This window comes from Toxotes jaculatrix, chromosome 8 (assembly GCF_017976425.1).
Source record: "Toxotes jaculatrix isolate fToxJac2 chromosome 8, fToxJac2.pri, whole genome shotgun sequence".
Taxonomy (NCBI): domain Eukaryota; kingdom Metazoa; phylum Chordata; class Actinopteri; family Toxotidae; genus Toxotes; species Toxotes jaculatrix.
The window spans coordinates 7723288-8009363 of record NC_054401.1 but is presented as its reverse complement, the minus strand read 5'-3'; the positions used below and the strand labels follow the sequence as shown (position 1 = coordinate 8009363).

The following is a 286076-nucleotide window of genomic DNA, read 5'->3' as shown; positions in this document are numbered from 1 at the left end:
AGGGCAAGAATAAATGAGAGACAATGAGACAGAAGGGAACCACAGACAGGGCACTTCACACAGAGGCAGTATAAACTAGAGGAAGCATTATGATTATTATTATTTTTATAATTACTTAATGCTTATTAAACAAAGAAACATGATTTGGTTCTCACAACTACCATCAGTTGGTAACATTATCTGTGATAACTAAAGAGACGAAGATTTGACAGAGACAGACAGACAGACAGACAGACAGACAGAAAGCCCTCACAGAGTGTCTTTGCTCAGAAGTGGCCTTCTGTGATCCCTGCCACTTCCAAACAGCATCAGGAAAGAGTGTTGCTCTGGCCGCCAGCCGGGCTGTCGCCATAGGGACCCAATTCAAAGCACCCCCGGCCAAACCATCTGAAAGATGTGTGTAGGGGGGGAGGGGGCGGTTGAAGATGCGAAGACCCAACAAGAGCGTGGATTCAGTGTTTAAACACCCCATATATTGCCTTCATCCAGCCCACTAATCAAAGCCCCCAGTTTCTCTTTACTTTCCTTGTGTTTTTTTATGTCTCTTTTTCTATTAGATCAATTCCTTTACTTCCGTTGCTGACTCTGAAGTTGTTTAAAGTGTGATGAGAGCCCCAAAATTTTCTCTCCGAGCTGACGTCTGTCTCTGGCTGTTTCTCCCTCTGTGTCTCGTTTCCCCCTTTAGCTCAGAGAGAAGAATTTGAAGTGTACTCTTAATGGCTTACATGTGTTTCGATTAAGAAGCTGGCATGCACTTCCCATTTTAATGGGCTTTCTGTGCTCTTAGTTCACTGCTGGGCTAGGTTATGTGGTGGGGATTTGGAGGTAAAGACTTTTAATTGCCAGGCTATGGCAGGAATGTGGTTAGTAAGATGGCAGGAATGTGACATGGCAGACACACATATTTTGTTGGCTTTCAGACACGTTTGTGGGCACAGATGCTCAAATGATATGGGCACCACATGCATGCCAAAACAAATGCTTGAAGAAAACATGTGAGGTAACAGGTTATGTTAGGTAAGGCAGAGAATACATTTTAAAAGCCTGGGCTCACACTGTACAGTACGTGTTCCTGTGTACTGAGATTTAATGCGATTAAACACACTATCCTTTTAAAAATTCTTTCGTTCATCTATTCAAGAGTAGGATTTTGAATTAGCAGAATGAGCAGTACTGTTGTTTGTGAGCAGGCATTTTGACACATGGCCTTGAGACTGAGTAGAGGCATCTTGAGACAGGAATTTAGTCCTTGCAAGCATAAATGACACCTTTACAGCAAGTATGCAGCAGTATTTATCCCTATACCTTTACAGTGCTTGGTATGCAAACCACACATTATGAGATTGTTTGGGAAACTAGAGGGCAAATTAATGATTGTTCCGGTTAAACCGTTCAGTTTGCTGTTAAATGTGCGAGTAGTGAAGTAACCTTAACTTACAGAAGCTTAATTTGTGTATGCCTTTGGAATAAAGTAGCAGTTTCTCTCAAAAGTGGTAAAATGAAACATAACTTCCTGACAATGAGCAGCTGGTCTGACATGTTCATATCACACTACATGTTTTAGTCAGACTAATTTGCATTTATAAAGTTGCCAGTTACCTATTACATTATATTAATTCCATATTAAATAAAAAAAAGGACATCCTTAAAAGAGGGTGCATGAAAAAGGCAAGTTAGGCCCCAGTCGCTTGTTGCACCTTCTTATTTTATTTTATTTCTTTTCTTTTTCTCAGTTTTCTTTATTTTATTTTATTTTAATTTCACGGATTAATTAATTTTTATTACATTGATTCTACGTATCTATAAGTTGGACTACACAAGGAGGGACCTCTCGCTCCCCCCATCTCTCTGTTTTTCTCTGCTTTCTCTCCCTCTGTAAAATACTTTGCAGGCCCAAACCACCCTGCGGTTAAAAAAAAAAAAAAGAAAAGAAAAAACACACTGGGTGTAAAATGATCCCAGCCCTGTAAAATTAGAAAAAGGGGAGGAAGAAAAATGAGCGTACTCAATGTGGCATGTGAACTAATGATGGGTTGGTGGGGTGTTGGTTTTCAGCGGAGGAGCAAGGAGACCAGCGATGCGTGTGATGTAATCATCACCTTTCGTCCAGTGTATGGTTAAAGTGGGCTGTGCCCCGGCAGTGTCCCACAGGGTCATGCCAGGGCACGTGTGTAGGTGCTTGGCTGATGGAGGCAGGATGGGGCAGGAATGGGGTGGAGCAAAGTCAGGGGCATGATAAGAAAGATGGAGATGCACCTCGAGGGAGGTGTAAGAATGGGTGAGATGAGGAGAGCTGAGGACTCAAGGATGGACAGATGAATGGTAGGGAGGAAATGGAGGGAACCAATATACACATAAACACATGCATCCAGACACACACAAGCACACTCACACACAACACGACCACTCCAAGTCACCCTATTATTATCATTATGCAAGTGTGACTGCAAATGGTCCCCCTGAGCAACAACAGGACTGAGCAATGAGCCCATAAACAGATATGTGTAGCAGTGTTGGCATTTTTGATGAGGCAGCAGCCACACACACACATACACGCACACTCATTTACATACACACACATACACTCCTCTTTCCCTTCGACCTCTGCTCTCTGAGGGAAGGCAGTGCTAGCACACAGCCTGCCGTAGGGACTGAGCGACAGTGTGCCCAGCTGCATGCCAACTGCGCCCGCGGGCTGCCCTAACCCATGCACCCAAGGGAGAGCACAGCCTCCACTGCTCCTCTATATCACCATCTCTCCCTTTCCTTCTCTTGTCCTCCCTCTCAGCCTTTCACTGTCCTTCTCCATCTCCCAATTGTTCTTAATCTCTCTTCTCTCTCCTGCTGCTCGGCCTCTCCTTCCCTTCCTTTCTTCCTCCACCCCATCCTTCTCTTCCTTTCACTCTTACTGCCAGTCCTACAGAGTGAGTGACAGGCTGTGAATTGCTCTGAGGCTATACCCAGATAAAAGGCAAGGAATGCACATAGGTACACACATACTCAGACACTCAGACACTCAGACACACACACACACACACACACTTCATTGGGTATCACATCCACTGTCACATAGATAGACACAAGTCCTGCCATTCCTGTGTTGGTGAGAGCAACACACACTCCACACACTGAATGTGGAGTGACAATCTCTTTGTCCAGTCCACCCCTGATGCGGGTGTGCTTGGTCACTCGCTGTAATGGTACCCAGCATCCATCTGTGTGTGCGTTAGAGAGAGAAAGCGTGGGTGTGAGACTGAGACAGAGAGACATGGAGAAAGAAAGACAGATTGAAAAAGAGTGTGTGTATGTGTATTATGTGCATATGTGTATTTGTATGTGTGTGTGTGTGTGAGAGAGGGAGAGATATTGCGTCTCACAGTGTGCGGTGTCAGGTCTGGCTGTGTGAGCTGACACTGATTATAGTCTTCACAGCTCACTCCCATCACAGGGAACTATAACCATGGCCAAAGCCCTATATTTCAAAAAGTTGCAACACTGTGCAGGATCCAGAATTGCTTTTATGCCTCCAGCAGTTCGACCGTTGGCTTCCCGGAACAAAATTTAGAAGCTGTTATATTGATGAGGCTTGAAAACTGAGTTCCATTGTGGACATAACTTTGGTCACTTGTGCAACATACAGCCACATGCTGACGAAGCCCAGGACAACAACATCTTATTTCCAGACTTTTGTATTACGTTCAACCCAAACTACGGGTACCTAAAAGGCACAAAAGACTGTTATATTACATCCTTCTTCATGTGGTATAGGTATAGGTTTGGTATAGTTAGCAATTTTACTCCAATGGAGTTTTTGTCAAATATCTCATCATGGTCTGCCAGCTGTCTGTTCAGGGGTGCTGAAAAAAAAAAAAGGTGTTCCTACACAGACCTGGCTCTGTAAATTTAGAACAAACAAAGTGACTCGGTCCGAACCACACAACGTCAGCCAGTCAGCAACAGGGGGCCTTTGTGCTTGTGCACAGGATAAGGGAAAGAGGAAGAGTGGAGGGGAGATGGGGGGGGGGGGGGGGGGGGGGGAAGATACGGTGTTGGTGTGATATCAGCTATAGCGGCTGGAGAGTTGTGAGTATCGCTAACCAAGAACCTAATTACATTTCTTGCTGTCTTGTTGTTTGCTCTACATCATGGTATCTGTCCGATGTCTGTGGCTGGCTGCCATGTCTCTCCCCTTTGCACCCTGACACTATCTCTGGCTTGCAGGTCAGACAGACTTCTTGTTTGCCTGTCAAAGAAGAGTTTTTGCTTCTCCTGCTTTTTTCTCAACTGCCTGTGTACCTGGACTCTTCCCTCTGGAGTAAGCAGTGAGGTTGAGATTGGCAGTTTTCCTTTCAGTTGCCATCCCAAACTGTGCCGGTGATAATCCTACATTTTCCAGTGGTGTGTTGTGTTACTCCAGCAGTGAAATGTATGAACTTGGCAAGATACTGGATCATCCCCATGAACCTCAGCAGTGCTTATTTGTTCTATGGCAGTAATAGCTGTGTCACTTCTCCCACTTTTTTCTCCTACGGTCTCAGTCCACTAGCTCTGAGTATGTGTCCAATGTATTCAATTTCTTTTGTCCTGATAAAGCATTTGTTTTTATGAAGTTTCAGGTTGTACTCCCTTGCTCTCTCCAACAGCTTCTTTAGACTGTGGTCATGCTCTTCCAAGGAGTCTCCCCAAACAAACAAACCATTTATGTTTACAATACCATCCAGTCTTTCAATCATCTGTACCATGGCCCTCTGAAACATCGCTGATGCAGATGAAATTGCAAAAGGCAAATGTCGGAATGTGTATCGTGCACAGCTTTGAGATTTCATCATCAAGCTTTAACTGCCAGGAGCCTAGATTAGCGCCTAGCACAGAAAAGTACTTTGCATTTGGCATACGGGAAACTACTTCCTCAGCAGTGGGTAATGGGTAGTGCTCCCATTTGACAGCTTGGTTCAAGTCTTTTGGATCCATGCAGATACGGATTTTCCTGGGTGGGACCACAATTACCAAACTGTTAACCCACTCTGTTGGCTAAGCCTGCCTTGCTGTTACTCCTAATTTTTCCTTGCGCTGTAGTTCCTCAAGTACTGTCCATGGATTCTACTGGAATCCGCCTGGGAGTGTGCAATGATGGGTGTAACTGTGTGCTCAATCTGTATATGGTCCAAATACGTACGTAACCTAGTTCATTGAAGAGATCATGGTCTTTATGAATGTCAAGTTTTCTTTTACTCGCCCTGAGTTTGCCTCTAACAATGAATACAATAAATGTTTAACTGACATTGCATTGTAGTCTGTGCTCATGTCCAGTTTAAAAGTTACAACTTTCTTATTTATTCTCAAGCTTTCATCCACTTTTCTTCTTCTGATTCTGTCACAGCAGCCTCCATCACCTTGATGTGTTTTTCATGCTTCACTTTGACTGTGCCGATGAACATGTAATTTCCAGTAATTTCCACTCTCACTTTACTCAGTTGCATGCACTCTCTTTCCATGTTGATGCTCCTGATCCTGTGAGCAACACATCTTGACAAAATGGCAAAATTTTACTGTGGCAGGATTTACATGTTTGGCCAATTGCAGGACATTTTTTGGTCTGCGTTTAAAGCCACATCTACTGCAACTTGACTAGTTTTGTTCAGAATTTCCTTTGTTGGCTTTAACCTTTTTGTTTGACTGTTTTTATTCTGTTCACTTCTACATCCTGTCAGTGCTTTGGCTTGACTGGAGGTAATCTCACTTGTACGGCAGATGTCAATCACTTTTTCTAGTGTGAGGACTGTTTAGTTATGCCGCATTCTATTCTGTCACATGCCAGAGAGTTGTGCAACTGTCCAAATGAAAAAAAATAAAAATAAATAAGTTTAAGTTTTATTATTAAAATCTGTAAAACATAAGCATCAGTGGATTCCGACTGTTGTACTGTATATGAAGTACATTTTTTCTGGGCTCACAAGAGTCCTGAAACTTCCTCAGCACATCTATTTTGTCTGTCATCGTCCTAAAAGTCTATAGTATTACATACTTTGATAGCCACCATCTCCCGCGACATGAAGGAACTTTGCACACTCTACCTTCTTGGACTTCTCCATGATGCCACTAGCAGTAAAAGAGCTTGAAGCGCTAAGTCCAGTTTCTCCAATTTCCAGCAAGATTACCTTGCAAACTCTGTGGAGGTATGAACTGTGCCAGTCTTCCTCTGCCTTAACTTCTGACAGCATATTATATTGATGAAGGTTGACAACCAAGCTCCAATGTTGGCATAACTTTGCAGGTCACTTGTACAACATGCAGCCACATTCTGATGCAACCCAGGACAACAACATCTCGTTTTTAGACTTCAGTACTGCACACATCTTGTGCTACGGGTACTGACAATGCCCAATTTCCTATTACATTACAGGAGCCACATTGCCCAACTGCTTGGCCTAAAAATATAGCGTTCAGTTCTAATGGGATCTATACAAATTAAGTGGTATAACAGGGCTGAGCACACCATGCAACACCACAGAATATTCCAGCCATTATTTCAGAGTTAAATTTGCACCATCTCTCTAAAGAGATGGTTTTGTCAATCCACTGAAAATGTCAACCACCTACGGTTGTATACTGAACTGGCACTGACAAAAATGTGTCATAGCATGGAGTATCTGGTCAGATTCGTAATCTTGTTTACTCACTCAGATCAGATAGTTACTGATTTAAATTTTTTTTTTTTTTTGCCATTTCATTCAAAGTTATGCTTTAAATAAGTACATAACATTAGTGTACATTTATGAATATGGGCAGAACACTACTACAAAATCATCAACCCAGTTTACAATGGAAAACAGTTTTGGCCTGCTCTTGTTGAGACACATCCTCCTGTCTTTTGTGCTAAATGATAGGCCATACTGCAGAGTGTATAATTATTGTAACAAGCCTTCTGTCTTACCCTGTATACATCAATGATGAGGAAGCATTCAGAAAAACAAACAGTGACACTGATGACTGATCCCTACTCTTAGATGCTCGCATTTAAAGGCTACCAAACCATGAGAGTCCTTTCTATGTGTGGACCCTTTTTTCTTTTCATGTGCTCTCTCTTTTCAGTGTCATTGGCTGCTTTATGCCAGATATAAAAAGCAATGCATGGCCAACGAAGCGCATAATGGGCAGATTTGACTAACGTGTCAGGGCAGAGGAGTGAAAAAAAGAGGAGGGAGTGGGGGAGAGTATGAGAGAGGGAGGGTGAGGCAGGTGAGGGGAGGAGGGGGGTAGAGAGACTGAAGGAGAGGAAAAAGGAGAAAAAAGAGGGGAAGAGAGACAGAGGCAGAGGGGTGGTGACCTGTGCCCTGTCCTACAACAAAGGTAGCCGTCCTGGCATCTGCAGACACAGCAGGCATCAGATGACATGCTACACGACTTGCAGCCCGTGACTGAAGTAGACTGGACCGGCACGTTCATGTTGAGCTGTGGTGGAGAGACTCCTCTGTCAGATAAAGTGACTCTCTGTCAAATGAGAACAGATGATAAGCTGAGTGGACGTCCAGTCTGAATCACAACTGAAGCAACTATGAGCCAAATCCAAGCAGGCGCTGCGGTGAATTGGGACCGACTTTGAGTCAAAACCCGTGCGAGCTCATTGCAAGATCGAACAGAACAAGCATTGAGAGTCCGACCATGCATCACCCTCTCAACCTGACTCACCCAGATTCGATTGAAGCTGACGTGAGCAGTGCTTCGGACCCCATTGAGAGTCTACGCTCTGAGCCTAATTCTCCTCTCTGTCATGTGAATCACGTACACTATGAGCATAGTTGACTCCAGCTGATGTGTGCTGACATGTAAGTGCCCATAGTATGAATGTTAAATCCGGCACTGTGCTTCCATCATTCATGTGTAAACTCCATGCTGAGAGAGCGTACAGTGCATTAATCCCTACTGGAGATGATGTAACTGGAATTCAACAGAGGTCAAGTGTTGTCTGTAGCTAACTACTGGCCTCTGCATAATGTAATGAGTGCATTAGTTAAATCACCATGTCATAATGTCTTCAGAAGATCAACATACTGTAAATGCCTTTGGCTTACACCACTGTGTATACCAAGACACTGTAGCAGTATATGGTAGAAATAACTAAATTTATGTAGTCATTTGGCATTGACTGCCATCACAGATCATCTTGTGTTACATGCTCTTCTATTGCCTGCTTATTTGTGAGGGCTAAATACAGTGCAGTAAAGCTGACAGGCCTCACAAAGCCTCAGAGGAGACCATTAAACATCCTTCCTCTCCAGGGGAAGACATTCATTCAGGACAAGAATGGAAAAATGAGTCATCCACAAAAAAGTGGTGTCAAAAAGGTGTTCTGAAGGTGAAGCAAGAAGTCACTCATTATAGTGTAGGGTTAAAAATAAAGCAGAAGTCCTTTATGAAAGAGATCAAAAAATCACAGAATCACAGGCTACAGAAAATAAAATCTTGCGTTTACAGGTAACAGACATTTGCATCTCCTAGGGTACCTTTAAAACAAAATACAATTAAATTCAAGGTTAAGGGGAGATAGGATCACGTCATCATATCCTATTTTTCAGAACTTTCACTTTGCTCCTCCTTTCTATAAGTGCAACACCTCTTTTGCTGCCAGCACAGAGAACAGGCTTGGCTCTCGTCCTGTTTTCACACCTTACCACACCTGCCCAATAACTCTAGAAAATGGATGTGGCTGTCAAATTTTTTGGAAAGTCACAAAAATTGGGCGAAAGAGAGCCCATTATATGATCAATAAAAAAAAATGTCTTTTCATCTTTAAGGGCATCAAATTAACTACATGCAAAATCTCGTCAGACTAGGCATATAAAAGAAAACAGCTATGTTTTTAACTAGTGATGTTTTCTGAGGACAGTGGGTTCAAACCAGGTGAATGGGATAATGTCCTGAATGACTCAGAACCTCTTTTTTTGGAGTTTTGGTGAATCTATTTATCATCAGAAGTCCCCAAATACTCCTCCCTTATGTGAGATAAAAAGATCTATACTGACGCAGCATCACAGTCTAAAAGAGTAGTTGTTGTTGTAACAGTTGTTGTGTCATCATCACTGATTGGCCCAGGTCATGAAAATAATCTAAATTCGTAAACCGGTATTCCCCTTTCACTACTGATGAACCATTGCGGTCTTGATTGGCTCCAGATGTCTGCTTTTTTTAGCCTTGTTGTCGTTTTCGATGGTTGGCCACTGCCCTGCATGAACGCATAGTGGAAGAATACTGGTTTGTGGGCAGACAGACGTGCAAGGAGCAGGTGTATACCATAGTGGTGCGGTCCAGTCCCCACCCCCCAGTCCTTTGCTGTTTAATGACTGTGGTACAGCCCTCCTCTGTGGCTTTGCCCCTTTCCCCCCCGCCTTTCTGAGCGTTTGAAATGTGCCAGCCAGATGTTCAGGGCTTACACCTGTAGCAAACACAGTCTTTGACATGGTCTCTGTGGATCTGTGATGAACACACACACACATACATATTAGCACATATGATTGGTCCTACCATGTGCCCGGCAGAAGTGCATGCTCACGGATATGCCAACAGATGGACCAGCGGACACGAGCCAACATGTAGATGTACACAGATAGAATCTCACACACACTCACACACTCACTCACTCACTCACTCACTCACTCACTCACTCACTCACTCACTCACTCACTCACTCACTCACACACACACACACACACACACACACACACACACACACACACACACACACACACACACACACACACACACACACACACACACACACACACAGAGCTCCATCTTTAACCCCTCATTTATCTCTGTTAACTCACCAGCAGTTTGGCTCCAAAGCGAATTTTGGGATGCTGGTGGGGTAGTGGGACATCCAGTTCATGCCACCCTGGTGCTATACAACCCTCTCCCATGTCTCGCCCTCCCTCTGCCTCCTTTGCTCTTTCGATATTGTGTGCCATTACGCTTTAGCATTTTGTAACTGGAGACTGTCTGTCTGGCTGGTGTAGGCTAATGGAGAAGAGCAAGCGTATGGAGAGGCTATAGGAGAGACAGTCTTCCTTTCTCGCATGCTGCTGTCAGAAAGCATACGGGCCTGATTAACGACAACAGCCACAATAGCTCTTTATGCATTCTCTCCCCTCTACTGGCCTGCTGCCAACTCACCCTCAGGGAAGGAGAGGTATACACGGTGCGAGGAGTGTGTGTGTGCGACAGAGAGAGGGAGAGTGAGGAAGGTGAGGTATGTAATATGTTCTGATTTTGTGTGTGCGTGTGAGAGAGAGGTAGGTGTGAGATGGAGCATTCACAAAGTGCTAAGGAGAACAATCAAATGCTGCAAATCCAATCCCCAACTCTCCAATTCTCTCTGTGAAATAAAGAGCCACTTACTGTTGTGTCTTATTTCTATAATACCCGTCAGCAACTCGCAAAATTACCTAAACGTAACCCTTGTTCTGAGCAGTAAAACTAGTCAGGACTGTTGTACCAAATATAATTGGGAGTCGGATGAAAATAGCCCTAAAACTTTATATCTCTTTTAGGTTGTGTTTTGGGTCTCAAGTCTCCACTGATGCTGAATACTTGTGGGTGAGTGTTTGCGTGTGTTTGCGTATGTGTGTGTGTGTGTGTGTGCATGTGCATGTACGAAAGTGTGCGTATGTGTGTGTGGCTAGCTAGCAGCTATCTCCCCTCGCTCCTAACACAGAAAGGTTGAGAAGAGCCATCTTTCATCTCCTCTGCATCATCACAGCGTCTGCATTATTAATGGCCCTGATTACTGTAATCAAAAATTCTTATTTATTTGGAGGAGTCGGAGGAGGGGGAGGAGGCAGCTAGGCCTGGGCTTCTCTCTCCAGACAAAAAACCTTTGGTCTCCAGCTTTAATTTTTCAGAAATAGAGATGCCGCAGTGCCCTATCTTCCACAAGTTTGGAGCTAAGCTAGTTAGGCGCACATAAACATGCAAATACTGAGGCACAGGCGTTCAAACTTTTTCTTTCTCAGTCTTTGAGCATCACGTAGACTTGAAGTCACAAACACACAGCTGCACAAAGATGCACATGCGCACACACACACACACACACACAGAAATAACTGTCAATAATAGTGTCTTAACGAAGACAATCATCTAGACCTCCAGACAGCCGAAACGATAAAAAGCAGAATGCACTCATCCCTGCCTTTCATCTGGTTTTGAGCTTCTTTTCCACCTCCTTTCCCTCCTTCAATAAAGTCTGTCTGTCTCCTTGCCTTCCTCATTCTCCTCCTCCTCCTCCTCCGTTGCTTCCTCCACCATCCACTCCACCCTGTCTAATCTTTCCAGGCACTGCCATTTGCATGCAAATAGTCCATTACCCAGTGGCAGGGAGACACAGCCAGGAGCTCACTACTAGGTAATCAAGGACAAAAGAAGTGAAGGAGAGATGCGAGAAAAGAAGGGGGAAAAAAAGAGAGAAAGACAGAGTGGAGAGAGAGCAGTGAAAGATCACAGGTGAATTAACATTAAGAATGAAAAGCACAAAGCGACTTGGCAGAATGAAGGAAAAGCAGAGGTGAGGCAAGGAGAGAAGAAACAGTGCGACTAGCAGAGAGATGACGTGTTTGAAGAGGTGATTGGAGGCAAGGATCTTTGTAATGTAAAAGTTACATGTTAAGTTGAAGACTAGAATGAGCGGAGTGCAGCTTTGAGTGTGAGAAGGATCAAAGAACACTTTATTGCAGCTTGTCAGCCTGTCAATCTACTGCAGGTTTATGAAATAAAAGACTGTTACCCTGAAGTAAGCAACCAGAGGAAAGGTTTCTCCCTGCATGTTTTGTCTGCATTTTAAAGAACAGCTTGCAACAAATAGCTTGTCACTGTGGCATTGCCCATAAAAAGACAAATTTGTACCACTTGAAAAAGGTTCATTTCAAAGGAATTAAAGGCATACCTTGACATTTTGAATATATCTGGTTATTTTTTTGTCAGCAGATATTTGTCACATTGAGGAAAAAACATTCGTTCTGCAGTTTCTGTAAATAAAGCCCACATTGTTAACATTCCTCACAACAAGTCCTGCTCTAACAATGTGTTTTGAGGATTGTGAAGGACAAATGTAGACACGTTTTTCCACATTGTGACAACTGTTGGCAAAAATGGCCATTTAAAATGTCAGTGTCAAATAATGCAGATGCATCCATTTACAGTACAAATTTGTCACTTAAGATATATTAAGTGTCTCTAATGGTACAAACCACTATGGTAACCACTAAATTACACAGCAATATCCTTTGGATATTTTTCTTGGACTGTGTCAGACAAAACAAGCATTTTAAGGACGCCTCCTTAATTTCTCTAAATTTTTTTTTTTTTTTTTTAAATGTTAACATCAGCATGTTAACATGCTAGCAATGCCAATGTTAAAATGTTGATGTATAGCAAATGTTTGCCACATTTACCATCTTAGTTTTGCATGTTAGCATGCAAACACTTGCAAAGTAGCCCTAAACACAAATTACACCTAAGAATTTGGGGTTTTACAGGTATAATATCTAGTCATTAACCAAATTATTGGACAAATTAACCACAAATGTCTGTACCAAAATTTGTTCTAATCCATTAACTATAATTTAAGATATTTCCCAAGTGAAATCTTTGACCAGCTGGTGGCATTAGCTGAAATAGCTGGATAAAAATAGTTGGATAAAACAAGCAATTTAAGGATGTCAACTTCAGTTCTGAGAAATGACCATTTTTCATTATTTTGCCACATTTTACAGGTTAAATGAGTGAATGGTTAATAAAAAAAAAATAGCAGGCAAATTAATCAATAAAGAAAATAATCTTTGTTATTTGGAGCTTTAGATACAAGGCAGTGTTTTATTCCTTTTTTCTCCATGGATGAAATTTATGGTCTTGTCAGTGAAATCCCACCTGTGCGTCTATTCTGAATTAACACAAGAAGTTTTTCCACCAAACAGTTTCTCTTGAGGGGTGAGCAACAGTGAAGGAGCACTGCAACGAGAACTGTTTGTATGTAAAAGCTAAATCAGTCTATTTTGTCAGTTGCATGGAAAATAAGATTGCCTTCTAATTATGAAAAGACTGCAAGCAGATGATGACATCTTAGGGAAATATTTTAAAAAGTTGGAGATTTCACTCTTTCACCCTGTACTGTCCATCTCTCTGTCCTCTCATCTCTCTCCCACCTCTTGCACCTTTTGTTCCAGTTCCACGTCCGTATCACCCAATACCTTGTCTCACATTCAGTGCCTTTCTCTTTCTCTGTTTCTCTCGATAGATGCTTGAAGTAGCTAAACATCTTCTTATGGGAGAAGAAGTGCATGAGCGTCAAAGGAAATGAGCCCCCCACTGCCGCCACCACCTCCAAGCCCCTCCTGTCACCCCTCCTCCTCTCTGCGAAACGGTTGATTGCGGCCCGTTTGATGTCCTAAACGCGGCGTGCTAAGATTTGCTCTCTGTTCCTCGCCGAGCCCGTTTGAAGCTCTGCATGAGCGACACACATTTTCGACGTTACACTCTGCTAAAACGGGCAATTATTTTTTTTCCCCCCTTTTTTATGCTCAGCTTTGGAATCGCAGCGCATAAGGAGGTGGTAGAAGAGAGAGACAGGGAGGGATGACTTGCACCCACACAATCCTCTAACTAAGACGTAAATATGCATGGTGCAAAGACCTTTCTTCTAAGACAGGCACTTTACTGTTTCCTAAACTTTTTTTTATTTTTTCTGTCACAAGCATTACTGAAATTACACCTCCTGCAGATATTACCAGCATGCACCTATTAAGACCCATATATTACTGTCAGTAGTGCTTGGTTGAACCTGCCTCAACCACTTCTCAGCATCTCTAAGCACTTTCATAAGCTTCCTGTGCCAGTCATGGGAATATAAAAGAGTCCTCCGTGATACAAGTTGCTGTAAAGGGGTTTATTCATTGTATGAGGAGCTACTGAAGCCGCCCCAGGCTCGCTTCTTTCTACACCCACTACAGCAGCTCCAAGATAGTGGCTTGGAAAAAAAAGAAGCTCTAGCCTTGGACCTGCTCCTCACCCACCCACTCATCTCTATGTGAAGCAAGGTCACCATTTATGTAGGTTTATGATTTTACAGACTTGCATTTGACACGCAGTTGATCCTGAGCTCTCTCAGACTGTGATATCTGCTTGGCTGTGGGTTCGGCTTTTTGTGCTGCGGCACATAGCAACATATGCAACATGTGCATAAACACACACTCGCATGCACACACCCAAGCACACATAGACACTGAGGCACACACTTCTCTCAGAGCTTGGCCTGTGCCCAGAATTGCACTCCCCTTTTATGACCCCTGCTTTATGGTTTATTTAAAAAGTAACAGTCCCTTTATAGGTCATTAAAGCAGAAATAAAAGACAGCAGACGGCCTGCAGTGGATAGAGGAGTGAGCAGACGCCAGCCAGATTGGCTTGAAACACACACGCACACACACAAAGGCAAGTGTATACAAGGGTGCATCCAAGGCCAAGGGTTGTGACCCTCCTGGTGAGAGTGGGTGGCTGCACATAATCACTTTGCACATCATTACCCTGGTATTATATTGTGCCATGACAAACTGTAGGGACAAACAAATGCGTGTACAGTACACATATACATATGCAGCAATATACAGACTGCAGTGAACAGTAAAGAGAGCAAAAATTTAAAAAAATCACTCGTTCTACGCTGCCCACCCTCTAAGACTTGTACTCTCCCAGAATCGGGAAATGAACAGGGAAAATCATTCCAGGTTCCTCACACCCTGAACACCTTTTTCAACTCAGAAACATACAGAACAGTACACAGGAGCAGTTTCTTTCCTCATGCCATCACCTTCATAAATATCTGGCCATTATCATCTGCTACAGCCACTCTTGCTTCTTCACATAGTTATTACACCCTGATTCACATCTACAAACACTGTGTAGTACAAATACTCATTACAATACTCAATACTCGTTTACATACTTTGCCAATAAATGATGATGATCATTCCGATTCTGACAGATTAATTACACATATTCAAGACAGATCAATAAATAGGATAATACATGCAAATGCACACACATATAGTCAAGAGGGTGGTCACACAGACATCCTGGCAGGCAGGCATGATTCACATGTAATTTCATCCTTTTAGGTTCTCACACACTCACACAGACACAGACACACACACACACACTTACCCTCTTCTCATTCACACACACTTTGACCTGTGCTTGGTGGCAAAATGGGCATGATTAACTGTACAGAAATGTCAGGCGAGAATAATGGCTGAAATGTAATTACTGAATGAATGTAGTCCATGGAGAGACGGGTAAGACAGGACAGGAAAGGAGAGACAGAGAAAGAGACCTGGAAAAAATAATACGATTATGAATATATTGGTGCTGTGACTATGTCTCTTAGTTAGAACAATGACAGATGATGAAACACAATTTTGTGCACATTTTTGCATTAGTCAAAGTTTATATTCTAGAATAATTACATATGTCCATAGATTTAAAAAACAAACAAACAGAAAAACAACAACTTGCGTCTACACACATTCTCATTGAAAATAAGCAAATACACATTATGTTCAGATGACTTGCAGTGATATCTCTGATCTCCATATATCCAATCAGCTCCATAATTGACTACAGTACCATTACAATAGCTTCTCTGTCTTTCTGGCATCCTTTATCTTAATTCACATCTTTGGTGAAATATATATATATATATATATATATATACATGATAAACAGATTTATTACTTAGATTATGAACTACGGTGCATTTGTGACAATAAGAATAGTAAGAATAATTGAGTGTTAGTCTGTATGCTGTGCATTGGTTCTGTCTCTGAAATTTTCTGTATCTAAAAATAAACCTTTGTCTCATTTAGTGTAATGTCCTTGGACTGATGTCTGAAGAATGGTGGTGTGCATACATGTGTAATTGTGTATGAGACAGGGGAAGAAACAACGACAGTGAGTGGGTATGTACATGTTACACTTCGCATTGTAAGTGAGAGAAAGGGAAAAAGAAAGGAGAGAAAGAGGCTTCAGTGTAGAGAGCATTTATTTCAAAAAGAGTTTCTATACATAAGAATCATTTGCAGAGCTTCAGCCGTCTTTGCTTGTGATGTGTGAGATTTGTGGTATGTGTGTCTATGTGTTATATCAGTGTGTGTCATCACATGTACATGTGGATCATTTTGAAATCATTTGCTTTCAGGAACAGGGTTGCGGTAACCCTCTTCTCTCTCTCTATCAGCTCATCTCTCTCTCATCTAACCAACCACAGAAAGTGAGTGAGTGAGTGAGAGAGAGTGAGAGAGAGAGAGAAAGAGAGAGAGAGAGAGAGAGAGAGAGAGAGAGTGGGAGAGAGAGAGAGAGTGGGGGGGGGGGCACAGAGAGCGAGGCCATAGTCTTATTAGTGATAATGAGAGAGAGCCACTCTGCCAATTTACATTCGTAATCTGATATTAGCTCCTGCCACCCGCACTAAGAGAGCACACACACGCGCGCACACACGCACACGCACGCACACACACACACACACAGACGTGGACAGCCATGCACACATTCATAGGCAGACATAAACGCACACACACTCACATTTGAAATTAGATATTCATATTCATGAAAAAGAGCAGAACTGCTTTTGGGTGAAAAGTCTGGTGCCCCAGAGGACATAGGAAATATTCTAAAAAAAAAAAAAAAAAAAAAAAAAAAATAAGAAAGAAATATCAAAACATACAAGACATAGGGTAATGTTAGTATTGCTAACTCAATAACTAGTACGTTATCATTTCGCAGAGAAACTAGAGTGTATTTCTATTAAAACTTGCAGCAGATTTAAAGTGCATTTTCTTCACGTTATTGTTTCAGTTCTTGAATGTGTTTTGTTGTTTTGTACCAGCAGAGAATGCCTATCCACCAAATGTCACTTTTTCAGTTAAAAGAGCCTTGTGTTTAATTTAAAGGACCTGCATTTTGGATGATGCTCAATAGGTTTTTGAAGAGCGTGAAATCGTTCAACTGAAATGATGTATAGGATGGATGTATAGGCCAGTTGAGTCAGTGAGAGTGAAAGAAAGGGGCTGCACACTTTAGAGACAATGTTTGGGTTGCGGACTTTCATCAGCCATGAAATTTATAATGTGACTAAAACAATTGCTGATGATTTTTGAAGATTGGTTGTTACAGCCTGTTTTTTTTTCTATGCACTCAGGTCTGCCAGGTCTACATTAGGTAAGTTTACCACGTAACAGTCAGACAGGCTTTCATGGAGAAGTTCCTGACTATGTCCACAGAGCAAGACACACACTCACTCACACACTCACGCGCACACGCACACACACAGTCCTGCAGACAAACACAGACACTGACAAATTCTCTAATTTCTACAAAGCCATACAGCGTACCACAAATTCATGAGAAGTGTCACACGCACAGTACCATGTAAGTTCTCATACATTGTTACACACTATGACATGGAGATGAGGAAACCCGTCTCAGCCTCTGTTTCTACATCAAGAGACTAATGGATCCAGGAAACCAATGGATAAAGGAAAGCAGATTCTCTTGGGCGAACACTGAAGAACTTGGATGAACACGATAAGTCCTGGCAACATGTTCATGAATATTCCATCTACGCTGGAGAGGCAAACCTCTCAATTGCTCTCAATCCCTTGTGTTTCAATTAGATCCAAACCACCCAGAATCAGCTAATTGTCGTGAGCACTTAAGCATGTATGGCAGGATCCCTACTGCCTATCCGCGGGCTAGAATGTGGGTTTCAGCTATGAGCGTAGCACAGCATTATGCAAGCCAGAGGGGGAACCTTTTAGCTGTAACATCACACACTTTAACATACTGTCATGTATGGCAGCAGCTTTCTGAAATCACTTGCTTCCACTACAGGCTGTGGCTACACTTCTCCATATCCACATCATTTCAACAGAACTTTTATCATCCAGCCATGCCTGGCAGTCTGGTTAAGAGCGCCATATGGATCTACTCTGCAAAGCATTATCTAATAACCGCACATCTTGCTCTAATCTAATCTGCTCAGTTCCCGAGCCTTAAAAGCACATTTTTCTTAATGCAAATGAAGTGGAATTATGATTGTTGTATAAGTGTGTAGGTATCTGCAGTATGTTATTCAACACATTGGCACCTGTTTGCAGTTCCTTAAATAAGTGCAAATGAGGTGACAAATATACAGTACAAATATGATTCCATATAGATTAAATCAGTTTTATTGAAGAAAAGGTATCAAGGACAGTTGAATGTGTGGACCTATGTTCTAGGTTCTCAGATGTGGTTTTGAGGTTTGGAGCAACCCCCCCGAATACATAACAAACTTTTATTTGTCAGATTTACATTTTTTTAGGGATGTAAAGCCTTTTTAAATGATGCTACCGTGGAATGTCATAGATGTGTCTTTACTCTCATAACTGAAGAAAACACTCTTTTCATCCTAAAGAGCACACATCTTGGAGGTATTCCACTCTCTAGTCAGCTTTCATCTCATTGCATTTGTTTTGGCCCATATGTAAATATGATATATGTGGAGAAAGATGTCGAGTCATCTGTCAGCATGCTGAGTCAGAGTCTGGCTCCAAAGTGAGATATCCATCACGTAAGAGAGAAAACACATTAATTGGATTTAGAACAAATATGATTTAGCTTGAAGGACAGTACATAACTTACAGCCTCTTGCTCAAACTAAAGACAGCAAGCAGCTGAACTTGTGATGTTTTAATTCCGTTCAAGCTATTAAAGCAGTGATTATTCCTCTAATATGGATGTCACATTTTGGAATAATCTCAGTGACCTTCTGGCCTTTCGTTTTTTTTCTCTTATTGGTTCTAATGTAAAACTGTGACCTCAAAATCTGTCTTAATCTAACTCGCTCCTTTCTAGTATCCTTTTAGCATTAACCCCAGTTGCATTAACCTTACTTAGTGCCTAAACCCTTGCACCTTCAAGTGTGGGGAACATATAGCCAGCCTGAACATTGTGCCTGCATGTGCACTGCATTTTCTGTTTGACTGAGAGTGACTTCTACTTCTCCCTTTCAATATTGTGTGTGCCGTCTCCCCTGCACACTGCCAATGTACTGTAGCACACACTCTTTCTCACCAATTACCTGTCTGTATCTCTCCGTCTGTGTTGTGTGATTGAGAGAGGGTGTGAGAGGAAGAGAAAGTGAGGATGTGCCTATGTGTGCGTTTATTTGTGAGTGTGTGCATGAGCGTACCTGCATATGGGAGGACGTGCACATGCATGTGTGTGCATGAGTGTGAGAATGTGTGTCCGCGTCTCATTCTTCTGCCTCTGTTTCCCCTCCGGATCTCATGTATAATTTATGGTACCTCTCATGAATATGCTAATTAGCCGGCATGCAGGGAGAGGTGAGAGGGCTTCCCCTGTTCTATTCTTACATTCGTCTGATGAGAGAGGAACAGAGAGAGGGATGGAGAAGAGAGATAGGGAGAGAGGGAGAGAGAGGGGAGAAACGGGGAACGTGTGTATGTTGCTGGTGGAGAGGAAAGGGAACAAGTGAAAGAGAGGAAAAGACGAAGGGCAGAGAAGGAAATTGCTGGAAGGAGAGAGTGTGGAAATACATTTATGAAATCCCCGGCGTTCGACAAATAAGCACTGTGGCAATATGGACGGACGCGAGCCCATGTTGTGCTATATTGTGCTGGAGACAAATGAATCACCCATGCTGAGGGGACATGGAGAGGCGAGATTGGAAGAGGTAGTGAGAGAAACGGGGGAGATGAGAGGGAAAAAAGGGAGAAATAGTTGTCATTGTTCCATCAGCATTTCAGTCGTGTTTTTGAAAGGCTAGACAGGCAGGCAAATAGGACCGTTATTCCAGTTTCAATTGCTTCTCCCATAAATAGATGATAGGTGCCAAGTTTCTGAAGAGACGCTGAAAAACACCCTTCTGAGTATCATTGAAGACAAAGGCAAAAAGAGGGGTGACGCAAGCTCCTAGCACTAATCAGATAAATTGCAGAGAAAGAGAGGTAGAAGGTAGAGAGTTTAATCCAATAGCTAACAAACTAGCAAACTAAACATCAAACACTTCATCTTCAAAGTTGCGTAACATGAAAAACCTTTTAAACCACATCAAAACCCTCACAGACAGCTGAGGGAAGATCTCACTCTTCTTTCTTCTCTCTCTTTCTCTTGAACTCTCTGTCAGTCTATCTGCAAGCCTTTCCCTCTCTCTCTTTTTGTCTCACACTCAACCTCTCTCGCTCTCTCTCACCCCTGTGGTTCTCTTCTTCTCTCACTCTTCTACTGTCTCCCCTCTGGAGTTCAATCATGAGGAGTGAGTCTCATGTGAAATAGTGCACAACATGCAGCGTGTGCACGTGTGTGTTCGTACATGCACGCCAGTATGTGCACAGTGTTTGCATGAATGCATACAGTTAGCCCAGTGTGTATGTGTGTGTTTGAGGGAGTTCATGAGTGTGTGTTTGTGTATGTTGTCTTCCCTCCTGGCACCCTCTGGGTAGAGAGAGCATTCCAGCGGGCAGCTGATGATTCAGCATCTGTCGCCCTGTTTATGTAAGAGAGCAGACACAGCCCGGATGGCTGACTGACTGAGTTAACTGGCTGACTGGATGAATGGCTGAGTTACTGACTGACTGACCAACTGACTCTGTGAATAAACTTTTTTTTTTTTTTACTGTGAACAAACTGACTGATTGACTGTATAAAAAAATGGCTGACTCTACTGACTGATTACCTGTCTGGGAGTAAATTGAAACCTACAAACACCAATAACCTTAAACTGAACTATTTCCACTAATATACTCATATTTTTCAGTATTGACAGTCAGAAAGAAGCATACATTGAACAACTAATTAAATACAGAAAACAACACAAGGTAGGCGTGATTAGATCCTAATTCACCCTGTGGCAGGTGAACTGATGCAAAGACAAACCTGAGTGAGTTGGAAATATTTTAACTGTGAAAAATCTGCACTTCATTAAAGTGATTCATTATGAACACAGACAAGAGGGAAAAGGTGAGACTGGGAGGAAATAACAGAAGGAACTTTCTGGTGAGTTCTGATGTCACACGCCCAGACATGGTCAGTGCATCTCACATAGCTAGAAAATCTCTGAAATCCTGTGAGACTGAATTCTCCTGTGTTCCTGTACCAAAGCATTCAAGAGAAACTGACTGACCAGCACATCTATGCTGGAATTTGACTTCAAAGGGCTTGAAAATGCAGGGGGGAAAAAAACTACAAAATTGTTAAAATCTGCAGAGAGTTGGAGGAGAAAGAACATCATGAGAGTGCAGATGAACTTCAGGTACAGAAAGCTGTGACTGCACTGAAACCCTTACTGAATGATAAAACAATACGCACTCCCTCGTGAAAGACCACAATTTCTTTTTTTTCACAGTTTTTTTTCAGGATTTTTTTTCCCCCTCACAGTAATGTCCCAGTTACGGTGGTAAAAATTAAACATGTTTAAAATAAAGGGCTTTTAATAAGAAACAATTCTAAAAACCACACACTAAAGACTGAAAACAACAACTTCAACTTGGACCTCTTACTTGTGATCTCTAAATCTAACTATAACTGCCTCAACAGTGCTGTTAAGTTTGCTGTCTGGTGGACTCACCGGTTTGGTGATGCTGACCAACTAACTAGTCATCCTCCTGATGTGACAGCTGACAGACTCACTGGCTAACTGGCTAGTTGACTGGAGCCAGATGACGGATAGGTATGCTGGCTGCCTGGCTGGCTGGAGGCAGGCTAACAAGAGAGAGGGAGAGGGAGAGGGAGAGGGAGAAGAGGGATTGCACCGAGGCAAACCAGAGTTCATTACAGTAGACTTGCAGAGGCAGTGGTGACAGGCTGAGAGAGAGTGCAGAGACGGGGAGAAATTGAGAGTGACATGAATACTCTGAGCCCCCATGCAAATAGATGCAGTTATCTAGCTGGCCTAGATGAACACAGACAAAAACATTCACAGCGCAGGTGCACATGCACACTGTGTGAGGCTTGTTTCTCAGGCTGAAGGTTGTCGGTGGCCGGGAGCACAGAGGACAGACTGGACAGAGTTGGAGGGTACAGCAGTGTGTGTTTGTGTGTGTTTATGGACGAGGGACTGATTGAGTGGCAGAAAAAGAAAGAAAGAGCAATAAGAATTGCAGCATGGTGAAGGAAACTCAAAAGAGGAGATTGTGTTCAGCAGTGGGCTGTGGAGAGGATCAACCTCTGGGAGACATAGGCAGCTTGGCAAAGTCACTCCTACACAGGGCTCACTGGCAGACGGGGTCAGGCTAAACAAACACTCACACATGCGCGCACACACACAATCTCACAGAACTGCCTCACACCCAGAGCCAGCCTGTAGCAGACACTCAGCCGATAGATATGAGGTGCAATAACACCCAACGTGAGTGGGTTCCTCTCATCGCTTTAAAAAAAGAACACACCTCCAACAACACATGCACACATGTACACACTGTGCTTTCCAATTCACACATCTCACTTTAGTGGCCAGACAGAGCGAGGAGGAGGACTGAAAGTAGAGGAGGAGGAGGAGGGGATGACAGCGGGAGTGAGAGAGAGAGAGAGCGAGAGCGAGAGAGAGCAAGCGAGGTGTCGCCTCTCCTCACTGATCCCTTATGCTAAGAGGGATTTGCATACATTTTTAATCAAAGCAAATTAGATCATAACCAAATTAAATCACGCTTTCCAGCCGCCCCCTTCTCTGTCTACCTCCTGTTCCATCCACCCACCTATTCCTCATCATTTAATTATAGTCACTAATAGGTATGGTTAGACAAAAAAAAAAAAAAAGCACACATATGGAGCTAATTGACAAAAAAATATATGTGAAATGTGTCTTTGAGGCTGTTAAATTGAATATCCATCTATCTAGTACATATAAAACATGGGAAGTGGATTTCAGCATACAGTAGGCAAAACTAATTTTACATTTGCTGCAGGTTTACGTCTGTCTCGGCAACGTTCAGTGGCTTTCCTAGAGTAACTGTCAAACATGTACCGACAAATACATAGCAATAAATCAAATGAAAACCCACACACACACACAGGCACACATACAAGTAAGCACATACATTGGCTTACAACACAGTCACCCAATACAGAAACTAGACACCTCCTTCTGCATTCCTTTCCACACCCTAATCTGCTAAACAGATTGGTATCGGCCTCATTGCTTGCTATTGCCCATTACACAATGACTTCCTACTATTGCCCGATAATTCAATCACAACCATATTACAGGCAATCATCATGAGGTCCAGCTCTTCACTGGCCCAAACACACTTTGTCACAAACACAATTTGTCACGATTTCATCCCGACAGAAAAAATAAATCCTCACACACAAATGTAACTGCATTTGCCAATTTACACACATACCTGCATGTACACACAGATACAAAAACACACATTCATGTGCATATTTAAGTGCATTGTTTCTGTCTGTCTCTGTCACACGTGCGCATGCACACGGGCGCACAAAGGTGCCTGCAGGCCTATTTGAAATGCAGACTCCCAAGTCCCAGTAAATGATATTAAAAGTCATATCATGAATAAATCAGCAGGCAGGGCCCTAACGTCTCCTCCATGACACATCCACATACAGTAGACAGTAGAAAGAGGGAGACAAGGATAGGGAGGAAGGGACAAAGATGCCATCATGTAGAGCACAATGCATACAAACACATACAGGTACACACTGAATACACTCATACTGCAAACCAAGGTTGCAACCAGAAATTAATTTAATTGCTGATTCATCTGCAGATTATTTTTTCCAAATAATCAGTGAGTTGAGTGGTCTATGAATTGTCCAAAAAGCCCATCAGAACTTCTATATGTCCAAGATGATGTGTTTGTGTTGCTTGTTTTGTTTAACAGTCCAAAATCCAAAGATATTCAGTTATATCATAGACAAAAAAATAAAAAATGCTCACAATAGGGAAGCGTAAACCAGAGGTTTTGACAAATTGCTTGAGAAATTATTTTAACAATTTATTGATTACTGAAATAGCTTATCATTGTTGATCATTTCATCTCAGTCAACTCACTGATTAATTGTTTCCTCTCCACTGTCAACACACACCCATACTTTCAGCAATATACATTCACAGACCCCATACTGCTTAATTAGCTTGAATATACATTCTTAGAAATTTTTAAGTGTTCTCTTCTCCATATTGACTGTAATATTTGCCAAGAGAGACCATATACACAGGTTTTTCCCTTTGCAGTCTGAGAGTTTTGAAATGGCAGATTTAGGTAAGGTAGGTAAAACAGCATCAAGACAAATAGGTCTGAAAATAAACTATATGCAAGACCATGCTAAAGCAAAATACAATTTAAACAAGTTCATATGAGTAAGACCTGTTTAACTGAACAAATCAAGGTGCTCTTTGTAAAGTCCTCCTTAAGATTCTTCATTAACAGGTTAAACTCACCTGGTGAGAGATCCCTGTTGCTTCAAGCCATTTGAGTTCCATTAAGATGAAGCAGAGTTCGTGGAGGCATTTTTGGCCCATTTCAGTCTTGATCTGAGGGAGAAATATGAGACAAATCCTGAGGCTACAAACAGTCATTCCACAGTATATTTAAAAGAGCACAAACACTCAGGAGGCCTTGTAGATTAAAGAGAAAAATGCTTGAATTAAGGCATTTTAAATCTGAGCCTGTAAGCACTGGCTGTAGTGCTGACAGGTATGATTAGTAAATTGTTTTTTCCTTAATGTTGATCAGCAGTTGTAGAAAACTACAACTGCTTGAGGTGACTTGAGGCCTCATATAGAAATGTTTAGTAATTTTACACCGTCACATACTGTATCTATGGCTGTAATTATAACAATCTGACACAGGTGGGGTGGTGCCACACCACTTGGGCAGCAAGCCAATTTCCTAGATTGCTACAGGCAACCCAGCATGTCTATCATTCAAAGTTTCATCTGTTTCAGTATTAAATAACAAACGGCAATTCAAAATCAGAGCAGGGTGAAAATCAGAGTTGGGTGTTTGTGAAGTTTCACTGAATTTGAGGGTGCAAGGAGCTGATTTTTGCTATGTTGCAAAAAGCAGTTAAAATTTTCAAACTTTCTTTTGTGGTTAAGTGCAATGGCTGCACATGGTCGGTAGCCCCTGTGAGCTGACATTCTTTAGTGGTTCTTTTAGAGCTACATCTACATCTTCTTTTCTACATTCAGCATTATCTTACATGAATTTGAATCTATGTTTTACCGATGCTATGGTGGTTCGTGCTTCCACTGCCGGGGTCATCTGGCCAGGATTGGGCAAAAGGATGGGCCACAGGAAGCAGTGGACCTAAATACAGGAAGTGCCAATAAGACTGTACCAAGTGCTCACCAGACAAAGGGGGACTGGGGTTAATAGTTCAGATATTTTGTTTTTCATTAGACTTACGTTTGGTATTTGGATATTTTTAGCTATGATTAATATGTGGTTGATTTCAATTTATAGACTAATTGTCCTGTTTTGTTTCTGTTTTGGTCAGTTGCTGTGTTACTGTTGTATGTCATCCCTTTTGTATGTAACCAGTCTGATCAGCCAGTATATATGTCCCCATTTTGTTCTATTTGTCTTCTAGTTGTTTTGTTAAATTCCTTTGTTACTGTAGCCTGAGTTTAATTCTGTTCATGGGAACACTTTTATGGGCCCAAAACTTTATTGCTTGTTGTTTTTGTAAATTAATTTCATTTTTGTGATAAATAAAACCCTTATTTTCAAACTCTCATTTTCATTGTCTTATGGGATCAGAAATCTCATTGGGGATCTTTGGATTGTGGGCTGTTGTCGGGTAAAACAAAAACAAGATGTCAAGGTGTCACCTTAGGCTTGAGAAAATTATGATTTTTCACTATTGGCATTTTATAGGCCAAACGATGAATTGAATAACCTAGAAAATGATCAGCAGATAAACTGATGAATGAAAAGTTAAATTTTTTGGAGCCCTAATCAGCCATCGAAGACGTTACCGGTATCAATTCCCCACTAATGCACAGTTTTGTGGTTATCTTGCATATATACATATATGCTGCAATGTACTGAAATCAGCATACCTCCATGATGCGCATGCAAACAGTGTGATCATATTGGATATAATATGTACTGGCATTAAAAAAGTGGTGACCAAGTTATTTTTAGCTTCATAAGAAAACTTGACTTGTTCCTAAATATAGTTCTGATTTTATATTTGATTTCCGCAAGTGCTGAATATGAGAGATGCTAAAAGAAAAGAGACATGTAGGCCTCACTTTTTATAACTAAATTGTTTTTAAATTTGGTAAAGGCAGTCACAGGTTGTCATTTATGGTAACCGTATGTTAACCACCTTTTGGCTGTAGGTGGTTATGCTGATAATGAGGGAGATTGTTTCCACTTACTTAGGGTAAGTATTCAGGCTCAAACTGAGAGATGGATACAGCAAATATGAGCGAGCTGTACTTTCAGTTAGTTGAACTGCTACTGGCACTGAAATTCCCAAGCCTTGCACACACAGCACTTAGTGACTTCTCTCTAGTTTGATGATAGCACATCATCTTCTGGGAGGGCTGTAGCTGTCAAGGAGAAACACATTGTGCAGATATTACATAACAATATCTGGACCTCTACTGGCCACATTCCTAATATTATAAACATAAAATTAAGCAAAGACATTCCCTGGTTAGCCATAACAGGAGATAAATCCAATGAAAAGACTCATGAATGCGGTGCAGCACTCCTCATTCACTTAAGTGAATGAGGAATATGTCTCATGTTACGTGATTTGAGATCCTGCTTGTGTGCCACTGTAGTGTGTCCAATGTGTGCAGTGTGCAAATAATGCGTGTCACATGAGTTCTGGGCGTTACTTTCCTGTAACTGGCATTTGTTGTTGCTTGAACTTGATTTTGGTCACTTTAATTAAATAATTTGTTTCCTCTGTCCATACATATGCCGTGTTTTCAATTTGTGTTCTCTACCATATGTTATTTACTCCAGAAAATATTGCGTTTGTTTATTCCATCCGTATCATGAAGGTGATAGGCCAAGTACTACAAAAGTACAACACATTCCAGGTCAATTTCTCTGTGTAACAGTTACAGAATCTTGCTGCAAATATCTGAGGTTTTACAATGAATTTGAGAGAAGGAATGGAGGAGTCCATTGGGAGATATGTGTACTGTATGCAAAGGTGTGTGCGTGAATGTGTGTGTGTGTGTATAAAAGAGATAGAGTGTTGAGTGGCGCAGAGAGCAGGGAGTCGGCTGATGGGCAAAGGCATGCTGCCTGCAGGTTCAATCTGCCCGCGAGTCAGGCATCAAACTTTCACATCCACACATCAATAATTCAGCACTCTGCATTGTCAGAGTGTTAGCATGCCACAGTGGCAGACGACAAAAACCTGGGTGAGGAGGGAGAAGGGAATTGGAGGACAGGGAAGGGAGGGAGAGAGAAGGGAGAATGGTTGAAGAAAGAAACTGATGATCCGAGAGATAGAGGAAGACAACTGTGGCCTGTGTGAAAGAAGACACAAGAGAGTTAGGAGGGTGAAGAAAGACATCTGGGGGTCTAGAGAAGTAGTTGGGAAAATGGAGGAAAGCGGAAAGGAGTACTGCGTTTTTACAGTGATGAGATATTATAGCTGCCACTACGTCCTAGTCAGGACATTCCAATATTAACATTTGAAATGAAAACTACATTTATCATTTCACAGATTAATTCATTTTTACACATTGCAATTTTCACTTTTTATTTCACTGGCTTGACTTGTCATTATTCGACTCTACAAAATAGGGTGGAACATGATTAATTCAGTGTATATGCACTGTACGATAGTCCCGTTGGATCAAAAACATCAGTGTCACTTCCAAGTACCTTAAAGTTTGATGGAAGTGTCTAGCAAATTTTTCGAATTTCCACAATGGAAATGCTCAAAAAAGGGGTGGGAATCTGTTTGGAGGGACAACGTGAACTGCATGTAACACCCAGACTCCTAACTGGCAGGTGAAGAGAGGTTTCTGGCAAGGCCATGTGTAGAAGTGTCTGTGTAAATGTCTGCCAATACAAAGGTCTGCTGAACAATCCAAACTGGTGAGAAAATATGGAAAAAATGTAAAGATGCAAAATAAATAAATAAATAAATAAAGTCAACCTTTTCTTGGCACCGTTGTCTGGTTTGTGCCAAGGTTCAGTTAAAACTTTCACACCTGTTCAAACATGTTACTTTTATCGATCGAAAGCACCAGAGTTCTTTTGAATTGAGTTATCAGCAGTGTTATCAGCATGCAAACTACTATGTAGTCCAAAATAGCTAATATAATAAAGCTAGAAGATAAAGTCATATATTGACACTACTGTTTATTCCTGGTACTTTCCGCCCTGAGCTTGTTCAGGTTCTACATAAATATGGACAAAAGGTATGTACTAGTATAACAGTTTGCCATAATGCAACAGATACAGCATACTACAGTAATGAAAGAAACAAAGAATAATGTTTTAGAGAAAAATAGAGGAAGAGAGCTTAATGAAAATGGGAAGTCTGAGGATAAGCTTACAGTGGTTTACTTTTCATATGTCTACATGAAGCATTTGGACTCCAGTGACATTAACGGAAGAAAAAATAAAGGTGAAAGGGACAGAAAACTAGAATGAGACAAGGAAAAGAAAATAACAGTTAATGGACACTGAGACAACACTTTCACAGCAAGTACCCTCCTTTGTCCTACTGTTGCTGTCGGTCTCTCGTGCCCTGACTTATTGCTGTAGCTCACTTCATTGATTTTTGAAGTCCTCCAACCTAAACCACCATATAGGTAATTTGTCTCTATCCTCGGATTCAAAGGAGTGTACCAGGCATACCAAACCTTCATCGTCATGGTAACAAAAACATGAGGCTAAGGTTGTGGAATGGCCATGGTTTGGTTAGGTTTAGGCACAAAAACTACTTGGTCAGGTTTAGGAAGAGATTGTGGTTTGGATTAGAGTAAGTACTTCCTTAAGGGTGGAGGATCTTCGTCGTCGTGGTTACAATAATAAACACCTGGTTAAGGTTGTGGAACTGTCTTGGATAAAAGCCAAACAACAACACCAAACGGTCTCCTGTGTTAAAGTCCTGTGTTTTGCCAACCCACCCGTCCTCTACATACATCCACAACCACGTCCTCCCTCCTCCAGACTTTGTTGCTCTTTAATTTACGTCACCTAACTTCCCCCTTTGCTCTCGTCATAATTTCTAGGGCCACACAAGGTCACCTAAGAATAAAATGTAACTCTTGGTCATAATAAGCTGTTTGCACAGACAACCTACGGGCCCGTGTTTTTTACAGGACGGTCTCATTTTTCTCACATTCACCTGTAAAGAAAAGTACAGATGATTTGGATTCTCACAAATTATGATGTGACATTTGGTGGAAAATGTACTGCAGATGCCGATGAGGGAGATAATGGGATTTAAAGGGGCTTAACACTGCTGAAGTGGGCCAGAATGGCTTTCCACAGCTCTGCAATTGCCTGCATGGCTGACCCCGGTGTCAGCTTATGTCACTTATCATCTGGAAAAGGGCAAAATTGAGCACGGGTATTTCATCGAAACTAAGATCTCATATTCCCAGACAGAATGAGCTCCTTCGACTGAGCTACGCCCAGCATTGTTCCACTGCAGTTTCAGAACGATGCGAGGCTTTTCAGCTGATCATGCACAAACACACATGTACTCTTAACAGTCAAGTGCATCTGCACATGAGAGTGCATACACACACGCACAACATGCGCTCGCACACACTCACACAGAGGCATGATTTCTCACTTGTGTGTGAGCCAGCCATTGGAGAGAGCAGGAAGACAACTGACAGCCAAGGCAATGTGCTGATGGTAAGCAACAATTCTCCTGGAATTCTCAAAAGCCGGGACAGGAGGAATGTGTGTGTGTGTGTGTGTGTGTGTGTGTGTGTGCCAGAGATGCATACACTGGGACAGAGCTTCATACTGTAATTCTAGCATTTTTCTAACTCTTCCTTTCTGACATCTTTTATAATGTTCATACGGGTGATATTTTACCAACTTTACAGAAGAAGGCCCAAAACAAAAAATGACCCCAGTTTGATCTGACGGATAGCAGTATACTTAATGAAAAATGGCTTATCATTTATTCAAGGAAATATAGTTTCCTACATATTTAAATTTGAAAAGGAGTCGCATGTGCCTTTTTGGCACCAAGGTTTCATTCCATTTTGAATATAAAACATGGCCGCATCTGGTGACAATATGAACAAAGCCTTACACTAATGAGTTTAATAAAACAACAATCCATTGTGATTAAATAAAACATCACATAAAAAGTCTTACATCAAATTAGTTCATTGAATGTTATTAATTTGGCTAAGATAGTAATCCCAGCCACTTAAACATTTGGCCAGATGGGCTATCGAAAAGACGTTACAGATGTCTTTGTGATCATAAAAAATATGATAGCAACTAGTCATTAACTGAACGATTAATGACATTTAACCAAGTTTCAGATTACTTTGGAAATGAGATAGTAGCCCACTGTGGGCTGGTTGATGTGTAAAGCCTGGTATAAGCCCAGATATGCCATTTGTGCACAGCGACTTTCTATTTCACAGCAGTGGTCCCAGGTGGACATGTGTGTAACTTTTTAGGTTCTGTTCCATGAGAACCTCTGGACTCCTGTTTCAGCTTGTTTAGTGTTCTAAATGCTTGGTCAGACTGCTTATATGAACTGAATACCTTTTGGATCCTCTTTGGTATAGCACAGCCACTTGATTTTCTGCCATGGCACTGATTCTGTCCCTCCGTGTTTTGTTTAGGACCATGTGTTGTGAAAAAGACTTGAGATTCAGAAAGTCACTTTGACTTGTACGGCATGCTCTTCCTTGGCATCCGTGCGAGAGTGTAGTGCCCCTTCAGACTGCACACAGGCACATTGTTTTGGCTGTCTCAATGGCTTCATGGACAGATGGAGGCTGTGTCCAGACTCCATGAATTTATGGTCAATAATGGAAACTTGTTTTTTTTTTACTGCATGGAGACACATGGCATTAAAACGAGCATTCCTGCCCTCCATGTGTCAGAGCTAAGGCCCCCCTCACCTTCATGCCACATGCAGCTGTTTGCCTCTTTGCTGCTTATCTCACAGACTCATTGGGAAAAACAATGTATGTAGACTGTCAGGTTGTAGGCGTTTCACCTCACTGAGTGATAGAGAGACTGATAGAGTGACAGAGTGTATTTCTGTTTTGTTGGACATTGTATTGTTCTTCACGGATTTGTTTGTCACTGGAATTTAAACACTTGTACCACTCACAGTACTTGCACGCATCTTTTGTGGGTTGGTGAAAGCTTAAGTTGAGTTCTGTGTTAAATATATGCCAATAGAAACTGAGTTTCTCAGGATTTGCTCTCCATTTCTTTTTGCTTTTCTGCACATGGAGGTTGCACAACTTTTGTTAGATTCAGATATTCCTCCAGTTACTGCCATGTGGTGTCTGTCTTGCAGTAGTGTGATTCAACTGTGGGGAAAGTCTTAATGTGATCTCTGATCCAGTTGTTATTGTCCTCTGGGATTTTCTTTCCAGGTGAATGTTTTCCCTGCAGGCTGGTGGGGACACTCCCCACCGGCCTTGCAGATTACTTATTTTTCCACTTATTAGAGTCTCCCTTTCTTTTCTTTCCTCTGTGCTGGATTTCACTCTCACCCCTGATCTCTTCAGCTCTCACTGGCTTTAATATCAGAACGGCATGCTCTTCCTCCTCCTCAGTTTCCTTGTGCCTTTCTGTACCTGCATTGTCTGTATTTTGAACCTTTCTCACTTCCTGTATCTTTTCCCTAGTCATCTCCATTGTCTGCGGCTGTTTGTCCCTCCCCTGTATTGTCTCTCTTGTAGCCACACAGTGACTGACTGACTACATTATGAAACATACCATTACAATTTTAGTTTTTCTTTACTGATCTAGCTAAAGTGCTCGCTAAAATTCTGGATGTTTATCATTTCATTTATCCCATCATCATCTAGCGGTTCCTCATTTTTGAAATGCGCTTAATAACATTTCTTCAGCAGTTAAAAACTGTTTTCTTTTGTTGGTTGACCTACCTGACTTACATGTGGTGTCAGCCATTTTGACCCATGTGCTATTCACAGATTTAACCACAACATATTTCTCAATTCCAACAGAGCACTGAGAAATGTATTGAGCGCTTGCGCCCTTTTAGTTCAACGTCACTTACACCCCTCTGGTTCTCACCCCTCAATATTAAACTAAAGTCAAAATAGCTGCTTTGAGTAGAATTAAATTAACTGAACAGAATTTGAACTGAACTGAATTTAACTGGAGGGGATTAAGCAGAAAAATACAATGCAAATGAGACCACAAGATGAGCAAATGAGCAAAATTTACACAAGGAAAGCCAGAAACGAGAGACTGAGGGATTGAGGAAGGACGAGTTTAGATATAAGGTTATACTGTAATTCCCCAGTGAATGCAGTCTTGCTTGGTGTGGGTCCCCTAAATATAACCACAGTGGCAACGGGCCTCCAACCATCCTCTACCCTTGGCCTTTAAACATCTCCTCCGCAGCTGCAGGGCAAGTTAGTGACCTCTCTGTGCTTGTGCTTCCTCTAAAGACAAACACACAACCATGAAAAGATGTTTGTATTATTAAACTTGTGAAGACCTTCACAGACTAACCTCTTAACCCTAACCTCCACCCACCACACTACACAACACATATACAGGCCAAGCGCACACTAGACGACTCCAATCCAGTTCTCTGAATCCACACATAGAGTCATTATGGAGCCTCGGTGCTCACCTTACTGTGAGAGGGTCAGAGTGCCTCCATATGCTCCTGACCTTGATTGGAGAACCCTTATTGTCATGTAATATACTTGGTATTTGATGAATTGTGGTCCTGACAAAATTGTAATGTAATCCAACACTGTTCACTAAGCCTCACCACCCCTTGCTACTGCTGCTACATCTGTCGAGCTTTCACGTTCTTACACAGCAAATGTGCAGTTTAGAGTGATAATGTGGGCAGATTTACCACTTAAAATTATTTGTTTTATTGGAAATTTGCAGAACAGTGGGTCCTTGATTTCAGACTGAGGCAGACACAATGGACCTTCTCATTTTCTAGCCAGCGACCTACAGTTTTGTCTGCTGAAATTACAACTGTTAGCTAGCTAATTAAGCCAACATTTGTTGAGAGCATTGTCTCCAGCTGCCTTTATAATGCTTCCAGCTGAATTGTTTTAAAATGAGAATCTTACCACCATAAGTAGTAAGCCAGTTAGCCAGCCTGTCACCAGACTATCACCAGGGAGAACACAAATATTGGGCAGTTCTTCAAAAGCTTGGATTTCACTCAAAGACACTGTTGAACTTTTAGTTCTGTCTTAACAATAATTTATTGGAAGGATGTTACAGGTAAAACCAAGGTGGCTTGTCGGTCTATGATGGGACATGAACTCTCATCTATGCCATAAAAGTCAGACACGCTACATGCATAATATTCATCCAATATGAACATTATTTCTAGGGATACTGGGCCAGTGTGCACATGCACAAACACAGATTTGCAGCCAAAACAATGTGCTGTATTTGAGTACGACTGTGGCTGGCGGACGGAAGTGGTCAACATTTTCCCATAGTCTCATTTGCCACCCACTACACTGCCATCTAAATTGGTCAACAATGTTGTGCGAGTTTTGAGACCATCCTACGGGTCGTATGTTTCCGGTTTACCACTTCTTCTTCCACCACATCCTTGCCCACCATAACTGCTCACCACCAAGATGCCCCTTCTGATGTGGACAACGTTAAACAAGGAAACAAGAAAAATAACCTCACCCTCAACCTAGAACCAAAATAGTCCTCATGTAAGGGGAATTTTGATTTCAAAGATTTTTCCCATGTTGTTCCTTTTGTCCCTGTCAAGATTACAAACACATTAAAGCCTAGACACACATGTATGCACACATACATGCGGGCATACCGTATGCCGCATACAGAATCCACATGTACTTGAAAATTAGAATCCTACACATTCACTTTTTCCTCCTCCCTCTCTGTGCTTTCTCACACATACAACCACACACTGACCGACTGGGATGACCGATCATGTCCACTGGACCATCGCTGATATACCTAGTGTGCAGCGGGGCATGCGCATGCCAACACGGCGTCTGCATGCAATCTTGATCGCGAGTCACTCAAGCAGGCAGACAGAGGACGTGAGGAACAGTGGAGAGGAGAGGTAGAGTGAGGGGGAGGGAGGGGGGACATCATCTATATTTCATAGACCTCTCAATTAGTGTCAGTGTTCACGGGTGGGAGGTTGGGGAGTAGTCCCTGTCTACTTGGCCTGCTCGTCTGCTCACGCTTGGTCAGTACCATCACACCCCTTACCTTTTCCTGCCCCCTCCTCCTTCTGTACACAATAAGAGGTCAGATTTAGGCTCACTTTGGGGATTTTCAAATCATAATGAACGAGGGGCCATTGGAGATTCCTGACAGCAGTTTCATCTGATGTAATTGCCTAAATGCGATAATGGTGTTATTCTAAATGTGTGAACATGGAGGATAAATAAAAATCCCACGGGATGCCACGTTCAAGTCAGATGTTTACATTTATCATGGTTTTCATGATGCACAGATGGCAAGGTAGACTTGTCATAAAACATTAAATGGTCGCAAAAATGTGTAGAAGTGCATCAAAAATAACGATCCCAGATTCTCCCCTCTGCATGTGTTCAAATCTCATTATTCATTTCAAATCCCATTATCTTAAGGCTTAGGAGATGTGTAAATTTATAGTTCGAGTTGTGAGGAGCTTCACATTTTTGGGTGATATAGAATAATCCAAATTATCTGGATTAGCACCCCCCACTACTTCCTTTCTAAGTATATCTCTTGTGTCACCATCTTAGCTACATGACTACAAGAATACTTACATAATTTCACTACCAGAGACAGACTGCTTGACTCATTCATTGGTTCAATGCTTGCTTATCCTATTAGACCTTATGAATAACATATTATATTATTTCTACTAATTATCTGATTTATACTGGCAGACAGATAATTATATATTGCAAGAGACAGCTTAGGCTACAGTGGCAAGCAAGATAATAAGATAATGTGTTTTTTGTGATTCCAAATACAACCATGTATATATGTCTTTTAGAATAAAGTAACTGGAAGCTCCTAAGACTGCAAAATCCAAATTGCTGAATAGACGTGTGACTGGACGTGTCCAGATTTGGAGACACAAGCTGAGCAAAAGATGAACAAAGTGAGGACAAAGGTAGAGGGAAGCTGTGTTTGGGTAATAGTGATATCTATTTTTTGGAAGTGCAAGACCTTATCTCTATGCCAAGGCTTTGAAATGGTTGAGTTTCAGTATTTGGTTTCAGTTCAGTGTGGCTTGTGAGATTCAGAGGCCCTTTCACATAAGTGATTTGAAAGCAGTGCAGTTAAATTTGCAAGTCCTACAGGGCCCTTGCATGTTCACATATGGGTGGCAAGGACGACATTTGTTTTGGTTAGTGAAATGTGTCAAAGTGAGCAATTGGGAAAATTGTCTCATGTTGCAAATAACAATTTGCATGTTGCAAATGTGGTGAAACAGGTCCCAGGTTTGAGTGAGGACCTTAGCACTGTACTTGGCCCAGTGGTCTCTTTGAATCAGGTATTTCCCTTTTCAACCTCAAACCTCAAGTGACTGCTTTGAGGTCTGAGGGGGGGGTGCACAGATGTGAACAAGACATTCACAAGCACAGAAAAAGTATACCTAATAATCTGATCTCAACACGGATAGAACTGTGTGCAAATGTCCTCATACTGTGGTGGTGAAATGGAAAATTTCTCTAACACACTATAAAATGTGTACTCACACAAGTACAAACACACATTTGACTTGCATGTTCACATATGGGTGGCAAGGACGACATTTGTTTTGGTTAGTGAAATGTGTCAAAGTGAGCAATTGGGAAAATTGTCTCATGTTGCAAATAACAATTTGCATGTTGCAAATGTGGTGAAACAGGTCCCAGGTTTGAGTGAGGACCTTAGCACTGTACTTGGCCCAGTGGTCTCTTTGAATCAGGTATTTCCCTTTTCAACCTCAAACCTCAAGTGACTGCTTTGAGGTCTGAGGGGTGGGGGGTGTGGAGGGGGGGGGGGGGGGGGGGGTGCACAGATGTGAACAAGACATTCACAAGCACAGAAAAAGTATACCTAATAATCTGATCTCAACACGGATAGAACTGTGTGCAAATGTCCTCATACTGTGGTGGTGAAATGGAAAATTTCTCTAACACACTATAAAATGTGTACTCACACAAGTACAAACACACATTTGACTTTAAGCGTCAGGCTCTCTCCCTCTTAGCTAAGCTTGTTTGCAATCTCCATGAGGAGATGCTACTGTTTCTCTTTTTTCCTCTTCGTCTCATTCTCAGTCTTAACCCAGCTGGAAGCTCCAGCTGCTAGGTTATGGCTTGTCTGATGCTCCCCTGTGGCTCATTTAACCAGAGAAGGAAGCAGACAAGAGGAGAGGAGAGGAGAGGAAAGAAGAGGAAAGGAGAGGACAGGGAGGATGTGGGGATTTCTCTGCAGTGTCGGGTAAAAAGCAGAGAATGACTACCTTTACATGCGCAAAAGAAACCAGATCATTGGGTTGAATCCACCTATTGTACATGAGTTTTATTTAACTTATTTGAACTTTTGTTTGTTCACCATAAGTAATAATGGTCATGTGTCCTTTCCTTTCATACCACCTTACTCCTGCACAGTAATTGTCCCTGCCTGAGGTCCTTGTCCTACACATGCACACATTGAGAAAAACAGTTAAAATCCAGTTAAGTATACATGTATGCATGGTCTTAGAAATAATGTTCCTCCAGCAGAAATCTAGCTGAATTAGCTATCTTTGTCTTCATCTTTTACCCCAACTTTGCAAACCAGGCTTCTTGTGACATGGCATTCAAAAAATCAGGTTACTGCAGAGAGCTGAGAATATCCAGGTAACTTATGTGCAATGAATGAGTGAGAGAGGCCAAGCAGTCTCTGTAGAGAAAGATAAGCGTTGTGTGTAGTAGGGCTGGGAGACGAAGAAGAAGTGTGGAGTGCTGTACAGTGCTATGTATTACTCTGTGGCCCACTTGGAGGCCATGGGGGTTAAAGGTCAAACCTAAAGGCCAATAGTGATTGGTTCCCTTGAGGAAGGTCACAGTACACATCTGGCCTTGAGCTCATCCATGCATTTTCTTTCTCTCTCTTTCCCCGTCTCTCTCTTTACACACACACTGCAGAGTGACCTTGAGAACATCTGCTGAATTTCTTGCTTTTTCTTTTCTCTTTTTTGTCCTACCAACCTTCCTCTAACTCACTGAACAATTACTGCTATAGGAATTTCAGAAATAAAGGAATCGCAATTTCTGCTAAAAGAAGAGACCCGGTGCTCTCGGGTATAAGGGAGTGTGTGAGTGTTTGGTTTGTCTGTGTGTGTGTGTGTGTGTGTGTGTGTGTGTGTGTGTGTGTGTGTGTGTGTGGGCAGTGGTAAACCTTAGGTCAGGGCCCCTTCCTCTTTCCTTGACGTACTAAGTAGCTAACAGAAAGAGCTTCAGTGAGCACTTTAGGGTATGCCCTGGGCTAGGACTACCATGAGCTGAGAATTAGGGAGGAAGGCAAAGGTCAGCGGGCTAAATGTGTGTCAGGGTGCAAGTATGTTTTAGTGTGTGTGTGTGTGTGTTTTCAGGTACTGCTGATAAAACCAGAGATTAAATGCATTTGGTCTTAAGAATGGAACTTACCCTGCAATTACTTAGGGGATTGTTCAGTTTATTACAGCTCTGTAATTGAGATCGAGATGATCAAACAGGTAAAACAGAGGTAAAACTGAAAGTGAGAGCACCCTGAATTTCAGAAAAATCCCTCATTGCACAGGAAAACTCAATGTGTCCGCAACATCCACTAATATGAATGTTTATGTTTCTAATTTGGGGGGAAAAAAAATTCTGACTTTACTCAAAGTCTTTCTTATTTTCTTTTGAAATATGGGATATTTTCACCTCAATTTGGGCCAAGATGTCATTCAAATGAAACAATGAGAGAACAGTAATTCAGTCTTTGGTTACAATGAACAATTTTGTTTGCTTAAATTTGCTTAACATGGAGGTTTGTTTGTATGATCATCTGACTTGTTTTGTGTCTTGCTGCTGCTTTCGCAGACCATATCAAATTATTTTAGGTAATATCTTACTATTATTGAGTGATTGTCAAATTACAAAAATAAATGTGATTGTAATAAACCAGTATTATACTTTAACATCTGATATAATTTTTGTTGCTTTTATTTTTAAGTGAGTCAGATTTACAAGAGTTTTGCAAAAGTTTGTTTTTTAGGTTTAATTTGCTTGGATTTCTCTACATGAGTACCAAGATATGCTGGCAGATGACACGAGTAGTTTATAAAAGTCACACAGCAGTTTGCAGTCACGGTAGAAAACAATCTGAATTAAGTGCAGGCGATTTGACTTTGCCGCACACCGAAGTGCAAATCAGCTGACCCCCGTAAAACCTAATGGACTGACAGAGAAGATAGCCTAACTGTGACTTATGCAAGTGAAACTGATCTAAGCATAGATCCATACCTCACGGCAATGTCACAATGTAGGCCTACCTTCAGCACTCATTTGAAGCCAAACGCGGTACAGGCAGAGACGAGCTGCTGTAGCTGTGAGGCAACGGGAGCACCGATCTGAGAGCAGTCTCGGAGGCCGGCTGAGGAGAGCTGCAGCTCTGGGCTCTGGTGAGTAGTGAGAAATTAATTAAGAGTGAAACAGCAGCAGGAGGGAAGATAGGAGGGAGGGCAGCAGAGGGACTGAAGGAGAGAAGGAGCATGAGAAAGAGAGAGGGAGAGGGAGAGAGAGAAAGGGAGAGAAGGAGCCTCTGGGAGTAGGCCTCCTGGAGGATCAAGACTATTATTGCTATTATCATTGTCTAATTTTCCCTCCTTCACTCCCTCCCCCATCTTTCTCATTTCATCTGCCTCTCCCTCTTCTATCCCTCTCAGATTTTTTTGCCCTCGTCTCTTGCCTCTTTCTCTCCCACCTTTCCTCTCCTCCATCCTCCTTCTCCCTCCTTTCCTCTCTATTCTGGCCCTCAGACTGAGGACAGGCTGCTAGCCGGCGGGTGCTGTAGAGGAGGGAGAGCAAGCAAGAGCCTAATGAGATGTCTATCGCCTCCGTCTAGACTGGACCGCTCCTCTCAGCAAAGAATCACCACCACTACCACACCACACTGCACTGTACTACACACTGTACCCTGTCTGCCTGTCTGCTGCTGCTGCTGCTGCTGCTGCTCGGGGAATAGCGAAAGGCAAGGTTTGTGTATGTGTGTGTGTGTGTGGCGAGAGGAGAGTGTGTCTGAAGGGTGTGTGTGTGTGAGGCTGTGTGTCTAGGAGGTGTGTAGAAGCAGTATGTGAAGGCATTGGCATGGCCGTGTGTGTGTGTGTGTGTGTGAGGGGTACACTGGCAGAGCTGTTTTTTGCGGGGAATGGGTGTGTGTTTGTCTTGTTTGTGTGTATCGTGCACAGACATTTCTGAGTGACACTGTGTGCTACTGTCAGTGCTATCTCTATAATTCGAGTGTGTGAGAAACTGGCCCTTGGGCAGACAATATTATGATGGATGCCCTCACACGCACCCTCCTCCACTGTGATTGCCTGTTAGGGCTCTACTCTCACAAGCTGACAAAAAAAAAAATTTGCCCTCCAAATCCCACCATCATACACACTCTGCTGGCAGAGGCCCCCACTTATTTCCTGATAGGCAGGCCCATGGCAGGGCTCCACCACAGGGACCTCTGCTTACACCAGAGGGACCTCTGTTGTTCTGGAGAGACCTCTCCACTGGCAAAGTCACCAGAAGTACTCAGTTACACGTTTCCCAGCATCTATCTCCACTCTTGTCTTTGAGAGCCCACTAGGCTGTTTCAATAGTTTGCAAATAAAAAAAAAAAACATACCATGGGGTTTACATTTCTGTTTATGTAGTGATTATGCATAATTGACAGGTTTCTAAAAATGATCCAAAATGACAGAGTTTATGAGGAGATTAATAGGAAGTTGTTATTGTGTCTAAAACTGCACAAATCGCAAAAATAATGAAAGTAATTATTATATTATCCTAAATAAGTCAATATCACTAACGTTTGTCAGGCTCTGTGTTTGACATGTGTTTACAGTTACAGTGTTGCTTTCATTGGCTTTAGATGGAAAATGTATCATATTGTTATACTTATAATTTTCCAGACAAAAAATAAATAAATAAATTACACAGACAGGCAGCTCATGAGCCTGTGTGGCTGATCGATAATCTAACACATAATAGTATGTACAGTGTCTGGTGCATTTTGAGGAAAGAGCAAGATTTTCATACATGCTACTGTTACAAATATAATAACCAGAATCAATCTGTCTGTGTTCTGAACTTATGCAGCAGGCAAACAGCATGCTAATGTTGGGGGGGGTTATGCTAACAATAATACTCACTGGAATATGTATCACGTTAGCTGCCAGAGTAAGGATGTGTGTTGCATACAGATTCATCTCTAAACATGAATTTTGGGGGTTTACAGCAAGTTGCTTTGTATCAATAGTGAAATTGTCCACATCAAAGCTATATTGACAAAGTGGAAGCATGTTTGCATCCTAGATTGCTTGGAAACGGGAAACCTATATATTGTATACTGTGTGAAATATATAGAGATATGGGTAGATGGGCAGACAGCAGGAGGCTTTTTCGTGATGCTAAGCTACACCACATCAACACATCAACTGCAACTTTGACCTTGAGGCTGTAAAAACATAAAACACACCATCAGGCAGGTTTCTGCCCAAATATGCGTGCATTTATGTTCATTTCATGTATTAATTTTAGGATCATAAGAATCTCATTATCACTTCACACAGATGTGATATTTTTTCCAATGTTGCTATTTTAAGTCTCTTCAGTGGAGCAGAAGCATCAGTGAACATGTCAGCCATGCGTAAAAACTTTTTGAGAAATCAAGATTTTTTTTTTTTCCGAATTTCCAGCATTTCCACACAGGTATTCATATATATTAATCAGGCTCTTTTGAATGGTTTTGGTTTGGGTTATTGATCCTCTAATTGATCTCTTTCTCTGAAAGACAGAAGGTATCTGTGTTTACTTTAAGGAGTATTCCTTCCTTCAAGAAAAAAAAAACAACTTTAAGGACTCAATTTGAGCCAGGAATATCTCATTAAGAGGTATTTTTTCAAATGTTGCTTTGTTGTTATAGCTACCATCTCTAACAAAAAGTACATTAAGGAGCCACTGAAGGGTTAGCAGATAGACTAGCATGCCTCTATAAAAGTAGTGGACTTCATATCACCTGTCAGCTGAGTTCCCTGTGGGGGTGAGCTGTGAAAAGCTGGAGCTTGTCTCACTGGAGGCCTCTTTCTTTCTCTCCCTTTGTCTCTTTACATGGGTTTTATAATCAGAAGCTCTTATGAGGCATCTCTTATGGTAACCTGGCCACTGCACGCACACACTCTGTTCATTAAAGTGCCACTCTGGAGAGGGCAAAGAAATGGAGGGGTAACGAGAGAGAGACAAATGAAAGGAAGCAGAGAGAGTGAGAAAGAGAGAGAGGGTGAAAGAGAGACAGAGCGCTTGTTAGCAGCCATGCTGAAAGTCTGCTCCAGTTATTCGGTTGAGAGAGAGGCGCCACCTTTTTTTATAAACATCTTCCTCACTGTCTCTGTTTCATCCCCACGCCCTCCCTCCTGCTCTCTCCTCTCAGAGGCCCATTGGTTCCAGGTGACAGGATTACTGAGGGTCAAGCAAGACTGCACACTGGGTAACTCACCTCACTCACACGAGCACACACACACACACATTTACAGTCTCTCCATCTTTCTCTCAGGATAATACGCACACACTGACACACACACACAATGTGCTCACACACTGGGCTTTCGACTGCAGGCCTCATTAACTACACTACAGCTGCCCCTGTTTTAGAGACACTCCTCAGCACGCTGTCTCTCTCTCTCTCTATCCCTCTCTCTCACAACCACACACATACTCCCTGTGTGTGTGTGTGTGTCTCACACAGCCAAACAAGCACACATATTGTCCCTCATGCTTTGTATTTCTTTGCCCACTTTTCCTTCTCTCTTTTTGCATCACTATGTCTCCTCATCTGTCTCACATACAGGCGCAAGACCACACAAGGGTCAAATATTTATTTATCTTTTATTTGATTTTCAGTCCCTAGCATAAATATCTGTTTCCTGCAGTGCATAGAAACTATTCAAATCACAGTTTATAGTAACATCTTCAGCTCCTTTGATCCAACAAAAGGAAAAAGGTGGTTGCTGAAGAGAGTCAAATATCTAGCAGATACAAGGAGATTTCAAAAAATTATCTCAACAGGTGGTACACCAAACAAGACAAAACATACAAATGAATATTGGACCAGCCGTAAGGAGTCCATTTCCTGTTCTTAAACCGTAAAAAGACACTGAACATTCATTGAGATTTACTCACTAAGTCTGTTTCCACTGCATTTTGTTTCATTTTGATTTTATCAATACATAAACTTTTTTTCACCTCAGCCAAGTGTAAAAAATACTTTTTGTGGATCTTTCAAGATGTTTTCAGAATTTCTAGCATTTCCACTCATGATCTTGTATTCGCAAAGTTTATGATCTTCCTCTCCTCCTTTGTGAGGAGTATTTTGCTTTAATAAAGAAAGTCATGAGATTGTTTTTTATTTTTTTACCTGAATTCACATTAGCAGAGTACTTCATGAAACTGTTCATGATAGCAAGCACATTCAGTGTATTTATGTGTCTGTAGCTCCATATATGTCTGTCCCATGGGATCTTGCATTGCCTCAGCACAAACAGCTCTTATCTCCTGCGATCAAGTCTGACGCTCCAAAGCTGCTGCCATCAGCCGCAAACTCATTAATTACTCTTTAGTATCAAGCCATAATTAGAGACACCAATCGGGCCCCCGCTCTGTTTCTCCTCTCCACCCAACCCCCAGCCCCTATTAGCACTCCACACCGTACTCTGTGTGCTAGTGAGCTAAGCTAGTTGCAGCACAGTAGCACAACGCTGAGATGAGCTCCCCTCATGTGTGAGATTAGGCTGCGTGTGGTTAGATAGGAGCAGGAGGGAGGGAGGGAGGGATGGGTGATGCAGGCTAGATGTGTGCTGGGAGGAAATAAAGGAGGAAGAGAAGAGGGAAAGACAGAGGTAGGAAGGTGAGGGCGGGGAGAAATACAAGAGGGAGGCGAGGTGATGTCGGTGCTCAGGAGGAGCATTAATTTGACATTAATTGTGTCATCACCGCTTTAGGTCACCCCCCTTCTCTGCACACACACACACATATACACACCTCTCCTCGTCTCCCACTCCTACTGATGAGTGGATCAGTGGCAGAGGAGAGGAGAAAAGATCTGATTATATCTGTCTTGTCTGTCTGCACTGGAAGAGGGTGAAACAGGGACAAGAGCAAAGAGGTGGGAGGGTGGGGGTTTGGAGTCATTAAGGGCAGTGATTGGTTTAATAACGCGCAAAGGAGAGCAAGAGGAGGATTTCCTGGTAGGTCATTTTCTTTTAATCAGGAAAAACTCGGTAGCCCTGGACACCCAAGGGATGCTTGACTTGATTATGTAATCTATTTTATTTTCATAAGCACAGTGAGGTGAGATTAGTTTATGGAGAATATTTTTTTTGGAAAAATATCTAATGACAACACAGGCTTTGAGAGAGCTTTGAGTCAAAGTTCACAGTTGGTCTTGTTTTTAGCCAGTTGCACTCCTCTGTTCTTATGTTGAAACTTAGACTTAGACTAACTAATGGACTAATGGATCCATACAGTGACAGTATGGACACTGGGTTCACAAAAGTATAGACTAGCTGTCAGATCAGTTACATCGAGCTTCATGCCAGGAAAAGCAAAGTATCACTGGTAAAATATCAACGTTAAGCCCTCAGAAGAATGGTTATCTAGGCTAGCAAGTAAATTCTTCTAAATCAAAATATAAAAAGATGCCAATAAAAAGACTCCTGTATTTGCTCGGTTAGAGATCTGACGAAATGGTGGACGTAACGATGTCTGTTAAACTGTAACTGCTACACCCAGTAACTGTCAGGTGTAACCGTTCTGTAGCTAATTCAACCAACTGACAAATCTAATGTAAACTTGCTAAGAAGAACAAACAGTTGATGCAACCAAATCCTGGGGTAGATTTCACTAGGTTGTATTGCTGTACAGTATATCACAGGCTGAAAGCGACTGTTGGCCATCTCTTGCATCCGATTTCAATATATCCTGTATCGATCACTGAACAGAGAGCCCATCCATCCATCACACCACCCCTGCAGTGGATGGTCAGAACTGGTAGGGAAACTGAGTGAAGTATGCTTTAGACAAATGCTTTAGAAGATCTAGTAATTTTTTACACATCAAAGATAAAATCAATAAATCAAGCACCATATGTACCAGATTATTAGACTTGTTAAAATATAATTGGCCTTTATTTATCTTAGTAAGATTTTTTTCAGCTAGAGCTGACAAGAAATTGTTGATTTCATGGTTGATGCACTGATAATCCAAAACATCTATTAAGAGAAGTGTTAATTTCAAGAATAAGTTCATGAGCTATGCCAGAGTTTCTTCACAACTAAAAGCACAGGACTGAAAATTCCTATTCCTATCATTCCCAAATTGATTGACAGGTGTTTTAATACAGGGACAAACACTAGACGAATACTGAATCTGAGTTATTAACCCTCCTGTCGTGTTCACCTCCCGCCCCTTACTTTAGTGTTCCCGGTCAAAATTGACCGGTCTGTTTTAACTGCTCTTAAATTAGCACAAAAACCATTTTTCACCACCAAATTTTTGTTCAACATTCTTTAGCTGTGAATGGTGTCTCAAAGTAGTGTTTAACATGAATTTATAGAATTAGACATAAAATAACTGCAGTGAAAATACAAATAGGCACTGAAAATATATTACAAAATGAACATGTAATGTAAAATAAATGGAAAACCAAAGACCAAACTCAACATGAAGTTTGTGTGTGTGTGTGTGTGTGTGTGTGTGTGTGTGTGTGTGTGTGTGTGTGTGTGTGTGTGTGTGTGTGTGTGTGTGTGTGCATCTGAATTCATGCACATGAGTGGCATGTGACACTCAGGTCAGAGTGGGCCTTGCAAACATAGGCATCACAATGTGCTGGCGCCGTTGAATAAGAGGAGTCACCAAAGCTTTCCCCAGCTCTGCTAGGAAAAGTCTCCTCTTGAAACTCTTCCCCTGATTCCAGGTTGAGTCGATGGCTGTCCACACCACATACGCGTTGAAAGCAGACACATCAAGGATTTCTCTCCAGGTGTCCCCAAACACATGCTTCCCCTCCAGGTTTGTCAACTCCAGTATAATTCCCTCAATGGGAAAAAGAGTTGGAAGCTGGACTTGATGTCATCCACACGAGATGTCATCCATCTCGTTGTACATGTAAAAGATGTCCAATGACAATAAAAGGCATTCTATTCTATTCTTCTATTCTATACCGTGTTGGCCCCGGCATCATCTTTATGATGTTTTCCACTCTTGTTCTACTTCCTCGGTCCTGGGGGGGATGAAGACCAGAGCAAGTGTCCACTCTTGGACTGGAATGTCTCCTCAGGTGCCTGTTCTTCAGGTGTCTCTACCTTTCCATCTGTTGACTGGTCAGTCTGGATCAAAATCTGTGTTGTCTTCCACTTCCGAGGCATCCTCCTCTATCTCTGGTTCAATTTCAGTGCCCTCTTCATCATGTCCAAAAACCTGGACCAGAACCTCTTCGACAGAGAACTGCTTGGTCAGTCGCCTACTCATTGTGCTCAGAGTAAAAGAAGTTCAAGGTAAACATCAAGCTATATATATGGGGTCTGTGTGAAGAAGATACATTGATTAGTCCGGAAGGTGTGGTTCACGTGGGGGATAGGCACAAAAGCGTGGGAAAGAGATCGGTTCACATAACAGACACCTGTCTAGTCTGTGTGAAGATATGATCCATTGTTTCATCAGGAGGTTGGTTCACGTGGGAGGATCGGCACATAAGCGCGGGAAAGAGATGTGTACCTGCAAAAGACATTGTTCAGTCTGAAATGTGTGTGTGTGTGAGTGTGTGAGTGAGTGAGTGAGTGAGTGAGTTGGGGTAGTGTGTATGGGGATGTTTTCTGTCTGATGGATGAATATAGTCTGGATACCCATTCATTTCCTATGGCGGTCACTTTTGACCGGGAACACCACAGGTGTAACAAGGTTGATTAAAACACTAAAAATTCAATGAAAGAGGTGATCATCACTTTTATATGTTCAAGTGCATAGTGTGGAGGATATCATAAGGCCTTGAGGCAATCAGATGTAAAACACAATATTTATGAGTGTTTTAAGTTGTAAATCGGTCAGATTTGACCCGAACACGACAGGAGGGTTAATGTTTGCTGATGCTGTTAAGGTTTGTTTACATCGATGTGAGGAAAATTCAAGCCATTGCAAGTGATGCGAAAACCTCTCTGGTGTAGTTTATAGAGCTTCAACACTAAATGGTGCATTATTTTGTGATTTGCCAGAGTTACTGGAACAAATTACACTTAAATATATAATCTTTAAATTTAGAGCTTATGAAAAGTGAAAAGTACTAACATAGCTGTTATTTGTTTGCTTTCAAAGAAATATTTCTCTGTCCATGAGGCCAGTTTTTAACATGCTGTTGTTCTTACTGTTGTCCTAGTCTCTGTGCACCAGACCCACAGCTTTTAACTCTGCTTTCAGCTGAAAATTCTCAGAGGCCTTCACTGACAACCTCTTCTAACGCTACACTTGTGCCTCAGCTCAACCCCAAGGAGATTGTTCACCATTTTAACACCTTTTCTTTGACTATAGTCTTGATGCTGTTGCTGCTTTGAGTTTAAAAAAATAAATAAATAAAAGACATACCACAACTCATAGCTAACTCAACTGAAAACCCCCTTTATAGTATAAATCACTACTTTCTTAAAACACTGGAAGGAACTTGTTATACTTTTTGCCAAAATATCTACATATATTCTCTGGATCATAATCTCTGATGTCATTTTTGGGAACTTGCTGAAATGACTCTGTCCATATCCAGTCTCATTTCTTTTTTTTAAATTTCTAACTGAATGTTGAATGGCTCAGCACCTTTGATCCTATAATCTTTACCTATCTCTTAAGTGCTTTTACAGTACTTGTTTAGACCACATTATATCTTTCAAAATAATCTTACATTGAGCACATTGATTATTTTACATATCACTGTGGCCTTCTATCATCTTGATTCTTCACCTCAGTCTGGGGCTGAGCGTGCTGCTGCAACTTGTTGGCTTTGGCTTCAAAAATACAACGTGTCATCCCTTAATTCAACAGCTCAGCCAGCAGCAACCCTCTCCTGGTGGTCTTTTGGTGTTCTCTCTAAGCTCTTTTCCCATATGGAGTAAGTTTGGAGGACAATCTTTAGGATCATTTGGCATCCTCAGGACAATACTACAACATGTTACAGCAAAGGAATTTCACTGCCTGACTTTTTTCCACTAAGTGATATGATGTTTCCACAATTAAACCTTTTTATCCTCCGCTGGTCTGCAAAAAGTCTTCCACATTTGATCCCTCCTTGTTTACATTACCTTAACTTTGTGTTCTTTCATCAGTCTAAAATCAAGATTACGTTACCCAAACCTCTGTGCCTCTGGAGTGGTTGCAACTTAGCTTCAAAACTGGTTTTTAAGACATTAATTGTCAGTTTTACGGGTAGGCCTTTTGTCTGTAGAGCTTAGCTACATCTCATTTAAGTCATAGTTATACTTGATATTATGTTATCATAATCTATTCCTTGTTTTTTTTCTTGCTTTTACATTACTCTTGCCTTTACCTATTTTGCCCTCTTTGCCTATTGTCTATTCTTTAAAATTCTGTTTTTAGAAGATAGATTTTAATAAAGGTTGATGGCGATTATTACAATAGATTGTCATCGTGGCTGCGGTGGCTAAGTCAGCCAAGTCGGCCAAGTCTTGATACTTATTCTGGAGGCATTACATCAAATTCCACCCTTCCATATTGGAGAATTAATCATTTTCATGAACAATTGAATTTTGGAGATATAGCAGTTTTTCACTCCGCAGCTCGGCCGGAAAGTGAGAAGTGCTGAATCCTCATAAGCACTCAAGGACATCTGTACCCTGGAGCCTTGCCTGGATGGGTCTGTCTGTTAGCAGTTAGCAGTGTCCCCAGCCAGCCTTTAGCTCCAAGGGCGGTCCCTACAACAATATCACTGGGCCGAGTAAGGAAAGACTTCCTCCCAGATGCTTGAGTGGATGAATAATGACACTGTAACACAGCTTCTCTCTCTCTCTGATAATGAGGAACAGGAGAGCAGACCCTCCCTGAGGCACAGCACCTGGACTGGACTGCCTTCCTGTCTACCTCAACCTCCATCTCTGTCTCAGGAGATAGGCAGCGAAGAGTAAGACTTTGGCCAGATGCCAGGCTCTCAGTCTCAGTTACACTCACTCAGTTCGGTCTAATTGTGAAATTATGAAACATCTTCTAAAGTTACTGAGCCATGTTTGAGCTCATCAGACCCCCTCCCCCTCCCAAATGTTTGCAAAAAAACACTTTTTAATTGTGTGTTTTTGCATCAAGCATCTTTTGCTTTAAATATACACTGCTTGGCTTTCTCCCTCCACACCTATATCTTTCTCTTTCCTTCTACTTCTCACTTGTTTCCCTGCAGAGAGGCTTTGCCAAGTGGAGTCAATTAAAACTGTACATCTAAGTGAGAAATGTCTGTTTGAATGTGCGTGTCGGTGCGCATGGTTTCATAACTGCGCTGTGTGCTTCTTTGTGTAAATGTGAGAATTTGTGGTATTTTCAAATGTATGTGTGTGAATGTGCATGTGCGGTGTGAGTCTGTGTATGTGTGTGTGTAAATGTCTGACTGAGTGTAGAGGCGGGGGCTCCCCTGGGGCCTGGCAGTATGGCGCCGTAGCGCTGCACACTCCTCCTGTGAAAACGCCTCCAATGGGACCGGGACAGCTGTGGCCAACCTATATGGCTTCATGGGCCATAACAAGCCTTATGACACATATACACACCTATTACTCCAATCCTGCCAGCTCTGTCTGGCTGTCTGGGTGGCTCCTTGTTTTGTCTGTCTGTCAAGTACTATCTTTCTCTCTCACACACACTCACCCCTTTTCTCTCTCTCTTTCTCTTGCAGTCTCTAGCACAAGTGATGCTTCCCGACATATGTGAAGGTCCTTTTTTTTTTTTTAATTCATGCAGCCCACTCTCTCCGCCTCCCACGCAGCAACTTGGTGTCACACGACTGCAGGGGTTGTCTGCATGTGTGAAAGGAGTTCTGAAAATGAAACAGAGTACACAATGAGGAAATAAATTAAGAAGCAACACACATTCATTCTTTTCATCATCTATTGTATATGAGCACATGAGAGAAACAGCACCTGACAGGAACAAGCAAGCTCAGAAAGATCCACTTCAGTCTCTGAATTGTAAGGAAAAGGTCACTTAGTTGTGTTTTCATGGAAAAAAAAAATCTATTCATGGTCATAGTCACACAAATGCGAAGACAGAGAGACTTTTTTTTTTTTAATTTCATTTATTTAACAGTCACCAGATGATGAGATACATTCTCTTAAAAAAGAAATAGACAACAAAACTGATATTCTTTTGAGATTTTAAAAACTATTATACAATATTCTTAATATATAGATTTTGTACAAAATAAAAGTCAGTAAAAGGGGCAAAGGGAAAGTGACATCTTAAAAAACTGAAAAAAAAGAGGAGAGGAACAGGAGTTGACTCAAACAACGACCACATTTAGGAGTGACAAAGACCAATCTCTTTCATAAATAAATATAGGAAAATTAGACATCATATATAGCTCTCTTTCCAATAGCAGGGCATTGCTAAATGTCCGTAGCATAGGTTATAACATAACTGCTTTGTGAGGCCCATTTGCTTAGAAAATTCCACACAGAGATTAACTGGAACCAGTGTGGCTAAAAGCCCTGAAATATAAGTATTTACCTCAGTAATGGGCCTGATAGTCTGTGCCGTGCTTGACCTTTGGCTATAACAATAACCCCCACCCCACCCCACCCCCTTCTTTTCCTTTGTGTGCCGCACTTGGTACAGACCACGCGCAGAGAGTCTCCTTGAGGGAACTAGAGAATAGGAATGTCCTCTTCTTTCTCTCCCAAGGCCGGTGAGAAACAAGCTTCAGACTCCCCCACTCACAAACACAGAGACAACTGAGCAGAGCACATGTGGGAAGGGTGCACAGTATTGGAGTATAGGAAGGTCGTACTGCACTACCAACATCATTTCATCATTGAATTCCAACCTTACACTGTGGTTATTCCAGCGCTGTTCTTGTTGGTCCTTAGAATTTCAACAATACAACAACAACTACAAGACAACAGAATAAACACACAAAAAGTGGATGTGAATGGCTGTGGGGCATCACAACCCTGTTTGACATAGACTCATGCCACTCAGATTGGCTGATTGTTTTCTCCTTAAATCTCCCCCCTTTGCACCTATTGGAGTATTTGAAGCTCAGGGTATAAGCACTGAAAACATGGGAACAAGGGAACACAAAATACAGATATGGAGATGATTTACAATACGAATACACTACCTGTTTTCTGACACACACACGCCCAAAGAGCATGGAAACTGAGGCTGATGATTGATCCCACTGCAACAACAGACTTTTGTTCTATCCTTGTCTCCATCTTTTCTTTTTTTTTGTACCCTCTGTGAGCAGGCAAGCGGACAGTGACATTGGCCCTTCTCAGAGCAGGACAGCAGGCAGAGTGACTTTGCGTTAATCACAGTTTTCTCTCGCTTTCTTGGCACATTAAGTTGGAGACGCGAGTGGCGGCCCGGACGGCCGGGGTGAGAGATGGGAGGACAGCGCGTTAGATTCTCAATAATGACGCATCGCTGCCGCATCACTTTGGAGATTAAAAGCAAGATGCTGAATTTCAATCAAGCCACATTAATGGCTTGGTGTGAGGAATGGTCACTTTGTCTCCACTGGCAGGCAGAGAGAGAGAGAGATTTAGAGAAGGAGAGAGGGGGAGAGAGAGAGAGAAACTGGCACAAGAAGAGCAGGTGAGACAAGGTGATACGACATTTTAATTCACCAAATTGCATGCTAGCCAGTAATGATAGAATGCATTTAACGATGTAGTGACAATATTCTCTAACCAGTGGCAAAAGGGCAATAACGAAATGTTACATCCAAAAGAAAAGTCAAAGTGCCAAGGACTGAACGCATGAAGCTGTAAATAACAGGGCTGTTGATGTAACATAATTAATTTGAAGTGATGAATATGTGAACGTCATGATTAAAACGGTTCCTGATCAGAGTTCTGTTAAAATATATTGTACAAATACTCTAAGCCCAGTTTCAAATCAGGTTTAAATGTAATACTGTAAAATCCATATTTTAAATTTGGTAAGGTGAAACATTAGGAAAAGGATATGCCTAAGGTTTTGAGCTAACCTTGAATTAAAAAAAAAAAACAAGGATATAATCAACTGATGATTTATTACAAAAAAAGATTGCCCCCACCACTGACAATGGCAGCATATGAGGACAATTTTAATTCAATGCCAAGATCTGACATTTTTTCTTGCTTGTGATTTCCTTGTTTGTTCCCATCAAATCCTGCAGCCACCTTATAAAACATGCCAAGCTCTGCCTGAGCCGCACTGTGAACGTGTTGCACTGTGAGATGTGACCCACTTGCAATAAAGTGCATTGAGAGTTCAGTTCTCATGGTAGATGAGAAGCGATGTTGGGCAAGCACAGCTGAGAGATTGTCATCACAGTATAGCTAATACGTGGAAAAACCTAATGTGACATGAACTAGATCTCATTGGGGGCAGGGGGGGGCGGGTGACAGAAGAACTGTCAAGACAACAAAGAGAGATGGGAGTGTTGGTCTGTGTCAAGTCAGGAATGTCACAGTTGAGCACAGTGCTTCATGGGTGGGGTAGTTCTTTCTGAGGGTAGGATGTGTTGTCCTAGACTTCAGCCAGGCACCCAGCTCTGGTTGCTATGGGCTTGCTGTGGACTGGCCAGACTGCTCATTCCCATACCCATGCCCATGGTCACACCCATGCCCATACCCATGCCGATGCCCACACCCTGGGCTAGGGAGCAGTCAAAGTTAAAGTCCATCTCCTCCCCAGAGTCCATAATGTCATGGAGGAGGATGGACTCCACATCACAGTCCAAGCTACCGTGGAACATGTCAATGTCCAAGTCAGCTGGTAGTCTCTCATGAGGGTGAGGTTGGTGATAGCTATGGTAGTTGCTACCAGCGCTACCATTTCCCATCCCCTGGCCATGGTGATAAGGTCCATTAGTCATGCCTTGGTGTTGTGGGTCAGGGTAGTGGTTGTGACGGGGGTGCGGGTGTGGGGCAGTGGCCACATGGCAGGAGTCCTGGGGCATGCCAAGCATACCTGCTGGGTTTGGTGGGAGGGTGGTGGAGGCAGGGAGGTGGGCATGTGATGGCGGACTGTACAGGTAGGGAGCTTTGTGGTTGTAGGTCTGCAGCTGATTGCTGTTGCCACGTGGGGTCAGGGCTGCAGCCCGAGGGGGTGTGTGGTTATGGCTCTGGCTGAGGTTGTGACTGTTGTGAGTGAGGCTGTGAGGTGAGTTGTGGTTGTTGGTTACACTGTTGTGATTATGACTAGGAGTATGGCTGTGAGTTCTGTTATGGCTGTGAGCTGAGCTATGACTATGAGGTCCATTGTGGCTGTGACTGTGGCCATTGTGGTGACCAGGGTGGTGGCTGTGATGGTTGGAGCCTACTCCATTACTAGCTTGACTGATCAAAGGATGGCTTTCCCTCTCCTGTCCCAGCATCATGTCCTTGGAACAGTATTGCTGCCCAGCTGGACCTCCTGTTAGCAGACTCTGCAGGGCATTTGTACTGGAGTATGCCCGCATGGTTCCAGAGAAACTGGCTGGCTTGTTCTCCTGAATCGTTTGCATGGGTGAGTGGTGGCGAAGCATCCCCATGCCTGTTGCTCCATAGACGCCTGCACCATAGGAGCTTTGCCCCTTCACTCCAGAGCTGTAGTGGTAGACAGGGGTTTGATGCTTGTGTCTGCCAACAGCTGGATGCTGCTGGTGTTGCTGCTGCTGTGGGTGATGGTGATGATAACTATCCTCCATCAGCTGCTCATCCAGACTGATAGCACCTGCCAGGTTAGCCAGCTGAGGCAACTGCTCAAGGGGAGGACAGCGATTCCCTGTCCCCATGGATGGAGAGCGGGCACTGGTCGGTGAGGGGTAGAGGTGGGGGGAGGTGGAACAGGACAGACCACCCTCCTCTGGTTCCTCAGGTTCCTCCTCTGCAAGGATGGGTGACAGACGCCCACTCAGGGTAGAGGCTGACGAACTGGCCCTGGAATGGAGATCTGTCCAGGCATCAAACTCTCCATCTGTACCAGATGCACCACCACCTCCTGGGAGGCCTTTACGTGGTGGGCTGCCATGGTCTGGGGAGCCCTGGAGCCCCACCACAGCAGACCCTGCTCCAATCCCAGGTCGGCCAACCCTCTTGCCTCTAATGCGGCCTTTGCTTTTTAGGTATTTGGCACTGTTGTCCATGGAGACTGCCCGCCTGCGCGGGGCCTTGCCCATCTTCCCTCCATCTGGGTTCAACATCCACCAGGAACTCTTCCCTGTTCCCTCATTCTGCACCCTGATAAAGCGTGTGTGGAGGGATAAGTTGTGTCGGATGGAGTTCTGCAGAGAGATGAGAGAAACACGCTATTTGAACACAGACTTCTTTTCTGAGATGAACATTGACATTTGCATAAGATTCATATAAAATGTTCCATAGGAAAATAAGAATTTTTCACATCATACATAAAAATCAACAATGAAGAGGAAACTAATTACAACCACAGCTGTCAACACTGCTTATAAATCTTTCAGTTTATACATGTTGAGTCACAGAAAAATTGTACCAATTTATCAGGTCGCTTCTATTTCTATCATTAGCTATACAAAACACACAGTGGATATTCAACCCTCAATCCAGTCTGTGTCAAGCCAAAGTCAAAAAATTGAGAGCGCATTCAAAAACACAATCATGTTCGAAGGACAGCTATAGCTGGCTCAGAGCAAGACCTCTGCCAGCCTCAAGCAACCTGAAATGACCTGAGACTCAGTCTCGAGACACTCTCCTTATGTACGTCAATCCTCCCACTTTAATTTCCATCAATCCATCTGTCCTCCTCTACTTCTCCTTTCTACTTCTCCTGATGTAAGCTGCTGTAGTTGGGTGTACTGTATGTTTGAAGTCGGTGCCAGTCTGGCTCAGTGCCAGCCCTGTCTCTTTCACTCTCGTAGGTTGAATGGGGGATGTATCGCAAGATTGAGCCAGGAGCAAGGAAGGCTAATGGATGTATCCCACCCTCTGACATCTACCTTCACTCCCTATCTCCCTTTCCCTCCCTTGTTTTGTCTTTATCACGTTCTCTCTTTCTCTTTTGTCACTGAGTGCTACATATTTCGACTTGTCTAGATTTTCCTTTTTCTTATTTCACACACTTCTTTGCACACAAGAGTCATTTTCCACTTTTGCTTTCAGTCTCTATGCCTTCAATTATACAGTGTGTCACCAATTACTTTCCCATTATCCTTAACACCGGCATGTACAGTCACTGACTCAGTAATTCATTGGATATAATTTTTTTTATTATCATTTACGTCTCAAGGCTTGCTGAATGCCGAAGGTTCCTGATGTGCAACAGAGTCTGTCATTGCAATTCTGCTCTTTGTTGTGCAAGGGGCATTTTGACGCTCAAGCAGGAAAATATCAAATCAAAAGCACTTCCTGTGGTTTAGAAATATACTGGTACAATAGATTGTTTCAGATTGAGGGGTATTCACTCTTCTCCCATTTCCATCATGTTGCGGATTATTTGTATTCACACTGAATTGCACGGCAGGGAAACAAATAAATCAAATTGCGGCGGAGAACACATAAATGGGAGGCAAACTGAATTCAGGTGATCTGTGAATGCCTCCTTGGGTTATCTTGCTGTGACACCTCCATCATTGGGTAACCATGGCAACCGGGTAAACGTGCAAAAACGTGCAGAACTATATCATATTGTGTTGAGAGTCAAGAGAGTGAGAGAGAGAGATGGAGGGAGAGTGGGGGATGGGGGAAAGGATGCAAGAGGAGGCGGTTGTTTGATGCTGCTGCTCCAACACTAAACAGCCTTTCATCTCGGCAGTGCAGGTCCGCAGGGGATGCCCGCTCCTTGCTTCTGACGGCTTCTCTACGTGCCGCGCCAACTCCCTGTCTCACCCTGGCTGGATCATCCACCTATCATACCACTCCAAATGATCCCCATCAAGTCCTGTGCATGCTTGAATTAAAACATATGTAAGCTTTCATGCCATTCCACCACAGCTGGTTGTAAATGGGGCATCTTTCCGAGAGCTGAACCACTTCATGCTGCAACTCTGTGTGACCTGTCTGATTCAAATCTCGATTTATCCCCGTATGAGCGAAGAGCAGCCCCATTGAACTTGGAGGGATTTGTCATCATCCCAAACCCTCTTTATCTGATGAATCCACCTGCTAGAGAGATTTGAGAGATTTCGGATGGTGGCCAGCTACGGCATCATCATCATCATCATCATCACTAGCTGCTTGTTTCCTGTCGTGTGGTTTTCCACCACATGTTTTTCTCTGTCATCCTGTTTGTTTGTGTGTATTTTAGTCCAAGAATAGCTCAGGTTGCAGGTGGTTCCACTGTGGGTGTGGTTCTGTCCGCCTCCTGTTCCCTGAGTCTGAGTCAGGGGCAATTTGGCCAGCCTATGGCCCTCACGCCCCCGAAACAGGCAGTCACTGCTAATCCCTCTCCATCCCAGAGTAATCCCAGACAATCCTGGGCTAATCCCAAGTTGATTCAGGGGCACTCCCAGCTGGGTGTCTCACAGAGAGCCATGCCAGGTCACCATGGACACAGCGGGCAGCCTAGATATGCTAGGAGTCCAATAGTAATACAGCATGAGGGGTGTTTGAGTTGTGGGAAATAGGATGTAGTGTTAAACTATTGCTAATGTTTGTGTGTGTGTATTTTATCAGATGATTTCTGAGGCAGTGAGCTGATGTTAACTGTATTTTTGATGCCTCCATTGAATTCACTACCTTTTCTCTGTGTGCTGTCCTTGAGGGTTGGCTTTGTCACATTTTTACCCCTACAGGTTGAATAGAATAAAATTGAAAACTTTATTATGTATTAAATATTCATAAAATGGAAATTCTCTTTCAGCCCCCTGGCTTGCTGAGGCAGACGGATGAAGCCCACAGAAACATACAATGACAGAGGAACACACACATCACACGCCTGGGTCCAGGAAGCTACTTCCTATTCAAATCATACCCCTTTAATACAATGGGCCTAGTGGAGAGGGTTCTAAATAATGAATGAAGCAGTGGCTGGGCTTATGCAGAGAGATACACTGCCTGATCCCATAATACTGAAAAGAACAGACAGAGTCATAAGTATTGGTGTGACTTCTTTGTTTTGTCACCAGGGACATCTACACTTGTCAGTCTACAAACATAACTACATCAGACTGAAAGGGGTTAATTTGGCTGTAAAGTAAAAGAGGATAAAGGTAATAGTTTATGGACCAATCAAAGCCAGTTTACAGACCAATCAAAGCCAATTAAGGCGAACAAGGCTCTCTTGGTTGCAGGAAAACAATCAGCTTGGGTTCAACTCTCATTAAGGCCTAAAAATCCCAATAGCTGATTTAGATATTTAAGCAATAGATACCAAGCCAGAGGACGGGCCTCTTTGTCAGATTAAAAGCTTAGGCTCTTCAAATAAATCTGATGTGTTGACACTTTTTTCCATCACACACAGGTGAACTAAGAAGTAAGAGGGTTTTTCATTGAATCAAGGAAGGAGCTGAAGTGTTCAAACCAAACAGACACAAAAATTTCTTACATGAATCTGGGCCAGCAGATTATTGCTCATTAATTGTTGACCAGAAACAGGCTCCTGGTATTCATCCATAATAACCTCTTTAAAGACCATTCATTTGGCTCTTGGAAATCTTACAATACCAATCAATCGCTTTACTTTCCACCTCCCTCCTCCCATGCAAACTCAGTTTGATTCAAGGGACTGGAGAGGCCTATTTAGTGCTGGGAATCAATGAAGTTTAATGGCTATCAGTGCTGAAGCTTAGCACACATCAAGGTCTGGCTAACTACACAATCCACCTGCATTATGAGGCCAATATGAGTGCTCAATATGCCATATCCCCAGTTAGCACAACAATGTCTAACTGCCACAGGCTTATGACTGTGCCCAAACTGGCTAGGTGCCCAATATGCCCCTCTGTTTCAACTCCCAATGTGTCAGTCAGGCAGTAGCATTGGGAGTAGATGTAGTAAGGGGTTAGGGGTTGTCATGTTGGGCCCCAGTGGCACATCCAGGATAACCTGACTGACTGGCATGGGAGCAGCTGTGCTAGGGGGTACAGCAGGAGGTGGAGGGGCCTGGGGGTGGGAAGATAGAGGTACTGCAAGGGGCCCCTCCAAGCCACACAAAGGGATGCCCTCAAAATGCCCCCCGCCCCCACCCCCACTTACCCCATCCCCCTCCATTACCCCCCCCACCCACTCAAAGTTTTTCCCACTCACACACATGCTCACACACACAGAGGGATAAGGAAACAGGTCAAACAGTTTATACGCAGGTCCATTCTTATGGCGAATGTGCACTCATTCAAACAGAACTGAGTGAGGAACTAAGGACTGTGAGTGGGGTCTGGGAACTGGCAAAAAGAAACCACTCACCCGATTCAAACAACCTCAAGGGTGAAGCAGCGTGGTGCACTTGCCCAGCTAAGAACACAGCAGCTGTTCTTGTAGTGGCACCGGGTAAAGCCGTTTGCCACACTCGACTGGTATTACCAAACCATTTCATGCAGAATGTCACCAGGGACATCTACACTTGTCAGTCTACAAACATAACTACATCAGACTGAAAGGGGTTAATTTGGCTGTAAAGTAAAAGAGGATAAAGGTAATAGTTTATGGACCAATCAAAGCCAGTTTACAGACCAATCAAAGCCAATTAAGGCGAACAAGGCTCTCTTGGTTGCAGGAAAACAATCAGCTTGGGTTCAACTCTCATTAAGGCCTAAAAATCCCAATAGCTGATTTAGATATTTAAGCAATAGATACCAAGCCAGAGGACGGGCCTCTTTGTCAGATTAAAAGCTTAGGCTCTTCAAATAAATCTGATGTGTTGACACTTTTTTCCATCACACACAGGTGAACTAAGAAGTAAGAGGGTTTTTCATTGAATCAAGGAAGGAGCTGAAGTGTTCAAACCAAACAGACACAAAAATTTCTTACATGAATCTGGGCCAGCAGATTATTGCTCATTAATTGTTGACCAGAAACAGGCTCCTGGTATTCATCCATAATAACCTCTTTAAAGACCATTCATTTGGCTCTTGGAAATCTTACAATACCAATCAATCGCTTTACTTTCCACCTCCCTCCTCCCATGCAAACTCAGTTTGATTCAAGGGACTGGAGAGGCCTATTTAGTGCTGGGAATCAATGAAGTTTAATGGCTATCAGTGCTGAAGCTTAGCACACATCAAGGTCTGGCTAACTACACAATCCACCTGCATTATGAGGCCAATATGAGTGCTCAATATGCCATATCCCCAGTTAGCACAACAATGTCTAACTGCCACAGGCTTATGACTGTGCCCAAACTGGCTAGGTGCCCAATATGCCCCTCTGTTTCAACTCCCAATGTGTCAGTCAGGCAGTAGCATTGGGAGTAGATGTAGTAAGGGGTTAGGGGTTGTCATGTTGGGCCCCAGTGGCACATCCAGGATAACCTGACTGACTGGCATGGGAGCAGCTGTGCTAGGGGGTACAGCAGGAGGTGGAGGGGCCTGGGGGTGGGAAGATAGAGGTACTGCAAGGGGCCCCTCCAAGCCACACAAAGGGATGCCCTCAAAATGCCCCCCGCCCCCACCCCCACTTACCCCATCCCCCTCCATTACCCCCCCCACCCACTCAAAGTTTTTCCCACTCACACACATGCTCACACACACAGAGGGATAAGGAAACAGGTCAAACAGTTTATACGCAGGTCCATTCTTATGGCGAATGTGCACTCATTCAAACAGAACTGAGTGAGGAACTAAGGACTGTGAGTGGGGTCTGGGAACTGGCAAAAAGAAACCACTCACCCGATTCAAACAACCTCAAGGGTGAAGCAGCGTGGTGCACTTGCCCAGCTAAGAACACAGCAGCTGTTCTTGTAGTGGCACCGGGTAAAGCCGTTTGCCACACTCGACTGGTATTACCAAACCATTTCATGCAGAATGGAGCCATTATGTATTGTCAAAGGGTATCCCACTATGGTGCACATTCATTTGATAAGCCTAAATCAAGGGGGAGTAACAGAAGCGCTAACTGTGTTTATTGTGATGCTGTTTTTGCCTGTGCAGAAGGCAGGAGGGATCAGGGGGAGGGGAGATTTCAACACAAGCAGTTTTGTTCAGCACAGGAATGAGTTTTGTCAGCTAAGCCTGTCTCCAGGCTATTGGTGGAAATTAGCGCCGGCTAAATATTCGCTTTCCGTGATTGATGTCACGGCTCGCGTTGTCCCTTTGAAGGGAAATAAAGAATTTAGAGCCATGTGGATTAATAGGGACAGGGTTGGGGGAATTTAATGTGTCTGAGGGGGACTTGAAGAGGGACTGAAGGGCCTAATGGCTGCACAGATATGGCACAATGGAGCTGAGACGATATGGTGTATCAGAGAGTGAGAGAAGACTATGACAGTGAGTACGAGAAAGAAAACTGGAAATTGTTTGTGTGTGTATGTGTGTGACAGAGGGAAGGAGAGAGAGTGTGTGCGAGACAGAAAGAGAGAGATGTAGCTATTTGCCTGAGAAGCCCAGAGTCAGATGATTAAAATCCCTTTAGGAGACTTCTTTAAGAGAGACAGATGGGCAGACAGGCCTGTTTTTGGAATGCAATCAAATTGAAAAGATTAAAAAGGAGTCTCTTTTATTAGGAGGTGAGAAACAGTTACTTCTCTGCCACATGTCATCATCGCCTCCACAGCAGTGGTCACGACTGCATTGGCATGCAAGGCACATTACAGCCCTTGTTGGGGAAGAAATAAACCTGGGATTAGGAATCGCATCTATCTCAATGTATCACTGTGGGGTCTCTGAGGATTGGCAGCATTTGTAATTTATTGCTGAATAAATACGCCCTACAGGAAAAAGTCAAAAACTTCGGGCTTTCATTTCTTATAGGATCATTACAGGAAAAGCTGAACTGAGTCTGAGTAACTCAAGGACTTTTCACTAATAGCTGTCCTATTACAGACAGAACTTTCACTTAATCTCAACGCCAATCTGAACAGGTACAATTCAAATGTGCGTTCCCTTGGCTGCCATTGTACTTGAATAGACTGAGTTTGCACAGTAAAGTGATTCAAGCACTGTGAAAGGTGCTCTGTATTCGACCCCATTATTCCACAACACTGCAGGAGTGCCATTTATAAAAAGGCTTAAAATGGAAAGCAAGTGTGTGGTAGTGTGTCTGGTAGCCTCAGAACAGGAAGTGGCTGTGGAGAGGGGTGTAATGGAGTTGGTAGGGGATTCCTGCCTGACTGTGCACTAATTGCAGCCAATGGCTGGCGACTCATCAGCAGTGCCCACCCTGGTGCCAAAGGAAGGGTTGGCATTGGGGTGGCAGGGTGTGGGATAGAGAAGGGCTGCCGCAGCTTTGGTGGATAAAAATAGATGCTGACAGCTTAGTAGAGCATCTGAGACCCGGATAGGGGATCGGAAAATCCGTTTGCCTGATGCCAGGGACAGCTGAGTGTTTCCGGTGGGGACACAATCTGGGCATCACGTCTGACACCCACGTACAAAATGAGGGAGCCTCAGAGTGGGTGTGGGCACATGAATAATCACGTGCCACAGTATAGCATGGGTGTGATTTTTCCACTGGGACCTGCAAGGTAGGCAGAGCTCACGCCCTCCCACTGAGGATTCACACAACAGGTGTTTGGGCTGGGCCACCTGTGGGGCCGGCCGCCTGCTCGCACTTCACACCTCGTCTAGGGAGCAAACTAACATTTTCCACTGGGCTTGCCATGCTTTTGTTAAAGACCAACACATTTCTGGAGAGGTTTTTACAGCTCTTTTTACAAGATCAGCAAGATATGCGTGTGTGCAAGCGTGCACAAGTCAATCTGCATTTATGTGAGTGCCTGTGTGTCTATATTTGTGTATCAGTCCATTTAATAGCCAACAGGCACAGTGTGGAGTTGATTATATTGAAACCTCCCTCTGCTATATACAAAGAAACTGATGGCCAACAATGGAATCAATGCAGGCCCAGGGTTTTTTCACACTCGGCCTCCACATAATCTCATTCATAACAATGAGAATCTCATTTCCCACATTCTAAAGGTCAGTGCACACCTCTGATCACACTTTAATAAACATCATTCTCACCGTTTAATTTAATTTCAGCAGAGCAGGAAACTCATAGGCAGCCATGCACATGGCATGCAAAATTCATCGGATCGTCCCTTTAATTGCTTCAATTTCACAGTACAGAGAAGAATGACCGCAATCATAGTGAAGAAAAAAATAATGTTCAGATACACAGAAACACAGGCACACATCTGCTGCAGAACACACAAACACACACACACACAGACAGAGATAAGTATAGTCAGTTAAGTTCTGGTTACATTTTAATAAAATAAGCATCACAATTTTTTATTTTTTTTTTGGAAAGGAACCAAGTAATGCCCCCACATCTCTTTGTCATCACACATTTTAACTCTCACCTAAATTGGCAAACTGTACCACACAACCACACAAACATACTCAGACACACACACACACACCTATGCACACACTCACCCACTGTCTCCCACACGTACATTGCACACACATGCCAACATGACACAAAGCCTGGCACACCGGGCACACTCATTACTGCAATGCCAAGCTACCAGTTGCTAAGGAGACCTGTGGGAGAGGGAGGGTTCCTTGTTGTTGCCATAGCAGCCAGCTCGCTCCCTGCCAACTCTCTCCCTCAGGGAGAAACAAGGCAAGAGGTGGGGGGTGAAGTGGGTAGAGGTAGGGGGCAGCGGTTTAATAGGGCTATGAGGTGCAAAGGAACTTCATTAGCCATCAGTGTGTGCCACACCAACCACTGCTTCCCATGAATGCCTACCCACATGCAACACTTCAACCTGCAGACTTCCACTTACTCACGCACAGCCCATAGACTCCCACTTATTCGCACACCTATGTGGAGAAGAAGGATGTGGATGAAGAATGGCATGCTTAGAATTAAAAGCAGGGGGAAAGCAGGGAGCTGGCAGTGGGGGGTTGGGGTGGGGGGGTCGAGTGTTTCTGCATAGGGGGGAGGCTGAGGGAGCAGAGGTGGATGAAGAACATAAAGAGGATGGGAGAACAAAGGAGAGTCAAAGAGGATCTTAAATGTGGGGGCCCACTTGAAACAGCGGCAGGGATCTAAATCACAGAAGCTTAGGTAGGTAAAGACTGTTCTCTGTAACTGTGCCTCCCTCTAACAAACCTTGACCTTCAGCTACAGCCTCTATGTAGTCAAACACATATACAGTATGTTGTGCATATTCTATTTCCCTCTCAATGCAACCATTCAACAAAGTGCACAACTGCAAACATTCATCTATACGGCCTGCAAGGTTACTTTTGAGCATATTGCAAACTGTTTTACCATTTGTCAAAAGTGAAGTACATAAATGAGAAAATGCTGTGCAATCTCTTAAATGTTTTTCACTCAATTTGCGTTTTTAGATTGTTTTCTAAAAGTTTGCTGTGTAAACTGAAATGTCAAAACTCAAAGAAAAGCAGTTTTTTATTGGGGGGTAACGTGGCAACAAAATGATTATTGATCTGAGCCAAATGGATAGAAAGTTTTCAAAAAATGGTAAGATACTCTTGCTATCAGTAACAGTAACGCTCTGCTCTGCCATCGCTGAGTCTCTGTGATCACTTATTGTGTGTTTCATTATAGGATGTTGTCATACCTCTCAGTTTCTGTGGTTGGGCTGTACAACTCTAAAATACTGATTTGATTGTGAATGATGGCTATAAATGCTACCTGTTAATGGTGCTGTCAAAAACAGAAAAGATTGACAGCTTTTCAAGCCTCTGCAAACACAGCCAAAGAGCCTCATCTCAGCCTACACGTCTCTGTCATTATAAGTTTTATTGATTGAACTAATATCTTAGACATTTGTCAACTTTATCTATCATCTTAATGCAGTAACCCAGAAAGTATGGTAACCTTGACCCTATCACTCAAATATTTCACCCCACTGTGGCATTTTGAGATACCTTACATGCCTGAAGTGCTAACTGAATTGGCAAAAATTACAAAATGTGTAAATGTCTCTTGTTGGAAATGCTCAGGCTACTTGAGCCACTTAGACATTTTAAAGAGGTGTTTGTTGCTTATGGAACGAGAGTAGAGAATAATGTGGCATTAAAATGGGTCAACATGTAAACGGATGACATGACAATGACATGCATGAGAAAAAATGACATATAGCTGCCTTTTCTTATTCTATTTTACAGGACTTTTTCTTCCAAAAGATCAGCTGTTGGTGCTCAAACATGCTTCTTTAGTGCAGGTGGGAAGCCAAATGGAGAGAGAAAGATGTTTCAAAATTAATCCATGTTAGTGTGGACATGGCTTCAGAAGCTGGATGCTTGTGAAATCAAGGTGAAGACAGCTCAACTCCTATAGGGTCAAAGTGATTTCTGTATTCAGGAGCAGTGCTTCAAATATTGACAGCCTGATAACCCATGATACTCCTGGCTGCCTCAGATTCTCATATTTTAAGTACCAGTGTACAGTGTGAATGAGGTAGGGTATTGATTTGGTCTGAATGAACTGTGTGTGTGTGTGTGTGTGTGTGTGTGTGTGTGTGTGTGTGTGTGTGTGTGTGTGTGTATATATATACAATGAAGAATACCACCCACCATCCACCTCACCTCTCCACCTCAACGCAAGCTTGACCAATTCAACACAAGCTCATAAGGAGAGAAATTGAAGGGTAGTGAGAGAGACTCCTGTCCAACTGAGAGAAATTAAGAGACAAGGGAGACAAGAAAAGACAGGATTTACCCCTCCCCCCCTCCATTTCCTGAAACAAAAAGAGCCCAATTAAGTCAGTTTGAGTTAGGGTCTTATGTATGTGTGTGTGTGTGTGTGTGTGTGTGTGTGTGTGTGTGTGTGTGTGTGTGTGTGTGTGTGTGTGTGTGCGCGTGTGTGCACAAAAATGTGCATCCAAATCATGAGCGTGCATGCAATAAAGGGAAATAGTAGGGCAGTGTACTGTAAGTTGTGGTGCTGTCTGAGAGGGGCAGAGGGGGAGGAGGAGGAGGAAGGTTTGTTGGGGTTGGCGGGTAGAAAAAAAGAGAGGGGGGGCAGTGAAGCACTCTCTCTGTCTCTCTCTCTAGCCTAAGAGGGCCAAACTTGCTCTCAGCTCCTCGACGGGAGACGCTGAAATATTAATCGCCACGCTCCAGCCACAGACTAGTGAACACAATCGCTTCAAACTCCCACCCTAATGAGTGTGTTCATGAATGGCTAATGTGCACAGATGGGGGGCTGATGACTGGATAGATCGCAATGGGGAGGTGGGGGAGGGAGAGGAGGGGGGGTGGGTGGGTATTGGGAGTGAAATTTCGGCAGGGTGCAGTAGTGGTGGTGGTGAGGAGGTGCAGAGGCATGCCATGACCTTTTAAGAGCCTCCTGAAAACTTAATTAAGACTAGCCCCGCGCTAGTCTTTCCTTCTTTTACTCTCTCCCACATACACACACACACATACTCAAAAAAAATTCTCTATGATCCCTCATTCTCATCCTCTCTCCTCGCGATTTGTTTACCCTCTTGCCCTTTGCACACATACCCTACTGAGCAGATGTACAGTAGATTTCTGGGTATAAAACTTGACTCACGCTGGCTTTTTATGAACACGTCAGTCTCTTGGCCATGTTAACACACATACACTTCCTGAGATAAGCAAAAGCACGACCAGACATTAAAACTGCAGAAGCAGGTATGTCTTTCCTCACCCCCTACATAGATACATCTCAGAAAAAGGATGAAACAAGTCCACATGGCTCTGAAGAGCAAAGTGAGGAGCTCTTTCACCTTAAATGCCATTTACTTCCACAGAGAAGTTGGACTTACATCTCACTGATGGGTTGAATCCTAACCTGCCTGCAACGCAGGGCGTGTAGGCCAAAGAGCCTTCTCAGTGGGGGCTTGTTGATTGGGAATGACAGTGCTTCACATTCATCTTTTATGGCTGAATCTGACCTGTTCTTTCACCCCGGGATACTTTTTGCCTCCGTGCACCTCCATCTTCATCACTGACTATTCTCCTCATCAACCTTTTCGAGTACTGACGTCAGAAACATTTTGATAACATGTGGAGAGTAATAGAAATGCGGGTTAACGCGTCTTCCCAGGACTTTCCATTACCATAGAGGCCACCTACGGATTAAGAGCACCCAGCGTGTGGACGCATATACAGACACACATGCACTGACATGCATACACTAACAGCATCCAATTAGCGGAGTGAGATGCTGTGACCTAATTCTTAACCTCTCCTCAGAGGTCGCGATCAGAGCCTAGGCTTGGATTAAGGCGGGAAAATGGAAGGTACCTCACAGTGAGAAGTATGGAAATAGAAAAGGAGTGGGGGGCAGGGATGGGAAGGTTTTTTTTGTATGAAAAATTAAGGACACCATAAGTTTGCTTATTTACAGTGACTATAACTACTTGAAATACAATGTTAAAATGTTCATCCAAACGTAAATTGCTAGTGCAAATTAACTGAATATGAAAATCTATAGGAGACAGAGTTGAGGTAGAAGATATTGTACAGCATCATATGACTTCAGCTGAATCGCATGAATGACTTTTTCCACAACAAATTAAGCAAAAATAATTAACTGCATAGGTTTGCTTTGTTTATCTGTTGGCGGTTAAAGCTATACCAGGTTATTTGTTGACCCGCAATTTGAACTTTTACTAGGTCTGACTGCTGCAGAGAAGCTCCATGGAATGACAGTAGTTATTCAACCTTAATAATTTACTGTACATGAAACCTTAAACTGGTGCTGCAGAAATTACCGTAGGTCAGCGACAGTTGTGACCTAGCCAGGCTTTGCAAGGGCATTCAGTCCAACAACAATGGCTGCACTGAAATGAGATTCTGCATTGACAATTTTCCCATAATATAAACTGAAAAAGTGCCTGAAAAGGAGCCAATGTTTCACCAAAAATCAGCCAAAGTGATACCTAAAAGAAAGCTTTGCATACTGCATATCTGAGTAAGAAAATCCTTCTACCAAAGATTTCTGCTTCTCACTTACAAATGCCACCTCAGTGGGATGGCTCCATGCATTAAAGACACAGTCATGTCGTGCTATAACTAGAAATTTAACAGCATCACAAGCTACTTTCCCGGAGCCTTCACTCATGTTCCCTTGACTGCCAACATACCGGGCACGAATGAGAGAAAACAGTGGAGATGCTGAGAGAGAAATTACCTTGCTGCAGACAAAAAAGGAACTGCACTGGTGATACTCTCTGTACTTTAAGAGGTTGTGTCCAAGAGAGATTCTTAATTTCACTTTGCTGTTAACAGAATACTTCAATGCACTTATCACAGTTTGCCTTAGTCTGTCATCTAAATTGCAAAATAAAGCAGATTACCAACGCAGTATATCAAATGACTAATCTGCAAATCTGATCCCGTACCTGCAGAAAAATGCTGAAAAAGTCAATGCAGCCTGTCATTTCTATGCAAACCATTTTGTATCTATGGTGAACAATACTTGACGCTAAATATATCATGTATTTTGTATCTGTACAGTCAATTTTCACCATGTCCACTTTTACTAATTTATTTGTCATCAAGCTCAGAGGCCAAAAGAGACACAAGCAGCATCATTAACAAGTGTGCTGTACCCTGCGATTACCTCGATGGCCCACATCTATCCATCACATAAAAATTCCTGAAGGCAGATGCAGCTGGATGGAGGCATATTTACAGTATGTGCGTGACTGTGAGCACCACTGAAGGGTTCTGTGTGTGTGTGTGCAGAGAGACTGATGGTCACATACTCTCTCACACACACACAAATACACATCTGTCAGCAGCTATGCATGAGCTGATACATGTATGTGTGAAAGTGCTACACCTCTATATGTTATGTATATGTATATGTGCATGTGCGTGTGTGTGTGTGTGTGTGTGTGTGTGTTTGTGACAGCACTCCTGGAAGGGGGCTGCAGCATTTCTGCCTGAGTGCGACTGTCAGTGGGCATCACTCAGCCCGGCAGTGTGGCAGGACGCGAGGATCATTAGTGGAGACGAGGAGTGGAGGGAGTGAGAGAGAGGGAGCAGAATAGAGGAGAGTAAAGGAGAAAAGGGCAGAGAGGGGCAGTAACTGTGTGAGTCGGGCAGCGTGTCTTAATATCCGTCTTGAGAGCATTACACACACGGCAGTGCACTTTCCTCTCAGTCACGCAATCGCCCGACCGCACCGCAAAGACCCTAGCGTGGCCCCCCTCCTCTGTCATTTTCTCCCCTCTGTCACTCTCTCTCCTTCCATCCATCTTACCCCCTTTCACCCTGCATCTCTGATTGACCCTCTCTGTCCCTGCCCACATCTCTAAAGTCATGCCCTCACTTAAGCATGGTGCGTTGCAGCTTTTCATTTTCCTAGCTCCAGATTTATCCATCCTACTTCCCTTCGTCGCTTACATCTTTCCATTTCAGCCCATTGCTCCCATTTTCACCCACTCTGCGTCGCACAGCCGATCTTCTCCTTGCACTAAGCATCATTGCTACTTGACCTACTCTTAACCGCAACAAGGTGAAACAACCGTTCTACACGTGAGACATAAGCTCTTTTCTGTTGCCTTCGTTCTTCAGTGCATCCCAGTACTTTATTCCCTGTAGCTGTTCGTGCCAGCCTTCAACCCTCAACTTATTCATTTGTACATTTACCCATCAATCCATCCATTCATCTGACACTTTGTGTCAGTGTACTTCACAGTCACAGCCATTTGTGTACTTCTCTGCCATCCATCCCTGCCTCTATCCTTTCCTTCACTCACTCACTCACTCTCTTTAGTCAGAGTGATCCTTCTGATCTCCCTCTATCCCTCCAGGTCTGTGACCTGTGCTGCAGTGCCCGGTGCTGAATACCAGAATCAACATGCCTGACATTTAAACAAACAGAACAGCTTTTACAAAGCTAGCCATGTTAGCACAAGTGCTAATTCTCCCTTGGTTTGCTTGCTCTGTAGGTTCCCAGGTTCAGGGATCCATCTGTTTGCTTCACTGTCGTAGCATTTATCACACACAGATTAGGCCTTTTCTGTAATACAGTTGTCCCAGTGAAACATTTGTGAGCTTGGTGTCGGCACCTGCTGTCAGTGTAGTTTAGCATTATAGCCCTGCTGATGACAACAGTGCAGCGGTATCATGAGGTTAAGAGATGCAATCTGCCCAGATGCCAGCTCTGCGGAAAGATTGAAAGTTTTTTGGATGGCGTGGAAATGAATCACAAATGAAACTACATGTGAGCATTTGCACAAGAAGCGTGTGACTGACCAGTTGCAACAGAGGAAACTGTGAGAGCTACAAGGAAAACAAAGCCACTGAAACCTTCAACTTTTTTGCTTCTGCACTGTTTTTAATAGTGGCATGTGGGTCACCTTGGACTTTAACCCATTAACAGACACACCTACTGATGTGCAAAAAGCCCAAAAATCATGCACTCAAAATAAAAAGGTTATTGTTCTTTGACCATTTTGCTTACAGCCATAACCCTGGTTCTCTTTTTTTAGAGGAAAAAGTCAGAATGATTGTAAGAGATACTTAACCAACACACGTCTTTTCTTGCCTTGCCAATTTTTTTGGCATTAAAAAGGGAATACAAGGTCTGTAGTAGGATCTTTTGTTTGAAAAACATTTCGGAGCCATAGCTACAAGTCTGAACCAATTTTATGTCAACAGCTGTTGTAGTGATATGGGGATCCTAAAATGCTTTAGACCTAGGCTTTCAAACAATGTATAATTTGTTAAGTTTGCTTGAAGATTGGGACCAAAGTACCCCTTTCTTTTGTGCACAAGCCTAAAAATGACATACCCAAAATAAAATGGTTACTGTGGGTAAACCCTTTTTTATTGCAGCCATGATCCTGGAGGTGACTCTAATGAGTTTACCATCAAAATGTCACCATGAATCTATGACAATGTACGTTTTGTCTCACACCTCATGTGTGCGGCTGTTACAAAATAAACACACACACTGTAGAGATGCTAGGATCTCTCAGTTGTATGTATATTTTGTAAATGTTGAGTGGGTTTCAGTTCCTCCAGTGTGAAGATTTTCATCTATTGTCCCTCTCACATAACTGTAACTTGTGTTTAAGTAAAATAATACTAAATAAAATCGGACAAAATAAACAGTTTAAAGCAGATTTTTTTGGTCTTTGGATGCCCTCAGCAGGCCTTTGTGTTAATGTTCTCTTCATAATGAATCTATTAATCTAAATTATCCATAGATTAAGCAGCATGTCAGTCTCTGTGGTTAAATATCCATCTATCCCATAAATTCCATTCTCATCAGATAACAGGTAACATTGCAACCTATGCCCGTCAACACCTCTGTCACTAGCTTAATTTTCAATAAACACATACACACATTTCTCAAAAGGAACATCAGCGCTTAGTTCTGTATCTCTTTCTTTCTCCCACATACAAATTCGCTTGCATGAATTACAACCTTTTCCTGATCACCATTCCAGACTCACACAGCCCTGGAAATGTACAAAGACAGCTCCACATACACGCACACAGCGTTGGCCCCCAGCAGCATCCCCTCAGTTGCCTCTCTCACACCTCCATGCCACTCATCTAGACCTCTCCCCGGCCAGTCTTTGGGCATGAATCACTTGCAAGGATTTGAGAAAAGACTTCGCTAAGCTGATTGCTAAAGGGGAGGGGGCAAATTACCGTTGCACAACTGCGTAAAAACCTTCTTGGGTCATGATTTGCCTTATGTAATAGATTGTGTGTTCGTGTATGTGTGTGTGTGTTCCCGAAATACACCCACCCCCCTGCAGCCCCTACCCCACGCCACTTACCCATTTTGCACTAATTGAGGGATCTTTTTTCGGAAGCCGTTATTGCACACATTTAATTATTTATTTTGACGGGAAGCAATCTGGTGGCTAGTGAAGAGATCATGAATGCGTGTGTGTGTGTGATTGAGAAAGTGAGTGGGAGCGAGAGACAGAGCAAGACGAGGTCAGGGCAGCTTTTTGGGTAAATGTGTGTGTGTGTCTCTGTGAGAGGGCAGAGCTACTGTAAACTAACTACTGTAGGTCTGTAGGGCTTTGCATGTATGAACAGTATATGAGAAATTTACTGTGTGTGTGTGTGTGTTGCATCTCAGAGTGCATGGCTTTCTGAGTGCAATGGGAGTGCACTAATGGACGCACACTTGAGCTGAAGTGTGCAGAGTGTAGCTGAAGTGCAGCCAAGTCTGGCTTCCAGTCCTGCTTGGAAGCCCTATAATCTACTCTCTACTATTCTAGCTCTCTTTTCTCGCCCTCTCCATTTTCCTCACTCCCCTCTACTTGTCTTTCTATCTCTGTCTCTCTATCAATTTAATATTTTCATCCCCTCCTCACTGACTGAGCCAGCCGCCCCCGCCCCCGTCTCCCCACTGTCTCCCCATTAAATCTTTTTATCCTGGTTCTGAGAATGAAGACACGTGGATCAACATCGACGCTGGCTGGCCGTGGACGTTCCTTCCTTCTTGGTACCCCCCTCCCTGCTGTGCAATGAAGAGAATTAAATAAGGGAAGACGACATGTAACCACCAGTAGTCTTGACCTTTATCAAGCTCCAGCGCCTGAGGCAGGGTGAATGAGACACTAAGAAAATGACTGAGCATTATTAACCCCTACTTACTTACACACACACACACATTTACACACACTATCTAGTCTGAACAATGGCTCTGATGCCTTTTTCCTTGGCCTGCATTTTTCTGACAGTTAAGGATAAGCAGAAGCCAAATGATCATACTGGGAATAACACTTATGCATTCTGCGTCACATCACTTAAGAAAGAAAAGAATGGCAAGACCAGCCAGCCTGCCAGCTCAGATTGTTTAACTGTGATTGATCCCTTGTCGAGCTCCAGCTTCCCAGAACTCTTGCGAATGCCAAGTCCTGTTGAGAACTGATGTTTCATTATAAACCAACCGTGCAAGTTCTTCAAACGATGCCTCAGCCTCTAAGAGAAAGCTGAACCTGCGAGGGCCAGATGTTAACCCTGACAATTGCAGTCCTAGTCTAGCTGTACTTTTAATGATACATCATTTTCCTGTCTCTCTCTCTCTCTTCGACTTCTTCATTCTCTTTTTTGCCTGTGTGCACGACTGGCGCATGTGCATGTGTGGCCATCCTTCTACTCCAGTCAATCAATGAGCAGAGACAATTCCCCGAGTGACATTTACGGAGAAGAAAGAGAGCCATTTATCACTTTAGTTTTGGGATAATAAAAGAATGACTGAATGAGCCAGTGTGTGTGTGTGTGTGTGTATGAGGGAGGGAGAGAGCAGGCAAGAGAGAGAGAGAGCTAAAGATGAAAAGGGGATTTCAAAAGCACATGAAAGAAGCAGGAGAAATGAGCGAGGGAAGAGGGAAATGAGTGATAAAAAGGCTACTTTGTGGGGAGGACTGAGAGTGTGAAATAGAACAAGTGAGGAGAGAAGAGAAGGCCGTGAGTGACTGACAGTGAAAAAGGGAGCACGAGAAAGAAGGGTAGGGAAAAAAAGCCTGGGGTACGGAAAGAAAAAAGGCAGAGAGACAGAGGAGGAGAGGGGATTGAAAAAGGCTCTCAGCGCAGAGAGAAAACAAAGGAGAAAGAGGGGAAAGAGACACGGACGGGAAAAAAAGGGTGCAAGAAGAGAAGGGAGAGGAGACAGTCGGAGACAGAGCGAGGCAGACGTGCTGGGTTCATTCAGGGCTATGAGCAACCTCGGAGTTCAGACCTCACACGGTCAGCATACTAAACATCGGACCCAGTGTCCTGACCCAGATTCATGCCAGTGACATACAAATCCAATTGGAGAGGGAAGAATTTCAACCCCTCCTGCCTCACCATACCTCCCCTCAAACACACACACACACACACCCCTTCCCCCTCAACCCCAGCTGGTCTCACAGTCACCTCACAACCCAACAACCTCGCCCCAATCCTGTAACCTCCCCACACATATGCTGGCTCCCACACAGATTTTCTCACACATGGATTGTTTTACACATACAAACGTATAGGCGCAGGCATAACCACAGATGTGAAGTGATTTCTTTCCAAGGTCAGTTTCCTCTTTTCAGCTCAGGTGAGTCGACATTACACTTCAGAAGGGTGCTATGCCAGTTCCTGACCAGCCGTTACCTGATGTGACCTCTACAACTCCATCCATCAGCCGTGGGCGTGTGGTTCAGCTGCAGCATATCCACCAACCATTAGCATAACAAACATCTTTCTTGAACATAACTCTTGCTGCTCCTCCTCTCCCCTGCCTTCCTTTTTCTATCCACCTGCTCCGATTAGTCAATGTTAACTACATTTCCCTTTGTGAGGCGGCTCCCTCCATCACTCGCCAGGACCGCCGAGCTCAGGTAAACTGATCGACGACCCTTATACGCTCCTCTTTCCCCTCCCACAATCCTTTGGCTCATGACAGGGGCTTGATGGACAGGCAGAGAGGAGCGAGAGACCCCGCACATTGCTGCCAGGAAGGGTCCGGAGATGGAGCATTGTGAAATATGCCGTTTAGCTCGGCATACATCATCTCTTTCTCAGGGACAGACATGGCAATATGCGTGCGTGTAAACACACACATTTACACACATGCACATGGACATCAATCCATTGCATACATGCAGGAAGAGATATCCGACGAAGAGAAAAATTGAATTAGGAAATATGGGCACAGTGATTTGTGGGAAGCCAGTTTTGTGGCCGGGAGAGAAATACAGCTTGGAGCACACTTCATCTTACGGCGAGAGCAAAGAGGAAGAAGCATCTGTGTTGTTTATCTAAAGGCCCCATCTAGTTACAATGGCTTGATTTGAAATATTCATATACATGTATGACAAGATCAGGCCCATTATGTTGCTCTCTCAGTGGGGCTTCACTGAATGGACTGAATGGAAACCCATCAGTCAGTGTAAATTATGAAGACAAGATACATTACATAAGCCTATAGACGGGCATGAAGAGGAGTATTATTGTAGCCTGATATCAATCATGGCAACACACATTTTATAGTGTCATCAGTATGATAGCATGCTATAGGCTATTTCAAGGATAAACTTGCCATTATAATATTTCACAAAGCATATAACCAAAGGAAAAAACACATTAGGCTTTGGGTTGTGTGCATCATAAGGCATTATATGGGTTATGTTTTAGATGGATCTGTGAGTGCACAAATGGTACTTCAATCATAATGAACTATCAATCACACAGCCTACAAGGGCTGCAGCTAATGATTCTTTTCCTTATCAATTTAAGCTATTTTTTTGATAAGTCTATTAATCATTGATTGAGCCCACAATGACATCTTGAAATAGTTTGCTTTGTCTGACCAACAGACCAGGTTTTGTTCAATTTATAATGCTATAGAACCAAGAAATGCAGCAAAATTTCACAGCTAGAAGCTTTTTCCCTTGATAAATGACTGAAATAATTAACTGATTATCAAAATTGTTGATGATTCATTTTCTGATGATCAACTAATATGATTAATCGACTTGAATGTTTAGCTCTACAACCAGCCACATCAACCTGCAGATCACGTCTTTGTTGGCCAGCAAAACAAAACATTCCACAGCGATGCCCAAACAGTGCATGGTCTGTATCTAATCAGAAATATATGAGGCACATCTTTAAGTACAAATAAAAATAGTATGTTCATAGTACGGCCATTAAAGTGTACACTAATACAGAGTAGGCTAGCCTGAGGCCGTGATAGGGAGGAGTGCTGGAGACAGAGCAGAACAGAGTGGAGCAGAGCAGGCCCTGTAATGGTAGAGAAAAAGACAGAAAGAGTCGACCCAGCGTGACTACCGCCTGCCTGAGTGGAGCAGCCTGCCTGCAATTAAGGTGGAATCAGGGAGAAATCTGCGCTGCCTTGATAATGAGCCTCGTCTGAATTATTAACGAGAGCTGTTCCCCCGGGACCCGGGCTCCCACTGAGCCCATCAACCCCCCTCCACAACACACCCACATGCACACACAGACACACACACACTTACAGTCATACAGGCAAAAGGGAGAGAAATACACTCAGAAACATACACACATACACATACACATACACATACACACACACACACACACACCATCACAAGACAATCACACATTATGGACACTGACACAGATGAGCAACAAGCATGCCACTACACATGCAGCCTGAAAATTCAAGCACCATGAGGGCTAACACATTTTATTCACATACTGAAGTGAATATCCAAACCCATTTACAACATATGTAATACAAACATTTCTCTGGGACGAAATAACCTCAATCTCTGCAGTCAGATTGAAACTGACAGATTTTTCTCTGTATTAGAATAAGCTACTTCAGCACAGCACTTGACTGAATTTGAAAAATATCTCACATATTAGTGAGGCCTTTGATGTGTGAATCCTCTCCATTCAGCCATCAAGAATGTGCAATAACAATGGGCATTTTCTTAACCGCATTATACTAGGAACGCATTCTGAGGTATTTCATTTCTGAGATGTAAGCCAGTTATTAGATGGTGAGTCATTTATTGCGTATTAGTCATTTTGGAAAGTATTTATGGTCATGAATGAAAAATGCTTTATTCTTAGAACCATATTCTGGGAGTAAAATTACTATGAACTCTGCTGTCAAAGATCTGTGAGCCCTCTGTCAGCAAACATGCACATATAAGCAGTGAATGACACAGAGTTTTTATTAGCAGGACTACAAGTGACAGGGATACTAGTGTCAACAGAATGTGGCTTGAGGATAACTGAGCAGGAACATGGTGACTTTTACTCCCGCTTTATAGAAATGTGGGTACAATGACATACAGACCCCAAACAGAAGAAGACCTCTCTGTTCCCTCCATCCCAGTTTCATAACTCATTCCCTTGAAATAAAAAAAGATGTGTTCTAATAACCCAGGACTGGTATAACACTCAAGCTGCCGCCAACCCCCCCCCACCGATCAAATCTCCATGACATCAAACTTACACTGCCTCAGACAGAAACACACACACACCACATTCTATCCCTGCAGCTGTGAATGGTTTTGCCAAAAAATCCGCGGGCGCTTACCAAACAGAGCCACGCCTTCCATGTGAGCCAATCGCAGAGAGTCAGACAGGTTTCAAAACAAATCAGACAGCAAAACAGCACCGCAGAAAGTCACTTCCGCTCTTGGTCAGCCCCCTCCTCTCCCAAAAATGGTTCACCCCACCCAAGAACAGAGTGTTCCTCCATGGGTGGTTTGAGGAGGCACAAGTGTGTTGTGTGTTTCGTGCAAATGTGTGTGCCTGAGCCAGAGGGAATAGTGGAAACCATCACCCTAAATAGTGCAATGGGAAAAGAATGACAATTTCTCTATGCTTGACTATGCTTCTTCAGTTTAGGAGAAAATGAACTGAGAAGAGTATTTAATATTCTGAGAAATGTCACCAAATGCTTTAAAAAAAAAAAAAAAAAAAAAAAAGCAGAACCATGAGTAATAGGCTTGGTAAGAAATGCTTCAACAGCTGAAGTTCAGTTCAGCTGAGAAGAACATCCAAATTAGTTCAACCCTGTCGAATTGGGAACTTGACGGTCTCATCCCCTTGTATTCTGCTCCAAAAGACCCAGTAGCAGAGAGGAGCCGAGCTGGGGAAAATCCAGCATTGTTATCCTATTATCTCTGAGATAATGTGAGATATGAGATTTCTCTTAGATAAGAGGAGGCACACTGCTTAAGGCAGTCTAGATCACTGGAAGGAGACTGCTAAAACTCAAAATCCTGACGCCATAGCTCCCACGAGAAAGACTCCTCACCTCAATTGACCCTTGTACCAAAAACCAAGACAGAAAGAATGTATAGAATGTCTAATGGATAAATAGATGGGTGGAGCAAAATAGACAGGCAGAGAGATAAAAGAGGAGATAACATGGGTGTCTGCTAGATGGAGTGATAAGAGAGAGTGAAGTAATATCAAAAGCAAAATTATATTGTTTTTCATATTACTGTCTCCTGATTGCTGTCTCCCATATTTGAATGTGTGCCCATGCTTTGGTAATTTGCATGTACATTAATCATTTTCAGTGAGAAATGAACTGCCATGGCTGCCTGAAGGGCTGCAGGGGGAAAGGCGGTGAGAACGGGCTTCTTGGCATCAGATACCCGGCTCAACCTGAATATACTGCCTGAATCCAACCTGGCTCTGGCTGCAGGAGCCAAGGGGAGATGTAAGGTGCTCATAATCCTACACCATAAATCTGTCCAGCATGCATCATATGCTCTCATTTTGTGAGTGTGTAAGCGTGTGTGTGTGTGTGTCTGTCGAACTCTCAAATTACTCTGCTCCCCTGAGCCAAGACGAAGGATAAAATATGAATCAGCTGAAGTCTAGGATAGTTTCCAGTCTCTCCAGACTCCCCAACCATCATCAAGTGACACAAGCATGCATTCCTATGCATACACACACACACACACGCAAGCACGCAACAGACACGCTCTAAAAGTTTCAAGTCTCTTCGCTTCATGCTAAGCTTCTGTCAAACACACTCTTTTCTGCACATTTGACATTCATATCCCTCATATTTGCCAAGTGTCTCTCTACTGCAGCTGCCGGAGCCTGAGCGTAGTGACAGGATTACGAGACTATGTCTGTCTCTTTATCTGTAAATCAATTAGATAAAGTGATATGATCCAGCCCTGTTATAAATACTATGTGTTATGTGCCTTTACAGAAGATAAGACTATATATACACCTAAAGATTTCTTCACATGCTGTTCATCGTTCCCTTTCAGTGCCTTGCAGTCACTGTCACATTTCTTTCTCCCTTTTTAAGCTCCATCTTTTGGGTTTGTCTGATTTCTGCCAATAACAGAAGCCCCATGACCCTTTGCCCTGCTGGCCTCCTCACAGACGGCTACCTAAAGACACTTTATAAATAACAGTCTAGTCGCTTTGGATTAAACTGTCTGAGTTACTGCCTGGCACCCTTGCCGACCTGCTGCGCAATACCCTGGCATCTGACTGCCCTAAGCGCCAGAAAAAGCCCTGCACTGTAAACACATATAGGGAAAACTATGTGTTGTATGTTATGTCAACAACCCCTCCCTTCTCAGAAAACGCATAACAATGGCATTATCTAACCCTCTTGAAGTTTATGAACTTCTGGACGCCTACAGGGCAATCCCCACACCAAGTTCCCTTTAAACCCCACTATTAAAGGCATTATGAAGTCATGAGCGAGACTACACACCATTCTCTGCAGTGACATGCTGTCAGACCAATCAGCGGGCCCTAATACACACGCCTATAGAAGCAGACAGCCCCTCCCCCTGCACTAACCCCCACAAAGACTCACACAACACATCCAACCCCGACACTTTGTTGCAATTGACATGTGCTTCTCCCACGCACGAATGCAGAATGCATCCACATGCACTCGTGGATACTCACAGTCAGATACAATTAGCCATAAAGACATAAAACTCAACCATATATTTTTTTTTTCATTAGTTCAGAATCTTGCAGATTTCTGGGTTAGATCAACTTAGTTACAGAGCACTGGAAAATAAAGGCCAATGTAGCTTCCACTAATCTACACAGCAGTTGTGGCTAGCACCCCAGTGGAAAGTGTAACATGGTTCACAAGTACACAATTCTACGTAACCTTCCTCCAGTAAGGAGCTGATTAGGCAGTCATGACCTCCAAATACTGTAGACTTCCTAGAACCAAGAAGCCATTAGGTATTTATAGGAGCTTAATGGTGCTGTCTAGGTGTACTGGCTGTCTAGTACCAGCCATCAAGCACACATCACAGCCTTTCAAATTGGAGTTATGGCAGCATAATTCACAACACAGGATCTTATTTTCCTACAACCATGACGGTCCAGGTTCAGTACAATGTCTCGAGATGTTCTTTTGCCGTTAGTTGGTCATCCCCCTCCCACCAACACCCCCAAACCTCCACCCGCAAGCCTCCCATGCAAAGTGCCTGGCTATACCACTTAATTTCATTTTATTTCATCAGCAGCTTACCAACAATTCTTTTATCTTTACTCCCCTTCCCCTGCCATGACAGAAAACAGCAGACTGTTTTTCATCTTTTTTTTTTTTCGTATGTGCTATTGTTGATTGAAATGAAAATGTAGTAGATGATACAAGTAGTGTTTTTCAACTCACAAATACTGCTGTCAAATATAATTGCCTGATATGATTGTACACAAGTGAGGGGGAGGTAGGAGGAATCTGGATCCTGGGTTTGTGGACTGAATCTGGACATGTGACCTCGTATTAACCTTGTCAAACATCATTTTACAAGCTGACTTTTCATGCAATCCTACTGTTAATCTCTCATAAGACAGATAATGTTTTAGGTGTCCACACCCTTTTAATCTCGTGACTACCTTAATGAAATAATTTGCATATAAATTTATATTCATGTAGTGCAAAAATCGACTTGCCATAGTATGCAAAAATTAAGATTTATGGTCCTTCTGTCTCACTCCTAACAAAAAAATATAGACCTTCATTGTGTATTCAAAATCCAGCTAATTCAAATAGGAGTCTTATTTGACAAACTTTCAGTTCACCTGAAAGTTGAAAAGATTTATTGCAAGAGCCTAGGTAGGCCGTTGCATCAGAAATTAAGGTTTTAGAGCACATGCAAGTATGCTGCTGAGGGACAATATTTCCATTGGCTGTTTGTTAGGCTCCTGTAAGTAAGTGGCACATGTGACTTCTAAGTGTATGTTTACATTACTGCTTGGTCTCTTACCAAAACCAGGTCACTCCTGTTACTGACATTATGGCTGCTTGCTTTAAACAACTTACCTAATCCCCCATCATTACCTGGAATGGGCCCCATGTCTCGCCTGTGGCCTGAAATAGCCCAGGACTTCAGATTGCCACTGTCAAACCCCTTAATTTGCAGTTTCATAAATAGCAGACTGGGACTTTGACGCTAAAGATAAAGAGGCCTTGTGGTTGAAGACTCTTGGTGCAGGGCTAATGAAACGATGTCTACCTGGAGACACACCTTAGCTGAGTTCAGTGTAATGGGACAGGCTTAAGGTGTCAGTCAGGTGCTTGTGATTAAGTCTGAGGCCAACAGAGGAAACTCTAAGTGGTGACAGAGTTTATGTTACGCAACAGCAACACAACAAGTTTTGACAAAAGACTGGTTCCTCTGAGAGACAAAAATATGAATGCTTGTTGTTGCACACAGGACATTACTATGGTATTTGATTGTATTAGAACATATGAATGACTCATCTAGATAGTTTAGGATGAGTATGAATCACACAACACTGTCAACTCAGTAATTCTTCCTGCAGGTATTTAATGAGATAAATTTAGCAATACATTATCAGTCTACTCAATAATGGGTTTTATGCTGGAAAGTATGGCCAATGTGAAGTCCTCTCTAAATCCTGTTTTACGATCTTGCCTTTGCAAAAATAAAAAAAATTCTGCAGACCCTAATATAATGTGATGAACAGTCTAGTCACCAGATTCTGATGATTGACAGTGCATGCACAGGGAGCTATCATATTGCACAGCCTCTACCTTCTTTACCTTCTTGCAAATTGCCATTAAAATAACAGTCTTTTCAGATGCAAACTTAAAATCTACTCTCAGAGTCTCAGCTCAGCCAAGGGTGCGCCATCAGGACAAGCACTATTGCCCTGCTGATCTCCCTACCCCTTCCCCCTGTCCTCAGATGGCCATAATGAATAGAAACAAGATGAGGCTAGGAGCAGAGGCTGATAACATGGGCAGATGTCCAGGAGGTTACTCCAGGCTCTCAGCCAGACAGGCAGTGGTGGTGGACTGTGGTCAGTTGTGAACATGCCTCTGAATATTTACATTGTGGACAGCTGACCTGCGGTCTCCTACAAGTGTCCCTCTGTTGATTCCTAGATGTTTTAACTACTGAACAGAATTAAATATGCCCTACGCATTAGCATGAATATGCATTGAATGTTTGGTTCTGTTTATCTGTCAGGTTTATTTGTACCAGATATGAAGATAAATCATTAACCACTATGGTCCTGCTCCTGGTGAAGGGATTTCATGCACTACTACAGACGCTACTGCCCATCACGAGCTGCTCCTTGCAGCTGGGGTGAGCAAAGGCTTGTTACACACACAGCAAGAGACTCCACTCCAGTCTATTACATTCTGCCACCTATGATCTATTAGAATGACTGACGGCAGTAATGAACTAAGACAAGATAACGCATGTCACCATTCATGCGTAACCGACACGGAATCCCACGGTGGCATGTGCATGGCACGAGAGGTCAAATAATCATAATGGCTTAGAGAATAAGAATAATACTCAGTACAATCACTAGACACTGTGATTAACACGTCAAAGCACCATCATGCTGGCCCGTGTGTTTTATTTCTTACCTTCCAGCCAGCTGAGCTATTACTGTCGCCCTTATCCTTGAAATAGGGCACATAACGGACCATCCAGTCGTATATCTGTGACAGCGTGAGTCTCTTTTCTGGGGTGCTCTCAATGGCGCGGGTAATGAGATCCGCGTAGGACTGGTTCCCCCACGCGTTCCGCCGCGAGGATTTGGCTTTGCGCAGCGGTCCGGTCACATCGAGCGCCGCGCCAGCCAGGCATGGGTGCGTCGCGCCTGTGGGTGCCGGGGCGCCGGCTGGATGCTTCAGCTCTCCCGGCGTTCCGCCCACGAGCCCAGCTCTGCAAGCCGGGACGTCCTCCGGTTCCACCTTGATGTTGGCCAGTGGAAGACCCCCGCTGACCTCGTGTCCACCGGGGAAATCCTCCGGGCATGGCAGCGGCCAGGTGCATGAGCGAGGCCGACTTTGCGGCTCGAAATCCGAATCAACCTGATGAGCGTCTAATTCGTCGTCCTCCATCATCAACATTTACCCTTCAGTTGAAATTGAACAAATCAAATGAAAAGCAATGGAGGGAAATACCTCCACGATTCCCGTATACCACTGTCCTTAATATCACTTCACGTTTGAAATTCGCCTTGTAGTACTGCTATTAGCCTAAGCTTATTCAGTCCGAATCAATAAGAGGCAATTCAACAGAGTAAAAGGATCATGATGGATACAAGAAAAATCACAGCTTCGCGTGGAGAGATAAGAGAAGTAATAAAAGTAATAGTAATTTTTCGTCCATTTTACCTGGAGTAAAATATCAAATGGTGATTAAAATGCTTCTTATTTAACAGTCCACATCACCTCAAGACAGTCAGTCTCAAACGCGTGTCAGAGCCAGTCATGGGGGCTTTTCAATTCAGTTGCAGCAACAGATGATATCTCAGATAAGGCGCATATTTGCAAAGCAGTCGTCGATAAATCCTCCTGAAGACAACAGGAAGAATTGGGAAAGAGAAGGGAAAAAAATCACCAGGGCTGTGTAGAGAGCATCCACTGAGGCGATAATGCGTTATTACCGTGAATTATTAAATCTTCCAGTCTGCACGGATTAAGCTGGCAGCGGCACATTCAAGTCCATTCAGCCTGAACAGCACCCAACTGTCTGCAATTATAATGAAGAGGCGTGCTCATGTGACGAATCGATAAATTCCCAGCCTGAAAAATATAAAGAAAAAAAAATAGTCCGGCAATCAAATCTCGTATCCACTTGTCAGGATGACAAAATTGGCTTTTATCACTCCTCCTCTTGCTCCCCTCTATCCCCCCTTGCCTTTCTCACTCTCTCAGATCCCACACATGTTCTCATTTGCTTACAACTCGTTCCGTCGATGTGAACTGAGGATGACGCGCCGGCGCTGTAGTGAAGATGCTGCCAATTGGAGTGCGCTCACGAAATCAATACTCTCTGAACGTGATTACAGTGAAATCCCGAACTCTCTCTCTCTCCCTCCCCCGCTCTCTCTCTCTCTCTCTCTACCATCTCTGTTATGAACGGCGGGAGCAAAACCCAAATTCTTAATCAAAACTAATAATGATCTTTCTGGCAGAGCGTCACACGCCGCTTTGTGCGCCAGGCTCAACGTCCAGCCGCGATAAAAACTAGACAATGTGGAAACCCACAGACGGGAAAATTCCTGTACAATCTCGGCACGGGCTTTTGTCTGTATTAAAAATACAGAATCTGATCTGCCTTTGTGCGTAACAAATTGTCCCGTGCACCGTGTGCAGCGTCCAAATGCCCTCCGGGGAGAACTCGCGGCGTGCAGGAGGTTTCACCTCTGCTGATTATTTGCGGGCTATACCTCAGTGGGTGTAATTTTCTATGACGATTAGACAGATTTGGTACAGATTAAGAGAGATTAGGTAACCCTAGATTTTAATCCGAGAGGAGTGAGGTGAAATGGGGCTTTTCAGAGTCCAGAATGAAAAATCATCTCTGCTCCGCACTCCAACCAAAGTGAGGAGAAATTAAACACTTGCGTGTTATCATCTCAAATCGCATTTGCCAAGCCACAACGCCAAAGAGCTCTGGCAGACACATCGCTGGTCAGACCCGCGTGCGTAATTCTGTTACACTGACCAACCAAGGAGGGGGTCCCCGCCCCTCCATCCTACCACCCCCTCCTAAAATCTGACAGCAGGGCGGGCACACTCACAGGTGCTCAACTCCCATTGGCTGCTTATTTCCCTTATAAATGCTAATAGACTTAAAAAATAAAAATCTGGGTTTGGTAGCTTCACATTGGACTTCACCTTTTCACCTTTATCCATTCACAAAAAAAAAAAAAAAAAAAAAAAAAAAAAATGCTGAGCACGCACGCTGTTTTACCGCAAAAGTCTGCTCCACACCTGTGTTTTGTTGATGGTTGCTGTGGGGAGAATATTATTTATTCATGGAGTTTTACAGACAGTCCTACATTTACACTCTCACATGCAGCTACCATTTCTGATAATATTTGGAAGTTAGGCAGCCATTCCATGCAAGCATTTTAATAGCCCATGGGTAATCAGTATGACCTATGGGGGCATGTTGCTATGAATGCATTGCAGGCAAAATATTCAACAGCTGAATAATAAATTGTCCCTCAATATGGAGGCGTACGTTTTCTGCAGAGTATGCGACCTTAAATTCAGAAACGTACTGAGAGGATTCTGCTCAACACATTTTTACTCATAGTTGAAATAAAGCACCCTCACATTTCAAGCTCCTGTTTAGCAAGGTAGCCAACATTCTCTGAGGACACCCCACCCTTTTCATGCAAAGTGTTTGAGGACTGATGCTGTACTTAAAACTTGCACAACATGGCCACCCTGTGCACTCAGACATGACTGATGAGACATTTGTGTCAAAAATAGAACGCTTTTAAATGTGGGAGGATGTGTCATAGTGTGTAATGGAATGACTTAGTGCTGAACATCAGTGGGGTCACGTGGTTAAAATGCCATGTTGCTAATAGTTTGCACATGTAAAAAGTCTACAAACCCTATAATGCCAATAAATTTGAGTAATTATTATATTTTGATATTATCTGGCAAGAGTAACAATCAAGCCAATGCTGGACACAGACAAGCCTTTCATATCCTCTAATCTCTAACACAAGGTTCTACTTGCAACGCTTGTTCGCAAGTAAAACTCCCAAGTGGCATAATTCTGGTGACACTTCAGATTACAAAATTTGTCTTGATTACACATAAAGTGAAAGAGAAGTAATTGTGAACATCAAGAAGACAAATGACCAGCTCCAGAGGCTCACAGCAACACTGAATCTCCAGAGAGACTAGACTCAGAGGAAGAGGAGAGGACTCACAAACAGTAAGGAGGAAGGCCCAGGCAGCACCAGTTTAAAAACTACATATGTGCTCGGCCCCTTCCAGGCTGGCTGCTACGCTGTCCCCATACCAGACATTTCACAGGCAGCGTGGCTGGCTTCAGGCTCTGAGTGGTTGATCCTGGAACAGCATATTCTGCACAGCAGTAATCACCTCAGCCAGCCACAAGCAAGGCAGAGCACCACATCAACAACAAGGCAGAGCTTTGTGCCTGTCAATTTGCACCCTTAAAAAGTTCTCTGGAATTTCATTCACATGAGGAAAGGCACACATTTTTTCCGCCCATTTCTAGCAGGCCCATCCTTGTTTTCTTGGGCTTGCCATCCTTCGCAACCTCATGATGTTGTGCAATTTATCCCTGCACCCCATTCTGCCCAGTGGGATTAGGACAAGAGGAAGCTGAAGAAGCCACAAGAACACCCTTGGGAGATCGATGCCTGTCTGGGAAAACACCTCCCCTGGTTCTCCACCCCTCTCAGCATACAACCCACACTCTCTAACAAGCATATGGGCTCCCAATGACACAGGAAGGAGAGGGCTCAAATCCAAGTATTGGGAGCGTTTCTGAGTAGGCGAAGCTGGATTTCACCCTTTTGTGGCATTGGTCCAAAGTAGGCTCACTTAAAGACTTCCTGCCCTGAGCTAAAGCCAACTTTCTGTGGCATCTTGGCATCTGCGCTGCCAACTATGAACATTATGTTCAGAGACAGCAAAGACAATTGGTGCCAAGAGTTTTAATTAAGACTGTGTTGTGAAATGGAAAGTAAAGGGATGTGCAGGTAATGGCTTCTATCCCCATTTCAGAGGTCTAACAAAATATGATTAACTAACAATGCTTGCCTTAGCCAATTAATTATATTTAACATTTAAAGACCCAGAACTACCAAATGGCCCAGAGAGGAAAATCAGTTTGCGCTCTTCTCATACCCAGAAGTGCAGCAAGCTTAATTGTGTTATAATGAACTGATGATGTCAAAGATGTTTAAAGGCTGCAGGGGTGAGTGGACAGTGCAGCTATGGTGTTGCACTGAAACCTGGCACTGCAAAATCAAGTTATGAGACATAGTAAAAATGAGCTGAATTACAATTCATCACCATTTCCAACAGGTGTCTACAGTATAATCAATCATTCTGGTCAATTATCAATAAAAAAGATAAATCTCTTCTGGGTTCTGCTTTACAAATGTGAACTGCTGTGAATGCGTGCTGCTTTTCTCTGATTTATATCAATTTAAATTGATATAAATACCTTTAGGTTTAGGACGGTTGGTTTAAAAACAAGCAATTTGATGATGTTATCTTGGGCACTGGGGGACTTGTAATGGGCAATTTTCACTATTATCAGCTATTTTATAGACTAAACGATCAATTTGTGAATTGGAAAAATAAAAGGTAGATTGATAATGAAACAAATTGTTTACTGCAGCAGCAGTAAGTATAAATAAAATACAAAAAAGAATAAACAGACTCATGAAATTAAAACTTATTTCAATTTAAAAATACCTGATGTTCTGTATCAGTTTTTAAAGCAATTTGAAGACTCAAGGAAATCTGTCATTTTCTAATAAACTAAGCGATAAACCAATAAAATAACTACAATTACCACCTCACAGCCCTTGCCAAGCAGCCAAGTCATAGTTTACAACCATGTCTATCCAGACACATATGAATTTAACAAAAGATATTAGGTGTATTTGCAGAACATTATGATGTCATAGTGAAGCTGACTTTTGACCTTTTGGATATAAAAAGTCATCTGTTCACCATTTTATCCTATTAGACATTTGTGTGAAATTTTGTCATTAAATGGCTTTTGTGAGGTCACAGTGACCTTGACCTTTGACCACCAAAATCTAATCAGTTCATCCTTGAGTACAAGGGAACACTCCTGAGATATCGTGTTTACAAGAACAGGGCGGACAACCTCAAAACATAATGCCTTCGTTGCCGGCACGGGGGCATAAAAATAATTGAGTTTGATCAAAAAATCTAAATATTCACTTCTCTACTGTAGTTCAGCTTGCAAGCATCATGAAAATAGCAGCATCTATGAGACCCCACACTCAACCAATATTTTATAACTCATAACAATTCCATAATGACAGCTAATCAGCTTCATGATCACTCATGTATCCTAAACCCCTATGAAACGTAATTCATAGACTTATCAGGACTTTTGCATGTATGTCTGGGAGAGGGTGTCACTCTGGTCTCAGTTTCTTCAAATAAACCATGCAGCTTATCATATTGCCCCTGGCACAGAGCTAAATCCCTCACTTGTGCAAGTCAGTGGTTGGCTGCATCCACAATAGCCGAGCAGGCCTGATGCCAAGACACTGATTAGCCTAGCTATGCCTCTGTTCTCCAGGCAATGCGGAGTGGAGGTGCAGTGGGAGTCCAGCTCATCACCAAAGAGCACTGTGCTAAACACAAGTTTAAGTGGAAGAAAGCCAGCATACTGTAGCGTATCCATGCTGGACATATAAAGCCTTGGGCAAGGAGGCATCTGCCTCTTTAATACATAATTCACTCAGAGCTGAAACATCATGCTTTGGTCCTAAGGCCCGATAGTCCACTTCTGGTTGTTGGAACATAAAACTGTCTCCATCAGATAATCTGGTCTCATTGACAGGCAACTTCATGTGTGGAGTAGGGACCAATAAAATTAGGTTCAATATGCGCAAAAGAATCCCTTGGCAATATAATGTACAGTGTATTAAAATGTTCAAAGGGTGGTTTTCAAGGTGCACCAAATGTATGTGGATGCAATGTCATCTCACCTTTCCACCTCAGCAAGCTTGTCCTCATCAGCCTTGATATGCAGGTAGGTCAACATGCAGAGACAGCCATCTGCCCCCGAGCTCTCCCTTCAGACATGCACATGGTCACTCTACATCGCAACCCCTGTAAATGCATCTTCCTGTAGCGGTATTATTAGAAGCACTCATGTCAGATTGCCCACGTTATTATCATAACTGACAGGATGTGCATTAGTTACTTCAGTCTACACAGCAGATTGGCCTTAATGTCGACACACTAGTATACATATATAACCTGAGGCAGCTGTAGTGCTTTCACATGTAACAGTCCCAGCTCAAGTTCCCATGAAAGAGGCACTAATGGGTTAACAGTAGAAATGAGAGGGGAAGAGAAGAAAAATCAATGCTTTTGTTGAGGGGAAGAAAGAAAGGCTTTCACAGGTCTATGTATCATTAAGCAATTGAGAAAGCTAATTAGAGTGGGGGGAAAAGATGTGCAGATCTCACAGCTAATTATTTCCATAGCAACCACAGGTCCTGTAGATGATCTGAGGTAGCATTCAGTTTGTTCTGATCAAGACAGAGTTTCACAAAGAGCAAGAGAGACCCCTAGTGGGATAAGATGTACATGTTCATAAGTTTATAATCAACAGAGTGCTGAAAAAGAACTTTGTAACGTTAAACACAGAACAAGAATCCCATTAAAATGAAATATGTTACCTCAGTAGAAAATGAATAGGATTTTTTGCAGCATTACATCATCCTCTGGAAACAAGTTTCATTGCTGTCTCACCTTATGTTTTTTTTAAGGGTTAATTTTCCCAGAAGATTATGAGTTGTAACTGTCCTCTCACACCTTCTCCACACCTTGGAGAAGGAAAATTAATCAATGTAACAACGAGAAATATAATCATACAGTTAAAAATCAAGACAATCTGCTGTTCTATTTGAATTTCCCTTATGTGGAATCAATAAAGATACTACAAACGTAAACACCTTAATAAACTGGTTTTAACTACTGTTGGCAAACTTGTCAGGATGATAAGATCGCCATGTCAAAATTTCCATGAACATTCTTCAGTGGAAACTGATGGAAAGAGGTGAAATTTTGCAATGATAGCAGACACATTTTCCAGCTCATATAAAAAACTGACCAAAAGTGTAACTGTTCAGTCAAAGTTGCACTGTATTTCATTTACAAGAGTCAACCTGCTTAATTATGTCACTTAATGTCTCTGTTTGCTCGGGTCAATCTTCTCCAGGTGAACCAGGGGTTTGAGTTGCTCAGCAAAGCTGCGCATGTCCTCTGACACAGTGTCCTGACCTGCAGGAGCCAAAACACTCAGCTCCACCAAGTATGAAAGTGATAGACGCTCAGTGTTCTCTGTGTTCCCTGGTACTAGGATACGTGACAGCTTGCTAACAACAACTTTCATTGCGCCTTTTCGGAATATGTGTCCGTTCGCCACAAACTCATGGTCCATGCGAAAGCCCATCTCATTTAGGAACTCTGGCAGGCTGTGAGACGCAGCCACATCAACACAATTGCGTACCAGGGCATGGCGGCTCTTGTCTCCCACTTCAGGTTGGCCCAGATAGCGTAGATGCCATGGAGCTGTGGGGTGGGAGAGGGAGCGCCGGGCGCGCAGAATGAAAGGGTTGCCTTGTTGGCCTTTCAGAAGATAAACCAGTTCATGATCTGTAAAGGTCTCAGGTTCCATGTTGTCACACAGACCTCGGAGGCGATGTAAGAGGCTTTCCAGGGCCTGGTCTAACACACTGCCTGAATTGTTACAAGGTAGAAAAACAGCCACATAAATAAAAACGATGTGTTGTCATGAGTTAGACTGCACAATATGTTGTGTTTATAACTGTCATTTCAACATTTTTAACAATAAACACTGCCACACCACAACAGCTGAAATTTCCTTCTGCTGGGAAAGAAAGGAAATGGACCTCTGTCGCAAACACAGTAGATGCTTAGGTTTAGCTCCAGGTTAGTTTAAAGATCAGCTGTCATGTTTGCTATGCTGGTAATATTACAGTTGTATACAAAATTCTAATTCAACAGCCCTGCAATAACTCCGACCTTGATGACGGTTATAAAGTTCACTTTTTGAATAAAGTGTTTTTAAGAGTTCTTGATTCACCTTAGTGGTCGGACTGTGGTCTGTTGCAGTGTTATTCTGTAGTGCATTTTTAATCAATTCCATCCCTAACGTTCCAGAGAATTTATCCCAAAAAGCACTGAAACTGTTCACGCAGCTCATGGTGCTCCAGCGTCTCATTGAGGCACTTAACATTAGTGTTTCCTTTAATTTCTCACACATCTGCATAGCACATAACTGTTGTCATTGTGAGCAGGAAAACCACATTTTGTTCTTTTCCGGTTTCATGCATTATAGTGACACAGAATATTCCGCAGTAATTAGAAATAAGAAATTATGCCCACAGCACTTTCAAACATATACACATGCTAAATTTGTTGACATTTTAAGATATCACATTTCATGACATAAAATGCAGATAAATTTCCCCAGCTTGAGCAATCAATAAAGTAAATAAACTTAAACTTAATAACACCATGGCAATATTGTAAACCTTGTTACTTATCACATATTTTCTTTGTATCATTCAGTCCTAGAGGCCATGTATAACACCAGTTTATAGTCTATTATTGATATGTTTCATCTTCTGTCCTCAGCTGCGAATGCTTCGGACTTATCTTACCTTGCAGCAGGTATTCCATCATGTTGATTGTGCCCCCGGTGACAGGCATCACAGTGACAGGAGGAGCCTCCATCTTTTCTCAGGTACTTTATTGTTTTGGAATCTGAGGGAGGAAAATATTATTTGCTACATCAGTGCGAGTGAAATCTCAGTGTACTCTCAAATGAAATAGAACATATTACAAAAATGGGATTAGAAAAAGACTCAATGAATCTTTTTAACTCAGCTCAATCTAAATTTCTGATTCATTCAACAGCCCAACACCTGTAGCATTTGCTCTAAAGTGGAAATCCAATATTGTTCAACACTGTTGCAGAACTGCAGATGTGTTGCATTTGTTGGTGGCTTTGCTTTCACACTTTGGTCCATTATCTTCTTGTACGATAATACCTCACCAACTTGTCTGTCTTCCTCAGTTGACCGTCTTTTTCTTATGATAGCAATATACACTGAGTTAGCAGTGTATACACCAAGCTAAAAGTCTAATGTAACATTTTCTATTGAAATTGCTTCAGAGAGGTATTGATCCAACAGTACGATAATTCTGGAGAATGTACTTTGTACTACTATTGAGCTGTATTGCATTATACAGATAGGTGTTTTTGTAGTCTATCCTCATCGATATAAATCGGGTGGACAAAATAATAAAAAGACCTATCTGCGTTACACAATACAATTCAACAGCACCACGGAGTGAAGCCCCCAAAATGAGCATAAAATGTAATCAACACCTCCCTCAAACAATTAAACACAAACGGAACAGTATAACTCATAAAGGTAGGGTTTATTGCAGGACTGTGGGATTAGACCGCGTTCGTTTTAGCTAGGTGTTCCTAATAAATCGCCCACTGAGTGTACATTTCGACTTCCAATTAGTAATCAACAAAATGTGGGACATCTGTACGAATTACTCGCATCAGCTTTCAAGGTTTCGTTTCACTTCATAGCTGCGGAAAAGCTATAAATTAACCCCTTACTTGATCCCTGAAAACGCACTTTTTGTATGAAACGCGCTCATTTTCAGTTGTTTGTGACTTAATTTTTTTTATTTAGCTCAGGCGGTTTAACTCTTAATTATTCACTGAACTTAAACCTATTAAATGTAAATAAAACCTGGGAAACTGGGAACTTTTGCAGTGTAACTGCTGTCAATTTTAAACACAAAATGTTACCTAGCAGCCAGTGTTAGCTACATGTCGAGAGCTAACTCGTGTAGCTGCTTCACTCACTAGCAAAAGTAGTTTGTTCCATTACCTGAGAAGCCCCGAAGAAGAAAATGCAGCTGCGGAAAAACCTTGTAAATGTTCGTGTGGGAGTCTTCCGTAGAGCCTCCACAGTAAAGACCAAGGATCCAGTAGGCCTCACGCAATCAACACAAGGCTGGCTGGCTGGCTGGCTAGCTAGCTCGCAGCTAGCTAATTTATGTATCGCCAGTTAGCTACAAGGTAACTCAAGTTACTGTGCTAAGCATTTCAACATTAAACTTCTTGAATGTGATAACAAATATCTATCCTTGAAAACAAAGAGCCGGTTAAAACAAAAATAGCCAAAAGGCTCGGTTATTTATCAGAGGAACAGTGAATATAGCCAGCAACAATGAATGAACAGCTTTTCTTCCTCTGCTTGGTTTCTCTGAGGTTGGCGTCCAACTTTAGGACGCATTACAGCCACCTACAGGCATACCGCTGTTTTCCAGTGCAGCCAGCAATGGAAGAAGTGAAGTAAAGCAACTTCAAAATATCCTAAAACTTTCGTTCCCCAGTTATATAGAGCTACAATAACAAAAATGTACAAAAAAGTAAGACTTATGCTTAAGTGTCAACGAGTACTCCTTACGTTGTTATATTACCAGGTCGTGCTATATTAGAGTATTCAATTAACGAGGTATTAATGATGCAGTATTTTTTTTTCTGTTTAACGAAAATTTATTCTAATATTTTGTTATACCTGGCGCTGATTACTGATCAACACGAATGCTTAAATTCTGTCACTGGTCCAGTTTGAGATGATTTTAACTAACCCTCTTCATATAGTCTTGCATAGTTTTAGTTTATCACAACAATCATATTTCCTCCTGCTGATAATATGTCTGTATGTAAATCTGTAGGTAATTTGAATCTGGATTGGCGTATTCCCTACAAAATGTGGTATAGTATAAGTGTAACGTAGCATAAAATTATAATTTTATGTATATTCAAGTCCCTCAAAAAGGAAGTTTACCACTTACCTTTTTACCATTTAAGGTTATTCACTGGATTTGAACTGCTTGAATTTTAATATAAACTGGAAAAATGTAGATCTTTTGCAGTGTAACGTACTTAAGGGCTGTACTTTTGTTTTCCACCATTCCATGCAAGCATTTCATGTTGTAGCTGGCTGAGGTCAAGGTAATTCCAACTTCAACCATGTACAGCTGAGCAGTTTAATGTATGCTTAATGGGCACTGCAACTATTGCTGTCAAATAAATGTAGCAAAATATTTCCCTAGGTCTATGAATGGAAATACAACGGATATTCAAGTAACCCAAAAATGTACTTACATATAGTATGTGGGTAAATGTATTTGTACTTTCCACCTCAGATTATACTGTAGCTACTGCATCTAAAGACTGGACACACAAGTAATATAATTTTTACATAAAACATTACCAGTGATTGATATTAATTACCAATAATTAATACCAAGTGTAGTATCAAGTTTTAATTGTCCGGACAAAAATAAAACAAATTTAATACCTAAATTGTGTGTGATGTCAGCGCAAAAAGTCCCTTCACTCAGACAGGAAACTTATGAAATTTGACGATAGTCAATTTTTTATTTTTTTTTTTATTGTATAGAGAATTCAGTCAGATTTTATCATGAATGCTGTTTGGGTCACTTCACTCAGACAGGAAACTTTATATTCAAAAAAAGACCCAAGAATTTCCTCTCAGAACAGCGTGGGTGACATTACCAACGACTTTTCCCATGAAACACAAGGAATTAATTTAAACATATGACAGTGAGGGTGGAAACTGTCATAATAACAGAGGTGTTTATGGACCTTTTTTTTAATTTAGGACCTTTTCTCTATACATTTATTTCACTATACACACAGTCACTGTCAGTCACATGATATGTTGTCTTAGCCGGTCTCCTGATGACAACTGACGAATAAACCACTGAAGTCTCTACCTGCAGTAAGAAGTAAAGAATTTCATTACACATACATGCTGGTTAATTGCTAAATGGTAAATACTATTATCATCATCATATTACACTTACACTGTGATTAATGCCACCAGAAGGATGATCAGAAAAAACTGAGACACACAGAAAGGGAAACAGCTTCAACAGGGGAACATAAACTTGCCAAGCCATCTCAAACATCTACTTCAGCTTTTGTCACGCTATGCAGTCAGAATTTGAGAGTAGCAGACCACTGAACAAGTGTTAAACAGGAAGTTTCAACAAGATAAAAAGCTGCATAGCCTACCTGCCCAAAGTGTTGGTCTGAAGTGGAAAATTAAAAATGCCATTAAAACAAGACATGCAAGGGCTGCTGATGTTCCATAAATAACTGGCGTCAGATATTCAGGACTTTTAAGTACATCTAAAAGACCAAAAATAAAAGAACTGAAATTACTGTGACTCAGGTCACTAACAACTTACAGAGAGGCGTAAAAACACCCACCTGATGCTGTGTTTGAAGCATTCGATGGTGCATCAGTGCTGTTAACTGCAGTGTAAACATCAAAGATCTGCTTTGTGCTGCAATTTAAAAACCCATATGGGTCTACACACACTGATATTGTCCTTGTACCTGTTTCCTCACTTGATAGGTTTATAGATTTGATGTTACTGAATTCCATATCACATATCACAGCACAAGGAACAGATGAATCCACACTCTGGTGTACTGTAATATGGAAAAAAAAATTCTAAGTCAAACCAATTTATATTAACATAAGACAATGTACGTGTTTGTTGTTTTCTTACCTGTGATTACAGACAAGTTGATAGTAAGTAACTTCTGTCTGTGTCCAACACATCCACTCCTCCAGCAGGTATATTTCCCAGCATCTGCTCTTTTGACATTAACAATGTGTATAGACTTGTTGGAAGTCAAAAAGTCTGTTTTTGATCTCACTGCTGAGATCCTGAGAGCAGGCTTGTTACCTGCTTCAAAACTCCAGTTTAAGTTTGCAAATTCACCTGGACATGCATACGTAAAACTGCTGCCTGCAGTCACATAAAATGTCTTGTGAATTTCATCCAGAATTTCTGAAAAAGGGGTAAACAACTTTAAGGATAAGCACTGGCTTTGGTAAATTATTTAAGAAATGTACAAAACAGCATAAACATATTAGGTATTTTAGATTCTCTCATAGAAGAAGAAAATTATGACAATTACAATCATTCACACCTTTCTTGACTATGATGACTGAGGACTGTTCACAGTTGTCTTTATAACAGTATTCACACCAGTACAGGCCTTGATCATCCTCTGTAAAATAACTGATGACCAAGGAACGATTGTGCTTGACACTCAGGCTGTTGCGAGAAACAGAATAGTATTGTACTCCTTGCTTATTTTGAAGATATATCTGGATTTTCTGGGTATGTCCATCCCTCCTGTAAAACCATTTGAAAGAGTCTGTGCCACTTCTCTCATGTTGACATGGTATCACAGCTTGACATCCCAGGGAGAAGTGAAGCTTGTATATGCCTGCTAAAATATCAATTTTCTGTTATAACAAGAACAGTAGCTAGTATTGCCAGACAACAGTATTCTTCCTAAAACTGCATTTTAAATACATGGTAATATTAGTGATTTAATCAGTTACTTACTTTTTCCTGAGGCAAAGGCTGACAAGATCCAAATAATCTGTAAAAAAAATAAAGGTTTTGTGCATCGTGGTTGAGGCACTCTCATTTCAGCAGAAATGAAGACAATAGTGAGCAAACAGAAACCCCCTCTGTTGTCTCTCCTAAACACAGATCAGTGACTGCATCACATCAGAAGGTTTTAGACTGAGTGACGACTATAGTCATGTTAGCACATAGGAAGTGGGCCAACAGCCCGTGCAGATGAGCTTAACCGTGGCTTTCACCCACACTATTTTTCTGATGATGGGGCATTTTTTTCCTTCTTTTTGCATTAGTATAGGTGTTGAGCTACACTACATGTGTGAGTATCAAGTGCAATTTCTGTTCAGTTTAAGATGTAAAACAGTTTGTACTCATTGCTGTTTAAACATTTTAATTTATACAATTTATTCATCTGAACTAATTTGTTAATTATTTGAGCGAAAACAAAACTCTATATACTTTATTCAACTGCCAAGCTTAATCTTAACTGGAGATGACCATCTTACTTTACTTAAAATGTAGGTTGATATACTCTGCAGTAACTGTTCTAGAGGTTTATTTGAATTTTCAGAATGTTCAGGGATTATTTAGGCTCACAGAAAATGGCGCAATATATGGAAAGTGCAACAATGGAAAATGTTTACATGGCACTGACAAAATGAGTCACGTGTGAGTCACATAGGCACACTCTTACTAATGTTTAAGGATTGACAGTTTCAGTATTCATGAATTCTTTAACATTTTAATGTCTTCTTTAATCTGGAAAAATCTTTACATGATAGCCAATTCTAGTTTGAGGTTGGATCACTCTTATGTACTTTTCTGTTCCTGTAATCTGCAAAAGTCAGTGTTTCAATGTGTGATGCTGAATAATCAGACAATTGGTTAGGGTATTTTCTTTAAGTCTTTGAGTCTTTTATAGTAAATATATTTGGTATATTCAGTTTATTATTTAGTTTACATCTAGCTAAAACTCATGCAATCTAAGTTTATAATGATCAGTTCTGAAGAAACTGTTGCATTGAGGTGAGTGTTGATTCAGTTGTATGGCTATTTGCAGTTTGTGGTGCTGCTGAATTGAGCTGAACTGAACTGACATTTGTTTCTATTATTCTGTCCACGCCATTTAAATCATTGAGCGTGGGCAAAATAACAGAAATACTTCTGTGTACAGTTCAACACAAAACACCAACTACATCCTCAAAAATGAGAGCACCAAATATCAACAAAAAGAGCACTTCTCTAATTTTAGTCACCGCCGTGTGAGTTGTTAGTCTTCCAAAACTCCGATATTTCCGTTCTGCGCCTGAAGTCATCATTTTATAGACAACAGACGGACCGACAGGCCCGTGAAGACTCTCCGCCCCTTATTACGCCATAACTATATGTTTAGTGATCAAGCAGGTCACCTTTTGTTGTGCTCCGAAGACTCCTTTGCACAGGAATCGTCGGAATGGAGTTAACTGAAGCTTTCGTGAACTTTCAGTTGGGCTGGCCTCGCATGCATCACTTGTTTGCTCTACTTTGTCTTGCCGCCGTTATCTATAAATTAATCGTCTTGGTCGCGAAGAGAAAGGCTCAGTCTCGAAGCGTTGACGCTTTTCCAGGACCACCGGGACACTGGCTGTTTGGACACGTTTTGCAGGTTATTCAGATTACGAGCTTTCAGCAACGTAGCAGCAGCTGTAACTTTGTGTAACTGTTAACTGTTCATGCACAATGCGCATTGCCAGTTGTTAGGATGGCATTAATGAGCACATTAGCAGTGGAGGAATGCGACTTTTTTTTATTAACGACAGTTTTGAGGTAGCTTTACCCCTGAAGTTTCATTTCCTGTATTTCCATTTATATTTCAGCACCACTACACTTCAGTGGCAAATACTGTAATTATTACTCCACTAGAGTTGTCTGACAGCTGTAGTTGCAGATATATATTTCACATATTCATGGCCTTTTGTGTAAACTAAACCTCATTGATATCTAAAATAATGACGTTTTATTATTGAATAAATATATAAGAATATATAATAATAAACATATCAGCATATCAAACAGTATTATCTTTACCTGGTCCAGCATCAACATTTAAATGCTGGATACCTCTTTCTAATAAGGCATGCTTTATGAAGGGTTTATTTGTAGTCAGTCTTTATATACGTACAGACATTTAGCTCTAAATCATTTATTAGGGCTTTATAGTTTCATTAAGCTTCCTGTGTATTCCTTTTTTCTTTCAGTTTAAACAAGATGGGACAGACTTTGACAAGATAGTGCAATGGGGACAGCAGTACCCTTATGCTTTCCCACTGTGGTTCGGCCCTTTTGTTTGTTTCCTCAACATTCACCATCCAGATTATGTAAAAACCATACTGACATCAACCGGTGAGTGCTATTTTCAATCTTGACTGAAATGATACATAATCATAACAGTGTAAACAGATGTGCTCTACTTAATCATTCAGAGGGACACTGGCTTAATTTGTACAACCAAAGGTAATTGTAACAAATTTTCCTGTTTGTTTCCTAACAGAACCAAAGGATGATTTGGCATATAGGTTTCTTGCGTCGTGGATTGGTAAAATATCTATAATTATAATGTATTTCTGGGCTTATTACAGCACTGATTGTTTAGAGTTTTACTCACTCACAGACATACTCCCTGTTTCTGTCTTCAGGGGAAGGTTTATTGGTATCAAAAGGTCAGAAGTGGTTTCGCCACAGACGTCTCTTGACACCAGGTTTCCACTATGATGTTTTGAAGCCATACGTAAAATTGATGTCAGATTCTGCTAAAACTATGTTGGTATGTAAATAACAGATGTGTAAATCACAATTCATAATATTTAACTGAAAATGGTGAAGAAAAGTGGTGTAGTAACAGTTAAAACAGATCAAGACCAGGCTGTCCAGAGAATATTTCCTGTAAAAGTTTGTCAAGCTAATGATTGTACTGGAGTTCATTCCATCTCCTGCACAGAGGTCACATCTGTTCTTTTACTGTTGCCAGGACAAATGGGAAAGTTATGCAGACACCAATGAGTCTTTTGAATTGTTTGAACATGTGAGCCTTATGACACTGGACAGCATCTTGAAGTGTGCGTTCAGCTACAGCAGCAACTGTCAGACCGAAGGGTAAGCTAATAAAAACCACCATTTTTTTCCACCATTTACGTTTTCATTTCCTTGTGTATTTCCATGTTTACTGCATCAGCTGCCTTAACCACGAGTGAAGGAAATGTAACTTTTAAAGTTTGCCTGCATTCTCATTTCAGTGGAACAAATGCATACATCAAGGCAGTTTATGAGCTCAGTGATCTGATTAACCTCCGGTTCAGGACATTTCCATATCACAACGACCTAATTTTCTACCTAAGCCCACATGGCTTTAGATACAGGAAAGCATGCAGGATAGCTCATAGTCATACAGGTAAGCAAAGCACACACAAATTGATTAGTGACAATCTGAAACAGTTGCCAGATATCAATGGTAACAAGCATTTTGCAGTATAGTATGTCCATTTCTAGAGTGAATCTGCAAATATTCATTCATTATCTTTTCTTTTGTAGATGAAGTTATAAGAAAGAGGAAGGAAGCACTAAATGAAGAGACTGAGCTGGACCGCATACAGGCCAAAAGAAACTTGGACTTTCTGGACATCCTTCTCTTTGCAAGAGTATGTTGATATTGCAGCCTTGGTTTAAAATACCCGGCTAACAACTAAAACAGCAGTTATAACCAAACACAAATATATGAAAATAAAAAAGGACAAAGACACAAATAAACAATCAGTAAGTTGTGTCTTAAACCTGAGATCATATTAGAGATGATTTTGCATAATATACAAATATAATGTATAAGTGGCAAAATCACAGTGCAAAAGAAAACCAAGAAGGCAGCTATTAATGTGCAGAAGCCTCTTGTTCAGCATATAAATGGCCACTGATACAAAGGCAGCAGTCAGGCATTTTGACTGCTCACAAAGCACTTTCAAGCAGCAGTCTGAAAGCAGATTCTTAATACAGGAGCCAACAACAGTCTGTGAGAGTGTGGGCCGTCCTGAGGATTTGTATGCTGTAAACATCCCTGAGCTGCCAGAGCCCGAGTAACCTCAACTTTCTTGCTGTTTATCCATGATAATATTTTTTACCAGGCCCAAAAATAAGGTAGCTTTATTAAATGTCAATTAAATCAAGTCAACATAGCAGGGCATGCTTTAAAAAACAAAATGTTGCCAAAGAAAAAAGCAGTGGATGCTTTTTGTTTGAGGTGTAGTTTCTGTTCATCAAGTTGTCAGAACAGAACAAAATTTGTTGTCAAGAGCTCAAATTTATGTACTGCTCCACAGGATTGGTTTTCTCTTCTTAAATATCAGTCACTGTAGAGGCAAAAAAAAAAAAACACTTTCAAAGACCAATGGTCGTGCTGTCCTGTGTTTTTACGTGCAACATTTAGCTGGAGAAATTGCTCACTATGTCATGACTATAGGTGTGTTTCCATCTAAATGCTGGTCAAATCTTGTAAACTGTAAACTAACTAATTTCCAACTACAGTTATGTGAATATGCTATGTATTTTTGCATGGGAAGCAACAATTATACTGCATGTCATGCTGTACCTGAGTTACAGCAGTACAGAGAATATTCACATAACAGTAGTTATGTAGTTATTTAGTTATTTGCTATCTCCATGACTTCCAGTATCCAATACCAACCTGACTGCCATAATCTTTATTGTATGTTTTATGCTTTTATTATGGTTTCAATATAAAGTGCAGTACTTGTTTTTTTACAAATAGTATGTTTATTTTTACATTTTTGCCTTTAATCTCACTTTCAGGATGAGAAGCAGCAGGGTCTGTCAGATGAAGATTTACGAGCAGAAGTTGACACCTTCATGTTTGAGGGCCATGACACCACAGCCAGTGGCATCTCTTTCATCCTCTACTGTCTTGCCTGCCACCCAGAACACCAGAAGATGTGCAGGGATGAGATCATGGAAGCCCTACGTGGCAAGGACACCATGGCATGGTAGGCTTGGGTGTTGAAAACACTGGCATACTCGATTCAAGTCAGTGCAAGTCAGATGCAAGATGCAAGTCTTTGAATTGATCTCTAACACTGTGTGTATGTCTTATTTTTAGGGAGGATCTTAATAAAATTCCATACACTACAATGTGCATAAAAGAATCCCTCCGTCTTTACCCTCCTGTACCAGGAATGTCCAGACAAATCACCAAACCCATAACCTTTGTTGATGGAAGGACTGTGCCTGAAGGTCTGTGGTACATTTGTGTCAGTAATTATAAGTAGAGAAAGTGAAGATGTCTCAACTCATGTTTTTGGAAAGTTAATATAGATAAGACAGCAAAGTGGTGTATACATAATGTTTACCTTGCAGGTAAAAGCTAAAATATTAACTTATTAATATGTATGTACAGTGGGGTCCAAAGTTAGTCTTTCACCACATACAGCACATATTAACACTTTGTTTTCCCATAATTAGCTTTAAGCTTATACATACTTTGTCTGTTATGTGGCTTTGAACAGTGTTTGGCTACATAGCAAAAACACTGGTCGATAGTGAATGACAAACTTGAATAAATATATTCAAGTTTGGTCTGTTTGCAGTGATACAGTTTATATGTGTACAATCCCTGCACAGTCCTAATCCTATACCATTTTTTTCCATGTTGGTAGGTTGTCATGTTGGAACAAGTGTGTTTGGGATTCACAGGAATGCTGCTGTATGGGAAAACCCTGAGGTAAGTCAAAGTGATTTTACTCAGCACAAATCCTTGTTAAGTGAAAGCTCAGCTTAACTATTGAGCTCCAAAATGTCAGCATATGACATTCTGACTTCTGCGAGTTGTCATGGTTTATCCACAGTAAAAGGTGTGTGAACATGCACATTCTTCCAGTTCTCTGTGGACAGATGAAGACTAGAAAATGTGCCATGTGAGCCACACTGACTTCTATTTTTCTTTTCCTTGTCATCCTAGGTCTTTGACCCCCTGCGTTTCCTGCCAGAGAATGTCTCCAGGAGGTCACCTCATGCGTTTGTGCCCTTTTCAGCTGGGCCGAGGTTTGTCCACACCTGTTACCATGTAACTGTGTCTCTAAGGACTTGGCAGGGAGATTCTCAGTTTACAGCTAGTCTACACAGTTTTTGCCGTCTACTTATTTATCTGACAAAGCTCTGCAGTAAATGGATGTGTAACCTATCACCCACCCCCTTTTCACCAGCACAAATAAAAAGCTGATTGCAGTGATTAGGGGTTTGTGTTGGTTAGGATAGAACCAATTTAAAACAATGCAGAAATTCCAAAAGGAAATACTTGTTTGATTTCTTTGAATATGAAGTCAGGCCTTGGTTAATTATTTACCCCAAGACATTATGCAAGTGCAGTGTTGAAAGGATAGTTAAACATTTCTTGCTGAAAGTCCACTCTCATAACAACATGATGTTTACATCATATGTTGTAGCCCAAAAGCATTTCATTCCTTATATTTCTCATATTGCAACATGATTGTATGTTTTCCTGTCTCAGAAACTGCATTGGCCAGAACTTTGCCATGAATGAGATGAAAGTGGTGATAGCCCTGACACTGAAGAGATATCAGCTGATAGAGGACCCTGCTTGGAAACCCAAGATAATTCCTAGACTGGTGCTCCGCTCACTCAATGGCATCCACATTAAAATCAAACCTGTAGACCCACAAATGTAAAGGGAGAGAGCTGCAAGTAAAACTGTAAATTTCATTTTTCAACGAGGGAATGATTTAAGGAGTTCAAGTGACTTAATTTCTAATATTTTACTAAGCTTTTACACTACTATAGAATCTAAAAGATAATGATGAACTGAATTTAATGACTAAATATGTCTTAGGGAAATTACTTTATATTTTTTCTCTTTCTCAGGAACTCTACTTTTAATAAAATATTTTTGCACTTTCTATGTGAAAAAGAAATAGGACCTGTATTTTGATAGGACAGTTGCACCTAATCCATTTGTAATAAATAACAAATGTTTGAAATATAACATTTTCCTTTCTTCATTTTAAATACATTATCCAGTATACAAAACATTGGGGGGTTTTCAGTTTTAGTAAGTGGATGATGACTGAGCCAAAACCAAACCAAGCAAATAAAAAGTTTTAACTGAGGATGTCCCATGACCTCGTTTAAACAAGGTCAAAAGTACTCAAGACATATCTTTCCCTCCAGAATAAATTCGTGGGAAGGTGTGGTATGCAACGCAATAATCTCAGATAACCTTTGTTCTCAGTCTGTGCTGTTTGTTAATAAGTCATCAAAGTACTTGCCCTGTGAGTACAATGCAACATTACTGAATCACAGCTGAAGAGACTGTAGAGTAATGAGTCAAAAGTATTTTTTTTTTATTTACAGTCATATGATTACAAAATCCACAGGCCCACAAGGACAAAAAGTCACCAGCACGGTTAGTAAAAATGAAAAACCCCGTCTTTTTTGATCTGTGATTTTAAACCTTTCACTTATTCAAAGATCCCATGAAATGGCTGCTTGAACATCATGGAAAGCTACTCTTTTAAAGTGCATCGTAAAAGGGGGGGGGCACCTGCCTGTTCTTTCAACTCAACCCACCTGTTTTTACATAAGTACCAGCCCAGTTTACACTGAATGATACTTCACAGTCTAACACCCCACCTAACAAGCTCTAGAAGAAATACAAATGGGTATTGGGTAATGCAAACCACACTGTAACCACCACGTCTTAGGTGTCACTGGGGACCTTTGTTCTAAATCACTGCCCCTCTCCCTCCCTTCACTTCCTGTCACCTCTCAGCTGTCTACCTCTGGATAAAAACAATGCCGCTACAAAAAATAATAGTACCATTTCATGGGACCTCTACTTGATCTTCAGTACATGTATAACTATGTATTTCTGCTACTGTGCGCAAAGACACAGTTAATATATTTTAGTTCGGTTCAGGAAAACAAAGTGTGAACAGTGTACTCTATAAACTGTACTGTACTTGCATGTGAAAGATGTTTACATGCTACAAGACTATTAAAACTTCCTATATCCACAAACCTTTGTTTTTGCTAACTTCTTATTTTGCTGTTACTGTGCTGGAATCCATTCTATTCTGTTACAACTTAATAATAGTCCAATTAACCAAATGAAAAAAAAACTTGTAAAATCCTTATATTTACAGTATACTGGTGCTGGAAAAAATGGGCAACAAACCATTTAAAATATATCGGGGAAAAAAAGCTAAAGGACAAATATGATGAGCACACTGTTTGGACAGGGCAAATGGCTTTTATCTGCAGAAAAATCCAACTGAATAAATAGAGGTTTGCAGCATCACTTTCCTATGTCCAAAATCTATATGTCATAGCCCATATAGATTTTGGACAGTGTTAGGTTTTGTGCAACAGGCCATAAACAATTGTACTTGCAAGTGTGCAGGAAAACCTCACTGAAAACTCTCTGACTTTTGTGCACAAGTCACCATCTAGTGGCTTGTAAGGCAAAAATGCAAGACACTTCAATCGATGTTATGTTGGTCTAATACAGGTAATACAAATATCTGAGTGTGTGAGTAAAACAATCACTATTAAATTATATGAGCAAGTTTTTAAAATAAAAAGCAGCCCTGTTTTTTAATAGAAACTGATCTCAAGACTGGATTCTCTGACTTTTCTGACTTCTCACAGTAAAATATCTCATACAAAAGTACTTTTTAGCCATTTGTTTAATAGCATTATCAAAATATCGAAGGAGTGAAAAAACTGTTGAAACATGTTTAGTAGAAAACAAAATTTACATCCATCACATCAAAAACGCAACTCATGACCCATCATATCCATGTAGCCTGTCACTCAGACAAGTATATTTAACTGCCAATCTGGGACTAAAATGCTCGCTGTCAAGTCTCTTAACTTTGTTTGCAGTCAACAAGATTGGGCCGTATTTCTGCCAAAATATCAACTGCTGACTTAGTAAGGTCAATGATATTTTGTGACACACCACAGGTAAATTGTGGCGTGCCATTCTGATGACAATGAGTAACACAACAAATTAAAAAAAAGGAAGTGGATGAATCCACCTCTGCCAGGTCACAGTCCCTGATGTATCTACTGGTAACCTGAGAGTCAGCAGCTTTAAGAAACTGGTTAGATGAGTAGTGAAGGGGTGGGTTTCTTGCCCGGCCAAGCTTCTTTGGCATACTTCTTTTTGCGTGGCTCATTGTGGGTCTCTGGTAGATAGGGGGCTGTGACAGGGGTGGGGTTGAGGGTGACAGGGGGCTGGGGAGCCTCTGGGGCCAGGTCCACCTCTGGTGCTGGATTAGGGAAGGGCAGAGGAAGCCCTCCCTGCATAGCAGCACCTCCTGGAGCTCCAGTTGGCTGGTTCTCATGACTGGTGGGAGGCAAGTCCCCATAGAGACCACCGCCCAAGCTGTAGCCATGGATACGTTTTGAGGTCAAGTCATCAAGACCCAGGGTGTTTTGGCCCTCTGATCTCCGCTTCTACAGCAGGGATGACAATGTATCCAGAACCAGTTATTAGTTTTGCCTAAATGCAACACTATTATTTTTACTGAGAAACCCAGCTCAACACTTACTGATCTTATGTAGCCTGTCAACTGAAATTCACCAAATGAATATTGCATTTGTAAACAACAAAACCAAAGCTTACCTTGATGGGTATGACAGCAGTTTGCACCATATTTCTAAAGCGTCCTACTGATGGGTCTATATCCTCTGTAAATATTTAAAACGCACATATTTGATCAGTTAATGATTATATTTACAGTCTGTGTAAGTCTTGTGCAAAAATGCAAATAGGGAAAATGTATTCAAACCAAGAGTATTATTTTAAGAGTAAAGTTAAAAAGTAACTTAAGTTAAAACTCAAATCATCTGAGCTAATTTCCCTCTGAGTTATAGGCTGTAAACCCTTCACAAAAGAAACAGTGTTATTTCAAACTGACAAATATCTGATAAAATTTTCATATTGGCATCTGCACCTGGGTTAATGATGGAGTCCTCCTCACTAAAAGTAACTCTGGAGTTCCTACGTTTCCTCTTAGGCCTCTGGATTTCAAGGTTGCCCTCTTCGATGGTCAGGAGGGAAATGCGCTTGTTGTGAGCGGTGTTGAACTCTGTCAGGTTCTGTCATTTTTTTCATCAAAAGAGAAAATGTATGCAATGTGGTAGCACAGATACCAGGATATCGCAACTTTATATCACACCACTATACCAGACAAAGCAGAATAATAACAAGTTGAATCATAAAAAGATGGGTAAAGTAAACATAACTACTTGCTACTAAATTTACATTTTAAACATTGCTCTGCATCTACTAGAAGTGTACCTACAACAGCACTAGGGCTAAAAAGGAGATAATTAAGATACATGACGCATTCATTTTCTTTCTGTTTCATGTAGTTCATGTTTGAGAACATGAGAATATTGTTAATATAAAGAAACTAAATGTACCTCTAGTTCTGTCTCTTCTTCTGGAAGCCCAAGCAGTCCTTTCAGCTCCTCATCGTCTCCTGCCTTACTGTCGCCTGTACCAGCAGTGCCTTGGGTTTGGGGTTTCTCTCTGATGGTGTAGGTCCGTGTTGAGGCCCCAAACGATATTGTAGAGTCTATGGGAACCTGCTGAGGCTTGTGTGCCTCTAGACGGATGTGTCCAAGGAAAGTACCGTGTGCTAAAATGGTGACAATCAAATAAAGGTTTGCACATGTAAGGAGATTATTTTTAGTTTTCAAATGTTACCTCATAATGGAAATGAATCATTGAAAAAAATGGTAATAGTGTATTGTAGTGTGATGTGTGTTGCTGTCACACTAAGCCTGCAATATGGGGCAATGGTTAAAAGATCAGTACTTCAAGATGCTTTTGTTTTATGTTTCCAGCTTGTATCAAAGTCTATGATTCGACTTGCCATTATTTGACATTGCTACTGCAAAATTAACTAAAGATTAGTTATCAGTACGTAATACCATTCTATTGTTAACAGATTAAATGGCTAATGGAGCCAAAAGTGACTATTTGCGTCTCAAATATTCAAATTGCTTGTTTTGTCTGACCCACAGTCCAAACCCCAAAGATATTAAATACAAAACAAAAAAGCAGGACAACGTCAAGTCGACAAGCTGGAACCACATAATGTTTGAAAAATTACTTAAACAATTACTTATCAATACAGTTGCAGATTTTCTGTCCGTTGACAAACTGATTAATGAAGTAATTCTTTCAGCTCTAATATTTATTACCTGTAGATAATTTTGGCCAATAAAACATATTGTATACAGATAGATTTGACTATTTTTTCAATCCTTAACATGTATGTCAAACTTTTGCAGACAGTGGTTCTAAATATATAATTAGGTCATAAGTGTGATTGTGAATGGTGTCTTACTGCTGTTGAGGTCTATGAGAAAGACCCTTTTCAGGTGTTTGTGGTAGACCAGGGCAGCGTGGACACGTGAGCATGACTGGTGGTCGATGGTGAAGTCACACCAGTCCGGGTTCCTCCCAAACAGGTAGTACTTCTTTTCATCTATGATCAGTTTCTACAGGGAAAGAGTTTCAGTGTCAGAGTCACAGCATGGGCTGGTGAAAAGGTCTGTAAAAGGTCTGCAATGTCTCTGTGCCACTGAGCCATAACTCAACAGTGATGCTTCCCACTGCAAAGCTTAAATCTCAGGGCTTATACTGCTCTCGCACCGTTTGAAACCATGCAGCCATAACAAATCCCAGTGTGCAACACATCTGGGACAAGGTGGACTGTCAGGCTCGTATCTGGTGCGTTCAAATGTCTTATCATTAGCCATCATATGCTTTAACACGAGCATGCAGTAACTTAAGCTGATGACAGGGTCACAGAGTCCTGTTGTAACATTTACAAGCTTCTAGTTACCTCTATCAGTTTGTCTCCCTTCATCACATCTAGATGGAGCCCCGGGGGCGGCTTGCCTGCCCTGAAAGTGAACAGTTAGTGAGCGGTATAAACATTTAAACAATATGTATTAGGGGTATGAAGGCAGAGTTGATGATTACAAACGATAAACTGATATCTTGGCTTTGTTTCTTCTGTCGTGCTTAAAGATTAATTCGTAAAAACAAGCGCTCCATCCTCTTCAGCCAGCATGGAAGCGTTTATATCTTTCGCCATCTACTGCAAAAACAATCCTATCACAGATCCAGACAAAGGCTAAGAAATGTTAAACCGTTCCAGCTTAATGACTGGAAGCCGTCTGCACACATCGGGCACTCTTCAAATTAAACATATAAGGCATCTGCGAAAAAAATACACCCAACGCCATTTGCCAGCGTTAACGGTTTAGCTTGTTAGCTTGCTCAGACGCTAACGTTAGCTACAGTGCCAGCAAGCTTCTCTCAGAGTAAAGGCGAGTTATGTGAATGCATGAACCTCGTTTTGCTCATTTGCACCTGGTATTTCACAATAAACAAACGATTACAACTTCAGCATGTGCATTTTCTCACCATGATGGACAATCAAAAGGAGGAGGACTCTCTTTGCTTATTTTAGTCGCCATCTTGCCTCATCTTCTCAATGCCGAGCCGCATGATGGGTAAACGTCGCCGTGGGATGATGGGAGTTGAAGTTCTTCAACTCTAAAACACGTTTACATCCAAATTAGACTAAATTTGACCCCTTTCAATGAGTTATATTATTATTTTATCCTTTATCGGTCGTGAGACTGGGCAAAAATGTCCTGCTTATTGTGCTAACATTAAGCTAGTGAACAAGAACAAATCTGAAGTCCCTCAAGAACCACTAGAGGCTCTCAGACACCAGAGTTCTGACTCAAAATGGCCATGATGTACAGAAAGATGATTCTGAAATGCATCTGATTCGTGCTCTTGGTGAGAACAAGTGGTCTGAACACTGCAGCTCTCCCTTTTCTTAGGTTTATTTCACCTACTGGGGGTGAAGGGTTCTGACTATGGTTCCTGAGATAAGCATATTTTCATTTTCTCTACATAAGTTAAAGTGTTTTGTTACGTTGGTGTCTGATAAGACATGGCATGACTAATCTGGATCATGGAAAAGGGGGGAGAATCCCCCGAAGAAATTCAGGCTGATCTTTGAGGCTGTTGCAGTGTAAATTCGGAAAGTGTTGTGGGTTTTCACTGATCCAATAGGGGACTGTCTCATCGTGTCAAAGAGGTGGGAGGGCGCTTAATCTATTCTTGTGCAGATCAGCAGAAGGAAGTGGGGATTCTGTCTTTTTTTCTATGTGTATGAGGTAGTTTGAATAGACAGAGGATACATTAAAAGTGTGAACAATGTGTCATAAGCATTAAAAAGCACAAAGAGCAAGAAGAGAGAAGGGCAAAACAACTAAAATTGAAAAATGTCTGTCCTTCCTGAAAAGTATCAACCACTGTGTTTTGGCATCGGTGCTGTGTGACAGACTGGGGAGATTTTCATTTCAGTAGTGTACAATCTGTCCACACAGTTGCTACATGATATGAGATTTTTTTTTTTTTTTTTTTTTGGCCAGACCAACAAGTTGTCCATCTGTTTGACATACAAAAACAACACAAGGAGGTTTGGATCTTTTCGACATAACATGGAAGAGAATTGCTTTTGTCGGTGTGAGAGTGGAGGAGCAGACACTTAGGAAGATAATGTGTGCACATTGCAGTATTTGCAGCTCCCACACACACATAGACACATTTCCTTATAAAGAAGTAGGCCCACATTTCATTATTAAGTGTCAGTCTATTTTTTTTGTTGGTGATAGTGAATTATGCTTTATACAGCTGTAATAATTTCCAATTCATAATACATAATAAAAACAGAGTTGTGTTTTTTCACGTTCTCAGTATAACTGTAAGGTCTGTGAATGCAAGAATTGTGCAAACAGCTCCTGTAACTTCCTCATTCACTTTTGTGGTTTCTGACTGACACAGCGAGCCCTTTTATGTGCTGCGCTTGTCATTCGCTATCTGCCTTCATTTTTGATCGCAGCACACTGAGAGATCAGTGATGGCAGGCATAACTGCTTTGCCACTCCAACAATTAATTGCATCATTGGACAATACTTGTCTGCCAAAAATTCTACAGGTTTGCTCTGGAGTCTATTTCCAAGGTAAGCTTTTTTATTGTTTTATTGATTGTGAGCTGAAACTGTGAGTGTAGATGAGGACAGAGTTTAGATTAGAAATTACATAAGGAGATTAGATCGCTACAAATCTTAAGGTGTCTGAGTTTCTATATTGTTTGACTCAATTTATTGCATAAATACTTTTGTTTACCAAACCAGAAGTTAATAAAGAGTGTATTTGTGAGTGAGTATTTGTTTTAGTTTAAATGTTTGTATTGTGCCTGATTAATAGTTGGAAATATTTAAAACTAGAGTATGTAAGATTGTGTCCTGGGTAAGGAAAATAGAAGAACATGTTGATCTTGATCTTTGTTCCTTCTTTGCTCTATTTCTTTCTTTGTCTTTCAGGATCAATATATGAAATTTCTGGTAGTGAAGTGTGCTTTTCTACTGGGGATCTAATAAAGGTCATTGGTATTGAGCTCCTATCCGTTAGCTGCGAAGACGTGAGCAACAATGAGAAGTTTGAGCTGCCTATCAACCACACAGGTCGGTCTGTGCAGTAAACAGGGCTATTGTGGGAATACAAAAACGTGTTCTGTAGCTGACCACTGACATGTTTTGTTTTGTCATGTTTTGTCAGGCTTGTTCAAGGTTGTTCCGGAGGAGATGGCATACAGTACAGTAGAGGAGATGCTGAGTCTGAGGCCTGTAGGCCTGGAATCCTGCCTTCCCTTCACTTTCACCAGCCGCTCCAAGCTGACCTTTGGCAATTTCACACTGGGGGTCGGGAGAGCTTTGACTGTGCTCTCCATTGAGCGGAGTGGGGTTGAAGAGGCTTATGTCCGCTGCCATGTTCAAGGACAACAGGAAGCCTCAGCTGAAGTGCGCATCCCTCTCTCTTCCCGAGGAGAATTCTATGAGTGTGAGAGCGAGGAGTGCTTCACCCTGCGGGAGATCATGTCCTCTGCCTGCCTGCGCAGTCGAAGGTTTCGTTTCGCCAACAAAACCAAATGTGAAGGGTCATTTGTCTTCAGTCCAATTTACGAGGTCCACGCCGTCATGAACTGTAAGAACATCTTACTTTTTTTTCTTTTTTATTCACAAATTATTCAAATTATCTGGATATTTTTATATAATATACCAAAATCTATGCAGTAGTAAAAGTAATTCACTCACATTACAAACTCTGTTATAATATAACACTCAAGGGGACCATTATTCTGTATAATTAGTACTTTTACCTGTGACACCTTCAGAACATTTTGATGAATACTTCTGTAGTTAAGATTTTTAATACAGTACAGAACTTCTTGTAAAGGCCCCGAATATTTCTTCCATCACTGGTAAAAAATACCAGTGTACTCTGGTTTCAGTTGATATAATTTCATAGAGTGCCTTCTCTACATTTGCAATATTGTTTCTCCCATTTTTCTTTTTGCACAGTGAGGAAGAATGTGTTGAAGTTCCCCTCCAGCTTAGAGGTGGATGTGGTCGACGTCACTGAGCTGTGTAAAGATGTAACTTTTGTGACCCCGCTCAGTCTGACAGAGGTTCTTTCCCAGCCAGATGAATCTTTCCCTGCAGTAGTGGAGATACTAGAAGGCCCAGAGACCCGCTCTCTGTTTAAGTGCAGCTGGCTTCCATCAATTAGCAAGAGTGAGCACCTGGTTTTCCACAAGAAAGGAACCACACCCATGATTTTATTATCGAGCATGAAGAGCCGGAAGGCACAGCAGTATTTTCTGGTATCTCAGGAATATGGTGGACGATTTCGGAGGCGGCCAAGAGAGTTTAATTCAGTGTACGAGCTGTATGTTGCGTCAATCCAGACACCAGGTCTGAAGGTCAGTGTGACAAGGAACTGTGAGGAAGTTGAGGAGGAGGGTCTACCTGCTCTCAGTGTGGGGGAACAGCTGGAGGTTATTCGCTGCGGAAGTATGCACTTGCCATGTGGAAGCAGCAATGAACAGAAGCAGTCTGTGGAGGCTCTTTTGTGTCAGCGTCTCCAAGAACCAGATGATGAGGATGACGATGATTCTGATGAAGAGGAGATCAAGCAGGAAGATAAGGCAGAAGAGATTTTTCTACCTCTGTACATGCAGAGTCACTTTGTGGAGGTACTGACTGATAACAAGAAGTACAGACTCAGGGACTTGGGTAAGGAGTTTAGTTTGCCATTGGATGTTAAAGTAGTGAGCCGTGATCCTGAACTTGAGACCGATCCACTAGTTGGGTTTGCATGTCTGAGAATAGAGGGGGCTATGTTAGAGCCCACCATCCAGGCAAGCTTTCTACACAACCCAGACCACTGTTTCGAAATCCCAACCCAGTGGCTCTCTATGTCTATCTCTCTCACCAAGGACCCCCTGCCATGGTCCAGCGATCAACCCCCTAAGTACCGCATGGATAGAGTTACTGAGGTGACAGACACGTTCTTTTATGAATTCCGCAAACAGGGGAACTCAGACGAGGCTCCTCCTCCGCGACCCCCAAAGCGAAATCTGTCATCTTCAGACCCTCCAAAAAAATCATCAAAACCCTCAAAGAAATCATCCAAGGCAGACAAATCCAAACATCGAGCAGATAAAAGTGTCCCAACCAAAGAGTTAGCCAGTTTGGCGCTGAATACAAAAAGAAGACCTCCGGCTCCCCCACCTCCAGTAAGTATAGCTGTTTTGAAACAGCAATTTAATATCTACTTTGGTTCAGAGAAAAGTGCACCACAGTGTAATAAATTTGTCTGAGAAAAACATTTTCTCACAATATAACTTTCAGGAAATTTCAAACGGAACAGGCACTATGCAAAGCCAAGATGCTTCCACTTTTCAATGTGGTGGAGAAGTCATGCATGTAATAAAAGGCTATTTTTGACTTCCTCTTTCTGCGCAGGATGTCTTCGATGATCAGCCTCCACCAATTGCACCCCGAAAGTACTCAGCTGAAATGACAACGGGCAAGGCTCTGCCAAACACTTACGTGAGAATGGAGGAATCTCTGAAAAAAGGTGAAACTCATGTACAGCCATGCTGGTTACTCTTAAAGGATAATTTTGGTTTCATTCTACTATGTAGTCTGATGTCACTTAAGTCCAAAAAACACTTCCTATAACTTCCCTATTTGACATGTAGTATTCCAAGCCCAAGCTCATATCTTCCAAATGAGGGTGGAAATATTTAAATATAAGTTGGAAATATGTGGTTTAATGTTTTGAAAAGTAACTTATTAACTTATTAACACAGAGAGGCACTGTAGTTTTTAAGCAAATGTTCCTTAAGCAGGAGCGTTGTTTGGGTCTGCTGTCAGCTGTGGGTTTATACACATTTGGTGCTCTAGAAAGTATTTGTGGCACCAGAACAGTGTGTGTGGGGTTGACTCAAATTAATTACAGTGCCTACGTTCATGGCAATGAAGGAACATGTCACCCACTAAAACAAATGTACTCACTGAAGTGTTTTAATACTTTCTGGACAGAAATGTAGCTCTGTGACACAAAGGAGTATGCTATATCATGTTTTGTCCACACAGACATTGATTTGTTCACAGGAAGAAAAATATGAAATAACGTGAGTACAGAATAACACTAACTGATCAAATGAATGATTCTTTTCCCCCAGAGATGTTGAGTGAAGTTGCAGCAGATGTGGACAGTGACCACGACTATGAGACAGTGGATGATCATTTGGCAACAATGATGAAAAAAGCACAAGAGAATGTCATGTACTACTAAAAATTACAGTGTGTTCTCCAACAGTGAAATATCACATATGGGCAGTGATCTGAATGAGTGATGTATTGCAGTTTTTAAGCTCTCCTATCTTGAATCCTATCCTATCCTATTTCATCTCAGTGTACCAGAGACTTTACAGTCAGCCCAAGCAACCTGTTTATCAAAGCCCAAATATTGTGTTGAAACTCATTATACTACTTAATTTCATGTTGCAGACAGTTGGCTTAACAGTAACTACAGTATACTACATCTCTGATGACCTGTGATATTGCTTGCAAGATTTAAAGCCCCCTGTGGGGCTTTTGCTGACTCATGGTAGAGAAAACTGGAGCAGGTTGCCGCTTAGATAGTTTTTCTCTTTATTTTGTGCACACTTCAGACAAAGCAAATGTTTGCTCAAAATATTTGAAGCTGAGAGAGCATCTTTTGGTGCGACACAAACTATAACACCCTTGCTTCTCATGTGGTCAGCACAAATCCTCTTCCTTCAACATTTAGTCCACAACTCAGACCACTCCTTCAGAGGCTGGAGCTTTGCCACAAGCAAACTTTGACTGAACACAGGCTACCTTTATTGTAGTATTTGTTGAAATATCACATAGTGCCTTTATATATTTTTGTTCAAACTTGTCAGAAAAGTGTTGATTTAACAGTGTGGTAATTTTGGGGGCTGTAACTTGTAGTTTTAATAGCATTATATTGTTCAGTACTAAGTATGGCTTATTCTGGAACAAAACCTCAGCAACATCCTACAGAAAAAAAAAACAGTTAAATAGAAAAACACATAAATCAGCCTAAAATTGCTAATGTTGAATCAATACGTCTTTATCTCAAAAGCAAACTGCATATTTATAAACTTCACACAGGTGGTAACAGGGTTACATTTTATTGTTTAAGAATTTAATGTTGATGTTAAACTCTTTCTGTATCTATGCAAACTCTAAACAGAAAGGGGTTAAATCAGCTCTTGCTGGAAGGCAACACATGGCTATTCGACGGCTTCTCACTTTGAGGCTGCAGAATAACCACTGTGAATAATATAGTTAATAACAGTAGATGTTCTCCCTCACACCACATCAAACTAATGTCCTGAGAGTACAATAAGGTGCTACACTTTGTATCAAAGTGTGTTCTTTTTTTTTGTCAGTTATATATTGTGGGAATGTGTTCCCAAATAAATGAATGTAGGTTCTGAAACATTTGTTGATTAATGTGTCATCACAAACTCACTGTCAAAGAGACAACACAAAACAAATTCATTACCTGTACTATCTTACAATTTTATTTTATAGATGTGTTAAGAGAGGTCTTAACACATCCAGCTTTCCCAAATGCAGGTATGTTGGCAAGTGTCTCATAAGTTACTGTGTTGTGCTATCTTGCAAGCAGCTTGTCTATTGGTGGGTTTTGTACCAATGATATCTCTTATTAAAAAACAAACACAAAAAAAACACAAAAAAAGCAAAAAAAAGTGGCTTCAGAATATACTCACACTTACAGTATATGGTTTATTCAGATTTTGTTAAAACCTGTCTAGTGTGTGAACGAGTGGGTCTCTGCACAATGCCCACTGAATTTTCCACAGGTGGACTCACAGTCACTGAGCAGACATCTAAACCATGAAATGCAAAATTCTGTTTGTTGTGATATGGCTAAAAGTGTGAAAGCACATGTAAATGAAGTATTTCTGTATTTGAATCTTAATAAATTGGCCTGTTCATCATGGAGTTGTGTGTGGACTGAAGTGGGGGAGACAGGGGAAGTAGTTGTTTTAAATGAAGGTTTAATGCAACAAAATAAGGAAACGTGAACTGTATAGAATCTATTATTAAGAGCATTGTTTTGTTTGAAAATGATACTGTAAAATGAACATGTGTCAATTATGACAAAGAGTTCCTAAACGACCAAATTGTATTTTGTATAATCTTTTAATTTTCTCATAAAGTAAGTTACATAGACAAAAATAAATTGAGTACTTACGTTTCCAAATTTTAAAATTACAAAATGCTTTACAATGGACAAGGAGGGGAAAGAGAACAGAAAAACAGTATTAACTGCTAACAACAGCTTGTTCAGCACCAACACTTTGCAAAAATAGCAGAAGCAACCTCCAGAATACAGGATGTGTAAACCAAAGATCTCACTAAACTTAAAGCGAGTGTTAGCCATCTGAACAGAGAGGGACTGTGCTGAAGTGCCTAATCATCATTATCTGTTGATTTGAAGTGGTCTTCGTCAATGGTGGAAAAGATGTGACCTTCGTTGCTTAGAAATTCCACGGCTTGCCTATAAGAGCACAATGAGAAATATGAATTGTGTTTTTGCATAAAAAGACATGTAAAAACGGAATTATTAAGAAGTCTGAGACCTCTGATTTTAACTGTCTCCACTGAGGAGTATTAAATTAACTTCTCTTACTTGATAATAGTCAGACTTATGCCACTGAGTCTCTGCTTTAGGTCCTGAATGCTGATGCCCTGCGGGTCTGGGCAGCTTCTTATCAAACTCAGCACCTTAAGAGATAAACAATGACATTACACTGCATTTTCTGTGTATGCTATTTTCATGCAATTCCAAGAATTAGTAGGAGGGGACAGAAAGTATGAGACACCGATCTGTGTGTGATGAAACGTGTGCATATGGAATAAAAAAAAAATACAAAAAGGCTTTTGGCTTAAAAGAACCGACAGTTTTTATATCTACTTAGTGTTCTTTCCATAGAGGTCACAGTGCTGATGCACACAATAATGGAGTCAGCCTTCATAAAACCTAGTGTATTCTAAAATTGTAATATTAATCATTAATCATAAATTTGTCATTTAGGCTCACCTGATTCTGGTTTGCGCTTAACCCATTGTTCGCCATGTCGTTAGCACCTGCGTAGCCCCCTCCCATCCCTCCCATGATGCCCGGCCGTGACACTGGCGTGATATTACTGCTCATTCCTCCTCCGGCCCCCAACTGAAAGAGAAACTAAGTTGTGTTGACACAGTTCCTAGTAACAGCACAAACAATACTGAAACAAAAATTCATAGAAACGTGACTCAAGCACGAAGGAACATTTGACATATGTTCCTTCACGGAAAAAAGGCAAAGGGAACTCTGCACTGTTGTTGCTCCAACAATAAACGGACCACCTTCATCTTTCAGTGACAGTGAACAACCCATGCACGCATGCTTTCACTGTCAGTGAGTACGTTTATCTCTTTCACTGCAGTAATGGTGGCGACCTTTGGGAGCACAACACAATTTAACAGGTGTTCATCTACACCCTGTCAGATTTCTTAATATTACCTTAAGCAATGTATTCTATAACTAAGGAAGTATTCATTGAAAATAATCTGACCTACTATAACAAATACAACAAAAAAAGCAGTTTGAGGTTTATGGTTAAAGCTTCTCACCATGGTCTGAGGTTTGCTGAGCACCATGTGCGCTTGGACAACCTCCAGCATGTGTGAGGTGATTTCATTCATGTCCTCAAGGGGCCTGACGCTGAACGCCACAACAGATCTGTGGTTCTGATACAGAAAGAAGACAAACACCCACACCCTCAGTCAAACCCGCTAAATTCACAAAGGAACTATGGGGAGGGGACAGCTCTGTGAAAAAGTTATCACAACCTCCTTACTGCAAGCATGCGTTTCAAGCAACATAGCAAAAACCATGTTGGTCAGCATGCCACATCCTTGTTAAATGGAACAGCATTAAACTTCGGATACATAGCACAGTAAAAAAAAAACACACACAACACAAACAACATGCTATAAATGTGAACGACAGATCCAAAACATAAAACTTTCAGAGTTTCATATGGTTATGTTTCCTCTGAAATGATCATAAAGCTTAGTTCTTGTTTCTGGAGAGAATCTCAGGACATCAAGCTCACCTGAAAAGAGCGCAGATTGCCAGACACTTTGACATAAGTGCCTGGGGGCAGGACGGTGCTGTCCACACTGGGGTCCTAAACAAATAAAAACCACAGAATAATCGCTGAGGTGCTCGAGTCCTGTAACGTCCCACATAAAAAAATCTGGTATAGCTGCAGCTTTTCAATGAGAACGAGTTGGTTATTACTTGTGGTAAAAAAGTGCGAGATTAATGCTTCACTTCAAACATTACTCTCTGCTCTAGGTCTTGTGCTTACATTTGTAATTCATTTTAATATGGTGTCTCTGCACAGCAGAATACTTTTCAAATTGTGTGCACAAGAGTGAAATGATGCCCTACTAACCTCTGTGTCTACCCACTGCTTCACATCCATGGGGGCACCTGTCATGTCATCAACCTTGTACTGGATGTTGGTCATGGATTTATCTGTGCTCCTGATGATCCCCACAATGGTAACCTATGGCACAGAACGTGAACTGGTATCAAACCGAGCGACTGGGAAAGCTAAATGGCTGCATACGTATACTTAATTAGGGTATGTCGCATAAAACAAGTGTTTTTTTTATTTATTTATCTAAAGTTACTTGAACAGTGCAGGTCGTAGGTCTTTTCTCCAACTGACCATAGTGGCCAGTTCATTCAGCATTTTATTGTTGCATTTGAAAACTATGCATCCTCTGCAACACACATAAAGCTAAGAGACAACTATTTTCACTTAAGAGAGTGAATTTAGTGGTGGGTTGTGCAGAGGTTCAATCTACATTTGAACCACATCATTAAGTACAATTCTGCATATACATACAGCCCTTCAGTGCTGAAATGAGTAGTTCATGAATCAATTAACAGTACCACAGAGAACTAATCTGACAACTGGAGAGGCAACTAATGATTATTTATATTATTGATTAGTCTGCCAATTATTATATTTTCACAGGGTCAAAGATCATGCATTCAAATTAACAGATAGTTCCCTATTATATGACAACAACAGCACTAAACCGTCACATCCAACAATCTAGAACTTGACTGACTGAAATGATGAATGAAATATCAAAACATTTGCAGGTTGCTTTTCTCTCCCTTGATTCACTGAATTAATCAGCTAATTATTTCAGCTGTACCAGCAACAATTCTGAAAATGAATTAAACACAAAATTCATTTCTCAAACAAAAATGCCAAACATCTGACAACGTTCTTTTTATATTTTGCCACCGTGAAGCCCCTCCTTTGCTTGAGCTTACCTGGGCAACTTCCACATCTCCTACTTTGAAGGCCTCATCCGCCTGAGAAGCAGACATCAGCTGAGACACTGTGCAGGGGATTATCTGTGTTGCACGGGTTCTCTACAAAGCACACAGAAATAAAGGGTTTCTGCAGGGTTCACTGATTTAAATCTTTTTAAGAGAACATTGAATGTATTCACTGTAAAGTAAGAATGGACAAAGAGACACAAAACAACCACACGGGACTCTGTGTGTCCTATTTAGGAGGGTTGGGGGGTTTGTAAATGAAATGTAAGACTTTTTAATACCTTCTAAGGTCTTTTTCTGAGGGAACTGAATTCAGTGCTTTTTTAAAAAAACTGTTCAGGACCAGCAGCTACTCTGCACACAGGGTGACTGCTGTGCCTCACCATCTGCCTGTCAGTGTTTACATCCCCACGCAGGAATATCTGCTCAAATGTGTAAAAAGGAAATAGAGGCTAAATTTATGAATCTGTTTTTAAGATTTAAGAAATTTAAGTGCATCTTCGTGGAAGAAGTTGCTATTGTTCTGACTGATGTCCAGCACAAATGTACCGCTCTAAATCTGTTTCAAACTTCCACTGAATTATAAAAAAGGTTGTCGTGCCGCCTTTAGTACAGACCCCTTTCTTCTCTCCTCCCTGGGATAACGCAGGTGATGCAAAACCTCCTGGAGACTGAGTGTAACCTCCGCCCATAGAGGACTCGCTGTACCCTCCTGAAAAAAACAAAAAACAAAAAAAAACAAAAAAGCGACAGTGGCAGTGACAGCCGAATTAAGGAACTGTTTTATTCGTCATGCTTTCTATTTGTGACTTCGCTAACTAACGTCTAACAAACAGGTGTTAGTGAGTATTCAAGCTAACGTTAGCCGCAGGCAGACAACTCCAACAAGCCCACCCGAGCACTTTATGAACACAACGGTGTAGACATCAAACTCACCCTGATTCCACATGTTGGCGTCTTGTGTTTAAGTTAATAAAATCAAATCTAATAGCTTATTGACACTGTGGAACAGGGACAACAGGGGCACGCAGGTCTGCAGACGTCTTCCTTGTGTGGTCCCGCGCCAAACTCAATGTACAGCGCATGCGCATTGCAGAAGTCCCGCGAAATTTACAATACAGGGTATATATTCGCCCTGAGTTTGGCTTGTCAGACAGTCCTCCCTCTCCGGGTGTGTGTAAATGCCGCCTTTGTCGCTATTATTAGCGAGCCCAAGTCTCAGCTATAGCCCCAACCATACATTTAGCGTACATTCGCATGAAGGTTTTGGTTGATTTGGATTATTGAGAGCGGTGCACAGCATTGGATTAAGTGTGCCTGAAAGGTAAAGCTCGGGGCTTCGATCGCATCACTCCAATGAGCGGGGCGGGCCATCGCCAGGCTTTGCTACATTCAGGTCCTGTGGGAAATATTTTCTATTTTTACGATCCACTTAACTGAGACATGTGACAACTGCTGTTTGGACGTTATATACAGCTCTGAGTACTGATGAGTAAAATGTAGGCGGCATAACATCTTAAAGATTTAATATTTTTTTATTCTAAAATGTCGACCTAATATTTATTATTTAAACGCTCCCCTGCGGTATTAACATCCCATTGTCAAAAAACAAAATACAAAAACTTTTATCCCGGAAGTACGAGGTGCACCTGAAGGTAGCATGCGCACCTCAAACCTTGCTCTGCCTTAATTGTAATATTTAAAACGTGACAAGAATGTAAACATTGAATTGCATGCCACTGAGTGCTACTGTAAACGGGGGCTTACTGATTTTACCTTTAGCCTACATAAAAATAGTTAATGTGGGATGATTCGGAAGGTACCCGGACCGCTAAATCTGATGCCTTTTTATGGTGTTCTCAAATCTGTTGCATATAAATAGAAGTTTGACTCATGGTTTACACCAGTTTACACTACACTGGGTGTGCTCTGGCTCAATATCCTAAAATTAAACAGTCTAGCGGATACTTCTCCCTTTGCCTCAGAAAAAAAAGCACTCTGACTTTTGAACTTCTTTATTATAGGCAGGTGTGGCCCATATTAGTCTATCTAATGTAGGCAGTTCGTTTGAAATCTTATCAGTACAGCTAAGGATCCAAATATATATATAGTGTCTCTCTTGCAAAGTGATAGCCTCCAAGCCAAGGATGCGTCATTAATAGCTGTATCTTATCTTTCTTTGCCTTTTATAGACTTTTCTCTCAAAGCTGTTCTTGACTTTTGACGGATGTTTGCTTTCCTCATCCAGTTCAGCATGTCCGCAGTGAAGCTGCTCCTGTCCTGTCTGCTTTTCAGGGAGGTTCATGCGCTGCCAGGTAAGTAGCAAAACAGCCAAAATAACCACCTTGTATCAGTACACTACATTCAAATGCTTCTGGAAATACTCCTGTCATAACGCAAACGTATATATATATGTGTATTTTTAATCCAGGTAACTTCTGGCACATCACGGATATGCATTGGGACCAAACATACAAACTGATCGATAATCCTGAACTGGTGTGCGCATCAAGCGGCAAACGACCCGCAGCCAATGCGGGGAGATTTGGAGACTATGCTTGTGACTCGCCATGGCATCTTATCAACTCCTCGGTGTATGCCATGAAGGATATTCTACCAGACCCCGACTTCATCGTGTGGACAGGGTATGTATCTGTTCCATGCTGACTGGAACATTTTTATGTGGCTTGTGTCAAGTCCCAAGTCCAGCTTCATAATCATCGTGTTTATGCCTTTTGTGAGATATGGTGCACTGTGGGGCACAGCTGGGTCCACTGAAACCATTCAGACTAGGTCTCCATTGTAAACTGTATTCCTGCTCTACTTTAATCGACTGTGGCCCCAAACCCTGGGGCCCGAGAAATCATCACTACCTTTCCATCACTGCTTGTTACAGCACTTAAATCACAGACTACAAGCCAGGTTTGAATAACCTGTTTTTTGCCTCTCAGAGATGACACACCACATGTCCCCAATGAGGATCTGGGAGAAGAGGCAGTGCTGAGCATTATCAGCAACCTCACTCACATCATAAAACAGGTCTTTCCACGTACGTTTGAAGTCAAGAGACATCATGTGCATTTAAGGGAAAGAACATAAGAGATCCACATTAACTTTATTGTTTTAGTATGGATTAAATAATTTTAATAATGGAAGTTCTTCATTGCCTTCCTTAGACACTAAAGTGTACTCTGCCCTGGGAAACCACGATTACCACCCTAAGAGCCAGCTTCCTGCTGGCCCAAACTACATCTATAACCAAACAGCAGAAATGTGGCAGGACTGGCTGGATCCAGAGTCCCAAGGAACATTTAAAAAAGGTGAACAGAGCCTCCTCTGATGCTCACAAATAATACAGTATGCACAACTGCTCTCAGAAGAATCAGTAAATCACAAAACACAAATTACACTTTTGGAAACATATGCCCAGTTGTGTCATGCATTTTTTTTTTTGCAATCTTACTCCTGAACAGGTGGATATTACACAGAAAAGCTGCTGAGTCGAACGGGTTTCAGGATGCTGGTCCTCAACACAAACCTCTACTATGACCAGAACAAGCTGACCCTGGACATGGATGACCCAGCGGGCCAGTTTAGCTGGGCCGATCAGGTTCTTACAGAGGCTACCAACAACAAAGAGAAGGCAAAGCATCATTTCTGTCTGTGTCTTGCAACAGGGGTTAAACTTGGGGACTTCCACTATCCTCCATTCGGCCTGCTTTTAGTTTTTTTGTCATGTTGTCATCAGTATGTGCTGAATGTTTCATTGCCATAGAGAGCAGTGAAACATTCAATGTATACTAAGTACGTCTTTCCTCTTTTTAATGCTGGTTACCATGGGGGGTAAAATAGAGAATACTTTCAGTTACACTTTATTTTATGAGTAATCATGAAAAAGAGGTTGTGAAAGAGTTTAACTTTCACAATTAGAGAGTGTTTGGTGTTCACGTCTGTCCACATTTTAACCCCTGCCTTGCAAAAAGAGTCATCAATTTAAAGTAGTACAACTCAGAAAGTGAAAATAGATTGTTTGACTTCTACATTGATTTCTCTACCAGGTGTACATCATTGGCCACGTTCCCCCAGGTTTCTTTGAGAAGAAGAGAAATAAGGCGTGGTTTACACCCAAATTCAACCAGCAATATTTGGATTTAATCCAGAAGCATCATTCCGTCATACTCGGGCAGTTCTTTGGCCATCACCATACAGATACTTTCCGCATGTTCTACAACTCAGAGGGTAAAGTCACTCTAACAATACAACCACTACAATGAGTACAAACTCTTCTCCTTGTTTTGCTTCAGTGTTGATTGATATGACTGGGATGCACAGTGAACTCTCACATTAAGAGCCAAGATGTTACACAACCTTGTGCTGTGTATAAATTTGTAATATTAGGAAAATTAGCAGGGATTCTTTTCGCTTTTTACAGGCTCTCCTATCAGCACAATGTTTCTCAGCCCAGGGGTCACACCGTGGAAAACAACGCTTCCTGGAGTCGTGGATGGTGCAAACAACCCTGGGATTCGTGTGTTTGAATATGACACCCAAACACTTCTGGTCAAAGTAAGTCAATGCCAGTCTGGAGAATTTCTATTCAAATATGTTTAGGAACCTTTTTAAGCTGCAGTATACAGCATGTTTGTATTTTAAAAGGATGTGCAAAAAAAAAGGATGTTCAACTCCCACAAAATCCTTTTAACAATTATTTATCTGGTTTCTGTTTTTAAACCACCACCTGTTTGCACAACCAGGATGTTGTGACATATTATCTGAACCTGACTCGTGCTAATGTGGCCAGTGGACGCTGGGAGAAAGAATACCGCCTCACGGAGAGCTTCAGAGTACCAGACGCCTCTCCAGCTTCCATGCACCAGGTTCTGGAGCGCATTGCTAATAGCAACTGCTACTTACAGAAGTACTACGAGTACAACTCTGTCAGCTATGACCTGACAGAGTGTAACAGTGACTGCCGTGTTGACCACGTCTGTGCAGCCAGAGAGGTAGACTTCAGCAGATATGAACACTGTCTGGAAAAAGAAGGGGCAGCCGCCATTTATGGTGGGTTGCTGCCGGTCCTCTCTGTGGCTGTAAGTCTGGTGTTGTCCAGTCGATAATGATTGTCTATCACAGATTACGTTTAAAATATATAATTGAAGCTTCAAGGTATTTTTGGATAGGAAATGACTACACTTAACAGTTTGCATCAGCGGATGTGTGTTCACTTTTTAAATTATAATTAATTATATGACATCTGTAATTTAAGTGAGTCATTCACTATATATAATTAAGCAGGAGAAAAAACAACCTTTGGCTTCAGCAATCTCGGGTGCAGCCTCTTTACCTGGGTTTATTGGTGCTAGTTAAATACTTCACTTCCAGTCAACCAAAAAAAATATGGTATTCTTGTGGCTCAAGACGAAGTACATACCATGCAACCCTGATGAAGCTCTACTGTATCTATTTAATAAACCCAGATATCAACCTTAGTTGTATGTATGTATTGTCTTAACAGAAAGAGTCAGTGCATCGGTAATATCAAAATTTCCACAACAACAAATGTGTTGATTAAAATTAACTGAACCTATTCATGTCCATTTAAATTCAATGCAATCTCTCACTAACAGATAAAGCTGCTATCAGGGTTCTATGATGATCACTGTTATCTCACACTGTTGTATAAAGATTTAATGAGTTTTTGATTACTGCCAGGAAAACCTCATAGTGTCATTTCAGAACATGACAGAAACAGGACTTTGAGCCTGCTGTGAACACACATTTATTGAGTACTGTATGTGCTTGAGCCACATATTTGTGTCTGTTAGACTTGACAGTTCACACACTATGGTGTGACCAGTTAGTTCACATGATGAGGACCTGTTTAGCTGAAGTGAAAGGCTGCATAGCTGCATCAAGAGCTTTGTTGTAGTGTTGAAGCCCCACCTCAGTGCAGGCAGGAGCTGTCAGCTTCCCCTGCTGGATGAGGGAGCACAGTTCATCCAGCATGGCTCTAAAGGCCGTTTCATCTAAGGAGAAAATTAGCACAGTTTCTCATGAAATTAATTTATAAGATGTGTATCCTGAGCTATGAAAGAGGTAACTCCATGCTGACTCACCGTTTGAGTGGTCTCTCTTCCACTGCGTGACCCAAAATCCCCGAACCTTAACATCCTTGAAAATCAGAGCACTCTGGAGAGACAAAGTTTAGTAAATGTACTGAGAAATAATGTTTTTGTGAAATTTTCTGGGAGCAAATCTGGTAGAACATAGCAAGTTTCATCTTACTACAGGGACAGTAACTGGCTGCTTGGCCATCCCGCCGTATGTCACCATAGAGCCTCCAATCCTGGAATAAATTTAAAAAATGGCATTTTATGATAAACTTTTCTCTGCAGTGTAAGGATATTATATCATGTTAAGAAAGATTATTTAAAATCCTCACTGTAGATGACGGAGCAGCTCTGTTGCACTCTTGCCTCCGACTCCATTTAATGCCAGTTTTGGTTTTGGGCATGTCTTTAAAAAAACAGGACGCATTATGACTGTGTTTATAGACTGATAGGCAGAACCACATGCTCTTTTATTTAAAGCTGCCTTCACAGCCACAGACCTTGAACAGTTCCTTAATCTCAGGACGCCTCAGAGTCTCTTCTTTGATCACATGAGTTGCTCCGATAGCCTTCAACCTGCTACTGAGCTGTGTGAACTCTGGCCTTCGAAAGGGAAAATGAAATGAGGGAGTTCATTACAGTCATAAATTCTAGCACACACATACAAAAAAAACCTCTCTTTGTTACTCTAGGAGAAAAAGATCCCACTATCTCATCGTCAGATGGCCTATTATTAGGACTGAAAATGTCCTCAGTCTCAGGGATATTTGACATGAAAGGACTTGATATACTGAGTGAGCAAGACAAAAGAGAGCTGGAGTGTAGGTGTAGTTATTTATTTACAGAAAAAAGCAACAAAAATGTGTCATTTCAGAATGACTGAGTGTACCTGTCTCGGATGACATTGATAGTGTTTAATCCTCTTGCAGCAGCAATCTGTATGACCGCCTGCCCAACTCCGCTGTTAGCTGCGTTCTGGATCACTGTATCACCTGAAAATAAAGCAGATGGCTGGAAACTATCACATGACAGCTAAAAGTACTGCACTATGTTTTTAGAGATGGCTTGTGCGGGAATACTGCATCATCAAGTTTCAGTTCAGATTTTTATTTTATCAGCACTTTGATTAGACGTGTTATCACCATGTGACTACCAGCTCGCTTGTTGATTAATGAACACACTTTAATGAGCTTTGAATGAATTTCTCCCTATGTAAGTTCATGCTGCACATATCAGCCCATAAACCTGATCAACAAAGTGGCTTTAAATTTACTGATTGAAGTTAGGACTACCTCTGAAAGTCCCATGTCTTTGGAAACACACATGCCCCTGTGTGTGGACCTGTTTACCTGGCTTAAGATCCTCAAAGTCAGAGAGCATCCTGAACGCAGTGCACGGGTTTACCCCGAGTGTGGCAGCAGACAACAAGGGAATGTTATTCGGTAGCGAGATGACATCGTCCTCAGCTAGCACTGCCTCTGTTCTCCATGTCCCTGCTCATACAAAGGCACAGAATTCATGTTGGGAGACACAATTGTGACCTTGTGGTCCCAGCCATGTAATTTTAGCTGTCACTTACCTAGACCAGCATCTCTTGGGATGACCCAGTCTCCTGTTTTGAGGGATTTCACCTGGCTGCCCACCTCTATGACCTGGGCCACCCCTTCATTGCCCCCAGCAGCTGGGAGTTCAGGCAGGATGGCATAAGTACCTGCAAAAACACTGCTAGATAAGCAACTGGTCTTCATACATCATAAAAAAGTACTATGTTTGGTTTCTTTGCTATTTTGTTCCTCATGGTATAGCTGCTTTAAACAAGTATGAGTGCTGCTGTCTGGTTATTGAGTACTAACTGGTTACCTTGAATCATGTTAATGTCAGATGGGTTGATTGGAGCTGCCAGCATTTTAACCAGGACACTCTTTGCACCTATGGGGGGCAGATCTACCTCTTCCAACCTGGCAACGAGAAAAAAAACCCAAAGAAAAGTAATCCTGAAAAGCTTTGATAACTGATGTTTGCTTAAGTCCTTTATCAACCAAAAACAAAAAACATTTGCAGCTTTCGTCTATTTTGAGTCGCTGTAAATTGATTACCACTGGAAACCAACAAGTACACTTGACCTGAAATGATCTGTTTAATTTATTAATTAATCAAGTTACCTGACAGAAGATTATTTGGCAACAGGTTTGATAATTTAGTCTGTTTTAAAGGAAAAATGAGTAAAGTATTCACAAGTTCCAGCCTTGGAGCCTTAAAGTACTTTTACAATATGACTTTGCCTGAGGTTTTCTGTGTGTTAATTAGTTGATGCACAAAAAAAATAAAAAATAAAAGCAGTTTCATAAAACACCACCTTAAAACTAGAATTTCACACTGGGTCCCTTTTCAAGACAGAGGGTTCATCATAGTTGAAATTGTACTTCAGTGGTGCAAATTTCTGATTAATCAAATTATGTAGCCACAAATGATGGATGGAGTAAACTAAACTTTTTGGGGGGCCCAGCTGGTTATCCAGCCTTGTCTGTGGACAATTCTTCAGTGTAGGTGAAGCAGTTAACCAGACATTCATTTGCCAAACAAATCAGTTAGTCTTAATCCCTGAGGCTTTTTTTCTCTCGTAAAACCTAAAAATATTGTTTGAAAACACGTCTGACAAAGTATAAATCTCACTTTTGTCTAGCTGGTGTTTTTCGCCCCCTGACGTCAGGGGGCAGTACGGAGCCTATTCCGACTTAGTGCACCATAATAAGAACTGACGAAGAAGACGCCACAGTAAAACTTACATGGACAAGCGATACAAATGTAAAATGTATGCTTTATCGGAAGAGTTTTTAAACCGTATGTTTCGGTTTTACAAGAGAAAACAGTTAAAGGCTGGAGGCTAGCTGGTTGATGTGACAAATGTACGCCTGGTTAACCACCCCACCTCCGTTAAAGAGCAGCCGCACAGCAGCGTCCCCAATATTTTCAATGGAGCCGTGGGAGAAAGTCACATATTAAATGTGATGTTAAATGTAAACAGGCGCTCTTACTGAATGACTTGAGAGGGGTCTCCGTGCTTTCTGTACAGAAGTGCCGTGCATGTTTGTGCAGAAAGTCCAGCTGAATGACTGAAGTGAGAAACGTTAGCATTATCCCTGTGTCTTGATAGTTTTAAAAGCGCAGCGGCGAAGCTTCTTCTGCAGGTTGTCTGGCTTCGTAAACAGACTGTGTGAAGTGGCAGCCACATCGCGACACAGGCGTTCGCTTCAAAATATAAAAAAAATAATGTAACGCCTCTAAGCAGTGATATTTGTCATGAGAGTGTTGCTAATGGTCCTCTCTCAGTACGGCCATATTGGAGTTTACCCATGAGCTTGTGTCATTGAAAATCTAAACAGAGAAGAGCGCCCCTGGTGGAGGAACGCGGTACTTGGCGGAAATGTCTCTGGCTCTGGGAACCATGGTGCCGTGCTGTAAAAGAGGAAATGATTGTTTTCTTCCGTATTTCACTTCATGTAGGGTAGCCCTTTGAGTTTTCATACCCTTTGTATTTCTTTGAGTCAAAACAAAATATACACACACACACGCGTCCTCAGAGGAGGATCCATACCTGAAACAATAGAACAATGATCAGTAAAGATCAGTAAAGTAAAAAGCTTTGTGATTGCCAAAAATAAATAAATAAATAAATAAAAATTGACTGATATATCCCTATTTTGTATGGAGCAAAAAAGCCCCTTTGAATGGAAGTCTTACCTCCTTGTAAATTAGTATTTTTTTTGTTGTGGTATTGCTTCTTCTACTAATTAAAGCATCTGAATATTTTTTCATGACTGCTTAACAAATTTATGATCTATGATGTACTACAGATCTAGTGACGGGATTGTAAACAATCTCTGTTGTAAGAATACATGAAAAACACACATGAATATTGACATATTTAATAGGAAATGGAGCAGATCTTTACATATAGGGACATAATCACAGTAATACTTCGAAAAGCCTACATGCTGCTCAACACTGACAAACTAGCCATTAAATTGCCTGAGATCAAGTTAATTGTAGGTTTATGGCAGTAAACACTGATACATTCATCAGTAATAAATGCACATTTTTGGAAGTAGCTCTAGCCATTTACCTGATAAGATCCAACACCACATATTAAACGGCTGATGATCACAAACAAGTTGTCCCATGAAAAGCTCACATAAAGCAAACTGTGATGTAGAATGCTTTGATGTGCTTCAAGTCAAATGTTACCCTGAGCACATAGTCTTACAGGTCCTTGGATTTCAAGGTATATCTATCCCATCTAACACCCGACAATCAAATCACAATAACACACCACTGAGGGGTCAAACAAGTTTGTTGCAATCAGGATGTCTGTATGGTTTTTAGTTTCTAAATGTTACTCTGAAACCTCACCAAGTACTGCAGAATACTGCAAACATTACAACACATTTACTCAACCTTTATCTAAACAGTGGGTGTAAAAATCACCAATTAGAGTTTGAGAGCTGAGGTACTCAATAGATTCAGGGATGTAAAAAAAAAAAAACAAACCAAAAAAAAACCATTATGATCACAGAAACTGATGAACAAAAGTCATCTCTGTGTGCCCCTTTTCAACGGAGAAACAAAAAAATCTTCAAGTTACAGGATATATTGGCAATGCAAACACAAGTGGTAAATTCAATGTAAAAATGCAGAAGAAAGTGAACCATCCCACCTAATCAGAGCACTTACATAAACAATCTTTCTGTCCTTTTTTTATCCTGAGTTGAATTATCAAAACAGTGTTTTCTTATGCAACCTTTAAACTTGGAAAACATACATAAACACCTAAAAGCAGAGTATGTTAATTCATCCATGACACATTCTTTTTGTCATAAGCATTGATAGTCTGAAACACCAAGTATCAGCCAAGTGTTGAGATGAGACAACCCCAGATTATATACTACCAGCCCCAATCCCTTTAACAATATTCTACTACATCCCCATCTACAACGATTATAGAGGAAAAAATACAATAATAGTGGAACATTTTCTTCACATCATATCATGGCATGTTATGTCAAAGAGGAGAAAATATAAAGAGCATCATCACACTGGGTGCATGGAAAGTTGAGCCAAAAAGCTTGTAAATCTCAATCTGAACTGTTTCATCATTTGCTTTTTTAACCACAATCTTAGGATTTTCTTATGAATAAAAAGAGAAACTGTTGCAGCAAGACGTTCAAAAGACCCTACCAAGCCCATTTCACTGTGGCTCCCTTGTCCTATGTGTCACATCATGCGGATAAGCGATCAATCCCAATTTTATCTTGAATAAACATTCCTCGACTCTTTCCAATCAATCTGAAGTATTCCCTGAGTTTTCAGATTGGCATTTCCTGAGATGAGACTAAGAGTGGAGGTATGTTTTGTTTTTTTCAGCCAGCAACCAACTGAATGGGGTATAAGAAAATCTAAAAAATATAATATAAAATATGGAACATATATTCAAAAAAGATTAAACTGAATATAAAAAAATGAATGCATCTTACACATGATGAGTGCAGAGTAACATTGCATTGGTTTTGGCATAGATAGGAATAACAATGCGCCTCTCATCTGAAAGACTCATTGTGCACAAAAATAGAAAATGGAAAAAAAAATGGAAAAAAGTCATGTTAAAGTTAAAGGAAATAAAAGCAACTCACAGTTTAAGTCCGTCCTCATAATACTATGTACCTGTACAGTATGTACTGTATATTGTTACTCTTGTACTGGAATATTACTGTTTTTGTACTGCATTGGATTAAGGACGATGATTTATCAAGCACACATGTACAAAGTAATACGAGTACCTTAATGTTAAAAATGTGTTACCCAAATATATTCTCAAGTCATATGTAGGTTTGGATGACTTCTGGCAGTTTTCTGATGTCTAATCAAACATTAATTGCTGAGAGTCTTCGACAGGAGCAGGAGAAGCTGCAGCATTCTTGGATGAAAATAAATAAGTAGTATGATTTCTTCTTTTAAAAAAGGCTTTAGAATAATTTTACATATATATTAATTGGGTGTAAAAGTCTTGTCAGCTTCTCCTGTAAAATGGGAGTAAAATGCTGATTAGCTAGCTAGTTCTACATGCTCCTCCGTGCAGGCTTGGTGTTCCTGAACTATTACCCTACTAAGGGTCATAGGGAGGTAATGTCTTAAATAACTACCTACAAATGGATCACACTGGATATAAACAAAAACACCAGCCTTCCCACTGGCAACATCATGTCTGATTCTGCCTCATTTTATTCAAGTATCAAGAGGAGAGCTAGCTGGACCCCTCAGTAACTCAGTCCAGGTCAAGTATCTATCTATATATTAGTAAGTTATGTTGTATGCGTATTGGGTTTAGTATCACATTGTTTGGAATTCTATCAAATCCATGTTGAGGTAATAATAAAGCAGCAGTTTTTCAAACAGCAGCCACTAAAATGAGAATGTAATGCTTTCAGCTCCCAGAAGGGCTGAAGAGTAATTTAACACCAGGCTGAAAAGCAGCATTTGCCCTGATTGAGACTTTACAGAGTAATTGTGCCTGGTCTAAAAATACACCTGGAATTCACCTGTACACTAATTCAGCAAGATGAGAAGTTCAACCACTTGATATGAGCAAAAACTGAACATTTTCAGGGAGTGTTAAGTCACTGTTTAAGGAGGTATATAACAACTATTGGCAATTCTGCATAAATACTGTAGTGCAAACAGGATTTGATTTAATCCCAATTCAAATCACAATCTCCAAAGCTGTATTCTGAGAATATTTGGTTTGCCATCAGCGGTTAGGATGGCAGTTTCAGTAGCAGACCAAACATGCACCAATGAGGTAGACTGCGCACCTTTAGACAGCCAGCAAAATGCTGGATGAAAATAATGAAATGACAAAAAAATAACTGACCAAAAGCTTGAAACCACTTCTGGTCCGACATTCATTTGGCCCCAGGAAAACTGGATGGTCAGTTGCAATATTGGCAGATGCCAACACATTGCCCGCAGCTATACCCTAAAACCCATCCCATGTGTTTTCACAAACCCTCCCGTTCCCCATGTGATATGCAAGCTAACATTCATTACAGAGGTACTAACTGTCACATCTCTGCCTTGTCGGGTTGTGAGGTGTAACAGTCAGGAAGAAGACTAAATAATAAGGCAGCAAAAGTGTAGCTCCATACTAAACACACTGACTGAGGATTACGCAAAAACATGAGGTATAATGCCCACAAGAGGGGCACAGTATCACATGATAAAAAAAAAAGATTCTACAAAAACTTAAAGATAATCCGTTATATGGCATTGCTCACTACAATCTCAAAGCCCCTGAAGAAACAGCAGTGATTCATACATTTAGAAAGCGTCCTGAGTGCAATAATACAGCAGTATTCCTGAGTGTTACACCAAATGGAAAAAAAAAAAAAAATCAGCAACATTCTTCATGAGCAATTTTTTAAACCTGAGGTAGTTCCAAAAGCAGCCTCAACGGTTAGAAGGGGATCGCGTGTCCCATTCCCTCCATCAAAGCAGTTTGATTGGCCTCTGTGCTTCCCCGGCGTCAGTGTTGCCTGATTCCTCGTTTAATCGGAGGTCTCGGGAGGCAGTGCCGAGTGGCTGTGCTCCTCCTCGTCTCCTTTCAAGGAGGATGGTTTTCCCTGAGAACCCGGTGAGGACTGTTGTGCCTTGATTGGGCAGTTGGCAACCATGTGGTCGACGCTCTGGCAGAAATGGCACTTCTTGGGCTGGGGTGGTAACTTGCACTCTTTGGCATGGTGGTCCAAACCTCCACAGTTGTAGCATCTACAAGAGCAGAGAGCATTCAGTCAGATATGATGTGTGCTTAAACCTTCAATAATTTAGCATTTGAGGGAAATAAGATTTGATTGTCATATTGTCTTACCAACTCCACTTGAGCTGACATAGATTACTAACAAGCAAACACTTTATTTACACATATAATAGTTACGGAGCAAGATTATCATTCATTTGGAGTCATATTTCTGGACACATGGCAAATGTGAGTCCAAGATTAACTCTCCTTTAATTTTGTTTTTGTTCTCCATTTACTCCTGAGGGATATGTCTGGCTCTTTAGCTGATAAATGCTCCATTATGTTCGACACCTAGTTACTAACTTTGTCTTTGTGCTGTTAGATGCTGAGCAGGTAGCCTACAATCAGTTTTTGGAACTTTTTTACTTAAGACATCTGCCTGCTGTGTTCAAACTACACAGTAAGTACAGTTCAGAGTGAGCCAAAACAATAAAGTTGCAGGCCAGGAAACCAAAATAGCCAGCCGAAAGACCCTAAGAAACTCAGAGCTTAGTAATCACAAAATGACTCAATGAATATGAAAATAGGCTTCTAGTGTCAAACCTTGCACACAAAATCCTGCACAGGGAAGCTTAAATATCCAAATAAAGTAGCAAATATCAAAACCCATTTTTGAGTGTAGGGAGACTTTAAGTTGCACCTGTTTGCCACTAGATGGCAACATTTCATTAGGAATGACTTGAGTTTGCATTTGGCCATGAATCTTACAAGGGCATTCCAGGTCACACCACAGGAGCACACCAGGGTGAATATCTCAAACCAAATGTTTTTAAATGGTCACGAATATATAGTATATGGAATATATCAAAAGTAAGAATTTCTTATTAGCAGCCATTAGGGCAAGCAGAAGATTATGGAAGGGGTGAATATTCAAGGAGACTAAAGAACTGCAAGAATTAAGTGCCAGGGCTCCGGTTTTTCCATGGACCTAGTATGGCTACCATGGCACATATTTCCTCAGATATCGCGAACAGCTTGCGCTACTTGTCAGTCTGTCACAATCTGTCAAAAGCATCCCATTGGACTCTATTGTGTAAGACGTTCGTTTCTTCAGCATTGAACTTTAGAAACGAACACCATGAGGGGTCAGCGTGAGCCATCGGGGGTGCCTTTGGCCACCGCTGTTTGAACATAATCTATAGAATGGCCACGCGTGCAGGGGCGGAAGACAGATGGGTGGTGGGCGTGGGGCGGTCAGTGTGTGCCATTGCGGACCCCCTGCCACCACTGTAGGAGCAGATGAGGTTTGGAGAGGGCGGCTGACAAGGGGTCAGAGCAGCTTTGTAGTGGTGGCCATAGGGGTGGTGACGAGGTCTATACTGTTACATCACAGAAGCTCCCTGCATCAGCATCTATCAGGAGGCAAGTGGAGGGAAGGGGAAGTGGCCCCTTTGTCTAAAAAAGCTGCAGTAATGACCTCTGAACTCTGACCCCCAACCCCACCCCACCCTCTCCTCAGTCCTCTAACCCCACAATCCCATCCCAACCCCCAGCCCCTCTTGCATTTACTCATACACTGTTGCCATGACAACAGTGACCTTTCACCCCTGTTGCCCAGGCTCTTGCATCTGTTATCAATTAAATGGACAGGAGCTCTTTCCCCTGCTTCAGTCATATAGCTCAATCCGGTGGCAAAACCTGAACCCAAAAGCAAGAACTGGGATCAAGCGGGATTTTGTTTACTCCTGTCCTAAAGATGTCTAACTATTGGCTATAAATATGATCAATCATACATGAAACACCATCCTGTATTGCATACTGAAATATGCTAGAGGGGAACAATATCTTATCCATGGATCAGTGTGGTCTAGAGAGAGTTATTGAACCACAGTGGGCCTCCCAGGACTCTTTGAGGCGGTAATGATCTCTGTTCTCACACTGACTACTCTCTGGCTCTAATCACAACTGACAGGGGGTGAAGTTGATACACCTCTAACCCTGTGCTATATTGATATTCAAAGAATGACCCAAAACTAAAGGCCCCATTAGCTCTTTTTTTTCTTTCACTTGGACGCATGAAACCATCAGAAGAAATGTTTCTGGAATACTGATACTGTTTATTTGCAGGCTGATCATTAAGTACTTTGCCTTTTTTCTAACTTTCACAGGACCTGAAATTAAGTTATTTTTCAATGGACATGTTAAATGAAAATCACTACTATTGCAGTAGTACTGTTTTGTTCCTGCAGCATCAAAAACACGCTTACACCAATCACGTCAAGCAGAAAGGAAAAGACACTGGAATTTTCAGCAAACTCGGAACTCACATAGATTAATGTTTATATTATTTGAATTGTAATTTTAGAATTATTAGTTTGGTTTTGGAGTTACAAATCACATTAGGAAGAGCGAGAGGGAGAGAGTCATTGGGTGTGAATTCACTTGGGGCCAGCAGATTTAAACAGTTATTGATCCAGGTCACACATCAAGCCTGCTGGTGTGACCCTTGCTAGGGCCAGAGGTGGGGGGTTGAGAAAGAGGAAGGAAAATGGGGAGAAACTAAAACACCATTGTATATCTGATCCAAAGTGGACACAACAATGACTGTTTGTGGACTGTTGAGCTATTGAGCTTTTAAAAGGTCCCTGATGTAAAGGTGCATCATTTGTTGCCGTCCAGTGAAAACCATGTATCTCCTGCATTAACGCAAAGCTGAAAACATTCCTGTTTTTATTCACTGATGAAAAGCTGATGTTCTGGAGATGAATGGTTTTCACAGAACAGTGGCAATTTATGGAGATCTGCAGCTTATTATAATGTGGAGGGAACTGGGATCCTCTCAGTGTGTTTTAGTGTGTGAAATTAGTTGTGTTGTACTGCAAGCACTAATGAATAGCAGCCTTGGGTTTTAGATTTCATTGTTTTAAGGTTCTCCAGCTTCATTTTTCGCACAGTGCCTTCTGGTGTACACGGGGTTGCAACCAGTGTAGCAACACAGCAAATCAGCAGTAGAGACAAAATAATGAGATTTTACCAACATCTCACAGAGGCAATTATATTATCCACCTTACTTATTTTCAGTTTGGCTGACACTGATGTAGAGCATTTCAAAGGAGGAGAAAAAACTGAAAGTATTTTTCCTGTTCTCTCCCCCCAGTCTATCCTTGCTCACCTGTCTCCCTTTGAACGTCGCTTCTGGACCTTCTTGCCTTTGGGTCTTCGCTCACTGCCCACACAGTGGATGCCACCCGGTCCTGTAACTCGCTGAGACTCCAGGCCCTTTGATGACTTTTTGAAGGTAAATTCAACCGCCTCGCCCTCCTTCAGGCTGCGGAAGCCTTCCATGTGCAACTTGCTCTGGAAGGAGACATAGGAAGAAGATTCAGCATCAAAATTATTGTTTGGTTTTGGGAAGCTCCAGTTCTGTGGTGTGTAAAACCCCGTGCTTTATGATAGGTAAGACACAAAGTCCAGTCCAAGACTCCAGAACAAACCACCCATTCTTCACTGTGATACCATCAGAGTCTGATAGCACTTATCAGCTGATATTTTAAGGTGATCATTGTGTCTCATGTGAGAAATAAACACTTCAAAGCTTGCTGTTCCCACTCTACTGAAAAGTGTGTACACACACTGCCCTGCATATAAAAAAAATTCCTTAAAGCTGCTTTGTCTTTTTGTCTTTTTGCTGTGTTTGAGTGGTAAACCTGATGAGGATAACCTTCAACCCATCCACCCACCCCCCCACACCACCACCCCACCCCCCTGGAGGAACAGCATTCCACACTGCTGCCCCCACCCCCATTCCTTTTCCCACCCACATCACATAGCTCGACTAACACACTGACCACCACCACTAACCCTAAACTGCAGGATGCAGGAGTTAGTGCTGGGGGTGGGGTGAGAAGGCAGCATGGCTTCTCTGTGAGGTTGGGGGTCAGGGTGACATTCCTTGGATAGTTGTTTGGCAGAAAGACGTGAAAGATAAAAACTGAGAGAAAGCACAAATGATTGATATCTCCCTTTGATATGAGTGCTTGAATATGTGACCAGTTTTTTTTGTGAAAGAAACATGTTAGATGAACAAGGACACTGGAGAGGCTTAATTAATCAACAATGGAACTGGTGGTTCGAACATGTTGCCTCCTGCTTACCTGCTTATTCCTTCAGTGTTCACCTGAAGTGACCTTTGAGAAGGCCCCTCTTCATACTAGTCTATTTCCAAAAAACATTTCTGATTGCCATAAAAAGAAAGAGATGAAGGAAACAAAGGTGTGGCTTGGTTTTGAGGATAAAACCTTGTGACTGGCTAACACAACATGGGAAATCCCTCTCTAAAATTCCCTTAGCGGGACTGAGAGATTAAATGTTGCAGCCACCACAGACTGTTTACATAAGAGCAAAGATCCATGATGCAGCAGGTTTGTTTTGATAGACATTAATCTCATTTCTTCCTTTAATTTTTAAGTTAATTATGGGCAGCAGTCTCCATTCTGCATTTCCAAAAACCACCAGGAATCAGACTGAGCTTCTCACAGCACACGGTGTCTGGGGTCCATTTAAGACTAAATCCAACAGTAGAAGCCTTTAGGGCAGGTTATAATTTGAAAGATACAAGAAGTAAATCTCCAAGACGCGGCTTCAGATGAATCAACCAATTAACACACTTCAGAACTCAAAATTTTAAGTTCATTGCAAACACAGCCAGTGGCTCCAATGAGTTGCAAACTCGTAATGCCGTGTGCAGTTAAAACTAACTAACAAACAAAAACAACTCATAGCCACTCACTCACAGTTGAGCATCTGCTACAAAGTCCCGAGCAGTGATGTGACACAATTGGTGAGGCATGGCATTTGAACGGCAACATGGAAATCCACAGAGCCCCAGTCCCATCAGGCCCCTCTGGCCGTTAACCCACTTCCTCTCCCATGTGTGACCTTCCCCACCCCCCATAACGGACCCTCACCAGCCACATGCCCACATCAAGTTGTTAACACACACACACAGGTACCGGATCTGAGTGGGGCATTTTAACTTGGATGTACAACCTGATTTTGAGGCATTGTTAGTGGGCTCTACAGTAAACTCTGCCCAGATTGTGCCTGGACACCCAGTGAGGAAGAGAAAGACATCAGAGCAGCAAGGGACAATAGCAGGATTGCTGCCGTGACAAAGAGGGGCTCGGTCACGGCCGAGGGATGCTTCATTCGGATGCATGGCCCTATTGTCCACCTGCACAAAGGCCAGTGGACCCTGGGAGTTAATTTTCCTTGACACGCGGCTACTAATTTAAGGGCTAAGGCCTTTTGCATTGCCATAACCCTTGCACATCCATCACTGACACGTGTGTCTAACTTTTCTAGTGACAGAGAAGGAAGTAAGTCATTGGTTTTCTTGTGGATGAAATGAGAACAATCACAGTGAGGTCATTGCAAAGGTAAAGCAGCGTTACAACCCCTCTGGAGCAGTAATCAACCTGTTTTCAAGACGTACAAGGTTTTGCTCACTGGACTTGAGCTTTAGGCAGCATTTGAATGAACCTGACATTAAAGCTCTAGAGATACCAACCACTCCTTTGTAACAACCACTCCTACTTTCTTATGAACTGCATCTTATGAATCTGCTGGAGCACAACGCTGAAAGTTTCCATCCCCAGATGAACTCATATTTAGGTTTACAAAATGACTAATCAAGCCCCAACTTCCTGCCTCTACTCAAACAATATTTCAGTTACAACTGTTACAAGGAGCACTGAAATCTCTCTATATGCATCATCATGAGCAGAAAACACACAACAGGAAAACAAAAAGTGAGTAAGAGCTGCTTGAGTGTGAGAGCATGCTAACTTATGAGAAGAAACTGTAGATGCTAGACCTTCTTTATATAGTCAAATATAGGTTTAAAGTTAAATCTTTAAAAAGGGAAATACAGATTGGTAGAGAAATGTCCCACAGCTGGGGGTCCTGGAGAGGGGTAACATGGTGGTGTGTGGTTGCTCTTACAAGCTGGCATTACACACTACCACACACACACACACACACACACACACACACACACACACACACACACACACACAGAGGGGATGAGCAGACAGCAAAGAGCCCTTAATCACTTTATGACAGGAACCTTGGGGTGAATGAGCAGCTAGTGGGGTCTCCTCTCATTCACATGCTAAGCCTTTATCTTATCAGACAGCAATAGAGGCACTCACTCACATGAAAAGTAGGAGGGAAGCACACCCCCGCTATCCCTACCTCCCACTTCACCATCCCTACTTTTAAAAAGGTGGGTGAAGGTTCTGGTTAAACCTGGATGAACTGGCGAGATTTCTTTAATTTCTCATTTGAGGAAACAATAAAATCTCAACAGAAGAACCTCAACGGCCTTCAGTAAAAACACCTTTGTCGCTGTACTGAGGGACTGTTTTGTACTGTTTTGCATTAAAGCACAGATCGTGAAAACTGCCTGATATGGGTGTATGTAGAATACATACAACCTATGTCAACACATGCACTGAGTAATGGCAAAATACGAAATCCACAAATTTTCCAAAGTGAACGTGAAAGTGAGCGTGGACTGTTCAAGAGAGGATCAATTACACGTTTCCTCTTTCTTGAAGGACCAGTGTTCATGCACCTCACTGAGCGTGCATCATGAATTTATCATATGAGCACCAATGTCAGCCTATTAAAGTGTGTAAGCTCTAACGGCACTTCCATGTCCACCTCACGTTGCATCGGTCTCCCTCTAAAAACCACGAGGGAGGCGCGCAGCTCTGCTCTGGCTGCAACACGCGTCTTCCCCCTGAGGGTGTGGAGAAATACCCACCACGTCGCATTTAAAAAAACAACAAAAAAACAAAACATCAGTCGAAACCAGTTAAATATCACGTATTGCCTTAGCTTAAAGTAAACATATCAAAGCCCATGCTAGGTTTCAGTGGACTTATATATATATATATATCCTCCAGCGTTTTTATTTGGTAATGAGTCACTGCAGCTTGTAGGCTGGGGAGAGGAAATTTTTTAATCAAACTGCATTGGAAACAGGTGGGATGATCTCGTTCCTGCTGGGAAGAAACTTTACTTGCTCAGGGAAAAAACATAGAAATGTTTATATTTTTGCACCACTGGGACGCAAATGAGTTTAAAAGGAACATCGGTGTTGCGTTTTGCAAAGTTAGTTACACTTTCACCCCCCCCACCCGCCCAACCGAGCAGATGGTCATCATACCTGATGGACGAATACATCAACCGGTTCGTCCAGTGGCACTCCCTCTCGGTTGGTCATGGACAGGAACCCGAAGCCCATGCGGACGTTGAACCACTTACACACGCCGACCCCGTGGAAAGACTGTGAATCCTCCTCGGTACTTGGTCCTTCATCCTCCTCGGTCTTACACACTCCTGCAATGAAAAGCGAGTGTTAAGTTACATGAATTCAACTCGTCCTCTTGCAAAAGAAACCATGTCTAAAACGCATGTAGTCTTTCCAAAAATAAAAAATAAAAAAAATAATAAATCAGCAAGGGTTTAAAACAAGAAAAAGTTCTCTTTCTCTCGCGTTGCTGCGTAACTAATCAATACTGATCGATAAAATGAAGTCACAAGTAGGCTAACAAGCTTAGGCTTTATTTTGACTTAATTTGGATTAAAACTAACACCACTTTCATTTTAAAACAAACGCATCTGGGCAGCATTCTCTCGAAGTGAGTTACATGCCACGAGTTTGTGCAAAATAAGTGATCTTGGAGGCTGCAGCGTGTCAGAATTTCTAAAGAGCGTTTAATGCATTGATCACACGGATTTCAGATCACGTGTGTGAACAACACTGGAAAATGTGCCATTGCAATCAGATGCAGTCCATCAGAAAACAACTTAATTAACTCGTTAACAATAATAATAATAATAATAATAATAAAAAACATCTTATTTTGTTACTCAACCTGGGAATTCCTGGTTAGAAACAGAGCCCATGTCTTCAGTTCTGCCTTGAGTCAAAATTAGCACCCAAGCTACAGTATCCTTTTTTGAACCCTCAAGCTGGGTAATCCTCACAGATTGCCACTTTCATGCAAAATGCTGCGAAAAGCAGAAGCTGCGCAGCGAGAGGGAAAGCGGGAGAGGGGGGTAAACAAAAGAGGGCTGGCAACCTATTCCCCCTAAACAATGAGGGGAGGGGGTGGGGGGGGGGGGGGGGGGGGGGGTCACCCGGCAGAATTTTTGCTGAAGAACCCCCCCTCAAAAAAAAAATCCCAAATACAATGCAAGGAAACCCAGCCCCTTCAGAAACTACTTCAACCATTCGCAGAGATAACTCCCCCAAAAGCTCCCAACTTACCTTCTGCCATGTTTGAGGGCCAGTTTACTCCCAGTGTTCACTGCTGCCGTGTCTGTCTTTGTTTACTGAAACGCGTCTTTCGCTCCCCTGTAGTGGTCAGCTCTGTTGGTCAATACAAATGACCGTTTCCACTCCAACAAACCCCCCACACTCTCGGTCATGTCCACGTGATTCACAATTATAGTCCCCAAGGATTAGATTGCGTATCATTGTGATGGAAGGGCCCAAAATGTGGGAAGTGACCAATCACATCTAACGAAAATAGCCTTAAAAATATATTTCCTATATTTCCATCCCGACTTCCCGATATACTCATTTTAAGTTCAGTGACCTCGAGAATTTCCAAGCACTGTAATTTGCAGCACTGACGTGTCCAGTTGTAAGGTCATCTATTTGCAGGACTGGACATATTTTTGTATAAAACATGATTCAAATATTTCTCAAACAACGAGTGCCCTGTCTATAAACGGTTTGAATCATGATACTAAATTGGGCAGAACTGATATTTAGTTTTACCTCGCGACAGATCCCTTAATTTTTATGTAAATTTTTATGCTTGTTGTACATGTACCCAAAGTGGGAAGAAAATATGAGTGAAACCAGGTTTTGCATTCGTTTCTCTGTGATCACTGAGTTGGTTAGCTGCTGCCCTAACATGCCAAAGAAAGGTTTGTAATGGTAATCCAGATGAAACATGGAGGGGGAAGGGTTTTTTTTCTTCTTCTTTTCTTTCCATGCAGCAGCAGAGGAGGAACAGTTAAACCGAGTCAAACCACCAAGCTGATGAGTTAAATGAGAAAATGAAAGCGGGATCAAACTCAACAATGATTAGAAAAAAAAAAGAAAAAGAAATCATGAAAACAAGACAGACCTGGTCAAAGGGATTCACGGATCAATAGTGATTGATCACACCATGTTAAAATGTTGACTCGTGTCCTTGTGGGATGATGGATGAATCAAAGACAGAGGAAAGTGATCTTTTAACCGAGCCCTAAGTGAAATAGTCGAAATCTGAAACAGCCAAAAAGATACCTGGATTATTTTATAACTCTATTAGTTGAAACTGATAAGAATAATAATTACTTTTACGATTATTTACCAGGGTGGAGGCATAAAACAATCTAACGTACAAGTAAGTCATTGCCAACAAAAGCTAAAAGAAGAAGTTAAAATTTAAATCTAAAATGCATAATATATAAATTATTTTAAAATAATTGATAAGTTTGATAAGCGAATAGTTTGACTTAACGGTCGATCTTCACGCGTGTGAGGGAGGAAGATTTATTAGTTGGATTAGTGGCATTTATCTACGGAAATTAAGCAGGAAATTATCTATAACATTTAGCAGTTTGCTTTCCCCCCCCCTGATTAGAAGCTGCAGCTCCACCTCTGTGTACACACCGCCTGACGGATGTTTCAGAGGTGACCTGTCGATTTCATGACAACTACCACAACGACCCCTTGTGGACCCACAAAACTCGTGAGTGTTTGTGCCCCTAAACATCACATTAGTGACACCATTAAGGATCTCAAAATACATAGATGATAATAGCAGAGATCAGATAAAGAAAAAACCCACACCAGTGCTTTTAAATGAAAGAAAAAATCCTCAATAAATGCGTTTAGAAACAGGCTCCTTGGCCGGACAAGGATTATAATTTAAAACTAAACACACACCTAAAGACTGGAGGTAATGGCTGTGGACCTGCAAGATATGAAAAGGCAGAAATTTTAAATATGTGAAAAAAGTTGTTTAGTTGTAACTTTTTTCTATAGAGCCGTTTCTATATACCCGTAACGCACTATTATCATAAATCTAAGCATGTCTTTATGTTCTTGTGTTTTTTTCCTTGTTTAGTGGACTTATAATAACTTCTTCATTTTTCAAATTCTATTGAAAACTGATATTTTATTGTGAAGTGCTGAAATGGAAGATGGCAAGAGAGATATGAGTGTGGAGGGGGCTTTTTTCTGTGTTTTTCTTTAATCTGCAAAATGATTTCCATACGATAATATTCCTAGAATAGTTTAGGCTATAATTCGATTTTGAAACTGTAACATCACTTTGTCCCTAATTTAGCACTTCCTGGCGTTTTAAAAATCACGTGTATGAAATAACCATAACCATAAAGACGTTTTAGGCATTTTAACAAATTAATCTGAAAAAAAAAAAAAAGAAACAAGTTACAATGAATGACCTAGATTCTTAAATACAGCAACATCTTTGTAGAGGCGCAAAAAATTTACTGGTCTTCAAGGGCTTTTTTTTATGGACACTAATTGACAGTTTAGCCCCTCTCGCTCGGGTCAGAAATTCGCACTGGCAGCTCCTAAAGCTGAATATTCTCACCATCTCATAAATAGTCCGGTAATATTCTTCATGTGGCCATTTTCCTTTGGATGAAAGCACACTGGGCAGCAGAGGTCCACAATCAATTTTACTCTAATGAGGCAATAAATCTTGTTGGATAAACGTCTGAAAAAGTCACTTACTTAGATGGATTTTGTATTCAAACAACTACAACTAACTTAAAACCCAGGTTGCATGGGGGTAATTTTCCATCGGTCCATGTTCAGACTAAACTGTTTAGTGGACAAGGAAAACAATCTGTGAAGAGTCAACGAGTCAGATCATCTCCAGCGGAGGGGTCAGTGCCTCCCAAGTGCTGCCTCACATTATGTTGGCCGGAAGCCAGGGCGTTTGGCTGTCACTCTGCTGGACTCAAGCCAAGGTGCAACAAGCTAATGGACTGCAAAGATGGCTGTCTCTGATTCTGACATTACTCAACGCTCGGCTACACCCGCGATTTAGCCTATACCCTCTGTTTGTTTGTTTTTTTCCCTAAACTTTACTTTCCTAAATGAGAATGGAAATAAATAATGAGATATGGTTTTGGCGACATGTTGCGCTCCAATACATATTCTAGCTCACTACTTAAAAAAAAATTTTTTTTTTCAAGGTTGGAGGTAATTAATACAATTATAATATCGTTCGAAATTAACAACAACAGCAACAATAATAATACGTCTGATTAAATCATACATTTTTGCACATAACATCTGCACATCTAAGGTGTTATAATTTCTGGCAGTACCTGAAAGCAGCATGGTCGTTGTTGTATCAAACGACCGCTAGATGTCAGTATATCTCCTAACTCACAGTACAGGGCAAATCAGAGAGTCAGGCAATCAAACACCGGAGTTTCCACTTTACAAAGTATTTTGCGTCTCCTAATTGATTAGATGGTGTGATGGGTCCGGTTGAGTTCGCGTCTGATATAATGACACGACTATACAGCCTAACTTCTTTGATCTTTGTTGCTGATCTGCAGACTGCATTTCTGTGTTTATTTTCCCTTTATCTGAAACGTTATATTTCTGTCTGCGCAAGGATCTGCAGCCACTCACAAGTAAGGAAAAGAAGAGTCCCGCCTCTCTGGTATCCAAAATGCGCGGTGTAAAGGAGCACCCAACCGACCAACCACGGAGGCTGGAAAATCCTCCTGACACTACCGGAGAGCATCACTCTGCATCTCGACACCGGCCATCTGCCCAGTATCAGGTGGATGGATCGGCTCCTGGGCGGGGCAAGACAGCCAGCTGGAGGCGTAAAACAGTTCAGAGACTGACTGTGTGGAGATCAGTTTAACGCATCTTTGGGAACATCAGTATTCGCACTGACACAACGCACATTTCCGACAGTTATTTCAGCAGGAGAAGGGAGGACACGTTAATAGACGGACCAGCTCAGCAGAATGCAAAACATGAAGCTGCAGAACAAAGTTGAAAATCCCACAGCTAACTGCGTCTGCTGCCACCGGACTGCAATCATGTAGCCACTTTTTTTTTAAAGCTGTGAATCCAGAGGGATATGGCTTTTGTAGATGCCATGCAGGGCACTATGAAGAGTAGCTCGTAAGCTGCGATGTGAACTCTCGGTGCGGTGAAAGCAGAAACAGGACACACACACACACGCACAGGTTCATTTGCGCTCCTGGTCCTGCTCCCGCCGTTTGCAGCCATTCTGCCACTCCAGTCGAACATGGCACGGCTGCGGAGGAAAGCGTGCATAGCTCTGTTTCTCTTTACGCTGTTCATCTTTGGGACCATGATGGGACTGAGGACCCTGAAGCCCAGTGACGGTTTCTCGGATCTGGCTCCGGGCTTGGAGCTCCTGCCGATGATAGGGGGGAAGATGGACCGGCGCTCTGTGTCCCGTGACGCCACAGTGTCCCCGGGTCAAGACCGCCCGGCTGGCAGCAACATCAAAACGGTTCTGTCCAACTCCGGTCCCGAGGGGACCATATTTTATGATGTTCATATTTTTTACTATATCTGGTATGGAACCCCACATATGGACGGCAAGTACATTCACTGGGACCACATCCTGGTGCCACACTGGGACCCCAAAATCGCATCCAGCTACCCGAGAGGCAGACACATGCCTCCTGAAGACATCGGCTCCAGTTTCTATCCCGAACTCAATCCGTACAGCTCCAGGGACCCGGACGTGTTGGAGTCCCACATGGAGCAGATCGGAGCATCTGCAGCAGGTACAGCTCAGAGATGAATAGAGCATCCTGAATGTCTTGGAGTGGGAAGGGCTGAGTGCTGTTTTTTTTTTTTTTGGTGCTCAGCAGCTGCACAGAAATCTGGCTTCTTTAAGCGCAAAGCTGCCTCCTTTTCGCTTGAGGGGCACTAAACATTTTCAGCACCACACATCCAGTGGACAGCTCCTCGCACGCTCAGCTGAAAGGCCCCAAATATCCGCTGTTTCTCCTGCAGCGCCGGGAAACTTTAAGACTTTAGAAGCTCCTGTTATCTACAGATCAACTTCTTAGGTCTAAATTATAAGTAGACTACCTTCCTATCACATTTTTAAAACTTTAGAGTGCGTTTATATTAAGTGTGTTTTTTTTTCCCCCATACATGCATGTTCCTTAGAGCTAAGTACTGTGGTTAAAATCAGTATCCGTTTTCAGATATTAATACATATATACGTATAAGGGAAATTAATTCATATTAATTTAAAGGTAATAAGGTTAAGTTGGTTTGAGTTCTGTAGTTGTAAGAAGAAGAAAAGAAGCTGTGTAAAGTATTAAATTATCACTCATTCCTAATGTCCCTTATCTCCATTTCAGGCTTAAATCCGTTTTTGGGGTGTCTCATGAAATATTAATAGGTACAGTATGTTGTTAGTCTTTTCAAAAACACTTGTATGGGTTCCCTAAAAGATAGCAGAGTCCTGTAGCCTGGTGTCGAGTATCAGCCCCAGGTGTCCAGCCATCAGCAGCCAACACATGATAGGTCCTGATGTTTCTGTCCTGCAGCTCAGCGGGTTATTGTACACCATCTGGAATGAAGACCAGACCATCTAACCTTCTGAAACCTCACCACACTGACAGATGGATCATTGGAGAGCCGACTCACAATGCTTAGTTAAAACAATCCATTTAATTAGACACCACAGCCAGCCCAAGTCTAAATAGTTCACTTGGCTTGATGACTGATCTCCTGCCACTTCAGAGGCCCGTAAATAAAATGAATAGCAGCTGCCGTATTCTTTATACACACAGACATAGTTCAGTATTGCAATCTAATAGTCCCCACAGCTCCTCAGCAAGCAGACAAGAGTTTAATGAATTAGCACTGAGTGCATATCCAATGTGCCAGATCCTCTCTGGTGGCTGGCACCACTGTGGCTGATATGAAGCCATTTCTCAGCCTGCATCAGAGCATGAACAAGCATTTCTCTACTGGAATTTATGAGCTGTTACAAACTCAAGCTATGCAGAGAGATTGCCACTAAAACAAGACATAATAAATAGTCTGAAAATGACAGGTGCACATTCATCAGTCAGGTGCAGGATATGGGTGATGGGCAGGAAGGCATTCAGATAAAAACAATCAACTTTACTCTACACAGCCATGGATGGATTACTGAACAGGCGAAAATGACCAGAGAGTGATGTAAAAGTACTTAAAATGATTACAAAGGGACACAAAATTAACAAAAAGATGCAAAATGTCCAAAAAGAGTCTCAAAATGTAGACAAAGAGATGCAGAATGTCATTTATAGTTTTACACCTCTCTGTATGTCTTGTCTCCTACATAGTAGGGATCAGAGACCTTTTGTGTATCTGTGCCAAAGGGCCCATTGTTTCATTATCCATCCATGCATTCAGCATCTCGCCACAAACCTTACCCGCATTTGTCTGAGTCCTGTAAAATCGGCATGTAATTACCTTAATGGATTATCAGGATAAAACTTTTACAGTGCTTTTAATAAAAGCAAAAGTTTTTCACCGCCCTTTTCTCCCCACAGGATTGTCAGCATTTCTTACAATCAGCACAAAATCCATACATCATTGCAACAATGCACAAGTAAATATTTTTAGAGGTTCATATGCATTTTGGACAGTGCTCTCTGAGGTATTTACCAGGGTCTTTGGTCCTGAATGGATGATCAGACTCGTATGTTTCCGTGTGTCTCCAGGGGTTCTGGTCCTGTCCTGGTATCCTCCTGGCCTGGCTGACGACAACGGGGAACCCGCTGAGGATTTGGTACCAGCTGTACTGGATGCTGCATATAGACACAACCTCAAGGTAAAAAAACATTAGTACATTTTCTGTGTGTGTGTACCACATCTACCTCTTTTTTTAGACAGACACCTTGCTGCAACCGGTTGTCCTCATGAGGACCTAACCCTGGCCCTAATGAGGCAAAATGTCACTTCTAAGGTCCTGGTTAAGGATAGAGGTGTGAAAGTGTGAACTGAGGTTAGGTGTGAATTGGTTAGGGTTGGGGCTATAGGCTGTCCACAGTGAATGGAGCTCTATGCAATGTCCCAACAACGATAGCTGTGCAAATTTGTGTGTGTCTGATCCAAAACAAAGCAGGGAAAGAGTCCAAGGCGCCAAAAGAGTGAATCAAATCTATTCTAAGGCATGGCATTTAGCTTTATTTTCACTTTTAGTGTTTTAATTAGTCACAGGAAAATTAGTGTTGATTTTTCAATAATTTGTGCACTTTAAGTCAACAGCAGGTTATGGAAAAGTTTATCGAAAAATAAAGTTGATATAGGTTTTCAAATCCCAACAATCAAAAACCTATAAAAGGGTTTTCAACATGTTGCTTAAATAGCTATATAACTGTGACAGGTAACAGTGTCTACACTGTCTATCAGCTTCCCTCTAGTTTTTCTAGAGTCTATCTGGGAGAGAAGATCCACAGCTATACAACACAATATCATCTGCATAGCTTAGTATTAGTTTCATGTGTATTAACACCTAAACTATTAATGTAAAGAGAAAATACATGTCAGTGCCTTGAGAGATACCCTGTCCATTATCACTCCATCCATTCACCTCACTAGGAGCACAGTGACACAAGAACTAGAAAAGGATAATTGATGCTTCACAGTGGTGAGCAGTGAGCTTAACAGTGCTGAGGATAGTGATCTCAAACCAGCCATTGTGTTGTGGTGAGATATACATGGAAGCTGTAGTTTTCTCTTGCCACCGATGGGTAAGACTGAGACCTCAACTTGTTCTGCTGTGTCTCCTATAAAGCTGTCTCCGCTACTCAGGGATTTGACGCTGGATGTTTGCAGCTGCAGTGACATCCCCAGCATTTGAGCAAAAAAGGGGTCAAAGAGCTGCTGCTGCTGCTGGATCAGTTGTTCAGTGATGACTGAATGAGCTCTGGAGCATATCAGCAGGATGGAGAGGTGGGGGAGTAAAAAAAAAAAAAACACAGCAACACATGACCAATTGCCAATTAGGTCGGAAAATGGTACGATGGAGAAAATAACTGCTGTCCATGTTGGTCTCTCTGCCTCCTGTCACCGTATCGTGGACTTATTAAACTTTTACAGGGAACGTTTGCTTGTAATGCGATACAATTCATGTCAGATGCACAACAGAAACAGATGGATAGAGTAAAGGAAGACAGTGAGAGAGATACAAGATTATGACGCTATCTTTGATGACACAGCTGTTTTTGATTGACACAGCGATGAGAGTTTGAGGTCCTTTATTTAGACTTCCCTTGTAAATTTTCTCTAAAATGAGAGTTGGAGAGAGAAACATCATGTGTGCATGTGCTGATCAAAAGCTACTCAGGGGTCATTCTTTCTGTATGACTGAATTTGAAATGACAAGGAAGAGAGACTGGCTTGTAAGAGTTTTTCTATGTCAGAGCAGGTGCCATTAATAATGCACCAACAGCATTTGCACAACACTCCACACATTTAAGTAAAAGAAAATCAGGCAGATGACATGCAAGGGGGCCAGGATAAAGTCAAACCCTTTACTAGTCTTTGCAGAAAAGGAAAAACAAAATACAAAACATCAACATTACTGTAAGGTTTTCCTTGAGTAATTATGATTTTTAAAGCAGCTAAAATGATAAGCTGAATATCAATTAATTGACTGAACAAAAAACAGCCAAACATTCTCTAGTTACAGTCTCTAAAATATGAGGATTTGCTGCTGCTTTTCTTTGTCATATATATTTTCTGAATATATTGGGTCTTTGGACTGTTGACTGACGTTTTAAGATATCACTTGGGAAATTGCAACTATTTTGACATTTTAGAGACTAACAACTGATCAAAAATAAAGAAAATCATTTGGTTGCAGCCCAAATGACATTCACAGGAAATCAGATGGTGAACTGAGGCCATAGTATTGAGATTTTTTTTTTCGAGTCTGCCCATGTATTTGAAAGATGATACAAAGTTTGTAAAACTATGAAGAAAAAAAATCTAAGTTCTTCTAGAATGAGCTTCATATATCTACGCTGACGTCAGCAGGTTACAAATGTAATTGTATTTCAGCACATTAAGCATTAGCATAATAAGCATTTTGAGGTATATTTAGGACCAAAAATAACTACAAAGCTCTCAACAAAACAAGTTGTATTCACATCTTGCTAAAGTTATCACCAAGGTTAATTGCAAACAAAGTGACTGGAAGGATCATCATTATAAAACAGTTCATTAGCGTTAGAGTTTGCATCCTGATGTGAAGATAAAGATAATTTATTTTCCAGCAGCAATGTGACACGCATTAACCTTGTCCTCTCTCTAAACAAATCTGATGAGAGGCAGTAGGTTTGTCGAGCCAGCCTGTCAGATTTGATATCACATTTGTTTACTCCGTCGTTTGGCTGCAGGCAAAGAAATAATGTATCTCTGCGAGGGCACGACAAGAACGACGGGATTAGATATGCAGCGCTGAGCTGATGAGGTTTTACACATCATGCTGTCAGGAGAGAAGCTAATAGATTGAATTTAATGCTATGTTTTATTGTCATCAGTGACCCAGCCGGCATGACATTTTCATAAAAAGCGCGGGGGAAGCGTGTGTGGGAAAAATAGACAGTGACGCGCTTTCCACAAATCGACTGAACATTTTAGCATTTCGTTGAAATGAGCAGGAACTGCTTATCTCTGTGTCTTATAAAAACACGTAGATGATCATAATCAGAGAGCAGAGCAGAGAATGCTTTAGAATAAAATTGCATGTACAGCAGCATGTTGAGTTTTTAAGCATCCTCTTCCAGTTCTCCTTGTTTTTGATGAACTCCTCCCACACCCTCTGCACAGAAGGACATTTATCTTTGAAGTGCTTCTTCTTGCATAATTTCAGCAAAATGCTGACAAGGTAAAGAACTTTGGCTCAGATCATTTGGAACTACTAATGCTAATTTTCTAAAGCAACAACATTAAATAATTTCTTTGCTCTTTTCTACTGAAAGGCAGGCTAAAGGAGGGAGGGAAGCCCAAGTGATAAAGGACAGTGACAGATGGTCCCACAGGAGCAGTGGCAACAGCCAAAAATGTTTCAGATCAGGATTCGAGAAACGCACATATCTGTTTGTAGTAGCAAAGTGGCTACCAACAAATGTTAAGAGAATATGTGAGTAGTTTTGTTTTGAAACATCAAGCCCTTTGGAAAGTCTAGTGTATAAATTCACAAAAATTATACAAATAGATGAGCGAATGATGCAGAGATAAGACAAAGAAAAAAACTCCCGGAAGAATGAACTCTTACGAACCCTCCGCTTGTCTTGTTTAAAACTTTAAACTTTTATTCTGTGAAGGATGGAGAGGATCCACTCTTTCTTTTCCTGAGCTGTTTTGTCTTGTTCTCAACAGCATTCCTAACTGAGAACGAGGATTACAATGAGCCGGGCAGTCCTCCTAATTAAGTGCTTGGCAGCATGTGAATGAGTCCTGATGGTGGTCTTAGGTAACATCATGGGACATGAAAATGACATTAACCTTTCCATGATTTGTGACTAGATTAAATTATTAGGGGCTCCAAGGTAAAAAAAAAATAAGAAAGGGTGGATCCTCAGCATGGGCATGTTGTGTGAAAAATGTCAACAAATAGTGCAAATTGCTTATTGCCTACTTATAATTCTAGGCAGCAGTGTATTCAAATTTCTTGTTCTACAGTCCAAACCTCAAAGATTTTCAGTCTGGTGTCATATGTCACAAAGAAAAGTGTCAAATCTTCACATCTGAGAAGTTTGGACCAGATAAAGACACACACGGATTCAGAGCATCTGTACTTCTAGTGGTATATGTAGCTTTAGATAAGAGACAGGCACTAAATTACATATTTGGCCAAACTGCATATTCACAAGTAAAAATGGAGATGAATGGAAATGGGAGCAGAGACAACATAACAAAAAGAAATCTGTCACACTGGCAATCCCACAGAACACAGCTAAAAACACACTGATCCCTCTTTGGGTAACGCTTCAAAAAAAAAGCAATGCACTTTTTTTTTATTATTATATAAGTTGAACAGCATTTCAACAGCACCCACACACACACAGCTCGTGCATTGTGTATGGTTGTTGGGTTGGAGAGCAGATCACATGAAGCCTCCACAGCAGTGCTGCCGCTTGACCTCAGCTTGAAGAGGAGCTGAAATAGTCTTTCAGCCCAGGGGAGGGTGGGGGCGGTTTGGTGGGGACAGGGTGGGGGTTAGACGCTGGATGCAAGAGGGAAGGAGCAGAGGGGAAATGTACATTGTTGGTCCCATGACTCAGTTTGCCTCTGAACAATCTGAACCCCAAGGGGCTGTAAAAGTTCTATCTAGTAAGTAGGCCATGTAGTTGCCTGTACACGGGGGAATATGGCCCATGGGTGCCCAGTGATGGCATCAGCCATACTTTCTTGTTTCCAGATGCACCAAGCAGCCACGTTCAGTCGTTTGTGACCTTACATTGGTGTGTGTGTCCACGGGCTTTGACCACAAAGTGAAACTGACAATCTCGTATGAAGAAATGCTCAGCTTTGTTGAAATTGATGTAATCGTTATAAAGGTCTGGACCTTTATCTTTGTGTTGGCCCACATCTCTCCCTCAGTGCTTTCTGCATGACATGGCACTAAATTCCATTCTGCTCAGCATAAATCATACTGGGGTTGTTCCAGGCTCACGCCGTCAGTGTTTATGAGGTATTAAAATGCGTCGACTCCTGTCTCATTTACTTTTAAATTACCACAGAGTAATGGGCCAGTGTGTCTGCAAAATGAGCTGAGTTTTCTAGTGGCCTGCCCTCTGCTGCAGTGAACAGGTGAACCCCCCCCAAATCTGTCGATGATTATTATGTTACTGGGCAAGAGACTTCCTAAACACTGACTTCAGACAGCCAGGATCTATTTTCCTCTTTCTTTCTTAGAATTGATATTTTGGAGCCAAAATGCATCTTATGCCATCGAAATGTACATTTTGTTGCCCCTAAAAGCACTTAGCATCTTCATTAGTGGCATAAGTGATTCCGTTTTCTTGCTTACAGCTGACAGTTTATTTATAAACAGCTGCAGTGAAAACAATTTGCAAGGCTGTAATCTGTCCCAAACACCACTTTAATCCTTTGCTACACTTATGGTCAATGCCACAGTAACATACTCAGTGTTGCCAAGAGACCCTTTACCACAGAACCACTCTGCAATACTGCTTCTCGACTGTAAACCATTTTAACTGACACCAACAGTGCAAGTTAAATGCAGTGAACAAAAATCGCTTTTTCATTTCAATATGTTGCTAATAATGTTAATGGCTGTTTTTTTAAGCTAAATACTGGACAAAATAGACTTACAGTATGTTTATATCAGGAATAAGACAAGAGCTATACCTTGTAGGCTCGGCCAGCCTTGTCAGTTCAGCTGATGACATGTTCTTGTAGTTGCTGTTGGTCTCCATCATCTTAAAAAGCCATTTTCCTTCACATTGTCCCCCATGGGCGTCCACTGCTGGAGAAGAAAAGTGTTTCACTTTGATCATACATTATTCAAAGTCTCTGAATTCTCTGGCCTTAAAATATTCAGCTTTTTGTGTATATGTCACTGCAGGTCCCTTGTTCCTCTGCTGCTTTTGTTCACTGATTGAAAGTACCCGATTCTTACAGAGCCATTATCTGAGCATTATAAACGTCTTTGGAGAGGCACCACTCGGGGTGAAAGACATCTTCTACGGTGTGACCAAATTTGTCGGAAGAATGAAACTGAGTGAAAACATGGTTCTTAACAGCCGCATCCAAGCCAAAAGACGTACAATTCAATTCAGTCAGTGTTACACTATAACATGACACTAGGGTAGAGAAAGGTCATGCTTTATATGAAGCTATACTTTAGGGCCAAACAAGATCAAAATGGTACACAACTAACTTTTTGCAGGATTAAAATGGTTTAAAAAAAAAAAATCTATTTTTTAATGTTCCGAAGAATTAGTGGTCCAATCAGCTGTAACAAGCTTTGACTATAATATGCAACTTATTGAGCTATTTTATTCCTGGCTGCTTGGACTGTCAACCCTCTATGAAAATTCTCCCCAGAGAAAATGACTGTTGACTCTTAGTCAATACTTGCTGAGATCATCTGTAAAAGCTGACTGTGGCATTTTTTTTAAATGACAGTAATGGGATGAATGGAAACCAACAAAGCATGTGTCTTTCTGCATATTTTTCCAGGTTGCATTTCACATCCAACCATACAGAGGACGGAACGACCAGAGCGTGCATGACAACATCAAGTATATCATTGACAGGTAGGCACTCAGCTGGCTGCGCTTCTCCATCACTGTGTCAACCCAAATAGAAGCCCATTAAGATTTCATGCACAGTTGAAAGAACAGCAGTTACAAAACTGAAATACTTTAAGTAAGCATTTCTGATTATATAAGGCCAGTTCCATGACTTATGAATGAGTTTTTGAAGCAAAAGCTATTTTTCCAACCTTTAGTGCTGGGTTGCTCCTGAAAAGGAGCACCTGTCAAGTACAAACAAACTCAAAAACCTGAACCTCTAAAATATATTCAGTTTCCCAAAAAATTAAACAAGAAATAACAAGCAAATCCTCATATTTTTATATTTGAACAATATCTGGCTGCAGAACATGAGTTTGTAAAGACTGACCCATGCTGACTAGTGGCTTGTTAAGGGGTTTAAGTGCCATCAAGCCAAAACATCCACTTGTTCCCAAGAAATATCAAAAAAGATCAACAAGAAACCTTCTCAGCAGATTCATGCTCTCCAGAAGATTAAACCCTTTCCTTGTTCAACATCAGCTTTCCTCTTGTCTTACTCTTGTGTCCCATAAGATTCTAACACAGTGTGTCTAACAATTTAATGTAGATTGCACTGGCAGTTTTCTGTGAGTTCGAGTAACAGTGCACCTTCTCGACTTAATCAGTTGATCGTTAATCAGCTAATTGTTTCAGCACCAACTTCCTATGTTTTTATTTTACTGTATCACTGTCTCCAAAGGTACGGTGACCACGGGGCCTTCTACAAGTTCACCTCCAGCACAGGGAAGAGTCTTCCTCTGTTTTACATCTATGACTCCTACCTAACTCCTCCAGAGGCCTGGTCTGAATTTTTGACTCCCACCGGCTCCCACAGCGTGCGCGGCTCGGCTTATGACTCCGTTTTCATCGCCCTGATCGTGGAGGAGCGCCACAAGCACGACATCCTCGCGGGTGGCTTCGATGGCATGTACACTTACTTTGCCTCCAACGGCTTCTCCTTCGGCTCTTCTCACCAGAACTGGAAGGCCATCAAAGCTTTCTGCGACGGCAACAACCTCCTCTTCATCCCCAGCGTGGGGCCTGGTTACATCGACACCAGCATCCGGCCGTGGAACAACCACAACACGCGCAACCGAGTCAACGGCCGTTACTACGAGACGGCCCTGCAGGCAGCGCTCAACGTGAGGCCGGAAATCGTCACTATCACGTCGTTTAACGAATGGCACGAGGGCACGCAGATAGAGAGAGCGGTGCCTAAGAAAACCGTGACACGTGTGTACTTGGACTATCAGCCACATGGCCCCGATCACTACCTGGAGCTGACCCGCCGCTGGGCGGAGCAGTTCAACAAAGAGAAGGAGCAGTGGCTCATGTGAGCTTGTCATCCAAACTGACTGGAAACGACATGCTCAGGTGGACGTGTGTGGGTGTGCACATGATGGAGGACAAAAGAGAGGGGAGTGATAGTAGAGACATGATCAGTACAGATGTGAGTGCAGCACACGCTTCAGCCTTTGAACACTAAACTGGATGTGGGAGTTTCTGCAAGTGTGCGCAAATACGTGCACATACGCTGATCTGCAAGTCTTGATTGAGTTTTCGGGTTAAGGGTCAGTATTGGGAATTTGCTCCAACTTTTATTGACAGTCCAGACATCCAAAGTGCTCTATTGGCCGGTCTTTCTTTTTTCTACTGATTGCAACTTTTTTCCCCCCACATTTAGCTCAAACACTCCCACTATCAGAAAAACTACTGCCTGACATATTCATAAATACCACCTGTCACCATGAAAAGTCCTCATTTCCTTCTCTGAAGTTAAACGGGACAGATTACAGCAGCAATAGCGAGACACTTTTCTGGTTTTTCACAAGAGGCTCTCAAACAGAATGAGACACTAATGTTGATCTTTCTCTTTGCTCAGTTTTAAACGCAGTGAGTGGGGTTAAGCATGCAAACGAAGAGTGGTTTTATGGACGCTGTCATGCTATAAATTCCATATCTGCAACATGAGCCTTATGAAACTAAAAGAATAGTTCAGCATTTATTATTTTATTTGCTTTCTGCCAGACACTTAGATGAGAAGATTGATACCATGCTCATGTTTGTCCTTTAATTATGGAGCTACAGCCAGCAGCCATTTAGCTTAGCTAACCTGGTTCTGTCCAATGGTCCGCCCAGCAAAATCCACCCACCAGCCCCTACAGAACTAATTTATTGACATTTTATATCTTGTTTGTTTATATGCTAGACTATTTCCTGGCCACGTGTAGTGACTTCCTGGAGTCTTTGCTAGTTAACCAACAAAACCTAGGGTTGCTTCAACCTTCTTACCTATCTCTCAGCATGAAAGCAAATATGTTTATTTTCCAAGATGTTGAACTATTGCTTTAAGAGTCTTATTTGAAATCATACAATTTCTTAGTAAGGTTTCATATTATTTCAAATTATTGTAATTCTGTCAAAAAGGTTGCACCAGTGAATCCCCTTGAATACACGTCAAGAAAAGTATATTAGCTGGTAAGTAAAATAAAATAAAATACCCTTTGAGTATTTATATATTTGTAGCATGCAGATCAACACTGCTTATATTCAGAACTACCTGAAAAATGTGAATTTTGGTGTAATTCTCTTTATGGAAAGAAGCCATGTTTGTCATGGGCACACGTTACCTTCTTTAGTAAAAACAAGGGTTTCAGAGGTTGAAAGTTTAAGGCCGGGGCTCAGTGTTTTAGCTGAAAATGTGCCATTGATTTGTGCACTCTGCTACATGGATTTGTGTGATTTAGATTTGATGAAATAATGCTGTCTATTAAAGTAAGGAAAAGTACTTTCAGACAGGCATATCTGAGAGTAAAAGTAAGCTTTTTGTGTCTTTGGTTGATTTCCATCTGAAGGGCACTTCTGAGTGGTCTATGCTAGTTTTTTTCTCTTGATTTCAGGTCATTAAGAATAAATTATGATTACTTATAATTAAATAAAGACAGAGGTAATTCTCAAATAGCTTCTTACAATGAGCGAGATACTGAAAAAAAAATATTTTTTTGGTTTTGCAAACACTGTACATTCCATCAATACAAGTTTACATCAGGGGGTGTGCATTAAAAAGAAGGCTTATATTTAACACACAAGTGGGTAGATTAATATATATCACGCATCCACTTGATCCAACTGACTCTGAAGTATTACACTACCAGTTGTAGTATAAGCCTCACACAGTTTAACTGCCAAATTATGAATCTCCTGGATTTATTTCAATAAAAAAGTTCTGGACTCATAAAAATCTGATGCATAGACCATGCAATTCACAGAACTCCCATCACAAAGATTAATTCAGGCTGTAAATTGAATCTTTGACATCTCTGCATGTCTAACACCTCTAACCATCAGAATAATAAGTTAAAATACTAACTCAAACCATTGTATTCTTAGTTAAGCCACATTGCTCTGACAATACAAAAAAATATGTCTTACGTTTACGTAAAAAATATCCCATAATATTCCTGACCTTGCTCTGTTTTTCTGAATAAGCAAAAGCAATCTCATGATAGTAGACATATGGTAAGGCAGAAAATATGGTCATCAAAAGAAAAAGTAACCCCAGAGCTTAAAGCAGCCACCAGAACAATATCAGTATTTTAAGACTTGAGTTGTTCCTGAGCGTTAGTCTTTCTTGGGAAACACAAATTCTTCTATGTGAACATGAAAAGGATTCCTCTTTTCTGAAGAAGCCCCAAGGTCAAAGCTGGTTGTGCGTCTCAGCGTGCCATGCGGAGTGTGGAGAGTTCAAAGGTCATTTTTCGGAGTCCTCTGACAGTCCATATTTGCGCTCCAGCACATCAACCGTAGAAGAAAGGGCACTGTAAACAGAATTACAGTCATTTCTCATTTAATGTAGCGAGACTCCCTCAGCGAAAGTGGGGGGAGAGGGGTGGAGGGAAGTGAAGCTGAGAGTCACAAAGTAGAGTGCAATCACAAACCAATACACTGACTCCACTTGGCATTTTATTGCTGTTATGTTGACAGTGCGGAAGAGCATCACAAATGCATCTCTGCATCTGTGCTTCAGTCCACTAATTAATGCAAAACACCACTGATTACTTTCTGTGGTCACAGTATTTAAATATTCTGTCTGCACATGCTTGCCCACATTTTGTTTACTAGTTTCCAGGAGACTGATAATCATAGCAGGTGCTGTAGGAGGCTTATACTCCCAGTGGAGGAGTACATTGTGATGACACTGTTGCCTCAGTAGAAAGCACAGCAGTAATCCCCCCCCCCCCCCCACCAAAAAAAAACAGTGGCAGGTGCGCAATGCAGGTGGATCTTTCTGAGAAATAAGCCTGTGCTTGATTATGGTGTATATATTTTCTTCCAGAGTCGTGCAGTAAAAACAGGAAACTTAAAGGTACGGTCACACTGCAAATATTCCCTTTGTCACCAGTTTACTTCAGTGTAGATAAATTTCCCAACATGCTTAGTTGTCCATTTTTGCTTTGACGTGTGTACAACTGGTACGAAAGGCGACCATCGCGCGTTTGATACGTCAGCAGACTAATTTGCTTAATGGTCCCTGGGCTTTGGAATTTTTGGTGGAAAAGCACCTTTTGTTCAACCCTGCAAATTTGCAAGATCAGTATTCTTCCTGTGATGAGCCATCACATAGTCTCGCACAGCTGTACACTAACAGATGACAGTGAATCATCAGTCTTATACGCTGTTTACATTTAGCGATTGCTCTGCTGGGTTTTTATTACTGAAATCTGAGCCGTCACATCACATCCTTTGGGGCAACTCAGTTGCATGGAAATGTAACTTGACCATATCTTTTTTTCAGTTTGCACTTCAACAGTACAAAAACCAAAAATGTATCACTGGAAAAATGTGTGCTGCTTGAGCAATTAAAAACAGACTTCATATGTAACCGTGTAGCTTCCAGTAACAGCATGAACGTACCAGCCAGGCCTGATGATGTGGTATTTGCCGAGAACTGATAAGTCGACCACTGTTGATCCAAGGCGGCTCTGGTCTCCTATTGGTCCGCCATCTACCACCACTGCTAGTTTGGGCCACAGCTCCTGGAACTCCTTCAGAAAAAAAAAAAAAAACACAGCAGCACTAAACATAAAGATCAATACAGCAAAAAGAAATATCCTTCAAACTTGAATTAAAATGCTAGAAAACATAATCCATCAAATTTTAAAACAACATGAATATGAGATTCTGACGAAAGCATCTCTGAACTTGTCACATACTCTTTTTCTTTCCTGCACTTTTTCCACTTACATGTACTTCAACAGTGCTGGTTTGTGCGCTGATGTTGGCACTGGTAAGTGCCAGTGGCTCCCCACACATCTGGCAAAGGCGCCTCATAAAGGCATGGTCTGGGATCCGCACACCTACAAGCTGAGGGACACAAGGACATAGAAACAACAGATGATTGACATTTATTATTAATAAATTATTTGGAAATGTTTGTTGTTTTATCAGTAATATCTTCTTAAAAGGATGGGACTTACTGAGGTAAAGGGGTTGAGATCTGTGTTCAGTTCTTCAGACCTTTCAAACACCAGAGTGACTGGACCAGGCAGCAGATCGTCTAACAGCTCTTTCTTCACCTTCACCTTACAGTACCTGACCATGCAAACAAAAAACGTTAAATGTTTTCCTGTTCCAGCTTCTCTGTTGTGAGGATTTGATTATTTTCTTTGTGTTTTCTGATAGTAAACTGCAAATCATTGTGTTCTGGACTGAAACAAGCAATCTGACAATATCAACTAGGGCTCTGAAAAACTGTGATGAGCATTTTCACTATTTTCTGCTGTTTATAACCAAAGTAATTTACTGAGACATCTTCATCACATTAATCGATAATGAAAATAAATGTTAGTTGCAGCCCTATTTGAGTCCAGGCTGTGGCAGTACACCATCTATCAGTTTGCCATATCTCTTTTGATTTTGTAATATAATTTAATTCTCATAAAGTTTTAGCAGCTCATAGTTATCTAGCAAATGAATTAACGAATTCAGCTGTATTTGTGCGACAGCAGGTGTGCTTGTTGTTCAAAATGTCAAACGTGTCTTGTTGGTGTGGAGATGTTATCTCTCCCTCTTCTACGTGTGACTCCTCTGTGTATGACTAATATGTTTGTGCAAAATAGCAGGACAGAAACCATCACACTTCTGAAGGACTGACACCAATATACAACAGTTACCACTGATATTTTACAATGCAAAGAAGCCTGCATTAAAACTGTAGCTCTATTTAAAAATATCAGTACACCATGTTCACTGTTCACCAGCCATCAAACAACAAAATGGGCTCAGGTCACAGTCCTCATCCCATTCTAGTGGTAAAACAGCAGAAACTTACTTATAGATATCCTGTATTTCTCCCACACAGATGGCCAGTGGTTTGTGTCCATTTCGCCCTTTGATGCCATAGGTTTTTCTGATGGCTTCAGAGTTTTGGGCCAGGCATGCCAGGCCGTAGATGGTGTCTGTGGGCACAGCAACAACATGGCCCTCCTTCAGGGCCTTCACCGTGCAATTCAGGATTTCAGCACCATCTGCAGTTCAAAAATAAGGAGGGTCAGTGAAACATCATCCACAGCAAAGACATCAATGTTAACAAAACAGAGGATAAAAACAAAACATCTCCAGGAATGAGGGGAGCACATATACTAAAAGCTTTTAATAAGGTGCAGCAACTGAGGTTGCCAAATCACAGAAAGACATGTTTGTTTAGTTGCTGCTGGGGCTGTAGCTAACTTTTTTTTTTTTTTTTTTTAAATAATCAATTCATTTACCAGTTATTTTCTTGATTAATTGATTGCTTGTTTGGTCTATGTTAGTTAACTGTTTGCCTAAATAAATGAATAAATAAAATCCAGAATCCAAAGAGATGACGTTTGCATGAAGTTTGTAAAACAGTTGCTGACAATTTCAGAAAAATTTCTGACCATCAACTCGATCAAACAACTTTAAGAATAAAAACTTTTCCAGTCTGGTCAGTCAGCTGTATGTATATAAAGTAAAAATATTATTTTTACTCTCCAAAATGACTGGACTGATGTTCAGTGCAGTATATGTGTAGATTTCTCCTTTAAAAACAAAGTGGGGCAAGTCCATATCATAGTTAACAGGAAGGTCAGAAATCTGATGTAAGCACATTGCAATGTTTGCTACCAAACAATTTATGTGAATCTGTCTTCAGTAGCTCAAACCTGTGAAAGACATTCACCTGTTTTGAAAACAGACAACCTGCAGAGACCCACGTGTACTTCAGCTGGCGTGTAGCTCACCTGTTTGGCCCTCCTGATGAACAGCCGGCCCGTTGGAGGTCGGCGGCAGTAAACGCAGCACTTGGGTCTTCAGCTCTTTACACATCTCCGCTCCGAGTCGATGAGTTGCGGTCGAACTGTGAGCTCCTCTGGATTTGATTAATTCAACAGCGACTTTACAGAACGACTTCATCAAACCAAAGCTACAACCGCGGACGACTCGACTCACAGCCGAGGAGCATGTTGTCACCGGAAGAAACAACAGATAAGTCTTCCGGGTTACGCCCCCAAAGAGGAACGACACCTTTTCTTAAAGGGCCAGCAGCACACGTCATGAAAATAATTTTTGACCAAAAACCTAATTCCCAAATACAAAAGAGGATCAGGGTCACACGTGGAAAAAATAAAATAAAATTCAGAGTTTAAATTAACGAAAAACGAATTCTGAGAAGAAAGAAAAAAAAAAACAGAATAGCGAATTCAATCTCAGGATTCTATTTATCCTCAGAATTCTGATTATCCATCCATCCATCCATCCATCCATCTATCTATCTAAATTCTTTATGTGTTCAGTGGCACCCTGACCACCCTCCTGAATCAGGGTGCTTACTTTTAGTTTTATACATGCATGCACAGAGGTGCATGCTGGGAGATGGGGCGGCTCCCACGCTCTCCTGAGCGGGCGTTTGGTGAGCTTTAGCCAACCATAACACTGATTTTGAAGATGTTCAAGAAGGAGATCTGGCCCCAGGATAGCACTGTGTCATCTGTATGTGATGCTGTTTTCTACATTAAAGGAACTTAAAGGTAAGTGTTGTGTGTTTTAGCCTTTATATACTGACAGGCTGGTCAGCTGAAAGGAGTTGATGTATGTTGGATGAACTGGATCATGATCACACCTGATATGAATTTTCAGTGCAGCCCTTTTAATTCAAAAACATTCACATTTCTGTCCTTAAAACATCATTGTAAAGAATATCTGAAAATCTGTATCATACAGTAGTTTTGCATGATCCATGAATGAAGACAAAAACTATAAATTTTCAAATGAAAACTTTTAATTTTCTTATTTTTTTTAAATGAACAATGAAACACATGCTTGTGCCTGTGAACAATTAATTAAACCTTTCCTCTGACACTCCTTAAAACCCTGAGCCCCTCTCTTCTTTGTAACCGTCCCTCCAAGTTCTTTTTCTTCAGCCGCTTTTGCTTTTTCTTGCCTCCTCTCATCTGTTCTTCACTGCTTGTCTGGAGACCCAAAGGTGAACTGTCCCCCGTGCCCCCCCTCCTCTTTCCCCTCCTCACACAGCTTCTGAGCACGGCACCTTCTCAGCAAGCAAGGGCGCCTGCAGCTGCAGGGGGCGCCAATTTGCCAATTCCCCGGGCGGCTGCCCGGTTCGCCCCGTGCCAAAAACCGCCGCTGGTTAGCTGCCTGCCCTCATCATCGCCCATTAACTGGAGAAAATTGGAATCACCTGTCAGCGCCTGGTTAAAAAAAGCAGAAGGCACACAGACAATATGGAAATACCGAGTGTTTTGGACAGACCTGTCTGCTGTTATGGCCTCCGACGCAGGTAACAAAACATGCACTTTTTTCAGCGTAGTTGATGCGTTATCAAAAATACTGTTACCAGTAAAGTGTCTTTGTGAAACAGTCGCAGACTGTACAGAAGATCGGACTGAGGATGGAGTTCCGGCGGTCAGACAGGTCAGTCTCAGCTTGAAGCTTGAATGTTTAGGTTTGTTTGTCCAAACTAACTGGGACAGTCCTCTGCAACAGCTGGAGGACGTTAATGACCGACTGCTGACCCTGTCTGAGAAGATAACCATGTGTGAGAGTGTCCTCAAAGACTTGAAAGATCTGAGGAGCAATGTTTTAGTGGTGAGTTAGTTTGTTGTGTTTTTTGGACCCTGGTGACTTACTGTACATTTTGAAAGTTATTTTTTCTTGTGTCCCACAGAGGAAATCTCTCCAGGACGTGTCCTTACCATCTCAGAAATAACTTGGAAGTGGAAGACATGCCCCCCACCCCCCATGCTCTTAAATGTATTTAATTATAATAAACTGTCATCTTGTAATTGAACAGGAAAACAATTCAGTGACAAGGATAAGGTTTTATTAGTATTATATTGCTCTCAATTCAGAAAGTTATTTATCATATTACTTTATAGGAAACAAGCAAAAGCAAACATTTTCACATTATACATTCTTTTTAAAAAATACAAATCCTTAACAATTCCTCACTCTTTGGGTGTCACGACATTCCTTTGGAAGCATCTAGTTTCCTCTCCATCTCTTAAATATTGCCCATTTGGAAAAATGTTGGAGACGGCAGAAATTCTGGATCTCAATTTCCAAAAAACTCTCTGGCTACACATCTGCAAACAATCTGCTTCCAAACAAATGTCACCATCTGTGATTTGCTGACGTTAACATTTTAGGTATTTGTCAGCCGTGTGGAGTTTGACTTTCACTGGTGAAAATGAGCCAACAAATTATCCACAACTCAAAATTTAAATATGTGAAAGGCTGAGATGATTACATAACTGAAGTGAGCCCAAATGAAACATGTACCCATAAAGTGTAAAAACACAAGGAAAAGCTGCTTACATTTGACCAAAAAATAATTCTTAAAACAGAATCGTACTCCTTCAAATAAATCCAGTTGGTTTTAAACCAGTTACCTCAGAGGCAAAATAGCACATAAAAGGGACAGCTGTGGTGCAACATTCATGGGAACAGTACTTGGACACATAACAAAATCCAGATTCACACCACTCCAAATGTGTAATATGAAATGCAATGTACTGGAGTTCAAGAGGCATGCTTAATATGTGTGCACTGGAAAGGCAACTTTGCCACTGGAGTTCTGCATATAAGGTTTCAGCAGAATACCGTGCCATGGAGGGAGGAATAAATAACATTTTTGTCTTGGAGTCAGTGTTTAAACTTGCGAATGCCACACTTAAAATTGCATAGTTGTGTTCATTGATAGTATGTGTGTATGAGAATGTGTACTGATGATGGTATGAGCTTGACTCCTGGCAGTAATTTCACCGAATGCCTTGACAGGGAAATGCAATCCAGTGGAGCAAACATCAGATTTAGACACTCCTGATATCGAATACTGCATATGAGGAATGGTTTTGAGCACAAAATGTGACTGGAGCTTTTAACAACATATCTAACTGCAAACTTGGCACCTGTGAATCATGGGAAAGCGCCACTCCTGCAAATTACAGCCAAAAAAAACAAACAAACAAAAAAAAAGGTATAAATGACACATCAGTTTTGATCCTATAACCTGGAACTAAAATGCAGAATCACATCACCTGCATCTGTTATGTAGCTGATTTTATATATATGCGTATATATGTTTTAAAAATGCTGCATATCCATTCTTCACTTTCCAAACACTACAGCTGGAAAACAATACAAATCAAGCTTTTCTGTGAAGTGATTTTGCCTCAGTGTGATCTCCTGCCGGAAGTGATTGCCTGAGACTCTGAAGATGAGTGTGTCGGCATGTCAGCGGCAAGTCTGTAGTAAGTCTGTAGCAAGTCTGTAGCAGAGAATGTCAAGGCAAGGAGGCTCATAGAACAGTTAATGTTGTAAGGCCAAGTAGCTCTACACTCTAGTATACAGGGCATAATGCCTTCGCTCTATCATCATTGCATTGTGTCCCATGTGAAAGAATACTGTTAAATTATACTCTGAGCAGGGGGCTATGAGTTACATATATTTTTTTTGTACTATAAGGACTGTACAGAAGCCCAGCTGCTTGTAGATCTACTCAACTAAACACAGCAAAAACCCAAACTATTCTGCATGAATGTGACTGGGGGAAGAATGCAAGGATAGATGATATACATCAGCTCCAAACTCTGAGAGTTAGTAATTCAAAAGTCTATACAAAAATACAAATTCTAGAATAATCTACAAGTTTCTCAAAGATGTTTACACTAAAATGTACTGTATATACACTGTCGCCAGGACACCATCTTTTAAATGCTACTTTACAGCAGTTGTATACAAAAAGTCTGTAGTGGTGCTGCACCTCAGCTAACGAGCTGTCAGATTACTCACTTTACAGGTTAGTGTGCAATAAACAGGGAAGAGTGCAGCAAAACTTAGGGCTACTGCAAGTATGGGGCACTGGGTAAGGAAAACAGATGTCTGAGTAACAAATTAAGGGAACCAGGATCAGTTATGACTTGATGCATCCCTGAGAGGGTCACAACCCTATAAAACATGGGATGTTGACAGTAGTTCTTTATACTTTTTCATTGTGGACAATTTTTGCAAACAAGCAGATCCTAGAGGATAATTTGCTTCACTGTGCAGTCTACTATAGGTGCCTCTTTTCTCAAACTTTCTTTGAGCAATACCCATGACGTTCTTAGAAAGGAAAGCAATTCAGTAACAAAAACAGCTCAACTTAAAAATACAACAAGTGATCGGAATAAATTAATAATAGATTTTTCTGCTCTCTTGAAGGTAACAGTATTACCTGTATAATGAAAGAATCAAGCATTTAAATAAATTAACATGTACAATTTTAAATTAGTTTAAGTTATAGGCAACTTATTGATGTGTTGACTTAATTTCACGTAAAGAGATAGGCAGATCAGATCACAGGTTCTACACTCAATTAGTAAATAACTGTCAAAAGAAGTAGAAAAGAATCATCACATTTTCTGGACTACACTACTCTTCCTAGAAAAAAAAAATACTGAGGAAATCACTTCATCTTGTATGACAGCCATATTGGGGGGGAGGCTCTGTGGCCAACCCCTTCAAATTCCTGCTGGGAGCAATGCTTGATAAATTTATAGCAAATTCCTCTAATATACAGTGCATTCTGGTCAGTTGCATACCAGCTTTAAGCATTTGTTAGGACCTGTAGTACAGTACAAGGATATACAGACAAGGTTTGCTTTCCTGCTCAGGTTTGTGACCTTCAAGCCAGGAAAAAGGAACTCTTAAGTTATCAGTGCTTGGACAACACTCACTTGTTTCTTTCAAATCAGAGTGGAGATCAAAGGTTATTATATACAGTTTGATTATGTTTTTAACAAAGGATTTGCTGCCCTTTCCCTGCATTAATTAGCATTAACGTTGCTAAATCTCAATAAGCAAACTAATCCTGTTTCTAAAAACTCAACTACTGCAATGAGTCTCAACAGAGAAAGTATTCATAGTTTGTGTATATATGTTGCACAATGCCATACAGAACAGAGTGCACTGCAGGTACAGGGGGTTCAAAGCACACACTATATAGGGAGAAAGACGAGGCGCCGCCGAGCAGAGTGACTCGAGATGTGGGTGGAATCGATGCCTGTGGATGAGTGGGTGCAACAGACGAACACATGGTGCCAGACTCAGAAGGCAGCTCTTCTAAGGATTGCCATCAGTGGCCATGTTGAAGTCATCCGCGACCAGCAGCAGAGCCTCAATGTTGGCAGCCGTCTCGGGGCTCTGCAGGGAGAGGAAGTCCGAGACATCCATATTGGCTAACCCGTCAGATGAAGGAGGGTTAGTAGCGGCAGTGCTGCTCACTATCGAGGAGAAAGTCTGAGCTGAGGTGGAGGAAGAAGAGGGGGCCTCCATGCTCACCTCACCCACCTTGGAGGAAGACTCAGGGGGGCAACATGAGGAAGATGAGGTGGCTGGATGGTGGGGTGGCTCTGGGGGCTGTGACAGTGTGGGAGGAGGGGGCTCTGACGTTTGCTGCTGTGCTGGGGCTGAAATGATGGAGGAGGCACTCTTTGAACTCTTGTCTTTAGCAGAGTCCCTGCAGGCGCACTGGCACTGGCAGGATTCCTCCTGTTTGATGATGATGACTGGCAGGCTGAGGCCGATCTGTTGGACTGAGTTGCCTGAAACAGACAAAAAAAAAAAAAAATTCACAGTTTGCCCCGTTTCTCTGTTTTACATCACTATAAATTAAATATTTATTGGGTTTTGGACTGCTGGTCCAGTATTGAAAGACAATTCTCAGGGTGTGGGGAATTCTGATTCACACTGAAAATCAATCATTACCCAGCCTTTATTGAATGGCAAAACAAATGTATGATTTCATTATAGCTTTTTGGCCAATGTCCGTAACACAAAGAAATATAATAATTCACAACACATCAACTTACCAGCATTTCCTCCAACTGGTATGGCTGTAGTGAAGAAAACCTTTTCCACTTTTGGAGCTCCTTGATGTGACTGTGAAAAAACATTGAAGACAGCAGGATTAAAAAAAGTTGGGCAAATGCTACAGTATTATGATGCTGCTTCACCAGAATTTCCTTCTGTGTCAAAGGGATGTGGTTGGTGTGTGTGTGTTGTGTTAAAAGTAATGCTGCTAAAACGTAAAACCTACCGCTTTGCTATACTTACTCTAAATGCGGAGTCTATTCTGACCACATCTCTAAAAGCTGTATCCTTCCCCCCCGTTCTACTTAACGTGTTCATTTGTTTAATTTTTGTTTGCTAATCCTCTCACATAAATTTAGGATTAGAAGACAAAATGCAAGAAATCCCTAATTTGCACCACAATGCAGGTAAGATGTATTTTTAAACTGGATTCAGGACTAGCAGAAATCAAGTCATAATTTCTTTGTTCAAACGGTGCGTGGGAGCATTACTCACGGCTTGCTCTGGGTTCTGCTGGCTGCTGGCAGCGCTGCTGAGGATCCACTGGAGGTTCTGGTCAGACATGACCAAGCTGGGCTGCAGCAGGTTCTGGGTTGGTGCTATGGTGATGGTGGTGGGGGTGGGAGCCAAACCAGGTGCAGAGTTGGGGGCAGGGTTGGTGGCCAAAGGCACAGGTTGAGCCACAGCTGCCAGAGCATCTGTTGTTGTGGCTGCAACGACAGACACAGCGGCAGTGCCTGGTGCTGTGGTGGTCAGTGCTGGAGACACTGGAGGAGGAGCAGAGATGGGTGGTGGTAGAGGAGTGGTCTGGGTGGCACCGTCCGGCTGCAGGAACGGAGGTGGCAGTGCCACGTAGTGCTGGGAGGGGGCGTGGTTTGGTGCCTGGACAGAAGCCTGAGCAGGCGCATTGGAGATCTGCTGAGGCCCAGTTAGTTGCATGAAAGAGGGAGGCTGTGTGGAGCTGACAGTAGCAGTGACAGAGGCAGAGGTGGAGGCCTGAGAGGAAGAACTCTGACTGAGCTGGGAAGAAGCCTCCATAACTGAAGTTGTGTGAGAACAGGAAGATGAGGAGGTAGGATTGATAGAGAAAGAGATGAGAGATGAGGCATCAGTCACTCCCGGTTGGGTAGAGGTCTCTAGGCTGAAGGATTCAGCAAGGCTCTCTGAGGAAGGAAATAAAAACTCATCAGAACAAGAACCTTCGATACAACTTAAGATGACAGGTTTTGAAGTGTTTTTACCGTTGTGATGGGCATCATCTTGACTGACACTGTTTTCAGGACTCTGGAACATGAGCTCAAAGATTTTCACTGGGGTTACATTGTTGAGGTCCAAATTTTGAGCCTGTAATCACATTGAAATTAATATAAGATTTAATGAATACATTAAACAATCTTACTAAGTATTACAACAGTCAGAAACTCAATTCTTATTTCAGAGGATGCAAAATGACAACTGAACTTTTAATTGACATCTTCACTGACTATCTTGACATTTTTAATCCAATGTCTGTTTGACAAAGCTGAAGCAAAGGCCAGACTTACATTATGAATGTTCTCTCGTAGCTCTGAGTCTGTAGAGATGAGGCTCAAGTCACTGAGGCACAGTGAGTGATTTGCATCCTGTAATTAAGAGATGAATATGTCCTAATTAAACTTGCACTCTTCTATGGGATCAAGTGCTGAGTCATGCAAACAAGACTGATGAGCGAAATTAGAAAAGAATGCAACACCTACTGTACATTAATGTAAGAAACTAGATTTTACTTAAAATTAGCAGTTTAGCACAAGAGCTAAGCCAGTAACCCAGTAACCCTAACCCTAAATATTAACATATTGACAATTAATAACTATACTTTTGAAGAGGATGTCCAAAACCTGTTTCTATAGGAGTTGTTTAATCTAAAGCTATTTCTTTTTCATAATAACTCATTAAAAGATTTACAGCGATTAATGCAGGGTGGTGTAAACCCCTCTAACTTGGGCATTTACAGACATTTGTTACTGTTTAATGGAGGAGTGCAGCTTTTGTTTTTGATTAACATGCTTTCCATGTTATATGAAGTTTTAAATAAAGTTTATAATATGAGGATAATAGTGTCATGTTGCTCTCAGTCTTTGCCAACACCAAATAAATAGATAAAGTGTCCTAAAGAGAGAAGTTGCTTTGCCGTGACTCACTTCAGAGAGTGGGTGGGTGAGGGTGACGCTGAAGGACTGTCCTTTGTCGTGGCCCCGGATGTGACTCTTCAGACTGTACTGGCTGCTAAAAGTCTTCTCACAGCCGTCACTTGGACAGTTGAATGGCTTCTCCCCTACAGAGATGGAACAATACAGAAAGAATGTGAAAGGTAAGAGCTAATCTTTATTGTCAGGCAGAAAAAAGTCAGCCAAGATGAAAGGTACTACTTTATTTTTAACTGTGGAGGAAACTGGTAAAAAAATCTAAACAAAACCACTACCTCCATGTCAGTCAGACAATGCCCATTAACTGTGCTTTGACATACTGTATTTTGTTGATTCATAGCATGGACACAACAGGAAACAGAGGTAAACAGCTTGAGAATAAGATCTTATGTTTCACTTTTGTTTTCATTCAACATTTGGATAGACAGCATTAAAAACAAAGGTCGAGGCTCCTTTGTTTGAACAGAACTAAGTTTAGGAGATTGGTTTGGGTTGGTCTGATACTCTGCTACATTCTTTTATCTATAGCTCAGGAGAATCGCCCATCCAAAAGAACTACATCTAACCACATATTAGAAATAACCTGAAGAGGAATGAGTAGCTAGCTATCTGTTCAGAAGCTGGCACATTGGGAAGACCACTTCAGCTCCCTGTATAAGCATATAAGCACTTGAGCAAAGAATTTAGCCTGAGCTGTCAAACTGGGAACTTCCATTTGGGATTGCTATTATATGTTGTTAAGTTAATTGTCCAATCAAATAAATAAAATACTAAACAACATAAAAATGTTTTTAGCTGCTGGAAAAATCTAGTTGGTTAGGCTACTCAAATTAATTCTGTGTGGGAGTGACTGGTAACAATGTCAATGCAAATCAAGCATAGCTGAAAAAAAAAAACAAAAGGTCCTTGTTCAAGCTACCCTAGATAAATCAAGGTTACATAAAACAAACCACTAATATGTACCTGTGTGAGTCCGTACATGTGTTTTTAGGTGATGACTTGCAGCAAAAGCTTTGCCACAGCCATCGTGGTCACACCTGAAGACAAAGACAGAAAACAAATCATGTCAAAAACGCCTGACAAAGTCAGTGATTTTTCAAGACATCGCTGACTCATCATAAGCACATAGCTAGTTACACCAGTGTACAGCTGATGGAAACTAACGTGCTGAATAGTGCGTCTCAACACTATTCTGGCCTTCTGTCCAACCAAAATGCATCTTCCATGACACCGCAGCAAAACACACCGAGTAGAGGTATTTTAAAAACAAACAACTGTACTTGTGTGGACAAACAAACATTAAAACAGATTAGAGGAGCTGCCAGGGAGCATATATTTTCATATAATTAATATCACTGCTCCTTCATCTTGTACTGGGAGGGGGTTACTCCTGTTAAGATAATGGAAATGCTCACCGGAACGGCTTCTCCCCAGTGTGTGTACGAATGTGCTTCCTCAGGTCGCTGAGTGTGGTAAAATACTTTGTGCATCCCTCCGATTCACAGTTGAATGTCTTGCCTGTGTGAAGTCTCTGGTGTGCTTTTAATCTGCGGAGAAAATCAAGTTTGTTTCATTAAACCACAATAGGAGACATGCAGAGAGAAACAAACTAAGCACAGTGCCTTTTAACAGCAAGCGGTGATTGCTGCTGCACTTAATTTAAGAATGTCTACAATGCATTGTAGACATTCAGATGGCAACAGAATCAGATAGGGAAAATGACTGCGCAAAGTACAGATACTCTTTCAGTGGTCGTCGTATAAGAGAATCTGGGTGGTATGAAAGAGGAGAGAGAAGATAATGCTATTAAAAAGACAATTCACCCATGTGTGGCACTGGTTTGCTGCCCTGAGTAACAGCCTCTGACAAGGAGCTGATGCCAGTGGCACGGCTCCACCAAGGCCCAGACATGTTGTCATAGCAACTGAACCAATATGGACCAGGGGGCTCTGACGTGAACTGTTTGAGATCACAGCAAACTCTAACGGGTGAAAATGCAATGAACAAAGAGGCACTGGTCAAACAGAATGCTTATTATTTTTTCTTATCCTTAATCGTAAATGTTTTTTAATGATAACAGCTCACAGGAAGCCAACAGAGTCACTCTGGTCATTTCTGAAAACTTCTATATTCCATTAAGGTGTCAAGACACCCACTGTGCCATGTCTTGGGTTCTCTCTCCTGAGATCAGCCCCAAAAACTGTAACTGGGCCTAGTGTAAGTCAAAATGATCATATCAAATGACCATATTAAAAAAGGGGTGAGCCCATAAGTTTGAGTTAAGCCAAAGGGCCAGAAAATTGCAATAAAGATCAAAACTACAGGATTTGGACAATCCTTTGTTACTGGTACAATGTGCCCAAGCTCTGTGTGTGGATTAAAGGGGTATTTTTATTTAGGGGTAATTGGTGAGTAGCTACCAGTTATGGAGCAAAACCTTACAGACACAGCATCCTGAAATGACAATGTTCTGCTTACAGTCTCAATGTTTTTCTTGGTATTGTTACCTTTACAGGCTGTTTCTATTATTTTACTTTGTGTATTTTGCACCTCTGACCAAATCTCTTACCCTCTTTTGATAATAAAATTACATTTGAGATTTGCAAGCTACAAAGAATATATTTGAACATACTAACTGTGGTCACAAGAAAATTACCTACCAACACACAGAACAACTCTATATAAAACAGTTATATATATAAAAAAATGACACCTAGACATTGTGGTATAGTGACAACACTTGTTGGGCCACCCACTTCATGGCTTTATATTTGGCTTTATGAATTTATATAATGACACAATCACATAGTTGTCTGTCGCCTTCCTTCTAGGTGACCTCAAGCAGGTTCCCATTCTGTAGGATGAATAACTAGACGCTGCAGCTGATAATGATCTAAACTTACTTTATAACACCCGCAGAAACATGAGAACAGTACCATGAGGAGAAATAAAACACAACGCAACAAAACTGCATGTAGGCTCACCTGTATAGCGTGTTAAAGGCTTTCTCACAGCCTTGCACATCACACTCAAACGGCTTCTCCTTGGTGTGAACACGGACATGGATCTTTAGACTGTAAGAAGTCAGGAAGGCCTTTCCACAGCCCTGCTGATTACACACAAATGTGTACTCGCCCCGGTGAGTCTTCTGGTGTGTCCGCAGGTTTCCCGCTGTACTGTACGTCCTTGTGCAGCCCTCAAACATGCACTGGTAACGTTTCACCTGAAAGGAAAGGAAAGGAAGGGAAGGTCAACACCTAAACGTTGTAAATTGAATCCCGCTGTATTGTATGAAAACACACTGAAGCTAAGGAAAAAGAACATCACTCATAAACATCAACTAAATAGTCTTGTATTTTGAAAAGCTAGGGAGAAAGTCATTTTTTAAATTCAGCTCAGCAATAACCAGTCTTGCCATACGTCGAAATGACAGTCTGAGTCAGAATGACCTTTCAGAGGGGACTTCAACTCCATGACTCAGCCACCCGTCAGCACATGAAGCGGGTGAGCACAAAGGACAGTGATGATGCCTAACCCCCCATGCAATATATCCCATCCAGTTCCGTTTCACAGCACTGATCTCCATTGCAGCGCTGCAGTCTCCTGCTCTCTTCTCTCACACCAAAGCCCTGAGGCAATGTGAATAAAAGCAGCCCATTCTATGCTTCAAAAAATGCTACCCTGCGCTGAACACAAAGCAAGAAGGAGAAAGCTTGTGGTTGGCCACCTCGACACAAGAATCTCCTTTCTCAGCTAATAATATTCCTTCAACTTACTGCCCCGATCCTCTCAGAAATGTAAAATAATAAAATTAATAATTTTATCATAACAATAAGTGTAACTGTAACATTTCCCATAAACATCTCGACACGTTTACCTGTGACCGCAATAGATCAGGTAGTTCTCCACTTTGCTGAATAGCCAGGAATTTTCTAGAAATGTCTTTTTTTATCAAACCTTCAAGATACTTGTCTTGCAATAGTTTTGGCCAAACTAATTCCATTTTTTGATAACAGGCCTTATGCCAAATTCAAACAGCAAAATAGCCCTACCCCAAAAAACTAAAGTTGTAAACACCTTATAAACTTACCTAACTGTAAATAACAGAATTGTACATGCTTATGCATCTACATGTTTCATCATTCAGAAACAGTAACTGGACTTTCACAGCATAAAACATTCCTCATGGTGCACAGAGTGGTGCCCTTGACAGCGGGGACAATAACTGATGATTCAGAAAAAAAGCCCACAATGTTCATGCTTCCCCGCAGTCTCAGTGCTCCGTTTCACAATACATGCTCAGACACATCAAGTAACATTTACTTTAAAAACAGCTTTCTCAGCTGTTGCACAAGCAGTGAATGTGACATAAAGCTGGTTAAACTTCCTTTCAGTCTTAGCGACAAACACTAATCTGAGTGATGGGTAGTCTAAAGCCACTCACTTTGATTTTAAGGATGTGGGAGAAATCATTTGTTAAGCAAACATCCATGCAAAGCCACTGTGGGAAGCCTGCTAAAGCTTGTAGATCAGTACTGCATTCATCTCCCACACCTTCGTGACTCTTCTCCGCCACCAGTTCGATCACTGTGAGAGAGCACTGTATGCTTTTGTCTCCCACATGCATAGTGGGAAATACCATAACATTACAAATTCAATATATCATTAGATGCTTTCCTGACACCTGTTTAATAGAAGGATGGAATTTTCCATTTGTTGTTAACAGGAAATGGCCACTCTTGGGTGCTCTATTCTCTTCTCTGTGTTTCCCAAGTCAGGGTTGCTAAATTGTTTTTTCTTTGTTGTACACACTGGATTGAATGCACTCAGCATCATAATTTTTGCATCACAGTTCACTCCTATTCACATCAGAAGCTGCCACAATTTCCTTTATGTATATGTTCCACTGAAAGGCAGTTAAGTGTTATGTGCAAAATCAAAATGATATTTGACAAAGTACCAAGATGGAGTTTTTTGTGTGTGTGTACTTCTGTTTAGGGACAGCGAAGCGCCACAAGTGACTAGTTTGGTTTTCTGTCCCTGTGGAAATTCGGTCTGTGCCTGTGGCAATCATAACAAATTACATCATAATATGACAACAATGACAAAGACAAAAACACAGGTAAGTTGAACATTACACAGACCAGTGATACTCCATTTTGTTGTTGTTGCACTTGGAAACATGAACTATTTGTGCAGTTTGTGATTACTTAGAGATAAATGAAGTACCACAGACTCTCCACAAATTCACAATAAAAGAGAACTAGGCAAAGACAAGGTTTAACACTAAGTGCAAACACTGGAAGACAGGTGACACAACCTTTGAGATGGAAACGTCTACGTAATGTAACATAAGCACATTAATGTATCTGCAACTGCTCTTTGCATTTCCCCAAGGAAAGGCATATTAAAAGGTTTCAGTTTCAGTCTGACCCTCAGACGTATTAGAAAATCTTTAAACCAACTACTGTTCAGCTGAGCAATGCTGGAATAGCTGGAACGACCAAAACAAGAAATTACTTCAGCAATTACCAAACAAAACCGAGCATAACGTCAGCAGTAATAGTTGACCACATTCTACTGAAATGCTGCCCATCTGTGAGCGGTAACTGGTGAGTGAAAACGAACCAATACAATATGCTACTGAATTAAAAAAAAAACGATATACAAAAGGAAGCTATTTATTGAAATCGGTGTGCACCTGTGTTCACACTGAGCATTCAAAGGATAAAGTATCTCTTCGCTGGCACATACACGTTTCATCAGTATGTAGCAGCTGTATATATTTTACATTTTGAGGAGATGGACTTAGCTAGGCTTACCTCTCTCTGCTTGGTCTCTGGGCACTCAGAGTGCAGGGTGAGAGTGGCCCCCTCTATGTTGCGTGGCATGGGGGTGGAGCCTGGATTTATTGTGAACTGGATCTGGTCTGCAGAAATGGTGTGATGCACATAGCCCTGTGACATGGCATCAGGGTCAGCCATAAAAGCCAGAGAGCCCTCCTCCTCGTCTCCATCACCTTCGCCCTCTGTTAAGAAGGTTACTCCATCTTCATCCCCTCCACAGTGACCTTCTTCTTCGCCCTCCTCATCCAGCCGAATAGGGTCCCGCTCAATGAGCACTGTGGTGCGGTCGTACACCCGACCAGAAGACGATGAAGGCTCAGCAATCAGGTCATCATCTTTGTCAAAGTGGATCTTGTCCTCCTCTTCTTCGTCGTCCCGCTCCGGGTGACCGACCTCCACCTCAAAGTACATGGGCGCCTCCGTATGAGGGCCATTCCCACTCATGGTCCCTGGTGCCTCTCCTTCCTTGGCAAGGAGGACTGCACACTCACACTGTTAACGTTACAGCCTGAAAATAAATGAGCAAAATTACTTTTGTGCCATTCCTTTTGCTCAGCAATAGAGTTGGTGTATTCAAGTAAAGAGAAGCTTATCTGTGTAGCACTTTTCAAAAATAAGACAATTCAAAATGCTTTATATAAGGCAAAAAGAACAGATAAAGGAGAAACAAACTGTTACTAAAAGACACAGACCATTTAAGACCTGAGTGTTGGAACAGACTTCATGCCTTCTGGGAAGTTGTTTCAGATCTGTAATGTATAAAAACTGGATGCTGCTTCTCCATGTTTAGTTTCACTATGAGGGCAGCAGGCAAGCCTGTCCAAAATGATCTGAGAGGTCTGGATGGTTCTTAACATATCAGCATGTCAGAGAAGTGACCATTCATTCGAAAGAAAGAGCCATATTGCCCAGTTAAAAGAGCTCATGAGATATTAAAGAAAAATGTAATGTCCTCCCCTCTGCTCAAAAATGTATTTTGGTCATTCTCACTTCTTTTGGATGTTTGACCTTCAGTGTGATGAATGATGTATGTTCAGAATTTGCAGATAGTGGAAAGTCCCTCTGTACTCACGTAAAAGCTGATTTTAACCATGATTTGTATCACCAAAACAAGTCTGAAAGAAAAACCTTGTCGAAAAGGAAACTCACACAAGTCTATTATAGAGCTTGAAGTAGAATAGAACTTGAAGCCTCTTCAAGTCACATTCACACCATAATGTCAGATAACTTTTCGACACGGCTGGCTAACGTTTGCTGTACAGCGCTATTCCTAAACTGTTTGGCCTGCTAAGCACGCAGTAACTGCCAGTTTTTAACCAATTTCACTAACAATGCAGCTGTAGTCTTAGCTGGATGTTTAACGATCCGCTGTCTAATTACTGACCTGATGATATTTCACAGAGCACATCTTGGTCACATCGTTGTTAGCCCCAGAGATATGTCGCTAGCTAGCTGCTACACATAGATAACAAACCGTTCGCAGTTCATGTATTATAAATAACAACTCTTTCGTTATTCTTATTTCTTATCATTACATGGCTTGCTTGCGGAGTCAGTTTAATGGCCACATGTTTTTGCCTTTAGCCCGAGCCACAGCTGTGTTTCCTAAATGAACGTTAATTGTCTGGCTAAGTCAACTAGCAATTTAGCTCCTAGATTAGCTAAGCTTTGGAGCTAGCTTGCTAGTAATAGCCAGTTTAGTGTCGACAGATGATATTACCTGTCATCTCAGCGCTAAGGACAACAAACTCCATATTATCAAGGGATAAAACGGCATGCTAAAAGAAAATTATATTAACACAGTTTTACCTGCGTAGAAATTCAAGCGTTATCCCTGTGCTTTGGATGTTTAGCACTTTCTTCCTATCCCCTCCCTAGGATACCATACAGCGTCACAGACTCACAGCCATTCGTGGTGTATTATGGGAAATATCACAAGTAAAGCTACAGTAAAACGTGAAAACGTTACTTTCAAAACATGTAATTCAGCGTTTTCACTTTCTGAGTCAGATGTGATTCAATATGGAGGCCATTCAAACAGGCCCACTATGAGAAAACTAAACATATTAATTTAATTTCTTTGCTTGTGATTGGCAGTGTGGTCTGAGAATAATAATTTGACTTAAAAAAAAATCATCAATGACACACCTTGTTTCCAAAAGTTTTATATATAAAAACATTATGCTGTTAAGATCAGAAACATTAAAACATTTTTTTTAAATAAAATATACATACATTAAAAATTAATAGGTCTCTACAGATGCTCAGTGAAATAAAATAAACTCTGTCCATCAACAGATGAAAAACATTGCTTTAACAAACTAATATCAGATAAGAACTGTCACTTACTGTAATTATATCTATACAAAGAACCACCTAAGAATATAAGAAATAATTACAGTTCATTTCAAATACTGGACTGTACGTTGTTTTTTTAGTGTTCAGCTTCAGCATGAAGAACAAGAGGGAGAAGTCTTCCATCTAGGAGGAACCTTGGGCCAGGAAGTGCTGAAAAAACTCCTGAGTCTTCCTCTTTTCTGCAAGATCCTGCTTCGTAGGTGACCTCAGGAGCATGGAGGCAAAAATGGTGGCTACACAGAAAGAAAAATTATTCATATTGCATACTGTAGTTTAACAAAGGGGTCTTTTTTAGGTCTTAATATTGTACTGTTTTTATTAGCAGATTCATTTTTTGCACATTTCAAGGAATGTGACAGACAAGGTGAGCTTTTCAGCTTAATGAACAAATTATTTTAGAGGTTGGAATAATTTGTTTTGTTGCTTTTAGTCTGTATTCAAATGTTATTTATACACACCAGGTTGCGTGAGGATACATTATCTTTTACATGACCAGCCTGCTTTGAGTAATGAAAAGATTACTGAAAACAGTCCTTGAGTCATAAAGAGAGCGGAATAAACAACATTTTCATCATGCTTCTCAGTATAACTAGCTCTTCACTTACTCAACATGCATACCAAAGAATGACCTAATAGTAACAAATTCACAAATGAACAATACTTAAGAGGAACCTGCCTCCTTTCCTTACCTAAGATGTTGGCATCTAATCGATTGCTCGCAGAATTCTTCAACAGCTCACGGAGAAAGGCAGCTAAATAGTTGAACACATTTTGATGGCACTGAGGTAGCATGGAAATAACCTGAAGACAAAATTAGTTATTGTTAAATCAAAAAAGGCCGGAGACTGACTTTTATGATCTAACACATCTTGGACAAGATTAATCACTCACTTTCTCACACTGACTGGCATTGGAGCAGCTTTCTAGGCACTGCTGGTAAAAGGAATAGGGAACCACAGGCTCTGGGAGGGCATCTAGGAAGAGAAGCAAGGCCTCTGCCACTGAGTGGTTACTGCCCGCTGCAGATCAACAGAGAGTTAAGGAGATAATCCTTGAGTAGACTCGGCATGTTTTGAAATGTAGTGGGTGCAAGATAAGAACTGAATATACTCTTGCATCCCAAACCTCCAGTTTTGTTTCATTTCAAACCCAGTTTAATAGGGTGCAATGCCAAAACAACACATATGTTTGGACTACACTGTGTTACTTTTTTCAAATATTCAGTGAAGTCAAAAAATATTTTTTCAACTAAAGGTTGGGAATTGTTTTGAAGGATACGAAGAGAATCTGGCAGGCCAGTGTCGAGGCAATCCCTTATTTCTGCAAATTCACTCCGGAGCCCAGGTTGCTGAAATATGTCTTCCTGCAAACAGAAGACAAAACATATTGAATTTTAAAGAGCACATTTATGAATTCAAGCAGCTAAATCACTAACAGGTTTACCAAGGCTGATTTGAGATTTGAGAGGCAGTGGAGATGCAATGGACTTTGATTCAACTGAAATTTAAAACACTATCCCATGTTTAAATTACCTGAATCAAGGCTTTTATAAAGCAAGATTAATTCCCTTCGCCAAATCAATGCACAGGCTTTATAAAAATACTTGGCTGGCAGGTACAACTACTGAGTCACACAAGTGCCTTTGTAGCCTCAAGGAAGATCTTTATAACCATGAAACTTTTCTATTTTGCTTGATTCCTGCGGCATGCAGCAACTTTCTCTTATTTGTCCTTATAAGAAAAATAAAACCTGGGAAGAGGACAAGAGTTACATAATTCACTTTATGGATATAAACCTGCCAACTAGAAAACTGACAGACATAAACTAAATAGGAGTATAGTGTTTTTTGATTTTATTACAGCACCACAACAGGAGCATCACGTCACATTTTCTGACCTGTTTAATTGCATTACGGAACAAGTGATCCACCATCATCCAGAGTTCTTTAGGAATGTCTAGAGGCTTTTCAGTGTTCACTGCATTCTCATCCGGAGACATCTCTGCCTAATGTTCAGGACAAAACGTGGAAAGAAGAAGTTCAAGTCAAAATAGACAAGACTGTTCAATTAAAAATCTGCAGACTTATTAAAAAAAAAACATATGCTGTGGCCTGTAAGACAACCCTGAACAGTGATATGGGATTTCAAGGACGCTGTCCCCGCTCTGGATTTGAAAGCACTAACCAGTTTACGAAGAGTCTCTTGCGGCATGTCCTGGATGGGCTCCCTCAGCTGACACAAAGAATGGATGGAGGTCCCATAGCAGCTGGGCAGGTAGTTTCCTGTCACAGGGATGAAGTAGTCCTTGCCGCGCTCCAAGTGGAGCACCAGGATCTCTTCGATCTGTTGCTTGCCAGAGTTCAGTTCAGGTGCTGTCGAGCGGTTTACAAAAACCTCGAGCTCAATGTCCACAGAGCCGCCTGGATGATGAGAGAAATGCACATATAAAGTAAGAGGTGACTCAACTGCTACAGCTCAGAAACTGATGCCTGCTGCTCCAGTCAGTCGTTATGTGGTACAAAGGTTGTTACACTTTCAGAGGTAGTACGGTTTGAGAATTTATAAAGCCACAAGACATCTGTAATGTGAAATGAAATTTCATCTTCATCATTTCATCTAAAACGTAATGGAAGGACACTGATGCTTTATTAAAATGAAATCTGTGGCTCTTGGATGAGACTCTGACTGTATGTGCTACTCACCCTGAGCAATGAAGCCCTTGGGGGGGTTGGCTGTGAGCCAGGGCTTGCAGTATGTGGGCTCATTTGGCTTCTGGATAAACTCAAACTGACATGGGACCTGCCCATCATTAAAGAGGCTCAATGTCTCTGCCTGGTGCTGCATGAACTTCACATCCGTAAAGTGGAACTGAAAGAAGAGGATAGGATTCATAAGGTAAAATCTAGTCTATGTAACTGTATCCTTTAAATATCTGCATTTGGCCCAAAGCCTGAGATCAATATACAGCTTCATTGGTGGTGATTTACTTGCTGAATTCATCAAAGCAACAAAACCAGAAGGCAATTTGTACAAAGTGTATCAGAGAGGTATTACAGCTCCCACTACATTATAATAGGACCGAAAGTGATAGGAAATTTTACCTCCCGCTTGGACAAGGTTACAGACGGAATACACTCATTCTCCATTTTGTCAATATTGCGTACAATCTCTTCGAAGGTCTTCTTATAGGCATCACCATTCACTCTCTTGATCTGTAGGAACACATAGGAGGAAGTCAGGGGCACTGGAGCATACACAACTGTGCTAAAAAAAACCCATTAAACAATACTTCAATGACATATGATGCAACCTTTACAAAAAATAAAAAGGCTTTAATGTGAGCAGTTAAAGTAAATTGTTAATATACTTTTCACTGATTCTATATATTCTCACCTTTCTTCAAACCTACATGCAGGTTTCTAACCAAAAGAAACCAAATGAATAAAATGAAAGATGAAATCAGTTAAAAGGCTGATGATTCATTTACCCCAATAAGAAGCAGGGAACTGACTGGTTTGTGGTCACTGGTCTTCAGAGCCATGTGACTCTGGTAATGTTGCTGATTGATGTTTTTCCCTCTCCACAGGACACGGTCACACCATGCAGGCACACGGCACTTTTCACTAAACGCAGAAGTAACAACAGATGTTAATTCTTAAGCATGTTTGTTATATTTTTATTTTGCAAAGTATTTAAGACAAAATTTGCACCTGTATCACAGTGTACCACATACTTTATCAAAGTTAACGATATGATCCCTGTAGGGAAATTCTCTTATAAGGACGTGTGAGAGCAGAAAATGCCACATGACACTACACCTGTGATTTAGGACTACAGTAACTTTGAGCTATGTTTATTTATCATGTAAATTAACAGCACAAACCTTGGGTGGCTAAACTCCTTTGTGCCACCAGCGCAAATTAAAATTTGTTGTAATTCAATTTATGAAGTCGTGTTTACCAGGTTAAACATGCAAGGGAAGCTTTTAAAACACAGCTTCAAAGCAACAGAGTGCAATAAATGGATGAACATGTCCCCTTTGCATTTTATTTGCATTACATCACAATATGAGTTTACTTCTGAACTCCAAACATCTCATAATGCTACTGTGGTATACTCTAGTGGCTATCTTTTTGTGAACATTTACAAAGATTTTTTCCCCAGTCAAAGACCTGGCACTCTGTAAGAGTGGTTTGTTTTTTTCTGGGATGAGCTGAATTGCTAAAAGAAAAAAAATAGCAAAATAATTAGCAAACTATGAGACTAATTGTATCAGTGAAGAACGATCTTGCTAAAACTGTTCCTTTCTGCTATTCACAGTCAGGCTTTCGTGTGAGATTACCTTGTATCCCACTTGTCAGAGCCAGTGTCATATTTGTAGGTGGGCTGGAAATCAATCTCGCCTTCCACAAAACCAACAAACACAGCCTCCTCATCGATCTGCCTCTTGAGCTGAGGACCATATGAAGCTGGTAAGTATCACCACTCATGCACACGAATGATGAATAAAGACTATTCAAACTGCGAAAAGAAGAGACAATTCTTGATCTTACCTGATCATAACTGTGCAGTGTTTCAAAGTCCTTCTTGCTGATTAGCTCCTTCACATTGTCAACGTCAAGGTCACTGATTCTGTAGTTAAGGTCTCCGATCCACAAAACCACACTAATAAACGAAGGACACAGAACACAGAGGGAGAAACACGAGAATGAATGAGAATTTGCAATACACAACAACTTAGCAGGAAATTCTTTTAGCCAGCATAGTCACAGTAATTCCTAAATATATTCATGGCTCGTACTCATGCTTTAAGATAGTGAGTGGTGGCTGCGTAAGGTCAAGCTGTCGAAACTGTAGACGGCTGCAAATATCCTTGTAGTCCTGATTCCGTCTCTCGTATTCCTCAATGTGGGCAGCTAAGTGAGAGTTGACCACGCAGATATCGGAGTTGTGGAAGCGAAAACGGATTGCCACAGCACCCTTGTTTCCCTGAGAATCGGTAGACAGGAAATAGAAATTCAGTAAGAATAATTTAAGTCATTCAACTACAAGCACTGGCAAAAAGATTCAGAAGAAAAAAAAAGCTGACTTAGATTATATGCAGTTATACATGCTCCTCTGCTTGACAGTAATCCTATGTTACACAAAGACTTTGACTTTCCAGATGGTTCTTGGTGCAGAACATAAACCAGTCTCTCATTACTGCAGGAACGGATGGAGCCCCCACTGGTCACCAGCCAGCCATCTGCTCTACACTGCAGGGGCTGCTAAGTAAGCATAGCTGCATACGAGATAAGAATAACCTATTCTGGAACAGTGTATGAGGAGTAAAGTTGTCAATGCTGGATGTAGCTCCTAAGGGATGAATAACCTCTAAATTGAACTGTCAAAAGGAGGAACCAGAAAGGGTTAGAGGTTCAACACCGGTTCAGCTTGTTTATGCATTTTGCTGTTTATTTCATCATTTCTATCAGATTCATTTACTGGTAACAGTCCATTTGAATTTTCAGCAGCAAAACCCTCATGTATAATAATGCCTTGTTTATTGCTATTTGCCTGCAGTTGTTATGTCAGTAAAACAACACTGTCATTGTTGGGGCACAATTTTTTTTGTGCTTTCTGCCTGTTTGTAAAGTAATATCTTTTCACAATATCAGTAAACCTGCATGATAAACCTGTGCATGAAGGAAGAAGTTCTGTAGAATCAGTCCTTACCATCCTTCCCATGATGCCAGTACCCACAGTCTCAGCCTCCACATCAGAGATGAACTCTGCATGCTCCTTCTTCACATAGAAGATCAGCATGATGCCCACCAGACGCACCAACTTCACCTTTAGCAGAAGACAAATGAACAAAATAACATCAGTTTATACAGCGAAATAGAAGATACAACAACTCACAGAGTAACGTAAGATGACAATTTAATGGATATTTTTATTTAATGGGTAGTCAGTAGTTCAAGGGACCCTGCAGACTCAAAGGTGAATTGTGGTTTCTGCTGCTTATATCTGCATCCTGTTTTGTTTTTAACTGTAGCTACTTGGAATAATGACAGTGCAGACAGCTGAAAACAGCTACTGTCTTATCTCAAGGAGAACAGAGGCAGAAAAGTGCATCCCAGGATATGAAGCAGTCGTGCATGGCAGGAAGCAAAATAGTCGGGTAAGCCTCCCTGTCAGTCCTACAAGAATCAACATTCAGATACTAACGTTAAAACAATTCTTTTTCAGGTTGCTGAGCTGTAGTGTCAGTTACGCAGCAGCCAAATGCGCTTTAGTCAGACCACTGACACTTGATGAGGAAATTACACGTATTTTTAATAACTCTATGATTTCACGTAAGCCCTAAGATGACTAGAAGAAGACAGCGGAGCCAGGAATAAAGGAACCTAATAAGTCAGAGTCAGCACTCTGAGAAATAGGAAGTAGGTGAAAGTGAATAAGAGGAGGAAAACAAACAAAGAGTAAATTAAAATGTAAGGCTTGACCAAGCTCACAAAACTCACAGGGTAACTGTTCAGTTCAGTTGTGATTATTAATATTCAAAAATATTTTAAACTGTGCAAATATTTTAAACAGTGAATCTACTACTTGCTTCTATGTAAAAAACAAAAAACAAAATGAAAAATATACACTCTAAAGACATAATACAGTGGGCAGGGCAATAACAGGAAAACAAGATTAAAGAATTTAAAAAAAGATTTCCTTACTAAGGCATACTTGGCATCTGGATGCAAAGCCTTAGACACAGCCTTCGTCCACTCCAGCTCTTTGGGGGTGTCATTGAAGAAGAAAGCCTCTTTGCTGAGGTCAAGCTCCTGGAAACTATGAAGAGTTACAAACGGTAAAAACTTCTTGAGAGTCTGATTCGTACTTCACCCACAACTTTTGTGGTATTCACAAAACTTTTCCATTTCTCAACACCAAAGTCGTAAAGTGAAACGTAGGCAGGATTAACGGACACAGTGCTGAATCTGTGGGTGGGCATGTTCTCTCGCTTAAAAAAAGGATCAATGGCTGCATACATCTGTCAGAGGTTTGAGCAGTATATGTCTGTTTGTGTAATGGGATTAAGTGGAGAATTACGCAGCTATTCTCCAGCATGTTGACTTACCCCACGCAGTAGATGTCAGGAGGGTCGAGAGTGCAGCTCAGCCAAGGATGGAGGCTTTCCTTTGGTGTCTGTCCATTCACATTGTATGTGCCAAGGAAAAAGCTGAGACAGAATGGGGGGAGATGAGGAGCGGGCACAAAGGAGAGGAATACAGTTACAGTTCGTTGTGCTTCTTCTTTTGAGTTTAACCTGCTGACTAGTAACATCTGTGTCTTTTCTGTGATTTCCAGTTTACATCAGGAGAGGTTAAAATAGTGAAACAATGACCTCAATCTATATTAAGCTGACGCCTTCCTGATTTATTGCAGCACTCTTTCGCTCATGTCTTGAAATTTTATTTTATGTAGGTTGAAAGAGGACAGCTGCTCTTTTTCAGCAATGTTCCTATTTATTCACATTCATACGCAGTTATACCTAGGAGCTGTACACTGCGCAAAAAGAATGGCAGAGAATAAAACAGTCTTATGTGCTGACCACTGAGCAGCCCCACTGGAACTTGAGTGCCTTCCTGAGGGGCACCTCAACTGTGAGCAATGGTGAGAGGGCCCAGCCCTTATGATTTACATCCCCATCGAGATTTATTCTGCAGGTCCAGATTGAAAACCAGCTTCCTTCCATTCAATAGCCCCGCCACCCCACCCCCACTCTGACCTTCAGGCATTTGCCGCTGCGCTTGTGCTCATGCACATGCACAGGAACAGCACAGGGCCCTTTATTTTGTGCTGACCGCCATCACACTGTACAATATTTTCTGCCCTAATGGCCCTCACATCAGCTACCTAGAAAGATGCTGAAGCTGTCTTTATACAAAAATCTTGGACTGCTGCTTTCCTAAGCAGTTTTTTCTTAATCTGCACATCAGCATGGATATTCAGTACATTCTCAGTCTGTGCTGTAATATGAGAAGAAAGCAGACAATTCACGTGTCCCAGCACTAAGTGACCATTTCTGTATATCTGTGGTTTCTAACAGCGGAAACAATTTAAACTTATAGACCAATCAGCACATCCACCTTATAAGTCATTTACATATATACGTTCAAAATATTAATTAGGTTCTTGACTACACAAACTCTGCACACACACACACAGGGTCATACAGGGACATGAGCCTTCCCAGCATGCTTTGAGCAAAAAATAAGGAAACACCCTGGAGAGGCTGCTGTGAGTCAATCACATGACTAACATAAACACATTCAGTCTCACACCTGCAGACAACTTAAGTGTTCCCAATTAACCTGAGCTCCAAAGTGGGTGTGTGGGAGAAAAGCACAGCTCCCAAGTGGGAAACCTGTAGCAACACGAAAATTCCACACACAAAGGAGCAGCGCTTAGACTCTAACGAAGGAAATTCATGATGGGAGGAAAATAAACAAAGTGCTTCCACATGCTGAACAGCGTGGCTTGAGATTTCTGTAACTTTTCACTGAATACCTTTAATATTTTTGCATATTTTAACACCTTATATTGAGTATTCCCCCGTTCATTTGTTTGAGTGTCGTCAATCTACCAACAGGAGGCAGTGTGGTTAATGACTAAACTATGAGGCTGAATTCAGCAAATGCTTTTTTTCAATCATTTGATGGAAACAATAAAAAAAAAGAAAACCTACAGGGATATTAATATTTACAATCAATAAGAAATGAGATGAAGAGCAAAAACCTGAGCTTCAGTATGTTAACCCACTAGCTTGCTGCATTTTCTAGACAGCCCCTGAGACAGCGGTGCTTAATTTAGAAAACAGCTAAGTACACAGAAATACAAACCCACAGATGTTGACTCATTCTTTTTACATAACACTTCTAGGATCCAAACTGCGCTCACAGTTACTGTGGGCTCACACTGTTTCACTGTATGAACTGTATTTCCAACAAAGTTTAAACTATTTTGACATACCTCCTAAATTAAAAGCTCCAGAGTATTAATTCTGGACATAGAGGCAGAATATCATATACAGGCTTCTGTCCATATTTTTATTTAGGTATTGCAACTTGTCCTTGCACAATGATATGAGGCTTGAGTAGAGTTATCGTAATGATGTGGTGTATGATATGAAATGTTTCATGGTTTAGTGGTACAGTGCTCTAAGCAAGGCTTCCTTAACTTTTTTACACTGAGCAAAATGATCAAAGACCATATAACACTCCTCTAGATTAAATAGTGCATGAAAGCGCCTATAACCCCACCCAAAGTAACCTAAATCAGAGGTGTTCAAACTGTTCCACAAAGGGCCATGTGGCTGCAGGTTTTTGTTCCAACCAAGCAGCAGCAATACCTGACTTGACTTATTTAATCAACTGATCTCAGTCTTCAGACAGTTTATTGGTCAAACTGTGTGCTCTTGATTGGATGGAACAAAAACTTGCAGCCACACGGCCCTTTGTGGAACAGTTTGGAGACCTCTGACCTAGATCTACCTCCATTGAACAGAAATGTCAATTTTTCAAACAAATACTGACACAGGGGGCACTTAAGAGTAACATAGGCCTACCTGAAGTCCTCCAGATAAGTGTAAAGGTCCTCATTCTTCAGCAGCTCACACCTGATAAGGTTGTCACGCAAGTTGAACTGTGGCATGGCCAGTATCTGAGCCTTGTTAGACGGGGTGTGGCTGGAGGAGCGCACCAGGTCATCCCGGTCCTCTCGACTAGAGATGCCCTGACTGCACACCAGGAGAGAAGAAATAACAGTTAGGTGTCAGGGTGAGTGGAGACAGACCAAGATAGAAACAAGATCGTTTTGCCATGCTGGTGTTATTTCAGAGGGAACTCAAATATCAGGATGATCATAAGCTGCATGTTTGGTCTGAGTTGTTAGGATGTTTTTATTCAACTACCAATGTATGGTTGCCAGTTTGTATTCAGGATACTCTCTGACCTAACTGCATCAAGTAATACTTCTCCTAAAAGCTAGAAATAAAATGGCTTAGCAGACTAACAGCGTAATGCACGGTAGATCACCACGTGGACAACAGGAACCCAGGCTATGAAGTGAAGCTCTATTTCCATCTTGTCAATATGTAATGAGACTGAGGGGAAAGGAAGAAATGTAATATGCCTGGACCCTGTGATCTTCCAGGAATACACTGTAACTAAACTCCACCTTAGCATATACAGTACAGGAATATACTGTATATCGGCATGTTGCAAGAGTGCCAACAGTGGCTTCCAGGTTAAACAAATGAACTGAACATCAACTGAACAAATCTGCATTTCAGACCTGAGCAACTTTAAATAAATAAAACACTCATCACCAAACTGCTGCGAGACACGTACACAGCACCTGTCATAAAACTGGTGTAGGAAAGGACTCAAATGACAGTAATTCTGCTTTTAATACTTTTGACTACACCCTGTAGCAAGCATAGCTAACTGCATAATAAAAGTTTTAGGCTTTACTCAGAGCAGTCTTCAAAATGGTTGCTTTAATACTTTTACTTGTGGAGTTCATGAAAGTGGGCCACAGGTGACGCAAAAAGACTTTCCTGCCACTGGTTTTGCACTCTGATCACTCTGAGATACCGCAATGTATCACCAAAAGGCAGGAACAGAGATGACTGCTAGCAAGCAAGCAAACATGAATACTAACAATACAGGTTTAAAATTAAAAAAAGAAAAGAAAAATAAAACAAGAAAAATCACTTCCACTTTAGTAGTAGAATATTCTAGGACTCTTTCTACAACTATGTAAAAATACATAGTTGTGTAAAGAGTTTTGGTTTTGAGAGCTCCCATGTGAATTAACAAAAAGGCCTTACCTCTCCGGGCTCGAATACACTCTGGTCTTCTGTGTGCCACTGTTAGAAACTTTCTCCCTTTCAACAGTTCCCTTTTTGTCTGATGATTTCTCTATTCAGAAAGAGCAGGAAAGAAAAGGAGGATTAATAAAAAGTTTGTTTAGTTCAAGTGTTTGCAATAATAAAACAGAGTATAAAGGTAAGTGGCAGCATTGTAGCTCAGTACTGCTCCACAATGCCTGCAAACTGCCTGCACTTTTAATGACAAATAAATGTGTTTTTTGTTGCAGGTTGTCAGTTCAGACTATGTGTCACTGTGTCTTGCCAGTAACTGGAAGTCCTCCCATCTACATTAACTTAAAATCTGCCCTTGGTATTGACAGCCTAAGACAACTTAGTCTAATGAAAGAGAACCCAGCCCTGAGCAAACTCATATCTCAACCTTTTACTAACTAATACAGAGAATAAATTAAAGTTAATTATGACCAGGAATAAAAACAAATATGCACAATAACACACAAGTCAATCATAAAAGTGAGAAGTCAAGGCTCAGTTGTTGTGGTCAATCGACTGAGGCCGTCTTTTGCAGTTGGTTACAGTTAATGCATCCCAAGTAGCTAGCTTTAATAGGCAAGTGTTAAGTATGGGACAGCATGGCCCCTGTCTCCTGCAGTTTGGCAAGGAACACAGGCTGGCTCCTCTAAAAGGGAAAGCCAGGTTCTTTGAGCAGGAAATTAAACTATGGCAGGCTACATTAAGAGTGCACCTGACCAACAGAACTGCTTTAGTACCCAAAGATACAATATATTCTATTATTTTAAGGGAGATAACACAGGGACTATCTGTAACGCATTTGTTTTATGATCTGTTTGTGGGCGGTATTCAGCACAAGAACATTAACTTACAGGACACGGATATCAACAGTACTACTGCTATAACACTGTACAACCACTTTCAAAACACAGATGTTGCAAAGTTAAAGAAATAAACAGAGGGGCAAGAAAAACTCCAACTTAAAGTCAAAGTAATTCTGAGCTAAACTGACAAAGTTTAGCCAATCACAACAGCACATTTTCCAAAGCTCTGATCTTTGTTACAGCTATGTCTAATGCAGCACTTAAGTCTGAGTGAATCAATAACGAAAACAGCTTTTATCATTATTACCACAGCTGGCGTACAGCATTATTTTTGCTGCATCTATGTTTTACAAAGGAAATGGTCTGGTCTCTCTGGTGTTAAGAAAGAAAACAGGTTGTGATCTGTGTCCCAAACTGAGAAAAGGTCAGCATTTGAGAAATGCTTACACTGTTTGTTTCATTTTGTAAATTTTGCTAGTAAAAAAAAAAAAGAAGAGCCAAAAGAGGAGTTCAACTATAAGGACCAAGTGACATTTGAATTCAAAGTTATGTTGATGTTAGTGTGAATAGCAAAAGGAAGAAAAGGTGGCCTTTTTGTGTAACTGAGAAAACTTCCAGCAAACTGTGAAATGACTTTAGGAGAGTCCACTTTAGAAATGCTACAGTTAAGAAGGTGGAAATCTCCTTGTGCACACAAAGAAAAAACACAAGTAACTGTTAAGTTGACTCATGGGTTTTCTTGTCAGCTTTCTGAATTAGAGTATTAAAAAAAGAGATTAAAAAAAGAGATCACAAATATTAATAACCCTAACCTCTGAACTGCAAGGACTCAAATGAAAACACAAACCCCATCAAAGATGGGTTCATTCCTATTTTATAGTTTGCATTTATAACCATGCTGTGTTTGTTCTAGGCTTTGAGTTCCAGGTGGATCTAAAGTGACAACATAAGACCATACAAGAGTTGAAAACGTTTTTTTTCTGGTGAACCACACTGTATCTCGAAAAATGCAGAACAATCATAATGAAACAGTAAAAAGTTTACTATACTGAGATTCTTGTCATTAAAATAAAGTGAATTCAAACAAATCAAATATTTTGATAACTAATATATACAAATAGATAATCATTTAAGACATTTTATAAGCAATTCTCAGGTTCCAGCTGCTAAAATGTGAGAACTGCTGCATTTCTTTTACATAAGTGATAGTAACCTCTATATGTTTAGGTTTATCACTTTTGTTCTGACAAAAAATCAATTTAGTGGAATCAATGTGGGCTTTAGGGACATTAATTGATTAATCAATGGTGAAAATCATCACTAGTTGCTCCCTTGCATGTCACAATACGTTAATCTGTTCAAATTAATCATTTAACAAAACCCAACAATTACTGCAGCTGTTTTTTGAAGTCCGCACCAGAGCGAGGCCCTGACCACATGAGGGTCCTGTGTGTGAGGAGCTCAGTTATTCCACCGCATAGTTTACATTCTAGCACATGCTCTAGTATTCTTAACCAGCTAATGAGCTTAACTAAACTTTCAACTTTGCAGGATGGAGCTGCATGAAGTTGGCCTGCAATTTCACATGCCTATGCCCCTCTAACTGCAGCTAGTCAGCATACACCTGAAGTTATTCAGATCACAGACTCTTCCCTATTAAAAGTTATTGCTTTTTAACTGCAACTGCACAAAGTTCAAAGTTGCACAACTTCCCTTCACGATTTCCTACTATATAATTAACTGCCGGGGAACCAATTCTGTGTTTTCTCTTGATTCTCAGCTGTAGATATGCAGTTGTGAATTAAAATAATCAGTTCGCCTTGCCTTAATAAAATACAAGGATCATACAGGCACTGAATTACGGAAAGGCTTTTCTCGCAAGTGAAGGCAAAGCATTTTATAAGCACCTCTTTGAGAGGCGGTCGGAGGAAAGTTTACAGACAACAGATCTGAGGCTAACAAGCTAGGTTAGCCAATCGGATGAGCAGCAATAGAGGGTCTATCTGGAGACGAGCGATAGCCACAGCAGCAGGACAGAAACAGAGCGTGGATACACAACTCTGTGTCACTAAAACACGTTACTCCAACAACAAACACAACAGGTGTGTCATTTTCTGTCACATAGCGACCAGAGACATCACGGAGACTGCTGTATACAGACCGACGTTAGTCTCTACCAGCGTTTCAGCCTTCGAACTACATGATCTAACATTAAAGACAGCCTCATAGTGTGTCAGCAGCAGATAATATTAGCAATACCATCAATGCGATTTAATGCTACTCATTATTCGGTCAAACGAAACCTGGCCCTCGAGCTAATCTGGCTAAAGTTAGCCGCTTGGAAATAAGAACTGTTACCACTCGCTAGCATTAGCTAGGAAGGGAGCTAGTTAAACAGGTCAGGCTGACTGCCACGGATTGAATGCAATGGTATTTTCTCTCCAGCACTTCGATAAGAATCATAACAACAAATGTAGGAATATTTTTCATACCAGAGTCTCTGATCACCCTAGACATCTCCCCGCACCGCTCCCACGCATTCTGTGCAGAAGAGCAATGTCCAGTTTGTTTCCGATCTACCCATGCTAACGCTGTAGTAGGAGGAGGAGCGCAGCACAGCTCCACCCACAACCCCACCTGTCACATAAATGATAAAACTGTTGACACGGTGAAGTGCTTCAGATGCCTCGGACTCAACCATCAATACACCACTCCAGTAAAATGCACACAAGCTTCTAACAAAGACTCTCAAAGCAGGTTCTGCTGCCCCCACCCACTCCCCAACCGTATGCTGCTGCTTTACAAAAGTATACTTCAAACCCCCCTGTGTTTTTCATCATGTTAACTGCCTACCAATAGGAACATGCATCACACACAATTGCACTAAAATTAGTGGCCTCCCCACTTTCAATATCTCAGACCTCAACACCAAAGCCATCACATTGCCCAGGAACCCCTCAACGCACTCTTCACACTGCTTCCATCAGGTCACAGATACAGATCCCTGGCCTGGAAACAGGCATACTACAGCGGGAGTTTTGTCCCCTCTGCCATAGCATCATTAAACAAAGTGTGTATAGATGTGGATGTATCCTGCATGTTTATATAGGGTTCTGTGCAGACTGTGGTAACACATCTCCTTGAACCAAGGACAGTAAAGAATCTATCTTCCCCTGCTGCAGAGCCAAGGTGGCTGAACAAACGGCAAACTACTATCCACAAAAGGCAACCAGAGAATGCTGCAGTACATCACATTAATATTACATTAATGAGTTTCAAGAGGGCAATTATAAAATAACTGGCACTTAAGTGATTTGTATATGAACATTATTTTTTTTGTTTGCTGCTTAATATTTACACAGTTTTTACATTGTATGTTTTACATATAACGTGTGCCATAAACAGAGTGGTTCACAGGTGCTATGGAAGGTTTAGTTGTCTAACAGTCGTTTTCAGGTCATAGCATCAAAACCACAGGTGTTATGAATAACCTTACTGCATTTTCTTTAGGTCTGCGAGGCCTTTCACCCTGATACTGAACAGGCTGACTCACTGTCATGGGTACTGGGACATAATGTAATTAATGTTCTTTGTTAGAGTCTTTTCTGCTATGAGATGTCAAAATGTCAGCCGCTTATGAGTAAATTTCTCACACCTCGCAGGCTGGGACAATTGCATTCAAAGGAAGCGGTACTTGCAAAACCGCCCACTTTTATTATGCAACCCTTTGATGTAGACTTTTATCAGTGTTGGGCTATCTATGCTAAAGAAAACACTACAGATGTAAAGACGAACATCCCCTGTTCTTCCTGTAACCTGTCACCCACTGCATGAAAGCTGATAGACCTATTCCAAGTAAGTGAAGCTTATTGGACACAAATGCTGGCTGTGAATTTGTACAAACAGAAATCTGATGACAAACCTGTTTTTCTGTGCTGGCTGAGTTTAGTGAGTGTTGTGCTGAGGGGTGCAAGGGCCTGTTTGACAACTCCCTGGCCTCTTGTGGCTTTGTGGTACTTGTTGATCCACTCGAACTTGGGTACCTGTGTGGGAGACTTGCAAACATCTGAAGAAACACAGACAGAGAGAGCAAGAGAATTAGAAAAAGTTAGGATAACTGCAATATTGTGTGAGTGAAGAATACAGCAAGAGCTGTAGGAATTCATGGCGTAAACAATAATGCTTATTTATCAACGCAAAAGTCGTTAGTCTGTTATAGTCTTTCTTGCTCTTACACATGGGTCTTGTCTGTAAAATGAACTGTACTCCTAGTTTGTAAGACCACCTCCATATTTAGACTGCTTTAAATGTGACTGCACATTGCAGGTGCTGTCTTATATTTTCTGCTTACCTTTTCTATTTCTCACACTCTGTCTCTTAACAACAGCTGGTTCCAGGTCATGTAATCTTTCCATTACTGGTATCCCTCACCAGGTTAAAAAGCCTCTGTGGCTCATTTTAGAGTATGACAAAAAATGTAACACAAACAACACATAAGTCCCCGTCCATGCTCACGTGGGGCTTCCACTTTGAAAAACATTGAGCCAGTTTTTGAAAGTGATACATCCCTAACAAAGCAGACTGGCTGTCAGCCCATCAGCTGGCCTCCTCCATTCAGATGAACAGGATGCAGAAAGTAAAAAGAAGCTCAAGAGAAGTCTTGAAGAGGAAGTAACACATCCTTCTTAAACTGTTTTCATCTTGTCCTTTTGCAAAGGCTAGCTGTGAAAGAAACCAACTAAGAGTACACCGTCGAAACTCCACCCCTTCTCTCTCTGTCTGTAGCTCTTGCTTTTTCTCTGTCAGCTATGCGCGCACTAGTGACTGCCAGATGAAGTGACAGCACTAATTTGTAATTCTTAAATTGGTGTAAGTTGTGAACCACAACCATCGACAGAGTTTCACAAATGCATTTGTGTTTTTATTTCTCCAGGAACCTCATGCCAATAAGTAAGAATAAACTGATATTTTTTTCATTCCATACATAATGTAATCTCAAGGCATCTGAAGACTGGCTGAGCAGGTTTCCTTGCAACAGATGGAGGAACAAATTATTTGTACTTCACACAAAGGTGACTCATACTTTGTTCACAAAAAAAAATCTAAAGATAGGAACATCTAAACTCAAAAAAAGAGGGAAAAGATCAGTGGTTTACAACAAGAGATGAGAGTCTGTATGTATGTGCTCCTGTCCAGTTTTAATGAATAGTAGTTTTCATATTAATCGTTGCCTTTTACAGTGTTACCATTGCCAGTGTCATGTATGTTAAATGCGAACCATTCATTTTTAACAAATTTTGTTTTTGTCAAAGGTTGTGAGAATCCTGAATCAAAGCAATGGCTGCTGGGTGTTATATAAAAATGTCACCAGTGATTACAAAGGCTGACCTACCACTCCACGCCCGGTTGACCTCACTGAGAAAGAAGCGCGACTGAGACCCGAAAGGAAGTCTGAGCTCTAACGCTTCTTCCTGGTAGCTTACTCTCACTTTGGTATCAGCACCTAGAATCATATGAAGAACAAACTGTGATGTTCAGTTTCACGCGGTGGATCAGTCAGCATAATACATTTGATCTATGATGGAAATAAGGGCAACTCACCCACAACCGCAAGTTCCTCTGGTGAGGAAACTAAAGTATGTGAAGCATGAGAAATATGTTAGAGCCCTTCAGAGAAATTAGCATCGTGTTAACAGTTATTTTGAAGAACATAATTCAGACTGATGGTCCCCTCCCACCACCACCACCACCCTTCTTTTTACTGTCAGTCCACTTCTGATTATAATAAGCTGCTCACCCTCCACAACAGCAAACTCAAGGGAGATGGGTATGATGTCCTCCAGTGACACGTCATCAGCAGTAATGGCCATCCTTCGATGAGTATAAATAAAGATTCTACGAAACATCACAAGACCGACATTTTAATTCAATTATTTTTTAAATGACTTTTTATTCATTTTAATTAGCAATCTGAATCAAGTGTATATTTCATCAGAGGCTGGAACAGGGTGCAGTTTTGGGTATAATTTTGGTTACTATGTCAGATACATTGATGCATTGCTGTGGTCATTTTCAAGGTCAGCTCGTGGTGTTGCTATGGACGCACAGTGCTGTCAACCCATCTGTTTACAAAATGATATCATGAGCCTTTGGATACAAACATATTGTTCAGAAATATTATTGCTCTTTTGAACTTTCTGTTAAAACTCACGCATGTCCTTGTGTTGACTCCACCAACCCCAGCAGTCTGCTTTCTGTAATATCATCAAAGAGTACATCACATTGGACAGCATGTTTACAGTTTTGTTAAGGGTATAGTGGAAATATGTTCATGTGTTTCTTTAATATTTCACCAGGCCCTAGAAGCTTGCTCTTATTTCAACTTTTTTTTGTGGCTAACAATGAAACCCTATACCCTATACTAACCTTATATCTAACAAGTGGTGGTATGTAACAAAGCACATTTTGTTAAGCACAACTTGGCCTTCAAGAATTTCCATTTGATACTATTTATTCTTCACAGCGTTTTTCTGACCTACTTTTATCTAACAGCTGTAGATACTAGTTACTTTACAAATTTATCTAGGTATTTTACATACAGAAAACATCATTAGTTTAGAAAATATGACACGTTGAAGATGAAGCTACTTCCACCGTGCAGCAGCTGGTGAGACAAAGTTGCCATCTTGTGGAAGAAAGGTCTTACTGCAAAAGTTGGCCCATGTGTTTGGGAAGTCACACACGACTAAATCTGCTCCTATGCTGAGAACTACGTCTTAAATGCATTGTTTTGATTCAGTTCGCAGCCTAAGCCGTACAGTACTTTTTATTCAGAGACATGTCAACCATGTCGCAGAGCGTTAGTCTTGCAGGCCTCTGTGCGGACTCTGCTGTTCTTCAACGGAGTCCTGTCAGTAAAACTTAGTTTGAGTCAGGTAATCTTACATTTAAAGTACTGATCGAGCGCATGCGAGGCGCAAAGGATACTGTGATGCAGTTTTCTTCCCTTTCCAAAGTTTCTTGAATTGCGACGGACTGATCCATAGTGAAGGCAGATTCCTGCGTGACAGATCCTGCCCCCACGATTTCAAGTTCGAAAACACCAGCAGGAATTTCGGGTGGCCTATTTATTCCTCTCTCGAGTGAAGGCCAAATGTACAGCGGGGGGAAAGACGCTCGAGGAGCCCCGTGCAATACGACATTATTCCCTTTAGATCCAGATGTTTTCCTCTTCCTCCGCCGCTGGCCCAGCCCGATCCAGTCCTGCCACGCACCGATTCAGAATCGCCCCCGTGCACCCGGAGTGACGTCACATCTGGGCTGTCACCAGCTCAGCTTGGTTTGGATTAGGCCTCAGGTCAATGATCCAAAGAGGATTATGCTCAACAATAGACCCGAATCCCCACTTTTACAAAGTTATACCAACGCTTTCGACGAGTTCTTACGAGCCATCGGGTCAATAGGCCTAAAGCGGTCTTTTGTGAGAGGGGAAACCCGCCAGTAATACTGTAGCAAAACTTGTTCAACGTAAAATAATAAAGAAATTTTGCATTTATGAGTCAGTTTTGTTGGTTGCTTGTTTCCAGTTGTCTTGTCCTTTCACTTCATGTATTCTATTTCACTTTATCTTTTTTTTTTTAAACTATTCTGTTTTCTGTATTTTTATATAGCTTTTTGAGTGTTGTTGAACAACGTAATATTGATTATTGCACAGTTCAACAGTCATGCAGGGAAAAATTTATTGTGAAAGGGAGAGAACATCCAATTTTCAGCACTCCAGTGGCCTCAAACTTGTTCTTAATGTACTGGATGACCAATAGTTGTATTTGTATTTCATACACTACATGATTTAATGACCCTACTGGAAATGTTGTGGGCCCTTTGCAACTTTGAGCCCCTAGAAATGTGATCACCATTCACTCCACTCTATGGCAAAGATAGCTATTAATAAAATACATACTCATCAGGCACATGGTTTATGAGATTTATTTCTTTAGGCACTATCATCATATTTTACTGTACACAAAACTATAATAAACTGACACCATTCTGATTTCATTTAACATTTACATGACACCACATACCAAAAAATATATTTTGTAAACCACATAGATATCCAACTCACGATTCACAAAAATATTGAGACAAAAAGTAGCCGTACTGAGTTGCACATTTCATAATGATTACATCTACAGAAATGCTTCAATAAACCTTCACAACACCCTGTAACAGCTCAACAGTTGTGTTTCATAAAGTGCATATAGAGTCATAGCTGCGTTACTCTCACAAGGGCTTGAAGAGATGATCATCTAGGGAGAGGTTTTAACCACGTTAACAGAAATGTTGTGTTGAGGCTCACTCACCCATCCAAAATTAAAATTAGTCTGTAGTGATTGCAAAGTGGGTAGGCACAAACAAAGGCTGTTTTTGGCTTTCTTTAAGAAGAAAGTACCTGAATTAAATGACACTTATGGGCAAGGTCATGGCTAAAACCAATTACAATTTATTTAGCAATTTTAATATAATTTCTTAAAACATCATTGCAAAAACAAGAATATTACACTGATACAATGTAATTTTGTATTAATACAGTGTTAAACAATATTACATTGTATTGATGCAATATTTTGTTAATGATAAAGACAATAAATTTGCAACCTTGATTTTTCTTCATTCCTGAAGTTGATGTATTTTTTCTTTTAGAAATACTGTTCAAAGCCATTTTCACTGGTCTTGAAACAGAGATAAAACATGATTGGGAAGCTTTAATATAACAAGAAACAAAATAAACATTGTAACCGAGGCTTTACATAATTCCGTACATATATACAGTACAATCACATATGAATATTACTGAGATAAATGGGTGTAAATTAAGTAGTGTTAACCTCTGCACAGCTAAGCTTTATTTCTGGAGAGACTGGGAGTTATACACAGCTCTGATTACCTAATGACCCACACAGCAGCTGAGCAAGCACATAGTCACTCACAGCAATAAAGTGATCGCAAGCAGGCAAAGTAAGCAAGCAATCAATTCTGAGTGAAGATAAGGACCTCTTGTGGCGAAAGAAGGGACATTCAGCGTACCATTCAACCGCAAGCAGGAGGTCTTAGTGGCATTGCAGCACTCTAGCTGACATGGAGGTTGTACATTGGAATTGCATGCGGTTTGGCCAGAACAGTTGGCGACACAACCTGCTGTCCACTGCACTTGGTTTCCCACAGTCTCCTGTTTAAGCTGCAAAAGCAGTAGTGAGTGAGATAGAACAGTGCTGGACCTAGGAGAGGTTACCAAATCTGAATATGAGACTGAGGTATTTAAATGTTGCTTAAAACCCTCTGGAGTCTGTCTATTCATCTTTACATTGAGCCTTTACACATATCTAATTTATGTCTGTAGACCATAAAAACATTTTTGGAAGTTTTTAAAACTGAAAAATTTTTAATGACACAAAAACCAGTTGAGATAAAATCACTTTACACTCAAACAGACTATATTACAGTTTCTTTCTTTCATTTTTATGTTGTATTTGTGGATATCAAATGTAAAACAATGCTTTTTACAGCCTTGAAGTATAGCTGAAAAACAGATATCATGCTAGTGGTGTAAGGACAGTTTAAAATGTGCTAAGAAAAAAAATGAATGCCTTGAAAGTCAGCAAATATTAACAAAAATTAACCTGGACTCCAGAGGGTTAAACATTTTTAACAAATCTTACATTCAGCATTTGATGCTGCTAAAACTGCATTACATTAATATTACAGATGTTGGTGACATTTGTGTTATGTTGCTGAATTTGGGGCATCTTATCATTATTTTTTTGTAATTCTCACCTGACAGTGTAGTTCTGAGGAGGAGCATGTTCTGATGTTTGTAAAAGTTTTGTAGCATTCGTTGCCAGTACATGTACCATTATGGCATTTGTTTCCCTAACAAAAAGAAAGAAGAAGCCAACATTACATACACATATTTTTTAACACACACTGACATCTATCGGCAGTCTTAGGCAAGGTTACAAAGAGGAGACAGAATGAACAGAGTTTAGTGATGCATACAACTAGCCTTCTGCTCACACTTGCTGTATGCAGCCATTAATGTGACAGCACATACTCACAGACACGGCCATTTGTCCTTACATTGTTTGCTGTGCTGGCGGCAGTCATTGTACTGGCTGATGTGGTTGTTGTTGTTGCTGTTGTTGTTGTGGTTTCAACTACTAAAATCATGTTAAAAAAAGTACACTTAAGACTGAAAGTACACATCTGTAAAAAAGCAGTCAGGACTCATGAGATTAAATAAAATTTAATAATTTTAAAGGACACTATGAGGTGAGGATGGTAAAATAGATCAGACAATTATGATAGCCATGAAATGGGAGGAACATTTATGTGAAAGATGGGTCTGTTTACCTGTAGTTGTTTCCATCATCATAGATGCAAAGCTGCCATTGAGGCAGCCAGTAGTATTGCAGCAGTTAACAGAGCAGTTGGTCCGAGAAGGTTCGACACAGCTATCAGCACAAGAGTCGCTGCAGCCAGCAGTGTAGGACATGTCTATCTGCCTTATCAGCTGATACAACGCAGAATGACACATTAGTAGACATGTTTTGATTTCCTTTGCCTTTCTTTTTTTCTGTGAATGTCACTGATCATTACATTAAGATGTAATGTGTAGACAGTAGAAGTGTAAAGTATATAAAAAAGAATTATTACCCTTTACTTTTAGTAGTTACTTAAAGATACCGCTCCATCTTTCAATTGCTCAGCTGCCTCTATGGATTACTAATACAGTACAACATTTTCTGTATATTTTGCAGTACGTATGTACATATCAGAAAATACATAGGTTGTAATGCATTTAGGAAATTTTATCACAATCTGAAGGGCAATGCATCATATGGTTTTGTTAGATGGTTCAAAAGGTTTTGTCAGTGTCACATGCTTCCCTACCTGACAATAGGCACCAGCATTACATGAAGTGGGATCCTGACTGGTGTACATTGTATAGCAGGCTGAGGAGTTACAGTTGAATGAAGGGCAGTATATCTGTGTTTGGGAAAGATGAAAGGTAGATTATAAAAATGAGAGACTAAAGGGATAAAGAAACATGAGTGACAAAGAAACTCCAAATACAGCACTACACTTCTTTCTAGTAAGTTGCACTTGCCATGCTCATTGAGATAGTGGTCCCATTCATGACATCTGTGGTAAAAAGATGGATATCAAGATCAAGGATCGGGAAAATAAGAGAGTTAGGAATATTTTTCTTTTATTTACTTGGGAAAACAAAGACTGGAAAGTTAACTAAAATATCTTACTATTTGGTGAAAAAACATACCAGTGACGTTTGATGTCTGGTTGGTGTACATTATTGAGGTTACTGAAGTCATGGAGGGGGATGAACTTGTCCCACCTGAGGTCATCATGGTGGTGCTGGACTGGGTCATGGCTGTTGAACTAGCTGTAGAAGAGGGAGAGGTGGTTCCTGAATTACTGGCACTGATTGAATTAGAAGAGGTCATAGAAGATGAAGGGGCAGAATTGGCAGTGGTCATTCTACTGGTGGTTGTGAGGGACTGGGTGGTGGTAGATGCTGAGCCTCCAGTGGTGGTGGTGGAGGATGACTGAGTGTTGGTGGATGTTAAGTCTCCAGAAGTGGTTGTGGGGGACTGGGTGGTAGTAGTGATTGTTGTGCCTCCAGAGGTGGTAGTGGGGGACTGGGTGGTGGTAGATGCTAAGCTTCCAGAAGTGCCAGTGGTGGTGGTGGACTGGGTGGTGGTGGATGCTGAGTATCCAGATGTGGTTGTGGGGGAATGGGTGGAAGTAGTGATTGTTGTGCCTCCAGAGGTGGTAGTGGTGGTGGTCGACTGGGTGGTGGTGGATGCTAAGTCTCCAGAAGTAGTTGTGGGGGACTGGGTGGTAGTTGTCATTGTTGTGCCTCCGGAGGTGGTAGTGGTGGTGGGGGACTGGGTGGTGGTGGATGCTGAGCCTCCAGTGGTGGTGCTGGAGGATGACTGAGTATTGGTGGTGGATGACTGAGCGGTGCTAATGGTGCTTTCTGTGCCTCCGGAGGTTGTTGTGGTTGTGAGAGACTGGATGGTGGTGGAAATTACCGTACCTCCAGAGGTAGTGGAAGTGGCAGACTGGGTCGTGGTTGCTGTGCTGCCAGAGGACGTCATAGCCGATTGGGTGGTGGCTGAGGTTGTTGTGGCTCTGGAGGTGGTAGAGGATGAAGTCTGGGTGGTTACTGAGCTTCCAGAAATGGTGGTAGTGGGGGACTGGGTGGTAGTTGCTGCTGTGGTGACAGAGGTGGTAGAGGTAGCAGGCTGGGTAGTGGTTGCTGTGGCTACAGTAGTGGGGGGCTGGGTAGTGATGGTGGCTGAGGCTGTTGTGGCTCCGGAGGTGGCAGAGGATGAAGGCTGGGTGGTTGTTGTGCTTCCAGAGGTGGTGGTGGTGGGGGACTGGGTGGTAGAGACTGCTGTGGCTCCAGAGGTTGTGGTTGTGGAGGGCTGACTGGTGGTGCTGGTGGTTGCTGTGGCTGTGGTGGTGATAGTGGGGGCAACTGTGGTTGATATTTGGCCCAACACTAATACTGCTGGCAAAAGTAGTCCTAATAGAAGGAGGCGCAGGATACCTGTGAAGCCTGGCAATTTGGAGGAATGTAAAAAAATAAGTATTTTACTGTATGGGAACCAAACTATGTGAAATTAATTGCGGTTATTTAGCATAGCTTATGATATCAGTTAAATGGAAAAAATGGCTGCCTCTTTGGAGTGGACTACATGGCTCAAATTAGAAACTTTTTAGCCACACAAGCAAGGTGGCTTAAGGGATAGCAATGTCTGTTGGTCTGTATGCCCATTACTTTGGCCCACGTTCACATATCATATTAGGTAAATTGCCATGACATTGAGGTTAAAGCACCACTGTACCTCAATAAAGCCTCACAGACTCCACAGACTTTTGCTACCCACAGTATGCCACATGAAGAAAAAATAAAAAATGAAATTAAAATATCAGAGGTCTCGCATTGGAGCATATGCTTATGTAAGCATGCATACTTGAATGAGCTCTGATGCATTGTAACCATGCCAACATGCATGTGTCATCTTTTTATTCACTAGAGAGCTACAGTATGACACCTTTGCTGCATTTATTTCTGCCTGCATTTATTTAATTTCATCTTCTGAAATATTATGTATATGGCAGACCATTTACACTTTAAAGTATACTGAATTACTGTAAGGTCATTCAGACAGAAAAAAAAACCCCAAAACAACAACAACAACAACAACAACAACAACAACCAACAAACAAGCAGAAGAAGTTTTCAGGTTTTGACCACATAGCAGCCATGTGGCCTATCAAAGTGTCTTTCATGAACACCTGCACTGTAATATATGCAAGTTGCTCTGCATAAGAAGACAACAAAATCCTCACTATGAAAAAATAACCTGTGCTGCGACAGACCAGTCATTCTTATTTTCAAATATCACAATTTTACTACTGTAAATTGTTTCTCTTTTTTGTTAAATGTTTTCCCTGATCTGAATTTGGGGTCTAAGGTTAGAGGGTCTTGTATAATCTACAGACTATAAAGCCCTTTGAGACAAATTTGTGATTTTGAGCTATATAAGTAAAACTGGTGTAGCTTGACAGACGAGGTTGATTGAAATAACAGACTGACTCTTTTTACAATTCACCTTTCAGAATGAACATGTATGTGACCACTGACTATGACATTTTAATAAGCCAGCACAAACACTCTCATACCTGTGTCTTTTCTAAGAGTGGTGGAAGCCATTATCTCATTGGCAGAAAGGGAGAGAGCTCTTTGTCCAGCCTGCAATTAAATCATGTCTGTCAAAATCCTGGTAAAGGGAAGGGTAAAACATACAATTAACATGAATAGACAGCTGCAGGATGTTCTAATTAATGTCCACAACGTTTCAAGCATATATGATGACAAATCTCTGTTAGCAGAACAAATTGGGCAATAACAAACTTAATTTGTGTGTTGACAAAAGATCTTTGTGATGAATGGTAATATGGCCACAATTCAAACTGTTTACCCAAGCTAATAGATCTGTGAATTACAGCCATGCTCACTCCTTGTAACCCACTTGGGCAGTTCTTTTGATCTGTGGGAGCCAAGTCATCCGTGTCTCCTCTCTTTACAATCTTCTAATTGTTCTGGTGAAATTGATCTCATAGTTGTTTGACTGAGTCACAAAAAACAAAAAACAAAAAACTGAACAAGGTGAGATTTGAAGATGCATTTCAGCCATTTCCCTACATTCTTCTGCGCCGTCTCTCACATCAGTGGCACCTATGAGCAGTTTTTAGTAATGGTCACCCCCTCATGAGGTCATTCCTGCTAAGGTGTAGTGACACACAATTATATCACAAGAGTCTCTGTTTGTAATGGTATATCAGTGAACACAATTAAAATGTGTTTGTTCCTCGATCAGTCCCCTTGGGAGAACTGCTAAGCGGCACGGCTTGTTTTTTTCCCCTCTCCCTTGGATCCCAGCACGGCCTCCTAAGGGCTCTGCACCCTGGAAACTGAGTGACAACACAAGCCATTTTGGCTTCCATGTCAAAATGCTGGGTTTAATTGGAAAAAGTGAAGTTTAGATTTCTAAAGGATCTTCAGTTTGATGCATAGTGCATCAAGAGGTGCCACATCCTCACTTTATATATCACCCTCTCTTGTGGTCCTCCAGACATACAAATTCCAATTTACATTTTCACCATGTTGTATAAGTGAGGCATGCAAGATTGACTTCAAGGAGTTAAAGTGAAAACAAATGGTACAATCAAGAGTATCACCTGCCATGAAAATTTATCAGCTTTAGAAAAGGCATTATCTTTACAAGAGACTATTTTTCTGACTGTAAAGTGAATAAATGGTGTCTGTTTCGCGAGGAGATGCTACAAACAGAAAACCTGACAATTTTTATAATAAGCCAAAATGCATTCTTTGTATGGACATAATTAAATTCATTGTTTTTTATACCGAAAAATGGAGTAATACAATTACAGGTTATCAGAGGGGGGAAAAACAAGGCAAATGATATTTGAAAAAACAGAAGAAATTCTTGGATTGACTCTCAAATAGTCTAAATCATATTTTAAACAGACAAATTCATTATTTATATTATTTTTTCAAAATAATTGTTTGCAACAGAAATGTCAAAGCACAACAGTTTCCACAAAATTCCCCTGCTGTATCATTCACTGGCTACAATGGTAACAGTTTTGTTGACGTGCATCACCTTGTGGTTTCCTACACACAACTATCAAAGCTTTATTTAGCTGTATAAAATTCATCCTTTAAAATCAGTGATTTAAAGTCCACTTACCTGCGGTGCACTCTGCAAGGTTTTTTGTCAGCTGTAGTTGAAGTCTGGCTTTCCCTTTCTCTGCTGCTCTCTGTCACCTCCCCCTTCACTTCCTGCTGCCAGAACTGTGGTGGCAATGGAACAAGTGGAAGCTCTCACCTGTACAGCTATACTAGTGTGAGAGGAGGAGACAAAAGACCTCCTGTTGCTGGGTGGATCTAAAGATGTCCTGGAATAGATGTGGTAATGATCCCTGAAAAAAAAAAAAGTTTATTTTAACACTGATCAGGTCATTTTTACAAGAAATGTAAAAATGGAAAGTACTTGTTTCATAAGTATCCAATTATGACTGGATTTGAATTTTGGTCTTTACCTGAATCTGGGTTGAATAGCAACCCAAGGCAGATCGTATCAATCGTATTAATTTAAACATGCTAATGAAGGGCAAAAAATCTAATATTTAGCAAGACTGTGCTACATTAAGAGGTAAATGGTTGATTTAACTACCTTTCCTAACCTCAGCAATCAAAATATCTTTTAATATCCTTTTCCTGTGTGCCAATTTAACATAAAAGACGATATTAAATTTCAATGTGTTGCAGTGTTAGGTTGCATTGATGACAAATAACTAAAACAGTGCACTCAGCAATTAAAGATTTACTAAAATAACTCAGTGGATTAAGCCTATTAGAGTACAGGTGAGATTTCAGTGCCCTGTGAACTGATTGTATAGGGAACCTCCTGGTTTCTGTTCAACACAAAGTGAAATCAGACCCCTGCTTTCTGCCAGCCATAAAGCCCCCACAGAATACAATTACCTCTTTGTGGCCTAAAGAACGTAGAATTCTTGGGTAAGACACAAAAGGTACTTGCACAATTCAAGTGACAGAAGCCCTTTTTTCATTGTAGCTGCAAGAAACACATGAAATGTATCTACAGTGTATGGATAGTTATAAGCACTATCTTTACACTGCTAAAGATGTGCAGGAGTTTGGGGGTTATTTAAAAAATTCCAAATTAGGCTGTAACACCAATTCAACTCCAGATATAACTCCATGTAAATATCCCAATCATTTGCATTCCAAAAATATCTAATGCCAAGATGCCACAAACCCATAGTCAAATGAGAGACTGTAAGAAAATTAGGTGACTGAGACAACATTGTTATTGTCTGAAAGTGGGAATTTAGCTTAATCTAGCTTTACTGTCCTTATACACGCAATGTACACATTGCGTGTATAAGGACATGATTAAGGACATGACATGATTTAAGATGAGACGTGAGTGTTCAGACCACAGATATACATAACACTCAGTAATTAGTGATGTAGATACAACCCGTGGTCTCACATTTCACTTGAATGTCCAGGTTTACTTTGAAACCAAACACTCTTGTACTGTATAATTAATAGAATAATCAACAGGGAAAAATGCTGCCCCTTTTCATACTTGATTTCCTAAGAATGAGATCCAGGATGCAGTGGTTTTGGCTGAACAAACACCTCTTCAGTGCTGTTTCGACCAGCACCTTCCAGAGAAAAGTAACGTACGCTAATTTCTGTACATGAAATCAGACAAATCGAGTCAAGAAGGTTGGTTTAACTCAGAACTTTTGATATTCACAGTAGTAAAACTTAGGTAAATAAGGGTCCTTTATTGTAAATATGATGCAGACCATACATATTAGGACAGTGAGAGATTCTTTTTTTATGTTTCAGCTCTTCCTTGGAAGAGAAAAAGTTAGTAGGAGACACCTCTTCACTGGTGATGCGCTGTTAGGCTTGCACTGCAGCCATCTTCACTTTTATAAGTTTAAATGTATAATGCAAAAGCAAAATGGACTGTTACAGTGTTCAAAATTCTTCTACCACATCCCCAAAAATTATAAGTATGTATGTGCTAAACACTAAAGATTTAATGAAGGTTTAATTAGCTGTTAGGTTTGGATTAAATAGTGTGTGAACACTTTAATTTCATTGCCATGGTTTCAGTTCAAAACAAATGTAGTTTTTGTAGGTATTTATTAACAAATGCAAACAAAGCAAATGCAAATATTAGGCCTGACATTTGCTCAATTCTTGCTCAGCTCTTGCAACTGAATGTGTTAAGAGACAGACATAACAGATGGATGCTAACACCGATTCCTCCTTCCTCCAACAGGGTTAACAGTTGCACTGCATGTGGAGTCTTATTCACATTGTTTATAGCTGAGGCTCAGTAGACCAAATTAAGCTGCCTGGATGCAACTGGACTGTGTAACTACATGACTAAGAAGATTAGAAAAGATTTACCTACCCAGCAGTCGTCAGCAGCACTGTTCACCCAGACTTGGTGCGTAGCAACAGGTCAGTGAGCTCTGTGCACCACATTAGCATTTGCTTTGGACTAGTCCCATTGAGCAGAAAAGGGAGTCAAAATTTCCTTATGACCTCACATGGGATTGTTTCCTCCCAAGCTACAGTTGAGCTTCTGGCAAAGGTCAGTGCCCAGCTCTCATTTTCCGATAGTAAACTTCCATTGATATTTATGTTTATTTGTTGCTTGTATGTGTACGAGGTCACAGCTTGACAGCATCCACCCACAGATGGCATAGCCTATTTTCTTTAGCAGCCTACACCTGATCCTCTGGGCTCATCAGATCACAGTGTAGTAAAAACCATGATCATGAATACAATTAAATGTAAAGATCCATTTTCATTTCAGATATACTACTTCACACCAAGAGCTTCCATTCATTCTCCAGTCAGAATACCACAATGGGGGGTGAACATGCTTCAACATGATGGCTTATATCCTTTGGACTGTGTTTATATGGACATTCAAGGGGATACTGTGCACCTGCAGGTTCCTCTGGGTGAGTGTATGTTCTCGGAAATTTGTCATTTGTATTGAAATTTGAGTATCTCATTGATAACAAGTTTTGATAAGAGTTGATCTGTACAGTGAACATACAGTAAGTCGTGTTTATTTACCTAGCAGATTTGCCCATACAACGCAATCAAATTCTTGCCGAGGGAACAACACATTACAGAGGAGACAAGCCAACAGATGAAACAACTTGTGGGTAAGGATAAAAAAACAAATCTGCAATAAAACTGGCTAATAAAATCTTTACTTTCGGTTAAAAAGACTTTATTGAAGTGGTTTTATTCTATTCTGAGTGGCTGATGCATTTTAAATTTTCAAATGAAAATGAACTGGTATTATGGATTAAAACTGTAAACCAACAACAAGCTGTAATGGCATAGGTCTATCTGCATCCTACTGTAAATCTACATATCATCAGCACATGTGCCAGTAAAGATATGATGCCATGACTTTATTTGACTTTGTTTGTCAGGTTTTGAAAGTAAAGGGATTGCAGCCATACCTGGTAGCCCTGACCGCACAACTGCCCTTCATAAAAGACTGACCAAAACTGAGAAAGAGATCCTGTCACTCAAGACTAGGATTGCCTGTGAGAGAGCATCATGGGAAAGGAGGTTTGCAGAGCTGCAAAGAAAACAGGAAGAGCTACGTAATCAGGTTTGTTTGTGAATGTGTGTGTGGGCGTGGTCGAGGGGTTGTGTTTGTGACTTCATTAGTGATGACCTGCCTCCTTCTCCTCAGGTGGCCTCTGAGGCTGGAGGGTTGGTGAAAGTGGCCGGTTGTGATGACCAGGGAGAGTTAGGAGTGGACAATGGAGAAATGCTTGAGGAGTGCTCAAGTAAATGGCAATAATATTCAGACGTTTTCATACATGCAAGCCTTTGAATTGAATAATAATGTCAGGTGCTATTTTCTAATGAACAGGTGGTTTCCCAAGACAGATGTACCAACACAGAGGGTCTGAGGTGTCATCAAGAGGTGACACCTATGCGAGCAGCTTGTCAGGCAGCCAGTTATCCTCATCATCAGCACTGAGCTCAAGATCTGCCTCCTCCTTATCTTCAGCCACTAGGTCTGTATGGCATATATGAAGCTACAACCAGCAGCTGATTAACTTGAAGTAGCACAAAGACTGGAAATAGGGGGGTAACAGCCAGCCTGGCTCTATCCAAAGGACACAAAATCCATCTAAAAGCACCTCTAAAGCTCATTAGTACATTAAGTTATATCTGTAAGTTTAATTTGGACATAAAACAAAGATTAAAAACAACAATTTGCTGAGGGAGAAGTATCGTCTTCTCTGAGTCTGCTCCCAGGCAAGCAATAGCCTCGCACAGACCCCTCTGTAACCAAGACATTTTTACTCTTCTTTTTTTTTTTGCATGCATTGACTGAAAAACAAACAAACAAAATATATCAAATTTAATTAATAAGCTTTGAAGGAACTGGTACATGGATTTCATTATCTTTGCTAAGCTAAGCTAACCTGTGGCTGGCTGTATTTATTGCACAAATGTAAAAGTGGTGCCAATCTTCTGATCTAACTGAGAAAGTGAGTGTGTATTTCTACTATAGTTTAAAGATATAGTGAAAGAAAATCACCCTCCAGATATGATGTGGTATCACAGATGTTTCTAAAGCTGTCAGTTAAAGAACTGTACAATTGACCATAGTCATCTCAGTCTTTGTTTTCTTACTGATTGAACTGTCTGTTCCTTCAGTGTGAGATCATGGAAGACATCCCAAGGGCCTCATCGGGTTTTTGTCCCCCACTCACCCATGGACCTGCAGCTAGGTCATCGGGTTAGGATCATGCTGCCGTCTGGAAGGATCAGCACAGGAACGATTCGTTTCTTGGGCCACCTGCAGGGGGAAGCAGATCTCCATCTTGGGGTGGAGCTGCAGACACCTGATCATGGATTGCATGACGGCAGCCACAGGGGACACAGTTACTTTGAATGGTAACTGATCTCATTTCCTTACTGTGTGATCAAAACCAACCAGGGGCTTTTTTTTTTGTGACTCAGGATGTGCAACCTGACATTTAAAGTTCTACTGGGACTTCACTCAGTGCCACTTTACTCAGATAATTTCACTGACTTTTTAAAAAGGCAGTTCAAATGCATCACATAAACCTTGCAAATCTCTTAAAAATGTGCTTCCAAAGTTGCTATTGTTCCAATCACAGCAAATGTATGCAGCACATGAATACACTTCTGGCCTCTGCAAACCATCTGTTAAATTGTGACTCGTAAAGCATGAGAGAAATACATGACATGGTTTCAATGAATGTTGGCACTATGCTACAGTCCTTTGGTATTTAAGTTAAACAATGCCTCTAGACATACTAGACATACTGCAGATTCTGAGACAGAGCTGAATATGCAAATCTCAGGCTGAGGTCAAGTTGGGAAGCTCAAATTACAGCATTTAAGAAGGTGTAAACTTCAGGTGTGAAATGTGAACTCATTTGCCTACAGCAATGATAAATTTGATTTCTTGTGCTTGGAATCAAGTCTTCTCTTCATAAAGCCAAGTAGTGAAATCAAATAATTATCTTACACTTGAATAGGTTACACGTGTAAACGTGAACGTAAACGTCACTTGTGTTTTTTTTTTTTGTTTTTTTTAAATTTTCCCACAAGTTCAGTTAATTTATTTGGTTTCACATTCTAATTTAATTTCTGTCCTTTGCAGCAAGCCGGGATATGGTGCCTTTGTACCATTCCACAAACTACTGATGGCCTGGGAATGACAGAAATACATGTATCATGCCAAGCAGCCCATGGAATTGAGGACCAACTAAATGAAGAACAGTAGTTACAGTCAGTCTGATACCTTATTATATCGAAGTACATTTTTCTATCAAAGTGCATGCATAAATATGCAAACATGTCCTGTGTGTGAAGAGACATGGAATTAATTGCTACTTACAATTAAAATACTATTTCAACAAACGTGAAGCTTGGGCAGTAATGTTAGAGTTGCAAAATGAAATCGCTCTTCTTTCTTTGAGCCACTTGATGTGTTAGTCTGCCTCCAAAACAAGCAAAACATTTCTTAGTCTCACAGAGAAATGCAAAATTGCAAGCGCAAGGTCAGGCTTGGCAAAAAAACAAAAAAAAAACAAAACCTCAAATGATGACAGTGGGTATTAAGAACCTGTTGAGCACGACATTTTTTCTTACTCTGAGTGACATTCAAATATTAGCCTACAGGGATTTTCACTCCAAGCAAATACAAGTATGACTCAAAGCCATTACAGATCTGTCAAACATAGCATAATACAATCTGCTATGACACTAACAATTTGACTCCAGGACAGTGTGACACAATTGCGCAATTTACCCAGATGTGGTAGATAAATTTACTGTGAAAAGCCACATATTTCTAGACAAGCTGTGGGAAAATGGAAGTTGATTAGTAATACATTCAGGAAATCCTTACATCTTCAACTTATTTCTTTCACAATTTACATTATATTTACTTATAGTTAACTTAAATATCTACATTAATTCAACTATAATTCTCCAGTTGTGCTGGTAATTTCACTGTCATACTGTTTGCCTTGATTTCACAAATGCAGGTGTGGCTTCCTCTGGATATCGTGTACACATATCTCACATTTTTGTAATAGTCTAAACTGGTAAGCAGCAGATTCCACATAGTAATAATTAAAAGAAGAAGAAGCCAGAAGTAGCACTAATAATAGAACTAATAACACTAACAATAGTAAACTGACCAACAGACCTACATTGCCATCCTCAAACACATCTTCAAAAAACACAGGTCTGTTGAAGCATCTTTTTAAAGAAATTAATAAGTAACAGTTACTCCAGAAGAGCCAGAATCTTTGTTCACTTGACTATTCATCCACACACACACAGACACACAGACACACAGACACACAGACACACACACACACACACACACACACACACACACACACACACACACACACACACAAAGCTGACCTTTCCTCTCCCCCGAAAAACGGCTGTAGTAGACATAGCTGTGCAAAGGAAATATACAGTAATTGTGAAATTTAGTAGCATTTTTAGGCAATACGTTATGATGTAAGCCAGAGTGACTGCCAATACCAGGTTTCTGTTTCTTTGTGCTGTAAACTTTGAAGACCTATTTAAAGAAGCATTAGCTTAGCTCAAGAAAGACGTACAGCACTAACCTTATGAGTAACTCAAACTGGGACACATAATATCTGACAATTTTTTTTTATTTCCAGTGACATGTTTTTTTTCTATACATGCTTATGATTAATGTCTATTTTAGTTTACATTTACAGTAAGTGATTTGATTAAGTGTAAGAAAGCATACATCTGCATGTTCACGAGAACTAAATTCCATACTTTTTTCTTCTTTACAACACTTTCAATTACACAGCAGCCTGAATATGCGTGTAGTGTTACAACAGCACTTCTTCAGAGAATGTTCCATGGAACTGATACTGATTTACAGGAAACTGGTGTTGACACACCAGCAAATTCTTCTCACTACTGCCAAAGTCTTTCTCTTAGTTTCCTTATTAGATTAGAGTCTACAGTAAATACTATTTGGGAGTGAGGATACTTTGTTGGATTGACACTAAATGATGGCCACAACATATTGAAATATACTGTGGCTACACCTCACAGTGATAATGTTGAGTGAACAGCAGCCTGTTCTGGAGAACTACAGTGAAATCAAAAGATTTATGTTAGTAATATGTTAAACAACCATTCCCTATAACATGAGAACTTTCAACAGATCACATTTGACACAATATGCATCAACACTTTAAACTCTAGAAACTCAGTCGTAGCTATCTGTGGTCTAGAGCCACTTTTCATCCAAAACATGGATGACAAGGTCACGTTTGACTACAGTGTCATACAAATGCATGTAATTCAGAACAAATTATCTATTTTGTTCATGAATAAGAAGGAAAATTTCACTTTCATGATAGCACATCACACAGACCTAAACATCTTTGCAATTAGCTTTAAAATTATTCCGCTATAGACACTATAGAAACTTCTCAAGAAATTCTCCGTTTCCTGTGACAGACATCTGGGATAGAACTGAGGTCAACACAGTCCTGACCGAAGAGGGTGCAAAGGAAGAAAATCATCAGAATATCCCTCTCTGACCTTTCAGGTTGAGGATCTCTGCAGCCAGTTTCTCCGCATCCATCAGATGTGGGAACATTTCCATGACTGTATCCACCTGATGTGGATTGAAGATGGCTTGCAGTTTCTTGCGGAGTTCCAACCTTTGTGGGTCGAATGCAGCAGAAGATGGCTGTTGTTGGCCCCAGGAATGGTACTCACGGCCTTTGTAAGAGTTGTGGGAGTTTGAGGAATGGACTGAAGAGGGGAGACTGCATGATGTCCTACTTTGGAGCAGCCCCTGAAAAGGATCTGACCAGTAATTTTGCTGAAAATGGAGGGGTCCACTGTAATGGACATGGTTGGGGAGGCTGTGTTGGTGTGGCACACTTGGTAGGAACATGTGAGGAGGATAGTTGGGTTGACTCTTAGAGTCCAGGTTTCCCTGCTGTTGTTGGTGAGCTGTTGAGGATACTGCATGGGAACAGCACCTACAGGAGAGGCTGGTGTTATTTTTCCCTAAATGCACTACGGTGTGTCTGGGTCCAGCGAGGGCACTTTGTTGCTGGGACCTGGGCCTGTGGGAGTTGCTGAGGCAATGCGATTTATCAGAGTACTGGCTCTCAAATGAACCGAGACCAGAATCCAGGTACTCGTGAGAGATGTTGGCATAGTAATGATTGGGCACCGAGTGTAGCCCTGGCCAATCTTTCTGACACTGGCCTCCTGTAACAGAGCAGGGCATATGATTTGAACTGTTTCTGGGATCCTCCCAGTACATCAGATGATTTTCACTAGTGTGATTATGATGTGAAGAACTTTGCCCGTCTCTAATGAGCTCTGAGTTAGAGTCTCGAGGATGGGAACAAGCATTATGGGCATGCCCAGTATCAGACACAAGCTGTCTCGGCGATAATCTGGCATTTCTCTCTTCCTTTACAGTAGAAATCTGTGCTTTTTCTCTTAGTTCATCAGCCAAGGACAAGTAGGACTGGTTTGCCCGCTCTGGATGGTAAAACTTACATTTGATGCCGTATGTGCACTTTTTGTCTGAGAAAAACAAAAATGGGTACAAACACAAATAAGTTATAGGCTGTTGCATTTCACCACATTTCTTCTTGGAAAGACTGACAATTCATCTGTATGTTTGAAAATATTTTGTAGAAAAGGGGTTCCTGTTCCTGACTGTTGTGCTAATAGTATCTTACCATAAGGACAGAGTTGTCTCTTCTGCTCTGTTGGCAGAGGCTTTTTCCTAAGGAAGTTGTCAAGACTGGGGCCATGGCGACCCAGAGGGTCATCAGGGGGCATGAACCTTGACAAAAAAAAAAACCCCAAAAAACAAAAACAGCTGATCATTGATTTCTTCATTTGCTTGTGACAAATCAGGTGAGTGTGGCCCAATTATGTTTTGCTCTAGCTGTAATATGCCCTCTGGGGCCACATTAAATCTTATTCGTGGAAAGAAAACCTCACAGGCTTAGACAGAGAAACAGACTAATTGCTTACTTGTCATTCACAAAGGAGTACATGAGTAGCCTCTCCTCGATGCATTTCTTCCACTCAGGTCTTTCGCCTTGGAGGTCACGGTAGGTGTCATTGGATACAATCACTCCATCCGACTCATGCGCCAACTTGACGATAAAGCGGTCATCATAGCAAACCACTCGCTTACCCCCAACTCGACGCGATGGAGTGAAGACCACTATTTTACGTTTTTCAAGCTCCATCAGCATGTGTTGATCTGAAAGTGCAAACAATCATGTCTGAGTCAGATTGCTGTGGAGATAGAATGTGGGAGAGGTACTTCTATTACCCTTTTACACTGTATGTAACAGTGGTATGTCATAATCAAAGTTATATATAAAGTGTATAGGATTGCTATGAAACATGACATTATTATCATCATTATCTTGGACTACATATTTAAGCTACAAAAACCACAAAGCTTAAAAAAAATGAAAATGCAATAACCATCTTACAAAGCTCCAGTGATCAATCACAGAAAACAAAAGCCACCAAAGAAGGTATTACATCACCTGTCCCAACATCATAGCTATCTCTGTGTACATAATATCATAATACTCTACCTACAAGATGAGTGAATGAGAACATAATACATACAGTGTTTGTGCTTTTAACACAAATTAAAAGTGAACTGAAATGAACCATCACAGAGTCCAGGTTAAATGAAAGCCTGTCCTGTTTGTGGCTAATTCACAGAAAATAAGCTCAAACACCCAAAGACACTTCTAACTAATTACTTGTGTTTTTCAGGGTGACTGTCTTCACTTAACCCCTTGCTGTAGATGATTGTCAGCACTTAACTATATGACTACACCCTAAAGTAGGTGTGGAAGCAAAAATACAGATGTACTTCCTGATGGGACTTTCCCAGGAATCACTGCAGGCTGAATTTTACTTCCTTGTTTGCACACTGAAAATAGATCCCTTGAATTGCTCCACCCAGGCTGCAGTTGCTAAATCCTGAGAGCCACAAGGTGATGATGCATCAGTTTCAAAAGCATGGTCCACTTTTCATTATATAGTTGTTGTTGCTGAAGTTCTCAGAGGTTGGGTTTGAATGACTGGTTTGAAAACCTGAGGCATAAAGACTGAATAAAAGGCAGCACCTCAGTGAGTACTCAGTGAGATGGGATAGTGTAGACATATTAATCTGGTTTGTTCAGATACACCCCAAATGACTTAGCTATCAGAAATGTGAAGCCCTTTATTATATGCTACTGTCGGAGTACTATCAGACTATCATACTGTACCCACATGGAAACTTTAACAGGAAATCATTTTAATGTGCCCCCACACTTATTGCTGCTGTGGGTTTACACTGGAACGTAATTTGGTAGCCAACTCGGTAAACCTCTGTTTCATAATCTTGACTGTGTCGCCCCACACCTTTGGCACGAGTTCAGTAGTTCTGACTGTATCTCACGACTGATGTGGGACTGAATCACAAATACAAGAATACCCAAACCCACAGTGTTAGATTTATGTGGTAGTCATTTTTCATCTGCATAAATCCTGTGAGAGACCCAAGACTGCTTTTGTCTACGATGACTGTGATTTTTAAGCAGGACCCCAAACGATTAATTTAATCAGCCCAACTCCACAATGCTGGTAGTTCTGCTTATGTGAAGTGCAGAAGTGCAGAGACATTCTTTCTTTTCCTTGAATCTCCTGTATGCTGATAGTGAGAAGTCATGTGCTGTTGCTGTTAATTGAAAAAACAAGTTAGTTAGCCTGTCTGACCTGCTGGCCACTTGATGTTGAGGCTGCCAGGCTAGGGTCAAGAATAAGTAAAAAGGAGATGAATTCCATTTCGGTTTAAACCAGGCCATCTTATTTCTCATTATAATTTACCGGTTTGTAAACCTTTTGTGAAGAAATGGGGGTGTTTGTTTCTGCTTGCTTTTGGTTTAGACAATGAGACTGTTTCTGCTTTGTGTGGCTAAACGAACTCCAATCTGCTTGATGAGCATTCTTGTGTCATCACCTGTTATGGGGGCATCAGGTCTGGGTTGCTCTTTGCGCCATGAGGGAACAAATACAGTAATGGTATTATGACCTCTGTCCAAGAAAAAATTAACGGCCAGCTGGATGCCTCGGCAGGAGAACACTTCCTTGTTGCCATGACTGTAAAAGACAGAGGTGAGAGAACATGAGTACTAATCTGACTATAAACAGGGCTGCCAACTTTTGAGTTCAGCTTGGAGTGAGATTCATTTCGGGTCAAAAAGGAAATGTTGGCGTGACAAAAGGCATGTGTAGCGTGATCCTCATGCTCAGTGCTTGAGAGTTGGCAGACCTGCTATAAATAAAATGAACGGGAGCTGTAAAAATGAGCTGATCTGTGTAAACACCACGTGCCTTTGAATGTTCTGTCTGACAGAACCTCGCCTTCGGTTATTACTCGCTGTGAATGTGATGTATTACACTTCATATGTTCTGAAAGGTGGAGACTGAGGTGTGTGTCTAGAATTTGCATATTGTAGCAGTAGCCTTTACAAAAACATGCACAGGCAGGGTGGTAAACGCCCTTTTCAGAAAGTCAAGCGACATGGAGGAAAATGCATGTTTCAGGGTCAGAGTTGAATGACAACATGAGGATGAGTGATGGTAGTTTGAAACATGTTATTTAACAGGTATTTTACTGTCCCCAGGTGGACAACACCCGCTTTGGCTGTTTCTGGATGCAACAAATCTTTGTGTACATGTATTAGAGCAGGTTTGTAGTTCAAAGCAGCAAAACATGGCATCTGTGATGAATTGTGATTTAAGTTACTGATCCATGATACCATACAAGAAAGAAAACTCTTTTTACCTCATGGCAACATTGCTGCCGTCAATAACAACAGGCCTCAATTCTGTGTCTGAATTCTTCCGGTCCCCCAGTTGTGGTGTGATTCTGGATCCAAGGGCCCAGCTGGCAGGCAGAAGAGGATCCTTTTGGCCTGTGTTCCTCTCATCACTGTCAGAAGTGGACATGCAGTGTGTAGTGCCGGTCCTGTTCCGAACCAGCTCTCCGAGCACTGAGTTTGTGTCTGTACAGAACCCCAACTTCTTTAGAGCAGCCTTCACCTCTGCTGAGGAGTAACCCAGTTTCCTGAAGAAGTCCACTCTGAGCTGGAGCTCCTCGCTGTCTGGTTCTGGCAGATCCGAAGCTGAGCTCTGGCTGGGAAGTACCTGATCCATCCTGGAGCATCTGGGCCTCTTTTCAGTTGCATAGAAGATGTATTAAAACCTCTTTGGGATGATTTTCACAGATTGGCTGAAGAAAAATGTAAGTAATGTGAGAAAAATATAATTAATAATGAATTCATGTTGAACTGATACAATTGAACACTTTAACGTCCCGTTCTCCCTTTTGATTTCTCTATAAGTAGCATCAAGGCTTACTCCACACTGTCTGACAAGCTCATATATATTCTGAACCAACTTGTTCCAACTCTTCATTTAAGCTGTGCGATGTTTACAGTAATTAAAAACATTCAAACCCAATACTCCATGTTTTTATGGCTGCACTGTTCCATCAAGCTGTAACAGCTGGGTTCTTTTGTGCATCGTTTTATACACATTTCCCTAAAACTCAGCCTGACATATCTGATATCTCTGGAAACTGGATATCTCCACTAGAATTTAAACGTGTGGGATAGCACAAGCTTGTAATAACTTTTCCAACCAAATATTAAAACATTTCCATGAAGTACATATTAAGTATTAAGTATTATTATCATATATTGTATTGTATATCGTATTAATCATTTTACAAAACCACTGTTGAATTCAGTCATTTTTCAAGCAAAATAACCAAAAATCTGGTACTTCCAGGTGCTCAAATGTGATAATGTGCTGATTTTTTGCTTTCGCATTATTCTAAATCGACAAAATCCAATAAAAATAATTCGCCCAGCACACCGTTTCAGGTATAAGGGGCCTGTGCTTCTGGTATACTGTAAATCTGATCGGCTGCTCAGCCATACTTTAAGCCTCTGTTAATTAAAAAAACAAAAACAGAGAGCTAAACATAATAGGAGGAAACGCTGCTTTACGCACTGTTCCCATATGAAGATATAAGCTCATTCACCTCAGAAAAAAAAAAAAAAAAAGAACCGCACCGAGTCAATACCTGACACAGGTGACAAGTTCAGGTTTCCAGCGGGACATTTATCCAGCGAACCGGTAGGCAGATAAGGTTACACCCTATTTCTCCATTTCTCGTCAACAAATCTCACCGCAGAGGCGAACAGACAACTCACCCTCTCCTGTTCGTCCCTTTCCCCTTGTGATCCGTTTGTCGGCAGGAGTCGCTTGAAACTCTTGTTATAAGTTACAGTACTTCTTCGGAAGTAATTCTTCGGAAGTACAGTAACTTTGACACGGTTCCTACTTCGTAGCACCTCCCTCTTGGAAAATGATTTCTTCTTCTCTAGACGGAGGCATGCAGAGCCTTGAAAAATTTGCATATATCTGAGATAAGATAAGGAGTTCCTTTTCCTTTGGCTGTCAGTCAGCAGTCAGTCACACTGTAGTACAGCAGTTTCTTTTCTTTTGTGTGTCTGTGTGTGTGATATACTTTGTTGTTGCCGCTGTGCCTTTTGGGGTTTTACCAAATTTAGAAATTAAATGAAATTAAGTCTTCATTTGATGTAAAGTTCAGCCATCACTAACCGTGAAGCACGACTTCTACAGTAAAACGGTCAAATCAGGTCTATTCATTTTTAGTGATTTATTTTAATTCCTTATTTTGGTAAACAGAAAAATATTTTGGTGATCCAATGAGGAGATTCATGTGATGACCCATTCATTAGTTTGGGACAAAAATCATATGTGGGACGAGCCGCCCCCTGGTGGTGTGGGAGAAAAATAGATTGCTTTTTGCTGACGTGTAAAGGGCTCCATTTAACCCTGGTGTTGTGGTCCTGTGTAACGGCTCAACATGTACACTTCACATTGTTTTATGACCTTGAAAGTTAATAACTTGTCCTAAATTTAAAAGAATTTTAGCTTCAAGATGATTTTGAACTGACAACATGTTTCAGACGTGTGCTACAGAAAATGATGCATTGCTGCTGTTCTCTCTATTTGGGGATAAATATATGGAATAACATAATATAACAATACATAAGTAACTTCAATATTTAGGATAACTACTCAACATTTCTATTTCTTTAAAAAAAATTTTGGCAAACAAAATAAATATATGGTTGCTCATGTTTCATGTAAAACATGAAATGCTTCCTTATTCGGTGTAATAACAGAGCTTTATGATCATTTCTGTGTTTTGCCACCCTCATTAAATGTGTAAAGCCCAGTGTGAGGTAAAGTCAAGGTTTGCAACTTCTGTGATTATTATTACTTTTATGCATACGGCAGTGGGTGTATGAGACCACAAACAATGAGGAAGTAAAGCCAATGGTAACAACACACAAGAGTTAATAATCTACCATCTTTTACATCCCAACCCGGGAAGACATATGCAAGATAACACTGTAGATAATGAAATCACACACAAATGCTTCATATTTTTCCAGTAAATGGACAAAATTCTTTATCATCTCCATAATTTTGTTGCAATTAATTCATACGTTAATATTATTTCACAATCCTCTGATAATGTGTATACATGTTTACTTGTTTTACCAAGATCCGCCTTTGTCCCTTGTAAATTCTTTTTTTAATCTGAGTTTAAAGGATTTCCTAAATTATATGATGGCCTCGACAATATTCTTTAGAGGCACATCTTCTGCCATCAAATTATAGTGTGTTGCTATAATAATAACCAGACACATCTTGACTCCTTCTTTCATTTAACAGCTCCTGTCTGTTGTGCTATAATGTGGCCACTAGATATCACCCTTGCCACATGTTATCTCGTTGTACAGACTCACACCGCAGAGATTATGGAAGATGTTGGTCTGCGGGTGGTTGTGGCTTTAGCGGGCTGGTGGTTAAGATGTGGATTTCTAGTGTGATTGTGTGTGTGTGTGTGTGTGCACGTTTGTAAACAACCCTTTGTGTACAGGGTTAATGGCACGGTCGAGTTGAGATCACACTGCGTGGAGCTGGTTAATGGCATATACAGAGTTGAGTTCCGGAGAGTGGAGAAAGTAATCAGGACCAGTTGCCAGGCGGTTGCCTCCTCTGAGGGCCCACACCACTGGTCCCAGGTGTCTGCAAGGCCTGATATTACTGCAGGGCAATGAGCTGCAGCCAGCGACGATGAGTTGGGGCAAGCGCACGCACGCACGCACGCACACACGCACGCACACACACACACACACATTCAAGCTCAGACTCAAAGACAAAAAGATACAGAAAGCACATACATTTACACCTCTGTACAAGTGAGTTATCCATGACTTAACTGTATATGTGGGACAGTTTCCAACTGGATTGTGAATAAATATCAGTTGTATTACAGTTGGCATGAAGGATTTTTCTATAGTATTTCACTGAGTTCAATCTGAAAAGCTCCATTTAGACTACAGTGGTCTCTGGTTGAGTGTGTTGTTTTGCAATTTATGGATAGATTATATTGGAAGGCAGTATTGGCATCCAAAAAGCCATTGTTCAGTAATGCAAATGTTGAACCTTGCTGTGAATCCAAGTGCTCAAGATTGGATGAGATTAGTGCAGATTGAGTACTGTGAACATCAAACGTTTATTTCCTCAACATCTTGAGGGAGGTATTGCTCTGCTCAAAGGCATATCTTTTTCCTCCAGGCAGGTGTAGTTTGGCAAGGCTTGTTAAACGCAAGACAGTTGATCAAATATTCACCCAGGCTCATTGTGCTGCTGAGAGCTTTTGGATGGGGTTGGGATAGTGCCGTGCTGATAAAACCAGCTTTGTAGCGCCTCAGTCCTGGCCTCCTTTTGCTATTCCTTTCATTGTTGACTGCCCGGGTCGGCCGTCTGTCAGAAAAATTAATTTTTGTATGATTTCTTTAAAAAGAACCAAAGTAAAGAAAAGGCAGCCTTTAACTGGAGTAATCCATCTTGCGCCAATGGTGTCAGAGTGATTCACGATTTCCAATTTAGCCATGGTTTGAATCTAAAGTAAATCAGGCAGGACGGCTCCACCCTTTGTGCAGCCAGACGACAAACCCTCAGTGACAAGAGCTTTCAAATGAACATATCCCCCACATTCATCTTGTTCATTTATTACTTCAGACACCCCACTGCTTGTCCTACATAGATCAGCAAGCAAAGACCTCCTGGCATTGTGTGTGAGTGTAGAGGAGGTAAGGCGTTAAAACTGGTTAGGTGGCTATAGCATTGATTGAAGATTGGACAAAAGAGCAGTAGAATGGAGAATGCCCAGGTTTTGAGTCTGTGTTTAATTAGATTTACTTTGATTAGTGACAACTGAATTCCCTGAGCAGGATGCGAGCACAGAATTGCAATGTAGAGAGTACTCCAGCCCTCTGTTCATGGATATCTACCTACTGAGATATATACCGGAAGCCTTTGTGTTTATCTAGATATCATATACAGTCATTTGTTTTGGTTTGTCTTAATTGGAGTAGTTTGTCAACCTTCTTACTGACCAGCAGTTAATTAACACTGTGCATTTTTTGCCTCCTTGTAATGTTATACTCTACTGTTAGCAGCCTAACGGTGCTGTCTTAATGCATATAAAGAGGACTTGACAATGGTAACTTAATCTATAATCAATATTTTTTCTTTTAACAAACAACGTAGCACTTGTAAGGTAAAAGGTGTTGCTCACATTGATGATATGAGCCTGTAACTTTATTGTTTTAATCCAGTCACCACTCTAAGCTATGTAATTTTTTGGACACAGCAGTGAGTTTTTCCATTGAAAAACCAAGAAAGCCACAGTGTGCTACCTGCCTACACCAAGTGGCAGACAGGGCCAGAGCTAAAAGGAGAATAAATATTGGACTTACATTCTTTAGGTGGGCAGAAACATGACTCACAGTAATATTGCTCTGAGTCTTCTGGATGTGTAAATAAGTAAGCGTTTATTAACAAGTTTCCCACGCAGATTAAAATGTCATAGTATGTCAGCGTTGTGGTTATCGCCTGTTTCCAATGCCCCAAAGTGGCCAAAAGATCTGTTAATCCAAGTCTGTCCATATGTGCAATTTCCTCTATTTTATTAAAAGATTGGTTAAACCAAATAAAAAAACAACAAAAAACGCATTTTCTCACTTGCCTTTGTAACTATTCAAAACCATGCATACACTCTCTCCTTTACCTGAAATAAATGTGGTCCAGCCAGCCATAGATCATTTAAAGATCATTGTGTATAGGTGCACTGGATCCCAGAGCAGCTCCAGCCCTTGCAGGTGTAACCTCAGCATGAAGCCCCGGCCTCGTCCAACAGCACCAACAATGTTCTGATTAATTGTTCCTGTCACACTAGGTCATTTAGGCCTACCAGTTATTCTGCATATTACTCATATCTGTCCCAACAAAAGGCAGACACTCACAGCAAAGCGTGAGGACGTTCAGGTACACAGAAGTGCATACAAGTACACATGGTCACACTCAGACCCATAGATATGGTCACTTGCACATAAAAAGACACACAAACAAAACTGCCTCCAATGCCCAGCCACATGTGTGATAGCAATTCATGCTCAGGCAGTCAGGCAACGCTCCAAGGTATTCATTACTATTGATGTCAGAATCCACAACAAGAAGTGATGGCTGAACCTCCTGCAGTCTGTACTGTTTAAAGCCGAGCGCCTCTCCCCCAGCTGTTGCTCACTGCCTTCACTTAGGAGGGGAGACTGTGATGATTAATGCAGTCTCTGCTGGGATCTCGGGGAAAGAACCTGGAGTTTTTGCTGAAGTGCTTTGCTCATTTTGTGGTGATTCAGTCACACAATATCTACACTGTGGAGCAACACTGAAAAAATAACTGCATCAAAATTGAAAATCAAAATGGTCTCGCATTCTGCCGTGTGTGCTACTGTGTAGCTCAAGAAAGATTAAACTGATGCCTGTTTGCTCTGAGAATTGTCTGGAATGAGCTGCTGTTTTTCAGTTTCGGCTACCAATTCAAGTTTCTGAACTCGCACCAGTCTTGCAGTTTGCATCAGTGAAGTAGGTTATGGCCTGTCGAAGCTAAGCATGGAAAATCACGTCACCATGATTGGTTTACCATTGTGTTAAATTGTGGTTTGTGGCAAACTGAATAATGGTATTTGTAAGAATGCTATTAGACAGGATTTTCCTTTCCACTGAATAAAGAAAGAAACATAGTTTCATGGTGCGACAGCTACTCTCTGTTCTTACATTCACTCGTTGATTACTTTGATGTGTGTTCCCCTCAGGGCTCCTGTTCTTTGCTGACGGTGCTTAGTATTGTGGTTTAACCTGTCTACTGATAACACATACTTGATTCGACTTGGTGGTGGTGCTGAACGCTTGAGATAGTGCTCATGTCGGTGAGTGCAGTTGTTCAGCGATTCCCTCACTCTGCTCAACGCTTGTCTCATGACAGCCTGCAGGGTTTGGTGAGGGACGCTTTTGTAACTTTGCTGTTAATTAAATGATTCTAATCACTTCTAATTTCTTCTACTATCATGATACATAATAAAATACACGATTGTTTGTGGATTTAGCTTCCCTACTAAGTAAGTAATTCAAAGAAGTGGTGCTCTGCCTCCAGTGATTTGAGAGTGGTCAAGCCTGAGATAGTGTGAAGTTTCAGCCAAAATCGCCAGGGTTATTTTCTCGGACTTTGGAAAAATCCCTGCAGAGTCTCAAATCCCTTTAAAAACACAAGCAGAAGCAACATAATTCAAACTTAAATAACTAAAATAAATCACCAAGTTGCGAAGTAATTTAAATATTTTGAATACTAATAATTCATTAAATTTCCTTAATTTACTCAGTACTGACAAAACCTGTTTGTGTGTGCTGCCCTCTAGTGGCCCAAAGGGTACACAGCACTTGATCAGGGATGAGAAGTGGATAGCTGGAGAACTAAAAATTTGGATTTATTTTGAGGTTTGGTAAACACAGGAAGATCCAAGATTCAAAATGACTGAGCTGTCCAAAATCATACACAGGTGACAATTTAAAGAATAAACCTGATTAAATAGACAGTTGTACACAAGGGGTCACTGAATGGTTTGATTAAAATGACAATAATGTAAATCTTATGCTATGACCGTTACAGTAACCAGACCTCAACCCAGTTCAGCCCCCTATGGGAGATTTTGATAAGTGTTAGACAGCACCTCAGGGCCATTATCATCATGAAAGGAGGGAATATCTTCTGGAAGAATGATGTTCATCCCTGCAGTAGAGCATCAGAGGCTTGATGGATACAGGCCAAGGGAATTAAAGCTCTTCTGTTGGCGCATGGTGGCCCAACACCTCATGTTTTGTTTTGGTTTTTTTTTTCCTTTTTCATCCATTCTCTTACATGTAACTCACATGTGACAGCCTCAAAAACATCCTTGAACTACGTGTATAGATCTAATAATTATATACTCCTTCCCCTACTTGTTCAGAATACTCCTGCCTCTACTTAAAATAAATAAATGTGACTCAACATTTTGATTATTGTACAACAAACACTGAAGAGGAAAATCCACCCTCAGTGGTAAAAACCTTGAGTGTGCTTAAGAGGTGTTGGAAAAAGAAATAACAGCCATCAGTTCAAACTGGGGGTGATTTTTCTTTTTTTTTCTTTTTTTCCTTTTTCTTTGTCAGTTCATACCCACAGGGTCATGGTGGGGTGTTGACAGCTCTTGTGCTCCACTCTGTATGTGTGGGCATTAGTTTGCTGTCAGTAGCGTTACCATGGGGCGACTGTTGCCATTAGCTGTTAGATTTCTGATTCACACCCAATGGGAGTGGGCTCTCAGGAGCCAAGCTGCCAACTGGCTGGGATAATGTGCAGTAGGCATTGTGCCCCTACTTGGTCCTCTCTGACTGTACTGAATCTCTGCTTTCTGTCTGGCCTTTGTGTATATTACTAATGACCAAAAGAAACTAGGGCTGTAACTAAATCAAACAAATATGCTATTTTTTCCTTGATTAATTGATCAATCGTTTGGTCTATAAAACATCAGAAAAAACAATTTCAAATGTCTTGTTTTATCCAACCAACAGTCTGAGAACCAAAGATATTATAGTAATAAGAAAATATAAAACAGAAAAGCAGAGAATCGTCACATTTGAGAAGCTGGATCCAAAGAATGTTTAAAGGTCTTTCTTAGAAATTTCCTTGGAAGTTAAATTATTGATTGTCCAAATACCTAGTGATTATTGTAGAGTTGCTCGACTAATCAATTACTCACCTAACTGTTTCAACTTCAAAATAAACCAGAAGACCAAAAGAAATTACATATCTTTTCAATCTGGCTTTTCATTTGGGGTGTGAACTCCTACATTCTTATTTTTGTGTTTTTACCAACTGGTTGTGTCTGTGGAATATATATATATATATATATATATATATATATGTGTGTGTTTTATTTGTAATTGATTATTTTCATTTTTGTTTGTTTTGTTTGTTTTTTCAGCCTACTGTTGCTTTACTTTCTTTGAATTTTCTAACACATAAAGGACATAATGCAATGCAAGACAAAATCCTTTAACAGCAGACAACAAAACAGACAAGAAACAGCAAACATGGGGGAAAAGCACCAAGTGCAAGTTAAATCCAACATAAATACGACAAAAACGGAGAAGCATATTTTCACAGTGCAAATAGTTGGAATATTTACTTCTTATGATATTTATTTTTTTATATATATTAGAAATGAGACCGAACTGGAACGGCCCTTGGTAATTATTAATTCTTGTGATTAGAAATTCAAAAGGTAATCAGGCTTTGTCTGACTGTGATGATGGAAAGCGATCTTGCGGCACCATAAAATTGCTTTTAATCCTGTTTTGTGCAGCACTTTGGATTGCAAAGGCACCATGCAAATAAAAGTATTATTATTATTATTTTCTCCCTTCATACTTATTACATGTAGAGTACCATTTGATCCTGCTGCTGCAGTGTCTGAGAAAACACTGTTTTTGGTATTGGTTCTCTGTCATTTGCCTGTAGATTCTAGGGTTTGATTCCCACAGATACATAAAATATAAATGTATGAAGGACAGTCTGACATTGAGTAAGGCGAGGAGGGTGATGATAGCTGGGCTGATGGCTTGGTGGGAGTCCATAAAAGAGCTTGAAGTGTTGAATTTGATCATACAGAATACGGAGAATCCTGAAGTTGTACAGTTCAATAAGGAAGCATTATCCCTCTTGTGATGATTAATGAAGTTCTTTGGATATGACAGCTGACTCTGTAATAGCTCCATTAGGAACGCCCCCAAAAGACTGACACACTACCTTACCTGCCCTGCGGACCACTATCATGCTTTTTACTATGTGTGCTTTGGGGGCCATACTGTGTGATTTTGATGAGCTTTAAATCACTTACATCTTCCACTGAGGAAAACGCTTAAACCACTAAGAGAGAATGATGTTCCTTTTTTTTTTCCACTGGGTTATTTTCCAACAGTTTATAGAGCTTTTAACCCCACACCAGGCTTTGTTTTCCTCTCCTCAGTGATGTGTAAAAATGTAATTCTTCCTTATCATGACCCAAACATGCAGCCATTCATCCAGCGGCTGCCAGTTTTTATTTGCTCGGCTTCAGTTCGCTTGTCAGCCTCATGCCATGAATACCTGAAATGGAATTTTGAGTGGTTAAACACAGGTAGTAATTCACTGTTTTTTTTTTTTTTCTCTAATGAAAATTATTACCACACCATACCGTGCACATTACATTGTTTTTAGCTCTGGAACTTAATAGGGTGATCATTTCTTGTCATTTCATTGCCAAGAACTTTAATAGAATTTCTGGATAATTGCAAAAATGCTAATGGAAATCACAGCTTTTGGAAAATAAAATTGCAGAAAACAAATACTATAAAGAGGGATGAATCAACAGTAGTAATAGTATTGTTTATATATATGTACAAAGAGAATTGCACATTAGCATATTTCTACACAAGAAGAATTTATGACCAGGAAGACAGAGATCGAGTAAATCATGTGAACATCAAGATATATGATATGATGATATGAGGCAGAGACAAAAATAAGCAGCCATGCAGGCGGTCCAGATTTGCCAGCCATAAGCAGTCTCAGTCTTCTGAACAGAGGTATGTTGAGGGGGAAATAGGGAACGTTTCAATTACAGTATACATGGAAAGGGCATTTCTGCGGCAGGATTGATATGTCATTCTAACAATGTCCAATTAAAAAGGAAGAATGCTTCCATTATTCTTTTATTAGAATACCCGTGCCTGAAACTGCATCGAAAGACATGCACCTCCCGGTTAAAGGTGAGAGTCCATCAGGCGTGAAATGAGTACAGCACACATAAAATAATTCATATTACCCCACGGGCACCATAATTTAGTTTTGCAATTACACAGAGTGTGTATACGTATGTGTGTGTGTTTGTGTTTTAGTGCCAGTGAAACATGCAAAATAGTATTTTTGTGATTGGTTCTATTTTTATGATGTGAGTTATCACTCATTTCTTTGCTAAATATCTTCTGTGAGTCTTAAGCTTCAAGCTTTAAGGCTCAGACAGGTGAGCTTAAGTGTTAATTGTTGGGATAAAAAGTCACTATACGCTAACATCCATTTTTGTAGTGGAAATTTCAACCCCACAGAAAGAATTTCATAGCCAACTTTTCTTGAAAAAAATGTTATTAGGGCCGCCTCCTTCCCTTTCCACATGTGCCAACGTGTCAACAAAAGCTCTGCTTACACGCAGGTTGCAAATGGCATCATCACGTTTTATCATCATGATTGTCATTTGCAGATTGCAGAAAAATGTGTAAGCCCAGTATCGTCCTGCACTCTTACACATGGAAAATGTTTTAAAAAAAAAAATAGATGAAAGGGTGAAGGTGTGAAAGCAATCATTAGCTGCAGCCTTATTATTTTACAAATAGGAAATCTTCCAAACCTTTACATTTTTCAGCTTTAAAATGCAAAATATAAAACATCAAACAGACACAAGCAGCAACTACTGCATGAAAAAGAACATAAATGGCAGTTGTGCCATTCACTGCTACTTTCAGAACTGCAGGTCTGTAAACGCTGGCGCTGCATCTCTGAGACTGGAATCTCGTACCTCAATGACACTGTGTGTCCTTGTTGACTAACAGTCGAATGTGCTCTTTCTCTATTCACGTGGAGAGAAAGGGGTCACTAGTTTACATGAAAATGAACTTTGCTTGAGTATCTGCTGGTATAACTGGCATGGCATGAAAGGAACACTTATGCAAAGAGAAATGGCCTGTGGGGTCTTTACCATGACCTAGTTCAAACTTTGCGGGAGGCAAAAAAGCTCTTCATGGCTTCTCTTCTTCTTGAATGTAGTGGAAATGATGGAATACATTACTGCCAATGGAGCACTATGATCCAACACATAAATCAATGGCAATGAATATTTGCCTGACAAATCTAAACGAGATGGGTAAAACCTTCTGTTAGTTCCCTTGTGACAAGACTGGGGAATAGCTCAAGTGCTTAACAATACAGTGAAAAATACAGGCTGATTGAATCTGTGCACTCCCACTCCACTAGCTACCTCCTCCAGCTACTACATTGGACCTAATTATCCCGTGTAAGCGGCAGCCTGGGGATAAGCTGCATCTGAATACTCAAAACTGTCTGTTATACCTCACAATTTAAACCTGCATAACACTGGTTATCAGCATTTTCCCCTGCTTCAAGCTCCCCTTCCCTGTTCTGAAGAGCATAATTGTCTTGATATGCTCATCACGTAGGCTACAGCATGAAATGTTGATTCCACCTTAATTATTTTCCCCAGGGGTCATTGCAGGGACTTCTGCAAAGTAAATAAAGCAGCACTGCTTCCACACAGGCGAGCCTCACGGTGTTAGCTACCCGCCGCGCTATTTTAAGTCAAGCCCAAATGAATGCCTCGTTCGCCATAATTAAACAAGCCACCATGACACATTTCAACAATTAACTTTTAATCACTTGGATCTCCCTAAATCAAAGTCCCATGGCTGACGTTTATAACTCAGTCTTCTCTGTGGCTGGGGCGAAGGGTCAGTCTCATCAAATGAAATCTGAAATAAATCATGTGAGGTAATTGAGAATGTGAGAGGGACCGGTCTCATCTGGTGACCAAAAATGTGGTCTGAGCAGAACATGATTGGCTGCCTGGATGTCAGGTATAGCTTGCCATCTGAAAGTCACTTGGTTCATGTCTGATGTCTAATTTTACTTCCAAGATTATCAGCACTTTAGGAAACTGTCTTCATTTGAAATAAGTTTCCTTGTGTAACTTGAGTGATATTTGAGTAATTCTCTCCCTAATAAAATGACTATTGTACAAGATTTCATCTAACAAACCAGACGATTCCCACAAAACCTCTCATCACCTGTTTCAAGTCTACATCTGTTTTGCTCGTCCAGCTGAATCCCCCTTAACAAAATCAATGTCATGATGCCTTTAGTGAATGATGAAAGCAAACAGAAACCGTGGTCCATATTGACATTCCCATCTGCATATGTCTTATTCATTCTTTTCACTTCTGAACAAATTCAACTTGAAGTCAAACTCAGGACATTTTTCTTCCGCTGAAACCCAATTACACTTCATTTACTGCAGACAGCCCGGCACAGTGCACTCCACATTTCAAGGGAAATCTCTACTGGCTGTGTCATAACACAAGCATTTTAACAAATTTAAGATGATTCACTTCTCTCTGTTTTGACTTCCAAGAGCTATGGCAAATAAATACAACAACATTAACTTTATTTCTCGGGAAGCTACTGTAGATCAGAACGGATGAATCATTCACTTTCAATAGTAAACGCAACTGTCACTAAGCGACTGTCACATTAAATTGTACCACAGTGACCTACAGTATAAAGTAAAATGAAAGACATTAATGGCATAATTTCAAATATTGTCCATCAGTGTTTTTTGAACCACGAGATACAGTACAAAATACAAAGGCCGAAAAATGCACCTAATGAGAGTGTGAGAGTGGTGAGAAAGAGCCAACGCAATAAAGTTGCTGCCTGGAAAACCAGAACTGTCTACAACCAACTTCTTTCACATTACACTATCATTTAATTATTAAATGATACTATTAATAGCTGCCTTAAGTGCAATTTTGAGGTACTTACACTTTTCTACTTTGTTACATTCCAATGGGAAATAATGTAGTGTTTACCTGACACGATTAATTTGACAGTTGTAGTTACTAGCTACTTCATTTTGAGTAAACTGATTGAAAATGATGCATTGTTACGGGTAAAATCACCCAATACTATATAAAGTAGTTAAAATTGACATTTTAACTTAACTTTAAAATGATGCTTACATGCTATAGGTCAACCATGAGAATCTACTAATATGGTACTAATATGTAATAATATAAACACATTTTGCTTTGCTTTGGATAAATTTCATGTACCAAAAGCACATTCATGTATCCAAGGCAAAAAGAAAAACCACCTTCCACTGTTTTTACATGCACTCTTTATTGGTATTGTAAGACGGCAGGAAGCACTGATTGCCAGCTACAAAATTCTTTTAATGACTTTCTCAGCTGTACAGATGCCATAAACGAGAGGGAGAAAACACCGCGGAGACAAATAAAGCAAGGAGACTAACCCCACCTGCTGACTGGTGCTACTTCCCAAGTGAGGAGGGAGTGCAGGGGGCAAATATGGCCCTGAGACATAGGGGCTGTCACAGCATAGCCAATGCCAGGCTGATTTCACGGTTGATGTCCCCCCCAGAGAAGAGAAAGATGTGCTATTGCTGGCTGTGAGTATATCTTCTACCAACAGGGGTCACTCTTTGTTTAGCAAAAACATCCGGCAGCTGATAGGAAAAAACTGTAACAAGAGGGAGAAAAGAGTAATCAGGATGCAGCATGAATGAAGGTGAGTTTGGAGGGAAAATTAGACTGGTGAGAGTGGGTGGTCAAGGGGGAAATGACACAGGAGATGAGTGTGGACATTTTGGCGAGAACAGATTGATCCAGGCAAATTAACTAAACAGCAGTCAGATGGGCAGGTATATGGAAAGACAAAAGGACAGATGGACAGACAGACAGCAGGGGCAAGGGAAAGGATGATGGAAATGAAAAAAAAAAGAGATTGAAAAAGGGAGGTAACGGAGAGACTCCAGTGGACTGGATACCATTTGGCAGTACCTCCTCCACTGTTTTTGCTTCTTGAAAACTGGTCAGTGAACAGACTGAAAAGTTCTAGAAATCCCACTAGCTCAGTGACGGCTATGGTGATATGATCCTCTGGGAGTGAAAAGGATGGATTAGTCCATTTTTATTGCTTGGCGAATGCACCCAACAGCCCTGTCTGCTCATCAATCATTCAGAGTATACCCCTATTCCCCAGTAAGCTGCCCCCTTGCCCTCTCTTTTCTCCTTCCAAATTCTCTCTTTCCCTTTCCCATTTTTCTTTTCATTCTCTGTGTTCTCCATTGTCAGTCCTCAGAGCCTTGGAGCACAAGTTGAGATACATTAAAGATGAATGGGCACGGATCTTCCCATAGGATCCTGTCTTAAGTTTTTTGGAGTGAAGTCTGTTTCTCTTCACTTCTCTGAATTGGTTGGCCTTAATGTGAAGTGAGAGTTGAAGAGTGTTTTCAAGGTAACCCTCCTCCCCGACAATTAGCGGGAGCTTAACGGGCATACAGCCAAAAGATTTTACTCACAATTTAACAGCCAGGAGAACTTCTCAGCAGAGAATTGCACTTTCATGTAACTGTTAACAACAATGTTCCAGGTAGCCTGGAGTAGAACAGAAAGAATAGAGTCTGAGGTCCAGATTCACATTGGATATAAACCCTCAGCTCTCTAGAGACAGAACAAAGCATTTTTCCAGTGCATGGTCAGCTCATAGAGCTGTGGCCCTGAAAAAAAAAAAAAAAAAAAAATCACCATATCTTATGTCCACGCATCATAGATTTGAAGTCCAAATATTTGATATTTTTATGAGCCACTTAAGCTCACTTGGCCGGCAATAAACCTTCATTTGATGTGGGTTAATATCAACAACATTTGCACAGCCTAGCGTAATATAGCCTAGCCGAACCTGTGTGTGCTCAGCTGCCTACCTTTGAAAGTGGATTTTCTTAAGCACAAAATACTTTTAAGATTTTAAAACACTGGACATCACTATTGTGCCTCCAACATTATTTTTAGCTCGGTCAAAAAAAACAAAAAACGGATTAATGCTTTTTTCTCCACTCAAAGATTGGAAAGAAATTTGACTTTTCCCTCTATTTATTTGAGGAGCAAATGAATTTTCCATGCAAGCCGCCATGCTCTCTCTTTTCTAACAGATGTTTGAGTGTCTGCATTGCATCCTGGGTGATTAACCCTGGATTTCGTTCAACTAAATTTGGATGCTCCAGATTCTTGTCGGCACTGTCATGGGATCCAAGTGCTCTCACGCATCGCTGAGGTGCTCTCTTATCTATTTTTGATATGTGCCAAACACAAGAAATGATATGATATGAAAATGATATGGAGCATACTGTAAGCCATCACCATGAACAGAGTCACAGTATATTATTTAATGCAGTGAGACTAAGTTTGTCTCTCAAAAACATCCTCCAATGTCACCTCCTCCATACAAACAACAATATTTCTAAATTATGACTCCTGTAAATTATTTTACGAGTGTCTGCTGCCTGCGTTGGGAACACCTCTCAAAATCAAACACCTCGCACTCACAAAAGTAGGATGTACTTGTTTTCTATGATGTAAGACGTCCTCAAAATAAGTGTCTGTGTGTTTGTGAGTGTGACTGGATGGGCTACAGCTCCCTTGTGCACAGTTAAGCTACAAGAGCTCCCCATGTCAATATTAGTGTTTACATTCACACTCAACTGTGACTCAGTTTGGTACTTCTGAGGATGGATGGTTAATCTTGCCTTATGTCGCACTTAACATCCTTGGCAACTGGCCGGATTTATAGACTAATGACTCTGTTTCTGTGGACTGGGACCAGCAATTAATTCAACACAGTGTTTCTGAAGAGAATCAAATACTCACTATTTTTTCACACTGATAATAGCTTTCACCTCACCTTGTGCCTATAGCCCTATTCATTTCAGTGTTCTGGCCTAGTCAGGGTTCTGTAACAGTTCAGCTTTTTGTTAATACACAAACTTACTATCAAAGAAGGAATACAAGAAACGCAAAAGTTGCTGTTTTGATCAAAATTAAAAGGCCTAGTTACTTTTCACCCAAATGAGTCTGTGGAATGAGGATTGGACATGAAGGTTATAGATTTAAGTCCTCATACTAGCTGGAAGAATCTGGATAGATAAAATATGAATACATCTGATTCTTTGCATTTAAAAAATTACAGCAACGGTGTATTATTCTATTTATTTATCACATCTATTTTTGACTTTCGCTGAGTTGTATATTTCTTATTTAAAGCTGCACTGATTAATATTCCTAAAATGACATTCAAATTGCTATTTGTAATATGAAAGGGGTCACAATAACACAGAGAATTATCATCCATCTCTGCAGTTCACTTCAGCATTACAAATTTTTTTAGCTTCATTTGACTCATTGTTTTGGTTTTATGGCCTGTAACATTTAGCAGCTAAAGAGCCAGATATTTCCCTTAAGTGTTGGTGGATACCAAAACCAAAATAAAAGGAGACTGAATACTAGACTTAGATTTGTCAGGTTGTCAGAAACATGGGTCCAAATGAATACTTATGTTAACATGGTCAATAGGTCAATGTTGTGTTTACAGATTGTGCTACTGGCCCCTAATGGTAAAAAAAAATACATCTACTTTAATCTTTTTGTGTGTGTGTGTATTATACATAGTTTGCCAGAGCACAACCGTTTCATTCCACTGGGATGTACTGCTTCTAAGAAATATGTTAAAACTGGACTTGAACATCAGTGAACGTCATTTGAACTTCGAGCACTCTGGGCGGTAGTAGGTGTGTAAATATTCCCCACGTTATTGTTTTAAACAGGATTTTTTTTTTCTCATACTAGTTAATTAAGATTAAGATTAAGACATACTTTATTAATCCCCGTGGGGAAATAAAGTAAGGGTTAATGTCTGTGCTCCCCATGCAGCGCAGACAAATGATATGTGTGTCTTGCTAATCTGTGGTTTTACAGTTGCCTTTGGAGATAAATCGAGATAGATCACATGCCACATCAAAGCATCAAAGCAGACTGAGATGCAGATGGACTTTGTGTCCCTTCATTACACATGCACTAAACCTCTTGGCTGTGATTTGGCTTGCCACTGGTGAAGGGATCCGTGGCCACTTAACCAGCTGTAGCCTGAGCCTGTTGTGACAAATGGCCATCAAATTATTTCTCTCAGTCAATATCACTGGTTATACCTCCATCACTCAACGCTCTTTATAGAAGCTCCTTTCCTGTGTCAGATAATTCTTCCCCATTCTGTTCTCCTTCTGTCTGTCTTTCTGTCTTTCAGTCATTTCTCTTCCACCTTGTCTCTCACTTGCTCCTATTCTGTTTTACACACACACACACGCACACTAGCACACAGAACCACACGTAGACATAAGTTCACGTGTAAGGATGGGATCTGGGTGCCATGACAACAGGGCAAATCAAAATCCAATTAAATGGGACTTCCTCCCACTTCACCAGACCGACAAATAACTTCCTCCTACCCTCTTTTCTCCTTTGCATGAAAATAACTTTGGAATGGTTAAGTTATTCACATCTGCACTCTTGTAAAGTTGATAAGATTAATACGTCAAATCAACCTGGAGGAGGAAATGGGGGCGGGGGGGTTCAAATTTCTTCAAAATGAACAAATGGTAACCTGCAGCACCAATGTTCTCTGGACATGGCGCTACATTACATGACATGAACATAAAATGGTAATGGTCCAGTAACTGAATAATACTCATACTCATGCATGCATTAAATTTCACATGTAATGCATTTAAAATGGGTAGAGAATTGCAGAATAGCATTCCATATCTTTTTGCCTTTAAGAGTGATATAGTACTTTGAATCATTAGTTACTCTTCCCCAGACACATGCCATATTAGATGATACATGTTCAGAAGGATGATCTATACACAGAAAGATGGCAACATGATCTACTGCACTTGTAAAACAACACACTGACATACTGTAGCAAAGCTAAGTTCCTCAAGACCTGGGTCTGTGTACTATTGTGGCAAAGCATGCATCTGTAGATCCCCATCTGCTACCGAGTTTCCACAGTGTGTTAAACGGAGTGGGCATCATCAATCACTGCCACCCCCACATGGGCACTGCCAAGCCCCCAGAGAGAGATGCAAGAGCCGGGCAAGACAGAGAATCAGGCACCCTGCCTCTAGAGAGAAGCAGCTTACACATTACGCCTCCGAGAGGCTGGCCTGGTAATGTCCCTCAAGGGCTGCCTTCATGCTGTGCTCAGTGGCGGCTGGGGGACAGGCTGCTGCTGCAAGAATAAACGCATGAGACTGAACATCACATTAATGCCACGGCGAACCTTGGGAGGCCTGCCACTGCAGATTGAGAGGCCAGGCCCACCACCACAATTAAAAAGAAAATTATTAACAATTAGCCTGCTAGAGAGAAATAAACAAGCGGTTTGCTGAGACAACTTTTCCACCGCTGTAGACCCATTTGTGTAATGGAAGAGTGTGTATATTCTGTTCAAGACAGTGAAGTGCACTCCATGTGCTGATGAGTGTTCATAGCCCACGGGGCTCAGCAGGGTTTGTGCCTCCTACACCATGCCGCCCAAACCCACGCACTCCACTCGTCTAAGCAGAGAGAGGAGAGAGAGCGAGGTCATCTGTTTAGTTTGTAGCACACTGTTGCCCTCAGTACCACTCATGCTCCACTGTGTTGGGCAGATTTGAAAATTCGACAATTTACCAAATTAATGGAATTTTTAAAATGCCATGTCCAATTGTTGTTCATGGGTCACTGTTCAATTCTGGATCTGTTCCTGGATTTTACCTCTGCCTTGCATAAGTTTGCTGTGTATTGGCTGCAATGACACTTGTCGAATGCTTACTCAGAGTGACTTTTATAAATTGTAAAATAAATCAAAAGACACAGGAGAAAACACACTTGATAAAATCCTCTGACAATTGAATGATAAATTTGCTGGCCCGTACCCGAGTGTGCTCTGGATTGCCTGGAGGTTATTGCTGTGTACTTTATCCACTGTTGGTCATTCATCACCTGGGCACAGTATCAGCCACAGTCTCTCACTCACATATACAGAGAGAGAGATAGAGAGCAAATTCAGCCAACAGGGTTTATTTTTGTGATGTGGGGTAAAGTTCATCTCACAATTCATAGCTTATTGGTAGTGAAAGTCTCCTCCGGGGAATAATAAAACAGCTGTAGTTCAAAAATCATGACCCTTTCAATACATTTCACTCTGTTTTCATAGAAATAAAGATGAAATTAAGAATACACAATACGTTTCACAAAGGACACGTTTCTTTACTTAGGAAAGAAAAATCATTGAAATTAAATTGATGCTAATGCTATTCTGGCTTATTTATTATTCTATTATTAGGATCAGATCACAGACATTAAAAGAAAAAACATAATCTAGTTGCCTCTTGTGGTCTAGAGAGATTTCTGCCTCCACACCAATACACTGGGAGTTAAGTCAATATCTGGTGTGGTTTTTAAAGCACTGAAAAAATACATTAAAAAACAAAACAACATCAACAACAACTCTTTCCAGAATCATTGACCCTATGACAGTGGATAATCCACACAACACAATGGCTGTGTCCAAAATAAATCCCTATTTACTCCATAGTACTCTATAATTACTTTCCACCATTTTATTTCCAAATTCTGGTTGTGAAATTTCTGCAGTATGTTGTATCCTCAAAAATCTCCTGCAACATCTATGACATATTCCCTACTTTCTAAGATACAACCTCACGATGCAAAGATTACAGCTGTGCCACACTACACCTGTAAGTGATGAACCAAAACGATCATCGCTAAGTGTCTGAAGTCTCAGTTTACTTCTCTCTATAAAGCACTGAATGTCTGTTATATAGGGAATAGTGAATGAGTAAATGAGCCCCTGTTAAAACCATTTACTACTTCTTTGGTAGAAAGTAGTTTCACTTAAAACTGTTCACAGTGAGGTGGCTCAATCTGAGTCACTGGGACATTGTTTCAGGGAAGAGATGTTGCTCTTTTTCAAATTGAATTTTTCCACTGCTGTAAGCTGTCACGACTTGGGCAGGGACTTGGACCCAAATGCAAAAAAAACCCAAAGACAGGCAGAACCAGAGAACTAAACGTCTTTGAAAAACCAAAAATCATCCACATGGGAGAAACAAACACTCAGGAACAAAACTAAACAAAAAATACAAAAGTCCTTACTTGAAACAAAACCGAGGAAAGTCCATGAGGGGGAAAAATGCAAGACACAGGAATGAACACAACATGACCAGACTTGAGAATGGACAGGGGAATGACGAGACTTAAATACACAAGGCAATGGGCAACAGGTGAAATCAATTAGGGCGGGGCAGACAATCACAAAGGCCGGAAACAAGACAAAGACAGGAAGTAGAACAAGACAAGATACACAGGGGCCATGATTTCAAAATAAAACAGGAACTATGAGCAAAACTTAAACTTAACAAGAGTCCAAAACATAACCAAAAGGGTTCAGAGAACAGGCCCCTTAGGGGCTAGTCATGACATAAGCACCACAAACAGAATCCCAATCACCTCAGTTGTATTTGGATGGAGACAGAAACCTCAGAGATGGGTATCTTGAAACTCTGGCACATATGGACCAACTCTCAGCTGGAATTAACCAAAACAATACAAGACGTTAAATTAGAACCGATACATAGAGTATCATATAGTACAAGATCAACCACAAGGAAATAAATGAGAAAACAGTATGATGACATGACCCAGTGCTGCTATTTCACAAGTAACACTCTCATTCTGCAGCTAAGACATCCCTCATTCACTTTATTTGCATTGGAAATCTAGATTCTGAACTGCTCCACAACCTATAGCTGGATCTGGATACAATGGTGATGACTGTGAGAGATGAAAGAACACTGCATCTGTAATCAGTAGTTGTCATATCTGTGAATTTCCACCTCACCGTGTGACCACCTGCTGATTCTGATGCCAGTAACGCAGAGAACATACAGTACATGCTGTATCACAGACAATGTCTTGCTTGTTTTTTTGGAATACATTAAGGAAATCTCTCCGTCAGTTACCCTGGCGTAGCATAACTGTGATGTTTGACACCCTTTGCCTGGAAAATTCCCAAACAGTGTGGATGTCTCCCAGATTTAAAGTATGCATATTCATGAGGCTGAGGCTCTGTAAAACTTCATTATCTATTCATACACAGGGACTTTTCTTAAATACACAAGTTAAACTACTTTATGTTAACTCTACAGTTCAGTAGTAGGCTGACTTAACATGGATAAGGGGAAGTAAATATGAAAAAACTGGAATTCCTGCTGTGCATCAGGGTCAATACATTCTTGAAACCTGTGTATTTAAAGTTAAATGACTACTTACAATAAAAATACTTGAGGTAAAGTGTAAATCTAAATTTTTGAATTATTTGAGACAAGAAAAGCTTGTTTTGTTTTCTTTTTAAAACATTTTAACCTTGTAAAAGCTTCTTACACCTCATTATTGTAGGCTTGACAAATGCTGAAGTTGTTCACTTGGCAGATAAGCTGGAACTGAAGTGTGAAATGCTGGCACAGACTGGTGCATTTTAGATAGTCAGAGTACAAATATATATACATATAAAATATGTATAACAAAATAGAGACTAAAGGTACAATAAACACATGGCTAATAGATTCTATGGAAAAAATAAAGTGACAGACCCCCAGATGCTACTTAGAAATAGTGGACATTTTGCCAAATGTCTTACTTCAGCTTACAGAGTGCATTTTGCTTTGAGTTGCTGCCATTTATTTCTCATCCATCTGTCAGGAGAGAGTTGCTGCATGTTGGCAGAGCCCTCACCTCCTTTGTCTTGTAAATTCAACTTCTGACATCCACGAGACTGCAGAGGGTTGTCGCTCGACAGGAATAGACTTTTGTTTTTGTTTTTTGGTCTTTTTTTCCCCCCCCGTTTCCTAACAACAAAGCACCTCTGTATCAAAACCGCAATGGGTGTACCTTGAAGTAGGAGCCATATATAGAAATCATGTAAATCAGGCATGAATTATCACTGAGGTAGCTGTTGACTTGGAACATTTCAAACACCTTCAGAAAAATGATGATGTTGGTGATGACAGAGGAAAGGATTTATTATGAGGGTAGTCATAATAAATTGTGGTACTACCTGGGATAAAATAATGGAAAACAAATGCATTTTTCATTTTGAGAGTACCAATTAATGCCCCTGTGAGTCTGTTATTGCTTTTGAGCTGAAAATGACTCCCCTTCGGACCAAACTTGTGTGTATTTTGGAGCAAAAAATGAAAAGTTTTTTGAAATCAATACGTAATAGCCTGGGATTTAAAAATACTGTGCCGGTACACTGCACAGTCTGATGTGGGATCAATAAAGAAATGCATCTGGTTCACAGCAGGAGAGATGGAGGGTGGATCAATAATAAGCAAATTTCCAGGAATTGCAAGAAGTATCGACTATTTAATTAGCCATTTCTCTCAAAAGGTGCATCAAAGACACATGATAAAGAAAAGCTAATGGGCCTTTGTTAGAAACTTAGACTACAATGTGCAGATGAGTGACTGCTTGTAGGACACAGCAGAGAGACCTTGCATGGATCATTAAAGCCAAATGTATTATCCTCCAAAGCAGACCAACTACTTTATTTAAACCTGAATGAGTATATCTGTAATGTATCACATTCTTCTGGTAAATTTGAGAATTTCATACACTAGGATAAATATGGTTATGTTCTATAATGTTCTTATTATCAATAAATCACTTGAAAAGACCAAAACCAACAATGATTTGATCCTCCTAACAGGTCTGTGCAGCCAAAGCCTGATACAGCTCATTCCTCTGTGCCACTATTTAAAGAACATTTATGGGCTGCATCGCTGTGCCATGTTTTTTCATTACGATGAACATGGGCACTATAGTTTATTTTGAGTTGATCACACATTTACTGTTGTACTGCTGCTGTATATACTCACTAGAGCAGTGATCCCCAACCTGGTGGTTGGGTTCCCCAGAAAGGGTCGTGAGATTATTTTGAATGCTTGTGAATGAGTTCAGGGGGTTAGAAAAAAAATAGACTTTTCTAACCCCCTGAATTCTTGCTCCTTCCACATGAAATACTGTGTATTTTTACCTCCGTGGGCCTCTGAAAATAATTCTTTTCATACAGTCCGAGAGGGGAAAATTACTAATTGCTTCTGCTTGTACAGTAAATTTTAGACGTGCAACCTGTAACAAGCGGTCACAAGGAGAGACTGCTTCATATGAATCAAACAGGTTGGCAACCACTACACTGGAGCAGTAAATGTGTACTAATCCACCTCTGAAAATAATCCCTAGCAAATGCATGCTTTACTGCTGCCTGCGTAACTGTTGCAAAAAAAAACAAAAAAAAAAACCTGCACTGTTTACTGTATGTCTTCAGAAGAAACAAATGGGCAGGGTACAATTTAAGTGTTGAGAGATGAACTAACACATTACTGGCTTCGACCTTTTAATGGGATTTGTTAACAATTATAAAAATATAGAGTAATTCCAGCTTTATCCTTCATTTCACTCTGCAGTCTGCTAAAAGACGTTAAAGTCCTTGAGGGTGATTTTTGCGACTGATACGATCACTTTTAAAGCCAGACTGGCATGGGCATAATTGCCTAATGACAGCAATAAATTTTGACATTACAAACTGGCTTTTAAAATTGTAGAAGCCCTGATGTCAGTGGCTCGCTCCTATAGGCAAGGTGAATATTTACTCGGAGGGATTTTAACACAGCACAAACACAAAGGGATGATAAGAAGATAGAAACAGCTGTGCACAAAGACCTATAGACCCACCTTCACTGGATAGCCAAGAACAAACATGAAGACAAAATAAATGAATCATGAAAAACAGAAAAAGAAAACTAAGAAGAAAAATCTGATGGATGCCTTTGTGAGGAAACATTGAAAAAAAAAATGCTTACACACTGGCAGGCTGAGTGACGCTTATGGGCATTCGAGTTTTTCTTATGATGACTCCTCTCATGATTTATGTAGGTAGAGGCGTCTCCTCTGACCTTGAGAGCTGCTTCACTTTGTGCTGATGTTCAGGTTAACTGGGGATTGTGGGAATTGGAAGTCCCTCGGAGGGATCTTTTTTTTCTTGACCTCACACAGATTTTCGGTGTATGCTGGTATCATGATCAATATCCACCTCAGTTCATGTGGGTTTTTCAGAGATATAAGGTACTGATGATGGATTGAGGTTCTGATATTGCTTTAAACTCACTATCCCTGGAAAATTCATTTTTGATATTTTGCCAGAGTGCAGAACACAGAGTTTATAATATCAACTTTTCTTTCAAAACATAAAACTAAAATGTAAAATGTAAAAATTTCATTGCATCGTTTTTTGCTTTTTAGCGTTTGGAGTAAATCAAAAATTTTTTTACATTGTCCGACATCCCTTTTCTGTCATTTCAAAGATTAATGATGATCACCTGAAGATGACCTTCATAAATTCTTGTAAACACCCTGAGGGGGGGATGCTCAAAGCTTCTAAATCATTGTGTTCATCCAAAGATTCTGAATATTCGATGCAATAAAAGCTTATTTACCAGGGCATGGCAAACTCACCTTGCATCTTAATACACTGACAGGGAGAAGATGAATAATGTGGTTACATCTGTATCATGTTCACAATAGATCAATCTGTCACTCTACCGTGGTTGGTTGTTCAATATTGTCCTTGGCCTCAAACTCCACCAAGTGAGATTTATGCTGTCAGCGCGAGCTTGGGAAGGAACAGACAAAATCAAGACTCAAAGTGGGTGACTTTGAGTGGAAGCATTTGATTTTCCTGATTTGAATTCATCACTTCACTGATGGAATTTGCATCCTGGCATCTTTCTACCGTTTCTCCTCTCAAGTCACTCACAAGAAATTCCATAATTGTGAATTCAATACACTGCCGAATACAAATCATGTCATCACACCAAAAAAGTTAAATCCTGTGCAATCACTTTGTTCACAGTCACCACCAGTATAGACGTTTCAGTAAATCTGCAAAAAGAATAATTAACATGAAAACCATCCTCTCTGAGAAAATCACAGCGTGTGGCAACAAGGAAAATACAATTTCCTCAGAGACCGAACATGAAACAGAGGCACAGATGAAATCAGTGATGACTCACACTACACGTTCGGTTCTTTCAGTCTCATGCGTCGGATGAAAATTTCCAGTGACATCACAGTCTTGAGTATGTACTGACATGTTCACTTAACTTCAAAATTAACCCTGCTTAATTTGAAGTAAGATGTAAAAAGCAGAACAGGATACATTAAATCCTCTGGGGCTTTTCATTGTGCAGATCCCAGTAACAAAAACAACCTTCAAGTCCTGGCAAATGAATTGTTTATAAATGTCCCTCTCGTTCCACCTCTAATGGCACATGATTAAATGCTAAGAAGGTTTAATCATTTCCAAGGCTTGTGTTATGTGAAACACATAGCCAAGGTTACACATTGCATGAGCCACAATTTCAGTGTTTGTTTAAAGATTCAGTTCTTCATGTCTTAGATGAATCTAGTGCAGACAATGGTTTTCATCAGCTGCTTATTCCAAGCAGTAAGCAACAAGTCAGTGCCCTTCAAAAGTCCCTGGCTCCTTTTCAAACATGATCAGTTCACACGATACCAGCACTTTTAACTTTTTCAAAGTATATGTAAATATATCCTTTAAAAGATAATTAGATTTACAGTGATTAGATGTTATTTTTCTGTGTTTGGCCATCGTCTCTTTGGGGCATGGTAATATATATAATAATGATATATTATGTACTCACCAGTTTCTTAATTGCTGAGCTCTTGGAACATGGTGACTGTGCTGCCCTCACCAAGCGTACCCTTGCGAGGCTAGACAGCCAGCTAACATCAAATGACGAATGCGAGGCGACTTTTCTTCGTCACAGACACACTGTCATTTATTTTGTAAAACTGAAATACAACAGAAACAACAGAAAAAACAACGCAAATCAGTATCCGCAAAAAACGTAAAAAAAAAAAAACTACACATTTGCAAAGTAAAATGGAGCTAGCAAGCAAGCTAAACCAAACAATACGCGAATTAGCCGCTAACATTAAATGCTACAAACACAACACGCTAAACGTACCACATAAAACTACACACATACAACACTTACAGACTGTAGTGGTCACAGGCCGAAGCGTGTGTGAACATATCCACCAACTTTAAGACGACTCTACGTTACTGCCTTAACCGTTCACTCAAGTAACGTAGCTGAGCGGAGCGCCAAAGATGGCAGTTACAAAATTGACAAGAAGAGCGCTCACCCTGTCGCCGTTTTCAAAAACCAAGAAAGGAACCGAACACTCACTCTGGCACAAATTTTATGAACTAAAGAAAAATTTTTTTTTTTTTTACATTTTTACACTTTTTAACACTTAACATTATGAACTTTAACATTATTTTTAATCTAAAGACAGCACAGTGTCATTGCAAACAGGACAAAAAAGACCAGTGGTCAGATGATCGGGCAGATTTCAAAACAAACCGCAAGGTTAGCCAAACTCATTTGGAGGATGAATAAGAATGGCTCCTTTGAGGAAATGAATGTGTGAATGTGAACTCCCAGTTTGATTTACCCTACTTTTACCTGTGCAAGCTGACAGGTTAGATTTACACACTTTCAGTTTTTTATCCAAATCCACCAAAAAAGTGATTTAGATAATCCGGCTGAATGTTTATTTCATTTACAATCTGATGATTAGGCCTATGTTTCTTGCCAGATCACACTGCAGAGATATTGCCATGCTCCCAGACCATTGCAACTACTCTGGAACCATGACAGGAATTATTCTTTCACCAAGACCACATGCATTTAACTTTACTGTACATACCATGCCCACAATGTTCCTGTAACCTCAAGTGCTTTGGGTTGTCCTGAGCATAATTATGAAAAAAACCTGATCATGCATTTGATATCCAGAAGGGTGAATAATGAGGCTGGAAATTCAGAATATTAAGAGGGAAAATTTTTGATCTGAGCCGAAGACTCATTCATTTATGACTCAAGGTAGCCCTTCCCACTGTTACGCTTCGCCACAAAGTAAATGAAAGAATTTCAGTTTCATCTGTGTTTATGTCTGTGCTAACGGAGCTCAGCTCAGGCAGGAGCATGAAGTAATTTATGTCAGCCATGTGAGCTGATCATTATTTTCCAAACACACACTCATTCATATAACAAAGCAGCCTATGTACATTTATGCACGCATCTGTTACTGCCAACTGCTATCCACAAACCGGCAGCATGTGCCGTATTGCAAGCTCACCACAGCAGCCTTCACCAACACGTTTGATTTTAGTCGTTTAATTAGCTATACTAGTCAACATTTTGACTTTGAGTATAAGACACACCAAGAATTCAAAGTATATTTCTGCCTGAACAACAATGTTACTCCTTGGCTCTGTTTGCTTTACTCCCCTTGAGGGTCTTGTTTTGCTTCGAACTGAGCCGCTACGCCAAATTCAGGCCCTCATCACAGCATGATGAGAGTGTTTCTGACTGAACTGAAGTTAAAATAACTGAAATTACTGTGTGGTCATCCACTCGTACTGGCGTCTGAGCATTAGTCAGCAGATGTTGTCCGATGACGCGAAGTGGTGAAAGCTCCATAGTTAATGAGGTCTCGGAGGGTTCATAACCCCCTAACGGCTGCTTTCTGTGTGTCTCTTACAGAGTTGCTTTTCCTCACACACACACACACACATAGCAAACATACATGTACACTTGCTACCCACGCATGTTTTTCTGTGTGTGCTGCTGATGGCTGCTGGCAGTAGAGTTCATGCGGTGGGTCACGTTCTGGGTCAAAGGTGACAGGAAGAGGAGCAGGCATCATGGGAAAACTTATTGTTTGCTCAATTCTTATTTTAAATCAGTGTTTGCAGAGGACCACAAGTGCCAACAGCCTTTTACTAAACTGCTGATTGGCTCTTGATTGAGCTTCTCATCATCTTGTTTACTCCTGGTTTGCTTCCCCCTGTAGTAGGTGAGGAGTGACACTCCTGACTTCACAGATTTTCATTCACACATATTGATATTTTCATCACATTAAACAATACCCTCAATAGGAGCCTGTTTTCAATTTGAGCATCATCAAGCTCTAGCTGATGTGGGTCAGAGAGGAGCCATTCCAGCAATATAGCCCTTGTGTTCTGTCATTTCCCAGCCAGAAGGGAACACAAAGAAAAAAAAAAAAGAGTGGTAATATATTTTGGATATAATTACAGCATGTGCATTATAAAGTCTGGACCCCCAATTCCCAGATTAGTTATTGAAATAAAATGAAAAGAGCTCTAATTGACTGGGCTTCTAGAGATTAAAGGAGACAAATAATCACCCAACCCTGAGCGGCAACTGAAAATAAATAGGGATCTTCAATGCTCTGCACATTCCCCTCAGTACAACCGAGGCCACCCCATGTTCGCTTCAAATGTGCTGTAGTCATTGCTGTATTTGTCAAGCAAATGAGCATTTTAGATTTACAGAGCCATAATGTGACATAATCAAGTTATAATTTATCAATTAGAATAATTAGGAGGCAGATCCAATTTAATTAAAGTGTTGAAAAGGCTCAGAGGAAGCCAGCCACACATAAATGAGCCTGTGTGGTTTTTTCCTGGTTGTGGCTTCTCATGCTCAGACGAGTTTACTGTCATTCTCATTCACTATCCACCTAATTGATTTAGGTTATTGGTGTGACAGAATGGAGCGCATAGTTTTTCAACCGCTTCTTCATCCAGACCAATCCAGGAAAACAAGCCCAGGTCAAAACTGAGGATATGGCTGAACTATATATGGTTAATGTGGGAAACTGAGGACAACGGCTTTCAATAGAAAGTAACGAAAGCCTGCTCGAAAACTGGCTAAATGTCGCCAGATGATATAATTAGCAATTTCATGACACCACTGCGTCATATATATATTCTGCCAGTTTGAGTCCTTTATCTGTTTGCTTTTCTCCTCCTCCCTGTGCTCACATATGCAGTCTTTTAATACAGCTGAATTCATTCATGTTTTTCTTTTTCTTGTCAGACCACGGAACAAGATGAAATAGTGACTGAAACGTGGCCCATTAAGACTATATGTTAACCAACAGTCGCTTCCAAGCCATTTTCAAGCTGCTGCTTTGCGCTGCCACGTCGTCATCTGACAAAATCACCATACATATGAGTTAAAGACAATGGATTTCAGCTATATTTATCTGAAAAATCACTCGGAGAGAAAGTTATAAGCTCATTCATGTCTATGTCAGATGCCTTGTGGTCAACTGAATGAGACACACATAGAAGTGTGTCTGAGGAGGGACAATTCGACCTTGTGACCAATACTGGCAACTCTCTTGTATGGAAAGTAATTCAAGGTTTGTCCAAAAAGTTGACCCGATTTATCGCTAGGCTCTTAAAAAAAAAAAGGTGCTAAAGGTGTCTGCAAGGTTAGTAAATCTAGTGTGAAAGTTGGAAACACAGGCTGTAAACGCTCCCCTGATGTTGTAGTTGAAACTGTTTGGGGCAGTTCAGTTTGAAAGAGCAACAGGGAATGGGGAAACTCAAACATTCAGCCAGCTGACCAGTGGTGTAACTTCATCAGTCAGTTAGTCAGTCAGTCAGTCTGCGACAGACATTTGCATCCATAGGGCTGGCCCCGCTGTTGTGGTCCAGCCAAAAGTGAAAGATCTAAAAAAAAAAAAAAAAGTGAAATATAATGGCTTGTGGCATTATGACTTAGAGTTTGGCTGTGCGTCAGTGGACACTAATGAATTGGCAATGTCAGCAGTGTGAACTCTGGACCCGACAGTGGGGATGTGCTTAGCAGCCGTGCTGAAGCATGTCAGCAGGCAAGGCCCAGCGAGCCTGTAAGACAGAAATGAGAGAATGGGAGGGAGAGGAGGGGGCACTGAGAGAGAAAGAGTGAGAAAACCACGGACAGCAAGGCCTCATCAGCCATGTTTGATAAGATCGCCTTTCTCTACTCCTGGTCTTAAGGATATAGGATTCCTCTCCACCTGCTCATATGTCACACACTCACACTAGAGATTACCTTTCATAGTTTGGTGTTGTATCAGGTGCAAAAAATGCTCGCCCACACACTCATTCAAAGCGAAAGGAGGATTTATTTTTTTCTCTTTATATCACTGTTCCTTTCTCACCCCCTACCTCTGTCCTTCACCTCTTTCCCTCCTCCCTTCATCTCCTCATCTCTCATCACTCCACCACTCCCTGTTCCTTCCTTCTTCCTTTCCTTTTTCTGTTTGCCTCACACTTGAGGGCAAAGGGCTCACCAGAGTAACTTGACGCCTCCCACAATGACAAACCGTCATTTAAAAAGGCCAACCTGTCATGCAGACAGCATGGCAGACAGCAGTACGGAGACAGATGAAGGAAAAATATACTCAAGGCAAAGGAGAAAAACGATCTGGGTGAGCTGAACGGGAAAATGAAGCAGGAGGAGATGAAGACTCATTGGAGGAAAGAGACCGAAGTTTCCTGACTCCCTCTTCCAGTGTGAAGCCTCTCTGTATTTGAGTCAGTTTATTTTAAGCTATGCATGCAACTGACTTCATATCTGTGAGTCGGCATGTATCCGCTTTCAGTTTGAAAAGTCTCAAGTTTAGCATGACAGTCCTTAGTGAATTAGATTTTGCTGCTGATTTTAATGTCGCTAAAATGATCATTTGAAATTCATCTAAGCCCATGAATAAAGAAAATGAATTCACTTAGTAAATCAATCTATCATCCACTCATCACCCATGTGATCCCTACAGAAAGTCTACAAAACACAATGATGTAACTGAATTTAACTACAGTTTTAAGGTTCTTTTACTTTACTAAAGTATTTCAGCTTTTGATAATTTCTACGTTGTTTCCACCATATTTCATAAGGAAATATGTCCCTTTTAATCCACTACATTTATCTGACAGCTATAATAACTAATTACTTTCTAGATGAACATTTTAAAATATTATAGTAAATATAGTAAAATATGATGAATTTCTGTAGACTAAACTATCTAACAGTATACAAAAGCAACAAAAGCTCTTTGGTTAAGGTTAGGACAAGATGATGGTTTTGATTAGAGGTTCAAAAACACATTGTATCTCAAATCACTGTGAATGTTTTCTCTATTAAACCAGATCCCAATCAATCAAACAACCAACTGTGCCAGCTAGATTCGAGCGTACATTTGCTGTTTTTGGTTAATAAACAGGGAGTGCTCGAAAGGTCCAGCCTCTAGTGAGGCAAAAAGTACACAGTAATACCACTATATACACACTTATGTATATATTCTTAATAGTGTACTGTTTCTTTAGTTAATTTTAAAAGTTTAAATATTTTGTTCTAACAGGAGCTGAAACAAGACAAGCACAGACGGGTGTCAATCAAACTGCTATTTCAGAAAGCTATTGCCAATTAAATTGAACAAATGTTTCCTCAGATGTAATACTTTAATTTGTGCTTTCAAAGATGTTCTTGGAGCTGTCTCACCACTTTCAATATCACTTTGTTTTATTTTCTCCAGCTGTGACCAGCTTTTCTGCTTCCTTAGTGCATTGTGTTGTGGGACAATGGTGTCCATCAACAGCGCACTTGGAAATCAAGCTCATTTAGATCCGACAGCTATGAGTGCGCTTAATTTTGTCACTTTCCCAGTGCAAACACAGCGTACACTTTAAAAACCTATAAGAATTACTATGACATATGCATCTGGGACACGGTTTAGGAGTGAAGATTGACCTGCATGGAGAAGTGCAGTCCATCACGTCGTTTGAAGAAATAGTTTTTTTCTTTGCAGAGGCTTGAAATTCTTAGTTTCCTTGTGTGAAATAAAATAAATATGAGATGACAAGTGCATCTGTGCAATCAATGTTTTAATGTTGATGTTCTACTCTTTTTCAAAGAGCAGCTGAGAATTTTCTTTCATTTCTACCACCAGGGGTAATTCTTCCCCCCAGCAAACAGCAACTGTAAAAGGAAAAGAAAACAAAACAAAACAAACTTTCCATCCTTAAGCATTATTATTGTTATTATAATTATTTCAAACTGACAACATTTTTCTCCATGAAAACTTTCAAGGTTTTTTTTTTCTTTTTTTTTTTTTTTTAACTGCAGATTTCTATCTCAACTTTGGAACTGTGGTTACAGTCAGCTATAGTGGAGGGAGGAGACCTTCACACTGCACCCAAGTCACACAATGCATGTGGGGCTTCGCCATATGAATTCAATTTTCATTACCCCCTGTAATAAATGCGGTGTGAATCCTGGGAGGCCATGGCAGCAAAAAATAAATCTGATACATGAATAAACGATGTCCCCGGGGAAGGCAGGCTCCTCCTTTGTGAGGAAGATTGACTCCTCCAAGATGGGACACATCAGCCACAAGGAACGGAAACAGAAATAGAAACTGCCGACAGACAGGCGCTTGCTGGCGCAGACTTTCTGTTCAGCCCTCTAACCAATCTCAAAGCTGTATATAATAATAATACATATTCTATGCAGTGTGACTGCAAGCCATCAAATTCTCCCAGAGGTCAGCACTTTTATAATTTCCACACTATGAGAATGTAATTAAACTTTGACGCAGAAACTTAGTCACTGCTCTGCACTTGTCAGTTCATTCTCCTTGTTTTCAGTCAAGTCATATCATTTTTGTGATGCACGTGCTGGATGATGTGTTGCTGAATTATATTTTCATCCCTCTTTGGTTGCAACGCATTGTGACTACAGTACTACTTGAGGTGTGTTTGTGCTCTCCAGCAGCCTCGGAAAACATAAACAGCTCTTCATTTGCCTGTATTTTCAACCTGTGCTTTTTCTTATTGACAGACAAGCAATATTTTTTTGTTTACCTTGACAGTTCCGGCTGTTGTTCTACCATCATCACAGGTGGTGGTGTGACGAAGGCTGCCAGGTGGACATATTTACATATTGTCAAAGTTGGCAGGATATGATTTCATTGTTACACCCAGTGGACAGTAAACTAGGCCTACCAACTATCTCCCGTCTGGGATGCTGCCCTGAAAATGCTGCCTAGCAACAACATAGGTCATCTTCTTGTCACATCTGGCAAGAAAGGCATATGAATACCTGACAGTGTGTGTCCTACTTCTATTTCACATATTCCAAGGAAAGATACAGAACTGTAGCTGAAACTGTTAAACAAACCAATTGCTAGGCTGCTAAAAAAAAAACTTACCACAAAAATGAATCTATTCAAGACTTGATGAAGAGTTATTAGTGACACACACTGCCATCAAATGATCACTCACACCTCACCTCACAAACAATCACAGAGAATTTCAATCATATTCCATTAATTCATGAATCTGTGAGGGAACAAACACTTAATTTACAAATCAGCCCTTGCTACTGTGGCGAATCTCACGGAGGGCTATTAGCTCGACCACTGAATTTAACCTTCTGCAACCCCCCAATCTGGCGTCACAGCAGATGGGTGGAGGTCTGTGATCTGTTGAGGCAATTTTGTGCATGGCTGCCATGGCCTGTCCTGGTGTGACATCTCCTGCTGCTAGTCGGGCTGTACCCTGACCTTCACACTGGGCTGGTGTACAGCTGCCTGGCTGGGAAATGCCCCCCCCCCCCCGACCAATCCCATACATGACACGCTTGCAATCGCTGGGTAAGAACAGAAAGTTTAGTTTTTGAGAGAGGTTCTAGTGTTGTGTGTTGTTGCACTGGCCAGCGACAGTAGACAACTTGCAGGCAGGGCAGCGTGCTCTGTTGAACAAAATGTCACATGAGGCTTGAAAAAAAAATGTCGATTAGTTGGTCACAGATTTGATTTAGATAGGTGATGGAGACTGGGAAAAGATTGTATGTGTGTGAAGTGATTTTGATCGCAGAAAATGGTAAATGTGGAGTAAAGGACACACACATACAGTACACACGTGCTAAAACACACAACTCCCTGCACTTCCCATTTGTCGAGTTAGAGCAGGAGGACACATAACGCAAACCCAAAGAGACACTTCCTCCGTGGGGAGAGATCTCCTCTCATTACGAGCAGGATTGACACTGGGCCTGGCCTGTCCAGAGGGAGGTCTAAGCCAATAAGAGAGTAATTGAAAGAGGCGCTTGACTTCCCGTCTGTAACAGCTTACAGACCAGGGCTGATGTGCCTCTAGGAGCGTGGCGTTTAGACAACAGATGGGCAAAGACAAACAACATGAAAGTTGGCTCAGACTTGCAGGGGAAGAAAAAACAATTCAGAGAGAAAGCATTTTCACCTCCTCCTAGATCCTCACGTTTGCCTCCACACATCAGTCTGTGTGAAGCCTTATCTCCATACCAATGCTGATTTCTCAAGTAGATACATGATTAACATCTTGTCACATTTGCCTCAGTACTTAAACAAAAATGACTGAGTTTCATAAAGCTTAAAGAAATACCAAGAAGAAACATGCCAACAGTAGAGTGTTTCATAGCTTTCCAATATCCCCAGAGCGGCTGTGGTCCTAAGTGTCAACTGCTGGAGCCAGAATGTGGAGAGTTAGAGGCTGTGCCACAGCATTTTGTCTCACTGAGGTGTGTGTGTGTGTGTGTGTCGAGTCCCGGCGGCTAGACTTGTTACGGAGATGACAGCATGTTTTGTTTCACTACACAGCCCTCGCGCTGACAGTCTGAAAGCCTGGAGCCAAACAAACAGAGGCAGCAGTGATGCCAGGTATCTCAAGATATCGCTCTCTCTCTCTCTCACTCACACACACACACACACGCACACACACACACACACACACATGCACGCACACATTCATGTGTTACATACAAGCGGTACAGGAGTTACACACACAGCATACACTCTACAGTGTGGAGAAAACACAGACATATAACCAGCAAACACATTTTGATGCTGTACAAAACATCTGCATCACTGCAGTACTTTTGCTGGTAGAAGCTGAGAAATGATGCAAGTCCTCCTCCTTACACCACAAGCAGATGATCATTTTACCTCTAAATGTTATGATTAAATAATCCATAGCGGTCATTCGTAACATTCAGCGGCCATTTAGAGTAAATAAAATCTTCCAGCGGTGAATATTACTTTCTAAACACAGTCCTTAACTCAGTGTAGATGAGTAGATGTGGGTTATGCATCATTTACCATACTGTACCCACCTGTGGGGCATCAATAATTCAAGCATGCACTTGAACCCCGGGTGTAGGAACAAGGCAGGCCTTGAAACATTCCTGGAGAAACTGCAGTACTTTTCAGACTGACGCAACACTCGACATGATCAAGAGGCAGAGCTGGCAGAGAGAACGTGCTTTACTAAAGAACAACAGAATGTTATTCTAAGACTTGCAGAGTTTTACCCAGAAGCTGCTAAGAGCGCAGTCCTCAGCTGTTGATCATTCACAGGAAGAAAGGTTACCAGGTTTCAGTCTGAATGACTGGACTGGTGCTGGAAACTAACTTTGTTAAACTTCATACTGTCCAACTCTCGAAGATGATGTATGAAGATGTTAAAAATGATCTGAAGATGAAAATACACATTAATATGGGTTCCATTCAGTGATGCACGATGAAAGAGCTTTATCTCTCTTTGCTTCGATCTCATTCCTTTGACCAAGTCTCTGACTATCGTCTACACCACAACCAAAGGCAGCTGGAGAGAATGAGGATGAAATATTGATAGTGTGGTGGTAATGAAGTCTTAATAAGAGGGATCCAGTCCAAACAATGAAAGAGAGGGTCATACAAGGTGGAGAAAGGTGTGACGCCCAGTGTGCCACATCAGAACCATCCCTCTTGTTATTTTATAAGGTCAGCTCAATTACGTGGCCACCACAGGTAATTTATTCAGTTGGCAAACTTAATAAACAATGGAGAGGAAGCTCACGCCAGCTTGGAGTGTGGACTTTGTCACTTCCAATTTAAATTATGGACCTGACGCAGAGGTGTAAGTTACTGAAAACAGACAACAGGTAATGATCTATTGCTTAAGAGAGGCTGCCAAAGTCAGAAAGAAAGACAGACGAAGCTCGTAGGGGAGTTGGGAAATGGGAGGGGTCTTATTTAGCAACTTCTATTTCCACATTCGCAGGGAAAACAAAGGGAAGAACAAAAGAAAAGTACCTCTGGAATTACTGGGGGAGCTGGCACACTTGTTTTCTGTGCTCAGTGTTGGAATAAAAGATTTGTCTGCGAATAATTTATTCCAGTACTCCCTTTGCCATTTCCCTCGCCTTCCCCCAGTGATACACAGAGGCTTTTTGTGGTAGAATTCCAAATGATAAATACTGCACATTTATAAAAAGTTGAGAGGGGATATTTAGAACACAGGAAGATACTGCATAAGGCCTTATGCTTTATTCACATCCCTGTGGGAGCCACAGTATCCAGGGATACGTTATGTAAAACTGGTCAAAGCCATGCTAATGTGAGTTTGAATGCATGACTTCATCATCTGCGTACCACAGGTATTGCATTGCAGCATAGGTTGCTTAGATCCATATCTCACCCAGAGCCAAAGGCCCATGACTGAAATCAATAAATAATTCTAAAATTATAGCCTACATCGCAGCGTAATATTAATCATTACATTTATGAAAAAAATGGCTTCATATTAAAAAAATTTCAAGCAGCCTGTGTGGGACAAAGAGACAAAGACGAAGAAATGGTTTTGTAAATGTAAGATCTGATGATTGGCAATTAAAATTTCTGCTGTTGCATTTTATATCGTTCTATCCTTTAACACTCTTGCTATTTTGGAGTGTAATGTTATGTTGGATAATGCTTGTGGGAATGGACTTGTCACCAAAGGGGATGCTGTTGAAGTGATGCACGTGGGTGTACATTTGGTGTATTGCTGTCTTTGCCTGAAGCAAGAGATGAGAATATCACAATAAATAGACGACTCAGAACATTTTATTTTATTTTATTTTTTTGCCTCGACACTGACACATACGCCACCACATCTGCATGCACCAAAACCTACCTCACATGCTACGTACTGTCGTAATCTATAATAATTTAAATGATGATTACCAGCTGTGACGATGTTGCTGGTATTGTTTTCACGTGTGTGTGTGTGTGTGTGTGTGTGTGTGTGTGTGTGTGTGTGTGTGTGTGTGCGTGTGTGTGTGTGTGTGTGAGATCATGGGAAATGTGGTCCTGTAGACACCCACTGAAGGTGCAACCACCACAGAGGCAGTTCTGAGTACCCTCTGGTCTCTTTTTTGTCATGTCATGCCAGGACCAAACTGTTGCCCCCGTATGAGTCAGGTGAAGTACTTGGAAAGCTCTGACCTGTTGGAAACGTAGTAAATCAAGTGTCCCACATGAGAAGTCACTCAATAAGATACGGGAAGGTCTGTGCACCCGAAGCCACAAATGCTAAAAACATAATAGTCTGTTAAACCAGCAGTGAAAAGAAATGGAGGGAGGAAATGATTAGATTAGATGTCAGACATTGCCAATAGAGATTTGTGTGACATGCCTCGACGTGACTCCATTGTCCTCTAGTAAAATATGGAATGGGGACATGACAATCTATTTATGAATGGTGGGTGCAAAACGAAAATATAGTTTTTCATATCACAGCACATAATGTTACAACACTAAGTGGAGTGGTTATAGTAGTCATCAATTTGTTGGCACCGCAGCAGCCTAATGGATGGAGAAGTGAGCATTCGACAAGGTCACTAGTTTAAATTTTGGCTGGAAAAAATCTGGGTATGGGAGTATAATGGGAAGCACTCTCAGCTCCCTCGACTACTGCCTCTTATGTGTCCTTGATAAACAAGTGCCCTTGATCAAAGAATAGACTCAACTGCTTCAATTAAGCTACGCAGCAATAAAAGATCGTAGCATGCCAGGCAGCTCTAAGGTGAAAGTGGTACTCTCCTGACCTGAAACGCTTCCTCCCAGGTTAGTGCTGTAAATATTTAAATTAGGGTTAACATTACACAACACAAAGTTCAGATAAAGTAGGTGGTCTCTGGTTGAAGTCAGGAAAGTTTGAGTGCTTCAGTGTAAACGTAGCTTGGTGTGGTGCTGTCTGTGGTGCTGAAATGAATGGTTCATTATCGACCTTTCTCGGTGTGTGGTCTTGTCTGTACTTGTGAACTTGCGAAGCATCGTCAGTGACAGCCCAGCACTGTCCCAATTTAAAGTCACTATTTAGCCAAGTACAGTCCAATTTCTGGGAGTGTTCAAGCTCTTATCGAAGCTGCTTTTGGAGCTGAGTTGTGTTAACTTGGGGTAAACAAGTATCCCAACGGGCAGGATATGAGCCAGATTTACAGCCTGGACACACCAGGATATAATTTCTTTAATTTTGTGGCAAAGTCAATTCATTCTAATGGAACTGCCACAATGAAGAGATCCAGAATTAATCAGTGTGAACTCTGACATGTGAATTTATGTCATTAACCAATAGCAAGCTGCGTCTGTGTCACCAAATTGTTTTGACTTTTTCAGACAAGAAATTAAGTGGTTACTTTTTTTAAAAAAATGTGCTTGATTTGTTAATGTAACGCCTACTTAAAAATGTGCTCTGTTGTTTTTGGAGATGTGAGGACCCCAGAGCCTGGCAGCTGGTCATGCTGTTGGCTACCTGGCTTGCTCCCAACATGACCAGCGAGTCAGTGTCTTACTTGAGCATCCTCCTGCTCATCTTGTCTGGTTCAAATGTTGCATAGTCTGTACTGAGGAAAGCTTTATGACTTTGATGTCACACAGTCGCACATCACTTTGTGTATCCTTGTGTAGGAGAATGTCTGAGTTCTATTTCACACAGAATTTCCTCTCTAATGGTCTGTACAGTCTTGTCCGGTCTTGTCCGGTAGTCAAGCCTATAGAGATGGATAGATAGTGAAACTAAGAACTAAGGTTACAATGACCTACCTTCGTCATAGCTTGATTTCTACATTATGGACTGTACTGTCTTTATAGTATATACATTTTAAAGGTCCACATAGTTAACAAAAAGCTCACACAGGGAATTTGGAGCACCTTAGACATGCAGTGATTTGCTGCTTAATATGCAGCTTAATAAGTATTTTGCTCATCTAACTTTGATGTCACCTGCCACACCTTTAGACTTTTCATCTGGTGGCACCATTTTAAATATTCATGACTCTGGTCCTTTGTCAAAAGCATCAGGAAATCCCCAGTGATTCCTCTGTCTCTTTGTTCTGTGTGCTGAGACTGTTCATGTCCCTTGGTATTTATGAATGACTGCATGGTTTTTGTTGCTGAACTTCCTGCTCCAAGGGCCATAATTTTCCTGTGTTTCATACTGAGACCAGAAGCTACAGCATAACAAAGAAGCGGGCAAATGCAAAGGCCCTCATGATGACTTGTTTATTATTTATTATTATGGCTATTCAACTCTCCTGAAGGTTTAGGTGCACTGATGACAGAGCAGAGAGCAATGCAGCAGCACATCATTTTAACAGCGGGGTTTGCTCTCAGCATCGGGATGTGAGGTGTTTGCCTGAAATTACATGTAAAACTCTGAATAGTTCATGTATTTATGATAGATGATTTCATGTACATTTCATTATTGTTATGGACATGTCAAGAATGTCCACTTTAACCCCTAATTTTTTTACTTTCTGCTGTTCTGACACCATTGGATTTATAATATCCCTTCCCAGGGATGTATCGTCATACATGATCACATCTGTTTATTGCTGTGATTGTTTGTCCAAATTAAATATTCAAAAATCAGTAATTAGGTTGTATTATTGTGTCAAAAGGCTATTTTAAGACTTTTAACAGAACTAACTAAATCTTAAATCACTAAACTGCACAAGTGATTATTATTATCAAGTGTCATCAGATGCACAATAGATTGATCATGCAACTTTCCTTTTTCAGTTAAAGAATCCCACCACCTAACAGTGAATGGAAGTGGACTCTTTTTATGCCAAACTGAGTCTGTTTAAAAAAAATGTAATTGTTTGGCCGAAACCACATTGGTAATTGCAAGCAACATCTGTGCTTTTACATGCCACCCCTAATTGAGTACTGCTGTATGTCAGAATCCAATCAGCCGCCCTATTCTTTCTTCAATCATTCTGTTTAAGGACTTTTTAACCAGCCTCCTGGCTATTGTCATCTCATCATTTAAGTGCTGAAACCAATTTATATGAAGGTTAGCGTGTCACCTGAGTGCTGTGCAAACAATATTTACCTTTTAATAGGGAGAGTGAATATGACGTTTTCTTCTCATTTTATGATGTGTCTTTTAATTTTGCACATGAGCAATTATTGCCTCTGACTGCCGTTGTGGGAAAGTTCCACGGACAGCTTGTTGTGCTACAGGCTCCGGCTCCATGAAACACTACTGTGCAACAACAGAGTGATACAAACGTGGAGCAGTCTCGGTTTCAGTAAGCCCCGGTCTCTTCACCACATTTGTTCAGTCTGATGCAACATCGGATCAGTTACACGTTCCCTGCTTCCTGAATCCTGACAGCTTCTTTGCTCTGTGCTTCCATTTCACAGGTGGGCTCCCCTACAGCAGGGGCTGTGTTTGTTTTAAATGAACTCACCGCTGACCCTGCTGACCACAAATCATGTTGAAAGAGGAGTGAGAGAGTAGAATAAACCTGCATCACGGGAGGGGAAAGTACCTTTTAAGACCCGTCAAAGCTTTCGCTAATAGGGGTGATCCATCCAGGACTTTCAAAATGTCACATCCTAGCCTTCTTCATTTGCATAACCTCTAAAGCATCCCAGAGAGCGTGCGGTGCATTGATTTATCCAGTGACTTGGGAGATCTTCCCTTGTTGACACAGTCATCTAAGCGAGTGTGACTGTGGCACTCCTTAATCCACTAAACCTTGTGGCAAGTACGGTAAGTGCTCTGCCGCAGTTTTACAACCCCATCGTGAGTCATTCCCACACACTCAGGCTTCCTAATCTGCTGACTTCTCCTGGGTAAATATCATTATTTGACATTTGATAAATCATGAATATGTCTAGTAGTAGCCCACTGAAATGTTCACTGATCCTATAGCCTGAACTGTGAACAGCTCTGTACGACTTTGAGAGCATAGCACAGCAACTTTAAAGTCCATTAATGGATGATTTCCAAAAAGAGCAGAGCAGCTATGAGTGCATAAAACATTATTACTGTTTTTTTTACACCAAGAGAAAGGGATCAAAACTGAAAGTACTTAACATGTTTTTCCTCAGTAACATGTATTCTCAGTATGGGAGACTGTGCCAGAAGCGCTCCAGAGGGCACACCTGCCTCTACTTATAGCCTGTGTGTATATACAAACAGGCACCAACATTCTGACTGTGATTTTTACATTATATGAAATCCACTTTTTCTTTGCCTTTAAGGTGTAAGTCCACAGATTAATTTGAGTCAGATGTAATTTTCTCTCACTTTCATTCTTCCTCTTCAGCTGCATTTATGTATTTCATTCATTTCATTTCATTGCGTCTGATTTTTGAATGCATGCTCCTCTGCCCAGTCCCAATAAAGGCTAAAATTATTTGATTTTCAGAGAAAATAAACCAGTCTACACCATATCTGTATCAGTCTTGAAATCTCATTCAAATCTTACTTCTGAAACTCAAATCTACCTGACTACTCAGAATGCTTTGCAATTGTTTTATTGTCAAGAATAAAAAAAAAAAAAGACCAAGGAATGACAAACATGAGGCAGAGCGAGCCAGACAATTGTGTTGCCTTGACAAATATGCTTGCTCTTAGGAATGCTTTCTGCCTCCTGACTCCACAACACATCACAAAATCAGCCAGAATAAGAAAATCCATGTCACTAGTTTGCAGCAGCACCCAGAGGTGTTGGACAATAATGTGATCTCAGTGTGTGATGGTCTGTGTTTTTACTAAGGTAACAAATGTAATGACAGAAAGTGCATCAAAGTGTAAACACGCCCACGTGATCTGATTACTTCTAAATTACCAGATGGAGAGTTCAAATTTTCACACACACACAAAAAAAAAATGCCTGTTGCGTGAACCTTGCATTAGACTTATCTGCACAAATGAAACACTGTGAATTGGTGGCAGTGACTTCAGGAATGCTAGTAAGAAATGTTCTGTGTAATTTATGCTGGTGCCATACAAGCTGCTGGCAAGAAATGAAGGTATGTTCTTCCTGTCTGAAGCCTCGACTCTGAATGTTGTCAAAACTGACTGTTTGCTAAACCCAAAGCAGCAATTGTCCAATCACAGCTTAGCAACCACGAATTAGGAATCACTGGCTTGTCAAGCTTTAGATTTCTCCACATGTTGAAGCGCTTCCTTTCCAAATGCATGAGCGTAAGTGCCAGGAATGGATTAAACAGTGTGTTTATCTGCCCTAATGTAAGCTGCAATCGTTTGCATGTTTGGCAACAGGAGTGCTCTTCTACTTCTAAGGTCAAGGAATACTGACTAACTAACTACACTAGTTTCAGGGGTTACAAAACTGAGGTAGAAGCTGATCTTGCCTTAGCCTTTTTTCCTATAAACTTGAAAGTGAAAATACAAACACATTGTCCGTCAACTAGCCTAAGAGGATTGTGTTAAAACAAAGCAGTCTGATCTTCTATTTTTTCATGTCATACTTAATAAAAGTAGGACTAAGTTTATTTTGTGCACATGTTCCTGCTGTGCATGCAGCCTGTTGCAGTTGCTCCTGCTCACTCCTTATTTGTAAGCTGTGCCCTTTCTAAACACGCAACTAGAGAGAGCTCTGGTCTGTTTTCACCTGTGGAATCACTTCTTTCGTTCAGCCACCTTTTTAAATGCTATCATTCATCAATCTACGCTACCATTGCGCAACAACTCCACGGTCACAAAGTTTGCACCAGGGACCAGATGACTGTGCTGAAGTCGGCCGGCATTGCAACCAGAACAATGGACATTCCTGCAGAAATCAGGAGGAGAAGGATACACACTGAGGATGCAGAGGAGGAATGAAGTGACGAGGGAAGAGAGCTGGGTCCAGACTGGAGATTCTACTTAGCATGTTCCTTTTTGTACATCATTGCAGTATTTCTGTATTCATATTAACCTTTACTTTTTTTTTTTTTTTAAGATAAAATCACCTTAAGGTAAGGCTTTGACCCACTGAAATGGATATGTGTAACCAGAGAAACACAACAAACAGGTAGTCCTTCTTACCCAGAGGAGCCACACCAAAGAGAATCTCATTAAGAAAACCTATTTCATTATTCCAGGTCCTTCATACAACATCAAGATATTGTTTCTGGCAGAGACACAGACTGTTGTACGCGTTGTCGACACATTTCGAAACAACTCTGAGAGGCAGTTATTGAATTTGTTCCAAGTCATCCCTTCACATTATCATATTAAAATCCTTCACTCTTGAGTGACTCAGAGCATCAATAGTGATCATTTTGGTACTTTCTCAGCTGTCGACAATCCCCAGCAGTCAAGAAACTTTAATTCCCACCTTTTGTTGGCAGGTCAGTCGCTAACATGATTAGTTTCAGGATACGTGCTGTTTTAAAATGTGTGTTTTTTTTTCACGATGAACATAAAACACAATGGAGGATACGGTAAGATAATAGAGCGGCTAAGTGCAGCATAGAGAAGCGAGAGAAATAATGGCAAGTGAACTGGAGTTAATTTGTACAGTCTCAGACAGGAGACCATCAAGGCATCATTTATCACCACCTCCATCTCCCAAGTTATTAATGCCTTATGGCATTGTTTCCACAGAGAGCGATCACGATGGCACAAGAGTCTGGTCAAAGGAAATTAGAAAAGACACAGAGGTGAAAAGTTCAGTAAGTGACTGGCACCAGAGCAGTGCTGTATGAAAATGCTGCTGGACCTGAACTGAAAGTAAAGCTTTCTGTGCACATGTATCATGGCTAAATAACTAATATGACACTGTTCATAATAATCCCCAGTTTGGGTTCTGGGGAATTGTTGGGCATTTCTGACATTTCATTAACTAAATAATTAACCCAGAACTAAAAAAAGACTTGACTGATTAATCGCTAATGTTATATGTAATACATCTCAAGAACATGTAACATCACACAAACAATTTACAAGTGAACCCTCTGAGACACATGTACTTTTATGAACAAATTATATCATTTACAGTTGAGGTTGAACTTTACCTTAAAATGTTCTCACTTTATGTAAAAGTTACATGTTTACTCAGATATATTATTATTGTTGCTCCATTCCCAAGTTTTATTTTTGTCAGTTTAGCTGCTGAACAGTGTAAGTTATCTCAGCATAGCAAATTGCAGTTCACACATCTGACAATAAGCCAATCCTGCATTCTGCACTTGCTCAGTCCTCAAAACAATAAACCATTAGCATGCATGATTGTGATGTATTTTACTGAAAATAAAACAGCACCCTACTTCATGTGCTTGGGGCACTGAATCAATCGGTAGTTGCAACCTCAGCTGGAGAAAGTGTGTGCGAGAGAGAGCGAGAGAGGGGAATGATTCATTGGGGGAAGGGCTGGGGGGAGGTTTAGGACTGATGATGAAAATCGATAAAGAATAATAAATGAGAAACAACTGGGCAGATTATAGAGGTTATTAGGATGTGGAAAAAAGACTGGCTTCGTCCTTTCAATTCACACGGGAGTACAGTGGGAGACAAAAGCATGGAAAACACATTAATGTGGTAATGCTGGATTGCATTTGCTGTACTGTAGGTTGTTCCCTGCCCCTTTTTAAACAAGGGAGGGTGACTGTTGCCTCAAGGTTAGTGAAGGAAGATTGTGAGCAGAAGGTCACCAGATTGAACTTCTCTTGGTTCACGAAGGGAGCGGATAATCTCCTGCCCACAACAACTAATTAGGTGCCCTTGAGCAAGGTCCTCAACCCCCCCCCCCCACTGCTCCAATGCACCTACTCAGGGGTGCATTGTATGGAGCATCTCCCAGGTGTAAGTATGTGATTTGTGAGTAGCAGCGTTCAGTCCTTTTTTGGGTAAACATTATGAGAACAACGGCAGCACCACAATACTGGCTGAAACACAATGAGTTCTTGTGTGACCTGGCAGATTTGAAAGTTTGCTGAATACATACAGCGCTGGTTAGTAGAAATGCAATCACAGGCACAAACAATGCAAGGAAATTAAAAAGCAGGCTCTGGTTTTGCCTTTCTTTATCTTTAAGAAAACATACAGAAGCTGTCTGCAGATTAATTAAAACCTTATAGTGTATTGATTAGAATGTGCCCATGGAAGAATACTGACAAATGAATAGACAGCTGGTCTATTTTTTAGGTGAGAAAAGAGAAAACTAAAGGAAGGGGGGAAAAAAGAGAGTTAATCTTCATGCAACAGCCTTAAGAGGAGGTGTGGACGCCTGGAATCATAATCTTTCTGTTGACAGCACTGTGGGCTGGGTAAAAATGAACTGTTGCTCGAATTATTACTGACTAAGAGAAATCACATTGGTTGACAGTTTAAATCTTTTAATGATATGCTGGATGATGACTGTTATTCATCTATTATTTACTTTATTATTTTATTATTTCACCCTTTTTGACATAGGTTTGCCTTCATAACATTTGGTAAAGTATCTGTTAAAATACATGAAGGCAATTTACATAAAAATAACTTGCCACCCTAAGGGTAACTGATACAGGAACAGTAAAAAATAAATAATCTTTTCCAGACATTTATATGTGTGGTATTAAAAGCTGATGCTGAAAATGCTACTCAACTACTAGCACTGCATTAAAAGTAGGATTCAGTGTTGTTGTTGTTGTTGTTGTTGTTTTTTTTTTTGTTTGTTAGTGTTGTGTTTTAAGAACAAACTGAAAACACAACACTAACAAATTATCACCCTGTAAAGTTGATATGGCTCAAATGTTAGCAAACTAACACATCCAGCAGACACAGAGGGACATTAGTATTCATTTGCAGTTGTGTTTCTGTCCACCTATCAAATGTAAGTAATATTTTTAATCTGCTTTTAGCTGTTTTGATCTCCACCAGCTCCTGAGTGAAATATCTGACTCTTCAGTTGATAAATTCTCCACTATGTTTGCAAGCTAGTTGCTCACTATTCACTGAAAACTGCTGCTGGAACTGAGACTGAAGTTGCAGGCTGTAAAATCCAAATAATGAACTGCAAGACAGTAAGATGCTAATTTTTTGGGGTTCGTCACTACACCTTTCCCTTTAAATATAACCATTTCGCCCACTGTTAATACAAAAACATTGATTAGTGCAGCTTTAAAGTGTTCTGTCAATCCTGAAACAAAACTCATAAATCTGAAGTATGGCAGACTTAATTATCCTTTGTGGAAAATAAAACAAATCTGAATCAATACTCAAGAGTGAAACTGGCACTCACCCATTGCAAGGCCAGGCAGAACTCATATCATTTAACAACACTCATTTAATTTAGCACAATTACAGCAGCTGTAGCAATGGGGACAGTGTGGCTGGCCAGCCCCCAATATTCCATATTACTCAGATGATCCGCTCAGTTTTTATTGTTCCGTATTGTGTTACCCGAACATGAGGCCAAGCATTTCAAGAAAGCCGGCTTCTCAAGGGATCATGGGCTGTGGCTTTACCATAAAGGAATGACCAGCCGCTTTGATGAAATTGCAAAGGCCATGCACAGCTGGCTGTGGTGGAATGAGAGGGTGGGGTGGTGAGTGTGTGTGTGTGTGGGGGTGGAGGTGTAGGGGTGCGGTAGAAGGGCTGAGGCAGGGGGACTCCGAGCTCAGAGCACACCTCAGAGAGCTCCATCTGTTCCCTTCGTCAAGTCCTGATGGGCAGGGATCCCCGTGCCAGGATCCTGCTGGCTGACTCTCCTACTGGAAATGCACACGCATTCGCACACACGTATGCCATACACAGTGATGCAAGCACACACAAACATGAGCGCAGATGTACAGTACATACACATACACGCACAAACATTCTACAGCTGTAATTGAAAACTGCATTCAGGATGCAGCTTGTCAGAGAATGTAAGAACTCATTTTTCTCCCGCTCCATCCTCCTCTTGTCCTTGACCTTGTGACCCCAGCACCAGCGCTACTGCAGGGACTCTACACTGGAGGCAGTGCTCAGCCTTTCAACAGACAAGGGGACAACCATCTGCTTTTGATGCAGCTTTACTGTGGTGTTCAATGGTAATTCACACACACAAGCAAGGTTGAGACAATTCAAAGATGGCATGTGAAACTCTGTTCGTCATCTCTTGTGGAGGGAGCAGCGTTTCAGTCTCGTCTTTGGTGGGCTAAGAGGATTTGTCTCAGCAAGGTGCCTCTGCTGTGAGTTTTAAGTCACTGTTGACAACAGAGCTTCTCCTTGGATTAGATCTCCAGTCTCATTACAATGGGCCCGATAGCATCTCCTGCAGAATTGATAGAAAGTGGCTTATTATTTTACTTTAAAATGTTTTCCTCCTTGCCAGACTGAAATTAATTTCAAGTTAAAAGAGACTTATGCTGCCTCACTGTGGGACAGAGCCACATACTCCCGTTTGAAGCTAAGTGATAAAATGCTCCTTTTGAACTTGCTTGTCAATCAGTATAACTTCTCTGTAGATTTGATCTCTTGTATTTCAAAAGCACGTACTATATGGGTGGATACCTCTGTGTTTAGAGCTGCATGCGTTAAATATGAAGATACACGCACAGTACAGACTTGCTGGGCAGTGCCACTCTAGCACGGCACAATTAATTTGAGAGTTTTGAGGACAGAGGAGTTTTCTGCTTTTTGTGGGTCCACTCATCTAAATGGTTGTTGTTTGCACCAGGAATAGAAAAAGCGTGTGTGAACAAAACCTGTGTGAGCACAAGTGGCCACTATGGTGTGAGTCTTGACAGAGCACAGGTGTTGCAGAAAAGCTGGATGTTTCATGGTAGAATGTGTTGCATTATGTTCATGTAATGTAGTAAAATATGGCTATGGAAAAAAAATATGGAAATGTCCATTTATTTAAAATGTTAAAAAGGATAGAGAGAAAAAAAGGGAAAGTGTGAAAGTGAGTGAGAAAGATAGAGAAAGAAATCCACGGGCCATCAGTGTAAGTTTAATGGGCACATGCTCTGCATAACAGGCTACTGGGTAAAAGGTCTATAGTGCACCTGTCTGAGGAAATCAGGAGCTGTAAAGAATTAATAAAGGCAGGGGTCCACGCCATTTTGTAATTCACAGATTCAAATCTCATTTGTGGGCTGTAATAGCGGGGCTATCCTGTCATAACACAAGTGTGACAGGAAGTATGTCTGCCTCAGTTGGACCAACTCATGCTTGATAGTGCATTATCATTAGCAGGGAGCCACAGATTAATATTTCATTAGGACTGTGGCTTTGCAGGGGCTTCCAGGCATACCAAGTGATATGTTATTCCCTGCTTCACACCGATTACTCTCTCGCAGGCAGGGCCGGGATACAAGAGCTCTTATTATGATGGACAGAGCAGTGGAGCAAGGTGTTCAGGAAAAAAAGAGATATCCCTATTTAACGGTGAGTAAGCATGGCCGGCCAAAGCGGTGTATCATCACTTTTCAGGGCATGACCATAACAAACCATTATTGGGCTGCTGTGGGTGGTGGGGAGGAGCACAAATCTTAACAGGGCCACTTGTCATGGACAGCAAGGATGATTAACTCCCTTTGGATTAAAATCGCTCAAAGAATTTTTAAAACAGAACATCATAAGGTTTAGTACAAAAGGTATGAAAAATAAGAATTATCAAAAGCTTCACTGTGTTGTATGTTACTGTAAGTCTCACCTACAAAATCACTTGTCTAACTGCAGATTTATTTCTGTTTGATCAGACTGACTGAACTAATTGTACAAATATCAATAACTTAACAAATGCTAATCTTATTAGATATCAGAGTTTTACGGGCAAATTTAAGCACTTTCCTGTGCTCCAGCAGCCTTATAGTGGGTTTAAACTGTTTCAGTGTGTTGAATACATGTTACGATTGGCTGAATATCTTAAATCACGCATTGTTTACATTTGTGTTTGCTTAGCTTGCTAGTCTTCTTCACTGCTTTTGCTGGGGCTTCTTTGTGCATTGCCGACTGTAGATCAGCAGAAAAGGAAGGACTGACTATTTTGTTGCCCTCATGCTTGTGTGTGCAAGGGCATCCTAGTGGGTGTGCACAATACAAACAAAACACTGACCCACTTGTTAAAACATTGCTCCATGGAGCTGAAAGTGCTCAAAAACCTCACAGGGTACCTCTAAGCTGTGTCTGGTCTGGCTTGAAGATGTGTCATCAGCAGCAATGAGCTTTTGTCTGTCAGGACTGGGTGCTTGTACATACAATACCTTTGTTGTTGTCCAATAAATCCATCTATAAATCTTTTAGTGATACTCAGTAATATTGAAGAATAGTTCACTGTGAGAGTGGAGTACACATTCAACAAAATGTTGTGATACTTTTTACCTGGTCACATGTATGAGAAGTCTGGCGCACAAAACATTTAAAATTAGGTTACAAATAAAAAACCTGGCAGCCTATGTTTGAGTATTTATATGTCAACAACCTCGGCAGAGACATTCATCTATGAACAAAGATGATATCGAGCTCCATAATAGGGATTTTACTGTGGCAAATAAAAGTACAGATCTGTTTTCAACAATGATTCCTCATGATCACCTTTTCAGCTCCTTGGCATATTGTTTGGCATTTTACCTACAACATGTAAAACTGACAAGCCTTTGCAATACATACATCTATATCTCTGCATGGTATTTCAATGATAGTTTGACAGATGCATACCCAGAGTACAAGAGGGAAACAGAAAAAATTTCTTTGAGCTTGTGTTTGCTTGTACTGTACTCTGGGCAGCATCAGATTTCATCAAGAACACTGTTTGATAAAACTTAAGCTTTTCCTCCCCTCTGCAAAGTGTCTGTATTATTTTTGACATTCTCTAGAAACTGGGAGTCTTCAAAGACGGTATGTTTAAACCTCGAACTGCTCGAAATATCAAAGTATGGCAACTTTCTAAATGTCACCGTGGGGGATCTTCCACTCTTTTGATGCTCATTTCATGAGGAACAGTAATGACAGGTCTGAAGGTGTTTCAGCACCCCTCTCAATGCAGAGGCGCTGCTCTTATGTCATTCCGCCCTCTGTTTGAATACTCACTTTGAGGATATGAACATGAATCGCTATTCGATTCCCTAAGCCTGCACATTTTTCATCTTTTGAATGATGTAAATTCTTGGCTTACAGAGTAATTGCAGTTGTCATTTTCCTGGATTTCCGAGGCCCCTATCAGAGATGTCTTTTACAGTCTACAGCATTATGCATATAAAGTCGGAAGATTTCATTCATACCTGAAGGAAATACTGGCTTATAACCTCATTTATTAGGGCAGATATTAGGCCTAGTGTAAAGAAAGTCAATGATAAATCGAGCCCTCTCAATCTCTTTATAGCTAAGTATTGCTGCATGCTCCAAGGCTGCTTCTGACAGACTAATGATAGATACACACAAGTTGATGGGCTGAACAGCAGGGTTTTTAGGTGGAAATCCGAGCTCCAGTAATGGCTGCTTTGACCCATCAGGGTGTATGCAGACACAAGGCAATCCATCCCAGAGTAATGCCTCCATTTTATAATTTGGAACTGAGACAACATGATTGTTTCTCTATTTGATGGTTATCACACTCACAGAACGCTTTTGGTCTGTTTGTACACTGGCTCGCTCTCATTTATCAGTGTCTCCTCCGTCCATTTCTATTCTATACAGAGCTGATCCAATCCACCCAACAGAATGTCTAATAGGCTTTAATTAAGTTGATCAAACCTCCCTCCTCCCCCCTCCCCCACCCCGACTCATTCCTGGCACCCGTTTGGGACGGGGCGGGCTGCAGAAGAAATATGGAGCTGATTGTTATGCACACAATGCGCACAGTGACTTCATGACCAGCTAATCAGCCCATCAATGGTGTTAATGAGCATTTGCTGTGGTAATTTATATCAACTCCTGTTTCCCTTTCAGAAAAGAGGAAAATTTAACCTTGAGGGCCTTAAAGTTTTCATTTAGGAACACATGTGTTCATTGACAGAAAAACAATAGGAGTGCAAAGGAAACACTCAAGTTTACACTTAGTCCTTATTGCTCCCAAAAGAGGTTGAAGAGATGCATTTGTCTGTGGATGCAGAGCATAAATCTACGTTGGAGGTTTTATGTCAACCACAAAAGTTACTTTGTTTAGAAAGTTGTTTAAAAAGGGAACAACACCAAAGAGAAGTTTACAGAATAGATGAATTTAGACAGAATGAGCCATCCTACTACAATCAAATCATATAACTTGCCAGTGATAAAAAGTAAATAGAGGTTATTTTTGCTGTTTGTTTGCAAATGACTTTGTTTTAAAAGCAGGATAATATCTGGCAAAGTGAAGAGACCTCTCTAAATGGGCCTGGAATTTGACTTTAGGTAGTTTATAGGTTCCCATTTTCCAGAGCAAGTTTTAGGTACACTTGGGATGTAAATTACACTTCATAACCTACTTTTGCAAATGTGAGAAATGTCTGGCCAGTTTTGCAGCTCCCAGAAAGACAGTGCTGCTTATCAAAGTCATAAATGACGTGTAACTCATTCCATATGAGGAGTACAAGTGGTTACAGCAAACATTTTACAGCCAGATAGCAATGCAGGCATCATAGGATTTATGCCTATGTCCAATTCCAGTTTAAACCCCACGTCGTTCTGAGTTAAAGGAGTAGTTCAACATTTTGGGAAAATATGCTTTCTTGCTGAGGGTTAGATGAGAAGATTGATACCACTTACATATGTCTGTATGCACTAATATGCAGCTGGATCCAGCTGTTGGTTAGCTTAGCTTAGCTAAGAGATTGGGAGAAAGGGGAAACAGTTAGCCTGGCCCTGTCCAAAGGCAACAAAGTCCACCTACCAGCACCCCTGCCTCCATACAGATACATATTTACCACGTGGACATGAGAATGGCGTTGATTAAGCAAGAAAATAAATAAGCCTGTTTGCCCAAAACGTTGGGACTTTTCCTCATTACTAAAACTATAGATTAGTAGCTTTGCTCTTCTTAAAGTGTCTTCATTTAAGTTTTCATGAGTATGGTTACACGCCAGAGTCAACAGTCCTCATGGACACAGTGTCAGCAATGTCCCTGAGCAGTTCACATGTGCTGTTGTCCACAGTGCACCTGGGAACAACCAAGTGCACTTACATTATTGCTCTCCATTTTGTACCGCTGACCTTTCTGTCCATTACCGTTCACAGAGGGGCCACTACTGATTTCATATGTGGTAACCTGACAGCTGCGTTCAAGTACACACACATGCACTCACAGTGCATATACCGATTGAAACTCAGAGTGAATTTACAGTACCTCCACTTGGGGTGTCTTCCTGTACTGCACACATCATTAACACTGTCATTAAAAGAATCACTCAAGTAATGTTACTTGTTGTTGGCATCAGAAGCTGTCAAGGCACACAAGAATTGTTGTTACTGTTGTTCAGTAGCCATCACACTCTGTCCTTTGCGATGTTATGACATTTACTCTAGCATGCAGTGCATGGTCAGCGTCAGTCTGACCTGTTTTAGACTTTGTGTGCGATGCTGTAGATAGAGAAAGAGAAAGAGCAAAACACTTCAGTCAACAGGCCAGGGCTGGTAGCTGAGAGCAGAGCCGTGTTGTTGCCTTTGCTGGTCTGCTGTGTCTTCCCCTCAGTTTGACATTCAGCACAGTTTCCCCCATGCTCCCGCCCCTTTGACCCCTTCGCATCCTTCTCCCAGACTGCTGGTGACTCATTCTGACCTTGAGTTGTGGGCTCAGCAGACCTCCAGAAGAAGAGCTGAGAAGCATCCTCCTCCAACAGCATCAATATGATATATCTATCTTCCAGCTGGGCACATCCAGGGAGTGTGTGTGTGTGGAAGGCGGGGGGGCTCCTTAAGTTCATTTTATTTATTGATACATTTCTGTCCTTTGTTTCGATAAGAACAACAATACAATATGAAGGAAAAGGCTGCACAGATTTTGTTAGCCAATTCAACGCTACACTTGATTTTCTTACTTTCCTTAACTTGTTCATTTTCTCAGTTAAATGAATCAATCATCCCTGGGGGGACTTATTCTGAATGTACCACAGAGTTGGACTGTACAATTCACCTTCAACCTGTGTCCAAATTATGGTATGCCCAGTTCATGTTTACGAAAATGTAAAAAAAATATATACTGCCAGATTAATTGCCTTTTTCATACAGTGGTCTTAAAGAACAGGCACAAGAGGTGAAATGTGGTGGGTTTCTCAAGCAATTTTTTTCCTAAGTTAACATAAGCTCTTTCTACTTATTATCCTGAAAACAGTGAAATTCCCAGGACACTTCTGTAACACTTTCTGTGCTACTCTCTGCATGGTTGATGTTATGGCTTCAAGAGGGTCCTCTGAAGTCCCAAGCTCCTCAGTGCTGATGCAGTGCAGAGTAGGAACCATCAGGAAACAAAGGACTGAGGGAGCATAAGCTCCCATTTTCCAGAGCAAGTTAAAAGCAGCACAGCTCCTTCTAATGCTCAGAGGCCTATTTTAGATATAGTGAGCTTTTAATGTCTAATGCACACTGCTGGGTTCACTGACAATGTCGATGGTAAAAGACGGACTTCAAAAAAGCAACAAACATGGAGCGTTCCACACTTTTAGAAAGAGGGATATGCTGCCTGAGTGAAGGAGGTGCAAATGATGTAATTTGAGTGAAAGTACAAAAAAATCTCCATATTCTAGTTGCTGAGTTTAACTGAAATACTGTTGAAATTAATAGTGTCTCTTCTGACAAATCTGGTTGCTGTGCTAGGATCCATGAATCCTGTTAGGGTTAACAGAGGACTGGAGTGTATCTCAGCCTGAACTGGGCATGAGCATGTGTGTGTGTGTGTTGGGGGAAAGGAGACTGTCCTCCTGTCAAAAATGAGCCCATTGGTTGTCTGCACAAGCTTGTGCAAAGTTACGTTTCATTTTACTGTAAACCGATGTCTTTACTGTTTCTTTTATTCATAACCTTTTCACAGCCACGTGTTTAGTATTGTAACCATGATGACGAAGGTCCTCTAATCTTTGTGCCTGAACCTAAATCTTAACAACATGTTTATTATTGTTAGCATGATGACAAATGGCCCAGATGCCTGAGGCTGGTATGCGCCTATGGGTTGTATTATAGTTACCATGACGACAAAGGTCCGGTACACACATTTTTCAGTGTTAAAATGGAAAAGATAATGAAAACTAGCATAAGTTGGACCTGGTAGTATTGTTTAATCCCTGGTTAGTGAAGTGCTAATTATAAAATAATAGCTTAATGACCACTGATTAGTACTTCATGTCAGTTTACAAATGAAAATCATGCAACTGTTTTGGTATGTGTCTGCTGTTTAATAGCATGCATGAGGTAAACAGCTCCTCTTATGGACATTTAAATTGTTGTGTGTCATCATACATGTCAGACTGTGCTGTTCAATTAATGGATTCTCATAAATCTTAAGACAATGGGAGGAAAAAGGAAAAAGAGGGAAATCAAGATTTTTTTTTCCCCACAAAGAGACTGAAAAATGTTGCTTCTTGAGTAGCAGAGACCATAAAGATTTGCCCTCCCTGGTGCAACTTTCCTCTGAAATGCGTAAATCTCTTCAGGCTCAAACTTGTGTCCTAAAAATTGTATTTATTTACAACTAAACCACGACAGCAAACACATTTTATATAAAACATAAAACTGAGACCAGATTATTAACAGTGAGGCTATCAAGGGGCGGAGCTAGACTCCCAGCACAGAGGAGGTGAAGCATTCTCGAAGAGGGCCCTTCTGAAAAAGTCATTTTAAAATTCACATCTGTAAAATAGCTGAGACATCCTATAACACAAATTGTCACTCACTGAGCCAAGGAAACCGATGTCTAAGAAAACATACGCTGAAGCCTCTTTGTCAGACAAGCTTGTTCTGAAGAAGAAAAAAGAAAACCATTTGCCAGACGCGTTCAGATGTTTCAGCACAGAGGACAGCATGCACCGCTCTGCGCCCGTTGATTGACAAACCTTAAATAGAAATAGCATAAACATAAATAGATAAATACTCCTACAACACTATAAAAGCCCTATTCAAATATAAAATAGACATAGCGGTCTACATCACTACAAGGCCTGTTCAAATACAAAGAAGACAGTCTACAACACCACAGGCAGTAACACAAACAGGTGCCGAGATGCCATCTGATCTTGCAGTAGAAGATCCATCTGTAGTGACCACATCATTATTAAACAGTTCTGTGCTTATATTTAGGCACTCACATCATTTGGTTGAGGCTAGGGAAAGACCATGGTCTGATTTAGTACTGAATAAAATTCACAGTGACTTTAGGCACAGCGTGTTTATTTACATTCAACCAAAACCACAGTCTTTCTATAATCTTTACCAAAGCACGTTTGTTGTCCAAACCTAAGCACAGACTGGACTCAATGTGAACCCTGGTCTCTGGTGTGACAGTTGTGCGCTTTGCATGCCCTCCATACAACCCAAATACCTCCTGCCGACACCGCAGCTGTTAATGAATGCAGCGCTTCATTCATTAAAGAAATATATTGCCTCTGAACATAATCCAGCCAGCAATTACGTGTCCTACAGAACATATGTGCAGAGCATAGTTTAGTTGTATAAAAATGTAATTTCTAGGAGGCAGTTTTGTCAGGTTACGAAAAACACATACTTTCCAGGAATCAACCTGAAATGCACAGCATTTCTAGTGCTTTTCGTCCCTTTGAAAAAGGTCAAAGGATGCTTTTTAGGTAATTTCTAAAATGCAGAGTTCATGACGTCCAAAAACATTAGTGTTCTAACCTTAACACCTTATTCCTCTTGTCCCCCTTCATTCTCACTATATTATCTGACTTCCACAATGGATTGTCGGATGTAAGCACATTATTCACCTGATAAGCCATACACCATGTTCCGGCTGGAGTAAAAGAGCAAGGTGATTATGTGCTTATTTATTTTCGCAGTACATGAGGCCCGCACTCTCTTCTTCCTGAATCTTTTTTTTTTTTCCATGATGATTACAAGACGAATCACAAGGTTCAGGTCTCTTGTCTTCCCTGGACATAAAGAAAAACCTTATATCAGCACCATAATTTTATCACCATTATTTCAAGGTTTCCTAAGAGTAGTTTCTTCAATTCTGTCAGACTTCAATTAGTAGTAGTCCACAGTGGTCTGAGTGGATGCTTGCCGTTTTCCCCTCACCTTAAAAGTCACTATAAGAAATCACGTAAGGCTGCATGATATACTCTTACCCAACTCAACTGCTGTAATTCCCACACTAAAGCTTCATAGTCTTGAGAGGGCCCTGTGATAACAATCAGCTGTGCTGATCTGTAATGACAGGGCAGGGGTATGGGGGTTTGGTGGAGCAGATATGATGAATGAGTGGTAGGGGAGGGGAAAACTGCAAACAGGGAATCCATCTGGCCAGGAGAGGGCTCTGGATGTAAGGAAACTAACAAGGACTCCGCGTATTGGGAAATGTCATGCTTTAGAAAGCTGATTAGCTAGGCCTGCCATTATGTTCATAACCCTCTTTTCCTGTTTTCTCCTTCTTTTTTCTCCATCTTCCTCCTCCTCTCCATCCTGCACACCAAGACACCAAGCATTAACACCCTGGTCTAGTCTCTGACTGCTGTTGAATATTTCAATATAGCTCTGCTTATCCGGCAGCCCCTATGACCTGCCTGGATGAGCGAGGGAGAGGCAGAGATTCGCATGGCGAGCTGTGGAATGGATACTATACACAGTCATATATAAGTGAAGAACTTGCCTCGAGGTGAGCAAGCACATGAATACCAGATCTCCCTGCACTCTCATTTGTGTGGACGGGTCCCGAATTCCATAACAGATACTGAATTCCAGGCTTCATTTGAGATTTTTTTTTTCTGGGTTCTGTTCAAATAGCAAAGCAAGACAAAAAAAAAAAAAGTTAAATCTATTTTTTGTAAATGCCAGTCAAATAGCCACAAGAGTAAAAGTTTTCTGGTTTATTTTTTGTGAATTTCATTACAGTAGTCAAAGGGATTGAAATATTGGAGTAAAATATTGCACAGTCCAGGTTGACCTCATTCATGGCACCCTGTTCAGCGCAAATCATTTCACCCCTGGTTAATGAAGTGGGCTTGGGGTCATTTGAGTGAGGGAATGAATAAAACTACACCCAAAATACTGTTGAATAAGCTGAATATACACAAAGCGCACTTCAGGCTGCAACTAACAAATACTTTCATTGTCCTTAGTTCTTTAAAAATATCTTAATTTGTACAACTAACAAAGATTTTCAGTTTTCTATTCTAGAATTATTATCGAAATATCTGATTTCTTTTCCTTTTTTTTGTAGATGAACTGATTGTTTCAGCTATAATGCAGCTACAGTGTAACTATGAGCATTTCTTTGAGAATGACTGATCACTTCATTATTTATTTGGTTTGTAAATTATATTTTGCGAGTTGCTGCAGGCTCCAGCAACTGCTTTTCATACTGCAATGAACCGCAAATACCATCAAACAAGATTGCCTACTTGTCAATATCTATTACCATTAGAGTGGTGATTTCATATATGTAGTTCCTGCATCTTAAGCACACAGCCTTGTCTGTCCTTGAGTGGTGACTGACGTGTTTCCAGAATGCACAATGAGACCGGGGAATACACTGACCATCTAATCCCACGGAAAACCCCTCAACTTCTCATTGTTAGTGCATTTGACTGGGTGGTTAGAGATCTGGAGACTTGTGGGTTTGTTTGCTGCTGTCAACAACAAACAGTGTGGTCTCACAACAGACTAGCAAGCTGTCAATCTAGGGGGCTGGAACTGACCGTTGGGGGTCTGGGCATTGGACCACAGAGAATAGGAAGAAGGCCCTGGCCTTCAGATCAAGAATGGCAGCTGAACATTAGGGGGGTGCGGGGGGCACTGTTTGGGGAAAAATGTGACTCTGACCAATGGAGAGGAGTTAAAGGATCATGGGATAGCAGCGTGGGGGGAACAGGGAGGGTAGACGACACCATACCGCCTCTAATTGGTTTCTCTTTCTGGAACATCCATTGCTCCCTTTCTCTTGGAGAGCTGCTGTGCTCAGAGAGCCACAACTGAGAGCCAAGCAAAGCCTAGTGGATTTAAAGGGAATCTGTATCTTAAAGGGGTGCTGGGCTGCGGGAGGTGGGGGGGGGCATCACAATCAATAATTCATAAGGCCTTTCCTTATTAGGGTTTCTCCTGACTGGGCTAGTAGTTTTTATGCCCAGCTCTGTGTCAGATGAGGAGCTTCTTGGAAGGCAAAGCTGCACAGGAACTGCCAGCTCTGCGTTGTTGCTAGCTGACTACTCTGCCATTCCCACCCTGCACTTTCACCCATTCACACAGTGTAGATCCCTTTGTTACTCATGATTTCTCATACCCTTCAAATATGAATCCAGCCCTCTTAGCATAACAATGAGGATGCTATAGAGCACTTGATATGTAAAGAGGTGTTTGCATAGACAAACACAATTTGTAAAACCTTCTTTGTTTAAATTTAAAAAAAAAAAACAAAAAACGTGTTTTGTAATCTACAGACTAATGTGGGGGAGAGTTATTCTTTTATAATGTTGCAGTTGTAAGGGTTTTTTGACATACAAAGCTCTTGACAAGACCGTTAATAAATGCCAAGCACATTAGAGTGGATGTCTGAGTTTAAGTACTGCATGTTTTTCATGGGTGCATTCATTTGTTTGTTATGCTCCCTTCAAATAGAACTTGTGATGTTGTATTTGTGACATGGGAGGTCCACAATACAATATGCATGGCATTCAAGTGGTAAGTCATGAGAACACCATTGCTACATGAGCGACAACAAAAACAGTTTCCTTTTCAAACACAAAATGATCAAGAAAAAGTAGACAGCAAAAGGATAAAGATGCTGATGCAGTAATATGGTTGTTTTTTGAGTCATAGCTTGTGATGTTATTGGGCAAATATTCAGATAAGTGCTGGTGGGGCTCTTGTGTGTATCCATGTCTGACATCAAGACAAATTTTGACTCAACCAGACTTGTAGATTGTGGTGCTAAGAGAACATGATGCATCTACTTCATCCATCAGTCACACATGGAAAATAAAAGAAATCTTAAGAGAAGCCTTCTGTATCTGTATCTGTATCTGTATCTGTGCATACCTGCCCCACCACCACATATCCGAGGTAACTGATAACTGCAGAGTCATGGGTAGCTGGTGGCCAGGTCTCCTCTCATTAGACTGCAGCTGCAGCACATTAAGAGCAGATGAATTACTCAATTGCCATGTGCTAACATCTAATCACGACCCACGCAGCTCCTCTGGATGCCTTTCTATCATTAACTCCCCCCAGGTTTTTCCTCACACCTTGTTTGGCTCATCATCTCAACCCATAAACTTGCCTAAATGTACAATCTTAGTAGCACTTAAAGAAGTTACCTCGCACTTACTGCACATTTAACCCGACTGAATATAAAGTCTTTTCCTTCTTACCATTTTAATATACAAAATATTGGATATAAAAATCACCTTGATGTGATGAGTGTGATTTTGAATATATTACGGTTAAGGATCACGAGGGACGGTGCTAGAGGTGATACTCCACGACGCAGTGAACTCTACATGTTCACTTATTGCCACTAAAAGTGACTGCTGTGCAGGTGGGAGCCATGATGCGAAACAGATAAACAGTGATTACGCTCAATGTGATGAATGAAAGGGCAGCTCGCCAATGTGAGGAGTTTTACTCGCCATAGATCACAATTTGTAAGTGCTGCTTGCTTGGAATGCCAGAGTGGAGTGGAAGCCAGCACTTTTTCATTCAATCAATAAGATTTTATGCAGTTGTATGCTACATTAAAAAGGTGTCTGCAAAGCAAAACACCCAGCTTCTGAGTACATATAGAAACATTTCAGTCTATACTGCCTTAATGATGGCATCTGTCATATGTACGTATGAGATGGTCAGGAAACGAGATTATGTGTATTGCACAATAGTGTTGTTGCTTTTCATGTCATCATTGCAACTGTTCTGTGGCAAATAACAGAATGGCATTAGCCAGTAAGTGTATACATTATACTGCTGTACTTTGACTTTTGAATGCAGACATTTTACTGGTAATGTGTTTTTGCAGCATATCACTACTTCCTCTTCCACCACTTTATAACAGCTGTTCGATTCCTGGCACTGCTATCACACCCACTGTACTGTAATTAGTGTCTCTCCCTCATCCTAATTGTCTTTGTGCATCCTGCGTGCCATGACATGTTATGTGATGTGATGAGCCACACCACCACTGTGAAGACATGAAACACAATACATGTTTTAGGACCTGTATGTCCCATGAATTACTCAAAGTTCTGAGTTAAGAGATCTCGCTAGCCAAGCTGCTCCTGACTTGAATAATGAATTTTTATGAGGAGCAGAAGAAGCACTGAACTGGATGCTGAGATGAGGGGCTTGGATTCCTGCATTTTTCAGTGACTCCAGCTAATCTTGACTGACAAGGTAGATGTGTAATAAATAATAAAGGCTTAGTTGTAAAAGACACCTCTGAGAGGCCACAAGCTCTCACTGCAATGTCAAGAAGGTGACTAGATCCATTCAATTATTAGAATTACAGTGTGATGGTGTATTTATTCATGTTTCTGATCAATTAATATATAACACTGGTGGCCCTTTAAAAGAGCAGTTTGACATTTTGAGATTCTTCTTGGTTGATTAGTTTACCTTAGAAAAAAAGACTGGCGACAGGGGGAAACAGCTACCCTGGCCCTGTCCAAGGCAGAAAAAGGCTGTTTCTCTCTGTTTCCAGTTTTAATGCTAAGCTAACATCTACTTGCTCTAGCTTCATGTTTGTCATACAGACATGAGAGTGATGTCAGTCTTCTCACATGAGAAGATTGATACCACTAAAGAACTAACAATAAAAATAAAAAAACCCCTTAGAAGTAAATAAAAGGTGAAACGAAACCCCCGCCCTCCTTTGATCCATTTAATAATCACTTTTGTTTCATTACAGCGAAGTATTCCAGCTGAGTAATGAGAACCTTTGAAATGACAACCACTTGGTGTCAATGCCACATAAATACCTCGTTTGTATCAATTTAGTGGGAGGGTTCAGCCGTCACTGGGCTCGTACCTGTCTCATCTGCTAGTCGTCAGTGGTATGCAAAGTCGACGCCTTTGAGATTCCACCTGGAATTACGATATAATTTATTCTCTTTTTCATGCACCGTTAAGATCTGCATGAAAGTAAGGAGTAAGTGTTGAGGCCGGTGATGATCAGAGAGAAATCCCCCACCTGTGCAGTACTGTTTACTTTGCCTGGCCATAACCAGAGCCTTTCCCCTCAGAAAAGGAAAGAGGCTGTGAATCCTCTTTGATCTTGCTGACAACTCTGACTCAGTAATAAAGCTAATTTTGTCCTTATGGGAACAGAACCTGTTTGAATTCAGCCGATATGGGTCAGGTGTACCTCTAAATGCCACTGTCTGAATTCAAAATAATTTACTTGAGTAATTATTAATACCTCACAAAGCTGAGAGGGAATCTGACAAAAACATATCCTTTCTTTCCTTAGGCGACAATTTGAAGTTTTAATGCTGTGTTTTTAGTTGATAGTTTCAGTAAAACGTTAGAACAAGAACAAATATGCACTTCAAATACAGTCTTTGTACTTTATCGTTTTGCTTCCAGGATTCTTCGTTTGTTTCTGACAACTACAGTGTCATTTGTTGTTTTATTTGAATAATTACTGGATTGGGGGGGAAATGCTGCATGAAAGGCTTCTTTGTAAGTTGTGAAGATATTCCAAAATAATCTCAAACAAGACAGGAACCATTAGACATTGTTTGCCATGGAAATTAATCAGGGTTTGTTTATCGAAAGAACATCTTAATGTCTTATTCTCTTTGAAATAATGAACTGCAACAAGATGAAAACAAGTTAATTTCTTAATCCATTCCCCATTTCGTATTGCCCTATTACCCTTGAGTATTAGCAAGTTTTTTGTTCTTGTATTTCTAGAAAATAGCAGAACTGCTTTTGTTACTTTCAATTATTTGTGCTCATTTTTTTTTTTGTTGGTTCATGTTCTCTTGTTTGTGGAATAGTGTACCTATGATAGCTTATGTGGATATTAATTCAGGTGAAAAGTACGAGTTAAGTCCGACACTGCATTATGTCTGTTGTGGTGTAGCACAGTAACATGATATTTTGTGAGGCTCTAGTCTTGACTTCTGGATTGCTGCTCTGTCTAAATGCAAACACTGGCATAACATTCAAGGTGACCGGCTGGATTTGTCATTTTTGTCAAAACCTGTGGTTTATCTGGGTTGCTACAGAGGACATGCACACATTTCATAGCCTCATCGCATTCTGGATTTTGCGCATCAGTTCAGAGTAATCTAACTTCTAACTACAGAAATGCAAAAGGATGGAACATCACAGGTTTATTTTAAAAATTGTTCATTTCACTACAGACTTTGGGCCTCATGCGAGAGCCACATGTATGAACTGAAGTGTTCTTAAAGAAATGCTGTATTCAGGCAAAAGGGTTTCTTTAGTCTTTATAAAACTTTTTTTCTGCACATGCAATAGTAGTCCCCAAAGCCTGTGTAGAGACTTTGATGTATGAAATTGCTGGATTTCCCCTTTAAGTGGCACATTCAAGTGATTTGAAACAACCTGCCTTCAGCAGTTTTCTCATACTTTTCACAAACTTTTCTCTCAAGCATGAACAAAAATTCACAAGTTCAGGCCTGTTGCACAAATAATATTCAGATATTATGTCTTCACAGGAGGACAAACACTTGCCTGACTCAAAAATTAATCTGTATCTGAGTTAAACATGCTACTGAAATCAACTAAAAAAGAAAGAAAGAAATTACTAAAATAACTGGAAACCAAAATGAATATTCTGTTTGTCATGTCACCAAATCTCATGAATTTCCACCCACTCATAGACAGGTGGCATCCATCAAGTTGGATTGAGCGATTTATGACAAATTTATGCACTTAAGAGAGCTTGCTGAATTTTGGAACATTCATATGAACAATGAAGTTGGAGATATTTAGAATAAAATTTAAAAAATGTTGCTGCATCAGTCCGTGTGTTAAGTTAGGACATGCAGTGAAATAGAGATGCCATTTTAAAGCAGCCCTTTCACACATTTTACTATGCAGCTGCTGAAACAGGCTGATTTTCAACAGTATCTCAGGTAATCTCTGTAATTCATTGTTTTAAAAAAAAACAAAACATCTCGCCCGTGTGGAGAAGGAGTTGTGTCAGCACTTTGTTTGGGGCTTTGCCAAATGTTTGAGCTGCCATAACATGACAGATGTGAAAAATTGCCTTTGACTGCTCTGCACCAAAATGGAACCAATGTTCCTTCATAAAAGGCCACTTGGCATTATCAGTTAAATTGCATGTATAGGTATATGCCTGTCCATTCACCCTTCATTAACCTTCTATCATTGTTTTACGACAGCGGCTTGTAGCGGGTAGGCTTGACATAAAAAAACGCTGAAGTGACATCTTGGCAGCATGAAGGTGTTCTGCTTAAATGACAGTTGACTGCTCATATTCACTTATTGTGTTGTCAGAAAGAGGTTTGTTTTGTTTCCTTTTTCATGTCAGTGCCTTTAGTTTCCTGCGTGCTTCATCTCTGCACTGTCACCTGGTTGTTGTGCGGGGGGGGGGGGTTAGCTGATATAAATAGCTGCACTTTCTGTAGCTGTGTGTATTGTTAGTCAGTGTTGCTGTCAGAGCCTGTTTACGCCACAAACAGCCTCCTCCTAAGGTCTGCGGTCCTCATACTGTCACATGTGATTGGCCGTCTACTGCTCGATGGCCCATTCTGCCAACATGCTGCAGAGGGAGGGAGGAGTGGCGAAGCCCCAGAAGCACCAGCAGTCACTGTCATCTCTGGGCCTGACTATGGGCTTAGTGAATAAGTGAAGGTAAAGATTGATAGATGACATGAACAGAATGTTGCGGGGGAGATGGGGGTTGCTGACAGAATATGCTTCAGATTGGAGAGGTCCTGGGAGGGCTAGGTTGACTTCAACCACACATGACTAACTGCCCCGAAGGCAGGTAGAGAAAAGGCCCTGTCATAGTCTATTACTGTATCTCAGCTCTCGAGGCAACATTACAGCTACACAGCAAATGCATCTGCGCTTTCTGTGTTGGGCTGAGGAGAGAGAGTTTGAAGTATCTGTGCTAGTTCAACTAAAATATGAGTTGTACTGCTTGTTAAATCACATGCAACACTCGTTCACTCGCATCCCATGAGTAATGTGTGTGGCTCTGCTAAGCCTAAGGCGTATTTATCGTGAAAATCAATATAGCATACTCCTAAAACCACTCGGAGTGAAAGGTGTCACATTATCATTGTGAAGCATTTAATAAAACCACGGTACCCAAGCTGGATGTGCTAACAGTGGCTAAAAAAAAAAAAGGAGAGTTTAGTGAGGGTCAGACCAATTATAAGTCATTAACCAAAACTGTTTAGTGGTGCACAGCTGAAATAGAAAAGCATTTTCAGAGGATTTTTGTTTATATGAGCCAATCTGCTTCATGATATGCACCCCACAATGCTTTGAGCTGCATCAGCAGCACTCAGCCGAACTCCACTGCAACACAATCCCGCTGACAGCAGTTAAGCCAGCATTTTGCAGCAAGGTGCATGTGTAATCCTTGTTCGGCAACAGCATTAGTCACATTTTAATCTTTGCTGTATGAATGAGGAAGTGTTTGTGTGTTTTTCCTAATCTCCCTGTTTGACTCCCACTACTATGTTAATTGAAAAAAAACTCAAAGAAGGGTTTTGGTGGAAGATGGTTGTACATTGTAAAGATGTCCAGTAGGGCTCTGCCTCTGCTTAACATAGAGAAAGGCGTTTTTAGTTCTTTGGGAAAATTTTGCAAATATTCAAAGATCTTCATTATGTTAAATCTTCACTTCTTAATTCTAGCACCATTTACTGGCAGCTACGTGGGTTAACAAAATTTCCTAAATGTATTAACAGGTACCTAAAGACAAAAGTGAATAAATTTGTCTATCAAAGATAATTAAATTCTAAAACCACACAAAGGCACTATTACAGCCAGTTTGCTGTCTGCCTGAGGGTGTGCCTCAGGTGTAGCACTCTATGAAAATAAAGACACAGCTGATGGTGATGTTCTGACTGACACGGTTGCCAATCAGAACTGGTTGATTTTATCTAAATGATGGGACTGAGGGTCCCCCTAAACTCTGTTCTGCCGTCTTGTCAATCAGAAGTTGGTAGTCAGAAGTTGTAGGTTTAAGCAGCAGCACAGTGTGCTGCTGCTTAAACCTACAAGTTTACTCACATGTGGACATAAGACTATTAATGGTTTCTATGAATATTTAGATGATCGTTTTGAGTTAATAAATACAGTTGCTGAAGTAGTATATAAAATAAATAAAATATAGGAAGACTGTAGGCATGCAAAAACCATTCTACTTTGACCTTGACCCTACAGTACAACAGACAAATCTTTTTGAAAATTATTTACACTTGAGGAGCAATGAGACAGATCTGAAACTTTTTAGAGAGTTTAAAGTGATCAGTGTTTCTGTGATCATTATTATTACACCTTCCTGTATTTCTTTATCCAGATGGGTGCGTTTCACTGATCCATGAAGTGGTCATTCAAGTGTCACTCCACGAATAGGAGGCTGATCAAGCGGAGGCTGTTGTCATAGCAACTGCCAGGGGACTACAGGTAAGGGCATGGATGATTGCCTGAACTGAAGAGTGCTTGATGAGAGGTTGGGGCCACTGTACAATCATGGCTCAGTGAGTCAGGTACCATGTGACAAAAAAGAAAGAAAAAAAAACCATTTGGGATGGTTCAGCAGCAATTCCCAAATGTCTGAAAATCACTGGTGATTTGTCTGATTGACCAACCAGAGCCATCTGTCTTCACACCTTTTGACAGTTCTATCTGAAATCTCACAGGATTTGGACAGTGGTGGTTTGATGAGCACGTCTTGCCTGACGGTCAGTTGAGTTAGAAACTGAAGAAAATGCCGTATGAATACTGCATAAATCTATAACAGTGGCCCTCTACTTTAGGTCGTGATATTTCTCCCTTCCAAAACCTACTTTACAGTGTTAGATTTTTTTCCACTCTTGACATTAACCTTGTACAAGGTGTTCTTTGTGTGAATCATGAGGATGCTGCCTCATGTAAGATTATGGCTCTAATAGTCCTCTACAGATGCCCCATTATTGATTCTCACATAGAGCAAATAGTCAGCTTAATGTACCAAGCCAGTGAAGCACAACTGACATCATCCAGCCGTGGCCCCCTTTCCCAGCATGGCACATAGAGATAAATGTTCTTCTAAACAAAGCAGCTTATTTTTGAGCCTTACCCCTGGCTGATGGATTAATCATAGTACATAAAAATTTTCTTTCTTCTTTTCATCGATTTTACAGAGTCTATATACCAAAGTTGTACATATGACTGCCAGCATCAGTGAGCGTCCACATGCCCAAATCCCACAATATGAAGCTTTTATCTTTTTGCGCGGGGCCTTGTGTGGAATCTTGTGACCATGCTGTGGTGTCAGGTGTTGTCTAGGTGAAAACGGCACAATAGGCACTCAAAGTCAAAGGCAGCCTTGCGAGAAAGAAAAGATGTCAGTGGATGAAATAAAAAGGAAGACAGCTGCGTTTGTCACAGGGGGTGTGAAAGATTTGGAGTGTCTGGAGATGTCTTACACGTTATTGTCATCAGCTAATTAAAAGTACAAAGCACATTTCTCCATCTATCTAAGTATCTGTCAGTCTCTTTATGCATCTATCTACTGTATATATTGCAGGTCACTCACAGAAATCAGGCTACGCGTATAACTGGAGAGCGTGTTTATTGTAAATCTGTATTTACAAGCGGCAGGTGAGTGATCAGATTTCTCCCCTCCTCCTGACATTATTTTATTGGCCTTGATGAACTATTAAAAGTGGGGCAAACAGACTTATTTAGACTTCTAAAGGCTACTTTGTTCTGGTTTTGGTTTCAGTCAGCATGTGGATGGAATTATTTTAAAAACAGGGATGGACTGCTGTGTGAAATTATCTCTTCTTTCATCCACCCACTCAGTGTCTGCAGTATTTTTTTTAATGCACATGCACCATTGCAAAAAGGCAATTAGAAACCTGGTTACTCCTAAATGTTCCAGAAATATGCTTTCTCTAAGAGATTTCTAACTAGGGAAAAAAGGGTTTCTCTGACCCCTGATTATAGAAAACAGGTTTCTTGTTTACATGACATTTAAGAAATCAGCTTAGTGGAGAAAGCTAAATGTGACCCGATCAAGTGCATGTAAACTCAGTATATATATATACGGCTACATATCCATCTATCTATCTAAATGAGTGTAGGCAGTAGAGTAAATGATATTTCAGCAGTGTACAATATTCACATATTTACTTTGCTCGTCTTGAGAGATGTGCTTTGCCCTCGTGTACATTAGCTTTTCCACCTATTGCTGCTAACCCAGTACAGCAGAGAATCTAATCATAGGTTTCCATACTGGAAGGTCTTTCCATTAAACTATTGGCAATGCTATCATCCAATTAGTACTTGCTTTTAATTATTGATTCCACATTGTATAAATATCCTAACCTTCCATTTACATACAAACAGATGGGGTACACTTAATATATTTCATCACTGCTGAAAAGATGCTGATCATTTAAGTAACATAAATATTAACATCTCCCTTTCTATTTTAAGCTCCAACAAGTACATGCCAAGTGCACACAATGATAAATACCCACATCCCGAAGTGGTCATGCATATTCATGTCATCCCGCTGGGCATTCATTACTAGTCCTGCTAGAATATGCTATGTATTTATACACAAGAGATGTACAAAGACATGCATGAGTGTTTATATATATGTGTGTGTGTTTTTTTTTTGTGTACAGGACAAATGATGAGATAAATCAGCTAAGTCTGGGTTTAAAGCATGTAGTTGAAATACTGCATTCAAAATCAGGCGAAAAAAAAATCAGTTTGGTTGTTTTCTAATTGTGAATAAAACTGTCTTGCAATTAGTATTTTTTTATACTGTAATGCTTTCAGGCAAAGATGATGTTTTAACACACTAAACACGTTTCCTTCCCTCATTTCCTGGTTCTATTTCACAAACCTCTGACAGCCTCTCTGGCCTTGACTACTCTAGACTGCAGACCAGCGCACAGAAATTCCCACGCACTCGCTCAGCCAGTGAGTATGAGTCTTGCCTTTCCAATATTATCAGACATAAGGGGTGTATGTGGTTGTTGCGACTCAGGATTCACTTTTATTCAGCAACTGAAAGAGCAACACAATATAATACAACATCTTCTAATATGAAGTTCAAACTTCATTCCTAATAAGTTTTTTAATTTTTGGAGGACTGCACTTGAAGGAGTCAGAGTGCTGTAGCTCACTTCCTCACTTTCCGACTGGGCAGTGAGGGATGCCAATCTATGCAGTCACCGTCTCCTTTCCTGATGTGCCAAGCAGAGCGGCAATTCAAGCGGCCAGTGCAGAGTGCGTACCTTATGTGTTCCAGTCAGTCGTTACCTCTGCCCCTGTTTGTCACCCTTTTCTGACTTGTTTGTTCTCTCAGTGTTTGGAGATGTGTAAATCTGTTGTTGTTGTTGTTTTTTTTGTCTCAGCAATCCTCTATCACTTTCTCTCTTTTTAGAATATGTTGCAGCTTCTCAGCTTCCTTTCTCACATCATGCAATGTGAATGGTAAACAAGGAACAATACTGATAAGCTGTGTTTTTGGCAGCATAAGAATTTCAACATTTCAGCAACCATCCCTGATGCTGATGCAAGCAGATGAATCTAACTGGACATTCTCAGCAATGCTACTGTAGTCAGCTCTGATGGGTTGACTTTCGTTGAGGCTTGTCTTATCAGATCTTTTCAGCTTTTGCTGCATTTGACTCTGCTTTCCTTGACCCTTCATTCACCTTTACAGTAGCTGATGGATAGTTTGAGTCCTGTTGTGTGTCCTGGCATGACAATTTCTACAACTTTCCACGCTGGTACAGTTTAAAAGGGCTAAGTGACTGGTGGTGAATATATTGTCAACAAGACAGAAAATAAGTTGTTTCTAAGTCAAACAGCACGTCACTTTTCAGCACATTTTGATTGTCATGTCTACGCATTTTAAGCTTTTCACGTGTCATTTAACGCAGTTAGGGTTTCGCCCGTAAACAAATGCTGGGGCATGAAGTGACACACGAAAAGCAAAAAAAAAAAAAAAAAAAAAAGACTTAAGAAAATAGCGTGTTAATCATACACCATTTAGTGATACCAGGCTGGTCTGTTTACGTTTTGGTGAGATGGAAGGTTTTGTCGATGTACAGTGTATGCTTTTGC

At 41.0% G+C, this 286076-nt stretch overlaps 17 protein-coding genes, 3 long non-coding RNA genes and 1 other non-coding gene across 32 annotated transcripts; 7 read left to right on the top strand and 14 right to left on the bottom strand.

Moving 5' to 3' along the window:
* Window positions 1-50266: 50266 nt before the first annotated feature.
* LOC121186472 (forkhead box protein O4-like) lies at window positions 50267-81578 on the bottom strand. The gene is made up of 3 exons (XM_041045220.1): window positions 81090-81578; window positions 53412-53983; window positions 50267-53339 (listed from the first exon to the last, which is right to left on the bottom strand). Exons 1-3 carry the CDS (start codon window positions 81576-81578, stop codon window positions 52253-52255), a joined length of 2148 nt encoding a protein of 715 aa, XP_040901154.1. The 3' UTR covers window positions 50267-52252.
* Window positions 81579-87268: 5690 nt separating this feature from the next.
* Window positions 87269-91536, bottom strand: med18 (mediator of RNA polymerase II transcription, subunit 18 homolog (yeast)). Its single transcript, XM_041045221.1, has 3 exons — window positions 91175-91536; window positions 89921-90023; window positions 87269-88973 (listed from the first exon to the last, which is right to left on the bottom strand). Exons 2-3 carry the CDS (start codon window positions 89991-89993, stop codon window positions 88417-88419), a joined length of 630 nt encoding a protein of 209 aa, XP_040901155.1. The 5' UTR covers window positions 89994-90023; window positions 91175-91536; the 3' UTR covers window positions 87269-88416.
* A 1187-nt stretch (window positions 91537-92723) lies between these two features.
* Window positions 92724-95392, bottom strand: LOC121185678. 7 transcript variants are annotated; one of them, XM_041043995.1, is made up of 8 exons: window positions 94752-95392; window positions 94327-94632; window positions 93900-94184; window positions 93724-93819; window positions 93595-93639; window positions 93397-93413; window positions 93186-93223; window positions 92724-93095 (listed from the first exon to the last, which is right to left on the bottom strand). In XM_041043995.1, exons 1-8 carry the CDS (start codon window positions 94834-94836, stop codon window positions 93092-93094), a joined length of 876 nt encoding a protein of 291 aa, XP_040899929.1. In that variant the 5' UTR covers window positions 94837-95392; the 3' UTR covers window positions 92724-93091. The 7 variants fall into 7 exon arrangements, 5 of the variants coding, with proteins under 5 accessions (XP_040899929.1, XP_040899925.1, XP_040899927.1 ...); XM_041043991.1 differs by having other exon boundaries at window positions 93397-93513; window positions 94752-95385; XM_041043993.1 differs by having other exon boundaries at window positions 93397-93513; window positions 93595-93819; window positions 93900-93983; window positions 94116-94184; window positions 94752-95371.
* Window positions 95393-95966: 574 nt separating this feature from the next.
* On the top strand, window positions 95967-102035 carry LOC121185677 (cytochrome P450 4B1). The gene is made up of 12 exons (XM_041043989.1): window positions 95967-96417; window positions 97010-97154; window positions 97303-97347; window positions 97448-97575; window positions 97780-97904; window positions 98045-98199; window positions 98340-98446; window positions 99609-99799; window positions 99913-100046; window positions 100469-100533; window positions 100771-100853; window positions 101320-102035. Exons 1-12 carry the CDS (start codon window positions 96226-96228, stop codon window positions 101495-101497), a joined length of 1548 nt encoding a protein of 515 aa, XP_040899923.1. The 5' UTR covers window positions 95967-96225; the 3' UTR covers window positions 101498-102035.
* Window positions 102036-102145: 110 nt separating this feature from the next.
* On the bottom strand, window positions 102146-107350 carry ppp1r8b (protein phosphatase 1, regulatory subunit 8b). Its single transcript, XM_041043996.1, has 7 exons — window positions 107281-107350; window positions 106694-106754; window positions 106193-106346; window positions 105261-105478; window positions 104789-104933; window positions 104458-104522; window positions 102146-104288 (listed from the first exon to the last, which is right to left on the bottom strand). Exons 1-7 carry the CDS (start codon window positions 107331-107333, stop codon window positions 103935-103937), a joined length of 1050 nt encoding a protein of 349 aa, XP_040899930.1. The 5' UTR covers window positions 107334-107350; the 3' UTR covers window positions 102146-103934.
* On the bottom strand, window positions 106420-106584 carry LOC121186675. The gene has a single exon (XR_005894530.1).
* A 1413-nt stretch (window positions 107351-108763) lies between the features above and the next one.
* themis2 (thymocyte selection associated family member 2) lies at window positions 108764-114304 on the top strand. Its single transcript, XM_041043936.1, has 6 exons — window positions 108764-108896; window positions 109260-109400; window positions 109495-109920; window positions 110298-111514; window positions 111744-111858; window positions 112469-114304. Exons 1-6 carry the CDS (start codon window positions 108794-108796, stop codon window positions 112579-112581), a joined length of 2115 nt encoding a protein of 704 aa, XP_040899870.1. The 5' UTR covers window positions 108764-108793; the 3' UTR covers window positions 112582-114304.
* Window positions 114305-114377: 73 nt separating this feature from the next.
* Window positions 114378-118814, bottom strand: rpa2 (replication protein A2). Its single transcript, XM_041043940.1, has 9 exons — window positions 118660-118814; window positions 118341-118435; window positions 117715-117816; window positions 116816-116929; window positions 116471-116545; window positions 115986-116102; window positions 115411-115542; window positions 115000-115094; window positions 114378-114867 (listed from the first exon to the last, which is right to left on the bottom strand). Exons 1-9 carry the CDS (start codon window positions 118670-118672, stop codon window positions 114780-114782), a joined length of 831 nt encoding a protein of 276 aa, XP_040899874.1. The 5' UTR covers window positions 118673-118814; the 3' UTR covers window positions 114378-114779.
* An 876-nt stretch (window positions 118815-119690) lies between these two features.
* smpdl3b (sphingomyelin phosphodiesterase acid like 3B) lies at window positions 119691-125652 on the top strand. The gene is made up of 9 exons (XM_041043937.1): window positions 119691-119751; window positions 119916-120038; window positions 120155-120368; window positions 120675-120772; window positions 120900-121043; window positions 121197-121366; window positions 121782-121962; window positions 122156-122289; window positions 122478-125652. The coding sequence occupies exons 2-9, from the start codon at window positions 119951-119953 to the stop codon at window positions 122838-122840; spliced, it is 1392 nt and encodes a 463-aa protein (XP_040899871.1). The 5' UTR covers window positions 119691-119751; window positions 119916-119950; the 3' UTR covers window positions 122841-125652.
* On the bottom strand, window positions 123586-127206 carry mecr (mitochondrial trans-2-enoyl-CoA reductase). Its single transcript, XM_041043939.1, has 10 exons — window positions 126869-127206; window positions 125694-125791; window positions 125413-125544; window positions 125183-125326; window positions 124723-124825; window positions 124334-124436; window positions 124166-124239; window positions 124009-124069; window positions 123840-123912; window positions 123586-123749 (listed from the first exon to the last, which is right to left on the bottom strand). Exons 1-10 carry the CDS (start codon window positions 127063-127065, stop codon window positions 123586-123588), a joined length of 1149 nt encoding a protein of 382 aa, XP_040899873.1. The 5' UTR covers window positions 127066-127206.
* Window positions 127207-131431: 4225 nt separating this feature from the next.
* Window positions 131432-139973, bottom strand: lin28aa (lin-28 homolog Aa). The gene is made up of 4 exons (XM_041044920.1): window positions 139964-139973; window positions 138857-139029; window positions 134795-134979; window positions 131432-131651 (listed from the first exon to the last, which is right to left on the bottom strand). The coding sequence occupies exons 1-4, from the start codon at window positions 139971-139973 to the stop codon at window positions 131432-131434; spliced, it is 588 nt and encodes a 195-aa protein (XP_040900854.1).
* A 4017-nt stretch (window positions 139974-143990) lies between these two features.
* LOC121186163 (glycoprotein endo-alpha-1,2-mannosidase-like protein) lies at window positions 143991-154388 on the top strand. Its single transcript, XM_041044821.1, has 4 exons — window positions 143991-144516; window positions 146461-146570; window positions 152957-153033; window positions 153752-154388. The coding sequence occupies exons 1-4, from the start codon at window positions 144006-144008 to the stop codon at window positions 154386-154388; spliced, it is 1335 nt and encodes a 444-aa protein (XP_040900755.1). The 5' UTR covers window positions 143991-144005.
* Window positions 145553-154051, bottom strand: LOC121186164. The gene is made up of 3 exons (XR_005894409.1): window positions 153990-154051; window positions 152123-152240; window positions 145553-146547 (listed from the first exon to the last, which is right to left on the bottom strand). It is a non-coding gene; the product is annotated as an uncharacterized LOC121186164 (long non-coding RNA).
* A 1654-nt stretch (window positions 154389-156042) lies between the features above and the next one.
* On the bottom strand, window positions 156043-160543 carry yrdc (yrdC N(6)-threonylcarbamoyltransferase domain containing). The gene is made up of 6 exons (XM_041043437.1): window positions 160314-160543; window positions 159383-159578; window positions 158529-158643; window positions 158296-158415; window positions 157966-158096; window positions 156043-156869 (listed from the first exon to the last, which is right to left on the bottom strand). The coding sequence occupies exons 1-6, from the start codon at window positions 160483-160485 to the stop codon at window positions 156803-156805; spliced, it is 801 nt and encodes a 266-aa protein (XP_040899371.1). The 5' UTR covers window positions 160486-160543; the 3' UTR covers window positions 156043-156802.
* Window positions 160544-161799: 1256 nt separating this feature from the next.
* LOC121186086 lies at window positions 161800-162383 on the top strand. Its single transcript, XR_005894401.1, has 4 exons — window positions 161800-161866; window positions 161948-162000; window positions 162073-162174; window positions 162254-162383. It is a non-coding gene; the product is annotated as an uncharacterized LOC121186086 (long non-coding RNA).
* Window positions 162384-162387: 4 nt separating this feature from the next.
* On the bottom strand, window positions 162388-174916 carry mtf1 (metal-regulatory transcription factor 1). Its single transcript, XM_041044707.1, has 10 exons — window positions 174449-174916; window positions 171611-171849; window positions 170042-170173; window positions 169590-169663; window positions 168621-168754; window positions 167985-168062; window positions 167682-167784; window positions 166936-167603; window positions 166440-166509; window positions 162388-166172 (listed from the first exon to the last, which is right to left on the bottom strand). Exons 1-10 carry the CDS (start codon window positions 174914-174916, stop codon window positions 165691-165693), a joined length of 2448 nt encoding a protein of 815 aa, XP_040900641.1. The 3' UTR covers window positions 162388-165690.
* Window positions 168675-174675, top strand: LOC121186087. Its single transcript, XR_005894402.1, has 3 exons — window positions 168675-168790; window positions 173625-173748; window positions 174562-174675. It is a non-coding gene; the product is annotated as an uncharacterized LOC121186087 (long non-coding RNA).
* A 1711-nt stretch (window positions 174917-176627) lies between the features above and the next one.
* inpp5b (inositol polyphosphate-5-phosphatase B) lies at window positions 176628-195805 on the bottom strand. Of its 3 annotated transcripts, XM_041044723.1 has the most exons (23): window positions 195523-195805; window positions 194747-194826; window positions 194333-194430; window positions 194137-194166; window positions 193928-194038; window positions 192458-192601; window positions 187700-187790; window positions 186434-186604; window positions 183944-184045; window positions 183540-183654; window positions 182545-182661; window positions 181631-181818; window positions 181383-181494; window positions 181172-181281; window positions 180317-180452; window positions 179931-180041; window positions 179532-179697; window positions 179014-179249; window positions 178727-178834; window positions 178109-178193; window positions 177722-177849; window positions 177520-177631; window positions 176628-177063 (listed from the first exon to the last, which is right to left on the bottom strand). In XM_041044723.1, the coding sequence occupies exons 1-23, from the start codon at window positions 195577-195579 to the stop codon at window positions 176954-176956; spliced, it is 2718 nt and encodes a 905-aa protein (XP_040900657.1). In that variant the 5' UTR covers window positions 195580-195805; the 3' UTR covers window positions 176628-176953. The 3 variants fall into 3 exon arrangements, with proteins under 3 accessions (XP_040900657.1, XP_040900658.1, XP_040900659.1); XM_041044724.1 differs by lacking the exons at window positions 193928-194038; window positions 194137-194166; window positions 194333-194430; window positions 194747-194826; window positions 195523-195805 and adding an exon at window positions 192887-193257; XM_041044725.1 differs by lacking the exons at window positions 192458-192601; window positions 193928-194038; window positions 194137-194166; ... (1 more) ...; window positions 194747-194826; window positions 195523-195805 and adding an exon at window positions 191028-191174.
* Window positions 195806-196505: 700 nt separating this feature from the next.
* Window positions 196506-203995, bottom strand: LOC121186160 (mucin-21-like). 2 transcript variants are annotated; one of them, XM_041044819.1, is made up of 9 exons: window positions 203901-203995; window positions 202309-202378; window positions 199874-201178; window positions 199703-199737; window positions 199486-199581; window positions 198946-199105; window positions 198673-198752; window positions 198370-198465; window positions 196506-197773 (listed from the first exon to the last, which is right to left on the bottom strand). In XM_041044819.1, the coding sequence occupies exons 2-9, from the start codon at window positions 202337-202339 to the stop codon at window positions 197522-197524; spliced, it is 2055 nt and encodes a 684-aa protein (XP_040900753.1). In that variant the 5' UTR covers window positions 202340-202378; window positions 203901-203995; the 3' UTR covers window positions 196506-197521. The 2 variants fall into 2 exon arrangements, with proteins under 2 accessions (XP_040900753.1, XP_040900754.1); XM_041044820.1 differs by having other exon boundaries at window positions 198673-198749.
* Window positions 203996-206164: 2169 nt separating this feature from the next.
* LOC121185548 lies at window positions 206165-208555 on the top strand. Its single transcript, XM_041043766.1, has 7 exons — window positions 206165-206224; window positions 206583-206733; window positions 206859-206943; window positions 207220-207404; window positions 207489-207585; window positions 207672-207823; window positions 208469-208555. The coding sequence occupies exons 2-7, from the start codon at window positions 206659-206661 to the stop codon at window positions 208553-208555; spliced, it is 681 nt and encodes a 226-aa protein (XP_040899700.1). The 5' UTR covers window positions 206165-206224; window positions 206583-206658.
* Window positions 208556-210732: 2177 nt separating this feature from the next.
* LOC121186400 (endoribonuclease ZC3H12A) lies at window positions 210733-217766 on the bottom strand. Of its 3 annotated transcripts, none has more exons than XM_041045124.1 (6): window positions 217627-217766; window positions 216192-216580; window positions 215364-215503; window positions 213362-213596; window positions 213061-213167; window positions 210733-212902 (listed from the first exon to the last, which is right to left on the bottom strand). In XM_041045124.1, exons 2-6 carry the CDS (start codon window positions 216560-216562, stop codon window positions 211875-211877), a joined length of 1881 nt encoding a protein of 626 aa, XP_040901058.1. In that variant the 5' UTR covers window positions 216563-216580; window positions 217627-217766; the 3' UTR covers window positions 210733-211874. The 3 variants fall into 3 exon arrangements, with proteins under 3 accessions (XP_040901058.1, XP_040901056.1, XP_040901057.1); XM_041045122.1 differs by having other exon boundaries at window positions 210734-212902; window positions 216192-216638; window positions 217627-217746; XM_041045123.1 differs by having other exon boundaries at window positions 210734-212902; window positions 216192-216638; window positions 217497-217697.
* Window positions 217767-286076: the final 68310 nt, after the last annotated feature.

What these genes read in the sequence shown, in the direction of transcription:
- LOC121186472 (XM_041045220.1), bottom strand. Translation starts at nt 81,578, where the DNA reads ATGTTGATGATGGAGGACGACGAATTAGACGCTCATCAGGTTGATTCG. An exon ending in ATAGCTCAGCTGGCTGGAAG is followed by an intron (nt 53,984 to 81,089) that starts GTAAGAAATAAA and finishes ATCTCTCTGCAG; the next exon opens with AACTCCATCCGACACAACTT. An exon ending in GCTATCAGTCTGGATGAGCA is followed by an intron (nt 53,340 to 53,411) that starts GCTGATGGAGGA and finishes AGCTGTTGGCAG; the next exon opens with ACACAAGCATCAAACCCCTG.
- med18 (XM_041045221.1), bottom strand. Translation starts at nt 89,993, where the DNA reads ATGGAGGCTCCTCCTGTCACTGTGATGCCTGTCACCGGGGGCACAATC. An exon ending in GATGGAATACCTGCTGCAAG is followed by an intron (nt 88,974 to 89,920) that starts GTAAGATAAGTC and finishes GTAACAATTCAG; the next exon opens with GCAGTGTGTTAGACCAGGCC.
- LOC121185678 (XM_041043990.1), bottom strand. Translation starts at nt 94,836, where the DNA reads ATGAGAGTGCCTCAACCACGATGCACAAAACCTTTATTTTTTTTACAG. An exon ending in AGCCTTTGCCTCAGGAAAAA is followed by an intron (nt 94,633 to 94,751) that starts GTAAGTAACTGA and finishes TTGATATTTTAG; the next exon opens with CAGGCATATACAAGCTTCAC. An exon ending in CAACTTGTCTGTAATCACAG is followed by an intron (nt 93,820 to 93,899) that starts GTAAGAAAACAA and finishes TCCATATTACAG; the next exon opens with TACACCAGAGTGTGGATTCA.
- LOC121185677 (XM_041043989.1), top strand. Translation starts at nt 96,226, where the DNA reads ATGGAGTTAACTGAAGCTTTCGTGAACTTTCAGTTGGGCTGGCCTCGC. An exon ending in AACCATACTGACATCAACCG is followed by an intron (nt 97,155 to 97,302) that starts GTGAGTGCTATT and finishes GTTTCCTAACAG; the next exon opens with AACCAAAGGATGATTTGGCA. An exon ending in GTTTCTTGCGTCGTGGATTG is followed by an intron (nt 97,348 to 97,447) that starts GTAAAATATCTA and finishes TTCTGTCTTCAG; the next exon opens with GGGAAGGTTTATTGGTATCA.
- ppp1r8b (XM_041043996.1), bottom strand. Translation starts at nt 107,333, where the DNA reads ATGGCGACTAAAATAAGCAAAGAGAGTCCTCCTCCTTTTGATTGTCCA. An exon ending in TCTCATAGACCTCAACAGCA is followed by an intron (nt 105,479 to 106,192) that starts GTAAGACACCAT and finishes TCACCATTTTAG; the next exon opens with CACACGGTACTTTCCTTGGA. An exon ending in AAGAAGAGACAGAACTAGAG is followed by an intron (nt 104,934 to 105,260) that starts GTACATTTAGTT and finishes AAAAAATGACAG; the next exon opens with AACCTGACAGAGTTCAACAC.
- themis2 (XM_041043936.1), top strand. Translation starts at nt 108,794, where the DNA reads ATGGCAGGCATAACTGCTTTGCCACTCCAACAATTAATTGCATCATTG. An exon ending in GCTGCCTATCAACCACACAG is followed by an intron (nt 109,401 to 109,494) that starts GTCGGTCTGTGC and finishes ATGTTTTGTCAG; the next exon opens with GCTTGTTCAAGGTTGTTCCG. An exon ending in GGAGGAATCTCTGAAAAAAG is followed by an intron (nt 111,859 to 112,468) that starts GTGAAACTCATG and finishes CTTTTCCCCCAG; the next exon opens with AGATGTTGAGTGAAGTTGCA.
- rpa2 (XM_041043940.1), bottom strand. An exon ending in GCAATCTGCGCTCTTTTCAG is followed by an intron (nt 116,103 to 116,470) that starts GTGAGCTTGATG and finishes TTTCTGTATCAG; the next exon opens with AACCACAGATCTGTTGTGGC. An exon ending in TAAGCGCAAACCAGAATCAG is followed by an intron (nt 115,095 to 115,410) that starts GTGAGCCTAAAT and finishes TTATCTCTTAAG; the next exon opens with GTGCTGAGTTTGATAAGAAG.
- smpdl3b (XM_041043937.1), top strand. Translation starts at nt 119,951, where the DNA reads ATGTTTGCTTTCCTCATCCAGTTCAGCATGTCCGCAGTGAAGCTGCTC. An exon ending in CTACCAACAACAAAGAGAAG is followed by an intron (nt 121,367 to 121,781) that starts GCAAAGCATCAT and finishes TTTCTCTACCAG; the next exon opens with GTGTACATCATTGGCCACGT. An exon ending in CCCAAACACTTCTGGTCAAA is followed by an intron (nt 122,290 to 122,477) that starts GTAAGTCAATGC and finishes TTGCACAACCAG; the next exon opens with GATGTTGTGACATATTATCT.
- mecr (XM_041043939.1), bottom strand. Translation starts at nt 127,065, where the DNA reads ATGTGGCTGCCACTTCACACAGTCTGTTTACGAAGCCAGACAACCTGC. An exon ending in AGATTAAGGAACTGTTCAAG is followed by an intron (nt 124,240 to 124,333) that starts GTCTGTGGCTGT and finishes GTTTTTTTAAAG; the next exon opens with ACATGCCCAAAACCAAAACT. An exon ending in AGCCAGTTACTGTCCCTGTA is followed by an intron (nt 123,913 to 124,008) that starts GTAAGATGAAAC and finishes TTGTCTCTCCAG; the next exon opens with AGTGCTCTGATTTTCAAGGA.
- lin28aa (XM_041044920.1), bottom strand. An exon ending in TTGATGTATTCGTCCATCAG is followed by an intron (nt 134,980 to 138,856) that starts GTATGATGACCA and finishes GTCTCCTTCCAG; the next exon opens with AGCAAGTTGCACATGGAAGG. An exon ending in CGACGTTCAAAGGGAGACAG is followed by an intron (nt 131,652 to 134,794) that starts GTGAGCAAGGAT and finishes CTGCTCTTGTAG; the next exon opens with ATGCTACAACTGTGGAGGTT.
- LOC121186163 (XM_041044821.1), top strand. Translation starts at nt 144,006, where the DNA reads ATGGCACGGCTGCGGAGGAAAGCGTGCATAGCTCTGTTTCTCTTTACG. An exon ending in GATCGGAGCATCTGCAGCAG is followed by an intron (nt 144,517 to 146,460) that starts GTACAGCTCAGA and finishes GTGTGTCTCCAG; the next exon opens with GGGTTCTGGTCCTGTCCTGG. An exon ending in ATCAAGTATATCATTGACAG is followed by an intron (nt 153,034 to 153,751) that starts GTAGGCACTCAG and finishes CTGTCTCCAAAG; the next exon opens with GTACGGTGACCACGGGGCCT.
- yrdc (XM_041043437.1), bottom strand. Translation starts at nt 160,485, where the DNA reads ATGAAGTCGTTCTGTAAAGTCGCTGTTGAATTAATCAAATCCAGAGGA. An exon ending in GAAATACAGGATATCTATAA is followed by an intron (nt 158,644 to 159,382) that starts GTAAGTTTCTGC and finishes TTGCATGGTCAG; the next exon opens with GTACTGTAAGGTGAAGGTGA. An exon ending in CCAGCACTGTTGAAGTACAT is followed by an intron (nt 158,097 to 158,295) that starts GTAAGTGGAAAA and finishes TTTTTTCTGAAG; the next exon opens with GAGTTCCAGGAGCTGTGGCC.
- mtf1 (XM_041044707.1), bottom strand. Translation starts at nt 174,916, where the DNA reads ATGAGTGGGAATGGCCCTCATACGGAGGCGCCCATGTACTTTGAGGTG. An exon ending in ACATGTACGGACTCACACAG is followed by an intron (nt 168,755 to 169,589) that starts GTACATATTAGT and finishes CCATCTCTGTAG; the next exon opens with GGGAGAAGCCATTCAACTGT. An exon ending in AGCAGAACCCAGAGCAAGCC is followed by an intron (nt 166,510 to 166,935) that starts GTGAGTAATGCT and finishes GTTTTTTCACAG; the next exon opens with TCACATCAAGGAGCTCCAAA.
- inpp5b (XM_041044723.1), bottom strand. Translation starts at nt 195,579, where the DNA reads ATGGATCAGTCCGTCGCAATTCAAGAAACTTTGGAAAGGGAAGAAAAC. An exon ending in CAGCCAGCACAGAAAAACAG is followed by an intron (nt 187,791 to 192,457) that starts GTTTGTCATCAG and finishes CTTTCTGAATAG; the next exon opens with AGAAATCATCAGACAAAAAG. An exon ending in ATGCCAGTCAGTGTGAGAAA is followed by an intron (nt 177,632 to 177,721) that starts GTGAGTGATTAA and finishes TTTTGTCTTCAG; the next exon opens with GTTATTTCCATGCTACCTCA.
- LOC121186160 (XM_041044819.1), bottom strand. Translation starts at nt 202,339, where the DNA reads ATGGCTTCCACCACTCTTAGAAAAGACACAG. An exon ending in CCAGACATCAAACGTCACTG is followed by an intron (nt 199,738 to 199,873) that starts GTATGTTTTTTC and finishes TTTTTACCACAG; the next exon opens with ATGTCATGAATGGGACCACT. An exon ending in ATGCTGGTGCCTATTGTCAG is followed by an intron (nt 199,106 to 199,485) that starts GTAGGGAAGCAT and finishes GCGTTGTATCAG; the next exon opens with CTGATAAGGCAGATAGACAT.
- LOC121185548 (XM_041043766.1), top strand. Translation starts at nt 206,659, where the DNA reads ATGATGGCTTATATCCTTTGGACTGTGTTTATATGGACATTCAAGGGG. An exon ending in GCACCTGCAGGTTCCTCTGG is followed by an intron (nt 206,734 to 206,858) that starts GTGAGTGTATGT and finishes TTTACCTAGCAG; the next exon opens with ATTTGCCCATACAACGCAAT. An exon ending in AGGAAGAGCTACGTAATCAG is followed by an intron (nt 207,405 to 207,488) that starts GTTTGTTTGTGA and finishes CCTTCTCCTCAG; the next exon opens with GTGGCCTCTGAGGCTGGAGG.
- LOC121186400 (XM_041045124.1), bottom strand. Translation starts at nt 216,562, where the DNA reads ATGGATCAGGTACTTCCCAGCCAGAGCTCAGCTTCGGATCTGCCAGAA. An exon ending in ACCTGATGCCCCCATAACAG is followed by an intron (nt 213,597 to 215,363) that starts GTGATGACACAA and finishes TTGCACTTTCAG; the next exon opens with ATCAACACATGCTGATGGAG. An exon ending in TACTCCTTTGTGAATGACAA is followed by an intron (nt 213,168 to 213,361) that starts GTAAGCAATTAG and finishes TTTTTTGTCAAG; the next exon opens with GTTCATGCCCCCTGATGACC.